Here is a 286,233-nt window from a genome sequence, read left to right on the forward strand (position 1 = left end):
AGTCAATGGGGAGGGCTTCCCTGGGGAGAGAACATTTGAGCACGTGACGCCCATCTCTGGGCTCTTCTAGAGGAAGATCACTCGGGGCCCCAGAATGGTACAGGCCAACGGCTGAAGTCCAGTGAGGGGAAGTGTGGGCATGAGATCGGGTGGGCACCCAGGAGGGCCAAGAGGGACTTGGGACTGTCCTCCCGAGAGGCAGGAATTGGCAGGGTGCAGCAACCCTGGGGAACCTTGGAAGGGATGGCTCTGGCTGGTCACAGAAGCAGGCTCTTGCTCTCTTGGGGGCCAGCAGCTCCTGAGCTCCATGAGCCGTGCAGAAACAGCCCAGGCTGCCTGCACCAGGGCTCTGTCCTGGCCTTCCACTCCTCTCTTTAACCCCCTTTGCAATCTTCACAATAGCTGCTGAGCACAGGGACCAGGGAACAGGAAGTTTGCCCAGGTGCCTCCCACCAGCTTTCCCCCCACCGGTCCCTGCGTATTTGCATGAGATAACAGCAGTGGGCAATTCACTGCAACCGAACAACAGAAACCAGGGGATTGAGAGCAAGGGCATCCCAAAGCAGGAAATGATAAGGGTGAGAGGTAATGTGTGAAAGCCTAAAGGGGGCTGGGCTTCACCAGGGTGCAGACTAGACTTAACCAAATGTGATTCTCCACGTTCCTGCGAGCAACACCCAATGCAAAACTATTTGCATGCAGCCGCTGTGTATGGCATCGGCTAACGCCGCAAGGGGACACCTAATTCAAAGGCACAGAATAATGGCCGGATCGGCTTCTCGCCACATGCATGAGCTTCCAGGCGTGAGGTTCAGGCATGGCAGTAAGTGGGTCCACACAGTTCTGGTTTCTCTCCTCGAGGTCAGTCTTTTGGAAGGAGTCTCTTTCCCAGGATAATTTATAGCCAGCACCGTTGCTTTACTCTGGGGCTGCCCTTGGCCTCAGAGGGACCAGATTCTAGGTTTCTTTCAATGCTGGACCCTCCTTGCGTGGTACCAAGAGGAATTGCATGGGGTAAGGAAGGCAGTGATTTCTCATAGAAGGTTCCCGTTCATCCTCAGAAGGAGCCAACCGTGCAGACAGCTGGATAACGTATCTCCAGCCTCTATGGTCATGAGACATTTCTGCTGTCTCGGCCACTGGATCTGGGGTTTGTTATGACAGCCCAGGGAACAGGTGTACTCACCAACAACAGCTCACACTCCATATCAGGTCTCTAACGTTCATTATGTTTCCCTGGGGCCTTCCCTGATGCCCTGCAGAGGACACTCACAGAACGGAAGCTGGGGACAGCTCCCGCATGGCCCTGAAAGGGGCTGGGCTCTTGGCTCCTGGTTCTCCAAGGGAACATGCCCCCATCACTGTTCACTTTGTCCTAGGCACTGTGTAAGGACTTGTTCATTTCTTTCTGGTGTTGTTCTTTCCTCCACTTTACAGGTGAGGAAACAAGGACGTTAGTTGGTACGTGGTATTCATGATAGATGGCGGGGGAATCCGGAGCTTCTTAGCCAAAGAAGAGTCCCCTGAGAAGAGCTCTGCTTGTAGTTGGTGGGCGATGGTGCTCATGGAGCCACGAGCTCTCCTGACCCAAGGAAACAGATGTCGGAGGAGGAGAAGATAGGCAGTCAGGCCAAAGTTCAAGCCTGGCTCTGCCCTTCCTCTGCTCCACCCCAAACATCCATTTGACCTTGGGCACATGGATTCCAGAGCTTTTTCCACGAGGAGAGTATTAGCCAGAAAGTCCATGCGTCCTAGGACATTCAGCATCCCTAGAACCCAGCCACCTACCCATTGCAAACAACACCTTCCCAAATGGCCCCCCAAATCCTTCTACGCGTTCCAGATATCTCTTAGGGGACAGTGTCCTACCTAGTGGAGAGCCACCCAATCACCTTTTACTGCTAGAATGAGAAAGAGACTATCTTTTTCTCCAGGTCATGGAGCCTAGGGATTCTCCATCTCCAGAGAGCGAGCTTTCACAAGCTCAGCACCATTGACGCTGTGGACTGGATGGATGTCTCTCATGGGGGTCTGTCCTGTGTGCTGTGTGTTTGGCTACATCTCCGGCTTCTACCCATCACATGCCAGGAGCACCCCTCCCCCAAGCTGTGACCATCAAAAATGCCTCTAGACATCCTCACATGTCCCCTGGGGGGCAAAATCAGTGAGAACCACTGATACAGAACACTCAGTACGAGGTTTGCAGTAGGGCCAGAAGGATTATAACTATTATGGTGAAGATACCCAGCTTTCCTCCGATTCTGTTCTGTGACGGATCAGTTCAATCAAACAATGAGATTGGCCCACTAACCCCCAGTAGACCTGCCTTAGGTGAGCAGCCTGCAGGCTTTCTCCTCAATTCTGCAGACGGAGTGTATTTATGGCCATTGTCCTTCTCTTGCCAATTTTAAGAGCCCTTAGCAGAAGCCCCAGCCTCTCCCTCTCCATCCACTGTCCATGCTCCCCGGCCCCTCCCCAACTTGCCATTCCCTCTCCATGCTCTCCACCACCGCCCGAGGTGAAGTGCCCTGTCTCCTTCCTCCACACACCCTAGCAGGTTCTCGAGAAAGACCCTGGTCTTCTCCACTTCCTCCTTCAACCCTTCCATCTCCTCCTGTCGTTTCCTGGACACCAGGCTGATGCTCCATATGCCAAAATCGAGAACTTTCCCTGACTCTCAAACTCCCCTCTCTCATCTTTCACCTTCCCACACGGGCAGCCTTACTTCCCACGTCCCCCAACCTGGCCCGTTGCCTTGGTGTCATGCGTTCTTGCTACGTCGTCCCGCGTAGTACATGCCTTTCTCCCCACTCCTTTCCCCTTCCTCCCATCCTAGCACAAACCCAGCTTTCCCCAAAGCCTTGTTCCTTTCTCCAAACCCCAATGACATTTCCCTTCATCACACTCTATTACAGCTTTGGTCATTCCATACAGCAGAACACTTACTCATTGTTTGAATCCAGCATGCCCCCCCCTTTTTTTAATCCTGGAATGATTAGATGAGCAAAAATATTATTTCTATGGTATGAAGCTCAGTCACCCCCCCCCCATGCCATCTCACCAAAGACACCTGGCTTATTCTGTCCTTCAGATTTTTACTTAAATGTCACCTTCTTAGCACCACCATCTCTGACCATCATATTTAAAGTTGCAACTCCCTCCCAGGACTCCCAAGCAGCCCATCCCCCACCTGCTGGGACATGGCAGCTAAAGGGATTGATGAGCTTTTGCTAAATGAGCTGCTGCTTTCATGGAGCTTATGTGAGCGGACACAGTTCACATCATTCCCTTACTTTGTTCACAGTTCAATATCAGATCTGTTCTCAGTATTTTATGATGACTCCCCATCAGTGCCCATGACTTTGACTTTAATCTCAAAGGCAAAAGTCTCCCCTGGGTCTTTTTCATGGAACTTTTTATTCTAAAATAGTTCTTGATTCACAGAAAAGCTGTGGGGTTGGTGTGGCAAGTTTCCATATACCCTACCCCGTTTCCCCTATCATGAACACCTTCCATTACTATGGTTTATTAAACCAATACTGGTGCATTATTATTAAATGAAACCCATACAATTTTCAGATGGTCTTAGTCCTTCCTGATGTCCTTTTTCTGTGCCAATTTCTCAGCCAGGATTCATCACATGTAGTCACCATGTCTCCTCACATGCTTCTTGATGTGACAATTTCAAGCTTCCCTTGTTTTTCGTGACCCTGGTAGTTTTGAGGAGCACCGCTCAGATATTTTGTAGAATCTCCCTCCAGTTTTATTTGTCTGATGTTTTCCTCCTGTAAGACCGGAGTTACGAGTTTGGGGAAAGAAGACCGTGGAGGTGAAGCACCAGCCTCATCATCTCATTTCAAGCCTACATGCTCTCGACATGTTTTATTGCTGTTGATTTTGACCTTGACCTCCTGGCTGAGGTAGCATTCATCAGACTTCTCCACTGCGAAGATCCCTCTCTCCCCTCCTTTCCTGACTGTGCTCTTCGGAGGGAAGTCACTAGGTCCTATCACCTTGATGGTAGATTATCTACATAAATACTTTGAAATTCTCCTGCACCGAGAAGGATCTCCCCTCCCCTGATTATTTGTTTATTCGGTCATTTACTTATATCACCATGGGCTCATGGGTATTTATTTTCTACTTTGGTTTATAATCCAATACCATGTTATTTTCTTGCTCAAACTGTTTCAACTTTGGCCACAGAGAGCTCCTTCATTTTGGTTCCCGCCTTCCTTTGCCATAGCCCCAGCCTTGTAGGCATGGGTGTTTTGGTTTGGTTTGGTTTGGTTTGGTTGTAGTTTAGGCATTCCCTTGCTTTCTGGCACTACATGTCCTCCAGGCTCATTTTGGATATTTCCTGCCTTGGCCCTGGAATCAGCCATCTCTCCAAGGACCTTGGTTCTTCTTACTGGAGAATAGGACCAGAAACAAAAGGTGTTCGGTGTGCTCATGGGCAATGTGGCAATATGAATTCTACATCCTCCAACAGACAGAGCAAGGACAAATATGCATATACTGATCCTTGTTTGCACCCGATACTGATCCTTGTTTGTACGCAATACTGATCCTTGTTTGTACCTGATACTGATCTTTGTTTGTAGGCGCACACATTTATAAATGTTTCTATACGTAACCATCTGTGTCCATATTAAGCTAGACACGAGTTCAGACTGATACTTCCAGCTCTCATCCATTACCACACAGATCATTCTGGCCTCCTCCCGTTACTTATCAGCAGCGCCCACTCCGACAGTGAGAAGCTGGGTTCCTACCATCCATGGTCCATCTACTTTCCTGTTCGGTTCCGGCAACCATGTATAGTCGTAGGAGAATGATTATCCCGTGCACCCCTCGGGACCAGCTTCAGGAACCAGAGTACCATTGTGTGTGTTCCCTTTGCCTTTAGTCTTACGGAGGCATTTCCGAAGTCACGTAGGTCCACACCTTTCGCTCCTTAACCCTTCCATGAGAATGTTGTATTTCCAACACGGTTAGTGTTTCTTCTATCACATTTTGCAATCCATCCTAGAATCCTCCAACCTCCCAAGTATTTTTTTTATTTAAGATTAATTAATTAATTAATTTCAGAGAGAGAGAGAAACAGAGAATGAGCACAGTTAGGGGCGGGGCAGAGGGAGGGAACCTCAAGCAGACTCCCCACTGAGCCCAGAACCCCACACAGGGCTTGATCCCTGACCCATGAGATCCTGACCTGAGCCGAAATCACAAGTCAGATGCTCAACCAACTGAGCCACCCAACATCCCCCCAGATAATTTTTTTCAATTGTGTACATTAAGGTTTGCTTTCTGGGCTGTAAATTTCTATGGGTTTTTACAAATGCCCAGGGCCATATGTACACCATTACCGAATCTAACAAACATTCCATTGCCCTAAAAATTCCCCCATACTTTGCCTATTCAACTGTCCTCCTGAACTGCTGGCAATCACTGATATTTTTCTTCCTCTGTTTTTGCTATCTGTACTTTTGCCTTTTCCAGAATATCATAGAAATGGAATCATGCCGCATGTAGCCTTTTTGGACTGGTTCCTTTCGCTTAGCAATATGCATGTAAGATCCACTGCGCTTTTGTGTGGCCTGATAGTGCATTCCTTTTTGCCACCGATCGAGGTGGGTACCTACCCAGGCTTCTTGACCCATTTCACCTATTGGAGTACATCACAGCTGCTCCCAGTTTTTGGTGATTGTGAATAAAGCTATTATAAACATTTGTGTGCCGGGCCCAAGTTTTCAAATCAGCCAGGTAAATATCCAGGAGTACGCTTGTTGGATTGCATGGTCCAACTATGTTTAGCTCTGTAAGACCTTCTCTGTTTGGGAAGTTTTGGGGGGAGTTTTATTCATTTAGTCTGGTTGGTTGTTTTAGGAAGGCTCGGTCCTGAGACATCCATGGGCAAACGTTTGATAAATAACATTTTATGTATCAAGGATCTAACAGTCAGCTGGTTCTAGACTCCGTTCCTGGGAAAGCATGTTTGATTGAGGCTGAAGGAAAGGACGTCCAGGGTATAACCCCCTTCATCGCCAGAAACAAGGAGTCAGGATGCCTCAACATCAAATCTGCCCACGGGTCATACTCTGTGTTTTCTTCTGCTGCTCAATTCCTTTCAACTCAGCTGTGCCTTGTGGTTTCTGAGATAACACGTGTGACAGGAATATTAATCACTATTAACTGCCAAATCATCAGTTAGTTTTAAATTGTGTGGCCCAACTGAAAACCTTATTGTCTCCATTTGATTATTTACTGTATCCTCACTCCCTAGGCAGCTGTTTTCCCAAATCCAAACACTCTTGCTACCACACCCGAGAGTGAGGAGAAGCCCATTTTTTCCGGGGGGGGGGGAGTAGTGTTAAAGAGTCTGAGCTCATTTACAAAATATCAGATCTTTCCAGCAGGATCTGGCTCCCCTCCCATGCACTGGAGGCTACAAGAGCCTGTCCTCCTTCTTTTCCAGAGTGTTTTGGGATGGAGGGGACCTGGGATGCGTCTGGATTATCCAGCCCAGATTTATCCCAGAGCTATGGGTGGGGGACTTGAGCATGCACTCAAACCCCCTAGATGTTAAAACTCAGACTGCTAGGACCCATCCCCACAGTGTCTTATGCAGTAGGTCTGGGTTCAGTAGAACTTTCTAACAAGTTCCCAGGTGATGAGATGCTGTTGGAGTGCTGACCCTCGTGAACCCCTGTGTGCTTGTGTGTGTGTGTGTGTGTGGACATGTCTTTTTTTTTTTTTTTAGATTTTATTTATTTATTTGACAGACAGAGATCACAAGGAGGCAGAGAGGCAGGCAGAGAGAGAGAGGAGGAAGCAGGCTCCCTGCCGAGCAGAGAGCCCGATGTGGGGCTTGATCCCAGGACCCTGGGATCATGACCTGAGCCGAAGGAAGAGGCTTTAACCCACTGAGCCACAGGTGCCCCGGTCCTGGACATGTCTTGAAGAACCACTCTCCCCAGAGGATTATCTTTCATGTAATCAATGCGTCCAAGCCCTCACTAGGACTTGCCTTCACTGCTCAGATGGAAGACAGAGTTGGATGGGAGAACTGGGGGAGGCTGGGCTGAGTGCAGGGCAGGAGGGCCAAGGGGTCTGGCACATTGACGCGGGGCACACGAGTCCCTCTGCTACTCCGGAGATGGCTTTCTACTGTGGAAATATCAGCTTTGGGAGCAGAAATGGACTATGGTGGCCAAAACGCCTTCGTCGTAAAAGGGAAGGAAGTGAACCCGGTGGGTGGAAACGATTCACACAGCCAACCAGGGCAGAGCCACGGTGACCTCAGTTTTCTGGCTCTTTCTATAGTAGGAGAGCTACTTTTCCTTGCTCGAGGCAGCACAGGTGACTTCTGTGCTCAGAGGTGAGGAGGCCAGAAGCAAGCCCGTTCCTGAGAGGATGATGCTTGAATTGTCATCGCAGCAGGAAGTGAACAAAACACAGCTTCTCCCTCCATCCACCACTTCCAAGACACACAAGCACACAGGGGTTCACGAGGGTCAGCACTCCAAAGAGACAGGGTGGGAAGTGGGCAAGAGAGAAGATGAGGGGTCATTGCTTCTCAGAGCAGTAACTCATGTTGGACCACGCAGGATAAAGAACTCCAAGCTTCTAGAAGACGAGACGACCAAACTTTCCAGTTGAAAAACCAAAGATACTTCAGCCCCTCCCTCCAAATAAGAGAACCCTGGCCATTCTGTTCTTGTGACCCTGGTCATCGCTCAGCAGAGTAATTCACCATATTTGTGGAAGATGAGTAACTTCCCGTCACCATGTCTGGAACCCGGATCTCAGAACACCTCTAAAAGGAGAGGTGAGGGATGGGCAAAGGAAGGGGACCGGGGGGGGGGGGGGCGGGGGGGGGAGGACTTTGGCTGCTTTTCCTTAGATTGAAAATATTATTAGATGATTTCCTTGAATTTCTAACAAGCAGGTTGAAGTTTAAATTACAAGATCTCTAACAGAGTCAGAATCCAAATGGCCCAGGAGTCCACAGACAATTGCCACGGCCGGATGGGTTTCAGATTCTTTCTTTATGAAGACAAAGCTCCCATTGAGTGGTAGGGAGGAGGAGAGCCCGGGGAGGGTTTTCGTTACGCTGGTCCCCATCCCCATGGCCAGGGGAGGCTGCAGAAGGAAGAAAGCCTGACTGGTCCACGGGCTCCTGAGGATGACCATTCGCAACGAGGCACATACCTGCTCTTTGGGGCCTCTCTGGACCAGGGTGGGCACAGAAGACAAAGATAAAAAAAGAAAGAACCCAAGCCCAGTGATGCAAGCTCACAAGCTTCAGAGAAGTGACTGGTTCTTGGTAGCAAACAACCCTGCCGTGATTTGTGTGAGGAGGAGAGGTCTCGCTGAGGTCCTCTGGGAGGTTTGGTTCACAGGTCCCGCATTTTGTTGATGCATGATATGCAAACCCTTCAGCCCGAACACTGCATTAATCCCTTCTCTCAGAGGCTGTGCAGTCAAGTGGCCATGGAACCAGGGTTTGGGGTGAGGATTTCAGTCCTGCTTGGGATAATTAATAATAAATTATGCCCAAGTCCCCTGTGTCTCCTGGAGCTTTTGTGAGCATTCAAATGCAAACAGATGTGATTGTCAGCAGTGGAGAATCTGCAGCCTCTGGTCATCTGTTCCCTCATACCTTGAGAGAAGAGGCTTGGAACAACATGGCGACTTCCATCAGCCTTTGACCACTCTTGGGATCATGCGCCACTGAAGGACCTTCAGCAGATTGCTTTCTTGCTCAAGTTTCAACATTTCCAGTTTCTTCTCCAGAACAGCTGGTCCCAATCTACGAAATAACCCCTTTGCACCCTTGAAGACCATTATTAAGATTCCCCTTGGCCATAAACATATGAAGAAGTGTTTAACAGATGAAAAAAAAAATGTTTAACCTCACTGGTAATCAAAGAAATCCAAATCAAAACAACAAAATGCAATCTTTGCCTATCAATTTGGTAACTTTTTTTAATGATAGTACTCCATGCTGGTGAGAGAAGGGTAAGGCGGCAATTTCGTACATTGCTGGTGGGAACATAAATTGGTACAGTCTTTCTGGAAAGCAATTTGGCAATATGTTATCAAGACCCTGAAAATTGTCCTTACCCTTTTACCCAGTAATTTCACTTCTGGGAATCTCTATCTCAAGGAAATAATCAAAGAATCGGACACAGATTTCTGCTCCGTGGGATTTGTTCTAGTACACGGTATTTTGATTTGTGAATAAGTAAAACCACCCAGAAGTTCAGGGATGCCGTGACACATATTAACAAGTTATTAAAAGTCATGTTAATGAGGAATATTCAAGGACATGCAGAGTGGTCGCTATAAAATGGGCAACACAGCCACACACAACAGAAAACAAAATGAAACACAGTAGGATTTTAATTAAATAATGACATGTATTCATACTTTTCTATGTGCATAGGGAAAGGCTAGATGCAAACAGCAAAATATTAACTGTTCTTATTAGAGGGTGATGGAATTATGGGTGCCTTTTTATTTTCTTCTTCATAATTTTATTACTAAAAAAAAACTGTTTAAGAGCTCATGTGGCCTTATGTGTTTCTAGGTAGCTCAGCATGGTCCCTGCCCTCCCACTGCACATTCTAGGACCTAAACAATGGGCGATCAAGGGTTGCAGAGATTTTCTGGAAAGGGCCTGATAGCAAATGCACCAAACTCTATGGATCATACAGCGTCTGTTGCACCTACTCGACTCCGCTGTTGCTGGGAGAAGCATTCGTGGACGATCCGTCAACAAGTGGACACGGCTGTGTTCTAATAAATCTTTATTTACAAAATGAAGCCACAAGTTCCTTTTAGCCCACACCTTCGTTTGCCGACTCCTGGTCTAGATTATTTGAATTTCTCCCAGCCTCTAAATAAATAAATAAATAAAATAAAATAAAAATCTATCGTTTCAAGCAAATACACTTGGAGAGACTTCTAGAAGGATCCGAGGAGGCAAAGTTCTTCTCCATTCTCCTGATGAGTCAATCCATCTGAAACCTTTATTCAGAAGCAGCCAGCCAAGAGCACTATTCACAGGCCTGATGATTCACCCCTGCAAGGTGTTCCCTCCTTCCCCGTCCTCCACACCCCCTTCCAAGTGGGCTGCTCTGCACCACCCACTTCAGCCCTTCCTGCAGACGGTGGGGCGGGGAATGAAGAAAGCCAGAAGTCGAAGTGATGACAGCCGAGGGGCTGCAGACTTGGCACGGCTGAGAGCTGGTTCGAGATTTCCACTCTCTGCCGTCCACGCGGCTGCAGAGGCGCCCAGAGTCCGCTGTCTGCTGTCGTGTTCCCTTCTGGTCACTGTCTTGGAAAGTTGACCGCACGTTAGCTTCGTCCCAAGCAATGTTCAAAGGGGTGCAAAGAGACGTGGTTTTTTTTTGGGGGGGGGGGGTGCTGCTCGGTTTTGTAAACAGACAAACTGAGCCCTAGGCGAGAGCACACGATGCACTTGTAGGAACACTTGTGTATGATACGAAGCTTTGCAATGTCCCTTCTTGGGACTGGAATCCTTCCCACTCACCTTGGCACAGACACTGGTCATTGCGGTCCAAGCGGTCTTTCCTCCCCACTTCCACCTCTCTCTCCCCGCCCCACCTCCTGGTGTGTGTTTGCAGTGGGGACACGGGACCTAAACCGTCGTGGACGCTGGACGCTTGTCCAGGAAGCAGGAATGGCATCCAAGAGCGGCGTGCCCATCAGACCCAGTGACGGGACAGGAAGTGATAAAATCAAAGTGACGTTCCAGGGCTCTTGATTACCTGGTCACTTTTCCCTAATCAAATGTCACCAAATCAAATGTCAAGTTGCAAAACACCAAGTGAGAACGGCCCAAGTGGAAAGAAAAAAACAGTCATCGGGAGTTTCTCCCAAAGTCCCCTTCTGGCTCTTGGGTTTGATTCCCCTGACTGGGCTTGGCCTGACTGCCGTATTTTCTCCTAACTCTAAATCTAGGCGGTGAGGCCAGGAGACAGGCACTGGCGTAGGCCAGCTTTCCATTAAGAACCCACTATCCCGGCAATTACACAGCGATAGGGAAGAGAGAACAAGGAGATTCTGCATTTAAAAAAAAAAAAATTAGAAACCCCAGGAGCTTATTTTGCTCACAAAATACCTGTCACACCCTCACCAAGACAGGAAATACTCACACCAAACCCTCACACTCTGCATTAGGCTGACCATCTAGGACTTACTTTCCTGTTCAAAACTGTCATGCAGGTCCCGCTCTGATATGCCGGCCTGGAGGCATTTGATACTGTTTCGTCAGAACAAGGGCCTGTTGAAGGCCCATTGTGAGTTGCACTGTTGCTCACCAGGCCCTCTTTTTTTTTTTTTTTTTTTAATTGAATCTTATTCAACAAACAAATATTGGGAGTAGTAGGGTGTATTGAAAGCCCAAGGGGTTAGAAGTAATCCATGCAGCCTGCTTTTTACGCATTTTTCGCCACAGAAGACAGGCCCCAGTTCGAAATACAGGTCCATTACTTCCCAGCTGTGTGAATTACTTAATCTCCCCAGCCTTATCTTTCCTCTATTTGAAGAATAAAAAAAAAAAAAAAGGAACAGTGTGGGGGTGGGAAGCCCAATAATATCCCTCAGGCCGAGTTGCAAAGTCAGAGTGAAGAGACCACATGTGAACGCCCAGGGTAGGACAGAACGTTTTATTCCCTCTTCCTTTCTTTAAGCAAGGAATGGTGCTAACAACTCAGAGAGAGGCAGGGAGGTTGGCACCTGGCACTGCCACCCCCTCCAAAGTGTTGGATCTTTAGGGAGCAAGATTTATGGGCTCAGGTCATTTGAAACGTGGGATATGCCAGGAAAGGCTGTGTAATGTGCTGTTGGGACAGAGAAGAGGGAGCGGGTCATTCTAGCCAGGAGTGTCTAGAAGGCTTCTGGGAGTGGGGGAGGGGTGCATGACATGTCAGTCATGCCTTGAGGGACAGGGGTGGAGATGCCAGACAGACTTCTGGGCCGGGGACCTGTCAGAGCACGGGCTAGAGACAGAAAGGGACAAAGCATTTCAGGCAATGATGAGGCATTCAGGTGGGCTGCTCGGTCAGGGGCACGAGAGCCCAGGAAGAAGGCTGGACTCACATCGCCAAGCAGGCCAGATCACAAGGGACCCACGAGCACTGTGCTGAGACCATGTGTTAGTGTGGGGGCCGTGAGATTTCAAACCCGGGAAATGGCACCATCAGAGCGTCATGCTGACGGTGTGAACCTGTATTTCTGTCTCCCCAGGACAGTCTGGCCATGAAATTATTTCATAGATCTATCTCCCTTTCCCTCACAAAATGCGTTTGGATGACGAATCACGGAGCCACCCGAATTTTTCACCTTGCTGTCAACAGGAGAAAGACACCCGGACAGAAAGAGGCTGGCTCCAGACAGATCCCTCTGAAAGCCACTTTGGGTATCCAGGTAGGAAATGAAAGTCTCCAAAGGCAGAGAACCAACGGAAACAGAAAGAAAATGGCAGAGCAATGACGGCCTCTGAAGGCAGGTCAACAAGACCTACGTGTTGGGAGAGGAGAGGAGGGAGCACGGGCACTGGCGGGTTTTTTCAGCCTCAGGGGGGTTGAGTCATGGGGTGAGCCTCGCAGTCTGCGGAGAAGAATGAGCAAGAAGCTGGAAGCCCCAATCCAGAGCCTGGGAGAGGTCCGAGCCGGAGACGCGGATCTGGCTGACTCGTGGGTAAAATGGTGGAAGAGGGAGTTGGTGGGGGGGGGGGGGCAGGGACCACCCAGGAAGAGGACAAACCAGTGACACTCGGGGCTCCCTGACAGATGACCATGAGTCATGAGCAAAAGAGATGAGGAACCAGGGAGAAGCAGAACCATGGAAGCCCAGGGAGAAGAGAGCTTGGGAATGGCCGTTCGCCTCTGCAGAGCCCGACGCTCCCGAAGGACTGAGCAGGCCGGAGGAGGGCCCTCGGGAAGACCTGGAAAGCTCCATTTCGCCAGAGCCGTGGGGGCAGGAGGCAAATCGCAGGGGGCTGAGGGGGCGTGGGAGGCCAGGAAGTGGTGTCGACAAGCTTAGAGCATTCCTTGGGTAGATCTGCTAGTGAAAGGAGGGAAAGAGCTGGAACTGTGGTCTGAGGGAGCCGTTGAGAGAAGGCAGGCGCTGGGGGGGGGGGGGGGTTGTTAAATGGAACCTGAGCGTGTTTGGGCACCAAGAGAAGAGGGAAGGTCTCATTAGGATTTCCTGCTCCAGTGGAGAAGCCATAGAACGAGAGACAGGACTCCCCGACGACGTCGAGAAGGCCGGGAGGAAGTATGGCTGTGACACGAGGCGGGGGCTGTTAGGTTGAGGGACTGAATGGGGGTGATGGTGGTGGTCACAGCAGAGGTGGCCCTCACCTGTCACAACTCGCGACACTTAATAGCGACCATTGTTGACGCGCAAGTTCCGCGCATTCATTGAAACCTCGCCGCCACCCATTTTACAGGTGGGGACATCGAGGCTGAGGGAGGCGAAGCCAATGGGCCGCGAGCAGCTGTGCAAGTGGCAGAGCCCCGACTGAGACCCAGATCCTCGCTGACGGCACAGCCGGACGCGCGGGCCGCCCGCAGGCGTCCGTGTAGACCGGCGGCTCCATCCTCTCCGTGGAGCCGGAGGTGAAGTCATCCGCCGTGAATGATGGGGGTGGATTCGGAGGCCCGAGGAGGGAGGAGAAGAGTTGAAACAGCTGCTGTGAAGAATGCAGCGGGGATGGGCCCAGGGAGAGAGAGGGCACGGGCTGCTTCCCAGAGGTGCTGATAGCTTCCAGGAGGTTCTGTCTTGTTCTTATCGCCCTAGCTCCCAGCCCCATTTCCTGCCCAGAACTTGCCCCACGAGCTCCTCATTTCTTTTGTTGTCTTCTCTCTGCTCATCCTTCCCTCCAGGGAGATAAGGGTCACGTGGGCCAAGAAGAACTGGGTCAAAGATCCTTCCCACCACTGGGTGGCTTGTTGGTGATGAGCCACAGGGAATGGGGCCGGGGAGGTCATCCTGAGCTCCAAAGGGTTTAAGGAAACGGTGCATTCAGTGGGTAGAAATGATTGCGGATGGAACGGCTGGGAGCCATGGTCCAGCTGCCGGGCCCCGCCCGTGGAGGAAGAGAGCGGAGTCAAAGAACATCAGCCAGGTAAGCTGGCCATCACCTCCTTCTACACCAGCAACAGGCCCGTCCGTCCCTGGAGGCCTCTTTCCACGGAAGGGGTACCATGGTAGTTAGCAGTCAATGAAGAGGCCTCCTGGGAGCCCCGAGCTTAAACTGTTTCCTCCAAGGCACTGGTTGGACCACTCGGAGACCAGTAACAGGCCGAAGCTGGCCCTCCCTCTTTGGGAGAACTCCACTGAACTATTAACTAAAGGTGTTGGCCCCAGGGACAGGCCTGAGGACACAGGATTATTGCTTGCTGGACATGACCCACCAGCTCAAACACAACTATTAAGCCATTGGTGGAATTAATAAAATCCATACGGGCCCGGAGTCTAGAAGAAGCTGGGCTCAATTCAAACTTCCATAAAAGCGGCTAACAGGACCGGGGAATTGGCGTTGAATTCTAGAAGCGTGCTGGCTTCCTGCCTCCCAAATGTCATTTTCAACACACTGGGACTCAGGATAGACAAATCTGTGGGCTGGAAGATTCCAGAAGCTTTTATTAGAATCTTCTCAGGGCTGTCGTTTCCATGGGGCTAGAAACTCCCTTGCAGGCGGGTCATCATCGTGGAGTCTTTGAAAACAGAGAAAAAGCACCCGCAGCTCCCGAGCGGGCTGAAAGGGAGTTCTTGGAGGGGATACAAGCAAGTGGTGTTCTGGTTTATATTCGAATGCTGCTAGTTGGGGGATGGGGCAAGGGAGAGGGGCAAGGGGGCTCTTCATGGAGAACAGGCTGAATGTTGGTGTCTTCAGAGCGCGTAGGCAGATGATGGAGAAGCAGTGATCCCTGTGTGCGGGCTGGCGTGTGCACCCCAAGCTGGGGAGAGGGGCCTACCATCATGCAGCCCAAGGTAAAATAAAGCCGGTGCCTCCCTGCCGCCCCCGGGTTAAACTGGTTCCCCTCCCACAGGCAGGAGAGTCTCCTGATACCCGGGCCATGTCCCCGGCGCTCCTGCTGATTTACCATCTTTCCCCTAAGTTGCCCTGAAAAGCAGCTCAGGGGCAACAAACCCCTCCCTCTCGCACCCGTTCCAACATTTCTCTAATTAATGCAGGAGAAAATTAATTACAGAGGGATTTTCAAGACCTCGGCATCTAATGGCCAGCCCAGCCCCCTCCCCCACCCCACCTCCCCGGGCCGACTGCAGGCCCCCATTGGCTGTGCCGTGCTCCCTCCTCCCCAGTCCCTCGCACAATACCCAAGGCTAATTAGGCCTGGAAGGAGTTTCTTGGCAAAGGGGGCTGAGCGCTAGGTCAGTACCTTGAACAACCCAGAAGAAAAACAAAACAGCATTAAAAGAAAAAAAAGAAAGAAAGAAAGAAAAAAAGAAGGAAAAAAAAAGCCCTGCTAATCCCAAGTGCATTTCCGCCAAATATTCTCCTTTTCAAGTGTTTTCTTCCTGGTAAACAAAATGCTGTCGCTGGCTGGGCAAATTTTAGGACACGGTTGCTTAGTAATATTGGGGAAAACACCATGTCCTCACCTCAGCCCCATTTGTTTCTCTTCGGTCTTGCTCACTTCACTGAGAGGCCCTGACATTCCCACATCACGAGGGTTTGCCTGTTTTGTAAAGAAGAGCCGGCTTTCCTTTTCTTCTTTCTCTTTTCCCCTTCCTTCCTTTCTTCCCTCCTTCCTTCCTTCTTTCCTTCCTTCCTTCCTTCCATTCATCTTTCCCTTCTTCCTTCTTCCCTTCCTTCCATTCATCCTTCCTTTCTTCCTTCCTCCCTCCCTCTCTCTTTCTCTCATTCATTCACTGTTGTCGCACCACTCCCCGAAGCCAAGCTAGGAACACAGTTCGGGTCCTGTAGACCAGCGCCATCCAGGAGAACGGTCCAATATGGCAGCCGCTAGCCACTCATGGCTCCAAGCACCAGGGCTCCTGTCAAAACCCTTCTGGGCTGAGCTGGCAGAGTCACCGACAGGGTGGCTGCAGAGCGTGGTGGCTCTGGGACGGTGACGGGGGACCGAGGGTGGTTTAGCTAAGGATCACACAGGCTGCCCCCGGAATGCGGTCCCATCTTCTCTCTGTGCGTCTTGGTGTATCACTTAATTCTTCTGTACTCCTGTAGGCAGTCACGCAAGCACACCGCAGGGTCGTGTCTCAGGTCCTGATAACGGGCGCCGAGTCCCCACACATATGTGAGGCCCCCAGAGAGCCCTTGCACCAGAGCATAGCGAGGACAGCGGGCGTGGCCCACGCTGCAGTCCGGCTCTCCTCGGCTTGCTTTTCTGCTCCCAGAATTCTGTGCTGTGTCCCAGCTCCGCGCTTTCCCCTCTGCTGGGAACGTCCTGCCTCCCTGCTCCTCAGCCTGGGCCTCAGGGCTTCCTATTTAATCCAAGAGATCCGAAAGGCTCCGCTCGAGAACTGGGAAGCTGCTTCTTTTCCTCTCTCGTGCCCCTTCCGCTCTCTAACCGCCCCCGCCACCACCACACACGTGCGCGCATGCACACACGCAATCACCCACCCCAGAGCTGGGCTGGAGAACTTTCTCAACCTCGTCTCTGTGAACATCGGCTTCTCTGCGTTGGTCTCTGAACAATCTTTTTCTTTTTCTTTTTTCTTTTTAAGATTTTATTTATTTATTTATTTGAGAGAGAGAGCATGAGAGGGGAGAAGGTCAGAAGGAGAAGCAGACTCCCCGTGGAGCTGGGCGCCCAAGGTAGGACTCCATCCCGGGACTCCAGGATCATGACCTGAGCTGAAGGCAGTTGCTTAACCAAGTGAGCCACCCAGGCACCCTCTGTATGATCTCTTTACCAATCTACCATCCCCGTTACAGAGTGAACCCCGAGGATACAATCCGTGTTTGACCTCCTTCGGCTTTTTAGGGGTGTCCCCAACAACCAGGATGGCATCCAGCACCCAGGGACTTCTCCCTCAACATTCGTCATCTGTGAGACAGCAGTTCTGCATCACGGTTGACCCCCTGCCTCAGGGGTCAGCAAATTACAGCCCACAGGCCCCATCCAGCCTGCCACCTTCTTTCCTATGGCCCTCAAGCTAAGAAGGTTTTGGGTTTGGGTTTTGTTTTGTTTTTTAAATGTTTGGAGGATTAGATTTTAAGTGGTTATGTAAGTGCCTACATAATGGGACTGAGTTTGCCTCTTGACCTGCAAGGCTTAAAATAGTCCCTTTCTGGCCCTTTAAAAAAAAAATTTGCCAACCTCTCGTCTAGATCCCAAGAAGAGCTGCTGATGGGGCTCACGGTAGCCGGCAGTCAGAGAGAGAGACAAAGGGTGCTTGGGGAAGGGTGCTGAGAGAGGAACCCGAAGCTCACATCTGGACCATTTCCAACGGAGCTGACCCCGGGGAGCGGGACTGATGGCACGAGCTAGTCCCCAGGGACACAGCCGGCGGCACTGCCCACACAGGGCACGTATTGTCTTTCTCAAGCCACCGGCCTCGCCCACGGCGAACCCCTCAGGGAGTTGGAGCTGGGGGGGACACATGATGTGGACTTCTGAGAAGGTTCTGGCATGCCCGCCCTCAATCACGGCCAATGCAAGAGGGGCTTCCTGGCATCCGGGTGGTGGTTTGGCTACGTGAAGGAGCCGTTTCTATTTAAAGTCAAGCCCCCAAACATGTCTTTAATAGCCATGGGAAGGTCTTTCAGAGCAGCACGTACAGAGGTTGGAAGCCGTCACCCCACGGACAGGAAGCCGTCTGTTCTTCCCTGTCCCGCTAAGACGGGAGAGGAGGTTTCCAAGAACCAAAGCAAAGATCGCCCAGGCCCGGATGCCACCATATCAAGGTGAACAACAGGAGCGTCAAGGTCACCCCGTCTCCGTCCCACGTCCCACGTCCCTTGCTACCTTCCATACACCCTCAATGTTTTCCCTTACCCAGCTCAGAAATATTGGCCAAACGTCACGGGCATCTGGGAGGACGTGGAGGCTCACTCACTCCCCTGCTTGGTTCCCTCGTCCCAACAGGGAGGGGCCAAGCGCACCCGACGTGCTAAATATTTCCCGGCTGGAGAGTCGGCTTTGCTTCTGCTGCTGCTTGGCACCAGAGAGACAGGAAGCTATTTAGATATATTATCTTCCTTTTCAGGAAGTTTAGAGGAACTTTTCTATTGCAGTTCACACAAACATCCAGCTAATGGTCATTTAGTCCTGCCGGCTCATTAAGTCACCAGGAAAGAATGCACAGCCTGGTTCGACAACGCTCCGGCTTCTCCACTTGCTGCCCTAGACCCAAGGTAGAGAAAGGGCTGGAAGGGCGCTAACCAGGACTGGGAGCTCCACGGGAAGGCCATGAGGGCCCAATGTAAAGTGATTCCCACTTCCCAGGGTTGCCTCTGGTTTTACAGAGTAACTGAAATGCGAGCGAGTAGGAAGATGGTGGTCTCCATGAAGAGCTTCTGGCCAGATGATGCTGCATTTTAAGGGAGATCAAAGAGAACTCGTGGCAGGAGGTAGTGAGAATGTGGTTATGAAAAATGTGATATGGATCCACGGACTAGAGTTCAGGTCATGGAAGGAATCAACAGCTGGGAAAGGAGATCGTTGCAGACCGTCGTGGCTAACTACGATCGATCCGTTATTAAGCTCTGGACATAAGTGTTTTACGTGCATTGACTCATCTGAGGCTCAAACGACTCAAGGAGGTAGGCATTATGAGAACGTTGGCTCAGAAAGCCAAATACTTCACTTAAGCTCACGCAAAGGGTGAGTGGCAGGGCTAGGGTATGGATCTGGCCTGCGCTAGCCAATGGGACTTTCTGCAATGGTTAATGTGTCCCATATCATTGCTTTCCAATATGGAAGCCACTAGCTACATGTGGCTCCTGGGCCCTTGAAGGTAGTGTGACTGAGGACCTGAAGCCTTCATTTTACTTAATTTTAATATATTTACATTCAGGTAGTCACATGTGGCTAGTAGCTACCATATTAGACTCCCCGTTCTAAGCAGTCTGGCTCCAGAATCCACACTCTTCAACGTTAGACTGTCTTGCCTCTTAAATCAATTGAGAGCATTCAGAACTATTTATTAGGATATTTTTCAATATTTTCAAGGAAAACAACTTAAAGAAATCGGGTTAAATGGAAATGCAAGAGAGCAAAGTTTTCTTAAGTTAAAAAAGTAGACATCTGTTCAGATCTGGTGTTTGGCATAACGCCCATAGAGGGAGTAAGGTGAAACACCGGCACGGTTCATCAAGAAAGGAGGTGGCTTCCTCTTGCTTAAGCAGTAAATTATATCAAGCTCCTATAGAGTAACCTTATTAAGTCCCTGCTCTCTCTAGAGCCATATGGTCTGGGTGGGGAACCAAGTCAAATCCATCCAACAAAGCAAGAATACAGAATCCAGGGTCTGTCCGTCCTGTTGGAATTCAGGTTAGATGTTTATGCGCAAAAGTAGGAATGATCATGGAAGCCTTCATGGAGGAGATGGTATTTTAGCTGAAAGTTTAAAGGATGGATCGGATTAGCACAGTGGGAAGCTGGAAAGGAAGAAGGCAATGACAGACTTGGAAGGAAAAACAAACTGTTCTTGACAGATCTCTTGGAGACTGACATTTAGGGATTAATCAAAAGTGACTCCAAAGTTTCTAGCTTGGACAAAAATAGTGGTTCTAGGGGCAGACATGGGAACTTTAAGGGGTGGTAGGTGACGGTTTGGGGAAATTATGACTTTGGTTTTGGCCATGTGGATTCCGAGGCCACAGCTTGTGTCCATCTCGGATTAATACTCACTTTTCAAGAGCCATTAAATGTCCAATTAAATGGGAGGAGGGTGGTTCGGAAGGCTGCCCAAGATCGCCTCCATCCTGGTACTCGGTGACTTTGCTTTCCCCTCTGAGGCTGAGAAATGAGGCCACGGCAGAACGGAAGGGAAGCCACAGGCCTCCAGAGACGCGCACGTCACCACACCACTGGGGACAAACGCACACCTTGTTTTCTCTGCAACGGCGAGTGGACAGACACCCGCTTACTTCATCTTGGAAGTTATATTCATCTGCCCTTTGGAACATCCTGCCCAATGACCGATTCCTTTAAATAGCTTTTTTTTTCCCCTTGATTATATTTGTAATACCTACTCACTGCAAAACATTTGGAAACTTCAAAAACAGAAAAAAGAAATGTGATCACATAGACACACACAGGCATACACACATGTGTATGTGCACGTGTAGGCATGTGTGTGTGTATATATATTTATGTAGCTATGGTTTTCATCCATTTCTAGCTGGTATTTCAAAATACTTTGTTGGCTGAAAGAATCTATATGAATAAGTAAGAAGATAACGGTACCCAGCTTTTATCAAGGTGTTAGTGAATTCTGGGCATATAGGAAGAAATCATCGATCGCCACACGCAAGCACATCTAGGAGGGTCTCTTTCTAAACCGAGCCTATAGACTTTCATCTTACTGCCCAGCAAGTACATCTTTAATGCCTCTCTTCATCATTTGCTTTTTCCCTTCAACCCAGCCCACCGCAGATTCACAATTCCCTGTAAGAGACCAAGAAAACCAAGAAGGAGTGGCGGTGGGGAGTTAAGAGTAATGAGTAGGGACCCAAGGAGGCAGGAGCCCCACCGATTCTCTAAACCACACATCTGGAATTCCCAACCCTTAAGAATGTTCCCGACAAGAAAACAAACACTGAACACACATAGGGGAAACCACAAATAGACACATTGTCAGAAGCCTTGCAGAGGAAAGAGTGAAGAAGACACACGATGAGGTTGGGTAGGACCAAGGGGAATTTGTATGTTGCCTTTTAACTGCCCCAGGGAAATCAGAGATTAAACTACCCCCTAATGAATATGATCCATGGAGACAGGGAATCTGCAGATAATTGAAACTCACTCTCTCTCTCACACACACACACAAGCACGTAACCTCAATGGGATTCTTCACTCTTGCCTTGGTTTCCAGGGATTCAAACCAAGGCATTGGTGCTCGGTTCTTGGAGATACCCACAAACACCAAGGGCTTGCTCTCTGAGCAAAGCCTGTGGGAGGGGAGAGCTGTCTCAGTGTATACACCTAGGGAGGGGGTAAGGAGGGGATGGCCTTTCCTTCAAAGATAACACAACAGCCCCAGACCGCCAGTGATTCTCTCTCCAAAACCTTCCTAATGAGCTGTCTTGGGGGGGTGGGGGGTGGGGGTGGGGTTATTTTCAACCATATTTTGGTCACTGCTTGTTTTTTTAAAATTCTGTCTCCATTTTTCGATTTCACAAACGCTGTTTGCAATGACCTTTCCCTCTCCACCATCTTTGACAGTTTCTCATGCGTGAAACATATTTTTGTTCATTATTTTTTTTTGTCTACAACCTCCCCTCACAACCGTCCAGCCCGGGTCTCCCTCCCTGTACCCTTCACCCCCATGTCAGACATATAATGAATTACCATTCCTTCAGACAACGAGGTTGAAAACTTGTGGTCTCCAAGGCAACGGGGTGTCCTGGGGTGGGGTGCCGGGGAGGGGGGCTTGCCCGGCCAGGAAAGACTGGAAGTAAAGGGGGGTGGGGAGGCCGAAGCAGAGATGATATCATTCCCGAAGCCGGAGAGCAGCCAATCGGCTCCTGAGGATATGATGTCATCTCCCCCACCTCACCCCCTTTTGGCCTAGGTAGCCCCACGGAGAATTCTAGACAAGTATTGAGCTCAAGTTGTATGGCTCTGAGAGAAAGAGGGCGGGCGATGGCAAAGGGGGGAGACAGAGATCCACCGGCTCTCCGGATGGCCCTAGCAGACGCTCCAGTCTTCACTGAGAGGCAGCCCCATAAAAATGTCATCAGCTTGGGCTCTCCCTGCATTACAACACAATGATTTCTTTGGGGAGAAGAAAAAACCCTGAGATTTATTTTGCAGCCACACCCCCGCCTCCCTTGGAAGAGAAAAACCAACCAACAGCAAGTGGTGAATGAACTTCTACAGATCAGCCCCCAGCAGCCCAGCCTGAGAACTTTCTGAACGGAAAGACGCACACGTTCGCCCCGAACCCGCCGAGCACATGTATGCTGCTTCTCGGCAGCCACGGGGATGGGGAGATGCTCTAGGTGCTCCGGGGTGGGAGCCTGCTTTGGGGCGATTTGGCGGTGCTGGGCCACTTAAAGTGCTGGGGGAGGGGCGTCTGTCCCCAAGACAATGACAGTATCTAGGGCTCGGTGCCAGGCTCCTAGGAGAAGCAAACAAGCCACGGCTTTAGGGAGGGGTGCTGAGCGCCTACTAATGTCTTACCCCCACGCAGAGGGGGGCGGGGGTGAGTGTGCACGGCTCTCTTCTGCCAGATTTTTCTCTTGGGACTGGGAAGCGGTGTTATTTCGCAAAAATGTTCCCAGGAGTCCAGGCCACGGAACGGTGTGTCCAAGGGCTCGGACCAGGCCAGGGCGGCCCCGTCCCCGCCCCCTGGACAGTGCAAAGCGTATAGGTTCCCCCACAGAGGTCTTTTGAAGTCTCTCCAGAGTTGTATCACGAGGACCCACCTATGTCACCGTTGAGGAAACAAAGAAGCCAAGATCCGTGCCCACTCCCCATTTTGCAGATGTGGGCAATCAAGGCCAGAGAAGGAAGGGGCGAGCCAAGGACCAACAAGAGGCACCAGTAGGGCTGGAGCTGGACCCACAGCTCTGTCTCCTGCCCACTCGTCGTTCTTGGAGACCAGCCCATGACACAGTGATAGTCCCAGAAGACAGAAAGCCTTCACTTTCGACATCACCTGTCTACCATTTTCTGCATAAGTCATTACGGTGTTGGACACAGGTGATGATCTCCAGCCCCGTCCCTGCGAGGTGTAAGCGAGACACGCTCTGCAGACCTCTCCAGCTCCCCCTTGACCAGCAGGCCGGACGCACACCGGACGAACCAGAAGGCAGAGCCAGGCTCCCCAGGAACCCACTTCCAGGAAGGGAGACTAAACAGAGGTCATGAAAATAGGTGCAAATTGTACACACGGACGAATCAGGGCTGGAGACGCACAAGGGAAGAGATGAACATCCATATTTTAGCAAATACTTACTGATTTCCGACTCTGTGGCAGGTGTTGAAATAGAAATATGGCGAAGTCTGAGTTTCACCTCATGGCAAGTCTATCGAGTAAAAGACACTGAGGCTGTGCTTCCCCCTTTGAAAACCCCAGGAGGACGGGGACTCGGTTGCATTAATGGCGTATACCCCACGTGTTGCTTGGTATACAGCAGACGCTCAATAAATTCTTGCCCCATGGCCAAAGAGAAGCAGTGCCTAGAATGATGGTTCTGTCTTTGGTGGACATCAGCCTGAACAGGGCCTTGCAAGACAAGTGAAAATTTGCCAGGGGGAAGGAGGGGGGTTATTCTAAGTGGAGGGAACCCCATTAGCAAAGACATAGAGTATATGGATAGGACAGGGTGGGTTATGCTAAGATAATGAATAACATCCAAGCCTCCGTGACTAAAAATAACAGTTTCAAAATGGTGGTTTTCAGGCTTTACCGCCTTCCCACGTTTATCCTCTGGACCTCAGAGTTGTGTTAGCAATGATTCCATTATCTGCCTATCAACCAGCCGCCTAGCAACAACATTAGTACGGACTCATCGATATAGGAATATTTAATGGTTTGTAATTTTTTACGGACTAAATGCTTGTGTCCCCCTGCGTCCAAAATTCCTATGTTGAAATCCTAACCCCCAGTGTGATGGTGTTAGGAGGTGGGGCCTTTGGGAGGGAATTAGGTCGTGAGGGTGGAGGCCCCATGAATAGAATTTGTGTCTTTATAAAAGACACCCCAGAGAGCCTTCCATTTCTTTCTGCACGTGAGGACACCCCAAGGGGATGGCCATCTCTGAACCCAGAAGTGGGTTCTCACCAGACACTGAATCCACTGGTGTCTGGACCTTGGCCTTCCCAGCCTCAGGACTGTGAGAAAGCAATGTTGGTTGGGCAAGGCCCCCAGACTCTAGTATTTCTGCTGTAGCAGCCGAAGCTAGGATAATAATTCTACCCCGAGCTCAATCATGGTGGCATCCAAATTCATGCCAGACTTGGCCAAGGGGAGTTCTCCTTCAAGCTGATTTCTGCAACAAGTCCCTGTCTTTTTTAAAATGTATATCATGTTTTAAATTGGCACCAAAATGACCTTCTTCACTTGGATGTTCCAGTGGGAGCATGAGGCAGCTGAAGTCTTCGGGGAGGCAGGAGAGTTTCGGGGAAGCAAGGCTTGGCTTTCCAACATTCTGGAGAGAGGAATCGGCTCTGTGGAGGGATGACGAGCTCCTCTTAACACAAACCGTTAACAAGAACGTAAGAAACATAGTCAAACAAATGACTACAGAAAAGGATCACGTACCAAGAGTGAAAAGGTTTAGAGGCACAGGGAAGAGGTGGGAAGGAACTATTTCCTCGCACCATTATAGCTCAAAATGTCACATTCTTGTGATTTGTGTGGGGTTCTGTGAGTTTTTAGCACCCTGGACACAAGAGTCTCTATTACCGGAGCTTCTGGGTGACTCAGTAGGTTAAGCCTCTGCCTTCAGCTCAGGTCATGATCTCAGGGTCCTGGGATCGAGCCCCGCATCAGGCTCTCGGCTCGGCGGGGAGCCTGCTTCCCCCTCTCTCTCTGCCTGTTGCTCTGCCTACTTGTGATCTCATTCTCTCTGTGTCAAATAAATAAATAAAATCTTAAAAAAAAAAAAAGAGTCTCTATTTCCACCCTCATTTTTGGCTCTCATCTCCTACATCATCTCCTAATAAAAACATCTGGGGGGCACAGGGGTGACTCAGTCGGTCAACAAACAAACAAACAAAAAGATAAAATCTTAAAAAAAAAAACAAAACACCATTTGGGTAAGGTTTCCCTACTCCTGTTTTACCAAGGGTAGTACCGGGGTCCCAAAGCATCAGGAGACTTGTCTAAGGTCACACAGGCAGGTGTCTGGACGCCAGCAGCCTGGCCAGCCTGTGATGTGTTCAGTTCAGGTAGGCGGGAAGCAAAGCAAGGCAAGCAGGAGCTTCTAGGCTCTTCTTCACCCCCACTCACCTGGCATGCCCACAAGATTACCCCACTGAGGGTCTCATGCAGAAACGGGCCCCAGCATGAGGCAGGGGACTATGGCTGCATCCCAAAGCCAATAGTGGGACGAGCCCTGGGGCCCGGTTGGAGAAACTTGAAGACGCTGACTCTTGTCACCAAGGCAGGTGTCCGGGAACCACGCCCAAAGCAGGGCGAGGAGGCCTCCAGATGTCCCAGCAGAAGGGAACCCATTTAGGGGACACCCTGCATCCCTCTCTCTGGGGTCAGAATGAGGTCATGGCCTACAAGTTAGGAGACTGTCTGCTCTTGCAACACGGGTCAGCAGTGCCGGCCAGAGGACGGTCCCCCATCGCAGGACCAGAGGGAGCGGTGACTGATCCTGACCTCCAGATCCCCCCTAAGTAAAACAGGGACACCAAAGGCCCACAGAGAGGTCACAGGTGTGTCTCTGATGCCAGCCCCCTGGAAACCTTGTTTTTTTATTCCTTCCCTCCCACGGCCTTTTGTTTTTCTTTTGCCTTTAGAGGTGGAGGCTTGGAAATCAGGGAACTGGAACAATCATCCTGAGGTCCCACGAGCCTGTTTCCTCTGCACATGGGAACAAACACACCTCCACCTCAGGGCAGTGCGGTGGTTAAATTAGACACCATATTTCCCACTGGTGCTTTGCTCAGTCTGGCCCAGAGAAGCCCCCCGGGACTTGGAAACCTAAGCTGTATTTGGAGGTAGGGTCGCTAAGGAGGTCATGAAGGCCAAAATGAGATGATGGCCTTGTAAAAAGAGGAGATTAGGACACGGGCATGTGTGCGTTGGACGGACACGTGAGAAGACATGCGTTCGCAACCCAAGGAGACAGAGCGCAGAAGAGACCAACCCTGCCCTCCCTGCCTGACCTTGGCGCTCCAGCCTCAGACCTGCGAGCAGACAGATGTCTGTGGTTTAAGCTGCTCGGGCTGTGGTGCCCTGTCAGGGAACCCCGAGCAGGCTTGCCCTTCCTCTCGGCTCCTACCCTGTCTTTCCTTCTCCCTCTCTGTGTCTCTGTCCCTCCTGCCCTGCTCACGGCTCCCATGGATCTTTCTACAGCGTCTCATGGCGGACACGTGGCTGGTACCCCTTCTCCAGGGACAAGACTCAGAGCGCTCGTCTGGCCCAAGCCTCCCGTTTCTGAACCTTCGGCTCAAAAGTGGAAAAACACAAGAAATAGGACTTTGCCTTTTGCCCGGATTCTGTTCTTCACTTAAAAATGCCAGGTCTGCTGTCCCTTACACCAGCAAAACCCATGGCCTTGTACTTGGCAGCCAGAGCCGGGAGGTCGGAGCTGCAGTGAAATAAAATCACTATTTATTGGTCTCTGCCTTCTGACAAAACTGGTTCTCTGCTGCCCACCCGCCCACCAGGCCTGCGGGCAAGACTGCGTGGTGAAGACACGGGCGTGGTGAGTCACCAGTCAGCTCCACCGAGGACAAGGGCTGCTTAGGGAGAGCCAGGTCTGAAGCCTCACCGGGCAGGGGTCCACAGGCAGCGGGCTCCCCAGAGACCCTTGGCCTGACAAGGCCGGGAAGAAAGCCCCTCCTTCAGGGTTCCGACAAGGTGGTCCTCTTAGGCTCACGTCACGTGGCCCTGACCACAGCCCCCTACCAGCCAGAAAGCTCTGGAAGACAGAAGAGGGTCTGGAGGAAGCCTGAGGGCAGGGGAGGGCCCCAGGACCGCAGGAGAGGGAAGGTATCCTCATTAACAGTTCAGCTCTGTCCCCGGGGGCAGGTCACCTGCATTGAAGCTCCATTCGGGGCCCCTTCCTGTGCAGCTTGGCCTTCCCCACCCGCCATGGCAAATCGGGGCATTTCCAGAAATGATTACAATCAGCTACGCTACCCTGAGAGCTGCCCCAGAGCCCTGCCAGGCAAAAACACACTGTTCTTCTATTTTATGAATGAGCAAGCCTGTATGCTTTCTATAAATGTCTGCGTAAATCACTGGTGAGCATCCCATCTTGGCACAGGAAACCCATCCCGGGCTGCAAAAGTGGCTTCTTCCCCGAGAGAGGCCCAGGGGCCGCTCCCTTCGCTGCTTCTGGACCCTAGGGAGCTGCCTCCCAGCCTGTTTTCGGGCTCCGTAGAGAAAATCCTTGCTCAGACAATGAGTCAGCCCCACAGGGGCGACAGCTCACCTTTCCAGGGGCGTCCTGGGCCGAGCTCCAGGTGAGGCTCAGCCAGGGCTGCTGGGGTTTACGGATCCTTCTTAAGCCATCCTCCTGGGAGTTCCAGCTCTCCCAGACCCACGGCCGCACCCTGCCCACCAGGGCTCTCGCCAAGGGTGGCGCCTCCCGGCAACAGCGCCTGGGAAGGTCTCTGTGCCGTTGGCATTTTACGTAAGAGCTCGTGTCCACTTAACTCACAAGTAATCATTAATGTTACCCCTGGCCCATGTATCCAACTGTTAAACTGACACTAATGAAATGAGTCTCAGGCACCCTGAGACCAATATTAAAACCAAGTCTGCACTATTAACTTAAGTGACCCGGGCTGATTTATACACCGTGCCTTGCATTTAACCAGAATCGAGGGTATTTTTTTTTTTTTTATCAAAATGCACAGACATTTCTCCCACCCTGGCTTTATTGATTCTGATTACATCCCAGCGCCAACTGGATCAGACCAGCCCACACCAGACGGTCCTAGCCTGAATCGCTGGAATCCTAGTTCTGCTTCCTCAGTAGAGAGGGATTCCCAACAAAGGGGAAATGTCATGGAAAAATCAAGGGTTGAAAATAATGTGCTACGTGTGACTTTGGAACCAGCTGTAATGAGTATCCCATAGAGTCAACTCATTCAAATGGTTTGAGTTTTCACTTTGGTTAAAAAAAAAAAAAAAAAGATGGGGGTACCCAGTTTGAGGAGGTCTCTCCCCAATGGAGGCTCTGACTCAGCAAGTGTTGTTTACTGTTCTTACCTCCTCCAGGCGGGCCTCTGGGAGGCAAGAGAAAGTCAAGATCCAGGACGACTGCGTTGCAGAAAACCTGCCAAGGGTGAGAAGCCTGCCTGCTGTGGTCCTTAACCCTTCCCCAGATGCTGGGCTTGGTGGTCTCCCTTAATTTAGAAGTCAGTGATGCATTCATCCCACAGAACGCCACACTCACGCCAGGCAGCCTGCCTTCCTCCTGGTCCCACCCCTGGCCTCAGGGACACAGCCCAAGACTGCCGCTCAGCCCGCATCCTCTGCCCAGGACTCCCAGGCTCCATGCAGGTGGGTGGGCGGCACCTGGGAGAAACACAGCCAAGGACAGCCCTGGTTCTCTGGCTGCCCCGACGCGGGCACATGTGGGCCAGAGCAGGAGGCCAGCTGGTCAAGAGACCCTGTGGCTTCTCTGTGACAGGCAGGCATGGGTCTTTGGGGTAAGGCAGCTGTTAGGGCATTTCACTCCAAAGACCTTCGAAGCTGTGCTTCCACAAGCCAGGATTGAGGGTTCGGGGGTGTTGCTAGGAGGTGGATAGCATCTACTCCCTGAGGAAGACTAGAGGGAGCGGTGGGAAAGACAATTCAGGAGCCCACTACCGGATGGGTCAAGGCATCCTAGGACAGAAGATGGAGCTCACCCTCCAATCCTGGCAGACCCACCCGCCCCTCACCCTGCCATGTGGCACAGTGGACGGGGCTGGGGGCATGCTAATTTAGAACAGAGGCTCCAGAGACTCACCTTTTTTTTTTCTTTTTATTATTCACTACTTGGTTTAGATTCCTAGATCCAGCTGTGTGGCCTTGAGCAAGCTACCTACCCTCTCTGAGGTTTCTTTTCCTACGTCTGTAGGATGGGCATGGTAACAGCCACAGCACTCCTATCAGAGGGTTAAGTGAGATGCTACATATAAAGCCCGCTGCACAGTGCCTGGTATATATGGCTAATGCTCAAAACCGATGGCTTTTCTCATCTTCCTGCTTCCCCCCCCCCCCCCCCCCCGGGGCGGCCTCACCCCTTCACCTCTGGAAGGGAGGTGCTCTTTCCTCGCCTCCCACCCACTCCTTACTCATCGGCTCCGCGTTCTCCTGTTTATTCAGCTCACACGGGCTCTCCTGGGAACCTGGGACCCAGGTGGCAGGTCTGGAAGCCGTGGGCCAAGTCAGACCATCTCCCTGTGGGGCCAGCGCTGGGCAAGCCCACTTCCACCTGCCTGGCGGAGGTGTGCCAGCCCGAAGCCACGCCCCACGGTGTCCGCCCCAGGCCACGCCCCCATGATGTGCCTGCCCGAAGCCACGCCCCCACGGTGTCACCTTCAGTTCAATCACCTTGGCTCTCCCCCTTCCTCTTGTCCTGGCCTCGCAGGTCCCTTCAAGAAGCTTTCAGGCACCCCTGCTGCCTTGTCAGGCCCTAACTCGTCCTGCCGGCTTGCCTTGGTGCTGTGGCTTATCCAAACATCTTCATCGCTTTTCATAAATTCAATCCCTCCTTATCTGCTGCACCATCAGGAGGAAGGGCAGGGGGGCTTGTGACTGAAGTGCGGCGAAGAGAAGCTTTAATTAGCCTCCCTGCTCCTCGGGGTCACCCGCAGTTCACTCGCCCTGCCCTCACATGTTCCCAATCACGTAAGTGGGAGCGCCAGCGTGGCACACGCGGGCGACATCTGTCCTCTGCTCCCTGCTCCCGGGGCTGTGAAGGAGGCAAGTTGTGCACGGAGCTCAGCTGGCGTGACCTCCCTACCCCCCACCCCCACCCCCGATCTGTCTGGTCATTGCCGAGCTGCTAGAACAGAACCCCAACCTTGGCCCCACCAGCAGACTGTCCCTGCACAGAGCATCTGAAGGCACAGGGCTCCTGCCGGTCCCCCGGAACCGCTTCTGTGATAATGACTGGAAAGAACACTGGGCTTGGAGGAGGGCCCATTACACTCTGATTCCAGACCCTTTAGCTGTGCAACTGCCAAAGATTCCTTGTCTTAACAACAATGACGACAAAAAAGTGGGGATGAGCTTTCTGATCTTACCTATCTCCCAGAGCCGACAGCCCAGAGCAAGAATATAGGGAGATACGCTTCCTTCCGTGCCAAGTTCAAAACAAACGACACACATTCCTAACTCTCCAGACCACTGGATGTGTGTCTGGATTGCCACAGACAGGCTCAGAGACTGCTTCCGTTCACGCTTGTGTTTGAACACAACTCTGCCGTTTTCCTAAAGCCCGGTTTCTTCCCCGTAGACTCTGACTTGATTCAGGCACCCGGCTGATGGGGTTTCAAGGCTGGGGTCATTTTGCACAGTGTAAGGATACCACATGAACATCACCCCTACTCCTCTGGCCACCTGCTCTTTCCGCACATTTAACTATTTGAAGGCTGTACAGGAAACCTGCATGAGTGTGCCCAGACCCCCGGTCTTGTACTTTTCACAGGTATCAAATCGCCAAGATCATCCAACACCCAGATGGGTTTGACAATCGTCATTTCCAAGGGTCCTTCTGGGTGCCAAGCAAGCCTTGTGCTGGCTCCTAGGAAAGGTCCTTGACTTGGGCATGGCTGCCCAGCAGGGTTACGCATAGAGAACCACAGACCTGGTCACCCAAACAGGAACAGTCCTGAGAGCAGAAATGTCCTATTAATAACCCCATTGGGAAAACCCATGCAAACTGGGACTGTCTTGAGCAAATGGGGAGGTGTGTTTTTGCATTTTCTAGATCCGGGGGGAGAAAGGAGAAAGAAGGGAGAAGCCGGGTGTATTTTCTCAAACAACATTAAAAAAACTGGGTGCCCAAAGGGGCAGAATGAATGGATCTCTCAGCCACTGGGCTGCCTGGGAGAAATGGAAACGCTCGTCTTCTAACTCGTTCATCAAGAATCTCACTGGGGAGTGAGATCCTCCCCCACCCCCAGCACCCGGCACCATGTGCAGCTTAGCGCCTGGAACATTCATATGCAGTCCACGTTGGCTGGCCGGAGCTTGAGGGAGGAGCCCGATCGCAGGGACAGACAAGTCCTAGATTCCCCGAGAGGTCCCAGCCCCAACGTTTATGATTATGATTATAACTGGCGTGTGTGTGGTAACCAGGCCTTCTGAGCGCATTCTCATGCATTTTCTCTTTGATCTGAAGCAGATAGCGCCGACGGGAGCATGCGTCTGATGGGCCACCCGGTTGAACGGCACGCTGACTAAGCAAGAACAAAGACCATCAATGAAGAAGGATGTTTGCACTGTGCTTCCCGCTTGCCTGAAAACAGGAAGCTTTGGAGGCGAGATCTCCACCTCTTCCTTACCCCAAAGCGACATGGCCTGAGAGGCTTTCCTTTTAAGACTTATTTTTTTTTTAAATGGGGCAAATCTCTTCCAAGATACTTTGCGGGGGGGGGGGGGGGGGCGTCACTCTGCTGCAGTGAGAAGGAGCTATGTGTGCTCTGATGGTTCAGGGGGGCAGAGAAGCACGGCGCCAGATCCCTGCCCCCTTTTCCCCCCGTTACCGGACACGTGACCTCTGCAGATCTCACGTGGCACAAGCCCCCGGGGTGGGGGCGGGGGGCGAGAGACGCTGCCACGGGGTGGGGGGTGCTAGCAGTTGACACGGTGGACACAGCTGGGCACACACTTGGGGCTAGTGACTTGGAAGAAGTCAGAGGGGGCAGGCTGTTGAGGCACGTTTCCAGGCAGATGACAAGGATTGCAAAATGGCCAAACGGACCTGTCACGGTGATGGTCTTCACTGACACCAGGAGGGACCAGAGAAAGGCTCTCTTGCTGACAGAGGAGGACCGGGGACCAGCCAGAGGGGAAAGTCAGGGGCAGAATATGGCCGAGCATGGAGAGGAACGGGACTGGGGATGTGTGTCTGGAAGCCGCGGAGGGAACAGGGTCCAGACTGGCCTCATGAGTTTTTATTCTGCGGTCTCAGCGCCAGCCTCTGGGTCTCCTAGTTTCCTCTTCTTAAAATGCAAAGGTGGGCAGGGGTTAACGTTCTGATCAGCAGAATTCTTCAGAGAAACAGAACCAATAGTGGGACATGTGCGTGCTTGTGTGTGTGTGTGTGTGTGTGCGCGCGTCTCATATGTATGTATGTATGTAATGTTCTCAGGGGCAGTTGTACCCCAAGAACGTGGCAGAGAACATCCAAGCAAATTCAAAATGTAGGTAGGTAGGTAGGTAGATGATAGGTAGACAGATAAGATCTGTCATTAAACATGTCAACCAGAACTTAGAATTATATAAGCCAACATGAAGGGATATACGATCCGTGCGTTTTAAGATTTGGATTTTCCTCTTTCATTTCTTAATCGTGGTTCTCTTTGGACACTTGCTGAAAGCCTCTGGCAAAACCATATGCTTTGAATTTGGGTAGAGCTCCGGGGAACAGTCAAGAGTGCGTCTACTTGTCTCCATATCGGAAAATTATGAAGTCAAAGAGGCACCCCGGAGAAAGACAAGGCTGCAGAAGAGGGAACAGGGCACTTGCAGAAGGAATCCAAGTGGTAAAACCCAGGAAACGATGCTCAGTGTCCCAGGAACAATGGGAGTCCACACTTTAGAAAGTACCATGAGGACAAGGTCCTCTCGCCCTGCTAACACGGGCTTCTTGGAGGTCTGCTGGGCATATCTACCATGTTTAAGTTATACTTTTTGACCTAAATCTATGTATAGATTCTATGTATTTGCCCCTAGGAATGCCTGCCTTTGGGTGCAGACGTATTGGAATGCTTACTGCAATCTTGTGGCTACTGGCTAAAGACTACAAGAAGGTTATACCGCCACAGAACAGTAAAACGACATTATATATCCAGGTGATGGAATTTTATGCAGCAGTTAAAGAATGGGGGGCAGGGAGGGGCCCGTATACATGGATGGGGAGAATGGCAGAACGATGCGTACAGAATGAGCCAAAGTTCTGTTTTACACGCTCTGCATTTGCGCGTGGGTATATGCGCGTGTCTGCAAACATACCGAGAAAGGAGGACTAGAACAAAGCCCACTAGGATGAAGGAAGGATGTGATGGCACCAGGAGCCCTGAATTATTCACCCTACAAGCCCTTGTGTTGTTTTATCTGTTTACAACCAGAACGCAGTCCCGCATCGCCTGCATGATTTCAGTTACAGTAAGAATAGCAACGACAGTATTAAATAAAAGGCAAAAACAGAAGAGAGTTGCTAGCCTTTCACTAGTGCCTGTGATTTTCTCCCTGTGGTCCACCCTCCCCCTCCCCGCTCCCCAGTTTCTCCCGGGTGAGGTTCTCAGAAGCTTAGCTTACTCTTAAGGAATGCAAAAACAAGAGGGACCCATACATGCCATTGCAATTTCTAAATTCTTCCATCAAACTTCCAGTTACGGTGCTGGTCAGGGTCTCGGCAGGAGATGGACGACACACTCAAATTAGGTAATGGGAGCTGAGTCAGGGTAAAAGGATTGTTGGACAAGATGCAGGCAGGTGTAGGGAGATCGGGAGGGATGGTACCATCCACAGGGGCTCAACTGTTGCCCAGGGAACCCAGGGGGATAGAGCGAGGTGCTGGGCATCCCGGCTTCACTATCCTCCCTCTCTCCCGTCTTCCTCCAAAACTCTCCATGGTCCAGAGTCAATGTCCAGAAGCCAGGAGGGCAAGGGGGAGTCCCCTGGGTGTAGTTCACACAGGTCAGTCTCCCTGGGTCCAGAGCAGGTGGGGCAGGAAGGGAAGGGGCAGACGGGGGACACACACATGCACAGTGGTCCATTCGAATGCAGGAAATACGCCTGATCACAGCGGGACTTTCAAAAAGCTCCAGGACCACACGCCCACTTACTTGGATATATGCTTGCTTCTCCTCCACTGACTGGTTCGTGCCCTTGGACCTCTCCCACCCCAGTCCCAAGCCCCTCATGCCTTCATCTGCAAGACGAGGGTGTTGAGTGGATCTAATTATTCTCCAGGAGCCTTCCGGCTCTAACTTCCCTGAGCGTGAGTCTAGAACTCTGCCTGAGCATTGGGCCCTTTCCGTAGCCGGTAAGTACCGGTGACAGCTGTCAGCTTCTTGGCAGCAGGAAGCAGCTAACGTTGAAGGACGGTGGCAGGTCGTGAGTCTGCAGGGATATGTGTGCTCCTACTGCCCCTTCTGCTTGGCACAAAGAAGGTGAACAAAATAGCTTTGCCAAAACGGGACAATCCTTAACACCCCCCCGCCCCCCGCCGGTGGTCCGGGACAGCAGGCGGGATCCACACGCCGCTGAGCCCACAGTCAGTCTTCCTGATTCCCCACCGCTTTCGGACAAGCGGCAGGTGACTGGGTAAAGGTAAGAATAGGTAACAGATTCTCGCCTAGTCTGGTGCCATTTTCTCCCCTATGCCCTGCTCAGCCCCCGCCCTCTGAGTCAGAATAAAGACAGTTCAATTCCCGAGGAATGTTGCCAAGAACCCTCATTCCTCAACCAAAGACTCACGCCTGAGGAATGTAATGCGTGGTACACCTTGCCTTTGGGCCCCTGACAACCCAGACAGGAGGTGGTCTAGTACCCAAGTGACCCCATTGTGGTTTGGCCCTGCCCCTCCGAGGCCATAGGCTCTGAGCTCTCCTCTCTCACGAAACGAGCCGTTCCTTTGAAACCCCAGGACTTCTCCTTTACCTCTCCAGAGCAGAAGAGCTCTCAGCAGTGACCTTGAACCAAGAGCGCACAAAGCCCAAGGAATCGTCTGACTTCAGAAGGGTACAGAACCCAGCTTCATGCCTGGAAGGAGTTATAGTGGTGATCACACATGCTTCCTCCATGACTTACAAAAAAGTAATCACTCCCCACCACCCTGCCTGCAGATTTTGGCTTCAGTCGATGGTGAGTTCACTTAAAGGCAAGAATTTTATTGTGCCTTTCCGTCTACAGTGTTCTAGCTGCACTTTTATTAGACAAGTACCCATAACAGGGAGATGGGATGGGCCCTCCAGCTGAAGAAATTGATACTGAATAAGGCAACACGTCTGACTAGCAAGACACTCTCAGCCATGAAATAATCCAGAAGACTGAGTCACACCATGCTGGTGTGACTTGACATGACTGTCAAGAGGAGATACTCATCTGCCCATCTTCCCAGGTATTAGAGCTAAGAAAGAAAAGACAGAAAAGTCCGAGTTATTCTTCCTCTGTATTTGGTTGATTTTTCCTTCATTATCTGAGTGTCCCGTGCATTCTCAGCCTCAAATGCTCGGGATCGCAGAGACGAGAGCTGTCCTCTCATCTGTGGAGGTCCTAAGAGGAAGAGAAGGGGACGCTCAGCATCGGTCACGAAGAGACTGGCCCAAAGGCTTCACAAACATCGTTGTATGTTATCTTCACAACTACTAAGCCCGTTTAAAGATGTGGACATGGAGACATTTCCTGGGAAAGGAGATCGCTTTTTCCCAGGGTCACTGCTAAGCAGCAAAGCCGCTCTTTGAGCCCGTGTCACCCTCATTTTGGAGCCCTGGTCCCGTCCACCTCGACACACTACCTGGATGTGGATTTGGGGGAACTAAGTCTGGATCTAACGGCTTTTGAGGCCCCAACACGGGGTCACGTGGGATGTTTCTGTCCCGTGGGCTGTACCACGTCCATCCTCCCCAGGACAAGGGGCTCTGGCCAGAGCAAAGGAAGGACTTGCTAAGGGAAACGGTGGAGGGATGGAAGATGACCAGCTGCTTAGTTCTCCAGGCCCAGCCCACCCGGCCTGCGCGGAACAGGGAAAGAAGCTTTAGGCGAGGCTGGAAAGGAGCCAGGTCAAGCTCCCCAGGGCAGGTGGGGTGGGATGATGGTCTGGACGTCTTAACCAGTGCTCGCAGCCCCTCTCCTCCCCCCGTACAGTGTCGCCTTGTCCTTCCTCCGCGTCTTCTCCGAGGCTAGTGAGTGAGGCCCGATGGAATCCGCTGCATCAGAGAATGGACAGCCCAGCAGAAATTCAAAGAAATAATCAAGTCCAGTTTGAGTTTCAAAGGAGGCTTTGGAACACACTGGGGGGAACACAGGATATGGAAGAGCCAAGCAGCACTTGGGTAAGGGCCATGAGAGATGTCCTGTGTTGTTGGGGGTGCGCAGGGACTGAGTCAACATTCTGGGAACCAGGTCAGGGGTGTTTCCAAGGCTCCTTAAAGCCGTAGCTAGAGGCCTGTGGCCCCGGAGGGTCTCTGGTTGGGAGCAAAAGATGACTCAGCAGTGACTTGGTGGGGACTGATGGCCAAGACCCTCTTCAGTAGGTGATGGGGGTGTCGGGGGAGGCCAGCGTGGTGCATAACACAGACGCACGGGCCGGCAGCTCCTGATGCCACTCTGCTCTGCTAACCTTCCCCAGTCCCGGAAATCCCATGTGGCCCCACCTAAAAGGGGGCCAGGGTTGAAATGTCCTGGTAGAACGCAGTTGTAAGAAAATCAAGCTGAAATTCTTGCATGTCTGACTTTGTAAACAGAGGCTCACATCTTTTCTCTGAGCCAGGCATCTCTCCAGGACAGACCCCTGCCCTTCTCTTCCTGTGCACAGAGTTTACAGCCCCGGCTCCTTACCCCGAGCCCCCAGAGAACCAGCCCCACAGGCCTCCCTGCCACCCAGGAAGATGCCTGCGCCTCGCTGCATGCCGCACGCGGGGTCCGGAACTTCGGGCTTCAAGGTGCGCAGCCGCTCTGGGGACAAGTCCATCCCAGCCCAGTCCATTAGCAGAGGAAAATGCTGCAGGGGGGCAGGGGAGAGGCTGAACTAGAAAAGGACAATCTCCCCCGCCCACTGCCTCTGGGAACACCGTAGCTCAGGTCTGTTGGCCACCCAAGGCGCTGGGCTCTGCCAGACCAGATAACCATTCCGGTTTGACAGGCCCCCACAGCCCCTGGTGTGTGCCTTTGGCCCACCGGGTAGTTCTGTTTTCCTTCTCCTCTGGGATCCCTGGGCCGCTGCGCCCCTCCCCTTCCCCGGTCGTCCTCACCCCTAACTTACAGGCGCAGCAGATGTCCCTCCCAGAGGCCACCCTCCAAGAGGCGAGCAGCCCGATGCCCTGACGTCATATAGTTGTTTAAGCCTTTCAAACCCGAGAAGCACTTGCAGGAGGCAAAAGAGCTTGACATATCAAGAGAGAGCACCCACTCTCTGCCCACCCCCCCAAATATGCATTTGTCTCTCCGCAGTGCGGTGGGAGCCCCTATTCTGCAGAAGGCCCTGTTCTGGGGGAGAGGGGGGATCCGCCCCAAGAAAGATCCCCAAGATCTCTGCTCTTGGAGGACGTACATTCTAACCGGGAGGGGCAGACACACAGCGGGGCTGCTCAGATGCCCTTTCCGAGGACTCTGGGCCTGGTTGAAGGAGCCTGACTGGCTCGCAGGCCCCAGCCACGCTATCTCCAAGGTCCTCTTCGGCTTTCCAGCTGAGGGCATGCTCTTCTTGGGGAAGCCCCTGGCCGGTGCCTGAGCAAGGCCGCGGGCCAAGAGCCAAGCCATTTCCACCCGCAGGGGATTTCTCTGACGGGCAATCTCCACTCCAGAGCTCCTCATGGGCTCCCAGAGAATTTGCAGGTTCACGTTCTCATGGCCCCTCCTGTCCAAGCCTGCTCTACCCCTCCTTTTTTTCTTTTATAGGCGTTACACCCCAATAAACCCTAACTCCATCTCAGCATCTGCTTCCTGGGGAACCCACCCTGTACACAAACCACGGTGACTGACAGGTGTTCCAGAAAGCGATGAGGGCGCTATGATAGCAGTGGACTTGGCAAAAGGGGACAACGTTAGCTGGACGTCGAGTGTACCACCTTCCCTGAGAAGGTGCCATTGGAGCGGAGACAGGAAGGAGGAGCGGGCGTCAGCCATGGCCTGAGGACCAGGGAGAGGGTTCCAGGTGGTAGGGAGTAGGCTGAGCCGCCCAGTGGCAGGAGAGCCATGGACAGGAGCCAGCCGGGCTCACGGCCTCCTGAGTGCCACCAACGGGCCCTGGGGTTCTCCTTCTGGTGGTATTGGAGGATAGCTGTCCTGTCAGCAGCGTGGTCCCCCTGGACACACCCAGATGTGACGAAATAGTGAAATACAGCAGTCACTTGTAATCGCAACACGACTCAGGGTATGTGAGCAAAAGTTGTCCCCGCAGTCAGGGCTGTGACCTACATGAGGCGCGCCTGCCGCCGTGGCCAGTTCTGGCCGCTTGGAAAACCATGCTGGAATTGGAGAGACGGCGAACGGCGTCGCTATGTTAGTACCTGCTCTAATTTGTTTTCAAAAGTGAATCACTCACAAACCTCAGGATGTTATTCATAGCAAGTCATCTGTTCCCCTCTTCACGAGTGACGGTGACGTCCTCGCCTGTCACTTCTCCCTGGAGTAGAGCTGCTTCCCTGGAGAGGGGGTCGCAGGGTGGGGTTTTGGGGAACCACAAAGAGCCCCTCTCTCTACCTGGACACCTGGGTCTCAGCTGCCATCTCCAGAGAGCCTTTCCCGAAATCAGTGGTTCTCGACGAGAGGCGAATCTGTGCCCCAGGGAACATCTGGTCATGTCTGGGGACATTTTTGGTTTTTACCGTTTAGGGAGACACTCCTGGCAACTCATGGGAGAGGCCTGAGATTCTGCCAAACACCCTGCAGAGCACAGGGTGGCTTCCCAACGCAGGGGATCGGGGTCCCAAATGTCAGCGGTGCGGAGGAGGGGGCCTTGGCGCAGGGGCTGTCCAGGTGGACCCGCCCAGACCAACGGTTTCAGCTTTGACCTGGGGGCACGTTAGACATGCAAATCCCCGGCCAGGGCCTCACCCCAGCCTTCCTGAATCTTCCTCCCCAACTATTTCCTGATTCCAGGGATCGCAGCGGGATGAACCACGGGATGATTTCAGGCAGGTGCCCTTCCACGGACAGCCTGCAGCAGAGCCCGACACACACAACCAACCGGGTTTCCCCCATGGAATCTTGTCCCTGTAGGCACCACGTCTGCGTGTTTGCACCGTCTTCCTTAACGGTCGGTAACACACCAGAGAAGAGTTCCTTAAAAGAGAGAATCTAACCTTTAAGATGGCAGACTCTCCCCCACTAGCAACACTCCAGGCTGGCTGGTAGGGCCAACTGGGGGGACAGACCCAGCCCAAGGGAGGGGGATGGACATGATGACCGCACCCATCCCGCCCGCCGCAGGGAGGTCCTTTCCAGGCAAGCATTCCTACGATAATAATGTAGAATGCGGCAGAGGGCTGCATTTTAATTAATTTTAGCCCCTTTCAAGACCACAGTTATTATTATAAAAACACTGATAATACCAAACACATGTTGAAAATACACAGCAGGCTGGAGCCCGGGAGACCTGGGGACGTGCTAAGTTATATGTCATCTGGGGTGCCGAGAAATCAGCAGGCCCCTCCCCTGTGCTCTCCGACACCCCACACCCTACTCTCTCTTTGTCACCAGCAGGCCCCCTCCCGGCCCCAGCCTCTCCCCTCTCCTCTCCCTCCCCCGCAGAAACTGCTAGAAACTGGGAGGGCGGGGAGGTGTCAGGCCCCCAGAAATCCCTGTTTAATTATTTTATTGGGAAAGGTGGTTGGTGGGGGGAGCAAAGAAAAGGTGCACTCTTATTTTGGAAGAATGCTTCATTATCTGCCTCTGCGGAGAGGGGAGCGGCTCCCTGGGCTGCAGGCAGTCCTGAATTATGATGTGAGATGCTCAGGCGCCGGGGGTCTCCCCTTCCCCACAGCACCCCCCACCCCCACCGCCTGCCCACCCTGCCGGTTGAGGGGTGCACAGGCACAGCCCCCTGAAGAAGGGCCAAGAAGCGCAGTGCAGTGCGGTGTGATCAAAGCAGGGCAGCGACCTGGTCCCAAGGCGGCGGCCCTCCCCCAGGAGAGGCCCAGCCCGGAGAAGGGCTGGATCCACTATCACTCCTGCCCGACCTGTTTGCCCTGCATCCTTGGCCCCTGGTCACTTCTGGTTCCCTGGTGACCCTTGCCTGGGAAAGCACCTCGGTGTCCCCCGAGGAGGTTAGGAAGTTCCTTCGTAGCTAAAACAGGAGAGACACCTGCCCCGGTGGGGGGTGCTCTGTGATTGACAACTGAGTTTGCGAGTTTTCTATCCACGGTCTTACTCAACATCTCCTCTGCTTGCGGATGACAGAGCCGCACTGTTCACCCCATTTCATGGAGGTCAAGTGCCTTTTCCAAGGACACACAGCGGCTATAAGGCCAGGTGATGGCACGAGGCTCTCCCCCTCAGCAATCCACTGTGGCCCCTTACCGGAGAACAGATCTGCCCCAGGGGTGGGCGCTCCCCACCCTCGGCCAGTAACACCCTTTGAAGACACTCCCTCCAGACCCTCGGGCTCGTGCGGTTCCTTGCACACAGGAGAGGATCTGGTCCTTGTGTCCCAGATAGTGGCCTCCATCATTTGCGTTCACAGCACGCAGTTCAAGGCAGCGGCTCCCATCTGCTCCTCCCCCCACCCGAACTTGGGCTCCCCCACTGAGCTTGGGTGCCTGACCTCCTGCTTCCCCCCCACCACCCCTCTCCTGCAGGAATCCCTGCCATCACCACTCTCCCTCATCCAGGGAGCTGAGGGCCAGCCAGGCCTTGACTCCATCACCCGTGGAAAAACTAAAACCTATCTCTTTCTCGTTGATGCAGATCCTGATCTGCTGAACTTTCTTTTAAAGACCTGAGCGAGGATTTTCCCGAGGACAGCCCCTTAAACAAGGTTTTAAAAAAAAAAAAAAAATCAATAAAAACTAACACAGGTAGGCACTATTGCCTGTTACACGACTCACACATTCAACCCTTGCAACAGCTCCAGTAAGTGGGCCCATTTTGTGCCCATTGCTATGGATTAAGAAACTGAGGCACGAAGTGTTCAAGTATGTTGTTTGGAGGCCACATAACTGGCAAGTGGGGGGAATAAGATTAGAAAGAAACTCTCATGGGGAGGGCATTTGGGGAGAAGAGGGGTCCTACAGGAGTTTTCCAGGAATGTTTCCAGGAGGATGAAATCACATTTTCATTCTTTTCAGTGCCCTGAGGCTGGGAGAACAAGGCAGAATCCCAAGAGACCGTTCTGCCACCCGCATTGTTGGTCTAACACCGTCACGTCTCCCCTGGGTTTTCGTCCCCAGGCTGCATGAGGATAATCAGGCCAGCTCATGTGAGCTGCTGTAACAGACACGCCCCCGATCTCAATGGCTTAACACTGGAAACGTTCATTTCTCATTCTTGTCCCAGACCAAACAGATGAGCTTGGAAAGGAGCCTCCGAAGCGGGATTTCAAAGGCGTCGGGGTGCCCAGCTCCTTTGATCTTGTTTTGTCACACTCTCAGCACCAGGGACGGGAAGGGGCAATCCCAGAAGCAGCATCATGAGGACATTTCACAGGGCTGTGGAAAGGGAGTGTTTCAGAGCTCCCCATACTCCATCACCCAGAAGCTAGTCGCTGTTGGGCCAGACTAACTACAGGGGAGAGGGGGGCTAGGAGGGAGGCTGGTAAATGTTGACTTGCAGCATACCTAGGAAGAGAACACGGGATGACGAGCATCTGGGGCTCTTTCCTATACCGGTGAATCCACTTCGATATCTTCAGCTTTACCTCCGTCACGTGCTGCCAACGCGGGCTCTTAGTTTCTCCTTCAGTGTGATGCTCAGGATTAAACGTACTCCTGCAGACATGGCCTGGCCGGGTCCACGAGACCCTGTAGCATCACCTCTCTGGATCTGGATACCATATGTCCATTAAAGCAGCCTACAATGATTTCAGCATTTTTAGCAACAGTCACACTGTTGGATCATATTAGGCTTGTGGTCAACTAAAACCTCCAGATCTCTTTCATGTGAACTGCTGCCAACGGAGGGCTCTCTAATCTACTTCTCGTGCTTCTGAATTTGAAACCACACGAAACTGAACAGCGATCGTTGAAAGTCTTCCATCTTGTTGGGTTTGGCTGAGCATTTGTGTCTACCGAGATTATCAGGGATGCTAAGGCTCCCATCCATCATCCGGGCTTTGATTCTAGCCTACGGTCATCTTTAGACTTTCTTGATCTTTCATCAGGTCACTGATAAAAATTCAGAGGCCAGCGGAGGCCTCAAGCACAACTATGTTTGCAACGAGCTTTTGATCGATGCTTTGGGGTATGGTTGTTTAACTCTCTGGGGATCTGCCCCACAAAACTGATATCCAGCTCACATTTACACTTTCAACCAGATGATGAAGTCAAATACAACTTCATTCATTTCGAGCTTGGTCTTTGAAAGCATGTAATGTACCCCAATGTATCATTCGTATTGAATTCAATATACCATAAACCCTAGCTAATCCAGTTGTAGGTTCTTATCTGAAGCCCACATGGCTTGTTATTAGCAGGATCCCAGTAGAATCTCGGGGTCCTGAATCCCACACCATCAAGAACACATTGAAACAACCAAGGCACATGGCCTTGAAACAGAAACTGACCCAACCAAGATGGCGCCACACGGCCGTTAGTCCCTCCCCTGAGATGCTCGAATGTTTTCCAGCTCACAGCCTCCCATCCATCAACCCTCCTTTTCTGCCCTTCCAGTTAGAAAGACAAGAAATAGGACTGCCAAGCATCACGTTGGATAAACTACCCGAAGTCGTTCAGGTGTGACTCATGTCAACTGCATGTTCATCACATGTCCAGGGAAAGCCTCCTAGGGATTCCCATGACACTGCCCATCAAGGTCCACCTCCACCCAGCTCCCAAGGTCAAACTCAGGGAAGGAAGGCTGGTCTGAATTAGTGAAAACCCCCGGGAACAAAAAGCTGCCAAAAATAGACGCTTGCATGATTTCCAAGGGCAGAGTACCTCATCTAAGAGGGCGTGGCCAAGAAGAGGTTCTGGAGATCTGATAAGAATCCTCCCTAATTAACACACTAATTGTTTCCAAGTAGATGTTTCTAAGGGCTTGAGAAGCTTGTTCCTTCAAGTAGATCCAAACCCTCCCTCTCTCCACCAAATATTGTTTCTATCATTAACTCCTTGGGCTATGTTTTTTTATCATAGGATATCTAGAGGTAAACCTAAAACATGGTGAAATTATTCTGAATTCTTAATGAATGAAATCCCTGATAATTACTGTATGTGTATGTGTGCACGTGTGTATATATATATATATAATACATATTATATACATATAAATTTATATATATAAAATATACAAATAAAATTAAAATATATATATTAATCTGAGCTTTTAGGACCTTACTAGAAAGGGGGGGAAACTTGTCCAAATTAATTTTTCTTTAGACTAGAATCATGCATCTTTTGTTTATAGGGTGGTTGTTGTTGTTGTTGTTTAATTTACTTAAGTCATCTTTATACCCAATGTGGGGCTTGAACTCAGAAGCCCGAGAGAAAGAGTCAGCTGCTCCTCTGACTGAGCCAGCCCAGCCAGGTGCCCCTTTAAAAAAATAAAATAAAAAATATATATATCTTAAAAACCATATATATGGTTTTTAAGACGAATATATTTAACAGGATAGCTTTCTAGGTAGGAGTCGGGCATGGGCTGTGTCCATTTATTCCTTGAATCCTCCCAGCAAGAGCAAATCAGCCCCAGTTACAGATGGAGACAGGAAGGCTGAGACAGATCACGCAGTGAGTAACAATTTCTACAAAGCCAGGAATCAAACTCGGGCCTCCCAACTTCAGCAAGGCTTTCTTTCTCTAGGAGATACAGGCACAGGGACATAAGCCAACAGGCTTTCCACGGGCCCATAACAAAACACTCAAGCCCTTCAAGTAAAGAAAAAATATTGGCTCCAGAATATCAAGGACTACAAAACCTACTTTTGCCAAATGTTCTTTAAAAAAAAAAGTCTCTTCAACATAACCTTGTTAACTGGCCCATGGTAATTTAACTCAATTCTCAAATAGTTATTAATGAATATAATCAAGTTTAAAGCACAAGAATAGACTTTTATTCTGAAATCTCAAAATAATAAAAGTCTTCCATTCTGCTCCCCCCATAAAATTATATTTAATATGGGGTATGGGGACATTTTAAGACTTTTGATAAGATGAGGGGCGGAGGCTCCACAAATAAGAAGCTTAGGGTTGCTGAGATCTGAAAACATCCGTGGATTTGAGTCTCGCCTCCTAATCCCACTGCTACGCTACATTTCATGTCCAAGTTCATGTTTCTCGGTCCCTGAGAAACAAGCCTGTTGTTCCTCGTATTCTTTGCACTAACTTACTTACTCAACAACTTCTATACGTTGGCTTAGCGGGTCCCCTCAAGTTGGACGTATAAGGCGATATTTCTTTTTAAATAGTTGCCAATATGCTAACATGAAGGGTTTGAGCTGAGTCAGACGCCTGGGGAGATGGTACTGTGAGCGTAAGTGGTGTTTCACGACAACTGTGCAGGGATGGGAGAACCAGAAATAGGTTCACCCAGCTCAAAGGGACCATTGCTCCCCTAGGGACATGGGCCAGGGCTTTTCCAGGAGAACCTGGAAGGGTTGATGGTACAGCAAGCTTGCCATACTCCACTCCACCTATTTCCTGCACAGAAATCCTATGAGGTGTTGCCGGTCACAGGAACCCCAGTTTCCCAGAGGTGGTGTCCAGGCCAGGCATCCTGGGCACTGGCCTGGCCGTCAGGAGGCTCTCGGACCTTCATGAAGCTTTCGTCTCTGTCAGAAGCCAAAATAAAAAAGGCAAAACCAACTTCTTGACTTAAAGAAAGTTCTAGAAAGAAAGTTCTAGAAAGTTCAGCTGTAGGCACTGGTCAGGACGTACAGGTGGGGATGAGGGCTGAGCTACCCTGAGCTCTGCTAACCACCCCTTGAAAGCAATACCAACAGCACCGGACATTTCTAGAGCACTTTTTTGGGCAGGTACGTTCAACCGCATGGCATCTGACGCACGTCACTGTCTTGCCACGCAGGGAACCTACATGAGGCAGAGTCCTCCCACTGCAACCCATAGGTGAGGCCCCCGACAGTCAAGGGACTGTCCCAAAGCCACCCAGTGATGCTGGGGCAGAGCCTGCCCTTGCCCAGGTCTCCAGACCCAAGGACAGCCCTTTCCTGACTCCCACCGGTGGCTCTCCCACACTGCGGTCTGGGCTCCCAGGAGAGTCACCAGCTCCGCTCCTCCACTCCAGGACGCCGAAAGCCCCAGAGACCCCGGCCTGCTGGCAGAGGGCCGCGAGTTACCCAAGCTCTGGACTCCAGAATAGTGTTTGTGTGTCTAAGACCTGGTAACTTGAACTATGTTTCTCATTTTTCCCCTTGAAAGTGGCCCAGGAGCCTGACTCATGCTCGCTGGGCTGGAAGGTGCGGCCACACCGCCCGCCGGCCGCCACTCCTCCCACCACCACCGTCCTGGGCCCCCGGGCGAGCAGGCAGAGCGGCTTCCCGGCCACACCAAGCCCCGTGCTCTCCCCGCTTTAGAAACTGGGCGTCTGTCCTGCCACGTGGCGTCTACCCCGACGGCATCCCTCACGTGGGGCCGCTGGCAGCGTCTCCTGACCGCTGTGGCCTCTGCCCACCTTACGTTCCCAGCGCAGGTAAGTCTCCCAGACACCTGAGACCCACGCAGCCAAACCCACGACTCTGCCTGCGCGGACCACACTCGGGGTTCCTGCCTCATCTTTCAAACCCTGTCCTGTCCACCAGGATGACCTCTGCCAGGCCCCTCCCGTGTGTCCCTTCCACAGGCATTTTATGTAGCCCTCCCTGAGAGCCCACGACTGGTAGACACCTAGGATACAGCCTGTGTCTTCAAACAGCGCCTGGTCTAGGGGCTGAAATGGACAAGGAAACAATGTCTATTCAAATGAATTTGTATGAGGAGGAAAGCCTAGGGCAAGCTGTAACTCAGGGGCAAAAAAATTTTAAACATCTATGACTCCGGGAAGGCTTCCCGGAGGAGGGAATGCTGGAGTGGAATCCTGACACGTGGATCAAATTCTGTTTCCAGTCAAGGCTCTGCTGGCTCCTCTTGGACCAGCCCAAACGGGCAGACACTCAAGCTCACGCCAGTAGGTGGGGCTCCCGGGAATATTCCCAGGGTCCCCAGGGACATGGCTCCCTCACTGGTAGCTGATCTGGCCTTTCCCTGGGGTTAGCCTCAGGGCCTCCCTCGAACCAGGAAGCCAAGGCAAGCAGGGAGGGTCCTGAGGACAGCTGTCCCCATGAAGCCATGAGGTGTGCTGGCTGGAAGAACCCCAGAAACGGGCTCCTCGGGACTGAAGCCTCCAGGGACTGAGAGCATGGGGACCAGCGGAGAAACCACCGGCTTGGCTCTCCAGGCCCCTGGAGAGCAAGATGCCGACTTGGCTTGGCTGCCTTCCCAGATGAGGAGACGCAGCACAGACCTCAAGGCCGGTGCTGTTATTCCAGACGCCGAGCTTCTCCCCGTAGTTACGGTGAGGCTCGGCCGTGCCCAGAGACGGTGTCTGCACACAGCAAAGAGGGCCACCTCCCCGCTGGCCACCACGAGCATAAGACAAGCAGCTCTGAGTTTGATTTCAAGCCCATCCTGTGACTGACTCCAGGCCGAGGCAGTCCCTTGGTCCCAAAGGGGAGGCAAACACAGCTTGGCCAGCAGGCTCCGGCAGCGTCCCAGGGAAGGGGGTCTGAGAGGCAGGTCCATAGTGACCACGCGGGGATGGGTGGGGGAGTGTGAAGCATAAGGTGACTTTGGGGGAGGACAGAGGACCTAGGACAAGTGACTACTCACTTGTTAGCTGGGCCAGGTGCTTGGCTGGGGGCTCTGTCTACCTTATTTCAGATCATCTGAACAATGCTGATGATTTGTCCTATGTTAACTGAAGGAACGGAGGCTCATAGAGGCTAAATAACTTGCCGGAGGTCCGCCAGCCCAAGGGACAGCTCTGAGGTCTCAGCCTGGCTCAGGGGCCACCAGCCCCCCTGCTCAAAAGGTAGCTTTTCCAATTGTCCTCACGCCAGGGAAGGGGAGAAGGACAGGAAGTGGGCGACCGAGAGCTGAGGCAAGGCTCAGCAATGCAATCATCTGGGCTCAGCCTGGGGAACGGCAGGTGCCATGCTCGGGGGTAAGGAGGGTGGTGGGGAGCCCGTGACCGGAAGGGAGCCGCACCTGCAGAGTGGGCTCCCCCAGCTTGTCCATCCCATGTACCCCGGGCACCCCTCCCAGTGTCAGCTCCCCGCCCTTCCCCTGACCCAGCCAGGACCTCCCAGGGGACCAGGCACCTCTGTGCCTCCCAGGGAAGCTTCTGGCCCCCAGTCCTTTGTCCCACATCCTGCCAGCTCCATGGAGCCAGGCAGCCACTTCTCCACCACCCTCAGAGGTGGCTGGGAACACCGGTGCCTGGCTCAGGGAGGCTCCTGGAAGCCCCAGGCATGGATCAGTGCACTCAGCCATCGGATTAAAGGGGCTCAGAACGAGGGCAGCCTGCAAGGTTGGGCCCGCCGGGTGGCTCTGGAGTGAGGCCAGGCGGCCCTTCCCTCCTCAGCCCAGCCAGTGGGATGCTGGGCAGCCTGAAGAACCTGGGGGCAGAGAACAGGGCAATGACATGGCCTCACCTTTTCCTTCCAGCTGCCACAAAGGGCAGAGCCCTTGGGGTCCGGAGGTGGCCTTTCCTGGGGAAAGGAAAGCTCCGCATGGTCAGAGTCCCCGTGGAGGGGTGCGGGCCTGCGCCGTGGACCGTGCTCCACCCGGGTCTTGTTTAGAGCGAATCACTTGGAAAGAAACCTGAAACTGTACCCTACAGGAAATCGCAGGCCACGAGCCAGAAAGAAACCAGGTCAGGCTTCATGGAATCAGGCCACCAGGAAGGAAGGCAAAGAGCCCACTGTTTGCGGAGTGTCTTCTCCTTGCCGGCCATGCCCAGCACACGCGGTGCATCACCCTTCCTGGGAGGTCAGGCCTTTGCCCCATTTCACAGGCTGGGCCAAGACAGTCACTGACCTGGTGGCAGTGACAGAAGCGGCAAGTGGCTCACCTCGGATGCAAGCCCAGGGGCTCCTAACCCCAGAGTCAGACCTCCATCCAGCACACCCAAGACCGCCTCTGGGCACTGCCATCCCGTCCTTCCCTGTGGCACCACAGCAGATGGCGTGGAAACCCTCGAGGTCACCCTAACTCTATAAGGCAGCAGAGTGTCGGGGTCGAGAGCACGAGGCAGAGTTCAAAGCCAGGCCCTGCATTTACAAGCCGTATGCCTTTGGGCAGATGTCTTAACTTCGCTGGGGTGTAGGCTCCTCTTGAGAAGGACGGGGCTATGGATGTTCTGTCCTCCAAGCTTGCCTGTGAGGAGGAAATGAGGGGTTTGGGGCAGAACGTTGAGGCCAATGCTTGCACACTGTACGTGTCCAACGAATGTCAGCTCACGGTCCTACTGGTGAAGTCAACATCAACCCGCATCTCAAAGACCTAGCTCCTGTCACCACACCTTCCCTTAGCAAATCCCTCCCCTCGAAACCCCAAACAAGCTGCAGGTTTTCGGGCAGGTTGCTGATTGCTCGGGGCAGTCCCACAGTGGGAGCTGAGACCAGCCGGGGAGGAGGCAGGGGGACTGAAAATAAACACGCGTCAGCAGACCACACACTTCATCTCCCGCCCCTCCCTCTGCAGACGGGAGGAGAGATGCCAAGTTCTCCATCCACGTCGAGTCAAGGCAAATGTACTTCTTCTTCGAGGGAGGGGAGGCCACGGGAAATCAAAGTCGAGTGCCACGAACGACCACCCCGAACGCCACCTCGTCTCAGGGACAGCCTCACCTGGCCGACCCCAGGGCTGGGAAAGAGCCAGGAGCTGGGAGGACTGGGGACCCTCACAGGCTGAGAAGCCAGAGGTGGACCCATGAGCCCAAAGGGGGGGCCCCATGCAAAGACACACACATACACACACACGCACACACACACACACACATTCCCATCCAGCTGTTCTGAAACTCTGTGGCCCTTGGCCTCTGCGGGAATCACAACGCAACTCAACCTCTCCCTCCCCAAGACACTGGACACGGCTGCATGGCCTGGAGAACTCTAAAAGGAACAGAGACAGACACAGAGACCTCTGTGAAGTCCCCAGAGACGGGGCCTTCTGGGACCAAGCCCAGACCATGCACGCGTATTGGAGGTCTACTTTATTTTGAAAGACTACACCACGCCCCACGCCCACCCCATCACTCACTGGTGTGTCCCAGTCCTCGACTTCAGCCCACTGTCCCTGCAGGGACCCTCTGTCTGTGAGCCCCAAGGGCCCCTGGTTGCAGCCATTGCTTCCACTCCTCCTCAGATGCCCCTGACCCAGTGGTCTCGGAGCCCCCTGAGGCCACCTCCAGGAGGCACGCTCAGCTCGGCGGCTTCCCCTGGAGCTCACGAGAATTAATTTACTCCCAATTCTCAAGGCTCACCTCCTTCGAGGTGTTTCCACCCTTCACGGCTCCCCACAGCACAGCAAATAATACCCCATTTTATATGGAAAACACTAAAATGGGATCACACCTTTTAAAAGATATTTCCACCTCACAGACTGAAATCAGACTTCACCTTTCTCCCGCCCTCCACAACCACCACCCTGGCCCCCTCCACACACACACACACACACACGCACACACGCCACGCACGCACGCACGCACACACCCGTTCTGCTACCAGACTTCCCTAAGCCCGTTTAATTGAAAAGGCATGATTTAGGCTAATTGACAGCAGATGGGTTCGGCTGCAAAACGCGGAGAAGCATTTGTTGAACATGATTTACAGCAACGAGGCAAAACTTTCTCCTTTTTATATCGTTCTTCGGGCTCCACGGCCAAAACAGCTCAGCAGAAATGAGAGGAGAAAAAAAAGTAATTAGTGTTTAATTTTTTAACAATTTTTAACTCCCTTTTTAATTGCTTTACATAAACCTGTCCTAGAATTTTACAGCCTTCAAATCTCTGTCTAAGTCTGGTCCTTGTTTCTGGTTTTAATTACAGGGAGGCTTGTCTGGCACATTAAATTAGAAGAAAAACACACACACACAATTTCAGAAATATTTTGCTGTTGGACTCCCGACCGAACATCTAATATTTCAGCGTGCGAATGGGAAGGCTCTGGTGGAAGCAAAAGTGGGCCAAGGGCTCCCACAGCATGACTGCGTCAACCCCCAAACTGTCCCACAGGTTATTAGCCGAGAAAGAGCGATCACACGACAGTGTCTGATGGCACCCAGTGGCCTGGGCACCGGGCACCGTACCGCTGCTTTGAAAATAGCCGGCTTTCCCAGAAGAGCTGGGCATGTTGTAGACCTTTGCAGGCCTTTGGTCCGACTTCAGGTTCTTGCTTCCAAGCCAGGCCATCAGACCTTATGCTCCCGTCTCTGCAGGACGGAAAGCAGAGGAGCAGCGTGCGGAGCAGACAAAGGAGGGGGGTTGGGGTGTCTCGGCAGCGCAGGGTTAACGGGACGGAAGGGTCCGGGGTGGTGGGGGAGAGATGCACGCTGTGTGCGGACCAGGCGGCTGCATCTGGTGGCATCCTTTGCAGAGACCATCCAAGCTAAGTCCTACCTGCCCTGAGCACGGGACCTTCTGCAGCCTCCCATATGGTAGCCCCCAGCCTCCACGTGGCTACTTAAATTGAAACGGATGCACGTGAGATCAGATGGACAGTTCCCTCCTTCAGCTGCGCGGGCCACATCCTGACTGCTAGTAGGCTCCTAGTGAACACACGGTACCGTCTAAATATGGGGCGTCTGTTGGACAGGGTCGCTCCGGGTTCTTCCTATGGGAAACGTGGTCTGGGGCGAGGCCGCCTGCGTGTCTGCGTGGGGAGGTGGTGAGACACGCAGGATCGGGGGCCTCATGAAGACTTGGAAACGGTGACATAACGAGCCCCCAGGTGATGTGAACACACATTTGAGGTCCCATCCCTGAAGCACCGTGGCTGGCTGGGGCTTGGAGCAGGGTAATGGCCCGTGGATTCCCTTCAAGGTGTGCGCAGAGGTGGGGGAGAGCGTGCGGATGGGGGTAAGGGCTGCTGTGCTGTCCTTGGGACACAGACCCCCGCAGGGCTGAAGCTCCCCGGCTTGTGTTCATTAGCGCCGAGGCCGCAGACCCCCTTGGCAGACCCTGCCCGAGCCTGCCCTGGGCTCCTCCAGGACTCCCGCTGGGAGGCGGAGGGCTGCCTGGCGCCGCTGGGCGGGCAGCTCTGGGGATGGAGCCGGGCCAACGCCGGCTCCCCACACACGGTCATTACCTCCCGAAAACCCGGGAGTTATTACAATTAAAACACATTGCAGGGGGGAGTGGGGGCTGGAGGAGGTCCCTTTAGGAAGGAACACTGGGATTAAAAGAAATTAGAGCTGTTGTCATGACGACGCTGCCAGGCCAGGCCTACCCTGTGATTATGTCAATGGGAACGGGATGGGGGCAGATGGGGCTGGGACAGGGGGTGCGGGGCAGTCATGCCCAGCTGCGCGGGCAAGGGCTAGGCCTTTTCCCGCAAAATGGGGTGCAGCAGCCTGGGAAATTGGATTCCTGCTGGCTCTCGAATGCTCTGCAACTGTTGCTTATCCCGGGGAGCTCCGTGCTCCAGGACGTTCCCTTCCCACCCCAGGCCTCTGCCATCCCTTTCTTTCTAAACTAGGAAACTCCCAAGAGGACCCCTGCTCTGTCAGCCGAGTAGGTGGAATGGCTTGGCCTGGTTTCCTATCAGCTCCGCTCTGGCAATTAGGAGACCCACGGGAAGCCAACCATCCCTCCTCCAGGCGGCTGGGGCCGGGGTGGGGGTGGGGGCTGGGCAGTCTGCCGCAAGAAGTGCACGTGTGTAAGGTGGGCGGAGTCAAGGAAACTGGGAGTGGACGTGTTCTGGAAGGGCGCCCGTGATAATGAGCACGGTGGAAATCTACCTGGGACCCCTCCAGACCCCAGCAGAGGATTAGGGTCCCTACAGCATGGGGATCCTCGTTTGGCAGAGCTCCAGCGGCTGAAAAGAGAAAACAGTCATTAGCTCTCTATCTCTCTGCTCACTCACCACCCCCCACCACCAGCAGGTCTGGCCAACAGGCAAGGAGGACCTGTTCTGGAAGCCCCTGGGGGAGCAGAAGGGGAAGGGCTGGGATGGGACTGGGGGTTGAGGCGGGGGAGGGGTGTAGGCTGCTCGCATGAGGGGGGAATCCCAGCAAATTCTCACTTCGCCAATCCTGGCTCCTCTGGTACACCTTCAAGGGCTCATGGGCTGGATGCACAGAAAGAGGGGTACACACCGAATCAGAGGGAGGAGGTTCAGGCGTCCAGAGGGCGGCCTGCCATCTGGAAGGTTCACTGGGCCCCAGGTTCGTTCTTGATCCTCCTTAGAACCCCAGGCTGGAGAGCCTTGAGCTTCTGGATCTTCCTCCTCCTGGCTTTGCCCCTCATGGCTTTGCCTTTTGAAAGTTCATCATTTCTAGATTTCCAATGCCCAGAGCCACTGCCCATCATTCTGGATCTTCCGAGTTTCCCCATTTATATTTACAAGACCTGAAGTGTCCCTGGAAAACAGGCACGTGTCGTAGAATTAGGTCTAAGCACAAAGCTTTGCCTCAGCCAGAGTTTGCATGTGACCTTGGGCAAGTCACTGGACAGGTCTGTCTCAAGTTCCTTCTCCGTACAAACCCATCTAACATGCAGTGTCATCTCGGGGTTTGGGACTCCGGTTTTAAAATAGGGGCATTCCGGGCCACCTGGGTGGCTCAGTTGGTTAAAACCGCCTTTGGCTCAGGTCATGATGATTGAATCTGGGATTGAATCCCGCATTGGGCTCCCTGCTCAGCGGGGAGTCCGCTTCTCTGTCTGACCCTCCCCTTCTCCTGCTCTCTCTCTCTCTCTTTCTCAAATAAATAAAATCTTAAAAAAAAAAAAAAAATTGGGACATTCCCCAGCAAAGCAGGACAAGTTGGTTACCCTTCCAGGCACAACACAGGCATCTTGGGGGGCCAGCTATTGCCGTATACGGATGGGCTTCCCTCCTTTGTAAAATCCTTTCCGCATTATATATGTGCACAGAAGTTTCTGTATACATGCATACACACACGTGTGCACCTCTATGTGTATGAATTTTCCAGAGACATACACTGGGAGGTAATTATTCACATTTCAGCAAGAATCCGCACTTGGCAAAATGACCGAATGTGACCTTGCTCTCTACAGGGCTCAGGGTAGGGAATGCGACTCATTATGGAAGGAAAATCCAGGGGGACTGAGTTGACAGACAGGAAAGCCACAGGAAATCCGTGTGCTTCGGAGATCCTCTCATTTCCAGGGAAACCCCAGAACTTCCAGAAGACTCTTGCTCGTTCTAGCGGGAAGCGGAGGGTACCTCCTGCGGGGGCCCCACCGTGCCTCCGTGGGAGTCTGAGGGTTGCAAAGGCTCCAGGGTGCACCCCAGCCCGACCGCACAGAGTGGGCATTCTGCGCCTGCCCTTTGTGACCCACCCAGGCAGCACCGTTCCGTGTATCTCCCCGTCCTCCCTCAGTTCAGAGTTCACGGACTAGCCGAGGCTCCTTTCTGCAGCTCCGAAGCGACTTCGGGTGGCGAGTTCCCATGCAAACTGAAACACTCGCATCACAGCATTCTGCCTAGGATTCTTTTTTTGTTTTGTTTTGTTTTTAAACCACTTAGCATTCAGAACAGCAGGTAAGAGGGGCCAGGAAGGAAAGAGGGGAGAGGACATTGGGGTCACGATCCCCTCCCTCTACCAGCCTGGAAACCCAGAGGCACGGTGAGCCACACGCACAGGCAGCCTGGCCCAGGGAGGGGGTTTCAGAAGCAATGACTCCTGCTGGACCCACGGAGGGGCAGTCCTGGGGACTGAGGTCCCCCAGCTCCACCACTCCCAGCACCCCTGCAAACCTGACCTGAGCAAGGGCAGGGGAAGTGGGGAGGTGGGGTGCTGAGATTCCTGTGTCTCTGCCCCCTCCCCTCCACCTGCTGCTTTCAGGGACAACCTGAGTCACAGTCAGTGTAATACACTTCACTCACTCCCCCCCTAACTCGTGAAGGGAAAGGGCCCAGCTGGAAACACATCCTGTCTCCTTCAAGGTGGGGAGGATATTGGAAGGCGTTGAAAAGGAGTGCTCTCTTTTTCTCCCCTTTGGAGAGATCAGAGTCCTCTCCGGTAATGAAAAGGACGAAAAGGACACAGATTGCTTCTGTGCCCCCGAGGAAGTGCAGGCTCTCCAAAGCTACGAGGCTAGGGAGCCCCAGGACCCAGAGCCCCGCCCCCCCACCCCCCGCAGAGGCAGAGCCTGCATCCCAGGGAGCACATGGTGACTACTGAGCCTGTCCGGACACCCAGCACGGCTGGGAGGCGACTAGCGGTGATGCTGGCTCTTCCTACTTCTTACCCGGTTGTTTGGTGAGAGGGGGCGCCCACCATCTTCAAGGCTGCGGCTCGGTCCTGCTAGGAAGAGAACGCTGAGCTAAAGGATGCTGACATGCCCCCCCCAAACCCCATCTCCATCCCTGCCTGTTTCTGCTACTTACAGCATTTACTATACTACTTTGAAGTCTCTCTCTCTCCCTCTCCCCAACTTTTGACCTCTTAGAAGACTAGGCTTTCTGTGTGTCCCTTTGTATCCCATGCATACAGGAAGCACTAAGTAAATGCTTACTGAAACAGACTCTTTTAAAAAAAAAAAAAAGATTTTATTTATTTATTTGTCAGAGAGAGAGGGAGCACAAGCAGGTAGAGGGAGAAACAGGCTCCCTGCTGAGCAGAGAGCCTGATATAGGGCTCCATCCCAGGAAGGCAGACCCTTAACCCACGAAGCCACCCAGGCATCCCGAGAAACAGATTCTTTACAGCCTTACAACCATGCTTGTCCAAGGGGCGCAGGATCCATAGGACACCAGACCAAATACCCAGGAATCCAGGCAGGGTATCCTAACCACTCCCTCCCTCTCACCTCTCCTTTGCCACAAATTTCCCCCAAAGGAGGCTGGGAACTGGCCCGCTGCTCTGCCTCACATAATTTAACAATAACAAAAAGGAAAAAAAATGCAAACAAGCCCTAGAGGAGAAAAGGTAGCAAAGAGGAAAAAATAAAGACCCGGGAGAAGAGGAACATAATGTGCGCTGTGTACACACGCTACAAGTTAGCATATCCCAAGGCCCCCTGGACAGAAACCAAACAGGAAATCTAGAATCATTACCAAATGCACTTCCCTGATTTGCCCTGCCCTCGGCCCCTGGGGGCAGGCCAAGGGACCTCGGGGCCCTGCTCACCCGGGCTAGAAGCCGTGCCGGAGGGCGGGACTTTGATGGACTGATGGGCATTTCCTCCCCTCCCTCTTCCCTCCTGACCTCTCCGTAGGGTAGGGTTTCTCGGCGGATGGCTGATGGGATGGGACGGAAGCCTCTGGCTGCTGCCACCTCCCAGGAGCAGCAGGGCTCAGAGCCTTTCCACGGAGGCCCCCCACGGTGTGGGAGTGGCAGGTGGCCAGCAGCTGGCCTCCCTCACCCCACTCCACGGAGAGCTGTATGATGGCCTTGGCTTTGGGATCAAGAACTCCTGCTCTTAAGAAAACAGATCAGAAATTTTGGCATCCAAATAAAATATGGGGAGAGGAAACAAGTAACCCTTCGAGCGAAAGGCAGGCCACGAGGTGGAAGTAAAAAGCCTGAGCAGAACCCTGAGCTGCTGTGATCACAAGTTCAGGTTCATCCTCCCCGGGGCTATTCCTCTTGCTTGGAAGTACCATCAAAGACTGCACCCCGGCCCTGGCTGCCTCGCCGATCCATCAAAAGTCAGTCGACCTCTCATGTGAAAGGCCAGATAGGAAATATTTTCAGCTTCAGGGCCATGGGTATCTCTGTCACGAACTCTGCCACGGTCCGACGAAAGCAGACCCCACACGGAAATAAGGGGCGTGACCGCGTCCTAATTAAGCTTTATTTACAGGGGCACCTGGCTGGCTCCGTAGGTAGAGCGTGCAACTCTCCATCTCATGGCTGTGAGTTCAAGCCCCGTGTTGGGGGTAGAGATTGCTTAAAAACAAAATCATGAAAAAAAGAGAAACACTGTATTTATAAAAACGGGCAGCTGGCCAGGTTTGGCCCACAGGCTACAGTTTTCCAACGCGTTGGCCAGTTCATGAAGACGGTGGAATGATACGATGGCCGAAGAATACGGGCTTTGAAGTCAGGCAGTCCTAGTTCTGGTCTTTGTCTGAGGCTTACTTGCTGGGTCACCTTGGGCTAGCCACTTACTCAAGCCCCAGGTCCCCATCTTTAGCGAGTAATCAGGCCCGGTTAGGGTGACGACGGAACCGAACCGGCTAAAGCATCAGCCACTCCAGAAATGCTCCTAGTTCTCATCTGGAGGGGAATTAAGGGACATCCCCGGGCAGGTGTGGCTTTGAGTCTTCCGCTACTGTTGGCCGCTACTGTTGGAGCGTCTGTATTCCTGGCGATGAGGGTCCTCAGCGTCTTTCCATGCAAACACTCTTCCTAAAATCCAGTATTCGCCGGATTCATTTCATGACGCTAAGTCAGTTGGTTGCTCTTAAGAACCGCCTGCGGAGCTTTTAAATCTCTTAAACCAGAATGTCTGGGGGTGAGACCCTCAGGCATCGATTTTGCCGCTCTCCGGAGGATTCCACGGGACAGCCTAGATGGGAAGAACAAGGGGGAGAGTCCTCTCCTTTCTTCCTTCCACTCCCGGTGGTGGTCCGTGCCCCCGCAGCATCAGCGTCACCCGGGAGCTCATGAGAAAGGCAGGCTCTCAGGTCCCACCCTGGACCTGCCAGATCAGGCTCCTGGCTTTGACAGAATCTCCAGGGGGCTCCTGCGTATGTCCGACGGGAGGAAGACCAGTCTAGTCTACAGATGCCTGACCGAACTTGGCTCTCCCTCAGAATCCCCTGCAATGCTTAAAAAAAAAAAAAAAAAAAAATTCCTAGATCACATCACCATCTCACTGAATTGAAATCACCGTGGGTGGCCCAGCGTTGTATTTGCAAATGTTCAAATGTAGAGGAATGTTGTACCCACACACCCAACACCTAGATTCTAGGATTCTCAAGCTTTTGCTGTGTCCGCCCTCTCACATACCTGTGCACGGATCTACCCATCAACCATCTCGCTTTTTCAACGCATGTCAAGGTCCACTGCAGACATCCGGACCCTTCATCCCTAAACACTGCGGTGTGCATATCATTCATTTCTAACAAGGTCTCCAATTGGTGCAGCCATTCATCTAGTGAGAGTCTTTTTTTCTGTCCAGAAGGAACGGTACTCAGGACTTGGTAAAAAAGCGGTGCTCTCCCTCCAACGCTTAAAACAGGGATGCCCTGGGCTTTCTGGTGTTGTCATTCCAGGATTAGGGGAATGTCTGGTGTTTGACCTCATTCCACATTGCTCGTGAACCCCACCTCCTCTTTCCCTTGGTCGGACCTGGAGACAATGGCCACACACTACCATCTCCCTGCATCTCTTGTATTTAACAATGTCTTTAACTGTGTTCATGTTCCCCAAACCTTCCCTGGTGTGTCCCCTCCTGGCAAACCCTCTAGGTCTTCCACATCCCGGCTGTGGAGACTAACGGTGAACCTGCCATTACAAACATCTGCCGTCGAGAATGTTGGCCACAATGTCACCATCCCCTCTGGTTTCCCCTCATCTTCTCCTTGTTTTTGCTTCGTTTTGTTTCTGACCGTGACCTGCCAAATATAAAGTAAGCAGCTTTGTCAGTTGGGGCTGCCGTGAACCCAGAAACAAATCAGATATTTTTCTGACCACTTTAACCCAGAAACGAGGTAGGACCATTCATTCTGTCCAACAACCAGCCTGTCAGTCCACGACTGCTCCCAGCAGCTTTTTAGGAATGTTCCAGAATCCCTGAGTTGGGTCTGCCTGGTTCTAACTACCCTTCTGCTCCTCACCCCGGCTCGCGGATAGTCACCAGAACCCTCGAGATAAATTAATGAGAGTTATTGCCCCTAAATAATTGCCCGAGGACTTCCAGATTATTCTCCCACAATCTAGGAGAAGTCTGAGCACACACCCCCAAGCTGCTCTGTGTCAGAGATAACTGGGTCACACATAAGGTCACGCTTCGTTCAGCATTTCCACCTACAAACAGAAAAGGGCGAATGGGCTCTCTCACCCCCTGCCCCTTGCCCACTTCTTTTTCCAGACCACCCACCCTCTGTTTGCACTGGTCCTCCAACCTTGAAACCCGACACCCTCCTCTGTAGGAACCACCCATGCTTAAACAAATAAATACCCCAGAGTGACCCACTCCCTGGAGGTATTCAAATAAATGTCCCAGGAAGGAGTGTGGGGGAAGGAGGAAGGGCACTCTGGGCCTTCTCTGCTGGGCGCCTGCCTCCAGGCATCCCTGGGCCAGGGAATCTTTGTAAATACTGGGCTAGTGGCTCTGAGCAAGGCTCCCCACGTGACCCACCAGGATGGAGAGGGATTCCGCGGGCTAAGAGGTTCTGTAAGTCACCTCCGGGGAGGTTCTGGCTGCTGGAGCTCAGGGGAAGGGAGGCAGGGACAGTGGGCAGGGCTCCATCAAAAGGGGAAGACGTCCAAAGCCTGGGGGGAGTCCTCCCTGAGCTCCTCCTTACTCAGTCCCAAGCTTTGAAATCCCTCCAACTGGGGATGGAGTGCTAGGTGCCATTTGGAGAGCGGATGGATGGGTGAGTAGGGAGGAACAAGGACCAGTTCTCTGTGCCTCAGAAACACCGAGATATAGCCCCGAGACCAGCCTGCAGTGAGGAGGGGAGGGGTGCAGGGAGACGGGACGGACCCACCAAAGCAAAAACCTCCTTGTCTCTGACTCAATGCAGAAAACCACCAAGAGTCTTTGGTTTCACGGAATGTGGACAGCTAGGAATAAAGTCTCAGCTTTGTCACGGGTCGGTTGGTCAACGGAGTCACTAATGAAAAGGATTTTCAAGCGTATCTGGGAAATAAGTAGGGGGGAGACAACGGCCGCTTTAAGAGACACTCAGACAGTTACAGACCTCCCCCTACCCCCTCAACCCCACACCGCCCCCCCCACCCCAGGAAGGGAGGAGGAGAGATGTCCTGTCCTCAGAAGTTGGCTGAGGAGGTTTTACGGATGGTCCCGGAGAGTGTGGACAAGACCTCACTAGGAAGCTGGCCGAGAGCCGCTGGTGAGCAAGGAAGAGGGTGGGGAGAAGGAGCCTACGTTTCAAAAATAAACACAAACCCCAAAATAAACACTGTTAATGGAAGTGACTAATCAAGGGTGTGCTGAACTTGGTGGTTCTTGATAAGATACAGGTGGAAATGCACTCGGAAAAACTAACAGATTTTTCCCCCTTTGGTAAACAAAGCGAGGACGAGGGTGTGGGGGACTGGGGTTGGCGCATGGTTCCACCATGGAGCAGGGATTTAAAACACAGCTTCTCAAGGCCAACACCCCTGACATTTGGGGCTGGATAATACTTTGTCGTCAGGGGAGGGGCTGTCCCGTTCATCGTGAGATTTTTAGAAGCTCTCCCGGCTTCTACCCACATCTGAGCTCACTGTAGGGGCGCGGAGGGCCAGACAGTTGGCCAGGTGATGAGGAACATAAGATCTCATGCATTTGAATGTCTGCTGGAGGTTACTGGCTGTGCGCTCCCAGGACCTCAGCAGAAAGCCACCCGCTGGCCCCCAAACCAACATGACCAGGGTCTTGTCGATGAGGAAGCCCTACGGATGAAGTCTCAGAGCTACATAGCTTCCAAAGTTTTGGAAAATCAGTTGCCATGGCCTCAAAGTTGCATTGGCGGGGAAGGGGAAGGACTATGACCCTTTTCCAAGAAGAATTCTCTAGACAAGTCACACCCGGATGCCACTTGGAGTCCACTGGGTAGACCCCCTGCCTCGCAGGGCTCCAGAGCGAGCCACAGGTAGGACCAACAAGAGTCACTTCCCAGACACCAAGCTTCTCTTCCAAGGCAAAGACTAAGGAGAAGGCAGGGTGATTGCAGAATGATTTTTAAAGACACTGTTTTCAGAGACCCCCTTGGCCACCCACCACTTCCGGTTCACAGAGTCTGCAGTGACCTAATCTGTAGTCAGCACAGCTGTCCCTTTGGGTGGGTGGGTCAGGGGGTGGTAAGAAGGATTCACCAAGGTCTGAAAGCAAAACGTCAACCGCCTCATTGGCCATCTCTGCTGGGGAGCTCCTCCACGATACTCTGGGATCCCCTTGAACCCAGGTGGCCCACATTCCCAGAAGAGAATCACACCACACGCGTCCTGCGCCCAGGCAGCCTGGCCTGCTATGTCATGAGTCCCATTCCGCAATGGGACAGAAGGGGACGTTTACCACGGGGCAGGGGAGGGGGGGTTTGTCGCCTGGAGGCACGGAATGAAAATCACTGCCTGCCTGTCTTACCTGGACAAGTAGAAACTTTCAGATGCTTCTACCTGGCCTCCCTGAGCTCTGTCTGGAGTCGGGCTGCTGGGCTGGAGGAGGAGAGTGATGGACCGAGACAGACAGACGGAGGAAGGGGAGGAGCCTACGGGGCCTGTCCGCAGGCGCTAAGTCCTGTCCTCTCTCTCTCTCTGCCTCCCCCTCCCCACCCCCCTGTTCTGGAAACACCGCAGAATCGTCTTCCCCGCTGGCCTGCTTCTTCCCTCCTCTGCAATCTGCTTTCAACAAAAAAAAAAAAAAAAAAAAAAAAAAAAAAAGAAAGAAAGAAAAAAAGTGTTCTAAATAGAGCGGAACTGAGAACAGGGAGGCCGCCCCGATGAAGCCCTCCCCTCCCCCGGAGAGCCCGGCGTCCCCCACGGAGGGCCGGTCCACCCCCAGCACCTCTCACTCTAAGCTTTCTTGACCCGGGAGCACCCAACCCTGACGGTAGGAGCAAGGCCACCACGGACGGGTTTTGCCTCTGCAGCACTTGGCCTGGGCTGGAGCCCTCCTCCCCGCCAGGCATCTCGGACCCTTCTCAGGCCTCTGCTCCCTGCATCTGCCCTTGGAGGCAGCACCCAGGGAATCCTATTCCAGGCAGGGGCCCAGACGCCCACCCCCACCAACGCCCACCGTTAGCTTGCTGCCCCACGGACCCACCTGGACCTCAGCGTTCCCAAATCCGAGGTCTGAGAACAAGGACCGCAGGCTCTCTCCTACCACATCAGATTGTGGAATTTGAGGCTGTATTAAGTTAGTCTCCTGGTGCTCTCAACGGGCCCAGGGAACCAGAGCCGGCGTGGATCCTGACACATTTCTCCTCCATTCTGGAAACGTCTACCCAAAGCTCCGACAAACCCATCACGGGAGGAGTGGGATGTTTTCCGAATCCAGGCACCACACACCGTCCGTTCATTTCACCCGTCCACGCGCACGCCCAGAATCATTCTGATGCCAGCCAGAAGGTCCTTCCGCCCTCTGGCATGAGACTCACACCCATCAGCCCCTCAGGAGACAGGCTGTGAAGAAGGCCCCCATCAGAGCGGGGTTCCGGCTCCCCGCTCCATCCTGCCACCTACTCATAACCCAGGTGACCAAGCCCATCGGGGCTTGGTCGGGGACCCTGGAACAACTCTTGGATGTCTTTGGAAGAAGCATGTTGGGGGGCAGTCAGGAAGAACGGAGGACGCTGGGGGGCTCCTGGGGAAGTGGTGGGAGGTCGCAGACCCCGCCCTCCACCGCAGGCCACTTCTTGGTGCCTCCACGGAGTTAAATCTGAAGGAATCGGAAGTCAAACGGGTTCCGCGACTTGTCCGTGAGTCACGCCACCCTGTCCTTCATGGCCTCCCTGAATCCAGCACCTCCGAGAATGCCAATTCAGGCAACCGGGCAAAGGCAAGCAATTTGGAAAGTGAACTTACCTAGGAAGTGGGGATTACCAGCCCGTATGGCTGACCAGGGAACCTCCTCCATCCAACATGGAAGGGAGACAGAGGGCAGAGGGGCAATGCGGAGACCAGAGGGATAGTTTGAGGTAAGCAGATGGGGCCCTTCATCACGCAGTGCATTTATCAACAAGAATAAGCATCGTTCAAAATTGTTTGGTGGGGGGGAGGGAATTGTTTTTGTTTTGTTTTGTTTTGTTTTCCTCTGATCTCATGTAGTTCAGAGCCCAGGTGGGGTGGGAGGAGCAAAAATAATAAAAAATAAAAAATGATTTCTATCTCCTTTCTTATGAATCTGGTTTGGACACCCCCCCCCAAAAAAAAATTAAAATGCTGAAACGAGGCTTTTTCCCCCTCTGGATGAACTGTTTTACAATGAGCTACCTGCTGGGGTCAGGAAACCTGAGCTCAATGTCTCTCCACTCGCACAAAAACTCATCACGAGGGGGACTCGTACAGAAGAGCCTCTGCGGGGAGACGGTCGCCCCCACGCAACCCCTTTGTATCTGTTCCAGCTTCTCTGTGAAACCATGTCTCTCCTCTGCTTCACCTCCCCCCTCCTCCCTCCTCGCCTCCCCCCTGCTTCCAGCTCGGCGAGAGGAGCATGGTGTCCAGCTAGCACCAACCATCCGCCACGTCTACACCGGGAGGTTAAGTCAGAAAGCGAGGGTGCAGGGCACACTCCGGCGGATTGGGGCGGGGAGGGAGGAGCTGCTCCCTGGGCCCCGATAGGGAGCTTATTTTCTTTCCTATTAGGTGTGTGATGCTCACAAGGCAGGGGAATGGTCAAAATCAAAATAAATAGCCAGCGGAAATAGACGGCCCCTCCCTGGGAATGGTAATTGCACAGGATGAAAGTTTATCCAAACACATGAGAAAAATGGTGCGTGGTGGAGGACGGCGGGAGCGGGGAGGAGTGATCCTTACTGGAAAGGAAATTTGTTTACAACATCTTATTTGCTCCTGCGTTTTTAATGCTGTGCTGGCCCCGTGTCCTGTCAACAGACCAGCTTTTCCACCCTCCAAAGGTGCCAGGAGAGCCAGCAACCGAACAGCCAGAGCTGCCGCCGGAATCCTGGGGCACCGAGGTCTCCTGCCTATGAGAACCCATGCCCAGCCCGGGGTCCGAGGGAGAGGGGCGCTGGCTGGCCCGCAGTGAAGAAGGGTGTGAGGGGAACTCCAGGGGTGGAAACGGGGAGAAGCCTGCTGGGCTTGTGAAATCGGCTCTTCTCTCTGCTCCCTGGGCAGGAGGCAAAAGGACAGGCCTCAATTGCCCAAGGTGGGTGTCTAATGGGGTATTTGGTAGGGGCCCCGGACAGGGTCTGGAGAGAACGTGGACTTTGGGAGGAAAAGTGGGACTGGCATCCGAGAGGTTCAAAGAGAATGCGGCGTTGAGCGTGCACGGGGGGAGATCACTGCTCCCAGAGTCGGGGTCCAGACATCACCCCCATTGGCACTCCCGGCCAGCAGCTCAGCTCTCTCCCCAGAACAAACCCAACAGGCCGAAGAGCTTGCTCGCAGTCGGAGGGAGTCAGCGACGCCCTGGCGCATCAGGGGAAGCCTGACTCGGGGACAGAGTGCACACTGGAAGTTTCTCTTCCTGTCCAGGCATGGAGATCATCTGAGCCAAGAGTCACGGCAGATGGGCCACCAGGCTCCTGTCTAGAGTACAGAGGGCAGGCACACTGCCTGAGCACGGAGTTGTTGGCACCGTGCAAAGGGCCGTGCCTGCAGGCCCACGGAGCCCCATGGAGCAGTGTGAAGAGAAGGAAACTGAGGCCCAGGGAGGCAACGTTACTCCCTAGAGGTCTCATGGCTAGAGTGGGCAGAATGGTTCCGGCCGAGCTGGTCTGGAGCCAGAGGCCGGTCCAGCTAGCCTCTCTTGAAGGTCGCTGGGTCCTAAAAGGATCACCAGAGTCCCTCAATTTTTGCACAAAAAAGAGCCCTCTGGCCCCACCCACCTCTTCCCGTACCACCGAGGTGTACATGGGGAAAACTCCGAGGTCTGGGGTGTTTTGTTACAGTAGCCCACTGGGACTGATATGGCTTGCATTTCCTGTCCCTCCGGAGATGTCGATAGAGAAAGCGGAACAGGGTGTGGAGGACGGGGTGTGTTCCCCGGCGAGTCCTGGACCCCCTCAGCTTCGTGTCCTCACCTGTAACAACGAGGTCTCAATACCTTTCATGAAGGGCTGTGAGATTCAAGCGAGGAGCTGTGAAATTGTAAAGCACTCCAGAACACGGGACATCTTCCGTCCTGGATTGCCTGAGTTTTCTTGGCTGAATGTCCTATGATCTCTCCGATGTTTGAAACTGGTGCTGGTGACCGCAGCCCACAGAGGGCATCCCCTTTGTCCAAAACTCTGATTCTACTGGTTTATCCCGAGCGAGAAGAAGGGGGGTACTTTGAGATCTTCCCTTCTTCCCAAAGAAGATGGACCTCCTGCCCATATCTCCGTGGATCCCTTTTCCTTTCTATGCTCCCGGTTAATCAGAGAAGGGTGGTTAATCAGCAAATGGGAACAGACCCTCCTTCCTGGAGCCTGCTTGATTTTGAGTGACCCCTCTTCTGTCCTTGCCTTCTGTCCCCAGGTAGTGTGCCCTTGAGCAGGAGATCTGCCCATCACTACCCATCTTCTCTGCCTGTGACTGGGAAAGTTTGCACCGGGGTGAAGGGCAGGCAGCAGCACCCATCCAGATTCTCCAGGAACCCTAACAAACAGCTGATCTGGCAAATGCAACAAAGACTGTAGGTAAGATTCCGAAGGCAGGGAACCTCTCCTACGTGGGCTTTTTTTCCCTTCTGTGTTTCCCCTATTAGACGTTGTGGAATTCTTCAGAAATTTTGACCTAAACTTTTGAGTTTAAATTTCTCATTCCGACCTTAAAAATGACCCCAGTTCTCAAATAATGAGCATAAAAACAGACGCATGCTATTTCAAGAAAGGTTTCTGCAGGGAAAGCAATCCATCAAGCCACAAGCACATTTTCTCCACTGTTCAGAAACACTTTATTGGTGAATAAAGGGCAAACAAGAAACTGGCGAATGTGGCGGGACACGCGGCCACAGGTCACGGGCAGGAAATGTCAACCCAGCATCTTTCTTGTCTATCTCCCTTGTCGAAACTGCCGTGCTGTAACTGAAGAGCTCTGAACCTGAGGCCCCTTAACGACCTTGGTTTCGATGCCAACCCTCCCAGGTAAGACTTGGTCCAAGTGATTGATCCATGTGATTTTATTTCCTGAGAATTAAATGTCAATCACGGTGCCTGCCATGTGACCATGACCCTGGACGGGCATCTCAGGGATAAATTTCCATGCATGGGGAGGGATCCAGTTCCTGCTCTCGTAAGGGTAGAGGGGGAAGGGGAGGGAGGACCGGGGAGAAGGGGGTACTTAAAACAAGTTCAGTGTAAGCACAGGGAATGCCATATGAAAAGTGCTGTGGTCTAGGGAGGAGGGGTGAGCATTTTTTGAGTGCCTATCCCACGCCAGATGCATTAAAAGAACATGTACCTGGTCAAGAGGGAGGAAGGAATTCAGGAAGGCGTCCCAGAGAAGAGAGATTGGGAGCCGAGCCTTGAAGGACTAGTAGGACTTCAGTAGCCTGGGTACCCAGGGTTGACCTTTTTAAACATAGACACGTCCAGGAAGAATTGCCAGAGGATTAAAAATCATGCTGAGTTCAATAAAAAATCACCACTGGAATGTGAAAAGAACTTTCTTAATTAAGCAATTCCAGAACATTCCCAACTCTTGGCTACAGGAGGAGAGGTGGTGAGCCATGATATCCTGAACTGGCCCGTAAGGTGCACCCTCTGTGGACTGTTGCCAAGGTCATGGGCACTTAGGGTGCCCTGTGGGCCAGACCCCATAGTGCTGGGTATTAGCAAGCCCCACCCATGAGGTCTGAGGACCTCAGGAACGGCAGTGCTTCGGGACAGACGGGCTTTGCACTGAGGACGCTTGAGGCAAGGAGTAAAGAATGTTCCATGTAGGGGCGCCTGGGTGGCTCAGTCGGTTAAGCGGCTGCCTTTGGCTCAGGTCAGGATCCCAGGGTCCTGGGATCGAGGCCCACATCGGGCTCCCTGCTCAGCGGGGAGCCTGCTTCTCCCTCTCCCTCTGCCTGCTGCTCCCCCTGCTTGTGCTCTCTCTCTGACTGTCAAAAAAAATAAATATTTTTAAAAAACATTCCATGTAGTTTAACTTCATTGCAGCTCATACTTGGAAACTGGAGAGACCAGGTGCCTGTCCAGCCCCTTTGGTCTGGACATTTCTCTCCCCAGATGGTGACCAGCCCTGGTCAGACCCCAGTTAGCATTCACGGCACTATCTTCAGCGGCTCATCCCGCAGGACATCTGGCTGAGGTCACCAGCCGCTGTTCAGCGCCCACAGTCACATAGGAAGGAAAGGTCACAACTGAACAGGTGATGCCTATCTTTTTCCGATGGCCAGACTTATGCTCAGGGACAAAGACAGAGGGGGACCCACGAGGACCACCTGGTCCAGAGCCTCCACCCCAGCAGGTGGGCCATTCCGGCGCCAGTGGAAGCCCCCAATGCAGCCAGCTTCGTGGACAGGACAACGTGACAACGTGGTCTTCCACACTCTGCCTTCCCTGTCTCTTTAAAACCCAGCCCTGAGGGGCAGTAATAGCGGGGGGGGGGGGGGGCGGGGAGGCAGGCAAAGGAGGGAAGAAAGGAGAAGGAGACGGAAAACAATTAAAACACACACACACACAACCAAAACCCTTTGACAGAACTTGATAACCCGAAGTACACAGTGATCGGTGTGGGACGGCATACAAAAGCCAAGAGGCAGGTCCCAGGACGGGTCAACTCAAGACTTAATATTTGCCTTTCACTAAGCAAACTCATAAATCCCCTGCAGTTGTAGCCACGCAGAGCCCCTGGTTTTTATTCATTGGTCAGAATGATAGGCACCTCCCTTCCCCCTCGGTCGCCCCGGGCAGAGAGCAGCCCCTTCCCCGTGTCTGCCATCAGTCGACATGTCTATTTGCCCTCTCCCTCAACAAACTCAAGTTCAGTGCGACTGACGAGTGCAAACAGCTTTGAAGTATTCTTTGGTAATGGACTTCCCGGGACAGCCCTGCTTTCGGCTTGTGCCGCCGAAGGCAAAGGGAGAAGAGCTACTTGTCAGAGAACAGGCAGGCCTCAGCGGGGTCAGGCGAGGCTGAGAACTTGACACATGGGAGGGATCCTAGAGGATCACCTGTTTCCACTTCCCTCTCCCAGTTTGTGGATGAGGAGACCGAGACCACAGAAAAGGGCCTTGAGGCTGAGGTTAAGGTAGGACTAGAGTACAGACTTCCAGACCCCGTGGTTCAGAGCTCTTGCCGGCCTGATCATGGAAGGTCTTACTCAGAAGCAAAGGGAGGGGGACCCAGCCCTGCTTCCCACCAGCCTTGCGCAGGGTCTTGTCCAAGGTCAGTGGCCATTCCCAAGGTCACCCTCATGCCCTGTAAACCACATTCCCCTGACTGGGAATGACGACACTGGGGTTTTGGGGGGCCCTTTGGAGAGGATAAAAGGTCCCTGTGGGTAAAGTTTTGATGCCATGGGGAAATCTCACAGCAAAGCCAGAGCAAAACCCAGGACGGGGCCCTGCCTTGAGGTTACGTTCATAAGGGATCAGAGTAAGAGGAGTGTGCTCAGCACACGGACAACCTGCCTTTCCTCTGCACCTTGGGCAACATCTGATTTACTCTTCGCACATGGAGCAAAACCAGAAAACCTTCAGGTCACGGGCTCAGGGAACGATGACGGCACTGTGGCAGTTAGAGACCCAAGAGGCTTCAGGGATCACGTGGCCCGACTCCTCCGTTTTACAGGGAAGGAACGAAGATGAGGGGCTTTTGGAGACAAAATGTCAGATTTCCTCATCTCCCCACTCTGTGCTTTTTATGAGCAGAAGTCACCCTGGATCCAGAGGTAAGAGACCAATACACGCTGGGGTGGGGGGTGGGGACAGTGCACCTGCCTCAGAATCTCATTAGGAAGTTGACGTTCATGGTCTCTAGGCAGCCCACCAACTGCTCTTCACAATCCTACTGCTTCCCCTACAGGGCAGAATATCATTCCCCCTTCTCTCACCCTCTCTCGTCCCTCCCCCGCTCTGCCAAAAACGCTGCCTCCCCCAGGCCTGGCGATCCCTCGTCAGATGATTCCTGCCTCAGTCAGAGGTAAATCTAGAAAAATGTGATGCTTTTGGACCACCTTGAGCTCTGGGATTCTGGGGTCCTATGCGGGTGAGAAGATAGGAAAAGAGAGAAAGAGGAGATTGTTGCCTTTGGCACAACAGTGAGACTTCTGGAACCAAAGACCGTACGTAGGCCATGAATGAAGGGAACGTCTGAAATGAGTTCATCTTTTTCAAAAGAAAAGCGGTGCCCAACGTGCTGGGCTAGCCTTCCTTCACCGGCAGCGAAGGCGCAGAGTTAGAACAGGGGCAAAGCCTCGGGTGCACGGGGGATCTCCATCTTTGCACAGGGATAATGAGAGTCGGGTTTCTCGACGTTTGCATGCACGTCTCTAACTTAGCAGGCAATGACCCCCTGTGTGGCCACAGCGTGCGGGGGGGGGGGGGGGGGGGCGGGGGGGGGGGGCGGGACAAGCCGCAGGCTCGCGTTCCAGCACCGCAGACGCTCACACCCGTCTTTCAGCAGAAAAGATGGAGGCCTGATCCCCGACAAGAAGCAACAGCTTCGGGATGGCATGCAATCTCGAGAGCCCGGCTTTGACTAACCTGAAAAGAACCTGTAATTTGCCTTCAGATTGTTCCTACTTGTCAAGAACACCAAAAGTTGGGCAGGTACAACCTTCCCGTCCTCCTCCACCGCCCACAACCATGACCACCAAGTTCCGCTCCCTTATCCCAGATAAAGTCAGTGTCTGGAGAGGGAAGAGGGAGCTGGAAGGTCCCATTCGACACGATCGGAGTGGAATTCGAAGGTGATCTTTGGAGGGAAAGCACACACTTAGGTCCCACTGACACGCCCTTCATATTTCAAAGAATCCTAGAGTTCAAAGGAATTTCAGGAAGTTCTCCTTCGCTCCCTAGACAACCCCCATCCCGACGATTTTAGTTCTTACTCTCTCTCTAGCAAAGACGCAGAGTTTTCTTCTTGGCTCATTCTCCGAGGTACGTGCATGTCTCTGAGACAGGCTAGTCTGGTTCCCTACCCTTCCCAGTGGCTGTGGGAGTTTTTGTCTCCAAATGAACTGCTCTGTTCTTACCAAGGAAGGTTATGAGCTTCACCTTTTTTGAGTAGGACTGTGTTGGCAAGGAATCCCCGATACCCTGCATGGGTCCCGTCTCCGCAATCCACAGCACGTCTTCTGAAGGATAGGGTCTCAGCTGGTTCATTGTCCCCAGGTTGTAATTCAGTATCATGCCACCCTACCACCCGGGAAACACCGGACGTGGTCAGGACTAGGTGCTTGAGCCAACGGCCTCCATCTGTAGGCTGCCCAGTGGGTAATAATGTGGCCAGACACGAGGGTTCTGATGGCAGCTGGCCAGGCCTCTTAAGAGCATCAGCGAGCTACGGCAAGTAACACAGCAGACTCGATGTCATCAAGCCACCCGGGAGGGCCACCAATTGTTCTGGTTTGTCCAGGACTGTCGCAGGTTTATCAGTGGAAGTCGTGTGTCCCCAGACATCTCTCAGCCCGGGGCAAACTGGGACACCTAGCACTCTCAGCTCAGCGTCACTGGAGAATTCTGGAATCAGGAGCAGTGCGCCCTACTGCTGAGCAGACGATCAGAATGACGTGGCGTCAGAGTTCTTGCTGTTCCTGGAACCTGTCTAGAGAATGGATGTCTCGAATGGCTTCAGGCTTCTAGAAAGGCCTCGCCGGGCAGCGGCTGGGCAGACTGGTCTGTCTACCTTTCTTCCAGAGCGGCTTAGAATAAACCCACGTGAATGGAGGTGATCTAAGTGGGTCTCTGCTCCTTGAAACCCCAAGGACTCTAACTGGTATGACGAACCTGTGTGCATGTCAAGGAAGACCAAAGCCCACAAACAAGACTTACATTTCAACGGCAGGACACGGCCTCGGGAGGCTGTCCTCCTCGTTTTGTGGGGACTCAGAGAGGCCAAGAAGGACCCCACCGCTCCACTGAGCCGACAGGGATGTCGCTCCGGGGTCACAGAAACACATCACGTACAACAAGGAGAAGGTCGACGTGTATGGCCTTAATTCCTTCTACAAAGGCAAGCCGTCCGTTTGCTTTAGCAGGAGAACAAATGGACGTCGTTGGTCCTGCGACTGAGACAAGGTCGACTCTAGCGGGGTTTTCCGCCCTGGGCACAGAGGCTCTGGAGGACTCGTGTCTCAAGGGGCCCGACCTGCCATCAGGAGTGTCCCCAGGGGTGAAGAGGGTCGACAATAAACACACCCGCTCTGGTCGCTAGACGGCCTGTGATGAAGAACCAGGCGCTGGCATGGGCCCCAACCGCCATCTGAGAGAAGGGGTCTTCGCAGCTGGTGGCGCGTCTGTGTCAAACAGAAGACAGCTGGGAAACGGATAGAATACTATGTCAATTATACATCCAAATGACATTTAAAAAAAGAGAGAGAGAGAGAGAGAAGATAGCCAGGAAGAACCCACAGCATTCACTTTTTGGCTCTTCCAGACAAACACCTGTGTGGGATCCAAGCAAAGAAAGCTGGACATGGAGGACCCCAGAGCCCCTACAGGAGCCCCCTCAAGGGTCCCCGACCTCTGAGGTCCCAAAGAACTTCTGCCCTGACCTGCCTCGCTCTGGAACCCGAGGGGCCGGATCCCCAAGAAGCAAGAGGACATTCTACGCCGGTGCTGCTCACATAGCGACACAAACATCGGCCTCTTTAGAAGGAACAGGAACAAAAATTAAAATCCCATTTGACCTGAGTGTGGTTAACAATTCACTCTGTATCCGGCTGGAAGATAATGGAACAAACACAAATTGCCGAGTCCAAAGGCGCAGCAGACGCGGGAGCTGGGGGGCCGGCGAGGGTGTGGTGGAAAAGCCTTTCGGTTTCCGGGCATTGGGGGCAGGGGAGAAGGAGGGGCCGCCGCAGCAAAGGAAACGTTTTCCACAAGGATGATGCTGACTCGTCCGGCTGAAGGTCACATCCCGCGCACGCGGGGCCGTACACAGACTTCTCTCCTTGGTGCAAGGGTCTTGGCTTTCTCCTTCAACGTCTTCTCAAATCCACAAGTTTCTTCATTCTCCAAAGTAAGGATTCTTAATCAGATCCCGAGCTCCTGCCTCTTAAGAGATGGTCCCATCTTAGACGGGTGCTTTGCAAGGTCCCGATGGCAGAGCTTGGCTCCCGCTAGCTTCCTGGTGGGAAGGGTGAGGGAGACAGAGCAGCCCTTAGCCGCTCCCCCGTGCCGGGCCTGTAGACCGAAACACAGCATCAGAGTTAGGTTCTGCCTCCGCCCTCTCCTCAGCGAGCTCGCCTCTCCTGTCTTCAGTCGGTAAGGGTCTAGCCAGTGAACAGAACCCACGGTGCGAAAAACACTATTTGCACTAAGACAGAAAAAGAAAAAGAAAAAAAAAAAAAAGGAAGGCCTGTTTATACCACTCAAGGAACGCCCCCTACACTGAATTCCCACCAGGAACCCTCCACATGGATCTCACCGCTAGACCAGAGAGCTGATTTAGACACACAAAAGCAAAAACGCTGAACACAGCCATCCCAGAGGAACTGTAGGCTTGTTTTCCAGCCCGTCACGACGTTGTCCGTGAGATTCGGCACAGGGAGCATGGAGGTGTTAGTCACCCACTTTATAGACAGGAAAACTGAGGCACAGAAGCTGCCGGTGTTCTCCTACAAGATGGCAAGGGCCTGGTCCCTATCCTAATGTTCACTTCAGCAGGGACTTCTGTCTGTTCTCCCAAATCCCTTAACAACGAATTAGGAAATTATCCAGAACAGATGGGGTCCCTTGGAGGAAAGAGGAAGACTCAGCTTAACACGTTTGCTTTCCGAATGCTGACGGCAAAGAAGCGAAGACGGACTTGGGGTCCACGTACCTTCCTGACTTCCCACCACCCCCTGTGATTCCCCATTGCCAGGGGGCCAGTATAGTTAGTGCCACCGAATGCCCTCAGGGGACATCCCCATTTTAAGATTGATGGGGCCCAGGGAGGCAAACAAGGGGCCTACTCCCAGACATGCATAATCCAGGCCTCTGGACTGCGACGATCACCATCCACCCCCAAGGAACAACGTGGACACCTGGCAATACATCCATTCCCCAGGACCACTCCGGGTGAGACGCTGTGGAACCGGCCGAGAGCAGACAGGCAAGCCCCGCCCTCGCAGACCTTGGGAGAGAGGGGACACTGACCAAGCACGAGGCCAGAAGGACATCGACAGCTGCGGGACACACACTGGAGATTCTGGAGGCGGTCTGGGCTAACTGGCCCCCACCAGCACCCCCTGCGGGCTTTCAGGGGTCGCTAACAGCCTAGCCTGTGCAGGGATGCTCTCCTTCCCGTGGGCTTTGGCTACTCCCCTGGCACGGATGTGTGCAGCGGCTGCGACACCAGAGACAAGGCACTGCCATTGGCGGGACAAGGTACCAGTGAGAGAGAACGCAGAAGACTTTCCTCTGCAGGAGAGCGGCAGGGAGGGGGTCTGCGTGTGAGAGCCACCGACCCACGAAAAGCCAGCCAGCGTGGCCCACGCAGAGGCACTCTAGGGTCCCGAGAGGCTCTCTGATTGTCCACCAAGGGGAAACCGTAAGTCTCACCCAGGTGGTGCCCGGGCCCTCCAGACGCTCTTTCATTTGGACCCGAAAACACCCTGAAGAGCCCTGCAGTTCTGCTAACTTTCCTCCGGTCCCGTTTCCCCTCCCGGGCAGCCACCCTCCTCGCTGTCTCACCAAGGGCCAGGAGGAGCCTTTTCCCCAGGGAGACGCATGCAGCTAGCAAATTAATTGGCAGCAGCGGGTGAATCACACAGGGACTTCCTTCTTGTTGCCCGGCAACCGCATGCACTTGGCAGGGGGACATTAAACACAGAGGGGAATGTTGGGAGGCGTTTGCAAAATAAAATAAAAAGCAAAACATACAACACCCCAGACTCATCCCAGCAGGCAGACCCAGCCAAGGCGGCTGGGGGCAGTGGGGGTGGGGGGTGGGATGGTGTGGGTGTTGGGGGGACAAGGGAATCATTGCAGGAAAGGAAAATAAGGTTAGGACAGAACCAGCCCAATGGAGCTTGACACTCGGGGCCCTCTTGCCTCCCATTACGTGTAGCATTTGAATTTGGCCAAAGACACACCTCCAGGAGCCTAGAGAAAGGCAAGGGGGGCTCAGAGATTAGGAGGCACCTGGGGGGTTGCAAGGTGACCTAGAAACCCGCAGCCCTGAGGGTTTGCCAAGCCTGCTGCTGGGTGACTGTCCCTGCTGCTTATGCTTGTCCAGCGTGCGTCATGTCCAGGTGAGGTCACTGCCACCTCCAGGGCAGGACCCCCTCCCCCACGCCTTTTCCACTTGAGTGTTTTCGTGCCCGTTGCCATGGCTGCTGGGGCTGATTAGACAAATCTCCGACTCACCGCCTTCTTGCCCTCAGAACCTGTCTCTGGCCTCTCTCTGAAAACCCCCCGAAGTGAAATGCAGGCAGCGTTCTGGTTGGGAACAACCCACGGAAGCAAAATAGAGGACCAGGAAAGGGAGCAGAGGAGCAGGAGAGCCCCTGTGGCTGGCTGGGCATCAGCCCCCAAAGACACCACGCCCTAATCTGGGCAACCTGTGCATGTGACCCCAGGTGCCAGAAGGGGTCTGATGCGCACAGATGATGCCGAAGACCCAGGTGGGCCCCAAGGGTCAGCAGGAGGGTCCCTGCAAGAGGGAGGTGGGGGGTGGGGTCCGGGTAGGGAGGAGATGTGACACAGGAGAGGGAGAGAAATGTGAAAATGCAAGCGGGAGTCCGGAGTCATTCGGGGAAGAGTCGGAAACACAAGGGCCTCCAGAAGCTGGAAAAGGCAAGGACATGGATTCTGCCCTAGCACTTCCAGAAGGAATCAGCCCTTCGGGTATTCTCGACTTTGGCCCAGTGGAATGAGCCTCCAGAATGTATGAGAATAAATGTGTGTTGTTTCAAGCCACGAAGTTTGTGGTAATTTCACGGCGGACGTAGGGAACCAGTCTTGTCCATGTAGCAAACCACACCTCTGTCTCCCGCTAGATCAACAGAAGAGGGGATGGCGGCGGGGATCGCCACGGGTCAGAAGGGGCGGGGTCCCACATTCGGCTTAGAAATGTCTAACAGGGCGCCTGGGTGGCTCAGTGGGTTAAGCCTCTGCCTTCAGCTCAGGTCACGGTCTCAGGGTCCTGGGATCAAGCCCTGCATTGGGCTCTCTGCTCAGCGGGGAGCCTGCTTCCCCCTCTCTCTGTCTGCCTCTCTGCCTACTTGTGATCTCTGTCTGCTGAATAAATAAATAAAATCTTAAAAAAAAAAAAAAGAAAGAAAGAAAGAAAGAAATGTCTAACAGACACCCTGCCAGCTCAGAAGGAAGATGTCAGGTCCCTAAGAGCGGCCGAGGCAAGAAGCAGCCCAGGAAGCAGGGTCTCAAATTATACCATTTGTGACTGGCATTTGGGCTCATGGCTTAATCTCTGCAAGTCTCGGTTCCGTCATCCGAAAAACAGAGACAATGTTATTATCTGCCTTGCAGAGCTGTTAGGATTAAATGATACAGGGCACGAAAACAGGCGGCAGATGCCAAATACACAGATACTAATGGTAACTCTTAGGAAGGATTAGGCACGGACATATGGGCAGAAGCTCTTAGTTGATTACCCTACCATGTATTCTCCCTTTTCTGTTTAGTAACATAACTCTAAGTTTTGGCTGGCACATTGTGGCCCAAAGCAAAAAGATTACGTTTCTCAGCTATTCTTATAGCTATCTATGGCCACGTGACGAAGATCTGGCCAAAGAAATGTAAGCAAAAGTATTGTGGGACCTTGGGAAATTGTGACCAAAAGGTGTTGGAAGCTGTTTTCCTGTCTGCCTTTCTCACCTTCTGCTTTCAACGAGGACATGATGGCTGGTGCTCCAGCAGCCATTTTGGACCATGAGGGACACTGGAGATGTGAATCACGCATTAAGATGATCTAACAAGAAGATGGGAACCTGGGTCCCTGGTAACTCCAGAACCACCACATCAGCGTTGGATGGCCTTTCTCTGGATTTCTGTTATGTGGAAAAGAATGCTCTTCTTAGTTATTAAGTCATTGCCATTTTAGGGTTTTCTAGCGACCGTAATGGATACAATATATCACAGATCTAGAAAAACAGGATTCCGAGTCAGTCTAGACTAGTGATTCTCAAAGTGCAGCCCTGGACGGACAGCTTGAGCAAGGACCTGGGAACTTGTTAGAAATGCAAATTCTCAGGCCCCACCCCAGACTTATTGAATCCCAAACCCTGGGAGTGGAGCCCAGCAGTCTGTGTTTTAACAAGTTCTCCAGGTGGTTCTGGTACTCTCAAGTGTGAGAAACACCATTCTAGAGCAAAGTTTCTCAGCTCTGGAAGTAATGAAGTTTGGGGCTGAATAACTCTTCATCAGGGTGTGTGTGCAGGGCAGGGGGCTGCTCTGTGCAGTGTAAGGTGATTAGCGGCATCCTCGACCTCTAGTCACTCGATCCAGAAGCACTCTCCTATCCGTGTGGCCCTAAAAAGTGTCTCAGACATCATAAGTGAGGAAGGGTGGGAAAGAGCTTCAGCAAAGTCACTCCCAGTCGAGAAATGCTTTCTCGTGGTGGCGGTTCATTCTCGACCGTGGCTACACATTAGCAACCTGTGGCATATGCTTCTCAAAATCCCAATTTTCCCTCCAGCTGGGTTAAATCAGAATCTGCTAGGGCAGGACAAGGTGGCAGTTAAAGCTCTCCAGATGATTCCAGCGTGTGGCCAATGCCGGGAGCCACTGCATGCTGCAGAAGGCCAGTGGCCCGGTGGAGAGACGGCCCCAGGCCGGGGAAGGTGACCCACCACCATCCTGACAACAGGAAGCACACAAGAGGCTCCCAGGCAGACGCTGTAAAAGCCTGACAGCTGTCAACCTGGGAACGGGCATCCTCGTCGCCAGATGGGGTGACTAGATGGAGAGGAATTCCTAGTGGCTGTGTCACCTTGTTTCCCATCAGAACTGGGCGGACACCTCTCAGTGTCTCCCATGAATAACCACACAAAGCCTCAGTTCCCTCCCCTAATAAACAGCACACAATGGACCAGCTCCCATGAGCTAGGAACATGAGCTCATTCAACAAAAAGAATCATCTTAATAAAGACAGTGGCATGGCACCAGGGCCCATTTAGAAACGGGGAGCATGAATTCTCCTTCCATTTGGTAAACTCCCAGGCACTGAAACCCCAGTCCTCCCACGAGGATGCCTTTGGAGCAAGGGGAGATTTCCCATATACTGAATGCAGCCCTGCAAATCAGCTTGGCCGGGGCTCCACGCTGGGTTGGAGCAGAAAGGAAGGAAGGAATTCAGTGAGAAACTAGCAAGGAAGAGAGGGAGAGATGGACAGGTTGGTGCTCTGGAAAAGAAAGAGGAGGTCACGTGTGAATTGTCTCCCCTGCTGGGAACTGTCTTTACTCCGTCAGTTTCCTCCCTGCTTGGCCGGCCTGAAATGCTGAGGCAAGCTCTTCCTCGTTTTCCTTGGCCCAAACCATTAAGTCCAGGATGGCGCTGGGGGGAGGTGGGGCAGGGCATGGAGAAAAGGAGGAGGAAGAGGAGGGGAAGGGGGAGGAGGGGAAAGAGAGAAGGTCACGGGGCTCTGGCATTCTTAGGTATCCCTTCATGGCAACTCCCGCAGGAGCTGGCTTTTCTATCTCCCGCTTGCGTCAGCCCCTCCTGGTTAGCCCAGATGCAAAGAGGAGTCTGTAACCCTCAGAGGAAAAGCCCCCTGACCCCACAGCGAGTCTCTAAGAGGCTAAGGTTCAGCACAACAAGAGCCCACCAGTACGTTCCCATCCCTTCTCAGAGGTCCTGCCTTCTGCTCCTTCAGCAGCAGATCGGGAACAAGGTAGAACTCCCTTTGCTCTGGGCCATGGACGTGGAAGAAGCAAGGAAGGAACTCAGGTCCTTTTTCTGTTCTGGGGGCCTTTTGACAGGTTCCTGGGCTATCAGAGTCCCAAGTGTGCGGGACCCGCTGCTGACACTGGCCATGTCCAGGTCCCCCCACCCCCTCCCTGTACTGCTGCCCTTCTCCAGACTCAAAATCTATCTCCCGCTTGACAAAACCCCCGGTTCCCTCCACCCTGTAAACCTCGTGTGCAAATGTCCTGACTCTTGCAAATGTGTTAAAAAATAAACTTTAAAAAGCTTCCAGATGTTCTGTTTGTATGGTGGTGTTTCTCTGCTGCTGTCTCCAGAGGCCAGTGCCTGCAGTCCCGCATCCTGACTGCCCAGAGGAACTACGAGGCGGCCAAGAGGCATGGGCTGGGGCTAGTGAAGGGGGATGCTCCTTCCCGTGGGACTACCCTCCACCAATGGTTCCATCAACCCTCCCCCTGCAAAGATGCGACCCTATGCTTCCCCATCATTCTCCCACGGTCCGTCATGGCCCATGCCTTCCATTCTCCTAGGTGAGACGTACATCCCCGGGGTTCTTTCCATGGAGCATAGAGACCTCCAAAAGACCGCAAAAGAGCAAGCCCGAGATCCCCGAACGATAGGCCTCAGGCTCCATGTCCTCAGGGCGCCCACCTCATGGCTCCCTTGACATCCGTCTACCGACCGCCTTTGACACAGAGGTGAGCACGAAATGACACAGTGAGTCCCTTACATGTAAGGGGTGAAATGGTGTTCGCAGCTGGTCAAGGCCCCTTGGGGCTGATGGTAGGAAGGAAATTGCCAACAGGCAGCCCTGGGCACACATGGCCCCACACGCACCCTTCCCAGCACACACACATCTGAGGGCAGAGGATTCTTTGCACAAGGTGACGCCTGCTCCCTTTGATGCTCGCCGGATGTGTTCCCATTGGGTGAGAACCAGACCTCAATAAAACCGGGCATTATCAGGAGGCTGGTGGTTTGTGATTGCCCCAGCCTGTTATCTCTGTGGCCCGGGGTGAGGCCGCTTTGCGGTTCTCCACGGAAAAGCATTAACTTCTAGGTGGATCAAAGACCCTTCCGAACCAGCCAACCTGGGTCCCTTGTTTACCCCCATGAGATTGTGCCTAAAGATGGACTTTCAAGATAACAGGGACCCCAGTCCCACACTCCACTCTGTCCTCTCCTCATCACGCAGCCTGTCCCTCCAGGGCCACCCGATGGCCAACCACAAGGCCCTTCTCCTCTCCCTCTTCAGATGGCCCATTTAACGACAGCTAGTTGGGCACTGGGCCCCGGAGCGGCCGGCTCTGCTCTAACAATGGGGACCATGGGCACAGGGAGACACCTACTTGGAAGCCTTGCAAGAGCTCCTCTGTCCTCTGCGAATCACGCCAGGGATGGGGTTCCAGAGGACAACAGGTGCTACCCTCTTTCCTCAGGAGGGCTAAACGGACAGGTGTCCTCACCGGGTCCTGTGTGGGGCTCTCCTGTCTACCCAGACGTGTGAGGGCCCGTGGCCAGCCTGCGCTGAGGACACGGCGGGACTTCTGACTTATCTGCATCGGGAACACCAAGGACCATCAACCATGTGGGAGAGAAAGAGCTCATGCATTCCAGGACTGAGGTGCCGGCGGGCTTCGGGGGCCCCGATTGTCCCCCCTCGGCACCTCGCAGGTCTGTCCCGGGGCAGCGGGAGGCTCGCTGCGGCAGCCACACTCCCCCTTCTGTGTGGGAGGCACCCAGCTTAGCATTGGGCCCCGAAGAGACACATCAACGGACAAACGAACGAATGATTGACGGAACCAGTGAAACACTGACAACACAGGCTAGTTCTCTCCCTGGCATGGGAGGGACGTGGGTCCCCGACCCTCATCCCTATGCGTAGGAAAACCGTCCAGGGGCACGTGGTACTGGGGACATCTCCGCTTACAGGAACGGAGTCAAATTGAGGACAAAGTCCCAGATCCCGGGCAAGTGCCCCCAACTCCCTCTCACCCACGTGGTAAGCAGGAACGAGAACAGTGCCTGGTCCGTTGTAGGACCATCGTGAGGACCGAGTGAGACACGAAAGGCTCCATAAGGACACCAGTCACCATCATCGTGCCTATCCCATCTGTACAAAAAAATACAGGAGCGCACTTCCCAGGAAGGAGGGACAATGAGTCAGCGCTTGGTTATTTTCCTGGTCCAGACCAGACCTCACAGGTGTACGGGAACTCCAGGCCCATCTGACATTACGTTTCTCTTTTCCTTTTGTTACTGATAACGTTGTCTGTAGCATTTAGATTGCATGTGTGGGGCTGCGTGCTCAGTACAGGGAGCCGGTGACCGGCCCCACCTCAGGAGCCCCCACCGTGAACCAGGCAGACGGGGCAACGTGAATCGGGGTCCAGCTCTGCGGCTGTTCCACCTGGAAGCGCATGGACGTCCTTCGGCTCCAGCTCCTGGGTCCCACCCTTGCTCCTCTCCTCCTTCTAGCCTGTGTCCACTCCTCCTCGAGCCTCTGGGCCGCCTGCTCTGTCCCCGTCTCACTGGTAGCGCCCGGACAGCCAGCTCAGGCCACCCAGACGGGAAAGGGGGCCTCCGGGGTCTGGCCCCAGCACCGCCTGGACGGCAAGGGGCGTGGGCGCCAAATGGACGGGGGACACGGGGCCTCGGCACCCGCCCGTCAGGACTCGGCCAGGCCGCTACCCAAGGCTGCAGCTGGGCTTTCGGAGGCCGGGGGAGGTCAGGCAGCAAGTTCACAGGACGGGCCACCCACAAGGCACATCAGGGCTGCTGGACTGTCCCCGGGGCCAGTGCGGCTCCGGGCCTTGGCCCTGACTCGGAACACTCCACCATATGGCTTCCCTCGGGGAGGATGAGAAGAGGAAAAGAATAAACCGGGGGCAAGAGAGAGCCACACCTCCCTCTGGACACCGGGGACGCTTCCCGGGCTTAGGGGAAGGGAGGCTGGAGCAGCCCCCAGCAGCAGGTCTGAGAAAAGCAGGCGGGGGTCCCTCCAGGAAATGGGCAGCCGTGACAGCAGCGTGCCCACGAGGACCGGGGCCTTCCTGTGTCCTGCACGCAGGGCCCAGGAGAGGCTCCCAGGATTGGATCTGAACTTCAAACGGCCTGAACCTTGGGTTACTTCACGCTTTTCTAATTAAAGACCCAAACTGGATTTTCATGTTTGCAGAGACAGCTTTGCCCAAAAGTGTAGGCAGCAGAACAAAACAGGAAGAGGACTCTCTCTCTCTCTTTCTCTCTCGTTCTCTCTCCCTTCCCTCTCGAAGTACGGGGTGGGGGCTTGGGGAGGGCGGGCGAGGGGGCAAACAAAGTCTTGGCAGCCTGGACTTGTAGGTCCCCTGGAGCCTGCCTGTGTTCTGCTGGAAGCTTTTCTCTTTTCTTTGGTCCCGCAGATACCAGTTGGTTGGTCACTGGTCCGGGCAGGGGTGGGGGTGGAGGGGGGCTGGGCGAGGCTCTGGGAAAAGAGAAGAAAGAGGTGAAGAACGGATTCTCCGGTGCAGCTGGCGAGAAAAGAGCCCGCGTGCCTCATCAGGGTGGAAGGCAGCCTTCCCAGGTTCCTCGGCGTGCTGGGACTTGCTGGAAACCAGAGCCCCAGCTGGCAGGAGGAGGGTGGACAGTGGAACCAGAATTCAAAAGGGCAGCCGGAGGAAGGGGGGGAGCGATGGGGGAAGAGGGGGAGGTTTCAGTGAATCATATAAATGAGAGACAGAAAGGATGTCAGGCCACCTTCACTTCCTTCCTCCTCTAATGTGAATTATCTCATTAGCCCCGAGCTTCCCAGAGGCCGACTCTAAATGATTCCTGTAATGGGGAGTTCAGTCCCCAGCCTCCCTATGGGGTCGGACTCCTAGGAGGGCTGAGAAGAGCTCTTAAAGGGACAGTAGCAAACCATGCCAGTCGATCCATGCGACATGGAGTGCCTTCTCCAGACGCTTCATGCAACGTCAGTCGGACCCTTGCGTCCTGTGTTTCCACTGATGGGAATTTACTGCGAGAAGACAGTCATGGACATCGGGATGGGCTCGTCAAGGACACCCCCTTCCCCACCAAAAATGAGAGTCACCGTCCGAACCCCTGGCACCTGTAAATGTCACTTCACGTGGCAAAAGGGACTTTGCAGGTGGGATCAAGTTAAGAGTCTTGAAATGGGGAGAGGACCCTGGATTATCCAGATGGACCCTGAATGCCACCACAAGGGTCCTTATCAGAGGGAGGCAGACGGAGGGCTGAGTACGAAAGAACGGACATGGACGCGAACACTGAGGCAGAGGCTGGCGTGATGTGGCCACAAGCCAAGGAATGTGGCAGCCTCCAGAAGCTGCAGGAGGCCAGGAACGACTCGTCCCTGGAGGCTCCGGAAGAAATGGGCCCTGGCCACAACTTCATTTTAGCCCTATAAGACTCATTTCAGTCTTCTGGCTGCCAGGACTGTAAGACAGCACATTGGTGGGTTGTTGTTTTTTAAGAGATAGAAAGACAGCATCCACACATGTGTGCCTGCACAGCAGGGGGGAGGGGGAGAGAGAGAGAGAAGCTTAAACAAGGTCCACACCCAGCACGTGAGCCCACTGAGGGACGTGAAAGACCCTGAGATCATGACCTGAGCCAAAAATCAGGAGTGGGACACTAAACCGATGGAGCCACCGGGCACCTTACATAGGGGTTGTTTTAAATCACCCAGTTGCTGGTGACGTGTTACAGCAGCCCCCGAAACCAGGATGGATATGAATCATGTTCTTGCTACGAGGCTGGTCTTCAGAGCCTTTCACAGCTAAACAAGAAATGTGGGGAACATCAAAGAACCGTGCAAAAATAACTATGCCATGGATCCAACAAGGAAATACTATATAATCATAAAAACACTAAAATATCATTTTCTTAAAAATAAAGGATGGATATATAACTGAGTACAGATCCTGAGTATTTTCCTTTTATAAAATTTTCCAACAGTAAGCACCTTATAACTACGTTTGTCAACATATAAGTCACAATTTGGCAGAGAGAGAGGCTGAGAATCCAGGGTCGGTACCATTCTGGATTGTGAAGACGGTCCCCTGGCGAAGGTCTCTGCTCACACACGCACCTCAGCCTGGCATCACGGCCCTCGGTCCACGGGCCGGCGGGCTTGCAGACTCTCGTCCCTAACAGGCAAACCAGTCCTGTTGTCTCCTTACAAGCAGTCTGGTCCCAGGGACCCTTCACCTCAAGCCTGTTCTCCTGACCTACCACAGAGCACATTCTTGTCAGCCTCATACTCTTACACCAAGGCAGCCCTAACAAATGACCACAATCTGGTGGCAAAAAGCAACAGAGACTTCTGTCCTCCTAGTTGAGGAGGATGGAAGTCCAAATTCAGGATGTGGGCAGGGCTGATTCCTTCCAGAGGCTGGAGGGGGACCCCATTCCAGGCATGAGTCCCAGCGGCTGCTGGCTGCCAGCCGTCCTTGGCCTGTGGATGCTCCCCTCCGATTTCTGTTCCCTTCTGGAGACCCCCATCCTCTCTGTGTCTCTCTGTTCCCTGTCTCTCCTCTCAGGACTCATCAGTGGATCCTTCATGATTCATACTTGCAGAGACCGTATTTGCAATCACACGGTCACCTCTGAGGTTCTGGGTGGCCGTGATTTCTGGGGGATGCTCTTCGAGGCACTGAACAGATGGCCTTCACGACACTCTGTCCTCCAGCTTCCTTTACTTCAAGTCTCAGCAACTCCACAAGGCCTGCTGGGACTCTTCCCGGTCCCGGATGTCAATCCCTTCTGGAAGGACTGGGAGGCAGAGGGAGTCTCCTGCAATGACGAGGGTCTCAGGAGAGATGGAATTCTCCACCGTGCAAGGTTCCTGCAGAGAACACCTCTCCGGAAAGACTCAGAGGAGATCCTGGCCTGGCCGGGAGATGGAATGAGACGGTCAGAGAGAGTCCGGCTTTAGGAGAGCAAGGACTGTGCCGGATCCACTTGGCACGGCGCTAGGCAAGGAAAACACACTCACCAGGTGTTACTGCCCCACCAGAGAGGCCCCCGCAACTGTCGGCGCTCCTTCTTTCACTGAACGTGTGGAACATTTGGGAACAAAACAAAGAATTTGACGATGTGTCTATTCAACGACTATTTGCAGAGCGCCCTCTCCGTAAACCGCACTACGAGATACAATCTGACGTTCCTACACGCCTCTCTCTTCCTTCGTGGCAAGACGGTGACCGACCACACGGCCAGAGTTGCTAAATCAGCACCTCCACGACTGGGCAGACTGAGAGCCAGCACCCCCGAGTCTCTATACGGGCAGGTGGTGGGTTCCTCAGGAAAGCCTACGAAATAAGGCCCTTGCTCCTTGTCGGCCACTGCAGAAGGGAGAGAAGGCAGAGGAGCTCTCTCTGCAGCAGCAAAGGGCAGTGTCTCTGTTCCTGCTGCAGCCCAGACAAAGGACACCTGCCACGTGGTGATTTATCTTAGGCCGCAGGTGGGTGCCTGGAAAGCCACCCTCCCGGGGGAGCACGGACCTCAGACTCCGCACAGTGCCTCATCCCCGATCTGGGTGGCCCTTGGCCACTCCCAAAGCCTCGCCAAACTGCTCAGTGATCTCAGCTGGCCTCACACAGACCCTGTCGGGGAAGCAGGACAAGTGGTGTTTTTCTTCCCACTTGACAGACGGGGAAACCGCCTGATGCCGCATGACTTGCTCGGGGCCACCCAGGGAGCCTGTGTCCCGGCCAGGAGCCCAGCACGCTCCTTCCGTAGCCCGGGCAGGCCTATGGCATCCCCTCCGCCCCTCTGTGCGGCTCCCGAGTGCTTTGGGGCTTTACACGGGAGACAACAAATACCGGGGGCGGCTCTTCCCTCTGGGAGCTGGGCTGCTTTTTTGGGACCTTGGGGATCCTAACTCCCTGAAACTGCCGCCTCTTCCTGGTCCATCCACCGTCCTCCTTCTGCTCGACGGCGGCACGTGGAAGGGCAGGAACCGACAGGGGCAGGCATGACTGCGTCTGGGCTGGGCCTCTCCCAAGAGTGGCGAACCCGCCTTTTGGGATCTGGAAGGAGAAGCTCTTGTGTACGTGTGCGCTTTTCCCGGCCTGGAGGAAAAGCAGAGCTGACCTGAAGGCCCAGCTCACCTCTTGAGGTTCGCCAGCCTGCCCCACAGAGGTTCTCCAAGCTGCCCTCTGTCGCACTGCTCTGTCTCAAGCGGCCCCAGGAAGCGGCTGGGTGACTTCAGAGCAGGAAAGAGCTAGAAGAAGGCTACCCGCTTCTGGGGCCACAGGTCAACAGGGCAGGAGTTAACTATCTTTGGGTCAGGCCTCTGGAGGAGGAGGTGGGGTTCCTTGGCTGGGGCCCCTGGCCTGACAGAGCCCACGCCACCCAGAGGCATTCCCGGCAGAGATGATGGAGGCCCGGGAGCCAGGACTCCGCAGGCGGCACCTACACGCGAGCCGGGGCCAGTCCCGTCCACAGCCGGCTCCTCCTGGAAAGCCCGGGTTCAGCTGGCTCCTGGGGCCTAGCCTTCCGGCCAAGGCTTCCCCTTACCAAACCACTTCTCGGTCCCCTTCCTCGTCCTGGGTGGAATGTGTCATCCTCAAAGCGCCCGGGGACACGTGGTACAACCCAGAGCTGCGTGGGCTCCTCTGCCTTTGGGGTTCAGGCCAGAGAGGAGCCCTCGGAAGGTGAGTGGAAAGGCTCTGCCGGCTCTGGGAAGCCCGGAGGCCTCCAGCAATCCAGGCCGGCGTCCGGTTCCCATGACACTCTTCCTGGCAGCGTTAATAACGAAGCCCGTCCCAGACAGGTGCTGGCGGCCTGGCCTCAGGAGTTCTCGCTCAGGGTTGACAGTGAGTCACTTCCCTTTCATAGTTTGCTTGCAGACTGAGTCACCCGGAGGCCGAGCCTTCCGTACAAGTTCTCACACCTGGGCCAAGGCACATTCGGGCCCATGCCTTCGACCCCCTCGTCTCCAGTCAGCTGCGCAAGTCGACCCTCGCAGCCGGGGCCACCCAGTGTCCCCGTGAGCCAGCCTCTGCCCCACCCCCAACCCACCCACTCCCTCAGCAGGGACGGTGATCCCGGGGCCCAGGGAGTCTGGAGAGATGTCTGAGACGGGTGCCGGACAGGTGGTGCCCTCGGCCCGATGCTGGGTCAGGTCGCTGTCGCCTCGGACCTTTACCAGAGCCAAAGGACGAAACTGTGAAGCCATGTTAGCTCCACCACTCTGGGGCAGGACAGAGGCTCTGGGGCAGTAAACTGAGTCCCATGACTGTGGCCATGTTCTCTGCGTGCTGCGTCAGGTGGGAGAAAGGCCTGGCCTGGCAGGACCAGGAACAGGTTCCATGGGCTCTGGGGACACGTATTAAATAAATCTTGCCTGGGAAAACAAACCGTCAGGGAACCCTTTGTTCCCCCACTCTTATATGGTATTTTCCTACAAGAAGTTCTTTTATTCAAGACAAAGAGAGAGAGAGAGAGAGAGAAATATGAAAAATTAAAAACAAAACAAAGCAACAAACCCCCAAACCCCACTGAAATCGTTTGAGGATTTACTCCTGTTGAATCCGGAGAAAGTCCCTCCTGCCACCTGGTTTCTAAAACAGACGCTAAACACAGATGAGCTCAGGTTGGCCCGCGCTGGGCATCTCACTGCCAGGGGCTCCTGACAGGTGCGAGACTGAAGGGTTGAGAAGAGATGCCACTGTGTCCAGCATCGGAAGATGGAGAGCGAGTTGGGGGAAGGACAGGAGAGGCGGCGTGCAGGCGTGGAGGAAAACCTGACACCTCACCAGTGCCCCCCCCCCCGCCCCTGCCTGGCCTTTTGGGTGACCTCCCCTTGTCTGGAGGAGTCGACGGGGTGACAGGGCACTCCCTGGGGGCGGGTGGCCACGTGTCCCCCACTCTCAGGAGTCAGAGTGCAGCCTGTCCGCAGGGCTCTGAGACCACGGCTACAGCACTGTGCGCCCCCAGGGAGCCCCCTGGACTTTCCAAACTGAATTTTGAAATCGGTTTTGGCAGCCGTGGCCATGGTGCACCCGCCCAGGCGGTGAGGGCCTCTCCCCGCCACACACGTCCTGCACATCGTGTCCAGGGCCCCAGCGCCGAGGGGATGGAGGCCAGAGGGGAGCAAGGCTCCACCCCCGGGGGCTGACTCGGGGAGCCCGAGTGAGTCATCGGGACTGAGCGGTGACCACGATGTCCCGGGGTGAAGTGGGAGGCCTGGGGACGGAGCCCGCTGCCCAGACGCGAGCCACAGTGACTCACATTTGGACCCCGAGGGGAAGTTCCATCTGCGAGTCCTCTGGATGGCTCTCGTCCCCCGGGTGAGGTCATCCGCGCTGCCGCTCAGAACTGGGACATGCTTCTTTCTCCCAGAACCCCGGCGTTTCACTCTCAATTATGGTTAGGGCAGAAATCCTCATCCCAGCCACAGCCACTCGGCCTGCCCGCCGCACACACACACGTGCACGCACACACGCATGCATACACACACTCACACGCATGCATACACACATACGCGCGCGCACACACACACACACACACACGACAGACAGACGGGAGGGGAGGGGGTGTTCTTCCTCCTGATGATCTCACACTGGAGCCTCGGGGCCAAAAGGCAGGACGGGGACAGGCCTTTGAAAGGCGGGACACTAAATCTGCGTCCGTCGGTACCACCGTGTTGTCGCTGCTTCTGACGATGGCCCTGTGGACCCAGCTGCCAGGCCACCATCTTGCGCCACGTCCCCGGGGGCCATCGGCCTGAAAGCAGAGGATAGCACAGCCACGGGTGGAAAGTGTCCCCAGCAGAGTAGCGCTCAGGAGCTCGGCAGAGTCGTTCAAAAATATGCTCGCGCCTGGGAGAAACGTGCAGGCGAGGACCTCACCCCGCTCACTGTCCCGTCCTTTGCAAGCGAGTGTGACAGGGCGCGTGCACTCCGCTAAGGCTTTGCTGGGGAGCAGGAGGCGTGTGGCCTGACGGACTGGAGTTTTCGGTGCACGTCAGCTCACAGGACATTAGCTAACAAGCACCACGACCAGGTCCTCACGGCAGCATTCTGAGAAAGAAACGTCTGTCGGGCGTGAGCTCGGGGCACGCTGAGCCGGCCCCACCTGGACCGTCACGGCGACCGCAGGACGGGAAGGACAAACGGTGAGGGAGGACATTCCTGCAACCGTGGAGCTCCCTATGGTCAGAGGAGGAGGACGATGAGGCCGAGGCAAGGAGGCTGCGGAAGGAGCGCACGCGTGTCCCCCACCAGAGGGCTGTGGGGACACCACGAGGGATGGCCTCGAGCTGCATCCCTGAGGGCGGCCGTCCCCCCCACTATCCTCCCCACAACTGGAACAGAAAGCGAGAGCCTCTGGTCTCCCTTCTCCCGTAATTTCCCCCCATTCCCTTCTGTTTGCCCTTTCCCTTCTTCTCCTTGCTGCTGAGCCCAGTGAGGGCCCGACTGAGGCCTGGAGGCCCCCCGGGGCAGGGAGGAGCGGAGAGGGACCCACCACCACCCCGGGCTTGAGGCCATCCTAAGTCAGGCAATCACAGCTGTTGAGAATCATGCCCTGAGGAACAGCCTGGAAGCTTCTCGGCTCATCCCCACTGGAAATGCCATCCGATGTCACATGCCTGGGATCAGGCCCGACAGGCCCCGGCACCTCAGGGCCCCTTGCGTGTGAGCCGTCGGCCGTCTGCTGCCCTGCTCCTCTCCATTGCCATTCCAGCCCTCAGGAAGGGCGACCGCCGCACATTTGTCTCACTGGTCTCAGAATCCTGCTGTGGCTCCCAGTTCCCTCACTGGGAAAGTCTGACACCTGTTTCCCCCCACCCCTGCAACCGCCCTGCCACCCAGGCTCTCCCTGGCCTGGGCCTCATTCCAATCCCCTCGCGCTCCTGTCCTCGGCCTGAATGTCACTGTTCCCTCTGCAGAACCCTCGACCCCAACGTGTTCACGGACTGGATCCTTGGGGCGTGTGCACGGGCTCACCTCCCCAGTGAGGTGTCTGCTCCATTCAACACTGCACCCGGCCTTCCCCTCCCTGCCCCGCACACGCCGCCTGCCTTTCCTGCTCCCATGTCTGCAGTCTTGCACAACGCCGTCCCCTTACGTACAACCCTTACGTACAAGCTAATTAACCTATATACTATTTGCTGTTTGCCATCCACCCTCCCATGCACTAGAAGGCCAGTCCCGTGACAGCAAGATGGTGTTCCCCGCCTAGAATGGTCCTAGCACACAGTGGGCCTCCAATAACGCTCTGTTAGGCCATTCCCACGGGAGCAAGGGGCCGTGTATCTTAAGGAATGAACTGCTCTTCAGACTGAGGTCCCCTGGGGGAGGGAAGGGAGAAGGCGGGCTAAGGCAGAGGGTGCTATGTTCCCAAAGGCAGTGCCCACAATGGCCTGGAAACTCCCCTGGAGTCGCTCAGTCCCGTCCCCGCCCCAACTCACACAGAGCCTGCCGGTCAACCAGGCATACGCAGCCACTAAGGAACCCTTCCGCCAATGGACTCCTCCCCAGGCCCAGCCTCCCACCGGACACCCACACCAGGGAGCCAGGGGGAGAGCACCAAGCACGGAGGCAACGTGTGAAAATATTCCAGATTCAGGGGGTGGATACACAGCAGGTCAGTTTGGCTGTGAGGATCCAAATTTGGGTGGGAAGTGGGAGCCATTAAGATTAAATGTCCTGTGAGAGCTGGTTGTTGGGATAAACCAGGAGAGAACCAGGACAAGACTGCTTTTTGGTTTTCTTTTGCCTTTTTTTTTTAAATCAGAGAGTGGCAGGATGAATACTGGATTTAAGAAAGAAGTTTCAGGAAGACAAGGGCAGGATCATTGTAGGAAAGAAAGTCTAGAAATCCAAAGGTTGGAGCCCCTCATGAGCATCCCAGCTTGTGCGACCAAAGTCAAGATCAACAGCCTGGCCGGGAGAAGGGATGGGAAGGATCACACCAAAAGTCACCGGGGAGCAACTGCCAGGATTTAGCGTTCTAGGGGTAGAAGAGTGAACACCGGTAACACCACTGGACATCTTCCTTCTGCCTGATCCATGCGGAATAAGATACGTAAGGAAGGGAAGAGACAGGGCATCTGCCGAGGTCTAGACTTTTATTGGTATCCACTGTATTGTCCCGTGTAACTCACGACCTCCCCTGAGGACAAGGTATCAGCACCAGCATCTTCTAGGTGAGGAAACAGAGGCTTAACAATTCACCCAAGATCCTACCCAGAGCTAACGAGGGAAAAAAAACCCCACTGACATTCACTGTGCGCTTTGTCTGTTCCAGGCACTGTGCCAGGCATTTTACTCTGTATCCTCTCATCTCATGCCACGCCACGGCACGGACGGCTCTTTCATTGTCCCCATTTTACAGGTGGGAAAACTGAGGGCTAGGGTAGTGAAGGTCAGCAGCCTAGAGAAGGAGGCGGCGATAGAAGGCAACCCCGGGTGAGCAAGCATTCTTCTGCTTCCTCGTCTGTAGGCTGGGTATGACACGTTCCCCTGCTGGCATTTCGAGAGGCGAGAACGAGTTCACCCAGGTAGACGCCGTGAGAACCCAGCCCGCCTGGAATTCACTGCAAGGACTGTTAGTATTTATTAACCTGTGTCTCTGGACCTTCTCCGACAGCTAACTGCAAGGCTCCTGCCTGCCAGTCAGCCCTCTGGGCTAGCAGGCAGGTGCAGGAGCAGGAGGGGTGTCTGGGAAAAGGAGGTTGGCTGCAGAAGGAATGAAAACCCCCAGAGCGAGACGAGCAGCAGGGGTGTGTCTCTGCTCTGATTACCGGCCGCCACTCACCTTTTTTCTTGTCCTTCTTTCTTGGCTCGGAGCACCTCCCCAGGTCAGCCTCAAAGCTCTGCTTTCACCTAGAAAAAGAAGGGAGAGTTATGCCAGGAAACAGCCCAGTAAAACTCATCTGCAAACTTAAAGTATAGAGGGAGTGGTCTCCGAATGCCCGACAGCCTCCCAGGGACATAGGCTTTGAATAATTGTTTAGTCTTTAATATAGAATAAAACTACATTCCTTCTGAACAAAGGCAAGAACCCATTTCCTCTGTCAGTCACAGACATGGCAAACTGGAAGGATACTTTCAGAGAAATATAGATGTTCGTCCTAGTAAGTAGACCTACAAGAAAATGGAATGAATGTTACATTGGATAGCAATTTTTTTCAAGTTAAAACTTAAATTTACAGTGGACTTGTACTACCCCCCCAAAAATAATAATCTATTGCCACAGTCCTGAGTTTTTCTGTTTTGGGGGGCCCCTTTCCTCAAAGACTCTTATGACACTGTATCTGAATTGTTTTATGTTCTGACTGCATGGCACGTCTGAGTTCAGGACATGGATTGCCCATGAGGAACCTCTAGCTCTGTGCCCAGTCCCTACCATTATGAGCTATACCTTCCCAGCCTCCTGCGTGAGTTTCTGGAGCGCAAGGCTACGGCGTGTCATCCCTGTAATTCCTGAGCAAAGGCACGAGGTTACCGGCAAAGTTATTGCTGTTGCTAAAATAGATATTTAATCTTTAAATCCGACCTCTGTCCAACCTGATTCAGACACCAGGAAGGGTAGTATTTCAAAAGGTGTTTAAGATAATAGCCCCATTCTAAGCTTCCCCATCATTAGACTCAAAGAAATCACTCTAGACCCCTAGGCTGGCAAATGAAAACAGAGAGAAGAAAAAAGGGGAAAATAATACCATCAGATTTGAAACAGAAAACTTGTAACCTTCACTCACAAGGGAGAGGATTGTTTGGGTGGCGTTTTGTTCTTTCCCTGGATGCACACAGACATCATCTTGGGGCTTGGATCACTCCCGTGGTTTCTAGAGTTACGGAGGACAAGGTCCAGGCTGGTCCTCTGTGGCCAACCCCACCAGCCAATGCCCACCACCACCACACACCCTTCAATGCCAAGACGGGCAGCAGAACAGATTCCCACTCCTGTTACTGCCTTATATAGGGCCACCCCCACACCCAGCCCAGGTTCAGTCCCTTAGGTGCGGAACATCCCATAACCTCATTCAAGCTAAAGCCTAGTGAATGGAATGCATTGTAGCCTGACCCTTCCAGGGGAAATAGGAAATTGGACACAAGTCGATCTAAGCTCACCCAGCCCCAAGACATTTCAGTCCAACCAATGCAAGCAGACCTCGGGGAGCAGGGAAGGGGGAAATCCTAGGGTGGGGGGAGATTTGGAGGGGAGGAAGGGTTCTCACCGCCCAGGTTCCCAGACTTGGCTACCTGCTGAAACCACTGTTCCCCATTCCCCTGGGCAGCCTGAAAGACATCTTGAAGCCTAGGCCTCATTCCCAGCAGTTCTGATTGGCAGAAACTCACTATTGGGTTAAAAAAAAAAATTGAAGCTCCCCAGGTAAGTCTAACACGCACTGAAATGTAAGGACCATCTGGAGATTCTGTTAAAATTCAAAATCAATGGCTCTGAGGGGGCGGCCTGAGATCCTGCCTCTCTTATCGGCTCCTGGGTAAGCCCAGTGCTGGTGGCCGGCAGAGCACGCTCTGGGTGGCCCCGGCTTAGCAGGGGTGCCCTCTAACACCTGCCTTATGTCCGGTTCCCCTGAAATCTCAGGCAAACGGATCCCACTCCACCCTCCCAGCCCTCCCCAACCCCTGTCCAAGAGGCCCTGAGACCTGCCCAGCTGACTTGTGGAGTGCCAGACGGTGAGAGACGTCACTCACATCCCAAGACAGCTGCCCTCTGCCTCCATCCCCCACCTGGATCCAAGCCCCAGCCTAACACATACTCTAGGAAGCAGTGCAATCAACAGAATGGTTTCTTTCTGCTCTGTTCCTTAACGTGAGCGGGGCTCTTCCCCCCTGCTTTTTGTGTCCACAGGCCTATTGAGGGCAGGCAGGCTGCAGGGCCTCCAGGAAGCCCGGGGGACTGTGGATGCAGCCTCTCCCGGCCCACTGGCTCAGCATCTGCCACGTGGAGCCCTGCACACCCACCTCCCCGCTGCCCTTCTGTGCCCAGTGTGGACCACGGCGGGACCCGGAGCGGACAGAACTCCCTCGGAACAGGCCAATGGCAGCAGACTACGCCTGGCACCAAACCGCTGTGCCACGGGCTACCCACAGCTGGCCCCCAGGTCCCTCCCTTCCCATCTGTGCCCCCACCCTGACTGGTTCCTTCCGGGGGTCTCCGGGGATGCCGTGAGCCAAACAGCACCTAGGGATTCTTGGTCCCACCACCTCCAGCCAAGATGGAAGGGGCTAGTCCCCCGGGATCCCTCCGACTGAGGATCAAAGGGCCCAGCAGGCAAGGCCACAAGAACTCACTGGCCTGGAGTGCACCCAGTCCCACCCCAGCCCGCGGCCTCTCCAGAAAGCGCACCGCCTCCACCATCGGTCCTCGGACTACAGAAGGCCACGCACCGCAGCGGAGGGAGGGCAGGAAATACAGGCGAGATCAAACACGGGCCTCTCCCACTCTGTAAGTGAGTGGCCCCTCTTTGGCCAAAATAAGGGTTGCAGGTGGGAGAATTCTTGGACCTTCTGGATGGGTCCAATGTCAGAGGGGCGTGACTTACACAGAGCAGGTCAAGTCGCTGGCAGGAGGCCAACCACTGGGTCCCATTTTGAGGCAGTACCGAAAGGCCAAAGCCCACTGAGCGTAGGAGGCAATGCCCAGGACCCCCAACAATGAACATGTTCTAATTTCTTATAAAACTAGAAGGAATAAAAGGAGTATAATATGAAAGCTCACATATCAACGAATCCAGCCTAGATGGCAATCAGCCTATACCACTGCAATCAGAAAATGCCATTTTTAAATTTTTTTCTTTTTTTTTTTTAATGTTGGAAAGGGGCTCATGACGACAAAAATGCCTAAGGTCATGAGCATCTGATCCAGCTCGGAGCTCGACTTCCTTCCAACCTCCAAACGCGCCATCCTTCACGCAGACCCTTTGTGGAAGGCCTTTGGCAGTCCTCAAGGCCACTGCTCTTTCCCAAAGCCCCCCAGGCCAGCCCAAAGGCCTTCCCCAAAGTGCCTCCCAGCGACACTCCCCTGACTCCGTCCCCGGCTCACCGGATCCACGCAGGTGCGCTGGGCCTGCTTCGGACCAGGCAGACGGCCCGGCAGCTCCCACCCCCGCTCAGCCTGGCAGGTAGACCAGCACCACTAAGTCCAAACACACGCTCAGCCCCCTGCAGGATAAACACCGGGCACACATCACACCCAGGCCTGGAAAAGATAATTACACAATCTGATCTGGCAAATTAGGCCCATAGAACCGTCTAATTCGTACACTGAACTCAAGGGTTGTATCGGCAGGAAAAATTAACCTGGATCCTTATTGGGATTTGCCCCCAGGTGAGGATTAGGGATTGTTTATCTTTTTAAATTTTCTAGCTGAGGAAGCATGGAAAGGCTCTCTCTGCTGCCCACTTCTTCTCTTCCCCACCCCATCCTGGTCTGCCAGCTGCTCAGGGGTCTTTCCTACAAACTCACTCACTCCAGCTCAAATAAAGCCCCAATGAGAAGAGACAGACAGACAGACAGGCAGTTATTTTTTCACAAAAGAAAAGTTGGGACATCCCAAACCCAAATCAAGGGCTTTATTAATGGGCACTGACTCAGAACGAGTAAACAGAAGAACTGACATGCCCAGATGGCAGTGTACCTCCTAATTATTCTGGCCCAACTGTGAAATGTGGCCTTGGAGAACACTCACAAATGCACATTTCCCTAAATAAATACGCTGTCTCTCTCTCTCTCTTCCTCTCTCTCCCTCTCCCTACCACCTCCCCTCCAAGGAGTCTCTTGAGAGGAGATGCCAGGGGTTGATGATGAACAGGGGTTGCTCAGTGCCCATCCCCGTAGCTCTTCACCAGCTGGAACACCCAAGACCTGCTGCTGGGATGTCAGGACTAGTAGACAGCAAGTGAGGGTTATCCTTCGTCTAACCAAAATAAGCACCGTGGCAAGGCAGCCGGCTTTCCCCTCTCTTTCCTAGTGTACCTTGTTGGGGGTTTCCCCTGGGAGGAAAAAAAAAAACCCCCACAGACTCCCAAGTCAGCGCTGTAACAGAGAGACGAAGCTCTGGCCAATCCAGGGGTGTTTGGGGCTCATGTGTTTGTGGCTCCTGCAAAGGGGGGTCTGTGTGAGGAAGGAGGCAGTGATGAGCACACGGGCTGAGCGGTGCTTCAGGCCAACGTGATCTACCCATGAAATCATTTCAACGTGCCTCTCCAGGAGACTGAGCTCCTCTTGCTCCTTAATCAAAGGGCCATGGGAATGGATCGTATATGGACAACCTGACCTCAAAAATATATGTATGTGTGCCTATCGCTCTGCCCGTACGTGTATACTCCAAGACAATGACTTTATGGGAAAGCAAACCAGTTCCACACAACAGCCTTTGGCTTAAAACCACAGAGATCTCATTCTCTGGCTCCTAATCCGCAAGGATTCCGGGCGAGCCAGTTAAGAGACGAGGAAGAGGGCACCAGAATGGGCAAACTTATGGTCAGCCGGATTACAGTCTCTGTAAAGAGTTGTAGCCAAATCTCAGCCTCTGGTTCCAAGAAGGTTGAGGCAAGTGTACACTTTTTGGAAGGAGACATCCATCCCGTGCCGACTATATTAAGGAGCCTTGGAGGAAGGACGGAAGCCGCAAAGAAAAGTGTCCCTCTTCCTGAAGGGGGAATACACCGACCCGGGCTTCATTTGGCAAAACTGCCCATTCCAGGCGCAGAGAAGGGGAAGTCAAGTATCCGGCAGAAACACTGCAGATCGGATGACACAGAGACTTGGTGGATAAGCAAAACGATGCCACACACACTTACAGGTTCTAGAGTCAGTGAGTCTAAGACTAAAATCCTAGCTCGGCCACCAACCAGCTGCGTCACTCTGGATCCCTTCCTGGGAGTCCCCTTTCTCACCTGACCAAGGGGAGCTACGATAGTCACCATTCTTTGTCACTTGAAAGACTTCCACAGCCACTAGCCAGGATCATTCCTGTTATTTCTGGGGGAGGAGGGACAATAGAATTACGCTTGCCTGCATTTCACACGTGGGGTGTCGGTGCTAAATTAAATCCCACGTTCAAGCGCATAGCTTGTTTCCTGGTTGGGGTAAGTGAACTGGTAAGGGTTAACTGATAGCAGTGCAAAAAGAACTAGATTTCAGAACTGCACGGTTTATAAAGGCGAACTTGGAAGGAGAAGGCAAAAGGTTAACCACTGTCACTTCTGGGCAATTTGTTCTATTTCTACGTGTCTGCAGTGACCAGGCCTTGTTTGGTGAAGGAAAAACAAAACCCAAAACAAAAAAACCTTGGTATTTAAAAAGAGAATGCAAATAAAATGGACACCCCAAAATCTTAAGTTAGAAATAAAACTATCCACACAATTTTTAAAGAGAACAGTCAGAACGGAAGTTACAGGACTGTTTGTGAAGTCAGAAATAGAACGGCAAGCTTGCCCCCAAGTTGGGGTTCGAGGCGAGATCCAGCAGGGGTGCACCTGGGACCTCCTGTGTGATCCGCAGGGCAGGGGTGAGCCGCACCCCAGGGGACAAGTGTGGGTGACTTCGGAGGCAGCTGGAGATCTCACTGATGGGAGAGCAGCACCTTCCTCCGAAGGGTGCAGTCCATACTGGCTTGAGCTATAAAACCTGACCAAGAATCCTAACCCAGCGGACACGCTGCAGGCCAGAGGGTTAACAGACCTGCTCCGTGGCATTTTCCAAATACCTGTGCCATTACAGACCGAGAGCTCTGATGACACTAGCCACTTTGGTTCAGGACGTGTGTCTCCACGCACTTCCCGGAGCTTCTTACATAACCCCTGGCTGGAAACAGAGGCCAAGCTCCATGGAGGCAGCCAAGGCCATGCCAGAAATAAGGGGCCTGCTGCTCTGCCAAAGCATGCAGCGGGGCGAGTGGATTTGTGCCTGAGAACCAAGATCCTCATGGGCCTCGTTTGGGTGTCCAGGCCCAGGAACGGCCCCCTCCCCTCCTCTTCCTCCTGGGTCCAGTACAGACGGGGACCCCAAGTCTCCAGCCCCAGCCCCACTGGATGCCCTTCCTCTCCCCTGGTCCTTTAAGATTTCCCCAAATCCCTGCCCCTGTCCTTTCTCCTAAGCCCCAGGGTGCAAACAGCCTTCAGGCTGACCACTGATTCCCAAAGAACCTCAAGTTGTCCACATTCAGTGGTAAGGCCTTCCTTCCCCCTCAGCCAAGCTCCCCTCAGCACCTTCCCATTTCAGTGAATTAAACTTCACTCTCTGTTACCCACATGGACAATATCCCCCCAGATCACATGAATCACTACCCCTGGTCAGTTCTTCCACTCATGTGGTTCATGATCCATCTTGTCCATGGACAAGATCCATATGTCCCCATATGGACGGATCATCCATATGTCCCCACAGCCATGACCACAGCCGAGGCTCTCATTAGCCTCCAGCCCAGGTGTCCGCATAATAAAAATGTCATTTGCTGAGTGTTCACTGTGTCCCAGCACTTCCCATGGATTCCTTTACTTAGGTCCCTCATCTTGGGCCATGTCTCACCCTGTTATCTATCCCTCCGCACAAGCTCTACTTCTGGGCTGAAAAGCTTCCCATCTTTGGTGCCTCAGGTCCTTTGCACTTACTGCTTCCTAAGCCGAAAACATTTTAACATCCAGAGTCTCACTCAGACAGTGCTTTCTTAAGAGAGGCCGTCCATGATGACCCTATGACATGGGCCACCCAAGCCGTACAAGCCACGCGACTCTTCACAGCACTTGACCTCATCTGAAATGATCACGTGTGTTTATTTAATTCTAGTTTGCATCTCTGCATGCCGAGAATGTACCTGGTTCTCCACTGTATGATCGGCATCTATTGGAGGATGAAGCCCTCTTTCGGTTAAATGAATGAATGAATATTAGTGACCCTGTGTGGAAGACGAGGTCCCTGACATACAGAAAGATTTAAAACTAGCTCAGGGTCACGAGGCTAGTAAATAGTTGAGTCCACATTTGTACCAAGCTCCTCTGGCACCCAGGGAAAAGCTGATAGCACCTTGCTGTCCTGCCTTCTGGGGCTACTGTAAGGGCCCCCACCCGGGCTCCCTGCCTTTCAGCTTGCCTGGTCCGGCCCCTTCTGTATTGCTCTCCCAGGCTACCATTCTGAAATATCGATTCCGTCTGACTCTGCATGCCAGTCGTCAGCGGCTCCCTACTGCCTTTTGTGCACAGGCCGAACCCGCCTGCCTCAAGTCAAAGGCCCCCTGCTCCCCAGCCCTCCTCCCCTCTACCCAGCCCTCCTCCCTTCTCCCCAACCTTCCTCCCCTCTCCCCAACCCTCCTCTCCACTCTGGGACCGTGTTTGTCGGACTTCCCCATCGTTATCTAATCTTTACTCCCCTGCACCTGCAAGGCCTCCCTCACTCTGCCCCTCCCTAACACCTTCCCTTTAGGCCCCGCCCAGGTACCACCTCCTCCAGGAAGCCACCTGACTTTCCAGCCCTTGGTGGTGGCTGGGCCTTGAGCCACAGTATTGCCTCTCGTACCCTCTATGTGCACCAAACTTGAGAACACAGGGAGAGGTTGCCTATCCTTTCTCTCCCCCACAAGGAGATCTTAAATTCCTTTAGGGTGGGCATTTGCCTCCTGCGTGGGACTTCCTAGAGCCCCATGGGGTAAACAGAACCTTAAGGAGAGGAGCCCTGGTGCCATGTGTCACCCTCCGGCCCACGGGGCTCCAAAGAGGTGGGTGGCTGGCCACAGCACCGGCAAAGCTCCCTCCCGACTGCCGAGCCAGAGCGGCTGTCCTTGCTGCCCTGGGAGGCTCTCCGATGCCTCAAGTCTTCCCCAACAACCCGCCTCCCCCTGGAGATGCTTAACAGTAGGCCCAGTCTGACCTCTCCCCTGGGTCTTCACTGAGCGGAGTCCCTAACAGGAGGCTAAAGACAGAGGCCAAACCACTGTGCTGAAAAGAATGGAACGAAGGAAGGAGGGAGGGAGGGAAGGATGGAAGGAAGTTAGTTTACAAGTTTCTCTTTTGAAACCACATCTTTGCCCCTGGGGACACCTTCTGCCCATGCAGTCAATAACCCCTGCTGAGCCGGAGCATCGAGGTGGAGTGTGCCCGGGCAGCGGGCAGGACGTGCCTGCGGCTGAGCGCCTGCTGGGTGCTCACCCATAGAGGCGTGCGGCCTTGTACCCTCGCCCTCCGGACAAGCCTTGGCCTCCATCTACGTCGGTTTCACCATGTTTAATGGAAAATAAAATGTTCAACTCAAAAACACTTTTCCAATGATATTTTAAGGGAAAATGAGATCACAGAAAATGAGGGAGGTAAGTTTACATGGTGTAACCCCAAGCCACATTTTTTTTCCAAAGAATCCCCCAAGAGGTTTGGGTATGCAGGTACCTACCTGGGGAGACCTGGCCCTGGAGGCCACCTGGACAGGAGCAACACTCACGGTGCCGTGAAAAGTCACGCTGCTTCCCAAAACCACACCCTCAGTGCAAACAGCCTCCTCCCCGCCGAGGCCCAGATGGACCCTGAGGTCCCTTAAGTTTGTGAAAGCTGCCGACGGCCCCCCCGCCAGCCCAGGTCAGCGCTGTCCTCTGCCAGAGATACCAAAGTTTCCTAAACCCCAAGCCCAGCGTACAGAGCTATGAATAGTTATTAACACTAACTCGGGGCGTTAATTAAAAACCATTCAGCCAGGCAAATGCTCATACTTTTAAAAAGTCATTTGGGTAATCGCCTTTCCATGCCACAAACTTTCCAAACGACTGACAGGTTGACATTTCATAATGTTGTTTGTTTTAATCAAGAAGAGGGAAGGAGCCAGTGTGGTTCCTGGTTCATTTTTCAGGTGCCTTGATTTATTGATTGGCAAATCCCCACTTAATAGCTGTACAGCGGGGCTAGGGGAAAAAGAGGCTCCCAACTCTCTGGGTTGGTGTCTGGGTTGGTGATGAGGGACGTGGCATTGGCATTGGCACGGCTTCTTCCATTCTCCTCCCCTCTCCACCCCGCAACCAGCTTCCCTTACCAGAGAAGGGCTACTTTCTGCACAAATACCCAAGGGGGGCTCCTACTTCAGCAAACTTAGGAGTTGGGGGGCAATGGGGACTAAGCTTTTAAACTGTCAAACTTCTTTCTTAAGGCAGCAGAACCCCAAACCCAGGCTGGCCTGCATGAGTTGGAACTCCAGCCCCACCATTTCATCTAAGTGTTGGGCTTCTCTGTGCCTTAGTTTCCCCATCCAACAGCAATTTGTGTAATAAGTAGAATACCCGCCTGTAGGGTTGTTTGGGAGGTTAAATTGAGATCAGTAAAGTGGGGCGCCCGGGTTAAGCATCCGACTCTGGATTTTGGCTGGGGTCATGACCTCAGGGTCCTGGGATAGAGCCCCCACATCAGGCTCCACGCTCGGGGGGGCGTCCCTCTGTCCCTCCTCTGCTCGAGCTCTCTCTCTCTCTCTCTCTCTGTCTCTCTCTAAAATAAATAAATCTTTAAAAAAAACATATTGACAAAGCACTTACAACAGCATCTGGGGCATAGTAAATGCTCTAAGTTTAAAAGCCCCCCCCCCCATACGTGAAAACAGAGTTGAACTTGCCTTGGTTGACAGGAGCACCGAGGACCAGGCCTTGGACCATTCCCCCTGCTTTCCTGTTTCCGGGGCGGGGGGGTGGGGGGGCGCCAAGGCCCTTCCAAGGCCCAGCCGGGTCCCAGGCACAAGGGGAGACAGCCGCTGCCCATTCTGGGGACCGAAGGCCCTGAACGTTCCATCTGACACTGCAAGCCCACCCAGGCCACGAAGTCTTTTATGGAAAGACAAACAAGCTTTCCTGGGAGGCTGCATGGAGCGTGGCGGGCTCCCTCGCCAGGTGCCCCCATGTCCGGGGCAGGCAGACGACACACGGCCAGCAAGGGGGAGAGAGACATGAGGCTCGTAGGGAGGCGCACACTTGCCACCCAGCCCTTCCTCAGGACCACACTGCGACCTGCCTGCATGAGAGACGCCAGCAGCAGCCACCCCTGAAGGGAAAGGGGGGGGCAGTTCTTAAGGAAAAACCACCCCAAGGCCTGGCAGCAGTCTTAGGGCAATGAAACACGACACAGGCAGGCACAGATCTTATCTGAAATCACTGCACGCCACTAAGGCATTTCAGTATGACTGGAACACCCACTGCCTGTCACATAGTACCACAGGCACCAGAAATACAAAGCGGAGAAGGCAGGCGCCAGGCTGCCAGAAAACCTGGTGGGAAAGATAACATCTCAAACAACTGATGCTCCCATTTCGTGACGTGACTTACATGGGTGTGTATGGTGTCCTTTATGCGTGTCATACGTGTGGACGTCTGTATGTTCACACACAGTAGCGAGGAGCTGCGGGAGAAGGCGGCTCCCACCTTCCAGGGTTAGCAGGATGGGGGGCATCTGGGCCGGGGAGAAGGGAAATGGCTATGGGGTCATTTGCCAGTGCGTTAGCCGGGTTTAGTGGAAAGGAGGATGGTGGGCATTTTTGCATAGGAATTCCAAGTCTGGCACTTTCCTAGCTGTACAGTCCTCCTGGGCACCAGGGGTTTTAATACTTGGGGAACCATCAGCAAAAAGCAAGTAATGCACAGACATCCCCAGGCAGGCAGGTAGGCAGGTGATTAATTAAATGCCCAGGGAGAGGAAGCGAGAGAGCTTGGCAGATGAGGCCGTCGGGAGGCAGTTGGCTGTACTCAAAGTCAGACGAGCAAGCGAGAGGCCCTCCTGGGAGCCCGCAGGCAGCACAGCCCCGATCTGCATTTATGCTGTTTTATCAACCCCATCGGCAAAATCTGGGCCACCCTTCCTCCTCCTTCCTATCTCCCGGGGATGTTTGGGGACACATGAGAATCAAGCTGGGGCAGAGAGTGGGGTAAGGGATGTGTGATTTCCAGAGAAAGGCAAGCCATGAGCTGAAAGGATGATTATTTCACTTGGGGAAACCACGTGTAGGCCATGGTTGCGGTTTCTTCGGGTTTATCAGGAAATCCTAACAGAAAAGAGGTGATTTAACCGAGACCAGGAAAGAATGTGCAGATATTTTAAAATATTTTAAAAAATTAGGAATTTAGGAATTCCTAAAGCCCCATAACATGACACCTCCTTTCTCAAGCTCAGCCGATTTTAAAGTCCTGAGCTGTAACCAGGGGCCAGACAGATCACAAGCCTGTTGAACTTGGCTCCCCAGTCCCACAGCAACCAGCCTCCCTCTGGAACCCAGGGACACAGCCCAGCTCCTCGTGCCGTGGGACACCACGGGATTCTGTTCGGAGTATCATCTTCAGAGGCAGTTACTTAAACTGAGAGGCAGAAGTGATTCCAGGCTTCCAGTAAGACCCAGGACCTGTTGGGAATCGGCCGAAGCTGCGAGCCCATCGACAGACATGTCGAACTCTGGAGGAAAACTGGGAGGTCAGTGGGCTCCAGAGAGATGCAGGGCAAATGGGGGACCACCTGCCAAAAGACTCAGAAACCCCCAAACACAGCCAAACAGACAGGGAGCAGAGATCACCCATGATGGCACGCGTACAAAGGAGCACAGAATAAACACGCCTTGCAGCCAACAGCCCAGAGCCTGGTGCAGAAACTCCACAAAACCCAACTCTACAGGGCACAGAATGCAGACAGATACAGGCTGTGGAGCCAAGCATCACGCCAAGATATGAGCAAGCAAAGTTTTATTAACTTATGGACGTGAAGGGTCAAGTTCATAACTGGAGAGAGACTGGGTTCGCCCATCGCCCTAGATGTTTCAGAAAGAACTGGACAGGATAGCCGCTGCACAGGTATCAGCACGAGCTTTAGCAACGGCAGAGTCCAGAATTACTTGGTGGATGTTTATCTCCTACCTAGCTGCGCCCCCCACCTCTCCACGGCTCCTGAAAATTTCTAGCTGGGTCTGTATTGTGAGACCTTAGAGAAAGGTCTCACTGTCTTACTGTCCCAACTAAGATGGATCCCCCTCCAAGGCAGAGTCCACAGGCCAACTCATCTTTTTCTGCCATTGGATTAACATAAAACCCTTCAAGGTCCCACCTTCGGAAATCCCACCTCCCGAACTTCCTCCATTGAGGATGAAGACGGAGGTCGTTCTACTGTATTGTGTTTAGGAAGATGTAAGGGAGTCCAATTCTGCCACAATCTGATTCCAGGCCACTTCCAAGGAATAACAGGCAACATTTAACACTCTGTGGTCAGGAGTCGGCTGGAAAATCGGAGGTTGTCATCTGTACCACCAAGTGGCTCAGAAGCCTCCTAAGGTCGAAAAGATAATGTCTTCCAACCCTTCTTTGGTTAAGCGATAGCTACTGGTTAGGTTTCAGAAACAGACAGCATCTGGAGTCCAGTAGAAGAGACAGCAGGGAGCGGCGGTGGGGTAGGGGCAGCAGTTGGGGGTGGACCGAAGACACGAGGCAAGAAGGCTTCCCCTAGAGGAAGGGGTCTCCACCTCAGCCTGGAGATATCTGGAGCTGGATCCCTCTTGGCCGTGGAGGCTGTCCTGTGCACTACAGGACGTGGGATGTTTAGCTGTCCCCCCGACCTCACCCACCAGATGCCAGGAACATCCCCCAGTTGTGAGACTCAAAACTGTCTCTAGACCACCGTCTGATGCCCCCCTGGGGGGGGGGGCAGGAGGATGCCACATCATCCCTGATTGAGAACCACAGGATGAGAGTCACAAGTTGGTCATGAATTAGCAGCAGGATCTGAAGGCTGCCAGAGGTCTCTGTTCCTTCAAGTTCTCATCCACGAGAAGAGGACACTGGACTCTACCAGTGTTTCCCATGTTAGGGGTGAGGCATCCCCTAGTGGTATCTGGGATAGCTACTGGCCACACTCAGACATGCTGTTAGATAAGACGGGAGTCACCCGGAAATGCTTTTCCCTTTTCCGGTCTCTTTCCATACTGATCAAAGCAGGAAAAGCATCCTCATTTGTTGCTTTAAGTTGCAACCCTGACTAGAAGAGAGAGAGCAGGGGCGCCTGGGTGGCTCAGTGGGTTAAAGCCTCTGCCTTTGACTCAGGTCATGATCCCAGGGTCCTGGGATCGAGCCCCACATCGGGCTCTCTGCTCCGCAGGGAGCCTGCTTCCTCCTCTCTCTCTGCCTGCCTCTCTGCCTAGTTGTGATTTCTCTCTGTCAAATAAATAAAATATTTTAAAAAAAGAGAGAGAGAGAGAGAGAGCAAGTCTCGGGCACAGAGACTTGGGAAAACCACCAAGTCTCCATGTTTTATGATTTCACTATTTTCTCTTTGTGTCCAGCGACCTCCTAATTTCATTTACGATAGTAATGCAGATTTTCCTCTTCATGTATGTTTATTTACATAACCTAGGAGCCCACATAGAAAAATACTAAGAAAATAACAGTATGTGTACCAGGATGGCAAAAAGCACAGAAGTCTTAGGAAGCGCTAGAAAGGTTGACGCCATCCTTCCCACATCGAATCCAAACTTGCGCTGGACATTTTCTCGGGTGCCTCACACGCACCCCAAGACATGTGGTGAGATTAGTGATTCGGAAATTCTTGAATCCAAGTCCCCTTGCCAGCTCTGTTGTAAAGGCTGGTCACTTGCCATCTGTCACAGGTTGAACTATGCCCTTCCCCCCCCAGAACAAATGCGTAGGTTCGAGTCCTAATCCTCAGGACTTCAGAATGTGATCTTCTTTGGAAAGAAGGTCGTGGCCGGGGTCACTGTTAAGATGAGGTCACACTGAAGTGAGGTGGGCCCCTGAGGTGACAGGGCTGCTGTCTTTATAAAAAGGGGAAGTAGGAATCCAGACACACACACGGAACACAGGCTGTGATGGTGAGGCAGGGACGGGGTGATGCTTCAACGCACCAAGGGACGCCCAAGGTCGCCAGCAAACCCCCAGAAGCCCAGAGAGAGGAGTGGAACAGATCTCCTTCAAACCCTTCAGAAGGAGCCAACCTTCTAGTTCCCACAGCTGGGAGGCAATACCTTCCGGCTGCATAAGCGGCGTTATCGGCAGTCCTTTTTGTTACATTAGCCCTAGCTGACTCATACCTCCTCACAAGTTCATGTGCTACGTTGGTGACTGTCCTTGGCCCTCCTGAATCTCCCTGCGGGACAGGAAATGCACACATACTTGCTGAGGAACTTGTCTTTTGTCTTCATCCGGAGATGGTCACGGAGGGCAAAGGCAGGTCCTAAAAACAAAACAAGCCCCTCTCTACCGCCGTCAGTGCTTATGTACATCTCCATAGGCCTGCTATACGGAATCTTCACGAATTGTATAAATTCACTATTTGCTCATTGCGTGTTCTTCTCTGGTCGTCTGCAGGGTCGATCTCCAGCTGTGACACATGGGTGCCCAGCTTCCGCCCAGAGGGAGGACCCCGGGTAGAGGTGAAGCAGGGCACAGCTGTTATACCTAGACTTCAGAGCCCGTAGGATTTGCACTGTTTCCCCTAACAAAATGTCCTGGCCTCCTGTGCAGACATTCATACCAACCGGACCTTTCAGTCCAAAGGCTCTGGCTACCTCTAGGTGCTTAGAGCAGGCTCCAAGTACACAGGCATTTGAGAATTCACGACCAAAAGCAAACTCAAAACTCAGAAGGATGGTCTGGTGAGTGACAAAGCAGACATAGCCTTTCGGGTCCTTCTGCTGGAAGTGCCCACCCAACACGTTCACCTAACATACGGCCTGGTAGGGCACCAGGGCCACTACTCACTTGCCAACAGCAGAAGGAACTAGAAATTCACCTGAGGCCAACACCAAATCAGAACCAGGACTATGAGTCACGGCCAAGGGGCTGGGGGACTGCAGCTCCATCTTTCTGGTTCAGAAACATGCCCCTTTAATGATTCACCTCTGCAGTATACAACAAGAAGTACGCCGAGCCCATGAGCCCGCTTGCGTTTTCCCTCCGTCTAAAACAGATACACCGGCGTCCCACACCTCTGATCACAGCCATAGGCCGAGAGATCGATACCAAGGCTTAAACGTAAAATAGCGATCCTCTTTCTCTCCCTTCTCTGGCCGTGGCCACATAAAAACCAGAGCTCAGAGCCCGCAGAATTGAAGGGAGCCAGAAAGCACCACCGCCCAGCCGCGGCCACACACCCAGTTCTGCCAACTCCCATCCTGGAGGTGTGAGCCCCGAGAGTGATCGGGCATCGATGGCGAGTGGGATGCTGTGCTGGGAGCTGGGGCTTCGTCCCTCATATAGTGGACACAGGCTCTGCCCGTGTCGCTTGCTTATATCCCAGGTAGGGACACCAGTCGTGAGCAAGTCAGCACAAGCATCTGATGACCAACGATGGAGCTTCTGGGAAGGAGAACAGAGGAAGGTAGCGGGGTGGGAAGCAGGTCACAGAGACCACAAAGGCCCCTCTCAGGGACTGACATGAGACCTAACGGGACTAAGTGAACCACATGAGCGAACGTACAGAGCTGCCGCCTCTGGCCGTTCCCCAGGCACGACTGGGGTGGACCCCACTCCCAGGCCACACTGCAGAGAGCGGAAATTCTGAAACAGTTACAGCAGAAAACAACGAGACTTGAGAGAACACGAGACCCGAGAGGATACAAGCCAGGGGAACACTCGTTCCCCCAAAGTGGACATGACCTCAAGGTAAGGTAAGAAACTCAGAGAGTCCTTGAGAGCCATGCCTCCACCAAACGGAGTTTTGTTTTTTTTTTAATTTTTATTTATTTGACAGAGAGAAATCACAACTACGCAGAGAAGCAGGCAGAGAGAGAGGAGGAAGCAGGCTCCCCGTGGAGCAGAAAGCCCGATGCGGGACTCGATCCCAGGACGCTGAGATCATGACCTGAGCCGAAGGCAGCCGCTTAACCAACTGAGCCACCCAGGCGTCCCCCAAACGGAGTTTTAGAGGCACCGAGCAAAGCCGTGTGATTTTACTCCTCTGGTCCCCTGGGCTCTGGGAGGGCATTGATGAGGGCCTCGAGCATGACCACTCACCCTTTTATCACCATGAGGGAAGCTTGGCTAAAATGAAATAAAATAAATTAAAAAATAAATAAAGGCTTCCTGATACCTTGTGTGTCATTGGGATAACCCCAAAGGCAAGCCTGGAAAATCCCTCGGCTGCTACGTCCCTTGGGTTCAAAGTCCTCTTCCAGGCCCCACCCGCCCAACGGAAAAGTACTAGCATCTCAGTGGCTGGGTTTCTTCCAGGGGTCCCTACTGGAGACGTGTCTATGCATCCTACCTCCCCCCCCCCCCCCCCCCGCCTCTACCCTACAGGGAAATCCCACCCCACTGCGGTGAGCCCCAGCCTCCCTCTCTGGCCTGACGGGCTTCCACAGCCTGCACACCGCTGCCCAAATAACCAGGCAGGCAAGCGTGGCCAGGGGCCAGGAAAAATGCCTTGAAAAGCAGGGAGCGCTTCAGACCCGGCGGCTCGCAGCTTGGCTGGGCCGCCGCGGACACGAAGACCTGGCACCTCGAGGAGGGGAAGGCGCCCTCCACACCCAGCAAGGCGGCGGGTCCGGGGCCCGCGGGGCACACCCGGCGATGGGGAAGGGGGGCGCTTCCCGAGCCGGCCGAGAGCTCTGGCAAGGGGAAGGCCGGGGCGGGCGGTGGCCGCGGGCGGGCTCCGGGACCTCCGGGCCTCTCTGAATGAGACGACACACCTGCCTGGCCGGGGCACACCTGGAGGCCGCGGCGGGCCAAGCCCTGCAACAGTCGCTCACTGTTCCCGGCGCGGAGGGGCCTGGCAGGCGCGCGGCTCGCGGACAGGGGGGCTTTTCTCCTCCTCGGCGGGCCACGCCTTCCCAGGGCACACATTCCCTCCGGCCAAGGGTTTCGTCCAAGCCCCAGGCTCTGACCACAAAAAGTGCCCTTTTCTTTGGCGGGCTCACCTCAGACGTGAGGTGCTGGAGAGCCAAACCGCCTGCTAAAAGGACATCCCCAGCACATTTCTTTCTAGTCGGAGGGTCCATGGCCGGTGGCCACAAACAGCACGTCCTTCTCCCTCCCTGCCCCAGTCCTGGGGCCCTCCCGAGTCGCTCCCTCGGGTCCTGCTTTAGTAATGGCCGACGGGCAGTGGCCTGGAGGAGCCCTTGGCTTTCTCAGGGTGCTCCGGGTTGACCCAAAGCAAGGTGGGCAAGTCTCTGGTGGGAGCCAAAGCCGTTGAACACAAGGTCTTCAGGCTCTCGGCTCAGTCAGGACCGAGTTCTGGGCTGCCCCCAGCCCAACGTTTCTGGAAAAAATGCAAAACGTAATGGCGACCCCCTTCCCCCTGCGAGCCTCCCACCAGAATACTCCGACGTGCTCCTGGGGGTGGTGGCGGGGGCTGTGGGGGGCTTCCAGCCTAACGGGGGGACAGAGGGACACTCTTCCCGGGAGCTTAACAGATTTCTTTTAAAAAAAAAAAAATTTTTTTTTTTTTTTTTTTTGGTCCCACAAAACCCGGTTGTGAAAGGAAAAGCAAATGCCAGCCCTGTTTGACAGACATCAGATTTATGGCCATTTTTTAAAGCCTCAAGTACGTCACCAGAATTGGCCCACCCACTGCACTGCCCCAATTGTAAACACGGCCGGGGGCCCGTCGCCGCTCTCCCCGTATCGGGGCTGTGGTCGTCCACCTCTGAACGGCCCTTGTTCCCCTGCCTCGGTCCCTGGTGGGTTAAAGAGCCGCCTGGCTCTGTCTACACGGGGAGAAGACCGGGGAGCGCTCTGGGCTCAACCCCCAAGACAAACACGGCCGGCTCACGCCTGCGCCGTCTGCAGACGGGCCGCAGATGCTCATAAACACGGTTGGGGTTTATGGTCTGCCCATCGATTTCTCCGTCCATCCCCTACCCGGCGAGCCAGGAGATCGTTTTTTTTTTCCCCCTTCTCTTAACGTACGAGCTCAGTAAACTGTTGTCAGGCTTGGCGATAAATTTATGCGTGTTGGCCTCCAGATGTGGCTGGAAAGAAAAGTCAACACCGGGCAGGAGGAACCGCGTTTCAGGTTTGTGCCCTGTTGAGGCTGAGTCTGCAAAACCAGGGCCGAGAGAGACTCGTTTGCCCTTTTCAAGGAGACACGGGGAGGCAGATAGCTTTTCCTAAAGGTGGGGATGCTATTTTGAGCAGGAAAGAGAGGCCCAGGTCCTCTGGACATTTGAGGGTAAGGATCGGAATGCAGGGGTGTGACACCTTATCCAGAGTCCCTTGGAGTCCAGGCCCCCTCTGGCTCAGGGAGGGTTTGGGGGGGTCCCAGGGGGGTTCTCCAGCGACTCCCGACTAGGATGCCAGCCTGGTGGGGCATGTCTTCAGATCAGAGTGAACTCTAAAAATCCCTATCATGAGATCTACTTTGCTGGTATCACTTATCCAGAAAGGGAAGTTCAGAAAAGAGGCAGAGGGGTGCAAGGAAGCGGACAGGTCTGTCCATTCCCAACATGAACCCTTAGGTTTTAATTGATTTCGTGGGTCATGAAACCAGTGGGGCGCGGGAGCCTTTGAAATCAGAAGTCCAGCTGACCTAGCCATAGTGAGAAGCAGAGAGAAAATGACAGGCACCTCTGAAAAATGCCAGGTGTCAGAAGTTGGCATTTCTTCTGCTATTTCTCTAGAGGGGAAAAAGAAAGAAAGACAGAGGGGCACCTGGGTGGCTCAGTGGGTTAAAGCCTCTGCCTTTGGCTCAGGGCATGATCCCAGGGTCCTGGGGTCAAGCCCCACATCGGGCTCTCTGCGCAGTAGGGAGCCTGTTTCCCCCTCTCTCTCTGCCTGCCTCTCTGCATACTTGCGATCTCCGTCTGTCAAATAAATAAATAAAATCTTTACAAAAAGAGAGAGAGAAAGAGAGAGTCTGAGCCCTAGGCATAGTGTTTGAAGTAGAATACCCATGTTTTTTTGGAGTGTATTTGCTTTAGCAAAGTAATAAAACAAAAATTCATAAGGCAAAGGTTTTCTTGGTAACAATTCAGTGGAAATATTTGTGGAGTTGTGACCAACGGCACATACTGAGGATGTTCTCCCTGGAGGTTTGGTGAGGCGACAGGCTGAGCATGTGGACCAACAAGGGGGCAGTGGTCACTGCAACCTACCTTTGTTCAGTTCCGGAGAAGCGGCAAATAATTCATCTCTGAACATCGAGTCACATACCTACATGTGCATGGAAACCGGAGCCAGTGACCAGTGAGGACGGTGGCTCTGGGCGACACACCTGGGACTTGCATGATTTGGGTTGTACAGACATGCGTTTTGTACCTCGTTCTTTTCTTTTTTTTAATTTTGTTTATTTATTTATTTGACAAAGAGAGAGAGAGATCACAAGCCACCCAGATGCTCCCTTGTTCTGTTCTTTAAATGGAACTTTGAGATGAACCTGAAAAACGTCCTCCTCAGATGAGAAATCACAAAATCGCTGAATGACGTTCCGAGTCATGAAAGGTCAACAGTCAGTTCTCTGCCTCTGTACTCTGATATGCTGGGGGGGCTAGGGGCATGCAGATAGCTGGCTCAGTGTGGAGACCTGAAGGGTGCTGTGACATTCTCCTGGAGCTACATGATGAGATAGGGATTTTTGGACTGTACGTCAAAATCTGGATTTCAGGATGGTCTGGTGAAAATGAGAAGATCCGTAAGGCCCCCGTGGGTTCCTACACAGGAACAGTATCAACCTGAGAAGCAGTTCTTTTTTTTTTTTTTTCCATTTTATTTATTTTTTTCAGCGTAACAGTATTCATTCTTTTTGCACAACACCCAATGTGAGAAGCAGTTCTTTATGGTGGGGGGTGTGTCTCCAGGGTTCTGTAATCTACACTGTCCCAAAGCACCGGCCTCATTCATTCTCTTGGGCTACCTTTGTGGTCCCTGTAGGCATTTGCATTTATAATTGAATTCAATTACAATTGAAATTATAATTCCTGGTCACAAAACATCTCCACTAGATGCTTCTTATTGGATCTTTTTTGTGGCAAAGTCAAAGGTAGATTTCGATCCTCTCAGTCCTTCTACCTACGTAGAAACAATAGGGCGTGGTAAAAAGGGGATCAAAGAGAAGAGAAGATATTACATCAGCGACTGGCCCTCTTTGATTTCCTGGTACAAGCCAACAGAACTTTTAGTGCTGTGATACTCCCAAGTCTCTGGCCATGAAGGGATTGGAGCAGGTGTGTCTTAGATCTGTGCCTTACAGATGCCACTAAACAGCAGCATGAAGGGACCCAAGAAAGCATCCAATGGACAAAAGTCCCCTCTCTCTCTCTCCCCCACATTTGAGTTACTGTCCTAGGTGGACCACAATATTAATGTGTTCTCAAGGGGCTTACAGTCTTCTCAAGGGGTTTGTATAAGCACCCACGAACCAGTTTGAGGAGCTCCCAGTGGCCAAATCTGGGACATTTTGAGCACCAAAATAATTAAGGAAAGCAGTGGATTTTTTTTTTTTTTTTTTTTTTTTAGTGTTAAGATTTTTTTTCCCTTTTTATTAATTTTTTCAGCGTAACAGTATTCATTCTTTTTGCACAACACCCAGTGCTCCATGCAAAACGTGCCCTCCCCAGAAAGCAGTGGATTATAAACCACCGAATAGGTAGGTATTCGTGAGTCCATGCAGTGAACAGACTTATTTGTTTATTATATAAATAAGTAGGGAAATGGGGGGACTCTTGCTAGCAATGGAATGCCAAGAAGCAAACGGCAAATGTTTAGGGAGCACTGGAGGCGGAAAATTATTTGCAACCATCGTGGTGAAGATTGGATCAGGCAGGAGTCAACACTGGATGCGGATTCTAGGAGGAAATTTCGGTGAGGATCTTTGCAGGATTTTTAAAGTATCTCTCCAGCGAGACTGTTAATATTGCAATGGAGAAAAACCCAGTAATTATACACTGGAGAAATCAGACCACACCTTACATGGGTGGTCAAAATGAACATCACCTATCCTGGACAGAAGGACACCGGGTCCTTCTAGAAGTGTGATGCTGAGAAAGATACCATGCCATCTATCCAGCAGTTCCAGAATATGTAACGTCAGTCTAACCACAAGAAAATTTCAGGCACAAAAATGAGGAGTTTTCCATTAACAAAATGGAGACGGGAGCCTGGAGGAGAACAGTACTCTTCAAAAATGCCCATGTCAAGGGGTACCTGGGTGGCTCAGTCATTGGGCGTCTGCCTTCGGCTCAGGTCATGGTCCGGGGTTCTGGGATTGAGCCCCACATCTGGCTCTCTGCTCAGCAGGAAGCCTGCTTCACCCTCTTCCACTCCCTCTGCTTGTGCTCCCTCTCTCGCTGTGTGTCTCTCTCTCAAATAAATAGAATCTTTAAAAAGAAAAAAAAAATGCCCATGTCCTAAAAAAACAATGGCTACGGAAATGTTCCAGATGAAAGGGCAGAAGACACAGCCTTGCTGTGACAGGCTCTAGATTGCGTTCTGCACCAGAGGGAAAGGGTACCATAAAGAACGTTGTTAGAACAACTGACAAAACCAGAACGAGGCTGGCGAGTAGACAAAAGTATCCCATGAGTATACATTTATGGAAGGTATGGAAGGGGTGGCTAAAATGTGGTCCCTTACGAGGACACCCCTCTTCTTGGGAAACGCACATCGACGTATCTAGAGGCAAAGGACCATGATGTATGTAACTTGCCTTCGAGTGGTTTAGGACAAAAAGTCTACGGAGAAAGAAAGTAAGTGATCAAGTAAGCAGGGTAAAATGGTAACAAAAGGCGATCTGGGTGAAGGGTGCCAGAGTACTTCTTACCATTTTTAGACTGTTTGAATTCTCTCCACATTAAAAGCCGAAAACTGAGGCACCTGGGTGGCTCAGTGGGTTAAGCCTCTGCCTTCGGTTCAGGTCATGATCTCAGGGTCCTGGGATGAGCCCTGCATCAGGCTCTCTGCTCAGCAGGGAGCCTGCTTCCCTTCCTCTCTCTCTGCCTGCCCCTCTGCCTACTTGTGATCTCTGTCTGTCAAATAAATAAATAAAATCTTAAAAAAAAATAAAAGCTGAAAACGTGCACGCATGCGCAGGTGTGCGTAAAAGCAAGGCAGCACACGAAAGTGTGCTCACAGCACAAATCTGTGGGACAAGCCACTCAGAGCAAAGGACTGAACTCCAGCTGCCAGAGCGGGGCAGGTCTAATGGGGGCCTTACAGGCAGGGAGCGCTCGCAGTTAAAAAGGCGGAGTTTTCCAGACGAAGGACGTGGCTGGCCCAAGATCAAGCAACTGGAACTTAGGTGTCCGCTGGGGGTGGGGTGGATGTTTCCCAAAACGGACTCGAAGGCTGGAAAGACTGAAAGCCAACGGTGGACCCAGATGGCAGGTTAAGGGGCGTACTGTCGGGATCAAGGGCAGGGTGGGAGCAAGCAGGTGGCATCTGGGGAAAGTTGCATGACCTCCGAGTGAGTGGGACAGACCGGAGAGATGGGCACTGGGCCAAGGAAACCCGTTAGGGGCCAGGGTCAAAGTCTGGGCTGGTGGTCGCCAAAGGGGCCCAAAATGAATGTCACTGGCCCACTAGCAGAAGGCGCGCTCAGCATTGTTAAAAGGCTGACAACGTAATGCCCTCCGCAAACATGCTGTGTTTTTCAAATACTTAGGAGATAAAATATTAAGTTATGACTCCGTGAACAGGAGTCTGAAAACACGTGATACTCATGTGGGTTTTCACGCTGGAAAGGGTGAGGAGCTCCGGGGTTAGGCGTCAAGTTCCTGGCCAGGGCGGGGCTGTGGAGAACGGGGTGGGGAGGAAAAAAAAAAAAAGAAGAGGAAGGGTGGATCAAAAGGGCTGGATGAGTTTGGGGAACGATACTTTTAGTTTAATTATAACACATTTGTTAAAGACGGCAGAGTGGAACTCACTCCCAGGAAGTGCAGAGGCACGAGACATAATAACCCTTGTTTTTAAAAGAGCCAACATTGCAGGGGTGCCTGGGGGGCTCAGTGGGTCAAGCCTCTGCCTTCGGCTCAGGTCACGATCCCAGGGTCCTGGGATCGAGCCCCGCATCAGGCTCTCTGCTCAGCAGGGAGCCTGTTTCCCTTCCTCTCTCTCTGCCTGCCTCTCTGCCTACGTGTGATCACTGTCTGTCAAATAAATAAATAAAATCTTAAAAAAAAAAAAGAGAGAAAGAGAGAGAGCCAACGTTGCAGGTAGAGATTAAATTAGAGTGGCCAGCAGAATGCCAGCCAAAAGCTAAATAGATAATAAAACTTAATGTTGATGTCCAGACAAATTATTTTACCCCAATGGGAAAGAAACCTATGGCCCCATCTGGGGGCAAGGGCATGTAGGACTCCAAAGGTCATGCACTTGAGGAGGAAGGTAGAAAAAGAGATACACAAGGCTGACAGCAGAAGAAATCCCACGGCTACGGATGCAACTTTCAGAGCTGTGCGTGCGTGTGCGTGCGTGTGTGTGTCTGTGTGTGTCTGTGTGTGTATGAGGGGTGTGGCCAAAGCCCTGGCAGCGGATTGGACTCTAGAATAGAAACCTCGGGCTGGAGCTCATCCCCTGTGAACAGAGGCGGGACAGGGGGGAATCTGTGGGTGGTCAGTGTTGAACGGGCCAGAGCGAACACAGGAAGAACTGAGACCTGGTTTGGAGGGAGCCCCGTGGAGAAGTGGGAAAAGCAGGAGTGGGATTTCCAAGAGGAAGGGATGGGTGAACTGTTGAAACCACCTATAGGATTCACAGAAATCTTTACCTCCCTCCACAGTCAGTGGCGATGTCCAAGAGCATTTTTTCCAGCTCAGAAAGGCCCTTGGACATGTTGGCAGAGCCGGTGAGAGACAGAACGGATGGGCTGGAAAGGGTCCAGGGGAGGAGGAGGGCTGGCCACTCCCGAGAGGCAGGAGGGCTGAGCTCTCTCTCTGCGACTTGGGGAAGGAACGAGTTAAGTGGGACAAGGGAAAGGGGGCAGAGAAGTGGCGAGGGGAGAGACGCAGGCAGAACCTGCATAGAGTGGAGAGGACACGAGGAGACCAGGCGATGTGCCCTGATAGGGTTGTTTTTTTTTTTATCCCAGTGGGAATCCCATCTCTTGTCTTCCTCCCATTCTACCTGCATATCATTTACGGGGTTTAGCGAGAAACCATGGCAACAGGAAGCATGAAGAAATGACTGAAATGCTAGGAGGACACCGTGCCTCATGGGGCCCCAGTTCTGTTTTCTGGGGAACTGGATGCTTTCCGCAACAAAGAGTGAGATGGCCCGCAGGCTGCTGCTGACTGTCCCACAGCCGGATCTGACCTTTATGGGACCAACCGGCTGGCGGCAGCTAAACACCAGGCACAATGAAAGCACAGGTTCCGAATATCGGCCCAGCTCTGGGCACTCTGTGCCAGGAGGCTCCTGTCCCTCCTGCCAGCTCCTTCCCAGGTGCCCAGTATCACCCCAGCCCCGCCCCCCTGCCAGATCCTTCTCCGTGTCCTATAAGTAACATCCTTTGCCTCATCAAAGGATGCAGGAGAAACCTGCTCTGGACTCTGTGGCCTGGGGGTCTTGGCGAACCTCCACTTCCTCTGCACTCTTATCTCCATCCACACTCGGTGCTTGGAAACCCCAAAATCACATAGCAAGGCGCCACAGATTGAATACTGCACACACCCCCAAAATTCGTATGTTGAAACCCTAAGCCTCAGTGTCATGGGATTTGAGGATGGGGGCTTTGGCCATGAGGGTGGAGGCCCCACGACGGTACTGGAGCCCTTGGGAGCAGAGGCAGGTATGAGAGAGCTCTGCTGGCTTCCCCCTCCCCTCCCACTCCCTGAGACGGGAGAACACAGTGAGAAGGCGGCCGCCGGCAAACCAGGGAGAGAGCCTTCACCAACAACCTGACCGTGCCTGTGATCTGATCGTGGACTTCCCAGCCTCCAGAACTTGAGAAAGAAATGTCGTTTCAGCCACCAGCCTAGAGAGATGTTGTCATAGCAGCCCAAGACAAAAGTGTCGATGGGGGAGGGGGGGTGTCCACTCTGCTGCCCCCAAGATTTAAAGCAACACCTTCCATCGGAAGCCTTATGCCAGCCATGCAAGGGTCTCTGTGCCACACCAAGTTCACTCAGCCCAAACCTGGTGGCATGACCATAAAGTCGCCCCCACCCTCCAGCCCTGAACTCAATGGACATTTTCTGGATTTGCTCAGTCCTGTGCAGGGGACCCCAGGCCACCTCCGACCGGCTCATCATCTCCCCAGGAGACAGGAGACTCAGAGACCCTTGGCGATCGGTGGACAGGTTTCAATATCTCTTGAATGCTCCAGATTTTACTTGTTTTCTTTCTTTTTTTTAAACCTTTGGGAAACAGTAGGAAATGGCTCTGCCCTTGCCCGCAGCTTCTGCCTCTCCAGCTGGCCCCACTGCTTCTCCCTGACAGCTCTCCCCTGGGCTCCCCTCCCGGCCAGGTCCTGGAGTGTCTGGGATGAGCGCAAAGGAAATACCCCAGCGCCCACAGGCACCCAGAGGCTGCGTGCGCCATGGTGGTCCTTGTCCGAGCGGTCACGGCCCACGGCCAGACACCCTCGGCCCTTACGGCCCGGGCCCTGCCAACCACAGACATCTTCAAACAGAGCCTTTGAAAAGAAGCTTTGCTTCGGTTCCGCCCCTACCACCGTCCTGGGAAACAGGGTCTACAAGGAAAATATTTTCTTTTTTTTTTTTTTAAAGATTTTATTTATTTATTTGACACAGAGAGATCACAAGTAGGCAGAGAGGCAGGCAGAGAGAGAGAGGAGGAAGCAGGGTCCCTGCGGAGCAGAGAGCCTGATGCGGGGCTCGATCCCAGGACCCTGAGATCATGACCTGAGCCGAAGGCAGCGGCTTAATCCACTGAGCCACCCAGGCGCCCCAAGGAAAATATTTTCTTAAAGTAAGACCCTGGTTTGGCGGCTTTACCTGCCATAGGGAGTCATTAATATTATTATTATTATTATTATTTTTAAAGAGAAGTATTTAGCTGCCCCTCTACGAGCAGCCCAAGCAAAGTGGGGAAAAGAAATGCCCCCCCCCTCTCTCTCCAGGCCCGCCTGAATTTGAGGTTTGGCTCAAACACCGGGATGGGGCTGGCCAAGAGAAAGGTGTGGCTCGCTGAAGGACATGTCCAGGAGGCCAGCAACCGAAAACTTGAATCCCGGCTCGAACCTCACCCACCTCCCAGTCCGGACAGCCGGTGACTCACTTCACCTCTCCTGCCCTGGTGGCAGCATCCAGTAAAAGTGGGTCTCCTGACCTCACTGGGGAGCAGGGAGATTAGCTCATGTTTATAAAGCACTTTGAAGATGAAAAAGCCTGTGCCTAAAGGGGGCTATTATTATTATAACTACCTGTGAAGAAAGAGAAAAAAGAATGGGAATCTGTCTAATGATCAGCTCCTAGCACCCTCCGAGCCAGAGGTACAGGGAGCAGCCCTTGTGGGCAATTACTCTGGGCAGCTTACACTTAACGTCCGTGGCCCTGGGGCACCAGTTCCCAAAGTCTGGGATGGGGAACACCGTTGGGGGTGCTGGGCAGACAGCATTACTCAGTGCCAAATCACAGAGGAAGGAATCAACTCTCTTTACCTTCTCCTGGAATCCTACCACTGGCATTTAGGGGGGCAGGGTCAGATCCATGCCAGCCAGGTCTGTGACATCTGTCCACGAGCTCATGTCCCTTCATGGCAAAGAGAAAGATCATCTCAAAGCCAGAGGCTTGGCGGACAAGGCCACCTCCCTGGAATTTACACATAGGGTTTTGATTTCGCTGTGCGAAATTTTAAGATTTACTTTGTACAGGAAATCATAATGGATGGACTACATTTAATTTTAAAATAATGTTTCTTGGGGCGCCTGGATGGCTCAGTGGGTTAAAGCCTCTGCCTTCGGCTCAGGTCATGATCCCAAGGTCCTGGGATCGAGCCCCGCATGCATCGGGCTCTCGGCTCAGCAGGGAGCCTGCTTCCCCCTACCCCCCCCCCACCTGCCTCTCTACTTATTTGTGATCTCTGTCAAATAAATAAATAAAACCTTTAAAATAAAATAAAATAAAATAATGTTTCTTTAAACCAGAGTTTGTCACTCTCGGCCATTGGTACTGGGGGGAGGGAGGGGCGGTCTGGAGGCTTCTCTGCCGTGAGGGCTGTCCCGCCCATCGCAGGATGTTCACCCAGCGTTCCCAGGCCCCGTCTACCCACTAGATGCCAGCAGCATCGCTCCACCCCGGGGGGACCACCAGAAATCGGTGTCAACATCATCCAATGTCTCCTCCCCCCGCAACTAAAACCACAGTTTTTAGTTCAATTCACCTAAACACACACACACACACAAACAAACACGGCTGTAAGTAGCAAAGGCCACACCGAAACAGCTCCAGAGCGGCAACACCTGGACCGAGGAAGCAGCCGACCAATGGACAAGAGCTTCCACCATTTCTGGAAGTCACAAACAACAACATTGAGAAACCATTTTCATTCCAGACCTTTCCGAGGGGTCATGCCCCGCTTATCAGATCTCCAGACTTTGGTGGCCACCTGCTTGTCACAACTGGCCTAATCGCCTAGAAACCAGAAAAAGGACAGGATCAGGGCTGTCGTTGGGAAACAGGGGTGGGGCCCATTCCGAGAGGCTCGGCGGCCCCAAAAGAGCCTGACAAGATGCCTTCGTTCTTTCTTCCAATGCAGAAGCTGTGGCCTGGGATGAAAGGCTCCGTGATGCGTCCCAGGACAGACTCAGTCTGTAATCAAACAAGCCTAGAGCACACACGGCCTCCCAGGACATGCGTTCTCGCCAGCACCACGTGGTGCACGGCAAAGGGCAGGCTAAAGACAACATCGCTGCCCTCAGACTCGCCATATAGGCAAAGGGCCTACAAACGCGCTGCTTCCAAAGTTCAAACATCAGTGGCAGCAAAGCCATAGCAATGACCTAACGAGACCCTGTCCTGGCAGCTGCCCAGCACGCACGAGGAAAGCTGATGCCGTCACCACCGGCGGCCCCGGCACCCACGGGCGCAGGAGGCCGGCAGCTGCTGTCACGGGTTCCTCGGTGCAGCGGTCTCTGGGCTTTTCACGGGATGTTTTCCTTCCCTGTCTCTCTCTCGCATGTGGCATCTGCATTCCTCACCTCCTTCTCCCGAGATCACAAGGAAGTTAAATGCCCAAACTTCCTGGTTCATGCAAAGTTAAGACTGTCAATTACACAGACAGCAGAAAAAAACAGTCTCATTGCGAAAATTCGGTGTCAGCTCTGCCTAAAACCCTTGTCTGTCTCAGAGGTCGGCACCAGGCATTGAAAACAAAGTCATGACTCCCAGGAGGAGCTTCTATGAACCATCAGCAGAAAGGACCCGAGGGAGACATGGACGGCACGTCCTCGCGGCGCGGGAGCCCTGGGCATCACCATCATCGCGGCGGCAGGAGGCCCCTGAGCCCTACACCCTGTGCATTCCTGAGGCCAGCCTGGGGTAGCAGCTTTTCCTGTTCCCATTGTGCAGACAAGGAACCCGAAGGCCATGCACCCACATTGTCTACTCTGTGATTTGGAGAATCAAACCAATGCAGGCACGTGACCGATATTAACAGGGCAACTCACGATGGTTATGCCATCCGTGGGCGATCCTATCAATCCATCCATCAGTACTCCCTGAGCCTGCCCCAGGAGAGCCCGGAGCCAGTCCTCCAAGGAGCAGCCAGATGCACAGCCAGGGTCGGGTCCCTGAGAACCTTGGATCCTTGCATCTACTTAGAGAGACGGCACAGGACGATGTGTGACTTGTGGCCAAATGAATGGCACGGTCACTAAATGCTATGACATCAAAAGGAAAATCGCTGGGGGCTGAGGAAGGCTTATTTATGGAAAGCTGGTCTGGAATGGTCAGGGAAGGACAGGTCTGCACAGAAGACCCAGGCCGGGCCGTTCCTCGCTGGAGGATGGACATGGGCCAAGACCAGGCGATAAGAACTCATGACGCTGTGCCCTTGTCTGTGTTCTCTGCAACCGGGCAATGAAGCTGCTTAGTTTCCCACCGTCGACTCCCTTCAGAAAGCTCTCCACGGTCTCGGATGCACGAGACATCCCCTCCAGATACAAAAACAACAACAACAACAAACAGTAACTGAACTCATTTCTCTTCAGCTGTAGAAAGTAAAGGATTAAAATGATCTTTTTTTTAAGTACTACATTTCTACTTTGCTTAGAAGAGCCTCAGAAGAACGGGCAGGTCTTCACACTCAAATCATCCTGGTGCTCTGCTAGGCCCTGGGAACAGAAGGAACAGATCCCTCCCTCAGGAAGCTTTTGGTCCAGATTGGGAGATGTTGAGGGAAGGTGAGAAATAAACAGATTTTTAAAACCTGCACTAGGGGTACGTTACAAGTCTGAGGTTAAGAAGGTCACTCTCTCCCACCCCCAGCATTTATCAGCCCCTCCAGGATCCTTTCGAGATAGAAACAAGTCCCTGAGAAGGAATCAGCGGTTTCTCCTCATTCCCCCAACAAAGCCCAAAAAAAGCCACATTTGCCCTTGAGAGAACCAACCGCCCCAGTAGCAGGACAAGGCAGATTTTATAATGTGGTTAAAATCTCCAGTCCACAGCTTTATGCTCCTTGGCTCATCCTCTAACAAAGAAAACATCTCCGCTCCTGGAATCTCACACAGGCAAACTCAGTGACATGGGAAGGATGCTTATTGTCTACTTGTGTCTTGTGCCCAAGAGCTAGGGACGACCGAGGAGTCCGTCCCCAGGAGAGAGGAGACCCAGAGTTGCGCATGCCCCTGGCTCTTTGCTCCTGCCCAGATCAGGAGTTGGGAACTCTGTCAAAGGCCAGACGCCGGCCCGGCCGTCTGTGTCACAACTACTTAACCTGGCCACAGCGGGGAGGAGGCAGCCACAGGTAACACAGAAACACAGGGGAGTGGCCAAGTCCCAATAAGACCCTATTTACAAAAACAAGTGGCTGTCAGTTTGGGCCCAAGGGCCATCATCTGCTGACCACTGGCCTAGAACATTCTTCCCCCAGATACCGGCATGGTCTCTGTTCAAAGGTTATCTCCTACGGAAACCTTTCCTGGCCACACTCAGCAGTACCCGTCATCACTCTCTTCCCTTTACCCCTCCTTGGTTTTTTTCACAACATTTATCACTTCTGGATCTTTTTGTTGATCTACAAGTTATCCGCTTCCCCTCCAGGGGAAGCCAAGAGAGTTTCTGCTGTTTGGGCCTGGCACTTAGTAGGTGCTCAGTGAACGAAAGAGCGGCTGCCCCTCCATCTGCCCTGTCACCCAGCCGTGCAGGCGTCTTGGACTTTAGGACGACGGAATGCTCAGAGGTCAGCCCGGTTACCAGACCACCTCCCTGCCCCAAGGGAGGCCGCCTGCTAAAGCACCCTGTGCCCATCTCTGGGGTTGTGTTCTCTCTCTCTCTCTCTCTCCCTTTCAAGAATCTCCAGAGAAACCAGACAGTGAAATGCTCGTTGGTAGTGATCCCAGGTCATTGCTCTGAGCCACCGCTGAGAAGATCCCGTAAGCCAACAGCATTTTCTCTTAGGCCCTGCCAACCCCTGCAGAACATTCCACAGAGGGCTCTAAGAGAGACAAGAGAAAAGCAGCTCCCGATGGCTCACCCTCCAGCCACCAGAAGCCAACCTCGCGGCTCTTCCGGACACGGAGCGAATACGTTTCTCAGCCAAGAATCAAATCCACCTCTCTGCGTCCTGTGGGTCCCTGCTCCCTAAACTCCAAACCGGTTTCTCAGTGCTGACACAGGGAAACAGGGAAACCTAAACCTTGGGGCTTCTCGGGGACGAGAACCTCCCCCATCACACGGCCTGGGAGAATTTGCACAGCAGATTAGTGACTCACGGCCCCGCTCATCTCCAGTGACAGATTGGGGATCTACTATTCTGTTTCTCCCAAGGCCAGAGGGACACCAGACAGGACTGCCGGCCGCAGAAGGAAAACCATCCCACCGAGTCCATGAAGGAACTGAACTGAAGCTTTCCCCTCCGGGACAGTCTGATGGAGCCTCACTCCTTGGCTGTTCTCTTGCCACCCAGCCCGCTCCCTTTCCTACCTCCCTGTCCTCTGCACACGGCCTGGAGGAGCCCTGGGCCGCCTCCAGCTCCAGTCCCACTCGTTCTCAGTCTGTGGTCACACTTTCTGTCCAACCGGTTCTATTCCTTATTTTTGTTCTAGGGACGATTATTGCCATGGTAATGTCCAGGTGACAAGGATGACAGGAGGGGAAGGAGCCCACAGTATGCAACCCTTATCGCTTACAGAGTGTCAGGAAAGCAGGGGCCTCGGGAGACGAGGAAACTGACCAGGGCTTCGTACCTGTCTCAAGACAGAACACACTAGAAAACAGCAGAGCTGGGGCCCACAGGCAGCCCTCCGCCAAGAAAGCGTGGTCAGTCCGGTGGCCCCAGAGGTTCGCCCATCACCCCCGTACCAGGTTAGCTGGACGCACATTTTCATGTTCAGGAAGAGCATGCCAGGAAGGAAAGAGAAAGCGAAGGCTGTGATTAGACAAAAAGGAAAGTGGTTTTTAAATAGGATTCAGATAACGCTCCAGGATCCAAGGAGCGCCCTGGCCCATGGGCCGCCTGTCCCCACTGTGCTGGTCATTTCTGTGTTTGCTGTGCCCACAGTGTGGCCGGTCTATCTGTACCTCCAGCAGCGGGGCGGGGCGAACGAACGCAAACCCGGTTCCTGGGTATTAGCTTAGCATCCGCAAACGGCCTCTGTGCTTCCAAGGAACTGGGCTGCCACGAAAGCAATATCCACTCACGAAAACACGAGGAAGTGAGGAATTCACTGATAATCCTCCCCATCTAGGTTAGGATGAACCTCCATAGGGTCCCGTGGGGGCCAGCACACAAAGACAGACTCGTGAAATAATGAGTTCGCAAAGATGAATTTGTAACTGCAGCTTATTATTATTATTATTATTATTTTTTTAAGGGAAATTTGTTCTGTTGTCAGTAAGTACCCTGTGCTAGCAAGCGCTGCAAACCAGCTACGGGGCAAGTGTTACGGATGGGTGGGTTCTCCGATCCGAATCCTGTCCCGCAACTCACACGCCACACCACTGACCGTCCCTGGAACGCCATCTCAGCACCCCTGGTTTTTTCATTTAGGTGTTAAGAAGGCATACGCTAGATCCGACTGCTTCGTGGCTCTGTTATCGGCGAGACACTCTATTTTTAAAGGTTTTCATATTCTTGCTACTCAAGAAGGCAGGAACGAGCCTTTTAATAGAGCATCACAGGCAAGGAGAATGGAGATTTTATAAAAATATAAAAGAATGATTTAAGCAATGATGATGGGTAATAGTGCAAAGGGAAAGGTTACATGGCTTCTGCTGGTTTGGGCTGCTCAGAGGGTGTATTAAGTACGTAAGACAGAGTGCAGTGGCGTGAGGCTGCTGTGAGCTCTAGTCCTTCTCTCTCAACCATCAGGGCAGTAAGGAGGCCTGATGGGCCCATTTATGCGGAAAAAGTTGCAGAGCTCTCAGCCTGGGAGAAAGGAAGCAGCCTGCACCGGGCTGGCCTTGCCTTTCTGAAATCAATTAACGGTGGCCAGCCCCTCTAGCCACACGACTTGAGTGTGCATGCCAAATGAGGAGACATCGCGGTTTAACAGGGGATGTTTCTTGCAAATCATGGGTTTGGAGCAGGGCTTTGTGGAGGGAGAGTCTAGGATACAAATGCTGGGATGGCTACAGGCGGGCAGGCTCTCCATCAGAACCATCGCCTCCCCCACGATTGTGCAGACGAGGGTTCTCACCACCCTCAATGGCCACAGAGGCAGAAGCTAATAACGAGGTCCCAGAATGGCCAGGATGCGTCCTTTAAAACACGCACACACATGCACACACACAGACACAAGAGGGTTCAGAGCCCCGTCTCTTTCACCTGGGATTTTTTGTGCTGAGGAGCAGGGTGTTACCCATGGGAACAAGTTTCTCTGGGGCCACACGTGGCTGAAACCACCCTCCCAGGGACAACATCATGTCTCCCAGACACTGGCTCCCCTGGGAATAGGCAAGCAGAGAGCCACAGCCGGATGATTCATAAGCTGAGCCCTCAGCCCATTCCCCCTGTGGACCTGCAGTTTCCATGACTCAGCGTCCCCTCGAGCCCATCCTCACGGCCAGGGTCACGGCCGCTGGCTGTTGTTCCATGCCGGCCACGGTGCAGGGATGGGCACTTGCCCAGGGCCACCTCTGCTCCATTCCGGCCTTCTCTCCTCCATCGGAACCCGGGGAACCCGTGGGAAACTTCTCAACACGAGAGGCTCTATTTGGGGACTACAACTTCATCCTGGTTTTTTTGGCATGTTTTTTAAAAAAGATACCACACTTAGGGGCACCTGGGTGGCTCAGTGGGTTAAAGCCTCTGCCTTCAGCTCGGGTCATGATCTCAGGGTCCTGGGATCGGGCCCCGCATCAGGCTCTCTGCTCGGCAGAGAGGCAGGCAGAGAGCCTGCTTCCCTTCCTCTCTCTCTCTGCCTGCCTCTCTGCCTACGTGTGATCTCTGTCTGTCAAATAAATAAGGAAAATCTTTAAAAAAAAACAAAAAGACACCACACTTAGCTGTCAAAGCAGGCAGAGGTGTAGCACCTACATTCTTGATAAAATTGGGACATTCTGCAACATACATTCTTCCAGTAACCGTCATGGTGCACTCAGAACACCTACGAATTGTAAAATGGAACTCTATTTTCCGATGGTAATTTTTGGAAAATGACTTCATGTGAGTTTCCCGATACTTCTCCTACTTTGCTAATCAAGACCCCTAGCCGCCGTGTCCTCCTTGACTCTGTGCTCCCCAAACTGCAATTCTAAGATCCCAAAGAAATACTTCTGTTTTTATTTCAGTTCTGCCTCTTTTCTCGGTTGATGCGTCCCAAGCACATGCAACCGGTCCCATGAGGAGTGAGGATGGGGGTCACAGCGGGCACAGAGAGAAAGGCATGAAAACGACAATCTCTCTGTTGAGAAATTACAAGCTCAGCTCCAAGGTCACCTTCTTAAAATCCCCAATGACACTCTTCTCAACCACAGCCTCTAAGCTTTGCCTATTCTGGATCTGTGATTTTGTACATTTGAGGGTCTCGGCTGCCATAAATCCTTTCAAGAACAAGGTGGAAGGAGGCAGAGAACCAATACACAAATATGCACCACAGGGAGAATAAAACGAGCTCCCCCAAGCCACGCTCTGTTTTGAACAAGTGGACCCCAACTATAGGAAGGGGAGATAGAGATATGTTGGCCCTCCCCCCCTGCTCTGTCCCATCCCCCCTCTCCCAACCGCCACCTGTAACCCTGCTGGAACTGACCCACTCAACAACCTGGGGTTTTCTCTCTTTAAGAGGACGTTTGAGAACACACAGCTCTGCAAACACTGGCAGCCCATGCACAATCCTGAAACTCAGAGCCTACTTCTGAGCTACGTCACCGTAGAATTTCCAAATCTCCAACCTGGTTTTCGCTCCCTTAGTTTAACATAGCAAAGCTTTATCGACTTTTCTGATCGCTCGTGGGCTTTCTTCCCGAGTGCAGGAAGCCCTCTGATTGTTGCTGAGTGCCTATACCTACGCGCCCCGTTTAAATAATCCCCAATCTAGAACAAGGATCAGCCAGCTTTCTACAAAGGGCCAGACAGCAAATATTTCCAACTCTGCCAGCTGTATGCTCTCCATTAGGACACTCCCTTCTGCCTTGGTAGCGACAGAGCAGGCACCCGCAAACGTGCAAAGGAAAAGGACTGCCGACTTGCAACAAAACTTTATTTATGGACGTTGAGATTTAAATTTTGTATCGTTTTCACGTGTTGGATTCTTAGCTCATGAGGTGCCCGGAAACAGGTGGCAGGTTGGTTTGGGCCCATGGAAAAGGAAACCCTCTGTGAATTCTTTCTTTTGAAAAGCAATATAATAATGATGATGGGGATAGTGAATGTTGATGAAGCGCTGATTAAACAGAAGGAGCCAACAAAGAAAACGGCCTTTTGTTCTTGCTCTACTATTCTAACACCCAAGGTAGGTAGGGTTGCGCAGATGGAGAAATGAAGTCTTAGAAGAAGATAGTTCATGGGCCAAGTTCACGTAGCAAGGATGTTCACCAGTCAGAAATCTCACTCTAGCCAGAGACAAGGAGGGGCTCCTTGAGCATCCCTAAGCAACAGAATGCATTGGGAAGGACATGATGAAATGTCAGTTGCCTGGGCTTCATAGGACTAGTTCAGAGAAGTAAGAGCCACGGGGGGGGGGGGGGGGGCGGGGGGGCGGGTACACCCATCCCCTTCCTGTACCAATTCCTTCTCCAACATTCTCCCAAATGCAGCAGAGCTTGAAGGGACTCTGGGAATCAGCCAGCATCGAGGCGAGGGACGAGGGCAGTGCATTTTACAAACAAGGTACCGCTTTCACGGTGGCCCCCAGAAAACAATACAGTCAAGGGGACTGCAGCCCATCGCAGGGGACACGAGCCCATCGCAGCTCACTGTGGCCGCACTGGCTCACCGGCCCCTGAGGTTCTACCCTGGGATCCCCAGAAGTAGGATTTGCCCACATGCGACTCCCCACAGGAGGCCTCCGCCTTCTGGACACTCTGGTCTCCCAAATATCCCTTGTTTCTGCCTGCCCGTGGCCAGCCTCCCCCTTCTGAGCTGGTTTCAAATCACCCTTAGGGCCAGCCTCCCTCTGCTGCCCCCCAACGCCCCTCTCCCGCCAGAATTCCATGCGGTAGGACGTGGGGACAGGGAAGAGAGCTGGGTGGCTGCTTTCCCCTCCTTTCAGGCCCGCTGCCTGATTTCTTCTCGCGCCCGGGCAGCAAGCCAGCTCTGGAGGAAGGGCGCTGCCTGCACGCCCAGCGCCGCCACCAGAAAGCCGCGGATCCTGGACAGACACGGACCAGAAGCCAGAGAAAGCCAGCTGCTGGAGCAGGGCGCTGCCTCGCAGACACGCACGCTGGTTTCCTCATCCCTAGGCCTTCAGGATCAGGAGGCCCCAGCCGCCGACGCAGCACTGCCGCAACAGGCCGAAGGGGCCGGGCGGGAGGCGAGCTTCTCATTATGTAAAACGCTTGGCTCCTTCCTCTTTCTCTGCATCCTGCTAGCAATTTTGTATCCGGTTTGGGAATTCCAGGAACATCTGCAATTGTCTTCTGCCCAACCACACATGTGCAAGCCGGGCTTGGTCATGTTCCTACCTGCCGGCGCCCTGTGTTAGCCGAGAGCTGAGAGCTGTGCAGGGAAACACAGCAAAGCCCAGCTGGCACCCACACCTGCGGGGCTCCCCATCCCTGCCTCACCCGGCTCAGGCCTGGCGCGCAGAGACCAAGGCCCCGCTCCCGCAGGGAGAATCGCCAAGGCGCAGAGGGCTTGTTTGAAAAGCCGAAGTCCTCTGACCAAACACACGGGACCTTTTTCACACAGGACTCCCCCTCCTCCCCTGGCCTCTGCAGGCAGGTTAGCCTTTGTGGGGCGAGGTCAGGGCAGGCCAGGTGGAAACGAGTGAGGGGCAGCTGAGTTCAGGGACAGGCATCAGCTCTGGCCAGGCGCACCGAGGGCCTCGGCTCAGATCAGGGAGTGACTCTTTGGGCTATGAGCTCCCCAAATGCAAGAAACCATTATCTTGGGAGTCAACTACCTCTTCTTGCTCTTTGGGCTTCAGTGGGTAAGACGGGGTGAAAACATGCCCACCACCGTGAATGAAGGGGCGCACGGGACACACCAGAAGAGCACAGGCCCAGAGTCCCGCACAACCAGGGGTTGCAGACGTTTCTGATTATGCCCAGTCCTCGTCCCGACTACGAGGCCCTGTTCTGCCACCGCCACGCTTACACTCCCAGTATCCCCGGGCCCCCGGTGCCTTTTGCTCTGCTCCCTTCATAATTTCTCTGTTCAGGGGCTTATCTGCCACCATCAGTCGTTGGCTAGGGCCCCAAAGCAAGGGACCCCACGCGTGCATTTCTCCCGGCATTATCTGTCGCAGAGAAGGAACCCAGGAAATGCTTAAACAACTAAACCACTACCGTGGGCCTCTCTTCCTAACTCCGAATCCCCACCTCCAGAGGCCAAGGAGACATCTTCCCAAGTACACCATGCGGGCAGTACCAGAAACTCCCCGTAACCCCTCCTGGGCTCTCTCCCCTCTCCTCTCTCTTCCTTGTCACACCCAGATCTTGGCACATGGGAGACACCCAATAAATGCAAATGAAATAACTCAGGAAATCATGGGGACTCACCCGTTTGTTCAGGGTTGGGCTTACGTTTTTGACATCCTCTTGGATGACTCCCTCCCCCCCCTTCCCCCACAAGACTCCAGGGGGAAGCCCATCACCTCCTTGGTCCAACACTGCCGATCTCTCTTCCCAGCCTCACAGTCCAGGGACCAGCTCTGTGCTCACCGGCCATCCCTCCCTTCATCCTGCTGCCAGGGGGGGCAGGTAAAGTCAATCCCCAGCACAAAAGCCTTCCTGATTCTGCAAACTCCGAGGCCCAGCCGTTGAGCTCCTCCGACTTTTTGACCCCGTCTCCGCCTCTTGGGTCCTCCGGCTGCGCCCAGCTACTGGGAAGCCCTGCCTTGACCCACCTCTGGCCCCACGCTCAAAGCGGACTGCCACCGGAAATGGCCGTCTTCGCCTCCCGACTCCAGCTCTGCTGTCAAAGCCGGAGACACTCCACGACCTCCTCAGAACTGTCCTTTGCTCTGACAACTTCCTCGACCTCTCCTAGACACTCCTGCCTACCTCGGTCTTCCACCGACGTCGTCGCCTGGCTCGCTAGCCCGTATTGTGCCCTGTGTTGCACGGCTCGGCCGGCCCCGGGAAGATGCGAACCAGACCTCACACTTCTGGGCCTGGAGGAAATACTCCGCCCACAGCAGCCACTCGCACACTGTGAGCGTAGATGTTTATGAGGATACGTAAATATTCTTTTCTTTTCCTCGCGCAGCAACCGCTGGCAGAGGCTCTGAGCCCCTTACAGGTGACCGCCTGGGAGGCAGCGATGCTCCCGTTTGCTCTCAGTGAGCAGGTTCTGCACCTGTTAAGGACCCGCCGTGGGAGCCTGGCGAAGGGCGGAAAACCCAAGGACGACTTTCCCGACCTGCTGGTCCCCCCTTCAGCTGCCACAGTCAAGCATTCCATCCAGTTGAGTTTGACGCAAGATTTTGTTTCCACGAAGGGATTAGGTGGATATGACTTTTTTAAAAGCTGCTAGGGCACCTGGGTGGCTCAGTTGGAGAAGTGTCTGCTTTTGGCTCAGGTCACGATCCCGGTTGTCCTGGGATGGAGCCCTGTGTCAGGCTCCCTGCTCCATGGGGAGCTTGCTTCTCCCTCTCCTCCCAGCTCCTGCTCTCTCTCTCAAAAATAAATAGAATCGTTAATAAATAAATAAAAACAAAAAACTACTAATCTACTCCAGCCAGTTCACCTTACACAGGGAAGAGGGAGACCGAGAGAGGGGAGGTGACTTGTGCAAGGACACAGAGCTACTGGGGAGGGGAGGGCAGTTCTGTCTCCAAACTGGCCCGTGCACCTGCCCCTGCCAAACACGTCCACATGGGAGAAGGTCGCTGGAGCACACCCGCGGCCACCGCCACTGCCCCCGCAGCTTCCTCCGCCCACCTCGTCTCCTTCGGTGGGTGACTCTGAGGGTCTCAAACCCAGGAGCAGGCACGACACAGGCACGAGAGAAGCTGGCGGAGCCTAAGGATGAATCAGGAGGCCGGGGAGCTGTGACAGGCCCCAGGAGGTGTCACTGCGGAGCGCCCCGAGACTGCGCTCAAGGGAGAATCCTGGCTCCGTCCCCAAGTGCCTCACTCTACCTAGTAAAGCTGGAGATCCGAAATTTCACACGAAATACCCACAACTGCGGTATCAGCGACTAACCCAAACCTTCATGGCCACGGGTGCAAGTAAGAAACAAACACACCCACACCCAGGTCTCTGGGGCCGTAGACGGCTGCGTTCTGACTCTTGACGCAGAGAACCCAGCAAGACGAGGGGAACCCAGGTCTGAGACTGTGAGGTCTTAACGATCTTTGGGTCTGAGAGTATAAAATTTAGTATAAAACGTGACTTCTGAAAGTGAGGCCATTTCAACATCCCTTCCTGTCTCCGTAATGCCCGTGTGGCGGCTTGGGATGGAGGGCGTCTGGGGAAGACACACAGTAGAAGCAAACCAGCCATGTTTTTCTAATAAAACTCTTAAAACGTGCCTGATAAGTAACGGCAGTCCTGAGTACGGAGTAATAACGCCACAATAAATTAGGGAGAGGAGCCCCAGCGGCTCGCAGCCCGAGGGGGGTCTCGGTCAGAGCGTCCTAAGCCGCAGACAGACATAAGCAGGACAGACGACCCTTGCCGTCAGAGCCACTATCCCCCACTCTCCTCTGCATCCCGTCCATAAAACAAGGTGATTTACGGAGACACGGGGAGGACCTTCGCTTCCCCTCTGCAGAATTTATTTGTCTTTAATGGCTTGCCGGGCCTCCCCTTCCTTCTAATCTCTTCCTCTCCCACCTCTGCTCTCTCCTCCGCCAAGGGACAGCCAGCATGGCAGGGCGGCCCAGAGAAATGGTTCAAGAACAAAAGGGACAGGCTGAGCGGGCAGGAGAGAAGGCGGCCTCAGCCTGAAAGGGGCTGGCCTGGCAGATGTGGGCTGAGGTTCCCACCTGGCTTTTATTGGGGAAAGAACTTATTAAAGTGAATAATCCCACCTGTAGTGAAAAATTGGAACACAGCAGACAGCAGGGGGGAGGGGGGGCATGGGTGATAGGCGAGCGGGTCCCCCTTAAAGGAGACACAAATGATTTCGCCTCCTTGGACACAGCTCCAGGGATAACAGGGACCAGGATCTGTCAGGGGACCATCACTACCATGACTCAAAATTCGCCCCCTTGCTGGCTCCCACACGGTTCTTGTCTTTTCCAGGAAGCAACTGCTCTGAAGCCAGGAGGCCAGAGGTGAGAAAGTGAGCAAAGGTCTTGGAAAGGACACACCTGCCGGGGGAGGCCCCAGCCTGAGACCGGGGTAAGGTCTCCACAGGGGGGAGAGTAAAAAGTCCCCCAGTCCAGGTAATTAGACACTTGTCTGTCGTACTTCTCAAAGCTCCTTCACTGACGTGAGTGCATTTGATCCTTGGAAGAGCTCTGCTAGGGCAGCGGGACTCCACTTCATGAAGGAGTGACCGAGGCCCAGAGAGGTCAGATGGCTTGCCCCAGATCATACAGCTCATGACAGACGCTCGCAGCCCGCGTCTGGATTTATTCTTCTATTGGGCCCCCCAAAATTTTTTTTTCCTAACCGAGAACAAATGCAAAAATTCACCTTTAAAATAAAAAAAAAAAATCTACAGGTCGGGCACCTGGGTGGCTCAGTGGGTTAAGCCTCTGCCTTCGGCTCAGGTCATGATCTCAGGGTCCTGGGATCGAGCCCCACATCGGGCTCTCCGCTCAGCGGGGAGCCTGCTTCCCCCCCCCACCTGCCTGCCTCTCTGCCTACTTGTGATCTCTGTCAAATAAATAAATAAAATATTTTTTAAAAAAATCTACAGGTCAAATTGATTTCTGCAAAGCCCATCTCAGGTGACATGGGACAGAAGCCGCTGAGCGTGTATCTAACTAAGTCCGATTTTTCTTTTTCTTTTCCACAAGAGAGGTTTTCCCTGCTCAGCACCCCAGACTTATGTTCTCTCCCTTCCCTTCAGGTCCCAGATGCCTTTTCATCTTCCAACAGCTACAGAAGGAGGGAAGACGTGGGCAGGAGAGTGTCAGATGTGACGGACTCCAGATTTCCCGAGACTTGGTCAGTAACCCGCTGCGTAAACTGCAGACGGCTCCTCCGGGAGGAGTCTCCTCTGGGTGGGCCCAACACCGGGTCAAGGTGGCCCTGTGGTCCTCAGGCTCCGGAAAGATACGTCTCCACACCTGGACCCAGGACAGACCCCAGAGGCCACCTGGCCGAGTGGCTGAGGAGTGGAATGCATGTTCCTGAAGAGTCCACGGCTATGTCAGCTGTGAGAATCTCATGGAACCAGGGATGGTCTGGAGGAAGACGGGTTCCAGACCAGGCGGCCTGGCGCGAAGGTTTCAAAGGTTCCACCCGCCTTGAGTACACTTCAAGGGTCAACCCGCACATCAGGCTTGGTAGACCAGGAGGCTGATTCCCTCACCACCACCCCCCTTTCTCTACATGGATTTCTAAGCAAATCTTGTGGGCTGGCTCTGACCTTCCCGAGCGCTGTCCTTGCCGGATCCAGGCAGGCACCCTCCCTGCCGTGTCAGGCAAGGCTGGTTCATTATCTAACAGGGCCGCCCACCCATCCCCCAGGTACCCAGCCTGCACCCGGGTAGTACCGTCAGTGGCTGCCCAGGAAGCCCTAGAAGGTGTTAGCTGATAAGCAAGATTGTAATTTACAAGCCTCAGCGTAGTCAGCCCCTTCCAGGGGCTTTTGAAAGGTTATTTCGGGGCAAGCAGTCTTAACAATCCAAAGGAAAGATGTTCTGACCTAAGGTCTCTCAACCTTGGCACTGTGGGCGGCCATTTTAGGTTGGAGCACTCTTTACTGAGGGCACAGCCATGTGCACTGCAGGTCACTGAGCAGCCCCCCAGGCCTCCACCGACTGGATGCCAGGGAGCCTCCCCTTCCCCCTAAGCTGCGGCAATCAAAAGAGGTCTCCCAACATTGCCAAAGATCCCAGGAGTTGGGGGGGTGGGCAAGACCCTGCTTGAGACCACTGGCATAATGGCAGGGACGAGAGAGACTCGGAAGTGGGGGACCCATCAAATCATACCACCTGGGGCCACCGCCTGATGAAGCTTACGTGTAAAAGTCTGACCACGGGGCATTTTGGAAACCTCAAGGTGATACCGGCAGAGAGCATGAAAGGGCCTTCTCTATCAGGAGAAAAGGCCAGGGCAAAGTCGGCTTGCCAGAGTGCTCCAGCTGCGTCGGAGGCAGAGGGGTGAGACGCTGTGTGGAGTGAGAGCTGAACAGAGACCTTTCCAGGAAGCCAAGGGCCACTTCTAAAATCCTCACCTCATAAAGGAGATGACTTGTCCACCATCGCTCCTTCCCCCTCTCCTGACGTCTCCCTCCGTCCCTTCTACAGGACGGTCTGCTGAAGGTTTCTCATTAGTACGGGAGGAAAGAGACATCTGGAAAGGCCTATGCTGGTTTTCATGTACCCGGGCAGGTGCCCGTCTGGCCCCTGAAATGATCCCGGAAGCTGGAGCCAAGCTAGGACCCTGCTCAAGATGCTGAGAAAACAGGAGGAGAAAGGGATGGGGTGGGGAGGGGGTAGGCTCCCAATTAATTGAGAAGACACAGCCATGCCACGCTTGAGTTAGACTGCGCCGCGGAATGTAGGGCCCTTTGTGTGCCTTCGTTTGAAACAAAAGCGAGCAGAGTGGGCTACAAAGGGGTCAGGGGGAGGGGAGAGGGAAAACCCGTGGGTTCTTGAGAATGGACCCTGTTTCGAGAGACGAGGGCGCTACAGGGGCAATAATGAGCATTTGTGGATAAAGTCTGTCCACATATGTCTTTAAATTCATTTTCTTTTCTTGTTTGTGGAGAACAGTTTATTTCCCAAATTTAACCGCTTAAACTTTCTCTCCAGACCCGCATTGTCCAATCCAGATGCCACCGGTCGATGGGCCACTGGAAATGGGGTAAGTCCAAGCTGGAATGGGCTCTAGGGTAAAATACACACCAGATCTCCTAGACTTCGTATGAAAAAATAAATAAATAAAGTAATAAAAACAGAAACAGAAATTTGGGAGCACCTGGGTGGCTTAGTCATGAAGCGTCTGCCTTCGGCTCAGGTCATGAACCCCGGGTCCTGGGACTGAGCCCCGCATCGGGCTTCCTGCTCGGCGGGAAGCCTGCTTCTCCCTCTCCCACTCCCCCTGCTTGTGTTCGCTCTCCCACTGTGTTTCTCTCCTCAAATAAATAAATAAAATCTTTTTAAAAAACTAAGTAAAATAAAATAAAGTAGAACATCTCACTAATAGGTTCCTTTTACATCAACTGCATGTTAAATGATAAAATTGGGGATAATTTGGGTTATATAAAATGTATTATATTTGGGTTATATATAAATATATTATATTTGGGTTAAATAAAATTTGGGTTATATAAAGTGTATTATTAAAATCGACTTCGTCTATTTACCTGTCCTCCTTTAAACGTGGTTACTAGAAAGTTTACAATGACATACGTAACTTGGGTTTTACTTCTACGGGACAGTCCTGCCCTAGGCTAATGGTTCTCAGTTTCTGCTCTCTCTCTCCTACCTTACCTCCTCTCTTGCTTGCAGAGCTGCCTCAGATTTTCTGGATCGTTTTGCAGAGTATATCAATCTTACTTCATTTGCCAAAGACATTCAAGATGTCTTCTGCACATACCGCACTAAGCTGGGATCTGTGGGGGACCCCAAAATTAATCAGACTCTTGGACTGGGGGCCAAGGCTCTGAAGGACCTGGCTTACCCCTTTAAGAAGTGAAGTCGAGAGAGCCAGCTGCGGGGAACCCACCAACACAGAAACTGCAAACGCCCTTCCCTTCCAGGCTTGGCCGCCATGTTGGACCAGTTCCATGTGGGCAGCTGGCTAAGCTAAGTTTTTACTTTCAACACACAAGTGGCTTTTCTGGTTCTTTTCTCTCCCTGGTGACACTAACCCCACCACCCGTTGTCTCTCCCTATACCACAGCTTTCTTTTTTCCTTCCTCATCTGACACAGGGATCATACATCTTGGAGAAAAGAACCTGTGTTGGAGGACATAGTGTTGTAGCTCTTTGTCCCCCAAGCTGACCCCGTCCCCGGCTGAGGGCTTCAGTTTGTCAAGCCAAGAAAGGCCCACAAAGAGCAAGGGAGAGGGTCGAGAAAGGGCATTCATCATCCCAACCCACCGCGTGGATCGGGAAGGCTAATTTTCATCCAGAAAGGACATACGTCAGTGATCAGTGATCGGTACCATAACTCCAGCCAGCGTTCTCGCGGGGATCAATTCCGACCCCTCCAGGGGGCATGTGGCAATGTTTAGAGTCATCCCTGATGGTCATAACTGGAGAAGGGGACACTGCCGACACTGAGTGGGCACAGGTCAAGGAATGTGGCTAAACATCCCACCACACAAGAGGAGAATTATCTGGCCCCAACAGGTCAATGGTGTTGAGGCTGAGAAACTGTGATCTAGAATACAGAGGAGGCGAGTATCCGCCCCTCACCACCACATCGCCAAGCCAGAGCTTGCTCTCATCTCTGGCATCAGCGAGCATCCATCCTCCCTCAACACCACCTTCCAACAAACACACCTGGGAGCAGATCCAGGAAAACCTGAAGGATCAGGGCAAGAAGAACAACCGGGAGAAGAAAAACAGTCCAAACATGATTAAGTAAATTAGCGCCACTAATTACCAGGGTTCTAACTTAGCACCTGGAGCAACAGCTGGGGTTGCGCAGCATTGAGCAAATATCATCCCCAACTTGGGCCGACTCCGGGCATATGGACTTGCTCCTCCCCGCCTTCCTCTGGCAGAAGAGGTGCCTGAGAAAAGACGAAGCAATAAAGTCTTGGAGCGGAGTGGCCGCCCTCTGGAGGTGGGTTCAACGCCACGGCCGCCTCTGCCACACCTGCACAGCCCAGCAAGGACATTCCCAGAAGAGTGGGTTGCTCAATGCAGTAAAATCTCCTCCCGGGCTGAGGTCCCAGCTTCCCAAGCTGCTGACGTCTGCAACTTACCCGGCCTCCTGCTTCCATGAATATTGTCACCTTCACGCTTGGGAAACATCTGGACAGAACTGACTGTCCCCTCTCCCAGCCTCTGCTTTCACTACTTCTCTGCTCTGTTCCTCTGGGCCTGACAGTATTTTCTCTGGAAGAACTGTTATTCATTCTACGAGGTACTCCCAAGGCCCTGTGTCTCGCTACTGTGATTCCCCCAGGTCGGGTCGTAAAGTCTAACTAGATGCTCACTGAACGTGGGAGACTCACCAGGCCACCCAGACACCATTGCTTCATGCAGGTACCCAGTCCCCAGGGCTGCTGCCTCCCCGTCACCACGGAAACGCAGCTGCGTCACAGCCACACGGCTTACAGGTAAGAAGCACCAGGACCCTGGTCTGGGGCTACATCTCATTTTGATTTAAAAGCTGCTGTTGGGGATGCCTGGGTGGCTCCGTGGGTTAAGCCTCTGCCTTCTGCTCGGGTCATGATCTCAGAGTCCTAGGATCGAGCCCCACCTTGGGCTCTCTGCTCAGCAGGGAGCCTGCTTCCCCTCCTCTCTCTCTGCCTGCCTCTCTGCTTACTTGTGATTTCTGTCTGTTGAATAAATAAATAAAATCTTTTAAAAAATTAAAAATAAATAAAAAATGACGTTGGAGGGATTTTCCCAGAGTGTACACTTTACTGGGTTGAACTGTGGCCCCCAAAAGATATGCCTACGTCCTCAGAATCTATGCTTATGTCCTTGTTTGGAAAAACCATTTACAGATGGAATTACATAAGGATCTCAAGACCAGATCATCCTAGATTACCCAGGGGGCACAGAATCCAATGACAGGTATCCTTACAAGAGACAGGGGGAGGGAAAGACAGACATGCTGAGGAGAAGAACGCGTGGAGATGGAAGCAGGGATTGGAGCGACGCTGTCCCAAGCCAAGGAAAGCCTGTGGCCACCTAAGGCCACAAGAGGCCATGGGGGATGGTTCCCTAGAGCCTTCAGATGGAGCCTGGCCTTGCTCCCATCTTGCTTTGGGGCTTCTGGCCTCAGAACCGTGAAAGAAGAGATTCCTACTGTTTTGTCCAGTTGGAGGCAAGTTGTTCCAGCAGCCCTAGGAAAGGAAGGAATGCACATCCAACCCCATTTCTCATCAACCATTTTGCCCACGAATGCGACTTTTTTAACACAAAACATGGCACTCTGGGCTTGAGTTGTGAGTGCATTCATTCACACTTTTATTAGATCTCTGCTCTGCCCTAACACACCTCCTTGGCATTTCCATCACAATGGTCCTTCCTGAACCCTCCACATACCCCTCTCACCCCTTGCCTTGTCCCTCCACGTCCTTATTGCTCAGCAGCATCACACTTTGACAGCATGTGGTTGACACAGCCCCCCCATCTGAATGTATGCTTCCCAAGGGCAGAGGACAGTCCTGCTTATTGACTGTTAAGACTCCAGGAAGGAGAGTGCGTAGCACATAGTAGGTTCTTAAAAAAAAAATTGGGTGGGATGAATAAAATCATAGTCCTCATCTTTGAAAGCAGAGAAAATCTAGAATGTTCTACTATATTTTAATTCCAAAGCATTGTCTGCAAATATAAAGTCTTCCTGCACCCTCCCTTGGGTTACCATGAACTTGGACACATAGCACGCTGGCTCCATGAATTAGAAGTCCATCACGATTTGTCTTTGGAAAAAATGGGATTTTTCTCCGAAGGGAAATTCCTGTGCTCCTGTTGGCTAAAGCACATTGCCTAAAATGCCCCTAAATTTTTAATGAGTGACCATTTTTTTGTGTGGGTGGTTTTTTTGTTTTGTTTTGGTTTTTGGTTTTTTTTGTTTGTTTGTTTGTTTGCATCTCCCATTGCCAGCACTTTCTTCAAGACATACATGTCGAGACGCACAGGGAGTGATGATTTGGGATGCCTCAACACGCAGACATCACGCTGCCTGGCAGGCCAATGCTCCCCTGGGCAGCCAGTGGCTTCCAGTAGGTGGTTGCCACCAAGGCTTGCCATGTTCCTGACACACCTGAGGACATCCGTGACAATGAAGTCACAAGGAGAAGTTCTAGCTGGACCTCTTCTTTACGGACCCTAAGGCCCAAGGACCCTCTGTGCAAATGCATTACACCATTTGGTCAACAGGCAGTTATCGTTCAGCTCAGCCCAGATGAGCGCAGAAGGACCTTTCATAACAGGTGAGCTCCGGTGCTCACTTCGGCAGCACATATACTAAAACAGGTGAGCTCCGGTCTTTCCGTAAGGGACAAATGAGGCCCTCCCTATTCACGCTTTTTTCAGACATTAGTTCTGCAAGTAATAGCATGGAACTTTTCAGGGCAGAATAATAAGTAAACAGAAATCTCTCAGGTTTTGATGCAGGGGGCCTTGATAGGAAGGGAAAAAAGAAAAACTGGAGTCACAGGGGAATTTGAAAATTAAAAAAACAAAAACCAAAAAACTCTGGTCCTTCTAAACAAAGCCAAAATATTCTTAGTACTTCCAACTGCATTCGTTTGGCTCTTCTAAGCTTTCCATCAAAAATAGCCCATCACCGTTTTGTTACTCTGGCCCAAGGACCGTGCTGGGAAAGGAAATCTACCCTTAAGGGGCAGAGAAGAGAACAAGATGTCCTCCATGTGCCAGAATAAGAAAGCTCATTAAAATGGTTTCAAATTTACACAGCAACCAACTTTAAAACAACGAAACCAAAAACCAAAAAACAACCACTTGTCAAGTTTTGGTGAAGTATCAAAGCATATTCACAACGATCCAAAAAAGATACAAATATACTTACATGTCTGGCTGCAGCTGGATTTTTCTACATGTCTACATGTGCACCTTCAGACTGAAAACACAGAAGCAAGTCCCGCAATCCAGCCAGACAAGAGGAAGCTTAGCAAAGGCAGGAAAAGAGACCGCTCTTCCCAGTTTTTTGTTTTGGGAAATACAGTTATCTTTCATAAAAATATCATAAGGTCAGCATGCAATGTATGATTGCATTGTTTATTATTATTATTATTATCACTATTTTAATTATGCCTGTATTATTATCATTTTTCAATGAATAAACAACTTCTAGAGATTTCTCAGTTTTCACTATAAATACAGTCAATATCGATAAGTATGAACCACCATACAACAAAAGCTCTTTGGTCTCTCAGAAACCTACGAGTGAGTGCTGAGAATAAAATGGGAGAACCAGGGCTGTAGACGAATATTTCACGATTTCACTAAGGAGGAAAGGAAAAAAAAGAAACAAAAACCAGATCATCAACGATGATGGCAAATACCAGCGAATTTATCTTCTCTGGGTTCCTCCTCTACTAACTTTCTGTGACTACACAGTGCAGACCACGTGTAAAGATAAGAGGCAGAGCATGTCTCTAGCTCCTATGGGCGATACTGTCTCCACAATGCATAGAACAATATTTAGAAACCTTGGGTTTAGGTCCAGAGCAATGGTTCCTATGGGCGATACTGTCTCCACAATGCATAGAACAATATTTAGAAACCTTGGGTTTAGGTCCAGAGCAATGGTTCCTAAAATGAAATTTATTTTCTTCTGGGAAGTGGGGGAAGGATTAAGTTCCTAAAAACCAGTAACAGCAATATGGGGATCATTTGGATGAAAAAAAATTTTTTTTAGCCACGGGGCAAAAAAAGGAGCCAAGTCCTAACACTAAACCCAGGCTGGGTATGGGGATTTCTACCTCAAAAAGAAGGTGGAGGACTGAAGCCTGAATTTGTTGACCCTCTGCAAACAGGGAAAATAATCCTAAATAGCGACGCTCCCATAGCCTTAGAAGATGCCCGGAGAAGAATGACTTAAAAAGAAACCTGCCTGGTCTTCGGTCACCTGGCTCTTTCTGGGTGGCCCTTCCGAGTAACCACCCCGGGAGATTTCTGCTTCTGCAGCCGCAGAAAAGAAGCTAATGAGCATTCCCCGGGGAGCAGTGAGAACCAGCGTGCTGAAGACCAAGGTGGTTGGTTCTGAAGAATTTCTGGAATGGGCATCCTGGAATTCAGAAGCTCCGGGGACCTCTCCAGCCACGGACTCTCCTGCATGGAGGTCCTCCAGGAGCCTAGTTCTGAAAACGGTTCCTGTTGACATGCAAGCGGCCAGAGCATCCCGTCCTGTCTCCCCACCCCGGCCACCCCCCTAACCACGGGCTTGGCCGCCCCGCCCTGAGGCTATTCCCTGGGCAGACCCCAGGCACACAGGCCCCTTCTGAGGTTTTCCAAGCCGCCTCTCCTCCGGGCAGCTCTGGCAGGTCCACACGGCTCCCTCGGGCTGCATAATTAGCGGGCTTCGGGCCACCGTGCCCAGTCTGCTGCGGTTCCCCACGCCCAAACACAGCCCTCCAGCCCCCTCCTCACTGGCGCCACTTCTGCCGACGCCTCGCACACAACCCCCCCACCCCGGGGGCCACCTCGCCAATCGCGGGTCCCCGCACGGCCGCCCGCCACCGCCACCCTCACACCGACACGCTCCCTAATCCGCTGGCAAACGCAGAGCTGGTCTACAAAGCCCTCCTGTCACCACCTCAGAGCCCAACTTAGTCTCAACCCATTGAGAGCCTTTTCAAAGCTATGGTGGGAAGAAGGAAGATGCAGGGACGACAAGGAAGGCTCAGCTCTCATCTGGATTCTGTCCTCTCTGTCTCCTTCCCTCTTTCTCCTTCTCCCCCCCGCCCCAGCCCCCCGTGAAAGTCACAACCCCACCACTGGAAGGTAAGGTCTTAGGAGGTCATTTCTCCTATCCTCCTGCTTTGGGGCAGGACTGTCCTCAAAATAAACATGCAAAATTGCTGTCCGGCTCTAGAAGGCCAATGCCAGAGCCAACGTCCCTTCTACATGTACCCGGGCTATGAACCCGGGGTCAAGTTCATACCCGTGCTCTTGACCAGCGACATGAAACATACAACAAAACGCCGTCACTGTCTCCATGGCCCACTGGGAACACTCCCCGGAGCCGCGTGGACACCCCACTCTCCACCCAAGCCATCACGAAACCCTCTTCTAATGAGCCTGGAAAAGGCAAAAGTGAATACACCGGGACCAGAGGAGCACACCCGTTCTTTGTGTTCTAACGTTTACTTTCAGCTTCAGCAAGCGAAAGGATTTTTTTTTAATATAATAAAAAAAGTTATATGACTTTAATTAAATGCACTTATTAAAAGGGTGAAATATTTGGAGAGGCTGTTTCTGTGCTCGAGGCACATTTTCCAGCGTGCTGTAGACCGTCTGCATCCGTCCGCTCTAGGCCATTTTTAATGCACAAATAAATCCGCACCTGACGTGCTGACAGATGATTATGCCGTGTGGCAGCCAACAAAAGTAAACACAGGGGCAAGTTTTAACCTCTTGCAGTCACAGAGCCTTCCCTGCTGGGCCCGGCTCAGGTGCACCGGACTGCTAGCAAAGGCTTGGCCTCCAGCAAGGCATCTTCCTGTCCCTGGAAACGGGCTGCCCTCCCGTCAGGCTGTCCGGAGAGTGGCCCAAGCGAAGGGACAGGAGCGGGTCAAGGGAGGGGATTGGAGAGGAAGACTGGCCACACGCAGGGCCCTCCGTTCTCCTTCCCCTCAACCGGCACCCTGCCTTCCCTCCATCCTGTTTACCCTGCGGCCCAAAGCTCCACGGGCTTCTTCAGCACAGCAGGCTGGTCCACGATCGGCCGGCGCGCTCCATGGATCCTTCCAGGCTCCGAGCTGGCCCGGCCGATGGAGAGCCCGGCCACGAGTTTCTCCCAGCATTGCCCAAAGTCCAGCCAGTTACTAGAGCGCTCAAGAGGGAAGGGGCAGTTTCCTCCTCGTAGAGTAGGACATCAGCTGAGGGAGCGGGCAGGGGGAGATGGCGTCCTGGAACGGAGGCTCCGAGAATCTTGCACAGTCTGTCGGGCAGGCTTACCATCCCACCAGCAACCTTGGGGCAGAGCGGAGAGCATGCCTTCTGCATCTGTAAATCATCACTGTTGTTTCTGTAATTTACTGGGTGTTTACTACAAACAGAACCCAGCGCTAAGTGCTCTAATACGTTATCTGGTTTCATCTCCACACTCTCCAAGGCCTGGACCACTAAAACTCATTCATTCTCATCACTAATTTGAACAGCCTCCTCTTGGCTCATTCTCTCCACAAGCTTACTGTCCACATGCTTATTAGAAATACTAGGTCATTGCCCACCGCCCAACGCCCATCCCCCGGGAATCCATAGCAAAGAGTATAAGCACAAAGAAGCAACAACATCTACCTTTAACAGCCCTGAGCACGCACAAGAAGGAGACCCCATCTCAAGCAGACTCCACGCTTAGTGTGGAGCCCCATGTGGGGCTCAATCTCACGACCCCAAGGTCACGACCTGAGCCAAACACAAGAGTGAAGCGCTTAACCCACTGTGCCCCCCAGGTGATCCCACTCCCCAACCAAGCACAGGCGTTTTAAGTAAAGAGGGGAGCTCAATTGTGACCACTGAAAAAATACTTTCTTTTTCCTCTAGGGATAAGTTGGGGGATACATAAATTTATTTTTAAAACAACAGAGAGGCTTGGGCACCATGAAATGTGATCAGATAAACACAAAATTCCTATAGTGGGTGGAAGGCTGAAGCAGGTGCCCTCCCCCGCCGGCAGCCAAGAGACGGAGCTGGACGTGAGCAGGGAGACGGCCTCGCTGGTGGACACGTGTCAACCTTCTGAGTCTGGGGGATGTCCTACTTCATAAAGTAGAGCTCGGTGCTGCTCCTGGGCCGAGGGTATAGGTCCTTTTTTTCCCAGAGCCTCTGGCACCCAAGGCAAGAGCAGCAGGCTAAGGTTCCCCGCCTCGGTCACGCCCGTGGCCTGACCTTGAGCGTGAAGCCCTAACACAGAGCAGTGGGAGTCCTCAGAGACACCCCCCCGGGGAGGGGGTACCAGCTACCCCAGGACTGACGGCCGCTCGGGGAGGCGGTGACTCTCCTGCGGCCTCCTGTGCCTGGTGTCGATGGGGTGGTCTGTGACAGATGTGCCCAGCAGCAGCGGTGACACGGTCCAGACCAGCTCTGCAGCACTTGAGACCCGGTCCCCAAACCTGGTTTCCCGCCCTTCGTGGAGATGCTGAGCAAATGCAGTCTGCTTTCAGTAAATCCTATTTTGGCCGAACTTTGCCTGAGGTCATTTCTACTGCTGCACATAAGGCCTAGAATGGAGATAGGGTTCTGAGCAAGCTTCCCAGCACGGGTACTTGGAAATTACAACAGTTGGACTTTTTCCTTATTCTGTTTCTTACCTGTATTAATTTTCACTCTCTATTGCAATAAAATATGCACTAGAAAAAAATGTACATTTCATGAGAGTACAGCTCATGGAATTTTCACCAAGTAAATACACGCATGTAACCAGCACTGCCAGGCGTCCGCCTTCCCATCATCACCACCAAACAAGGACAACCACTCTCCTGACGTCTGCCACTGCAGACCGTGTCTGAACTTCATGCCAACATAGGAATACAGGGTGCAGTCTTCACCTCTCACTCGGCCTCACGCTTGGGAGACACATCTCTCCTGCCCTGTGCAACGGTGGCGTGTTCGTTTTCACTGCTGCATACTATTCCACCGAATGCCTATCCCATGATCCATTTATCCCTTCGACTACTGACAGACAGCTGAGTGCTTTGTAACTGTGGCTATTTCAAACAAGGCTGCTAGGAACATTCTAGTACATATCTTTTGGCAAAATGTGAACATATTTTTGCTGGGTTATAGAGCAATGTACTTAAAATGGGTGTGTGACTCAACTTTGGTGAGTGCTGCCAGTCTTCTAAACCATCATACCCAGGGTGCCTCCATGGGCCAGTGGGTTAAGCATCTGCCTTCGGCTCAGGTCATGATCCTGGGGTCCTGGGATCAGCGATTGGGCTCCCTGCTCAACAGGGAGTCTGCTTCTCCCTCTCCCTCTGCCCCTCCTCTCTGCTTGTGCTCTCTCTCTCAAAATAAATATTTTTTAAAAAATTAAAAGTAAATTTAAAAAAATTAAAAATAGGAACGCCTGGGTGTCTCAGTCAGTTAAGCATCTGCTTTTGGCTCGGGTCATGGTCATGATCCCAGGCTCCTGGAATCGCGTCCTGGATCTGGCTCTTGGCTCAGCAAGGAGCCTACTTCTCCCTCTGCCTGCCACTCCTCCTGCTTGGGCGCTCTTTCTCTCTTTATCTCTGACAAATAAATAAAATCTTTAAAAAAATAATAAAAATTAAAAATAAAGAGGGGTGTCTGGGTGGCTCAGTGGGTTAAAGCCTCTGCCTTTGGCTCAGGTCATGATCCCAGGGTCCTGGGGTCGAGCCCCGCACCGGGCTCTCTGCTCAGCAGGGAGTCTGCTTCCTCCTCTCTCTCTGCCTGCCTCTCTGCCTACTTGTGATCTATCTGTCAAATAAATAAATAATCTTAAAAAAAAAGGGGGGGGACCATATCTATTTAGAATGATTTTGCATTGGACTCCCAGAACAACTTCTGCCCCCAAGATGTAAGACACTGGGGAAGAAAGAGATGAATAAGGAGAAGGATGTCGGTACAAATCCGTACGGTGATGTTTCCCTCTTCTGAAATGATTCCTCCGCAGATGTCTGAGTCAGTCTTGGTATCCGGCCCGCTGCCACCCGGCTCGACCTGGGTTAAATGACTGCTGACAGGTCATCGTGAAAGTCAAGAGCACAGCTGGAACAGGACTTCTGAACTCACGGCCTTGTGACCCAGCAGCACAGACTCACATTCCTGCCAGCCCCACTGGCCCCAGGACACTGCGGCCGCGTGGGGATCACCACCTTCCCCTGCACCCGAGAGGAGGTGGCTTGTATTTGGATGGGGATCCTGGGCCCAAAGGCTTGCAGGGCCAGCAGGAACTCCAATCAGACCACAAGGGCCCGGCAGGGTGGGGATCAGGTCAGGAGTGGTGGGGATTTGAATAAATTGAGAGCGAATGTCCAGTCTTAGAGGAACATTTATTACTCGGCTCGCTGATTTCTACCATATGGGAAAGAAGACCCCACCGCTGCCAGATTTTCTGACTTTTCAAGGGGAGTTGGAAAACTGGATTTTTTTTTTTTATGAGACAATGCAATTTGTGATGTTGGTTAACTATTAAAAAAAAAAAAAAATCTCTGAACACCGTCAGCCCAACAAGACACATCTAGAGATCAGATCTGGCCCCAGAACCGGCTCTGGATAGGGCCACCCCTGGCTTAGTGGATTCAGCACGTTACGTTCCCAAGAGGCGGCCTTCTGGGGCAGCAGAAAGCAGAGCCGAATGGAAATCACCATGACAGCTCCCCAGAGAGGCACATCCGAGATCCAAATTCCTTCTTTCTTACGTGGACGGGCTCTCTCCTTATGGAGGACCGTCTTCCTTACCCTGATTAAGGCAGCGTTCCAGTGAAAACCCTAACCGTCATGAACACCTCGGACAAGGTGCCTCACACCTGATGGGGGGAGGGGGGGCTCCTGTGTTCTTCCCTCTACATCTGGCGGCGAGGTGTCGCGTAATTACCGCAGGTCGCCAGCTCTGCCCCCGGGCCTCATTGCACTTGGCAAGATCCTTTGGAATGGACTACATCTGGTGAAGTGAAGCACAACCTGAAAAACAATTAATTCCCGCAAGAAGTCATCAATGAGAAGACACTCCCACTTCCGCCAGTGAGACCTGCTTTCCCACTGGCGCAGCCTCCACGTGCGAGTCTCCCCCAGCTGCCTACGCGGGCGTTGACGAGGCAGGCCACCTACCTCTTCTTTTCTGCCTCTGCCCTGACCGCCGGGCACCGACACCACCTCCCTGCCTCTGCCCTCATTCCCCCTCTCCGACGGCCCTCATTCAACACATCCCTCGCGCACACGTTCGTTCACCGATTCCAGGAGTGAACAGGTGGAAGCAATCTAGCCACATTCTAGCCACGGCTGGGAATACATTTGCCCATTGACTTTCTCCGGTCTCAGCTCCCACTTTCTAGATCTTCATCAGGCAGGTACACAGTCGGCGCTCAATAAATGCCGGTCGCATGTCCTGTATAAACGCCAGTCTCCCGCGTGCAACTAGCTGCTGTGGAAGGACACGAGCGCCTAGCCAGGATGTGTAATCTCACCACACCCCACATGCAGGCTGAGACAGGTGTCCCCAGACAAGGGAACAGGCACAAAGAGGTCCTGCGGCCACCTGGGCAGACGGCGGATGGAGAGGCAAGAGGCAGGGCCTGTTCCAGGTCATTAGCTTCTGAAACCCCACTTCCCAAGCGCCTCTGATGATTATTCAATAAGTTAATAACCTAAATGCTCAATAAACATTAACGACCTACCAGACACTTAATTTACATCGTGAGCTCAGGCAATTCTTCCAGCAGCCCTACGAGGCTCAGTTGAGGATTCTGAGGAGGATAAAGAGCTTTCCTAGGGAAATTAATCGAGCCCGTCTCAGAGGTTCTTAAGTGGGGTGGTCTGGGCAAACATGGGGCGGGGGCATCTTAGGTTGTCCCGATTCATGGTGGACAGGTGTCAGGGTTGCTGGAAATCTGCCTCAGGCCAGACTTCCCCGCCCGAACGCCATTTTTTTAATGCTATTTTTTTTTAAGATAGAAGCATTGCTTCAAAGGCTGCAACGCCACAGAAGACAGGTGGATAGAATAAAGCAGACTGTGAGAAGCACCAAATGAGGAGGAGCGCTCACACCTGTTCCAAGATCGGAGCACCAGGGAGACTGTTGGTGACCCGGGTGTTCGGGGAAGGTGTCGCAAAGAAAGCAGGACGTCAGCCAGGCTTCAGGGATGGAACTGATTCCAATCGGCACGGAAGGAGGAAAGAGGGAGAGGGCAACCAAGTCAAGTGTGCAGAAGTGAGACTCTGCCTGCCGAGTTGAGGGGGATGCGGGAGAGCACCTGGGTACGCCACAGAGTCCTCTGTTCAGAGCAGGGCGGGGAAGAGGGGTTTGCATGGTTTGCACGGGATTGAGGAAGGATTTTGTCTACATCCAAGGAATTCCAACCTATCTTGTAAGACAACAGAACTCACTATGGGTTGAGCGCAGGAGAGACCCAAGTGGTGGTTTCAGGAGTGAATGGACCGGACAAAAGAGAGGGTAGAATGATGGGTCAGTTAGACGTGCTCTCCATAAACCCCACGAGTAAGAGTCCCCAGTACCAGCAGAAATCAGCCACAGAGCCCTGCCAACACCTTCTCGATACCCTGTTTGCATTCGGTTGGGACAGGAAACCACGCCGGGAGGCTGAGAGAAGAGGAAAGGTTGAATCGCACTTCTTATTTCCGAATCCGATAACCAAAAGAATGATGGTACTACTGCTCGTAAGAAAACATTTGAGGAAGGGGAGTTTAGGCTCAAGTCATTAGGTAGAAATGTCAAGGGGACAGTTAAGAGCTAATCAGAGAGTCCCAGCTATGGTTCAGAGACACTCTTGTCATTCTCAGATACAAAATGAGACCCTTCCCATCAGCTCGCTTTCGGGACACTAACAGCTTCCATGCTGACCATGAGGTTGGGGGCTCCCAGGGAAACTTGCCCCCTTATGCTCCGCCTCTGTTTAGTCCCCTACCCTTGAATCCGGGCTAGCCCTGGGACTTGCTTTCACCAACATAATGTGGCAGAAGGAATGCATGCTGGTTCCAGCCCTAAGTCTTAAGGATATCCAAGAGAGCCGTGCTACCCTACTGGACGGATCATGTGGAGAGACCACGTGGGGAAAGAGAAGCCTTAAAATAATAAAGACACAGAAAAAGACCTAGTATCCCAGGGTCCCTGTGCCCCACCTGGGACTAGCCCTGGCCAACACTCCAGCTGAATGAAGCTTCCTGAGTACCACCACCAAGCAGACTAGCAGAAGGGACTACCCAGCCAAGTCCAGATCAGACCCCAGAATCACTCACAATAAGAGAGCTGCTGTTTTAAGCCACTAAGTTTTGGGCATGCTTGTTACGTAGCAATAGATAGCTGATACATGTCCACAAAGCCATCACGCAACACTGGAGTGCCCTGCCAGTCCATGCAAAGCTCCATGCACAGGCAGGTACGTGCTTATCCCAAGGGATGAAAAGTGAGAATGTAAACAGCAATACAGAATCACTGCCATGTACAACCTACCAGTATCCAAGCTTAGTGGGTAGTTGGCACCTGCATAAACATTTGTAAAATGGAGACAGAGCAGCCAATCTGATTTTAATAGATGCTAGTGAAGCCGGTCCAAAGCTTACTTATTCCTGCAAGCCTTCCTAGGAACTTGCAAGCCTCAACGTCAGGAAATGTTCTCACTGATCCAATTGGAGTCCCCAAGGCTCCTGAAGCCTGTTTCCTCTTACACAGTCAGATGGAGAACAAGCTGGTCACTGTCCCCATGTCCACCAACGAGGCACCATCCTCGGCTTAACTGAGTTCTCTTTCCACCAAGGAAGAAGGCGACTGCATTCTGACTTCTGCAAGCTGATTTTTGCAACCTTTCTGCGGTGCCACTGTTTCTGTTTAGGAAGAACCTCCTGGGCAATCTTGTGAAAATGCAGTTTCTGCTTCGGGAGGTCTGGGCTGGGGCCCGAGAGTCTGCATGGCTAGCAAGTCCCAAAAGAGGCTACTGCTGACGATCCAAGGACCACACTGTGCATGGCTCTCTCATTTTATAGAGGAGGAAAACAAAGTGCAGAGAGAAGTTTCTACCGCCAACTTCAGGCCCCCAGACCAGACTGCATGTTCTGCCAGGGAAGGATTAGCTAGAAACCAGCGGGAGCAACCAGGGCAGGCTTTACCTACCTACAGAGCACTGGGTCTGGAGCAGATGCTCCCTGGTCACTTAAAGAAAAGCCCGCTGCATTGGAATCAGCCCCAGAGCTTATGAAATGCCGACCCCCAGGTACTCCTGCTAGGAATTGACTCAGGAGCTCTGGCATGGGGCTTCGGAAACTCCGTGGGTGATTCTGACGCCCAGCTGGGTTTGGGATTGTTCATCTAGACTACTTGCAAGGTGATGACCCCCAGAAAGTAAGACACAAAATGATTTGCTAGCCAAGACGGAGTAAGGGACCTCTACGTTCCAGGCACTGTTCTAAGTCAATACTGAATGATCTAAACGTCACCACAACTCTATCTAGTCAGCTCTGCCATTCTTCCCATTTTACAGAGGCCAAAACTGCGGCTTGGAGCAGCTGTGTAACGTGGCAAAAGCCATTCCCTTAGTCAAGGGGCTGAGGCGGGATTAGAACCCAGGTCCTTAACTTGAGTCTACATCGTAACCACGATGCCCTGTTCCTCTGATTTACTGAGAAGGTAAGCTTCTTGAAAAACCCCAAGGGCACACGGTTTGATCCACTGGGGCCTGGTTCCCTCCAAGGAGAAGCTCTCACCAGCTCTCAAGAACATCAGCACCTGTTCCTCGGGAGAGGAACGGCAGGAGATGATCTAAATCAAACGTGGTAAGTTCTAAGTTCGAGCAAACTCCACAGCTTTCCTCCTGCACAGCTTCCCCAGCAAACACAAGCACATGCATCTCCAAGGCTGGGAGGCGCGTGTTGCAACGCTCCCCAGACGTATCGGCCACAGGATCCTTTTGTCCCAGAGCATCTCGAGGCAGGAGGAGGATGCCAGGAGCTCCCCGGCTTGGGGAGTGGGGGGACTGTGGGCCCAGAACAGTGCTTCCAGACTGTGGCACGCACTTGAAGTTCCCAGAGAACTTGTCAGCATGCAGGTTCTAATTCCCTAGATCTGGGTGGGGCCTGAGCGTCTGCATTTCTAGCAAGCTCCCAGCGGATGCTGCGGCTGAATCACACTTGGCCTGACCACGGGCTGGAACACCACACTGGCTGGCGGGCTCCGCTCTGTGCTGCCTCCCCAGACAAGCCTTAGTCCAGCGCATCGGCCCCAAGAGAACACCCCTGATGTAGATTTCCAGAAGGGCCGGCCACCGCTGACCTCCCCAGACGTGGAACTCATCCACAGCTTGCATGGTTCATCAGGGACCCCGGGCCAACGGGGCAGGATGGGTCCTGACCGTCTAGAGAGGGATCTACCACAGGGTCCGCACCCCAGCCCTCCCCTCCATCTCTCCCCAGCCCTCGCCTCCGGAAGCCCTCCTCCTAGAGATGAAGCCCTCCCAGCGGGCAGCCTCCCTCCCCGAGCCACCCAGGGTCGCCGTGGCCCCGCTGCAAGGAAGGAAGAGGAGGTAAACGGAGGATAAGCAGAGAGCTAGGAGGCCCCGTGAGGTCTTGTGACCGGCTGGGCCTCCTGGTGCCGCCGAGGTGGCGGTGCCAACGCGCAGCGCGGAAATCCTTGGCCGGGCTCCGAAGCAAACACCCACTCCCAACAGGCTCTGGTGTGCCTCCGAACAGACTGTGTAAATAAGGGCGGGGGGAGGGAGGGAGAAAAACCCCAACTGGCCACAGATCCCGCTTTCAAACACGTTGAAACAAAATAATCCCTCTCACTCACTCCCTCCTTTTTTTTCTAAGTTTCCACTGGTGCCGAGGCCTCGGTGGAGCCTGGCCGGCGGCGTGTTAGAGCCTGCAGCCTACCTGTCCTGCATAGGAATGAAGCCGGGAGGAGTCACACGATATGACCGCGCTGCAGGCCCAGGGACGACAGCTCCCGCATTCAGAGGCCGGGAAACAGAGCAAAACTGTTCCCGGAGCTCAGCTGGGAAGGGACCTGGTGGGGGTGGCGTGGGGGTGGGGGGGCAATTAGCAGGGGCAGCGAGCTGCACAAGAGCCAGTCCGGTTAACCCCCCTCCAAAGTGCAAACCCCCAAGGCGGAGAACTGAACCCCAGAGAAGGGAGCTGGGGATCCAAAGCCTGGAAGGAGCTGCTCCTGGACAGCCTCTCTCCAAGGGCTCTCTGAACTCCCAAGTGTGTGCCCAGACAAGGGGGCAACTTGCTTGTGGTTTGTTGCTGGTCTTGTATTTGGTTTTGAACTTGGTAAGGGCAGGGCGGGGCGGGAGGGGGCCGGGGGGCGTGGGGGGGGCATGAGTCATCTTGCGGATGAGAACCCATCCCCCCCTCTGCAAGTTGAAACAATTGAGTTGTCTCTCCTGGTTCTTGCCAACCTCTCTTACTCAATCTTGGATCAAAAGGGCGGTGGGGAGGGAGAACGGGGACGGGAATCCAGACGGTTCTGGGCCTCTGACATCAGGCTCAGCTGCTGGAGCGGCGCTGAGGGTACGTGACCCAGCAGGGAAGCCGGAGTGGCATGGCGACGTGGGGGAAGGAAACTGCAAAGAGCGACCCGATCCACGGATCCTGGGGAGGCGAAGCCGGAGTGGACTGGACGGTATAGGGAAAAGGGCCGGCTCCGGGGTGACCTTCCTGGTCACAGCCACTCACCGTGTCCCTCCTCGCTCCCATTCTTAGAAGCAGGGCTGGGACTCTGTCCTGGGCACGGGCTCGTCCCCGGTAGGCATCTCACCACAATTGTTTACAGTCGTCGCTACTCAGAAGAGACAAGCCTCCGCCGGGTGAGCCCCAGAGCCCGCGGCTGGGCAGGAAGAGAAGTCTAGGTCCCCTGTCCAAGAATATCAGCAAATCCTCATGAAGCATCCGTTGTTGTAACGCAATTTAAAAGGCCTTGTTTGGAGAGCCCGTCTGACACTACCCAGGTCTGCGGGCAGAGCCAGCGCCGCGCCGTTGTGGGATCTCGGGCTGCCATTTCAAAAGGAAAAAAAAAAAAGAAAAGAAAAATCCCTTACACATGAATCTCCATTGACCATGGCATGTGCCCCCGGTCTGCACTCGCGGACTCAGCACCGTGGACGAGAGGAGGGCCCAGAAAAATCAGACGGGGCGAGCCCCGCTTCTAGAGAATGGATACCTTTGCTGGAAAAGAGCCAATGGCCCAACGGGAGCTGGGTGGCTTTTGTCTCTACGGAGACACACCTGGGGACGTAAGGAGACCACGAGCTAGCCCTCCCGAGGGGCACTGTATACCAAGCATCTCTAGGCAGGGGTTCTGATCCCCACAACCACCCTGTGAGGTGGAAACCATTACTGTCCCACTGCACAGGGGAGCACACGGAGGCCCTGAGGGCGAGCCAAGGTGCTGAGTCCCAGGAGACAAGGGATAGCGTGCTGGCTGAAGGCGCTTCCTTCCTGTGACTCTCACAGCACCCAGAAGTCAGAATCAGAAAGCTCTCACTTGCTAAGAGAAAGGAAGGCTCCTGAGGTCCCCAGAGGTCAAGCCAAAGAGCAGTCATGTACGACTCCCTCTTCCCACCTCTGTCCCAGCAGAGGGGACACACAGAACATAGAGTGAAGGCACAGGCTCTACCCATACACCCACCAAAATGGCTAAACTTCCCAAAAGTGACAGCCCCAAACACTCGGGAGCCACAGGAACTGCTGGCCGCGGTCGCTGGAGGGGCAGTCGTGTGCCGGCACGTGGGGAAGAGGTCCGCTGGCTTCTCACGGAACAAACCCGACGGCTGCCCTAGGACCCCGCAGGTCCACACCCAGTCATTTACCCAAGGTGAATGAAATGTGTGTCCATGGGAGGTTTTGTTCCATAATGTCCCCGGCGACTTAATTCAACATAACTGGAACCTGGAAACCAGGCAAGGTACCCGTCAATAAAGAGGAGAACAGACAAACAGACCGTGCGTTAGTCACGGAACGGAGCGGCGCTCCGTGGCGGAGGGCACGGAGCCCCAGACGCGAGATGATGGGCTGCATCTCAGAAACATTACACCGTGTCAGAGTCGTCACACGACGGGGTACGTAGGGCATGACTCCTTCTCGGTGGAGCTCCCCCTAGAACCGGCAAAACTAACCCAGGGAGGACAAAAAGTATCAGAAGAGCAGTTGCCCTGGGGGTACAGGGGTGGGGGATAGACTTGGCAAAGGCCACGCGGAAACGGGCTGGGTGCTGTGGCATCCACGCCTATAGGACCCCAGAGGTCCCTGCAGCAGGGTACATGCAAATGTCTTAAAGGGAGCAAAATGCCCGCAAGCAAATATTGAATTCTAGTTAATGATCTGATGATATGGCGGCAGGAATTCATGTGATTTCCTTGGGACGATCAAAGAAAATGGGACAGAGAGATGCGTGGACCTCAGGCTGGCTGTGTGATAAACTTGGTCTGTGAAAGTCCAGCACAGAATCGAGGTGGCGGGTGTCCGGGTGCTGGCGGCAGAGTGCTTTCAGCCTTGATGTATACTGATAAATTTCCATCCTAAAATACGGGGAGGGCAGAGGAAATGAAAGGGCATTCCAAAGTGCTGATTTTCTAGAGCTCTTTGAGATGGAGGCGGCTGCTGAGAGAGACAGGAGGGAAGGCGAAAGCTTCCGAGGCCCCAGGGCTGGACCCAGAGCCTCCCGAACGCAGAGTCACTTTCAAGTTTGGTGAAGACCAGTCCCGGTGGCTGCGTTCGGTCTCTCGATGCAAGACGCAATTTCCTGTTTCTCGGGCTGAAGCACCTCTCGGACTTGAAATCTCCTCTCCCTAAATAGTGTTTGGGTGAGTTCAATGTAAATGAATCAGAAAAAAATAGATGAAGTTTCTCAGCACACATATGGGCTTCAAGAACGAAGTACAAAGGGAGAGAAGGGGGCGTCACGAGGTGGGGAAAGGGTCCCCGGTTCGAACCGGGCACAAAACCACAGTTCTGAGAAATACTCGATTGACTCGTGCTCTCAGTTCCGTACATCAAGGGCTTGTGGGGCCCGCTCTTTAATATGCAAATGAGTTTGAAAAATATTTCTCCTCCTGGAAAGCAGAAGGGAAAGGAAATGCTTTGAAGCCCTCCTGGTTATTTAATTATTTTTTTCAAAGGTAAGGCGGTATATTTTTATCCAATATTAAATAAACATTTTTGAAATGGTATGTTCAAAGCCCTTAAGCCTCTGATGTTGGTTCGGGATGTTTTTTTGTTTTGCGTTCTGGGCACCGAGTGAAGATGGAGCCCCTTTCTTGCCAAATGTCCTAGAATCATGGAACATTAGACCCAGGAAGCCTAAGCAGCCAAGACGCTATTGCGTAAGAGAGGGAGGCTCGGACAGGCTCTGGCGACCTTGCTCGAGAGGTAAGCAGTGACCTGCTGGGGTCAGGATGGTGGGGGGGCAGCGTGGTTTCCAAGGCCATGAGCAGAGTGTTCCAGTCCCTGCGGGGAATCGCCAGGTCTGGCTCTGAGCTGACAATCCCGGGGCCTCCCTTCCTGGACCGGCAAGTTTATAGAAATGTCTTTTATCAGCCACCATTAGGATGATGGTAATGGTCACCTCTCCAGGGACACACGGAGACTCCACGAGTGCTTAGCAGGAAGGTGGGGTGAGGACATGTGGTGTCAATGAACCTTTATGTGGGAATCAGAGCTCAGGGAAAAAAAAAAATCACGCCTCTGAAGGATTTTTCTCAAAGGGCCTAATTTAGACACAACATATACAAACACAACCCACAAAGATTATTTGGGCACAGAGCATGGGACAGTGGGATGGGAAGGGAACAGCATAATCATGGTCCTCAAATACTTACTGTTTGAGTAATGGCCCATAAATTCTTATTAAGTGAGTTAACAAATAAATATAACACACTCTGGCCTATCACATAAGTGGTAACAATTAGCACATAAGCTTTCGGAAGGGGTGCCTTGGGGTGAGACACAGCCAACACCATGAGCTGCCAGGGACAGAGTCCCCTAGAGGACTGTGGCCTCCCCTGTTAGTAACACTGTATGGACTTGATTAGCTGTTGCCATGGCCGTAAGAGAATAGAGTCACTAAACCCATTTTATAGATCTTTAAAAAATGTTTTAAAAAGAGCAAAGGCTATGTTCTTGATCACGACATATCTTGCCTGCTTGGCTGTGCCCAGAGAGTGAACTAGGGGCCCCTGAGGGACGCAGTCGGTTGAGCATCTGACTCTAGGTTTCAGTTGAGGTCACGATCTCCGGGTGCTGAGATCGAGTCCAGCATCTGGCTCTGTGCTCAGCAGGGAGTCGCTTGCGTTCTCTCTCCCTCTGCCTCTGCCCCTCCCCGATCCCACGCAAGTGCATGTGTGTGCTCGTTCTCCAAAATAATAAATTAAAAAATCTCTTAAAAAAAGAAGAGTGTTCTTTAAAAAAAAAAAAAAAAAAAATGGGGCGCCTGGGTGGCTCAGTGGATTAAGCCGCTGCCTTCGGCTCAGGTCATGATCTCAGGGTCCTGGGATCGAGCCCCGCATCGGGCTCTCTGCTCCGCGGGGAGCCTGCTTCCTCCTCTCTCTCTGCCTGCCTCTCTGCCTACTTGTGACCTCTCTCTCTGTCAAATAAATAAATAAAATCTTTAAAAAAAAAAATTAAAAAAAAAAAAGAAGAGTGGGGGCGCCTGGGTGGCTCAGTGGTTTAAGCCGCTGCCTTCGGCTCAAGTCATGATCTCAGGGTCCTGGGATCGAGTCCCACGTCAGGCTCTCTGCTCTGAAGGGAGCCTGCTTCCCTCTCACTCTCTCTGCCTGCCTCTCTGCCTACTTGTGATCTCTCTCTGTCAAATAAATAAAATATATATGTAAAAAAAAAAAAAGAAGAGTGAACTAACATCCTTACCCCAAAGTCTAATGGGGAGAGAGAAAGGGAATAATACCAAAACAACACAACAAAATTATACTGTGTTCTACTTTCTTTCCCCAAAGGGAATAAGCTTTCCTGATTTTTTTTTTTAACATAAACTAATTCTCATCGCAAACTAGAAAATTAAGATCACCTATAATCACAGCACTCGGAGGTAACTGGCTCACCTTTTGTTAAAAATCCTTTCAAAAGTTCTAAGTGTGCTCATATGCCTTAAAAAAAAACAAAACACTTTTTATTTTGGAGTAATTTTAGATTTACAGAAAAGTTGCAGATAGTACAGAGTTCCTGTATGTCCTTCACCCAGGAAAGATAAAACGTCAGGGATATTTTCTGTGACTATGGCGTATCTGTCAAAACTAAGAAATTCACTGGGACGTGATACTGTGAACAACAGATTTCATGTAGATTACCCCAGTTCCTCAACCGTCTCTTTTCTGTTTCCGGACCCAGTCTGGGGTACCACTCTGTAGGGCTCACGGTTTGTAAACGGACTCGATTTTCACCCTAACCCAAACGAGTGTGCATCGTGATCGTATTTCTAAGTCGGTGAACAGAAATCTGTAGCATTATCCCCAGTAGCCTCCTAGCACGCATTCCACTCAGTGGCTGGGTGATCCCCTCCTCTCCAAGGGCGCTGCCATTGCTTTCGGTTTCTCACTGCTCCATACATGCTGATGGGCACACCCACCCACGCTGGGCATCTCTAATGATGGCGTCACAGTAACTTTCTAGAAGTGCACAGAGAGTGTGGCTGGAGCGCCTGTCCTTGGAGGCTTTCCACGCATACCGCCACGCTCTCCTCCAGAAAGCCTGAGTCCTTGTGCCTTACTGCCCTCAGACGCGTCACTTTAAATTTATCTGGGCAAGAAGACTCTTCTATGCCCCAGAGAGAAAACCGTAGGACTGGAAAGAGTTAATGGACATTCAGGACAAATACTCCCCCCCCCCGCCCCCACCGAAAACCAAGACTCATCATTTCAAAGAACCACCCAGAAATTAAACCTTCATTCCCTTCAGCTCAAGCCACTCTCACTCTCTTCTCTCTGGGTCTGACAGAGAGAAAGATCTTTGGATCTTCGGCATTTCAATCATGGCATTGCTTTTGGGGTGTGGGGGCAACCCCCACTGGGTTTAATTTCCTTCTTGTCCCTCTGTAGTGGCTCTGGGAGCTCCCCGAAGGAAGCTCGAGCGGGCCTGGGCAGTAATGCATGCAACAGGAAGGACAAAAGGATTTGGTAGTCAGCAAAGCTGTGTGCCTTCTATTTTACTTTTTTTTTATGGTGAAAGAAATAGGGGGAGGGGTGGGGACCAGAAAAACGGCTTGCCTATCTAGAAAGGACTCGGCTCGCAGTGAGCCGGACCAGGAACCTGCCCAGAATGCTAACTGGAACCATAGTCTCTCTTCTAAAAGAAGCCCATATTTTATTTTGAGACTCCTCTTCAATGCAAAACACTTTGTCCCCATGCTTAGCCCTGTAAAATGTTATATATTTAAGAGCCCTGGAAAAGAGGGTGGCAGGGAAGGTTTTGAGAAATGGAGCCAGGCCCCATGCTGGGGAATTCTTAAGTGCCATCCTGGCCAGCAAAAAGAAAAAAGAAAGAAAGAAAAAGAAAAAACAAGCTACTGGTCAGAGGGAATGCTCTTCCATGCCAAGCTCAGCTTGAATGAATACACAACACAACCTCTTAAAGGGGGAAACACTGCTTTAAACTCAGAGTTTCTTCTCTCAACGCAACTGATGAAAAACAACAGGAAGTTCAGAATATTCTGGGAGGAAAAGGCTGCAACATGAGACACTTTCTTCACCCGAATGTTTGCAATCTTGTCACTCTGGTCAAGGCCACACCTTCAGGTCAGGAGGGATCAAGTCTTTGTGGCAAAGGATGCCAGTTCACTTCCCCAAGAACAATGCACCAGGTCTCTGGCTTGTCAGCTCCCTGGGGCCTCTGTGGTCTGGTTCTGTGGCTGGTGAAAACCCATTTCACTTTTTTACCCAGAAACTACAGGAGGATCTTCCCAGGGAAGAGAAAAATCTAACTGGTTACAGGGATGTAGGGTCTTTGCCCAGAAGACCTTTCCTTCCCTGCCCCTTTCCTACAGGGTCCCCTGGCTGTTAGGGAGGAGAGGACTTCACCATATGGAATCTGGTTGCCAGAAAGAAAGAAAAAAAATAGGCTTAAGACGAAGGGGGCACTTTCTCTCATTAGCTCGTGAAGTACTATAGTAATTTAATAGGAGAGAGTAACCGCACAGAGAAATTAAAACCTTAGAAACCGAGGCCCCATATCGAGCAGGTGTCTTGCCGGGTGAAGCCCTCACATTGCTGGTAACAGAACCTTGTGAGGCCAGTCTGGAGATCTTTGACTTTCAGGTGATTCAACCTATCCGCTTGAGATTAACAGCCAAGCCATGACAAGAGGAGACCCCGGGACTCCATCGGCAGGAGGGTGAAAGAAGGCGCCTTATCACGGAGCGGAATTTGCGAAATGAAATGACGGCACTTTCACCAGAGCCCCGAGCTGTAAGCAGTATTCCCTCCGTGTTGTGTGTGTTTGTTTTCTTTTAATCCTGAAGGGTTATGCACGCTCTGTAAGCACAAACCGTCCAAGCGGGAGGGTACGCGGACTGACCTTCCTACCGTAACTGAAACGCGCTGCTGGGATCGAATAAAACTTGCAGCAAATTCGCCTGACATTGAGGAATACCCACCGAGTCACTGCGCCACACACACCTCCAGCGTAAGAGACAAACCTCCTGACAGGGGTGACTCAAAGTCATCTCTGGGGCGGGGGGTCGGAGGGGAGGGAACCCGGGCGAGCAGAGAACCCCCTGCACGTCCCCATCCCCGGAGAGGCCGGACTAGGGCGAGCTTATAGCGAGGACTCCAACCCCGAATGCCCCCAGGGCTGTGTCACAGGATGAACAAGACCACATGACTCCTTCTCTGATTCCAGCCTCGGTAGGAGGCATTGCTGAAGCCCAGGGAGCTGGCCAGGGAGCACCGGCTAGAAAAAAGGGGGCGGAGGACCTCAGAGGTCCCCTTCCTCCCCGAGCGTCCAGAGCAGAGAACCCGGGAGGTGTAATGCAGGACAGCTCGGCCGCTCCCGCTTTAAAGATGCCCGGTTGCCTTCACATCCCCTGCAATCCCCCCGACGTGGCGGGATTTAAAGCCAACGTCTGCAGGAGTCCTAGAGTGCCTTCAGCGGCTCGAAACGTGGCCTGGTTGTCCCACCCAGGGTTGAGCTGACTTTCGGGGTCAGGACCCATCACAGAAGTGTGGAACGATATACATGGACATGGGCTTCCAGAAAACCCACCCCCCTCTCCCTTCCCCTGCTCGCAGGTCCCACTGCCCCTCCCCACCCCAACTGCACTGCCTGGACCTGAGGAAGGGGTCACGTTTCCCATATCCCAGAGCAGAAAGATCAGATGGCAATGTGGAGTACAGGGCGCTTCGGGAAAGAAATACAGGGGCGGCCAGAACCCGTCAACGGGCGTGAGTGCTCAGAGCTCTTTGCAGCCAGGCAGAGAGGAACAAGGAAGAAAGTAAAGTGGGGGGGGGGGGGGGCACTTAATCCTCAGGTGGACTCCCAGTCTGTCCTTGCCCCTCCTCCTTCCAGAAGATAAGAGGAGTCATTTAACTCTGGGGTCCCTCCCATCAGCCCTCCTTACTGGGCCTACCTAGAGGTGGGCAGTGAGAAGAGGCAGAAGGGAGAGTCACCCTGGATTGGCCACCCAAGCCTCCGGGCTGCAGCCAAGAGCTGGTGTCAAGTACACAGCTGAGGCCCCACACCCGCCGTTCAAGATGGGGGGGACCTTGGCCGCCTGCGTGCGGGGGGCCTGACTGTGCACACGCCCAGCCCAGGCAGGAGCTGGGGTTTACCAGATGACAGAAGGGCTGACTGCAGGAGCTCTGGGATCACTCATTTATGCTGGAAGATTCTGATAAGATTCTCTCCCTCGGCCTTCCCTCATCTAGCCCAAGGAGCGCTCCCGCTACTCCAGGCCGGGTCCCTTTAAGCCACCACTGCCAGCCAAGACTGTGGGGGGTTCCTGGTGACTCAGCCGGGCCCCAGAGAAGGGGGTGCACCATTGCTCAGCCAGGACAGGGCTGCAAGCCCACGAGCTGCTGTGAGACACAAAGCCGTTCTCTGGAGCCTTCTAAAGCACCCTCCCTTCAGTTGGACAGGCATCGTGCCACCCCAGCCATGCTCCCCAAGTGGACACTCAAAGGCTGGCTGTGGTCTCTTGATGGCTTGAAGGCAAGACAGTGGGCTGCCTTGGTCCCAGAAGGGAAGACCGGCAGGCGCTGGGAGAGGCGGAGGGGGTCTCTGTTCCTCTCTGCCCTCTGGCTGAAGGCAGCTCATCTGAGTATGGTCAGAGTTCTGCTCGTTTGCTCCTCAGGAGGCGGGGCCCGGGAAAGAGCCAGCAAAGTGAGCCTAGGAAGCCTACAGCGCGAAGGTGTTTCCAGAAAATCCAGGAGCCCCGCTCCCATCGAGACTGGCCTATTTCCACCCGTTCCTAAGCAACACAACACGAAACCCACTGGAACGTGCTCACTGAGCCGGTGAACTGGAAGGCACTGGGGGTCACTGGGGCTCCCACCCCCACAGCACAGCGCCTGCGGGGCTCAGACGTGGGGAGAAGACAGAAGACACAGCCTCTGCCCAGAGCTGAATGTCCCAGAAAGCTCCTTTTACAGCAGCAGCAGAAAAGGAGGTCCGGTCTCTTGGAGGCAAGAGGAGGTCCTCCAGCAAGGGCCTGAGCGAGGCCCGCCCTCCCCATTCCTTGGATCCCTGGTGTGGCCGGTTCAGGAGGCGTCCAGGTAAGTCACAGCCAAGGTCAGTGTCCGGAAGCTGTGACAAGTCTCCCTGAACACAACCCTGTTGGCACGCAGGGTACCTCCCTCGGCCCAGCTTTCCACTTACTGTCCTCCTTAAAATACCAGGGCGAATGCCGAATAGTTGTCACTCGGTCCTCCCACGAGACAAACATCGCCTTCACCTGTTTTTATCGGTCCCCCTAGGACCACTTCCTAATTGTATCTGAAGCGATTTCATCTCTGCGGCTGGGCATCAGGCACTCTCTTCCCAGGTGCACAAATCCACACGCGTACAAGAGACACGGGGCTCCCAACAGGATTTCGGGGGATGTTGTAGGAAGGGTGCCTTGTGTTAAAAATGAAAATCCACTGAACACCCAAAAAAAAAAAAAAGTGAGGCTTACTGTATGTCAGATCTCAATAAACCTGAGTTTAGGGGCGCCTGGGTGGCTCAGTCGTTAAGCCTCTGCCTTCGGCTCAGGTCATGATCTCAGGGTCCTGGGATCGAGCCCCACATCAGGCTCCCTGCTCAGCAGGAAGCCTGCTTCTCCCTCTCCCACTCCCTCTGTCTGTGTTCCCTCTGTCACTGTGTCTCTGTCAAATAAATAAATAAAAATCTTTAAAAAAAAAAAAATTATAAACCTGAGTTTAGAAAAAGATCTACAGGTTCATCCTTCCTAAAAAGCAAATGAACACTCACACACACACACAAAACTAGGGAACAAATACGAAGGAAATCTGCATCTTTTCACTTGACTGAAGTGTTAATAAAAAACAAACGGTGGCCAAGAAAGCCTTCTGAGGAGCCTGCCCCTGGAAGCTCGGACGTGCTTCTGCCCAGGTGTCCCGAAAGGCCACAGAGCGCCAGCCAAGAGTGGGAAGCAGGTGCCATCCAAGGGGCCACGCCCTGTCTTCCTATCATGAGACACACACAGGTTGAGGGCAAATGATTCACAGACATGGGACCAAACCAAGACGTTTCACAACAGCCAAAAAACGGAACCACCAAAGGGCCCGCCGACATCCCCGTAGCCCGCTGCATACGCTCATATAGTAGGTGTTCGAGAAACTTCCCGGAATTCCACTGACCCCACGTCAGGCGGCCACGGAAGGGACCGGGCCCGCAGGGTGCATATTGACCCTCCCACGCCTTCTGCGGCCCCTCTGTGTCACATGTGATTAATGAGTCCCGTGTCCCCAATGTCCCAGGGGTCAGCCTACTGCAACAGAAACATGAATGAGTCAGGAACGGCCTTAGGATGAGAGAGATTTCAAAAAGAGTGACGCCAAAGAAAAAAAAGGGGGGGACATTTTGTTTTGTTGCTGACTTGGATAGAAGCAAGGTTTTCTCCTTGTCCCAGATCAAACCACGATCTGAGTTTAGAGCTTTTCTGAATCCTGAAAACCAGCAAAGGATCTAATTAAATGAGACCCCAAGGCCCAGTGTCCTTTCTAGAAGTTGCCAGACTCTAGAAGGGCAAATTGGGTTGACGTGGGTGGGGCAGGGGCGAAGTACTGACTAACAGGTCCTAGGTTTTATTAACAAGAACCCGTTACTGTACGTGTCCTAAGCGTCAGCGTGCAGTGACCTATCGTTAGCACCACGTTCAGTCACCATGGAATCATCACAGCCCTAAGGAAAGGCATTGTCATCCCTATTTTACAGGTGGAAAAACTGAGATCATACGGCTAAGAGATGACACGGAGAAGGCTCAAACGCCCTGCGGGCTCTGAGGCCCACAGCCCTGACGTCGTGACCCTGACTCTGGTTAAAAGTGAGGGTGCTTCCGTGGATCATGCTGAGCTCACTGTCCAAAGAGGATCTGGCCGAGACTCGTCAAATTTCCGATTCAGAGGATGGAAGGACAGTCGCACTTGGCAGGATCACAAGGATGGAGGGCTGCGCAGGAGGGGTCCCCGTTCACGCAGTACTCCCCATCCCTGGCCAAGCTCCAGACTCGCCCCTGCCCAGCCTGGCAGAGAAGGAGGGCCTGGTGGCTTCACAGGGACTCAAACGGCCTCCCCGCGTATTCTGCAGGCCATCTCTGGGGGAAAGGCCACGGGAGGCAGAGACCAGAGGCTCAAGCCTGCCAAGAACAAGACCCAGAGGGTCCTCAGCCACTGTCCCCCTGACGCTAGTGGAAAGGAGTCCCCACCCTGAGCAGAAGACACAAGTCAGTCTCCAGCACCTTGTGAACATTATGCGAGGGGAAGAAGCCAGGCACAAAAGGCCACGGACCAAGGGACCCTGTTCACACGGACCGCAGAGCAGGCAAACGCATGGGGACAGGAAGCAGATCAGCGGTAGCCAGAGGCTCTCGGGAGGGAGGAGTGGACAATGACTACTTAACGGGGACGGGGACGGGGGTTCAAAACTTTCTGGAGCTAGATGGTGGTGGGCGCTGCAAAGCACTGATGCGCTCCGGGCCGCGGAGCCGTGCGCTCGGGTAGGACTGCGACGATGCATTCCCGTCGTATGACCTTCACCACGACCTGAAAAAACACAGGTACCTCCCCAAAGGACCCTTGAACTGGTTCAGTGGAGCAGGAGAGCAAGCCCCGGAGCGAAGCCTTAGCCCCTATGAGACCTGGAACTGGATGTTCCCCCCTGAGACCCTCCAGTGTATAAACTGGTGCTTAGAGAGAGGGCGGCGTGGCCAGGGAGGGAAGAGAGAAGGCGGCGTGCAGGCAGCCGGAGCGCTGGGCTGGCTCGCTCCGCGGCGACGTGGGGAACCAGAAGGCAGGGCGCCCTCCCCGGGCAGCCTCCCCCAGGCTGGGGCGGCTTCAGACCCGCAGCCCCCCCTGCAACCCCCCCCCCCCCTGCACACCTTCCCCCCCCCACCTGGCAGGCATCCTGGTTCCTTTCTTGGGACCGGGAGCCTGTGTCCTTGGTCCGCATCGCAGAGTCAACAGCAATCTCTCTGCGCTGGGCAAACAAGGCCACGGTAAGTGGCGGAACTCTGACAATATTTAATGACTCAGGGGGTGGGGAGGCTTTGCAGGATGCAGGGCAGCGAGGAAAGGAACCAGAGAGCCGGCAGAAAACTCCAGGGGAAATTCCATGGGGGGGAGATGAAAGGGGGCTGTAAAGCAATTCTGACAGGTTAACAGACAGGTAATATTCGGACGGTGTTGACTTAACCAGGCTAGCGCTCCATGCGGCGGCGATGAAGCCGAGGCACGAGAGCCTACGCAGCGGAGGGTTTCGGGGAAACAAAGCTCTAGTCAGAGAAAACCAAATAACGGCCAGTCAGAAGCTGGCGGGCCCGCCTGCCTCTCCCCCGGTGCGGAAGCCACGGGAGATGCTTCCTGGAGATCCGTCTGGGAGAGCATCCTGCTGGATCTGCGGCCGGGGCTGCCGCAGGGGACAGAGGGCCTCGCTTCCGACGGACGCCTCCCAGCACAGGGTGGGGCCCAGGCCACGGGGCCCAGTGCCTGTCCTCCCTCCCACTGCAGAACAGACCAGTTCCGCCATCTCCCAGTCCTAGAAGGCCAGCTTGCTGGTCCCACCCACCATCTCAGGGCTGCTGGCTAGCCATGAAATTCACATGGACTCCCAAAGCCCAAAGACACCTCCTCCTGCATTCAACCCCCCACCAACCCCACCGCCGTTCTTCCATCCCCAAGCTATAATCCACGGGGCAAGCTCCCTCACCACCTCCCTGGGCCTCGATTTCCTCATCTGTGGAATGGGACAGTAATTCCCACAAAGCCGTTTGATGACTGTTTCACTTCTTATTAATCCTGTGTTAGTGAAGTTCAGACAAACATCACTGATATTGAGTGCATAATTCAATAATTATGAGGAAGAAATAAACAACACCAGGCTTACACAAGGGCGTCTGGATCACAGTAGGTACTCGATACGGTTTAGTTCCCGGTTACAACTGCCGGTACCGACCACCTGCCTGCGTTCCCAACGCAGGCGAACGACCTACAGGTTGAAAGGGCTTCATTTTTTTTGTTGTTTTTTAGGTGTGTTCAGTTGTTATAGCTCCATGCCCGCTCTCACTGAATGGGGAGCAAGCTCCTGCTGGGGACCAGAAGTGGTGTCACCGTGGCTGAGGTACCACAGTGAGACACCCCAGACACTCTCCGCTCTCTGAGAGCTTGGCAGCCGCTCCAAGCAACTCGATACGGCTCCATGTGCCCGTGTTCATGGGAGGACGTGAAAGTGTTCAAAGCCACGGAACCAGCACACAAGGGGTGCCAAAATTCTGACTTCATTTCCTCCAGGGTTCCCTGGCCTGTGTTACAGGACACTACTTTGAGGTTGGATTATATATATTTTTAGGTTATTTGGAAAATCATTGTGGCTTCAAATAATAAAATTCTGAGTGACATCTGTCAGCCCCGATTACCAGGAGTCGGCTAAGCGGTGTGTTCTTTCTTTTTCATTTTTAAAAGGGCAATGAAGTAAGTGTTACCTAGAAAGTTCGTAAGAGTCGTCGGGGTTGTGTATTCAACACTCTCCCGAAACGGGTCCCAGAGGCGTGTACCAGAGACGGTGCTCCAGGCCCGGGTGCCATGCCCAAGAGCGGAGCCGGCCAACGCTGCCAGAAACATGGTGGCGGGATCAGTAGCCAAAGAGCCACGGGGGCATCTGGTCAACCTCCTACATGTCATCAGCGGGGAAGAAGAGGCCCCAGAGGGGAGAGCCAGGTCTCCCCAAGGTGCATCCCGCACTTTCCAGGTTATCTGTCACTCGTTTCGTCTTGTTCCATGACTTAGAGCAGTGCCCCAGTGAGGCCTGTCTCCTGTGTACGGGCCAAGAAGTCACCTCATAAATGGATCTCGGCCCCAACCCTTATTTCAGGGTGCAATCATGATCCCTACTCAGGAAGGCGCATCTTTAGGTCCACTGCTGGTTATTAATCATGGGAGTCTTACCTGGTACAGGACTGGTGGGTTAGGGACTAGCTGTGACGGGCACAGCTTCAGTCCCAGGGGGAAGACGTCACTTGTAAAGAGAACTTGGAATGTCTGAGTCCAGAAAGTCTCCTTCTCAGAGAGCAGGGGCCCCTGCATCAACTAGCTACCAAAAGCCATCTGCCCCATACCCCCACCGCCCCAAAGTGCCACCAAGCCCTGAGTATCCTTGACCTGGTGATATCCCCCTCTGACAGAGAAAACTCCGGAGGCACAGAAAGATGGTTTGTACCCAGGACCTGGAGGTAATAATATCTGTGAGCGTCCAGAAGGCTCTCAACACTCATCCAAAGGGAACAAAGAGCGGCTAGGAGTCTGGGGTCTCAGACTCAGCTTTTCTCTTTTTTCTTTTTTGGTGGAAGGGGAGGCAGAGGGGGCAGTTGCAAACAAAGGACGAATGAACCCCTGACCATTACAGTCATCAGGAGGTATGATTTCACAGAGTCCTCCTTTTTCCCCCAGAAAAAGCTTGACCAGCATACAACAGCATCTGAAATTTTGCTCAGCACCTCTCTCATGGCTCACGCCCTCTCTCACTTAATCTGAAATTTTGCTCAGCCCCTCTCTCTAACCTGGTGCCCAGCACAGGGAACCCGTTCAATGAATGTTTGATGAAGAGATGAATGGATCTGGAAGGTGAGTCTTTCAGGGAAAACCAGGAGGTAGATCAATGCACATGACCTGAGCCCACATTTTCTTGTACAGATCAAGGGGCTGGAGACTGGAGTTCCAGTCGAACTGACGGGAAACCCTGTTTGAAAGTCTCTGGGCTTTGGGGCACCTGGGTGGCTCAGTCAGTTAAGCGTCTGCCTTCAGCTCAGGCCATGATCCCAGAGTCCTGGGATCCAGCCCCATGCCAGGCTCCCTGCTCAATGGGGAATCTGCTTCTCCCTCTCTCTCTTTTCCCCCCAGCTCATGCTTGTCCTTCTTTTTTTTTTTTTTAAGATTTTATTTATTTATTTGACAGAGAGAGATCACAAGTAGAGAGGCAGACAGAGGGGGAGGGGGAAGCAGGCTCCCTGCTGAGCAGAGAATCTGATGTGGGGCTCTATCCCAGGACCCTGGGATCATGACCTGAGCCGAAGGCAGAGGCTTAACCCACTGAGCCACCCAGGCACCCTCAATCCTTGCTCTTCTCTCTCTCTCCTTCTCAAATAAGTAAATAAAATCTTTAAAAAACAAAATGTTTCTGGGCTTTGAACACTCCCTCTCCATGAAGACCACTATGACACAGGGACGGTAGGATTATTCTTCCCATTTGACCAAGGAGAAAACTAGAGAACACAAGGAAAAGCGTCTGCGGAGTCTCAGAATGAATCAACAGAAGCGCTGAGCTGGCTTTCGGCTTGCTCACCTTCCTGGATATTTTCAATCCCCTTAAAATGGTGTTTTAGTCTCAAATACACACACACACGCGCGCGCGCGCACGCGCACGCACATCTTACACATCACATTAAAAGCCTGCAGACAATAGTTACTTAGGGGACATCAGCCCTGCCAATAGTCTCTGCCTAAACCACGTCACTGGCTGTGGCTTTGAAGCCCATGAAAACAATCCTAATCATAGTTCTGGAAAGTCAGGGAAGGTGGCTTGCCAAAAGAGGGAAGTATTAGACCACACCTCAAAGCTTTCTGTGCAACAAACACTGGAAATGAGGAGCTCGAGGGGATACGTCCCCCAAAGACCTCTGCTTCACCCGTGCATGCTTCTGCTTCCCCATCTGAAGCACTGAAGCCTCCCCTGGAGGTCCCCCCGCCCAGGGGTAAGGGGTGCCTGGTCAGGAACGCGGGAGGTGCTCCATTTATGTGAAATTAAGAAGACTGAGTCCGTGATGCACTTGCATTAAAAACTATCCTCCAGGGGCACCTGGGTGGCTCAGTGGGTTAAGCCTCTGCCTTCTGCTCAGGTCATGATCTCAGAGTGCTGGGATCAAGCCCTGCATCGGGCTCTCTGCTCAGCGGGGAGCCTGCTTCTCCCTCTCCCTCTGCCTGCCTCTCTGTGATCTCTGCCTGTCAAGTAAATAAAATCTTAAAAAAAAAAAAAAACTAGCCTCCAAATGTATGTGGTCTATCCACATTGGAATATTATTCAGCCCTGAAAAGGAAGAGAATTCTGACCCATGCTACAATGCAGATAAACCTTGAGGACGCTATGCTCGGGGAAATAAGTCGGTCACAAAAGGACAAATATTGTATGATTCCACTTAAATGAGGCACTTAGACTAGTCAAGTCACAGAGAAACAAAGCAGAACGGTGGTTGTCAGGGGACATGGAGAGGGGGCACTGGGAATGGAGAGCTACTGTTTCACGGGGACAAGTTCCAGTTTTGCAAAACTGTGGGTTGACGATGTAATGTTCGCACAACCATGTGACTGTCAGCTTCATGGCACTGAACGGTACCCACAAAAAGGGTTCAAATGGTTAATTTTATATTAAATATGTCACCACAATTAAAGGTAAATAAATAATGAAAAAAGAAACCTCTATGCTCCAAGAGAAATCTACATTTTCAACCACCTCATTCCCAGGAGGGCAAGAAGCAAGAAAGACCTTCGAAAGACCATTATCCATCCAAGTCTTGGTGCCTATCCCTGCGTTTCTAAAATCGCAAACACAAGGCAAGGAGACAACACCCAGGGCGTTCGAGCCCTCCCCAGCGTTCTGAGCGTTAACTGCTCATTCCATTTCATCAACTGATCACCAGGCAGCTCACCGGAAAGCAGGCTGCAGTCCTGAAAATGAAAGGACTCTTGAAGATCAACATGAATCATGGTACGTCAAAAGCCCCCACCCAAAACTCTGCCACTCTTTAAAGGAGGCAGAGGAAAATGAATTTAAAAACCAAGAAAGGAAAACAAACAAAACAAGCAAGGACAAGCGACAGACAAACGGTATGAGAGGACCCCTATGTCCCAGGAGTAAGACTTCCTGCAGGAGGGACGGGGACTACGGGGGTGGGATGAGTTGGGACATGGCTTCTTCTTCCCATGTGGGGAGCATGCAGGAGCTCTCTGCAGAGGACTGTGTCTCGTTGGCCCTTCTCTGCGACCTCTGCTCCAAGAAAAAGAAAACGTGTTTAACCAGAGATACAGGATGGAAAGGGCAGCCGGCTCTTAAAACCTGGGCCACGAGTGCCCTCGAAGGTTGGTTTTGCCCTTAAAGGAAATAAAATTTATGGCTTGTCAGATAAGTAGAAAGGAAAACCCTCCGGAGGGAAACCTAGCCAGATAAAAGTCTACACACAAGCAAAACAGTTTTCTTAAAACATAGTGTCTAAGCATCTCAGCCAAAAAAAGGTCCTGGGATCCACCAAGATTCAATCTAACTCAAAATGTAGCTCTGTTTTAATTTCACTTTAGACACATCTCCACAAGAAGCCCTTCCTTCTTTCTTTGTTGGCAGGGCTCGTCCGCTGACCGCCTAGCTGGGAGCGTGCAAGCCTTCCTTTCCAGGGCAGAACACTGCAGTTAACCACCGAACGGACATCTGGGGCAAGCAGGGAGGGACTGGCAAGAGAGCGCCTTCTAGATTGCTGGAAATATTCTCTATCTTGATTTGGATGGTAGTTACCTGCATGTCTACGTATGTGAAAACTCATTAAGTTCTGCATTTAATATTTACTTACTTTACATGTGTTATTCTTTTGAAGATTTTATTTATTTATTTGACAGAGAGAGAGAGATCACAAGTAGGCAGAGAGGCAGGCAGTGGGGGTGGGGGGAAGCAGGCTCCCCGCTGAGCAGAGAGCCCGATGCGGGGCTCGATCCCAGGACCCTGAGATCATGACCTGAGCTGAAGGCAGAGGCTTAACCCACTGAGCCACCCAGGTGCCCCCCCCACGTTATTCTTTACATGCAAACACACACAGATTATTTTTTCCACACATAGATTTTGTTTTTAAAGCCCCATGAGTTTATTTCATGTCTAATGAGAGCTGTTGTTTTTTAAAAAGGTCCCCATCGACATTTAGTACATTCTCACAAATTCTCCTCCCCCTGCCCCCCTCCCCCCCATCATTCCTCCAATCCTGGCTCTCCCCACAGGTTGGAAGGAGAGTAACCAAACCCCACTGCAGCCCCGATCAGGCAGCTGATTTCCTGTTTGAATGGGGCTCGCGAGGCAGCAGACTGAAACACAGGACAAAGGGAACCAGAGACTCTCACCAAACTCTCCCCGAATCGTGCTGAAATCTGTCACTCGAGAACTTTAACAAAGATGTCCTCTTCCTGCATGAGAGAATGACACAGCGTGGACAGTCCCTTCTCGACATGGCAGTCTTTCAGAGAGCAAACTCCGTTGGTATCGTCTCATTGAGACAATTCACTCATTCCACATCCGAGATGACCGGACGACAGGATATGACAACTATTTATTATGCCTCTGATTTTTCAGACCCCCTCACTGTCTGGCTGCTCTCCTCCAAGTACACTCCAATTTACAGGACCCCGAAATAACCAATGGCCCAGAACCGTCTGGGACACTGCTTTTCATTATCTGGACATTGGGATTCTCTGCCGCAGCTTGATGTTTTCATCCTATGACTGACTTCCAAAGATGCACCCCTAATCTTCCCTTGTGCAGCTGCATAGGAGCTGACATTGCGGAGTTTCGTCTTGCTGGTTTCATCCCATGGTCCCCATCCCTGGGGGCCACTGGGAACCAGAATGTCCAGTGTTCCAGCTGCCCCCCCGCCCCGGTCTGGGGCCATCTTTGTATCTGAAAACTCCAGTCTTCATCCAAACAACATGCCCACAGCCACTGCAGATGTCCACATGGTCAGAAACCAGCCCGCCCATCCGCGCGACGGGGTATGCGAGGACACTAAAACCTTCTCCCATCCACCCTGCAATTCTTCATCTCCTCCAGAAGCACGCCCGAGAAGACCCAGCATATTTCCTGCGGTCAGGACACTTGTTGCCCATGGCAAATTCTCAGCCCTGTACCACTATCAAGAGTGTGAGCGTGGTTCCAGACTCCCTTTCTCCACGTCCATCTCCACCCCTCAGCCCCCAGCTGCGCAATCGGGAAACTGTTCTCTTGGTCTTCTGGTACTTTTCTCTGCTGTCATCTCTCGTGTCCCCATCACTCTTGCTAATGTTTCTTCTGGAAAATGTAATGCTTTCGTTTTTCTGTAGCGACCATCCTGGGGTGGGTCACGCTCAGCCCTTAGGTCAGTACAAGCATGTGTTTGAGTCAGACCCAGAGGCAGGATCCAGGGCTGAGGTCCAGACTTGGTGCTGAAAGCATCCCAGCAGACAATGCTATGTCCTGGGGACACGGGCTAAGGCCAGCTCTGGGGTGTAGACAGAGGTCTCCCTGAGACCCATCCGTTCCATGCCCAGCTCCCTCTGTGACCACCCAGAGCCCTCACCTTGCCTGAACCTGCAAACCCTCACTCTCACGCCCGGCATTCCACCAAGTGATTTAGCCCACCTTCCCGATGTCACCTTGTTCTCCATAGGCCTTGCAGTCAGTCTACCTAACTTGGGAGGTGCCCCCAACTCCGTGCCCCCCCCACCACTCTCTACCCCCATCCGCGGAATGCACCCAGGACCACACCCACCCCCGCACCCAGGACCACGCGCCCCCCACCCCCCAGAACGCAGCTGGGCCCACACACCCGCATCCACGGAACTCACCCAGGCTCACATAAAGGAAACGGGGTCTTGCTCTGCGTGGGGATCCTGGACCTGAGCTCCTGCAGAACTCTCCTCACCTTTCCCTCCACTGTCTCACTTCCCAGGCCGCCCCCACCCCCCCCAAACCAAACACCATCCACTCGTGCTGCCTCTTCAGCTCAGACCCCCCAGCACACCTCCGGCCCCAGCCACACCTTACTGGCAAGGCTCATCTCCCTCCGGTCACCCCCACCCACCACGTGTTGTCGCGGACCCTGTGCTCACCCGTGTCAGCCTTCCTTCTGGGGAACGTGATCCCACGCAGACTGCCCCCACCCCATTAGACTAGCGCCCCCGTCTGCTTTCGGCTTCCTACGTGCCGTTCCTGCTCGTGATGCCTGGTCTCTGCCACTCCCGACCCACGTGCCTGCACCGCGCCTACCCGGGGCGATCGTCCCTGGAACGGCACAACCGCACTATCGTCCCCGGAACGGCACAAACGCCCAGTGTGTGCGAGGCACCCCTGGCCCAAGCACTGTGCGATTATTACCCCGTTTCATGCCGGCAAACGTGTGCACTGATGTGCATCTACCTGTCGTACAAGTAGAGACGCAGAGAGAAGAAGCTAAATCACTTGCCTAAAGGTGCACAGCGACTGTCCAGGTGATGAACTCGGAGAGGGTATTTGAACTTCTCCAACCTCTCCAACACTTCATTTATTCAGCAGGCCCTGACTCAGCTTCTCCTTTAGCACAGACCCGCTTTCTGAGCAGCGGGAAATGGCTCTGGATCCACGCAGGCTTCGCTCTGTGCCCCCCACCCCACCCCCCCAGTTATTATCGTGGCCCTGCTTCCGTCTGGGGGACACGGGAGATGTCGGCTCTCCTGGAAGCTGTCTTTATGTGTAAACTGGGGACGATATGACCTATGTCCCAGGGTCCTCTGAGGGCTGAGGTAACACTCTTCGCCTGGGGGCTCAGTACACCTTAGGCGCTCAAACAATGCTCACTGTACATACTATACCTGCTCACTAGGGCCAGTCCCCAGTACAGCCGCTCTGACAGGTCTTCTGGGGCCTCAGAAAGCTCCAAGTGTCACCCACAGGAAGACACGCGGGAGAAGGACCAGCCTGTCTTCGAGGCTCACATCACGTTACCTTGGAGCATCGAAGGTCTCATCTTTAAAGTCCATATGAAGAAATAGACCCACTGGGTAAACAGAGGCCCTGGGAGCCCCAGCACCCCCTGCCCACTCCTTCCCAGAGCGGCTGATCCCCTCGGACTCGGTCTCCGAGGGAGATTTGCATGCCTCATTTACTGCACAAAATAGAAAGAGTAGCCCTCACGTTTCACTCAAAGGCATTCATTTGTGGTTTTTATTTATAATTCTGCACATGTTTGTGCACAAACAGACACGCCAGCCAGGAAGCATGGGCCCAGGTGTACACAGACACACACACACACACAAACCAGGAGCAGCGAGGTTCATTTGTAGGAAGGCAGTTAAAAGTCAGTCCGTTCACTGTTTCTACAAGACAAGAAGCTATCAACCTTCCCATTTTTGATTCCAGAAACCACCCTAAAATAAACATCTAGTCACTTTAATCAGCTCTCAAAGTCATGCACCATAGTACACGCGGTATAAACTCTAGCATCTTTCTTGCTTTGCTCTTTGTTAACCTAAGAAGTTGGAAAATGGAGGGACAGCAAAAGAGAATGACATGTGGCCTCCGAAACTGACTGACACCCAAAGCGGCCCCACCCGGACAGGACAGGATGGGAACTCTGCACCCCCCCTCTGCTATTTGGGATATACTGGGTCTCCACAATCCACTGAAGAACCCTATGAAGCCTGGTGTTCAGATCATCTCACAGGGGTGGGGCTGGGGGACAGAGACAATATCCTAATATTTTTTCACTGATGCCTGTGGACCAAGAGATAGTGGAAGAGATCTATGGAGCGAGCAAGTACCTAAGTGAGATTTTTTCTTTGTACTTAAAAACCGAACCGCACTGGTCGAAATCCTGCAGCTGATGGGATGTTTCAAAGTAACTCCCTGTCAACACATTTGTTTCTTTTTTCATTTTTATTATCTTGCAGGAGGTAGGTTCCCTGACCATCCATTCCTTCTCATTCCATCTCTCTCCTTTAAAAAGAACCGGAGGTCCTCTCCCTTCCATCTACATAAGTACTTTATGAACAAACAGACAGAGTTTCTTGCTGGAACTCTCTGGAGCCCCTCCATGTTAAGAACAAAGCCTGAAACAATGTTGCAGGTTACAGCTCATAAGTCACCCAAATGGTGGGAAGATTTTTGTTGGGAGCACAGAAGTCAACTGAAAGAAACGGAGAATGTTCTCTGGCTAGAAGGGTCTGTGCCTTTTAATTAATTAATTTAATAGAGAGGGGAGGTCAGGAAGGAAGCACCCTTTGTAACTTCTCAGGCAGTGCCGGGGTTTGGGACAAGAGGGTACTGGAAACACACAATGAGTATACTGTGAAATGTGACATTTCACGGGGGAATAGGTTGCAGAATTCCCAGGAATTTTGAGAATCAGTAAGGTGACTTCCAAGAAATTTCCAGGCTGCCAAGAAGTGTCCAGGCCACATCACTAGATATCTTGAGAATATCCATTCCTTTCTGTGTCTATAACCGCCCAGGAGGAGTTTGATGTTAAAACTTGAAAATTCTTTAAGGGAAGAGAATGTTTTCGGTAGGTTGGTTGTGTGTCTCAATTCCAAGCTCCCCTCGGAGCCATCCATTCTGCCTCTTCCTCGACCTCATATAAAGCCCTCCCAGTAAAGCCCCCTTCCAAACTCTGAAATATGTAGGAATGCTTTCTGAGAGGTCCTTAACCTAAACTCACTGTGCGTTAGAGTACAAGGCGTGAAAAGCGATTAAAACCACATTTCCCTCCACCATCCAAAAACACTCGTCATCTATAAAAATGCTACGTCTCCAAAACTCAGATGCCAGCCCTCCATTGAACGCACCTTCTGTGATGCTCGTTCTTGAAAGGGAACGTACCCCATCGGTCCAAACCACATATGATATGAACATGTTCAGGATAACATCCCAAGAAGACAGTATTTATGTCAAGTTTTCCTTTGACAACTGTCACCATAAAGTTTCTCACGTTACCACAAAGAAATACATTAAGGATACAGAAGGAAGGAAGAAAAAAACTCTCACAAGGGGAGAGGAGGGTAAGGATGAGGTTATCTTAATAGCAGAAAGACAGAGCAAACTTTTTCTTAGAGCGGGACTTCCTAGCACCTAGCTCTGCGCTTTACCTGTCCCGTTTCGTGTTCTCTTCCCCCAGACCCGCGCCCCACACACCCACCCCCCGTGTGCCCCCAAGCCCCAGTGTTGCTATTCCTTAAACTCTCCCTTCTAAGCCCCTGGGCTTCTGAGCACGCTGTTGCCCTTCCCCTCTCACTTCCTCCAGGCGACAGTCCCGGGAGATCTCCCATCCTTCAAGGCCTTCTGTGTTCCTGACAATGTCTTTCCACTGACCACAGGCAGCATCACACAGGGCCCGGCAGACCCCTAGAAGCCCAGACTTCTCTCTTCAGCCACTGGCCACACACCCCTGTAATTTCTGGCTCTCAGGTTGTCCTGCCTCCTATCTGAGGATGCCCTCGAGGGCACGGATCTGCGGGCGTCTTGGTGTCCCCGGCACGCAGCACCAGGCCAGGCCGATTGACATGCCCAACAAATATTTGTTGAATAAATTAGCGAATGAATAAGTTCCTCCCAGGAAGATCTACAGATAAGAGGTTTTCTGAAACACAAAACACAGAACTCATTGCGGGGGTGAGGTTTACAGGTGTCAGACCCACACCTCCCCCTCCCACCCCCCGCCCCAGCCAGGGCAGTCTGCCGGCATAGTGGCGCTCAGCCTGCCGTTTGCTCAAGCAAATTTCTCCGCTGCCTCGCTCGCTCCAGCAAACACCTGCTCTGCCGTTTCCTCTGCTGCTTGCTTACAGTCTTCAGAGAGTGACCTCTACTACGTGTCGGAACTCGGGAAGGGGGAGGGAGGGGTGCAGGAGAAGTGTATTCACCTACGGCTTGAGTCCGAAGCACAAGCAAGCGTCATCTTGGCTTCTCGTGCTTTGATCCAAGGAGAAGAGTCTTGGAGCAGGATGACCCAGGCGGAGGAAGCCGACTCCGGACCCGAGTCAGCAGGCGGGGAGAAGGGCTGCGTACTCTTCCTGCTTGCGACATCCGGAGATGAAGGGACTCAGGTATGTGCACATGGCTGTCACCACGGGGTCAGGGGGTTGGGTCTTGGACACTTCCCTGCCTGCAGATCCCACGGGGAGGCCGAAACCCCAGAGGGGGCCGACCGCAGCACGTAGCCATCCGGCTGGTTTTTGAACAGCTGCCAGACAGCAAAGATCAAATCTCAGGAGACAAGCATCTCCATCTTGGCCTCTGTCATCTTGGCCCCGACGGCTAGTCCACACCTCCCCCTTCCTCTGCGTTCCCCAGGAGCAGGGCAATGGGCTGCAGTGTCTGTCCAGTGGGGCATTTCTAGCCAGAGCAGGCTCTCAAGGGGGTCATGTAGAGCAGGTTGGTCATTCCCTTGCTCGGAGCCCCTCCTGGGGGTCACACCCCTGCCTCCAGACCCCAGTATGACCTGGAGCTGAAGCAGGAAGGGCGCTTTCTCTCTGGAGAGGCAGACAGATGAGAGTCAGGTTCTCGGCTCTGCCCCCAACAAGCTGTATGACATTGGGCAAGTTGCTTCACTTCTCGGAATATAGGCTTCTTTGTTCATCAAATGTAAATAATTGCTGCCATCCAGAATTGTGAACGCGCTCAGGAGAACCTTTGCAGAACACCATCGGGGCATAGCATGCGGTCGAGGAAGAGAAGCTCTAACTTACGGTATTTACAGAGTGTTTGACGATAAGCCCAGGAGGGCTGTCTTTCATGGTGTCTGTTCTCAGCTGAGGCTCCTCATGAACAGTGTTACTGGAATCCCCATCCCCAGCCGCAAGCAGCCGTCGACGTGGTGACACGCACGCCTGCTGGTGCCCGGGGACTCCAGGACAGGCCCACGACAGTCAGGCTAACACAAGACACGCTTTGGCCTCACCCCCCGAGACAGATAGGAAATGCCAGCATCCACCCGGAACCGCTCTCCTCTCGGCTCCCCTAGACTACCACCGCAGGGCTGTTTCTGGAGCACAAACAAAGGTCGGTGTCCCCATCCCGTCGCTAAATCCCCAGGCCAGCCCCCAGCATCGCGAGAACAGTGATAATCCTCGCTGAGCACACAGTTAGCTGTGGGAAGGTCAGGGGAATGTGGGGACCTCCCCCCGTGGGTTTTCAGGGTGGGACGTGGGGGGATTCAAGGGGCCATCTCCGTCTGCCTGGGACCGCCTGTGGCATGTGTGTGTGTTTTCTGAAACTGTACCCCACTCTCTCCCACACTTGTCACAGAGGCTGCAGAAAGACCTCAGACGGCAATTCCTCGGGAGAAAACGGCACTCCGGTCAGCCAGCTCTAGAAAGATCGTGGCTTTGCCACCGGGTCCCCTCCCTCAGACACCTGGCCCGGCAGAAAGTAAGTAACATCCCCCTGGCTGAGTCGGGTCCCCACATTCCCCCGCCATGTGTCTGCCTTCCTCTTGCCATCCACCAGGCCACAAGCCTTCATCACCCTCGTCATCCTCACCAACGGCTGGGCCAGAAGGCACGCGTGCTCCCTGGATGACAGATTCTGCTTTAAACGAAACTCGCTGGCCCTCCAGCGTCACCAGTGGTCACCTGAGGCCCCGGCCCAGGAGGCCTGCCCCTGCAGAGTCAAATGAAAGGACTTTTTCTTCTCTAAAGGATCTGAGGAACCACAGTGGCAAGGAAACAGAAGGTTCTCAGGTGGGGGAACCCCAGAAGTCACCCCACGCCTTTCCGCCTGCCCTGGAAGCCTTGCCCTTCCTCTGCCTCTCCCCACCCCCACCCCAGCCCTCCCTTCCCGGGAGACGCGTTGTCTGCCTGATGCCCTGGATCACACCTTCTGGCTCCTTCTGCCTTCCAGGGTGAGGATTCGCCACACACGCGATGCACGTTCTCCCTCTCACACACACACAAGTCCGTGGAAGCCATGTCCTTCCTCAGTGGAAATGAGATACGGGGGAGGCTTTTTTCATGTCTCATGGCCACTGTCGTGCACACTCGTTACCGAACACTCTGCTCCCTTATCCAGAGCTCCTAGGTTGTTTCTTGTAGAGTTTTGGAAACACGATGTGGATCCCATGACTTCTGGAGGAAGAAACCCGCAAATGTCCAAACCCAAATCCTTGGTGAGTGGTGGGATGCGCTGCCCTCTCACTGGCCGCCCCCCACGCAGGAGCGAGGAGGGGGCGTCAGGGGAGGTGAGGTTGGGGAGGCGGGGGGGCACAGCCACTCAGCAAATCATGTCAGAGTCAGGCTCAGGCTTCAATGCTTGACACCGGGTGACTTTGAGCACAGGAACCATGGTCTGTCTGGGTGTCCGTTTCCCACCACGGGGACCATGAGAACGCCTCTGTCATTGGGGTGTTGTGAGGATCCAGTAGAATAATCTAAGTAAAACCCTTGTCCAGTGTGTTCCTCGTGGGAAGCATCAAAGAACTACCAGCTTTTAAGAACGTGTTCTCCAGGACTTCACGCCAAGCCTACGGACTGGTGGACGTTTCTGGATTTTCTGGATAAGAAAACCAAAGCCGAGAGGGTTGTACGATTCCCCACAAGAACACAGAGCTGAAGACAGGAAAAGCTGGACCGAGTTCTGGTCAGTGTGGCTGCAGAATGCTGTCCTCCCCACCCCCGTCCTGCCTTGAGGGCCTCCAGAGGCACAGGAGACCTGAATGCCATCTGGGCCTTCATGGCTCCGTTTTCTTTGTCCCTGTCCCCTGCCTTTTCTTCCCAGAGTCCTGAGAAACCGCAGGACCTGTCGTGCCTCCTTGAGGCGGCCAGGCCGGGTGGCAGCAGCAGAGAAAAAATGATAAAAGAGAGAAAGAAGACAAATAAAAGAACGTTTCCCTTCTCCTGGTGCCCTGCTGCCCTCAGGGTAGGGGACCAAGCACTGTCCGTTTATCTGCCGCTTTCTGCTTCCCTTTGCTACTCTAGGCGGGAGCACAAGCTCGCCGGGTCCCAGGTTTGGACAGGCCAGTCGGCTGGGGCAGCCTGGAGAGACCCGGGCGGACCCGGGAGAAGCAGCCTGACACCCCTTCCAACCCACACACACACACACACGCGCGCGCATACACGTGCACACACATGGGCACACACACACACACACTCACACGGGCCTTCTGCTTCTGCCCTGGGATCCTCCAGAGGGACAAGGGCCTGCATCAGTGACCCTGGAGCCCCACCTCTCAGTCCCCAGACCCTGGGCAGCCTGGCGAGGCTCTGGCCTATGCACAGACACCCCCAGGTTCCGCGAGGCCCACTCAGAGCTCAGGGGGCTGAGCACCCTGCTCTGGGCGTTCCAAGAGCTGCCGAGTTCAGTGCAGCTCCTCTCTCTGCAAATCGAGACGCGGCCGCACGGGGCCTCCCAGACGTGCCACATCTTCCCAGCTCTGCCCTGCCTGGAAGCCGCGGTCCAGTCATCCTCCCCCAAACGTGGGCAGCACGGGTCCCAGGAGACCCTTCCACGCAGACACGTCACCTAGAGCCATCTGCACATTAAAGTTCCAGTCGACCTGCTTGAGTTCAGCTTTCCAAGAGCCGGCTTGCCCAAGGGAATAAAGGACTCGGTGTATTAAATTTAAAAGCAGGCAACGGAACCCAGGAATCGACGGATCCCTTGCGGGGGGCCGGGGAGGACAGATCCGTGCGATGACAGTATCTATCTTAGAAGAAGGTCCTGAAATAGAAGTCATTTCTGGGTGAAAAAATGATGAGTGCTTTCTAGTTCTCGCTCTGTTTGTCACTGTTTTATTAAAGCGCCCTGGGGTAGGTCTGCAGTCAGATACAAAGTCCATTCTTAAAGAGCTTCCTTTCTTCCTCTTAATTTCTTTCTTGCATTCCTCGCTAGCCAGTCGCTTGCACTCTGTATGCAAACACCTTTCTCTCCCAAGCACCAGCCCCAAAGAAGGAATTTTTTTTGGGGGGGGGGTGAGCAAAGTTAGAGCCACAGGAAAGCTTTTGAAAAGAGGAAACAGGCCAGCCCGGCCATTTCTCCCTTCAGTTTCTCCTCAAAATCAGAACACGGATTAGATTAAATTGTAGTTCTTGCAGACCCCGGGGCGGGGGGCTTAGGGCAACGGACCCTGTAAATGGCTATTAGTAAGACCACAGAAACATGGTGCACGCAAGGAAACAAAACAAGAAAAAATGAAACATGTTTGACGCAGAATAAAGTCAGCGGCCAGGAGCCTCTGCCTGGCCAGGACAAGGGCAAGGGCAAGAGGCCCAAAGCTCCAAGCGGCTTCCATGCGGGGTGTGGGTGGGGACGCGCTGGGCCCGGGGTGGAGGCTTTGTGCTCCCCGGAGAAGCGGCCGGGGGTCCCTGCCGCCAGCAGAGCCGGGCACAGCCGCCAGGCGCCCTGGGAGACCAGCAGCACCGGCCAGGGCCGCCAGCAGCCCCGGTGCCCGCGCCCGGTGGAACCACAGCGCCATCAAGCGGCCACCCAGAGAACGGCTGCCCGGGGCCCAGGAAACCGGTCCAGGCCTCCCAGCCCCACCGGCTCTGGGGGAGGGTCTGGAGCTAGGTCTGGGCCTGCCAAGCTGTCACTCCAGGCCCGCAGGCAGGAGCCTGCAGACGGACACCAGCTGTCCAGGCGCACCACACAACCCGGGGCTGGCCAGGAGCCGGCTGCCCTGGAAGATGCTCGGGGGGCTGCTTTTGCAATCCCAGACCCACCCTCTCCTCCAGCAACTTGCTCCAAGTTAAAAAGGACTGTTTCCCAAGAAGAGTGGGGCCAGAGCGAAGGGGAGATCTGATGGGCAGCAGGCACACCCTCAGGGGTTGTGCAGACACACAACAGCAATGAGTCAGGCTCGTGGCTCCAGGCCTGTACGACAGGCCACTCGGTACGTGTTCCCAGAGAGTGGGCTTGGGTCACAGCCCACAGCCTGCAAGGGCCACAGACGAGGACGTGTCTCTCCTGGGTCCTGGTGCGTGACTGTGTGTGCGTCCAGGGACAGACTCTGATCCTCCGAAACAGACCAAGGGGGAACGCAAGAGGACACGTGCCCTCCATCTACGGACCGCAGCAGGAGCCCAACACAGGAAAATGACAAATCCTCAGAACCCCAACCAGGAAAACACATTTTAATAAGAATATTATATAACAGGAAATCACTGCAAAGGCACAGAGTGTTTGCTGCATGTGAATGACTCTGCTAATTCCTTTATGCACATTCTCTTACTTAACCTTGCAAACCACCTGAGATGGGAACTTGTGTGATTTTTGTTTTATAGGAAAGGAAAAGGGAAGTACTTTGAGGTTAAATGATTTGCCCAAGGTCAGCTGATCAGCAAAGCTCCGTCTGGATCTCAGAGGCCGGAGTCCACTCCCTCGCTGTTGCCTCCTGAACCCCCTCTTTTCATCCAGGCCCCGTCTTCCAGGGGCGGATTCAGGTTTGGCGGGACCTGAAGCTTATTCCTTTTTCTGGCGGGAGGGGCGGCTTCTTTAAGAAAAATAATGAGGGGAGCGCCTGGGTGGCTCCCAGGGTTAAAGCCTCTGCCTTCGGCTCAGGTCATGATCTCAGGGTCCTGGGATAGAGCCAGAGCCCCGCATCTGGCTCTCTGCTCGGCAGGGAGCCTGCTTCCTCCTCTCTCTCTGCCTGCCTCTCTGCCTACTTGTTATCTCTGTCTGTCAAATAAATAAATAAAATCTTTAAAAAATAAAAAGAAAGAAAGAAAGAAAAAGACTGAGGTTTAAAATACACCGGAGTTGAGAAATGCATAGCTCAGTGCAGGGTGCAGAGGGCTGGCGGAGGGGAGGGGCTGTTGCCCCATTACCTGCAAGGAAGATCTACCTCTGCTCTCCACCTCCTCCCCCTGCAGCTGGTTTTCCTGCCAACTCTGCACCCACGCCTCCCAGCCACCGCTCTGGCCTCTGCAATGGACAGCCATGCCCCACCTGTCCCTGAAAGTGCTTTGACTCAAGGTCGCCAATGACACCAACTGCCAAGTACAATGAGTGCTCTGCTCTTCCCCCGCCCTCCAGAAGAATTCTGCCCTTGCCATTTCCCCTCTTACAAACTCTCTTCTCCTCGGGCATCCTGGACACTGCATTCTGGTTTTCCCCTCAACGCCGGCTACCGTTTCCCTGTGTTCCTCACTCGTGGAGCTCCTGTCCCCTGCTCCTTCAGTGTCCACCTGAGCTGGGCAGAGGACAGAGCATAACCTCTGAGAGAGCCACACCCTGGGTTTAACCCCCGTCCATGCTTGAGAGCTGTGTGGCCATCAGCAAGTCGGGCACCTTCTCTGAGCCCATATTCTACTCTGTATAATTGGGATGAAATGCCATAAGTTATTTAAGAGCTTAAGTGACCTACTAGATGCAGAGTGCTTAGTAGGATGCCCAGCACACAGTAGGGCCGGTGTCAGCCTCAAAGGCCAGTCCAGCTCTCTGTCCAAGGCCCTAGGTGACCACTTCCAGCGCCTGCAGAATCATCTCACGCATGGCCCCTCGGAGGACCTCGTCTTGTCTGCAAGTGTTCATGGCATCATCCTCAAGCATGTGCCCTCCCTTTGCTGATTTCCAAACGGCACAGGCGACATTATACCGAGACAAGACATCCAGGATTCCTCCCGAGTCCACCTTCCGTCACACCAACCGTCTCCCTGGGATCCACCAACCACGCCAAGGATCCCCCTCCCTCAGCCCGCGCCCAGGTCCTCCCAATCTTGCCCCGGACCTCTGAACAGTCTCCTACATAATAGGCTCCCCCCTTTGCCCCGCCCCCCACCGCCCCCAACCCATCCTCCACACCCGAAGGGCGAGCTTCCTCAAACACATTTCAGATCATGCTGTGCCTCTGCTGAAGAAGCACCATCTGTCTTCCCATCAGCGTAAGGGTCAGCCCAACCACAATGCCCAGGACTATCAGACTCCTGGTGTCCCTGGTCTGCCTCATTGCCCCTTAAAACGCCCTGCACGATTACGATTTGCTCAGACATCCCAAACTGTCTGCATTTCCCTAACGTGGCACCAGGCACCGCTGCCCCCCGTGCCGTCATGCACGCACTCTTCCATCACCTGGAAGGCTCCCCACTTTCTCTGCCACCGTCAGAGCTCACGCAAATGCCACCTCCTCCGAGAAGACCTCCAGGAAGCCTCCGCAAAAAAAATAGTCCCATTCCCTCTGTATCCTGTGCGTGCTCGAGTCAAACCCTACAACATTCGGATTTATTTCCGCTTTCCCAGGCCACATGGTGAGCTTTCTGCGAACAGTGCCATCTCGAAAGGCGAGAGAGAGAGAGTGTGGTGGTCAAAAGGGTGAGTTCTGGGGCCAGACACCCTGGAGACAAGTTACAGCACTTCTCAGTGCCTTCACTCTGCCATCTGTGTTGTGGGATGAGGGCGGGGTTCCCCCGGTAGGGGGGCAGGGATAAAGCGGCTTAGAAAGACCTGACATAGGCCAGCACTGAGAAGCAGCAGCAGACAGTGAGCCCCACAAGTAATTTATCTAAAATGTTCTAGCAGCCACTTCAAAGAGCTCAAAGAGGGGCTCCTGGGTGGCTTAGTCGGTTGAGCATCTGCCTTCAGCTCAGGTCATGATCCCGGGGCTGAGCCCCGCGTTGGGCTCCCTGCTCAGTGGGGAGCCTGCTTCTCCTTCTCCCTCTTCCCCCTACCCCGGCTTGTGCTCTCTCTCTCCCTCTCCTTCCCTCTCTCTCGAATGAATAAATAAAATCTTAAAAGAAAATAAAGAGCTCAAAAGAAGCCTTCAAAGTTAATTTTAATAATGCTTGTTTAAACCGATACATCTTACATCTTAGCGTTTCAACACAGAATCAGTATTTTAAAAATTATTCATAAGCTATTGTGCTCTTTTTTCACAGCGAGTCTTCAAAATCCAGTGTGCATTTTCGCACTGAGAGCACCTCTCCATTCGCGTGTGTGACTCCTGCTGGCCGCACTGGGCAGCGTGCTCCGGGCCAAGGGGCTCCCCAGGGAAAGGACGCTAGGTAGCTTGCACCTGGTTTCTCCCAGACCACGCCATCCCCTTTCCGTGGCTGCTTTGCTTTTTATCCTTTCACTGAAATCACCCGTGGCTGTGAGCAAAGCTATACGGCTGAGTCCTGTGAGTTCCAGTCAACCACAGAAACCAGGGGTGGTAGGGGTTCCTGACTCAGCCCCTCACCAATGTCTGGGTCCCATGTTCGCCAGGCAACCACCCAGTTCCCAATGCGGCCTCCCGGGGACCTTGACTTGAGCGAGAATCTGTGCAGGGGAGTGTCCCATTTTAAGTGAATAGACAAGAACCGTCTCTTCCTTGGTCACTGCGGATTTAGTTCATTTTCTTTTCTTTTTGTTAAGGACTTTATTTTTTTAAATAATTTATTTATTTTTTAAAATTAATTTATTTATTTTTTCAGCATAACAGTATTCATTGTTTTTGCACCACACCCAGTGCTCCATGCAATACGTGCCCTCCCTATTACCCACCACCTGGTTCCCCAACCTCCCACCCCCGCCCCTTCAAAACCCTCAGGTTGTTTTTCAGAGTCCATAGTCTCTTATGGTTCACCTCCCCTTCCAATAATTTATTTATTTTTTAAAGATTATTTATTTATTTATTTGTCAGAGAGAGAGAGAGACACACAGAGACAGAGCGCACAAGCAGGCAGAGTGGCAGGCAGAGGCGGAGAGAGAAGCAGGCTCCCTACTGAGGAAGGAAACCGATGTGGGACTCCATCCCAGGACCCTGGGATCATGACCTGAGCCAAAGGCAGCAGCTTAAACAACTGAGCCACCCAGGTATCCCTATTTATTTATTTGACAGAGAGAGAGATCACAAGTAGGCAGAGAGGCAGGCAGAGAGAGAAAGGGGGAAGCAGCCTCCCCGCTGAGCAGAGAGCCCGATGCAGGGCTCGATCCCAGGACCCTGAGACCATGACCTGAGCCGAAGGCAGATACTTACCCAACTGGGCCATTCAGGGGCCCTGAATTTAGTTAATTTTCACTGCGTATCCAGAGTCTGAACTTCCTACAAGTATATGCAAAGTAAAACACAGAGCATCATTGAATGGTCTGTGCGGTGCCGTTACATTAATTACATGTAATGTAATTACATTACATTTCATTCACTCAGTCCCTTCTACCTGCCAAGCACACGAGTCCTTTCCCTCATCAACAAACAAAACAGCAACGACAACCAGCGGATACACCGTCCGCAGTGGGAAGGTGTTCAGCTCTTACAATTACTTTCTCCCCTATGAAGTCATAACAGTGTTGCCGTGTCTTTGGGACCTTTGCGAGCTCCTCCCCGGGGACCAGCCCGGAGGCTGTGTAGACCTTCTCTGGATAATCTGGAATTTGACAATTTCTAGACTTTCAAGGCTGGGGCCACACCAAGGGCGAGGATGCAGTCATGGGACAGCCTTCTGATTTCTGCCTCAAAAGGCCATTTCCTTCGTTGAAAAAAAATTATTTAAAAAAAATTTTAATTGCATCTTATCACTGTGTTGGTAGAAGGACAACATAAAGGTCACCCAGGGTAAATATGTATACCTATAATGTATTATATTCATTTTCCTTCTCATTTTAAAAGAAATTGAAATAGGAACATTTTTGTGGGGCCTGAAAAGCATCCTGGGCCCGGAGCCCCAGGACTCTTGCACCTACAGGACACGCTGGCCCTGCCGAGGTAAGGCCACTGCTGGGGGGGGGACCCCCAGGTTGTCATCTGTAAGGCAGGTTTCTACAGACGGAAAATGCAAGTATTTCAGCCTGTGTCCTCTTGCTTTCCCACAAAGCAGGAAGCCACAATCCCATAAAAGTCCTGTGAGTCATCCAGAGGCCACAACCCAATTCTTAAGGCCAGTACTCACAGGTGAGGGGAGGGTCCACCCATCCCTGAGGCCCGCAGGTGGACTCCTGGCATCGGGAGTGGGTGCTCACGAGGATGGGGTTTTCATTCCAGTCTGCAAAGCTGGTTGGCCACTCCTGCCTCTGTGCGCTCCCGGTTGCTAACTCGGGCCTGAAACCTAACCCCCACCCGTCAGTCGCAATAATCCACTTCCGTATCTGCCTCCCCCGCCCCAGCACTGTGAGCGCGAGAGACAGTTCCATCTCGATTTGCCTCTGCTTCCCAAGGCCCAGCACATAGCTCCGGGAGGGAACGAGATATTTACTGCGTGCTAACTACATGCGCTCTCTGCTCTAGTTATCTTTCTGTGTGAAGGCGTGATGAGCGAATGGAAAGGATTTTAGCATGACCACACCACATGCCAGAATTTCTAGTACTTCTCTCCAAGACACACACGGTATTCTATTTCATGCCCAAGATCTCTCAGTTAGTACATCCTGCCCAAAACATGTTTTTTTGTTTTGTTTTGTTTTTACGTGGCAAACGTTAATTACCCTTGCTTTAAAACAAAAAAAGGAGAGCACTCCCTGTCTGGCTGGCTGTGTGGTTTTCAGTGAACGCGGGAGCCAAGCACACCCAAGGCTGTGACGTCACGGTGCTGGTCACTCTCTCATGCTCTCTCCTAGCCCAGCTGCCACCATGTGACCGGTCCTCTTGAGAGTCCCATATGACAAGGGCCCAGGGCCCTCAATCCAACAGCCCATAAGGAACTAAATCCGGCCATCTTCAAGTGGGCTCAGGAGTAGACCCTGTCCCGCTCAAATCTTCGGATAGGGGCAGCCCAGGTCCCCACCATGACTGAAGCCTCCAGAGACCCCCTGGGTCAGAGGACACAGCCGCACCACCCCCAAATGCCTGCCCCCCACCCCCAGATGCCTGAGACAACGCCTGCTCTTTCGAGCTGCAAAGATCGAGGCGATTTGTAATGCAGCGTTTGGTCACGAATACAAGTGCCTGGCACACAGGAGGTCCCTGAATATTTGCTGAATGGGTGAAGAGCAAGAAAATTAGAAGCCAGGGTGATGACGCGCCACTTGGAGTCTTAGAGGAAGGCGGGGTCTAAGTTAACGGCCGTAGAGACAGAGACCTCTCTAGAGGTCTAGACTGGAACAACCCCCAAGGTGAGGGCCGGCCTGCCCGGCGGCTACTGTCCTGGTTACAGTTCACACTCCTGTGCGGCGACTGCAGCCTCCGACCTGCCCCCCACCCCCCTTCACAGACCCAAAGCACATCTATCTTCCCCAAAGCCCCCCGTCCAAAGCCTTCGCAGTGCCTCCCAATAGCAGCATCATCAAGGTCAAAACTGTAACTCAGCAGGAAGACCCTCCCTATGCTGCCCTCACCGCCCACCTCCCCGCACTGCCCAGCAGCGTCTGAAGCATAAAAATCTACTTTGTGCACCAACTCTTTCGCCATGACCTCGTGGACACAACTGGGCGGTTGGGAAGTCTCCGGTCTCCTCACTCACAGGCCCGCTCACCACGGGAGTCTGACTCTTCCCCTCGGGCTGGCAAGCTCACGCCTGCCCTCGCCCCCACAATGACCCTCACGCCCACAACGACCCTCCTCCTTCAGTCCATAAACGAAGCAGGGCCCCCCCCAGGCTGCGCCTGACACCCCCCAGGTGGCACTCATCCCTCCGCTCTCCGCGATCTGGCTCCCTAGCTCACAATACCCTAAATGAATGTATTTTCACGGACAACATCTAACCAGGACAGCCTCTACATTGCACTCCATCTCACGGTTCAATTAAAGTCTCCCCTCCTATAAGGAGAACAAATTTCTTGGTGGGGCAGGAGCGGCGGCACCACGTCACCTTGGTCACCACTGGTCCTCCCACTGGTAGCCAAACCCGAGCAGGACCCTCCCTCACACCGTCCTCCCTAAACACCTCCCTGATCATCTCACTCCTAGACCTCCAGGGTCGCCGCTAGGTAAGCGGTCTTAGGGGATGCCTAGGGGACTGTTCCTAACCTCCACGTCCCTAACCCCACCGCACATGCAAATGGCCCCTTGGAAATAAACCAGTGGGCTGTGACTTGCCTTCCCCTCCCAACAACCCCACAGAAGCCCCACCACTGCTGACTCCTCCCTCATCTCCCCACCCAGAGAGGTGAAATCCCTTCTCTCCAGAGAGAGAAGGTGTATTCCATATTACGTGTCTATGACTGCTGTCTTTGGCTCAACTGTCCCATAAATGCCTGGGGGTGGAGGGGGGTGGGATCCCCTTGGGAAACCTCCTTCCAGCTCCTGAAGCCCCTGCCTCACCCAGTTCCTCCCTCACCCCCCCAGATCCACCCCAGCAGCATTTCCTCCTTTCACACCCCCCTGCCCGTGTGGGTGGGCTCATGCAAACATAGGCACACACACACACACACGTGCACACGCATGCACACTGGCCCCGAGCCGGGCTCCCGTCCCACAGCTCAGGAGCCGGGTATGAAGGATGCTAGCGTTGTGCCCACTGGGGCTTAACAGAAATCAGTAACTGGTAGCCACGGGACAACACAAAAGGACTCATGGGAGGGGACACATCTGTGTGAGGGACTGTGCGATGGTCACAGGAGGTGCCTCCCAAGAAACCTGAAAAAAAAAAAAATCAAGAAAAAAGACTTCCTGTAAAATCAAACTAAGTAAATCAGCAGATAAAGAGAAAAGAGGGTCCCCTCGATGGGAGGGATTGTGACCCTCGGCGGATCACGCCGACGCCATGTAAAGGAGGCCCCAGGTGGAAGCAATGGGTCACGTGTGCAAACACACACGTATGCACACAGCCCACACACGCACACTTGCAAGCGTGCACACACGCACACCTGTACTCATACATCGTACACACTCACCCATTCCCATATGCACACGTGTGCACGCCTGCTTGCTCACGCATTCTCTGGGTGCACGTGCCTACACCTGCGCGGGTGTGCACGCACACTCGCCTGCACACACTCCAGTGCCACACACTGACACACACGTGTACACATGTCCATGCACATGCCTGCACCTGCCCCCACACATGCATTCACAGAAACATACCTGTGTGCACACACACTCGTCCTCTGTGTACACACGCACGTGTGTAAACACGGTTGCTCTGTGCACACGCATACCCCCACCCTGAGGCACACTCACGCCCGCTTCAGAGAGCCAGCCGGGGCAGTGCACAGCTAACTCCATCCAGGGAGAGTGAGGCTGTGACTCCTGGAGCCTGAGGCCACCCCCCACCAACTGCCAACCCCACATTCTGCAGACAACGGCTTGAATATGAGGTGGTGTCTTAGCTGTGGAAACCAGGAAGCGGGGGGCCATGGCAAGGGCTCCAAGAATTCCAGCACCTGAAAAAGGATGGCTCCTACCTTCCTTGGTAGGGGCACTGGGAGGCACAGTGGAATGCACCGGGACCTGAGTCACACGTCCGTCCCGTTTCCTCCAGGCTCCTGGTCATTGCCAGTCCTGCTGGAGCCAGGACCCAGGAGGCTAACTCCCAGACCCCGGAGAATCACAGGGCCTCTGACCTCCTCTGGGTTTCCCTAACCACCCTGGGGTCACCCTGCTCTAGGCCGAGACCACCACTTCATGCTGGGGCCCTGAAGGGTCCAGGGGAAGGACGAAGGAAGGGGTGAGTGGTGGCCCCACACTTATCTGAGGTCAGCAGCCCCCATGAGGGGCCACTGTGGATGCCACGGAAACCATTCAGGTTGAAATGCGGTGAGCATGTGATGGTCTAGATCCAGGCCCACCGTGGCTTGGCCATGACCTGGCAAGGGGCCCTGAGCCATCTGGCCTGTTGGCTTCCTCAGCGGGAACATGGAGCAATGACTAAGTCCTGCTCACAGGGCACTCTCAGGGTTAGTGACAAAAACCTACGTGCAGGTCTAAGCCTGGAAAGAGTTATTATTACCTCTCTACTCCTGGAAAGAGTTATTATTACCTCTCTATGCCTGGAAAGAGTTATTATTACCTCTCTATGCCTGGAAAGAGTCATTCCATGATCAAGACAAGGAAAAATGCATTTTAAAAGGCATCCATGAGCCCATACAAATAACCAACGGGTATATTAGTGGGTGCAAGAGACAAAATCCCTTACAGAAGAATTCTCAGCTATATAGGAAGGTACTCCCCCTGCCCAGGAAACGAGCTGGCTTCCCCACCTGTGAAGCATGGGCTGCCCTTGGTGACCCTCTTGTCATGAACAGAGAGTGGAAGGAGGAAACAATAGCAAATCTGCAGTGGAGGCACCTGGCTGAGCCACCTTATCCCAGAGATGAAGGTCAATGTCACCGGGGAGAAGTCACGCTGATATCACACACCCCTGCTGGGAAGCCAGGAGAACACTTCACCTCTGTGTTCTCCTTCCCCAAACCGCAGTCTATTATGAGAAAACATCAGACAAACGAAAATTGAGGGACGTTTTTCAAAACACACGACCGGTACTCTCCAGAATGGTCAAGGTCGTTCAAAACTGCCCAGATCAGGGCGCCTGGGTGGCTCAGTGGGTTAAAGCCTCTGCCTTCGGCTCAGGTCATGATCTCTGGGTCCTGGGATCGAGCCCGGCATTGGGCTCTCTGCTCCGCGGGGAGCCTGCTTCCTCCTCTCTCTCTCTGCCTGCCTCTCTGCCTACTTGTGATTTCTCTCTGTCAAATAAATAAAAAATATATATATAAAAAAAAAAAACTGCCCAGATCAGAGAAGGCTAAATGCAGTGAGGGATTCCGGACTGGATCCTCAAGCAGAAAAGGGTTACCGGTGAGGAGACTAGGGAGATGCAAACCACGTCTGCGGTTCAGGCGCCGGCACTGAAGGGACGTTAATGTCTTAGTTCAACAACCATCCCGGGGATAGAGCAGATGTCCCGGGAATGCTCCGTACTAGTTCTTCGACTTCCCGCTAAATCCCGAATTGTTTCAGGATAAAGAAAAAGTTTATTTATTTTTTTAAAGATTTTATTTATTTATTTCACAGACAGAGATCACAAGCAGGCAGAGAGAGGGGGGGAGGCAGGCTCCCCGCTGAGCAGAGAGCCCGATGTGGGGCTCGATCCCAGGATCCCAGGATCATGACCAGAGCCGAAGGTAGAGGCTTTAACCCACTGAGCCACCCAGGCGCCCCGAGAAAAAGTTTATGTTTAAAAACTGTACGTGATTCAGCAGGTGGGTAACTGGCCAAAACCATTCCCCATCCTACCCCACACCCCAGGGAAACGCTATCAGTGGTAGAATGCGGTCAGAAAGCTGTATACAAGCGGATCCACGGTCCATCGCGAAAGACAGCTGACCGGCTCCTGTGTGCCAGGCAACCAATGATCTCTACTTCCCAAACCATCTCAAGCACCAGCCTCCCTATAAATGGGAGCCGGACAGTGGGGGGTAGTTAAGTCTCATGGCATTCGGGTGTGCCCCTGACCCAGGGCTGGCCCTGCAGCAGAAGCTGTGGTCCACAAGCCTCACTGCCCCTTTCCAGACCAGAAGCATGGAAGACCAGTACCCCGTCCTATCAGAGCCCTCGGCGCCCTGCAAGAGATGAGCCCCCCTTCTGGAAGGCATCCTCTTCAGACAGGATGGCCTTCCCCATCACTGCAGTTCTTTGGAGAGCTGATACAGGGAAGAGCCACTAGGTGGCGACAGACCCCACCTGTGTCAAGGAGAGGTTGTGCAGGCAAGGACAGAGGCCACCCCGCTCAGACGTGGTCCTTGGCCTCAGACTCCCCAACAGTAAATCTTTTTATAGGCCAGTCAGTGTTTGCTTGGCCGCTGGCGGAAACCAGAGACAGCTCTGAGCTCCTTACCTGGGAGCATACCCCCCGCCCCGCCACACACACACTGTGTTCACTCTCCAGAGTCGGGCTGGAAAACTCACCTTGACAAGTGTAGTAAGAGTCACCACTGGGGAAGCAGAGCTTCTGACCCCCAACTTTTAAACCTCAAGAGCCCCAGGTCGAGAACCCAAGTGCCTGGGTTTGAATCCCAGCTCCGTCCCTTCCTATCTGAGGGGTCTGGGGCCCCGGGCTTAGCGGAGGGCGACCTTTCTCCTCCAGCTCCTGCAGTGGGGAGCAGGCCCGAGCCCACGAGCTGGGATGATGAAGTAAGTTAGCAGGTGGGGCATCTGGGGGGCTCCGTCAGTTAACGTCCAACTCTTGGTTTTGGCTCAGGTTGTGATCTCAAGGGTCGTGAGATCGATCCCCGCATCAGGCTCCAGGCTTAGTGGGGAATCTGCTTGGGAGTCTCTCTCTTTCTCTCTCACTCTCCCTCTCCTCCTCCTGCTTGTGCTCTCTCCCTCTAAAATGAATAAATCTTTAAAAAAAAAATAAGTTAGTAGGTGAAAGTCACTTAAATCAGCACTTCAGAATTGTTTGCCATTTTTTTGGTGGTTATTTCTCCCTCTTGCGGGGGTATATGTACCCGCCCCTCGGCCCCCACCCCATCCCGTTATGTGGAGAGGGTGTGGTCTAACTGTGGCGAGCCTACAAGGAGCCTGGTTACGTCTCCAGTTTCGAGAATGGAAGACTCGGTTCTTGGGACGTTATCTCAACCTCTAACCAGTTTCGAAGATCCCACCACAGCAGACCACCCCCTTGCACAGGGGGGACGTTAGGCAACGTCCTGTATCTTGAAGGAGACAGCAAGAATTTGCCTGGCAACGTTGCAACGCTTTGCCCTTGCTTTCCTGAGAGGTGAGGGCTTTTGTTTCTGTTTTTTAAAAGGTCAATGTGAGTGTTTAGGAACAACTGCTTGAAAATTTTTTCTAGGCTCAGGTACAAAAGCCTGTGACCAAACCCAGGCACGCAAGCTTGTTCCTCTTATGACTCGGGTGTTTTCTGGAGACAGTCGAGCTGGAGCGAAGCAAAGACAAGGCCTCCCACCCTCTCCAGTCCCTCCACTTCCCCTGACGGTGGGATGTGACAGGGAATGAACCCAGAAGCTCCCTGAAGGTCCCAGTTCCCTGTAAGAACAGGATGACTTGGCCACAAGTCTGGGGGGAGCCCAGAGGGTCCAGGCAACTCTACCAAAGCACATGGACAATGTCCTCTACTGAGAACTGACAGAACAGATCTAGAAAGCTCTAGACTACTCTAGACCATCTCCATGCCACCTATAGGAATTACGGCAGACCACTTTATCCTAGCTTTGTTCATGGTCTCATCTCATTTTTTTCCTGCCTTCCTTTGCCTTTCTTACAAAAAAAAAAAAAAAAAAAAAAAAGTTTGTAAGTAAACTGTCTTAAATTCATTTGGCAACAAGGCTGGGTATAAGTATGTTCAACGTTTTGCAAAGACACACAACTTATTTTTTTTTAAGATTTTATTTATTTATTTGAGAGAGAGAGAGAACGAGGAAGCACAAGCAGGGGGAGGGACAGAAGGAGAAGCAGGTTCTCCGCTGAGCAGGGAGCCCGAAGTGGGGCTCGATCCAAGGACTCTGGGATCATGACCTGAGCCGAAGGCAGACATTTCACCTTCATTTCACCCTCAAAGACACACAACTTCTTTAAAGCAACGTCCAACTGGAGAGAAAAAAGGCAGCTTGGATTTTCAGGTTTTCCTCCCCAGCCTAAAGCTAGTACAACTTGGAGAAGCGCCGGCAATACTCATGTCTGTACACCAGAGGGCACCATAGCCCTAGAGTCTGGCTGGCCGCGACCAGGCTCCACTGCAAGCTCCAGGGGCAGAAACACCCCATAAGAGAAAGGTCCCTTCCAGACCCCATAACCACCTGAGCTGCAAGACGCTGCAGGACGCAGGCCCCTCTCAGCCTGGCTCCGTAAGTGGGCACCTGGGGACACCAGGGGCTGCAAACCCGGGCCCCTCAGTCTGCATTTGTATAAATTCCCACACTTGCCAAGGGCTTCAAAGATTTAAAAAAAAAACAGACAATACCATGGAACATCTGAGATCACACCACTTTCCAGAACATTCTCCCGCCTCCCCAAGACATGCACAGGTGCACACCACCTCATGACACCAGCCCCAGCCCCCTGGAGGGCGAGTTCCGTCCCCCGACTTACATACGGGGAACGTAAATCCCAAAATTGCAAAGTGACCTCCGTGGCCAGAAGTCGGGGATGGGGGCTGCCGAGCCTGGGCAGGTACCACCCAGCCGGGGCGGTTTTCACGTCAGCACATCTCCTCCCAAAAGGCAAACATGAGCTGGTTCTCAGGAGTGCTGGCCTCCGTGACCTGGAGCTGGGATAAAGCTGGGGTGACTGTTGCGGACAGAGCCCGGGGCGGGTCCCGGAGCCTTGGCCCATTGCCAGCAAACGGGGGCAGGGGAGGCAGAGGGAGGAAGCCACTATCTGGAGGTCCGCAGCCCCTTTATCTGCCCAGAGACTTCTCTCTGCTCCTAAACACATCGACAGGCAGTGGCCCCCTCCCCTGTGACGTCACACCTGTTGGATCTCACTCTGTAAAAAGGAAGGTAGGAAGGGGTGTGGGCATCGGTGCGTGCTTCCCCCACCCCACGTGGGCCCCATGAGACGCAACGATCCCTCCTGACACCTAGTCCAGCCACCAAGGCCAGCTCCCTGCTCCCCGTCGCCACCCAGCAGGGCTCTACCCCTGGAGAAACGTCGAAAATCCAAGAAAGAGAAAAGGCACCTGCTAAATCCGCAGAGGTGTGCAAGCCCAGAGGACTAGCGGCCATTCCGGGGGGGTGCTCCTGCCCTGGGGCCGATGAGAGCGTGGCCTCCCCCCCACCAGTCCGACGCCCAGGGCACCCAACAAAGGAGCGACAGGCCAGAACCCCCCAGACAAAACTGCCCAACAAGGAGCGGCCACCAATTTTCACAGCTCTTCCACATCAGGATCAAAAACACGGGTCCGATACCCTGGCTCCAAATTCCCTTTCCGTCCTGTCCTAATAAATATTTTATGCCCAAATCTAATAAATAGTTTATCTCCCCAAATCGTTTCTGGGCAGAGAATGACAATGTCAACCCTTCCGGCATCCACCAGCCAGATGAGTCTCTTGAAACTCAGGTCGGTCCCCGGGGATCCACACCGCCGTCCCGCCGTGAGAGCTTCCTCCCCTCCAGCCCCAGGCGCCCATGAGTCCCCGCTGTGACCACACCGGTGGCTTGCATCGCACACGGCCACGAGGCTCTGGGCCACACGCAAGGTCAGCCAGTGTGAACACACCATTGTCCCGGGAGGGAGCAGCCTGGCTGCTCCCCACCCCACCCCGTGATGCGGGAGCACAAATGCAGGGAGTAAGGGATCTGCAAACAACCTGGGCTTTGGGCGATGACTATGTTCTTTGCCCAAGAAGAACATCCACCTTAATGCGCAGACCGCGGCTCAGTAGGGCCTGTCCCTGGACCCGCAGGAGAGCCCGCTCCCAGCCACGACCCTCAGCATGGTCCCCGCGAGGCACACTGCAGACGGGAAGGCGGGTGTCTTGGTGCTGAGCCCCTGAGGGGAGCTGGAACCACTCCTTGGGGACATTTATCCCAGGGTGAGAGGCTCTCGGTCATGGTAACTGGGGGCGCAGGGGCAAGGCCCGTGGTATTTTTAAAGGGCCATGGAAATGTTCTAATTTATTCCGAAATCAGAAGAAAAAAAGAACACAAACTTGTAGGCTGAAGGAAATGTCTTAATATATAATGTTGATATGTTTGTGTTGAGACCAACATACTTGTTTAGTTTTGACTTTTTTTTTTTAGGGAAGAGAAGCCCACGGAGGCAGAGGCAGCTCGGGAACCGCCTGAGGCCAGGAGCAGCCTGGGAGGGAGGGATCCCCAGGAAGCCCCCCTCTCAGCAGGAGTCCCTTCTCCACCCCGAGGGGAGAGCTTCTGCACCCACCGCCCCGGGACACGGGACCCACGTCGCTCACGGCTGCTGACAGACTCTTTAGATATTGGGTCCACTCTGCAGATGGCCTCATCCAATTCCGGGCCTGGAAGTCCTTCCCACAGGGCACAGAGGCCCGGATGGGGGCAGAAAACCAAGCAGACGAAACTCTTGAGCCTTCCCCTGAGACAAATCCTGTCACAAAGCTCCACGTGTCCCCTTTCCGTCTTTCTTAGAATATTCCTGTCACAGAACTCGCCATTTTACCGCATATGATTCAGCGGCCCCTAACACGCCTACAGTGCGGGGCAGCCATCCCCACACCCTGTTCCAGAACCTTCTCGCCCCACCCAAAGGACACCCCACCCCCAGGAAGCAGGGGCATCCCCCCGACCCCCACCCTATTCCCGGCCCTGGTGACCATGCACCCACTTCCTGTCTCCCTCGTAGAAGTGGCATCATGTGATGTCTCCAGCTGCTTCCACTGAGCATGGAGTTTTCAAGATTCACCTACACTGAGCGTGTCAGGACTTCGCTCTTTTTAGGGCCAAGGAACATTCTGTTGTTCACTCCCTTTTCTTTTCTTCTCCCCTCTGCGGGCAGGAGAGCACTCTGAAGGGAGAGCGAGGCCCTCTGTGACCGACACTGTCTGAGGTCACTGGCAAGCACTTGACATGGTCAGGGCTACGGATCCTATAAGCCAGAGCACGTCCGCCCACACAGAACCCGGTCTACACCCACACGCCGGGACACCTTCCCCTCTTGTTCCATCCTCCAGGGCCCGGGAGCCGAGCGCTGACTCAGTACGGCTAGATCAGGGGATTCTGGAAGCAGCCGAGCAAGCGGGGGCTCCAGAGCCTGGGCCATAAACCCCCCTACCCTGGTTGGAGAGCCCTGGGGGCTGGGCTTCCTGCCCCCTCCTCTGTGAGGACGGGGAGGACCAGCCTTGGGTCCTGGAAGAAGCAGACTCAGGAGGGGGAAGGCAGGAGGGAGTAGAAGGAAGAGGACGATCTCACCACGAGCTGGGGATGGCAATGGGAAGAGGCTGGAGAACCCGGCCCACGGGGGGCTCCTTCTACGGGGCTCCTTCTACAGTGCTCCAGGGGCACAGGCAGCAGGGAGGCTCTGCGCTATGGACGGTGGGAGCTCTTCCTGGAAGTGAAGGAGGATGAAGAGGAGAGTGCACGACCCTGGAAAGACAGCGAGCAGAGACCTCTCTGGCCACAGCGAAGGCCGCCTGCCTCCCGCTGACCCTGTCCCCAGGCTTCCACACGGGGAGAGAACAGCCCTGCCCCTCTTCCCCACCTTGCAGGAGCTTTAAAGGAACAGGATAGGGCTTCTGATCGACAAGTCACAGACTCAGGGCCCTTTAGATGCTCTTATTTAAAAAAATACAATGCAAAGAATTTATGCCAGCCTTGGGGTGAAAATGGAAACCCAAAGACCCAGCGTTGGGGACTCCTTAAGGAAACAATGGCCCATTGATGCAGCAGCTCCCGAGCCACAAAGGACCGTGATCAAGGTTCCTGTGACCTTGTTGTAAAAGTGACAGAGAACAGAATCGTATTTGGAGCTGGCACACCGCCCTGCCGCGTCCCTGGTCGAGCACGCGCCAAGGAGACATCAGACGTATTTCATCCACGGGCCACTGCCAAGTGCTCCGAGTTTCTGACACTGTTAGTATGTCCTACGCCGGCAGAACGAACAGCAAGAGCCTCCACGTTCCTCGCGGTCGCGTTTTCCTCTGTGACAGTCCCCATCACCTTCTCCCTCTCACAACCGTACCTAGAAGAACTCTCTTGGAATGAAAGCTCGGCGCCCCTGCCACAAACGTGTTTGCGTGGATCTGTGCACACACGCACACATTCTGCAGGACCACTTGGCAATTCTTAAGTCGGGGTTAATTGGTGGCACTTGAGGCCAGGCCGTCAGCGCCGGGAGGACAAAGCAGCTCTTCTCTTTCAAGGGGGGTTTGCTTAATGCTCAGGCCTCCTGAGTCCAGGCCGGTTACAAAGAGGAGGAAGACCTTTCATCGCCTGGAAGGAATCCCGGTGCAGGCTGCTGCCTTCTTCCCATCCCTCCTGTGCCCAGTGGTCCTTCCAGACAGGAAGGTGGGAAGAGAGGAAGAGAGAAGGGTACAGCCAACATGGAAACATGGACGGAGGGTTCCCCCGGGGACACGGAGCAAGGCTGAGACTCAAATTTCTCCTTCAAATGTGAAGCATCCTGCACCCCACCCTGAGCCTGAAATGCACTTAAGGGCATGAACAGTCCTTCAGCGGCAGCCACGTGCCGGGCTCGTCCAAGAACAAAACCGAAGCATCTCCAAGTTTTATTTCCAGGACACGGGCGGCTCGAGAGCAGAAAAAAGGGGAAACGCGAGGTCGAGGTCGGGAAGGCACCAGCCCCTCGCATCCTGCTACCGAAGCACCTGTTTGACCAACAGGTAAAACAGAAAAAGAAGTTCAGCGGCCTCGTTTACATGAGACTCAACGAAAGCGGGTCTGCCAAGGAACGAAGCAAACTGTGACGTCGGTTTTGTAGTTGTGATGCCTGCAAGAAGCTACGCACAAAGACGAGGAGCACGAGAACGAGAAGAAAAACCGAACGCCAAAGGTGACATTCAGAAGGAGAATCGAACCACCTGCTCTGAGGTCGGGACTCCGCAAATGACCCAGATACAGACCGTGGATGAGCAGCTGGAAAGTACGGGCAGGCGTGTGGCCGGGAGGCGGGATTCTCCGGAATAACAAGCATGCTTTGAATCGTGGTGGGAAACAGGAGGAACCTCACCGGACCACCTCCAGGGGATGGGGGCCCAGAAAGGCCCTGACTGTGTGTCCCGGGGTGTGGCACGATTCCTCAACAGACCACACCCATCTAGAATGCGGGACCTGGGGGCGCCTGGGTGGCTCAGTGGGTTAAAGCCTCTGCCTTTGGCTCAGGTTATGATCTCAGGGTCCTCGGATCGAGTCCCGCAACGGGCTCTCTGCTCAGCAGGGAGCCTGCTTCCCCCTCCCTCTGCCTACCTCTCTGCCTACCTGTGATCTCCCTCTGTCAAATAAATAAATAAAATCTTAAAAAAAAAAAAATTTAGAATGCGCAACTCAGTGTCTGGTCCTGGTGTCCTCCTGCTGACTGCAGCTCGGCAGTGACCACAGCCTGGTGGCCTCCTGGTGGCACCTGTGTGGGCCACCTGCCTCGGAACAGAGCTCGGTCACCTGCTCTGGCCACGCGCCCCGGCTCCCGCTCCAGCCAGCCTGCACTCCAGAGCTCGGCTCCCTCCGCTCCCCACAACCTAGCCCCTGGGCTGTGTCCATTTCTTCCAGACCATTCAGAACAGCAGCTCCGGGGTCTTCTCCCCCATCCAGGAGCCCAGGCTCTTGCCTGAGCTGGCTCAGTCTGCCTAGCTCCTTCCTTTCCCGGGCCTCCGCGGGGCCAGGGAAGCTCTGTGGCCGGCTCTCTCTTCCCGCCTCTCTCCTCCCCTGTCCATGCCAGACACCCAGGACGGGTTTGCTGAATGAATAAACGGCTCCTCTTTCCCTGTTTCCTTGGATGGGGGCCAGGGCTGGGGAGGCAGGAAGGAAAAAACCTGAAAATACATCTAAATAGGCTTTTTGGGGTTTTTTTTGACCTTTGTATACAACAGCCTTGAGAATCAGCCAGGGCAGAGAACACTTAGCTGCAGCCATGGGGAGCCCTGGAGAGAGGAGGGAATTTGCCAAAGCCCTCCCAGACCCTCTCAGGGGAGCAGGAACAAGGCCATGGGAGGGTCAAGTCCTTCCCGGCTGGGAGGAGGGCTGGCCCAAGTTCCAATCTTCCACTTACTTTAATTGCCAGGAAACAGAGCTTCTCCATCTGTCATTATGACTTAATTAAGACAAAACCTCCCGGAAGGAGGAAGCCAGGTCCATTAGAGCTTGTGGGCAAGGTGGGGCGTGCAGCTCAGGGTCCCGGGCAGGAAGCACAGAAGACAAGACTCGGCTCAGACCCCCAGGTGCAGCCCCCAGGCTCCCGGCACACCTCCACCCGGGGTACGCATTTCCGGGTAGCCCCTCCGAGGCCCCGTATTTTAGTCTGGACACACACACACACACACACACACACACACACACACACACACACGCGACTCAGTGAAAAGTCGGCGGTGGCCACCTGCCCACTTCTCAGAAGCCCCCTAAGGGGAGGAATCCAGATGTTGTCTCACTGCGAGGACACAACACACCCGTACCGGGCAAACTCACAGAGCAGATCAGCAGTCACGTAGGGCTGGCCAGGGCGTGGGGACCAACGGCTAACAGGCACCAGGAAATTTAGGTCAGGTGTGGGGGGGGTGGGGGGGTTGCTAGAAATGTTTCAAATCCACATTGTGGGACAAAAACGACATCGTGGCGATGGTCTCACAAGTCTACACATTTACTGAAATTCACTGGCTTGTACGCTACAACAGATGGATTTTATGGGACGTAAGTTATTTCTCAATAAAGCTGATGTTTAGGGACGCCTGGGTGGCTCGGTGGGTTAAAGCTTCTGCCTTCGGTTATGATCTCAGGTTCAGGTTATGATCTCAGGTTCAGGTCATGATCTCAGGGTCCTGGGATCGAGCCCCGCATCGGGCTCTCTGCTCGGCAGGGAGCCTGCTCCCCACCCCCCTACAGCTGCTCTGCCTACTTGTGATCTCTCTCTCTGTCAAATAAAAAAAAGGAGCCGGTGTTCCCCTAGGCAGCTGCGAGGAAAGAATGAGGCATCCCGTTCGGAGCCACCCGTGGAGGCCAGTGAGCCTTCCCGTGGCTGTCCGTGGCTGGGTGGGCTGCAGAGACCGTGGCTTTCCCGGGTCACACAAGCCGAGCGCCTCACAGCTGTCTGATCCGAGGCCTGCCTTGCTGCTTTCTCATCTGTAAAACGAGGCTAACGATGTTCACCCGCACGTGCAATGCCCCCAGAAGGCAGCACGTCGTACACACTCAAATGCTACGTTAGTGTTTTTCATTCCATTTAACAAGTACTTAAAGGCATCTCTGCAGTGTGCCTGGCCCTGCGTGTGACGCTCTGGCGGACATAGAAGTAACAGAAAAAGTGCTCTGTATTTCCAAGTTTACCACCTTGTCGATGCACTAAAAAAGCAACTCAAGGCGGCTGAGAATAAAACCTCACAACCAGGGCCTAAAACATTAGTGCTGGAAAGTCCGAACGCCGAGCCGTGGCCTGGAGGGGAGGGGTCCCCAGGAGAGCCTCTCAGGAGAGCTGGGGGCTGAGCCCGCCTTGAACAGAGGCAGGAGGGTCGGGAAGCACAAGTGTCCAGACCCGGTTTCGAATCCCTGCTCGGCCGGTCACCAGCTGTGACGCCGCCGGGCGGGATACGGAACACCGCAAGCCACACCAGGAAAACCAGCAGCGCGTCGGAATCCCTTCCAGTGTCCGTGTCAGGAGGGGATCTAGCACGCGGGTCAGCAACCGCCGCGAGCCGCTGGGAGTCTGTGCTCAAGCACGGAACGCCTCTCTCAGAACCGGGTTAAATCAGCCCCACGCGATTCTGACCCCCTGGCCCCCCACCCCCTGCCACCACCCCCACCACCACAAGGAGTGTGTCGGAGCTGGGTGTCCACACCCCCACCAGGATTCTCCATCGTGGCTCCTGCTGGCAGGTGGCTGGGAGTCCCAGTTCACCCAGCTTGCGGGGGGTGGGGGGGATCCTTGTGCACCGTGAGGGCTACTGTCCTGGGAACAAGACCCCTCGTGGGAGAGCAGGGGCGCGGCTCTCGCTCTCCCCGGGGGACTGCGTCTGCTGCTGGGGTCCTGCAGGCACGCAGCGTCTGAGCGAGCGCAAGCCCACCCCAATACCGAGAATGCAGGGCCGACCCGAGAGGGACCCAGGAAGGCAGCTCTGGTTACAGAGCAAGAAATCATTAGTTAGAAAAACCGAAGTGAGTCACTGGATTTGCGGAGACCGTCCACAGGGGGCAGCGGGGAGTCTGCAGTCAGGAAGGTGCATGTGGGTGGGGGGTCATGGAGGGTGCAAGGCGGAAGCAGTCCAGCAGGAAGGTCTCATGCCTCCCCCTGCAGCCCCCGGACACCCGAGGTCTCTAGCACTACCTGTGGTCGGGTGAACGGCACCCCACAAGTGTCCTTCTCCCCTCATCCCAGAGGGCCTGCTTCCGGGCTGGGAGGGCTTCTCTGCTCAGAGTCAGACCATCCAGTCATCCCAAGTGGGAGGCAAAACCGTAGTCCACTAGGAGCCCCCCAAGAAAGAGAGACCCCTCTAACCATCCTCCCTCCCAAAGCCCCAGGAAGACTCCCATGTGGCATCTTCTCTCGGGTCACCCTCAAGGAATAGAGCGGATAAGGAACGGATTCCCCCAAACCTGGCCCAGGATGCAGGGCATCAGGGCCGGCCACCCCACAAACGGCCAGCAGAGCTTGCTGTCCTCCTAGGAGTCCAAGTTCCCGACACTGAAGCCGCAATCCCTCCTGTGCGGGAGTCCTCCCCACACGCCTTCTCCTGCCTCCCCGGCCCTTGCTTGCCCTGACCTCCCTAAACAAAGGTGCTTTTCTCCCTGCTCCTCGGGGTCACCACATTTTCGTCAGACCTGTGCTTGTTTTCTTTCTGCTCGGACCCATCTTGGCTTGCCTCCCCAGGCACCACCATCCCCCAGAGACAAACCCCGTATTGTTTTCAGGGACCTAATAAATGACAACACCGCCACCCCTGCCCCTTTCCCACTGAAGTCTCCCTGTGCTAAGTGTCGCCCTCCCCCAGGGCAAGAGCAGGAAGCTTATGTCCAGGGGAGGGAGAAACCTGCCCCGGCGAAGAGTGTCTCCCCACCGGCGGCGTGTGAGCGCGTGGAGGGGGAGCCCAGAGAGAGGCTGCGGTGGGCGACTCCAAAACCCAGCCCCTTTCCTCCGGCGCAGGCCTGCAGGCAGCGGGAGCCCACGGCGGTGGTAATCAACAGAGCCCATGATAAACCAGGGGGGCGTTCGGTCCACTTTCCAGAGCACGCCTCTCATCAGGAGGGCTCCCCTCGCCCACTGCAAAAGTCCACGACAAGAGGGATGAAGCCAAGCACAGACCGACTCTTTGCCCGGTCACATGCATGAGGTTGACCAGGCACGCTGCGGGAGGGCACGTGGGCACCCAAAGAAGGGTGATCACCGGTGAGAAGGTCTTCCTCTGTGCGGCCTGAATGTGGGCTGCGCCATGTGTGGGAGCAGGGAGCGGAAGGACGACACATGTCATCCTGGCCAAACACAGACCCAAGTGCGCTGTTCCAAGCCTGCAAAACAATCCCAAGCCTCCAGCTTTCCTTGGGCGTGAAAGAAGCCGCTGCAAAGGGACAGCAGCTGCCCGATGTCCTTAGCCACCTGCTCCCAGCCCAGACCCCAGGCAGGGTACTGCCTCTTCGCCGACCTCCCTACAGGGCCGAGACAACAGGTCAGTCACCCCTCCAGGTGACCAGCATCTTGACTTCCTGGCCCGAGAGGAGGCTCCCGGCCTCCCCCCGCCTCGGCCAGGCTGTATGCGCTCACAGGCCATGGCAAGGGCCCACCTTCCCCTGGCAGGGGTGGAGAGGTGGGATGCCCTCCTCCCAGGCAAGAGGGACCCAAGGCACAAGGAAATGTGCCCGAAGAACCGGGAGACAAGAGAGTCTGTGTGCAAACACAGACACAGAGAGCCACGTGCAGGCACATCAGGAAACACGTGACTGTGTTCCTTCTAGAGCTGGATGAAGTCTGGAGCCCGCATCTCGGTATTCTGGCTACGAAATAAGCAAAGGCACAGAGAGGCGGAGTGAGCCCTTGAGCTGTCTCTCCTGGGAAGGAGCAAGCTGATATGGACCCCGGTCCAAGACCACTGCCCTCCTTCAGACGACCAACCTATAGATCGCGGCTCCCAAATCACTATACACCGCGATGAGTGTCTCCTCGCCTGCAGGAAATGAGTCACATTGTGGCAAAGGTAAAGAAATAACCAGGGCACACCCAGGAAAGCGGCTGCCCTGCCTGGAATGACCCCGATCCACACCCACCTGCCGCCGGCCCCCTCTGGTGCAGGTTGCCATTGCGGTGTAAATGTCCCCGGGGAATGTTCTGGATCCCAGGGCTGGTGGGGACTCCAGGCCAGTAACACTCATTTTCTCGGTCCAGTCCTGGGAGATGGATGCAGAGGCCCACCCTCCAGCTATCCGAGGCAGGGGTGTTGTTTCTCCCTGTCCCCAACCCCTACCCGTGCCCAGGACCTGCTTCTGAGACCCAACCTCTTCCTCCTGTAGGAAGTCCATCTGCAGAGCCCGGGTGTCTATCTGTCTGTCTGCAGGAGGCCAAGTTCTCACCAAGGTTGTTCCTCCACCACTCTCCCAGGGACTGGGGGCCAGTGGCGCCCTCCTGGTTCACCCTGTAGGCAGGTGCAGGGGAGGGCCAGGGGCCGCGGGCAAGGCAGGTTCCACCAGACAAGGGGAAGGCCCAGGAGCCTCCTGCCCTGGGCTGCCAGCCCTGAATGCTCTGGCAGCTGTGATATGTGAACAGGGACCCTGAACTTGGCCATGAAGCCCTGAAGGGAGAGCCCTCCTGGCTGCCATGCCTCCCTGCCCCACCGCCTCCAGGCACCCACCCCGACAGGGCTGCACAGAAACGGGATACAGTTGACTTGAGAGTTTCAGAAGCCTCCCTCCTCCCCTCCCCCAGCTCCCACGTACAGGTCAACCCCCAGGAAGGGAAATGGGAAGAGAAAGACAGATTTGGGGCTGGGGGTAGCTGGGAGCTGGGTCAGGGTTCCCCTCGCTCAGACATTCGTGGAGAAGCTTCCTTCTTGACCAGGGCTCCAGCAAAGTTTTCACTCAGCTCCCTTGCTGCAGCAGTCAGGCGTCTCCCTCCCAGCCCCCGCTGGACAGCACCCACTCCAGCTCCCCTACCGGTCCCCCACCAGAGCGGGCACATGTGGGAGCTGAGTGCTCCGAGGGCATGGGGTGGAGAGACCCCAACCAATGCTCAGCTTCGCGTCCCAGCACCGAGGAGCAGGTTTCCAGCCAGTGTCAGGTAAATGGAGCAAGAAGCTGCAGGAGGTCATGGACAAAACCCAAACCAAAGCCAGGCCAGAAGGGGAGGGCCTGGGAGCTCTGTCCTTCTGCCATGACCCTGGTCCCCTCGGCGCCTCCCCACACGCCCTTTAGCTGTGCTGGGCCCTCCTGTGGGGCGTTAGGCAGAGGCTCCAGGCTCAGACACAGCAGGGCTGGAACCCCAAGCTCCCCACTGCTTGGTGATGGGAGACAAGCCCATTCCCTCTCTGGGCCTCCACTCCAGGTCTGCTCAGCACTCAGTAGGTGCTCAACTAACAAAACTTGCATTCAGATGACCAATCACAGAAACTTCTGGTTTACATGACAGAGTGAAAACCTCTCCACGTTTAACAACGCCACATGTTGGGGCTGGGGGTGCCCACAGAGCCCGAGACGATGGGACGTATACACACACACACACACACACACACACACACACGGCTGCGGCCTGGCCCACCAAGTGCTGGAGTGCTGTCTTGGCCAAACAGGCTGAAGAAAGAAACCAGGGATTCCTCCTGGCAAACCAAGACTGACTCCCCCCAAGAGCTTTTCGTGGAACTGGAGGGGTGAGCCGAGGTGGTTCTGGCCGAGTTAGAGCCCCCTGCCCCCTGCTGAGATTTCCCCTACAGATAAACTGATAAGATAATGGCCCACAAGGCTCTCCCCTACCAGCCCCACCACACACCCCTCCTCTGTTTGCGGCAGACCCCTGCTCTCCAGCACAAAGTCTCCATTGGTCTCCCTGCAGGGGTGAAAATAAAGGGGGTTTTGTCCTCCTCCCCGCGGGTCTGAGCGAGTTTATCTGACGCTGCAGCCGGCTTTGTAAGCTGAGTATCCCAGGATAAACGCTCCCTTAAGAGTTGCTTGGCTTGGGACAGAGGGACCCTCTCCAGAGGAGAATGGGCAGCTTGTTCCGATGGTCTTTTAATATGGGGGGCGGGGTGTCCCGGAGGACAGGCCTCCAACAGACTCTCACAGAAGGGTCTCTGTCCCGGGGCTACAATGGAAGGAATTCTTAAAGACACAGATGCAGAAAGGGGGAATGCTTTCTTTTTTTTCCCTAGGAGGAGGGGAGGGAGGTTAGGGCGGGAAGGAAAGGGGGCGTGGTGGTGACTTGTCCCTCCCAGAACAATTCAGGTTCTAACCAGGCATCTCTGCCTCGAGGGCACCAGAAATGCCCGCAGAGAGGCCGCCCCTGCAGAGCAGAATTCTGGTGGCTTCTGGTGGCATGGCGTGTTCGCTGGAGCTGGGTCTGCCTCCCAGAGCCAAGTCAGGAACCGCCAGCACGCAGAAAAGAATCTCATTTTGACCTACGCGAAGGGCCTTCATTCCCTTGGAGGCAGTTTGACTCCAAAGGTTCCCTGTGGAAAGTGGGGGAGAGGCAGGACACCCCCAGGTCTTTCCCTAAATAAAATTCTCTCCGGCCACCAGGGAATGAGGGTAATTGACTCCTCTCGTTGCTTATCTTGGTACAAGGTCACCGTAACTTACTTCTGAAGACATCCCAAACGATCACAACTGATGTTTTCTAAAGGCCGCCCCACGAGACGGCGGTGCATTCTGATTTCATTTCTGTTGGGAAGCTGAAAGGTACCACGGAAAGAGCGGGGAGGGATGTGTCCACCCAGAACAATTGGGCGCTTCTTCCTGCCCACCTTGCTCGGGGCCCTCTGCCGAAAACAGTAGGGGATAGAGGAGACCTCCCTCCTCGCCGAAACAAATCAAGGAGCCATGGACTATGCTCTAAGGGAGCAGGGAGGGAGTGGAGACCCCAAGATGCAACAGAACCTGCCCAAAGCCACAAAGCAAATTAGGAGACTTAGACGTGGGCAAAACCAGGGCTCTCGGCCGAGCCACCAATTCTAGGTCCAAGGGACAGAAGCACGCAATGCCCAGGGCCACTTGGAGCAAAGACCAGTAACACCTTCCAGAAAGGGAAAATGTGCAGCCGTCTTCCCAGTGCACCGTGGGTGAACCAGGCAGAGTCCATGGGCCCCGCACCCACAGCCACACACAGCACCGAGACGGCAGGGTGGCGTGCGCCTTCGACGCGTCACCTTCCCACGTCTGTACTATTTCTACCGGAGCTGCCACCAGGCCCGGTGCCACGAGGCACACTGCTGATTGCACCGAATTAGAAAAATCCACATCTGCGAACCAGTCCCCGCGGTATAGAGTGGACTGTGAACAACACAGATATGCGGGCAAGGGGAAGACTGAATAAGAGGAAAAATAGAGAGTGAGCACCCATTGCTGAGTTTCAGGATCGCCTGAGCAGCCACTGGACAGGATTAGTGGACTCTAGGTCCCTTCCACCTGTCAGTGTCACTGACTGAGCCCTGGGAGGATAGCAGGGAAAGGAGATAAGAAGGACACACCCCCTTAGGAAACATTGTAGCTACAGGTCACAGGGAAGAGTGGGTTGAGACAAGCCCACTGCAGACCCCCAGAAGAAGGACCACCAAGGGCACCTCATGGTCTTGTCCCCAACCCCCTGCTGCTGTCCGTCCTCTCAGGCCAACAGGGCTCCTTGGGACTGGTGGGTCCCCGGGGTTGCCTGCACACCAGAGTATGTATGGCCCTTTCACGAGGGTCACTGCACTCAAGACAACAGAGGCCCCATCCTGGGCTTTCCAAATTCTACCCTGCAGCCCAAGTTCATCACTTCCGAGAAGAAACCCCAAAGGGAACAACCTCTTGACCAGGAGGAGGAAACTTTCATCCCCAGCTAAATCCGGCGACATCAGAGTAGAGACAACGACGGCCCAAGCAGAGAGAACCATGGGGTGCGTCCATTTCTATAACACTGACACAGGTTTTAAGCCAAGAAGGGACAAGAAAAGAAGGGGGAAGAATCCAAGATGCAGTGTGTCTGATCCGCAAACTAGACACAGCCTGACTGCCACCCCACCCGACCCTAAGGCTACACGGGTTCCCTCTCCACCTTCCCAATCACGTCAATTAAAACGTTCTCTGAGCAAAGGACAGAGTGCACGGTGGCAAAGGGGAGTGCAGCCCAGATAGGGCAAGGATTTCTCCGCTGTTAACCCACGTGGAGGCGATGTTGGTACAGCCCGGGACAACTCTGTCCAATCTCCAAGCAGAACATCAGAAAGGCAGACTTTGCTATAGGTGTGGTCCAAAAGCTCAGCTCAGCTTTGAGCTCAAGGAGTCAAGTACTTGACTGTCAAGTACGCTGTGCCGGTAACAGAAAGTCACACCCCCTTCGACCCAGCGTTGCCATCGAACGCCTTGATCGTGGGCCAGTCTACTTCCCTGTCCCGCTCAAACAGGTGCACCCAACCTTATAAGGTTCCTCTACCAAGAAGGCTAGATCTCCCCAGAATCACCCCTCTAAATGCCAATGACCACAGGAGATAGAAAAAGTGACAGGGGTCCAACTGGGTACACCATGGCCTGAGCATCCCTCCCAGGATGTCAGTAACAAGGGGACTCATGATGTTGACATGTGCCCGGGACACAAGCCTCTCCCCATGAACAAAGTCAGGACAGTACTACAGGGAAACGTCGTAGTTTCAAAACAAAATAGGGGTGCCTCTGCATCCCCACTCCAGGCTTGACAGCGCGCAAGGACTTCTCACTCTCCCAGGCGGATTTTATATCTGCAGAGAGGAAGGGGCGGATGGCCAGAGAGAAGAGGTAGACCTCGGGGAGAGGCCTGGAACCCGGGGAGCACTGACTGACAGGTCCTCATTGGGGAAACTCCAGTAGATGAATCTTCCCACGAATTTGGGGTAAATTTTCCTGACACTGACTTCACCTGAGAAGGGAGAAGGAAACGCTGGTTTAAACTCACCCGTGGGTACCTCGAAGCCAGAGGTGAAGGATGGACCAGAGCCCTGGAGATGTCATCAATCTACGTGCGACTTCCAGCACTCTCCGAAAGAGGCTGGGGGTGCACGCGGGGACCAGAAGCTAGGGGGACGCAGTCATGCGCCAACCGGAGGCAGGTCAAGGTCGGGGGGGGGCGGTCTTTGAACAAGGGAGCCCTGGGAGCCTTAGCTTCCTCATCTAGTAAATGGGGCGGCACTAAATGCAGCAGCTGGCATAGGTCGGAGGGCGTCTACCACGCAGGTCAACACAGGACAATCACCCCGTCCTCCACGGCACCCCCCCACCTCGTTCCTCCAGAGGCTACTGACATTCCAGCCGCAGAGCAGAAATAATCTGTCGCCATGACAATGAACGTTTTCCTCGAGATGGCAAATGAGGACAGCCGGGAGCACCTGCCAGGGCAACGTGGCTGCCTCTAAGAGCTCACACGACCCAGGAGCATGAGTCAGCGCCCCCCAAACAAAGCCCACCTGTGTAACATGCGGACAAAGCAGGCAAGGAGGGCCCCCAGCCGGAGCCCAGCAGCCCAGGGAGTGGAGCCATCTCTAACACGGAGCCCCCAGCAGCCAGGGCACAAGCCAGCACCTGTGTGTGTGTGTGTGTGTGTGTGTGTGTGTGTGTGTGAACACCATCTAAACAAGACATCTAAGAAAGTCCACGTGGGCAGCTGCTCCCGGACATGCCTTCTGTCGGATCTAACTGGGTGCCTGGTCTCCTGCCTGGGCTGCCAAACACAGGAGCTCAGCGAGAAGTCTCCGCAAACCCATCAGCCCCGTCTCCCATCGCTGGGCTTTTCGCACCGGAATAGGACCCCATCTGCCTCTGCGAGCAGACCCGGAGTAACACCATGAATCTGGAGGCGCGCTCCGTCTGAGGAAGGGGTTTTCCTTCTATTTTGAAGAATCTCAGGGGAGCGCTGCCATCGCAAGCACCAAGTTGCTACCCCGGTGACAAGTCTTTCATGCAGTGAGAACCAGCCATGGGCGACCCCCGGCAAGGCTGGAGCCGAATCCCCAGCTCCCTGATGGGGCAGGATGACGTCCCGTGGGAAAAAAATAAGACTCCCGGATCAGAGACTCAGAGGAGGAAAGAACTGGTAAGGTTCGGCCATTGTCACCTGTCACTGAGCATTACCGTACCCCGACAGCTCCTAGGTCCCAGCAAGACCCCGGGAATCACAACTGCTTCCCCGCCCACCATTCATTCTGGTGGACTAGCCGGTAGTCCGGTCCATTCACCGCAAACACCTGATGTTTCTCTGCATCCGGCCCTGCTCCCTACTTTCCCTTGGTGCATCCGGGCGGCTCTGGGGAGGGAGGCTGCCTCCACCCACCGGTGAGCTGTGAGGCATGTGACCGCGGGACAGTCAAACGCTGCTTCCCACCTACTGGCCCCAACAACGGATTCAAGGCTGAGCTCCTGCAGGGTGAGCCTTCTGGAAAGCTGAGATCAAAAGCAATCTCCTATTCGGGGTATGCAAATACTTGTGCCCTTTCTGCTTCTACCAGGAAAGTAAAACAGGAGAACAAAAGGCACGGGAGAAAATCACCCCAAATCACCCCAAAGCACAACACCCAGACTTCCCAGGCAAATGAACAAACCAGAAGTTGGGCATTTAAGCCAGTTAGAAGCGGGTTCTCGGTCGCTTACAACCAAAAGCATCCAACCTAGACACAGGCTCTTCTTTTATGGATGAGGACAGGAGCCCCCAGGGGGCCCAGTGACTTGCACAACATCACACAGAGGTTGGTGACCGGGCCAGGATGGGACCTCAGTGTCGGGCCCGTGCCAGGACCTGAGTCTGAACCTCGGCTCCATCCTTCAAAGCTCTGGCTTCTTACGCATAGTCCTTAAATTCTCTAAGCCTCTGACATCAGAGACACCCACCCATGGCCAACCTCGGAGGCTGAAGAACCAGCCTCGGACCACCTGCTCCCAGCCTGCGCAAGGTTGGCGTCCCTCTCCTTTCCGATGTAATCGTGCCGCACTGGTTGGTGGATCATGTCTGTTGAACCCTTACCCAGGGAGGCAGAAGGAACAGGGCGAGGTCCTAGTATAGGGGACTGGGGATATCAAATGGCCATTCTGACTGCAAACCATGGTCATGTTCACACAGGCATGTTCCCCAAGTTGGTGCCGTACAGACAGATGCCAGGAGGGCAGAGAGAAAGAATCTGGAAAAGTGGAAAGGTGTTTGTTCCAATACAAGGGCTGGGGGGTGGTGGGGGGATAAAAACAGGTCGGCGGGAAGTGACCAGGAAAACAATTCCAGGAAAGGGGGAGAACCCCGGTGGTCAGGGTGGAATTCAAAACCAGGACCATCTCAGCTCTTTGGTTAACCACAGCCCTGGTTTCTACTTAAGAAATTTAATTAAAAACCCAAATATCTAAATTTCCCAACTGGCTTGCCAGTGGCCACAGATTCCCTTAGGTTCAGAAAAACCTCCCCCAGGGTGACTGTGGCCACGAGACGAGTCTAGTGCGAAGCAGAGGAGAAAGGGTCACAGGCAGGGGCTGCGGTGGGCAGATGTCCCAGGCAGGGACCTGCTCCCTTCCCCTCCCAGAGAGAAGAAAGCCTCCTCGGGCTCGGGGCCATTCTGTCCTGTCACCCCTGCCCAGGAAGAAGAGCTTTGTTTCTTGCTGCTTCGTTTTAAAAGTAAAAAGAAACGTCAGAATGACATCAATTGAAATGAACTAGAACCACGGTCATGACAGCTCCTGGGATGGAAGGTCCCTTTCCTTCTGTCGCGTGCGGGAAGGTGCAGAGGCCGGGAGACGGAAAGCTGTGGAGCAGCCACAATCAGTCCCCAGGCCAAGAAGAGCGCTTACTGCAAGACCCCGCCAAGCCTGGACACGTACTTGGGGTGTCTGATGCCCAGCCGGGTGAGTGTGAGCTTTGAGGGCTGGCACACGGCTTCTGGAAGAAAACCCGAGGAGGGAGCTGGGCATCTCGACCGAGCCGCTAACCAGGGCTCTCCATGGGAGCCGGGACAGAACTCCGACACGGCACCGCTGTGCTCAAAAGGACATTCCTTAAACCATATGGCTGTGCGGAAAAGAATTCCATAGAAAAAGAATTAAATTTTTTTTACACACACAGGGCCAGAAAACTTCATATATGAAGCCTGATCATATAAAGAGGGTCCCCCTGGAGTTCTTTCCAATGGCGATGCCAATCTCCACCTTCCCAGCCCTCACCCCCTGACCCCTCCTACCCCTTCCAAAACACTCACTGTTCACAGCGTCTGCTAGGTTAGGAGTCGGGGGCCGATCCTTGTGGGTCAGTCTGTCCCCGCTTCCTATCACTCACCTGTACCTTGACAGCCTCTTCTGGAAAAGAGGGATGACACCTGGTTAGGTGGCCAGGTCGAGGGTGCTGCCAGATGGGATAATGGACACAAAATGACTTGAATAACTCCAGGGCAAAGAAGCAGGACCCAAAGAACTCACTAGATCACCAAACCATTTAAGGTACAAAGTAGACCCAGGGCTGAGCGATGCTCACGAAAACGCCGCTGCTCCGCGTTTCCCCAGGCACGTAACTCCCAGGAAGGAGTCTTCCTCCAAGAGAAAAGGAGAGCCACAGACATCCTGAGTGTCGATCCCGGCAGGAAACAAGCTAAGCGCCCTGGTTCTCTCTGCCTTTAAAATAAAGTACCACTTCACACTCAACGAGATGGCTATTACCGAAAACAGAAACAAACGTGTTGGCAGGGGTGCTGGGAAGCTGGGGCGCGTCCGCCTCGCGGGTGGGAGTGTAAGATTCTGCAGCTGCTGTGGAAAAACAGTGTAGAGGCTCCTCAAAAAAAAAAAAAAATCACACATGAGATGACCCTGTGGTCCAGTCATGCCACTTCTGGGCATATGCACAGAAGCGCTGAGAGCAGGGACACGAACAAATATTTGCACACCCAAGTTCATGCAGCGTGAGTCACAGTGGCCATGAGGTAGAAGTCACCCAGATGTCCATCCGCGGATGGCTGAACAACAAAATGTGGTCTCCACGCACCATGGGAAGCGATTCAGCCTTAAAATGTGAAGAAAGCCTGACACCGGTTACAACATGGGTCAGCCCAGAGGACAGGATGCTCGGTGACATAAGGCAGACACTGTGACTGTGCTTCCACAAGGTCCTGTCCATAGAGACAGAGAGCAGAATGCTGATCGCCAGGGGTGGAGGGAGGGGGACAGGGAGTTAGTGTGAGGGGGATGCAGAGTTTTAGCCGGGGGCACTGACGAAGGTCCAGAGAGGGATGGTGGCCGGACGGAAGGGCGGTGTGACTGTCATTAACCACGCGTGTGAAAAATGGTTACCCTGGGAAAACTGGCCGCCATAGCGAAAGGTACAAATTTTTAAAATCAGCCAAGTGAAGAAAGTACAACTGCCAAGACAGTTGTCACTTAGAGCTCCTGAGGTCTTCACCCACAGGCTGTCCCTAAAGGCCAGCCTGTCAGAGACCTTCCCTTCCACACCTAAAGCGTGGCAGGAGCCCCCCGCCCCCAGAGGCAGCGAAATCAAGCCATCTTCCGGCCAAGCCTCCAGCCCCAGCGGAACGCAAGGGGCGGCAACAGTGTCAGAGAAAGCATCCAGCAGGCACTCAGCACCTGCAGAGGTTACGAGAGAGGGAGTGTGCCGGCAAGTGACGGGACACGTGTCTCCTGCGAGGGAACGCAACAGTCCGCTGGCGGCTCAGCAGGCAGGTGCTGACGAGGCTCACGCAGCATGGCCAGCTGGGTCTGGGAACAGGGGAGATGGTCTGTCCTGCCCAGTCCCACTCGGGCGTCTCCGGCCACTCCAAGGAAAGCACAGACAGTTCTAAGGTGAGATAAGGTCACTTTTTAGGAAAGGAAAGGGGTCTGAAAATCACTACAACCAGACCCTCATAAGGGGCATTTGCCAAAAGACAGTGGGGTTTGGGGGGCTCACCGACCCGAGGGGAGAGGCTGAAGGTCTGACTCATTTCTGGAGACCCAGAACTCTAGTATCTGTCCCCGTGCAGCCACTGCTCTCTTAACCAACTCAAAAAGCACCTGGTTTCAAGACTTCTGTGTGAAAACCTGTACCAACAAACCAAAGGCGGGAGGAGGCGATGATTCACACCACAAAAAGAATAAACTAGCCTTTTCAGCATTCCTCTGCTCAGATGCTACCGCCAGGCCTTTCGCACGTCATGTGATCACCCGAGATCGGCTTTGTGAAGACCTTCTTTCCAGGGGCAAACCTAGGCTGTACGGCACGCGATTTCGAACGGGGCGTCCTCAGCCGATGGCATGGGTCAAGGCGAAGACATTCGTCCAGGACCATTCCCTTCCTCACACAGAGCGAGCTGGGTGCGTCTCCCATGTGAAGAAGGGAGGGCTGCCAGCCACGGAGGACCCCAGCCAGCTCCAGGGTGACAGCAGACATCGCCTAAGATGACAATGTCCAGAAACAGAAGTAACAGCGGTCTGCTTGGGCACGACAAACAAAAGTACCAGAAGCCTGCCTATCGTGGGCGTCTTCTTCCAGCTCCCGGGGAGCTCACAAACCCGAGGAGGGGCGAGCCTGCGGACCTAATTTATTCCCAAAGCCCAGGACTGCCGATCCTTTATCATTCACCCAAACACCGCCATTTCCGTCCTCACCAAGTACAAGGGATACCTGATTGCAAGCCTCAGATTTCAAAACATGTACCAACAAACCGAGTAAGTACATGTGGGGGCCCAGACCAGGTGGAGGTAAGCCTGGAAGGCTTCCTGGAGGAGAAAAAAGAAAGCAGCTTCAGCGGGGAAAAGGCTCAATTCGGGCTTTTGCTGGCCAAGAAGTCAGTCCACTCCCTGATTCCTGAAGTGTCCATCTGTATTGGAATGGCCTGGGGAGCCTGTTAAAAATGCAGGCCTCTGAGCACTCCCCTGCCCCTATGCATGAGATGGGGGAGGGGCACAATGGCAGCTGAGACAACTCATTTTTAACAAGTTCCCCAAGCAATCCATTCTTGTGCAAACCACAACTTGAGGGACTGGTGGGGCAGCTCACAGTGGAGAGTCTGAGCCGGGCCCACGTTGAGCCAAGCCGGGAAGAACAGAGGTTCCCGAGAAGGGAGAGCCCACAAAGAGTCACTGAGGAGTGGGACAAGGCAGGTGCAGACACAAGAAACTGTTCCAGAACTAGTCACAACATCCCCAACCTGGCTCCCACCTGCCTGTCAGGCTCCTCACTGGCACTGCCTGGTGACAGAGAACATGACCTCTGCCACAGGGGCAGGAGAAGGATCTCTACCTTGGGCTTCCTCCATGGCGAACTCAGGTGTTGGCTTATGCAAAGACCCTGGGGCCAGCCTTCCTCTGGGTCAGCCAGCCGCTTCCAAAAGCTCCTCAGGTTGGCTCTCCTCACCGCTCTCAGGACAAACTAGTCCCCCGAAGAGAAGGGGGATCGGGCGCCTGGGTGGCTCAGTCGTTAAGTGTCTGCCTTCACCTCCGGTCATGATCCCAGAGTCCTGGGATCGAGCCCCACATCGGGCTCCCAGAAGCAGGCTTCCTGCTTCTCCCTCTCCCACTCCCTCTGCTTATATTTCCTCTCTCACTGTGTCTCTCTCTGTCAAATAAATGCAATCTTTAAAAAAAAAAAAAAAAGAGAGAGAGAGAGAGAGAAGGGGGATCACTTTCTGGCCTCTGGTGGCTTGACAATACCTAAAACCCAGTCCAAGGGAAGAGCAGAACCCTTTGTTCCTTTACATGTGCCAAGATAACCAGGAAACGCAGGCCCTGGTGGGTCTGCACGCTTAGCCGCCCAGCACACCTGCTACCCGGGCCGCCGTGAGTCACCCACACAGGCACTGCGCGCTGGACTTGTCAGCTGCGGAGTCGGTTTCTTGGCGGCTCGCTCTCACGCACACCGGATGTCATCCCTCCACCTACCCCTTGGAAGACGTGTCAGGACAGATCAGGCTATAACCCCATTTTTACTAAACGACTCACTCCCAGGGGAGGTGTCGGGGGAAGGAAGGAGGGGGACACAGAGAGGATCCTGCCATTCCCGGGTCTGGGTTCCTCTCCCCTCCAGACCCTGATGGGTCTCAGCTGCGCGGCTGGCCCTCACTAGGGAGGGACGAGGGGCAGGTTAACCTGGGGACGAAAGTGGAAGAAGGTTCGATTTAAAACCTTCTCCTGAGTAAAGACACTCTGCTGCGATGAATAAGGCCCAGTGTTCTCCCGGACGGCGCGGCGTCCATAGTGAACAATACTGCATTGTACACTTCAACATTTGCTAGGAGGGAAGATCTTCTGGTAAGTGTTCTTATCAACAAAATAATAATGATGATAAAGAGGGCAGGAGGAAACTTTTGGAGGCAATGCCCGTTTATGGCCTAGACTGTAGTAAAGATCTCACGGAGCCCACTTACTACCAAGCTCATCAAGTCGTATATGTTAAATTTGTTCAACTTTGTGTACGTCAGTCACACCTCAATAAAATGGTTTGAAAAAGAAGGAGAAGAGTATCTTCTGAATCCCTCTCAACTCCCATTTTTTTATAAGACAGAACTTTCCGCAATGCAAGATTCTGAATTGGGGGCACCTGGGGGGCTCAGTCGTTAAGCATCTGCGTTCCGGTCGGGTCATGATCCCAGAGTCCTGGGATCGAGCCTCCCTGCTCAGCGGGAAGCCTGCTTCTCCCTCTCCCTCTCCCCCTGCTTGTGTTCGCTCTCTCGCTGTGTGTCTCTCTCTCCGTCAAATAATAAATAAAATCTTTAAAAAAATATATTCTGAATTGGATCCTGGACCAGAAAAAGGATATGTTAGTGGGACAACTGGAGAAATGTGTTAAGGCCAGAAGATAAGTCCCAAGTGTTCTGTCAATGTTAATCCCCTGGCTTTGACCAGCACACTGCGGCTGTATAAGATATTAATATTTAGGGAAGCTGGGTGAAGGCTATAGGGGAACTCCATGTACTATTTTTGTGACTTTCCTGTAAATCTAGATTCCCATCAAAATCAAAAGTGAATTCTCTTTCCAAAAAAGGGGGCAGCATTTTTAGTCCAGCTGCCTGCTAAATCTTCCCCTGAGGCCTTGCTAAAATAATTTACACCGTACTCCTGGACGCAAACTTGAAGTGACTCTCACCCCAATACTGGCTTCAGGAAAACCGAAATGAACACAACTGCATTAGCCCCGCAAGCATCTTCCCCGCGTCTACCGATTTCGGCTCCCAGCTGTGGCAGTAAGTGATGGATATATGGGGCTGTCTTCCTCCAGGCCAATCTTGGAAATGTCCACCCAAAGGGGCCTTCCTCTCATTTCAGACATGACTCTGACTTAAAGCAAAGAGAGTGATTTCTGGGAATTTTCCAAAGGAAATAACCCAAAAAGTGGACAAAATGCTCACCAATGCACTACTTCTCAAGGTAATCTAGAAATATCTTAGCGTCCAACAAGAGGGGAACTGTCAGATTAGGATCTGATTTGAGCAGAGGAATACGATCATTACTTGGAGACCGTTCAAGTAAAATCGAGAGGAAAAATACAGCATCCAATGCTGTATACATTGCCGGGTTTCAGCAGTGAGGAAATGCATCAGAGAGCCGGCACCACTCGGAACTGGCTATTTTTTTTCCTGCCTTTTCACTTTTTTGTGGTTTTCTAAAGAAGAGAGAGAATGTGTGAATTACTTTTAAAATCAAGTGAGATGCAGAGGTGGAGCGGCAGGTCAACCCTGGGACAGTTTAACAGTTCCTCTGTGCGGGGGAGGCTGGCAGGGGGAGAGGGTGGGAACGGCCACAGGAAAAAGTGCCGTGCCCACCTGAGCACTTCCAGGGACCTGGGTGCGGCCAGAGGCACGGGCTGGGGTGGGGGCAGGGGGTGAGCAGGGGACAAGGACAGTACCAACACATACTACCTTTTCTCTTCCCACGGTGCCTGGACCTCCGGCCTGCCCCAGGCAGGTGCTCACTGGAGGCATGGTGTCCTGAGAACATCCCCAGGGAGACCCTTCACAGCCTCCAGAAGTTGTCTGTGCAGGATGGGCTTTTGGGCAGGAAATAGGTCATCACCAACAGGCTGCCAATAGGGTTGTGGGGAAGGAAGGGAATCCCACATCTGGGAAAGCATCTCCAGGAAGCCATCTTCCAGGAGGTGGGGGGAGGGGGGAGGGGGACTTCTGGAGCTGAGGACCAGTGGCAAGGAGGGAGAAGGTAAAGGAGGACGCCAGTTTATCTGCTCATCAAGACCACTAGCTCAGTCATTCGTTCAACAAACACCTATTCAGGACCTACTCAGTGACAGGCATGGAGTTGCCCCCAAGAGCGCCAACACAGAAGGACAAGGAAAAGGACAAAGCTACGGATACAGAAGCGGCTTGCTTTTAGTTCAGGGAACAAGACCAAGCCCCCTTCCCACGCTGGCCTTGAATGCCTTCCAGTAACAGACTGCGGGGGGGGGGGGGGGGGGGGGGGGGACCAGGTAGAGGCGCCCGGTGGCGCGGTGGACCGAAATCCTTCCATCTCCACCCCTCAGAAAGCCTTGCCCACACCACCACCGGTGGCCCTGCCGTACAGCCTCTCACCCAAGGCCCGGCGACAGGGACGTCCAGAAACGCCCCAGCCCCCACCCCCACGGTGAGAGGCGCGGTGTCCCAGCCACATTCTGGGTCGCCCAGGAGCAGAGGCCCGGAGCTCGCCAAGGCGGCACCGCTCCCAAAGTAACGGGCCCCGGAGGGCCAGGCCACGAGGGCAGAGGTAAGGGCAAGGGGCCTTTCGCCAGGGGAGGGTCTGTCCCACGGGGCAGCCTGCGGCGGGCGGCGTCGGGGGCCGGACGGCGCTGACCCGGAACGCCCGGGAAGAACGCTGGCCACCGCGACCAGGGCCAAACGGCTCCGCCTGGAGGCAGAGGGATGGCCAGATGCCCTCTGCGGAGATGTCAATACAAGAACAAAAAATTCAATCCAAACCCGAGACCTTCAGAAAGCGTCGCGAGGGAGGACGGGGTGGAGGGGTGGGGGTGGGGGAGGCAAGTCAGCTCGAACCTCCTCCCTTGAATCCTGCCGGGAAACTTACCTCCAGGTAAGCGACCCGACCGCTACAGGTAGAATGAATCGATCCAAGCATGGAGACGAGGTCGTGGGTCTTCTGAGCCCGGCTGACACACACCAAGTAATCCACGTTAGGGGTCCGGAGCCCTTCCCCGCTTTCCATCCAAGGCCAAAGCGCCGGCAGCCCTGGGCTCTGCGCTCAGGCCCCGCGGAGATGACGGGACCTCTCCGCGGGGGTTCCCAATTGCCAGCATCCCCACCCCGACCTGGGGGGTGGGGGGCGGCGAGGGCACCCAGCACGAACACAGCTCCTCGTCTTTCTTCGCTGCGCATCGCCCGCGCGAGCCCTGAGATCCCCGCCGGGATCCTCCGTGCCAAGCCCGGGAAAGCGCCCCGGGCAGGTCCGCGCTCGGCCGCGGGGCCGCGAAACCGCGGGGCCCGGGCGCCGTACGTTGGGCGCCGCGAGTGAGGAGCGGCGGAGCGAGAAGCGCGGAGCCTCGGGTGCCCGCTGCGTCGGCCGCTTCGCCCCGGGCCCTGCAACCCCAACTGCGCCCGCGCTGCCTCCACGCTCTGCAAGCGGTCGGGCCATTCGGGCCTTATATACCAGCCGGCCGGAGGCGGGGCGGGGCGGGGCGGTGTGGGCGGGGCGTGGGGAGGGGGCAGCCGGGGGGCCGCACTGCTTCCTGGGAGGTGTAGTTCACTCCGCCTAGTCACAGCTGATGCAGAACAGCTGTAGGAAAGGTTGGGGTCCGCCCCAAACAGCTGTGCTCCCTCGCGTGTTTCTCCGTCAACTCCGTTAGGTCCAGGCTAAAGGCCGCCCAGGATGACAAACCTTGGGAGCCCTGGAGTCAGACAAGCCCAGCTAGGTCGCAGTCCCAGCCTGCCACCGAGGAGTTATCCTGTGTACCTCGGAATCTGCACCCGACACACGGGATGTTAGGGTCCGCTTCCAGGGGCTTGTAGAGGGAGGTGAGCACACTCGTTGCTGGCCCGCCTGCCCCCGGGGGGTGGGGGGGGCTGATCTCCCCATCTCTAATATGAATTGTAATTTCCTTACCTTTGTTAAGCGCTAAGCAAATTTGGTTTCAAGGCTCCACCTCTGAAAACCAAATGCCACCCTGGGAACCCCCAACCCCCCCCCCCCATTAAAATTCTGGAGCTGCCACGCACTTCATCAGGGCTCAGTTTCTGCAGCTGCCTTCTCGTGCACTCAACACCTGAGCACCTGCGCACACTGGCAGCACGGAGCACGGAGTCCTCCCTCAAGGGCAGCACGGAGGCAGGAGTCCTCCCTCAAGGAGCTCACACTCCAGTGAGAGGAGGAGCCACACTGCTGTAACTCTGTGGCCCAGGGCACCTGGCTTAGCCTCCCGGCATGAGCCAAGGCGTCCAGAGGGCTGGTGTCTGAAAGGAGTCTGGAAGAAATGGGTAGGAAGTAGCGGAACAAAGAGACACACAAAACACAAAACAACAAAGGCAGGCAGACAGCTGGCTGTGTGGAAGAAACCAAGAGGGTATAAAAGAAGGAAGCGGGGACTCCCTGGAGAGGAAGGGAAGGGTCTTGTATAAATTCCCTATGGCTGCTGTACAAACCAGGCGGCTCAGAGCAACAGACATTTATCATCTCAGAGTCCTGGAGGATATTTACACGTATGCGTAAATGGGTTCTATTCACACACAAATGTTCCTGCTCCCTCTGCTTAGAGGATGCAGAAACAATGACACCCCAGCAGCAATGAGCGTTAGACTCCCGGTTTCTCATACCGCTGTCCAATAAAAGGAACCAGGGCTCCTCAAACAAATGGCTGATTTTAGGAAGGGGCAGAAATATACAAGGTGAGGCATCTGACATCCTGTAGTGCCAGAAAGTAAGAGGGGCACCTGAGTGGCTCACTCGGTTAAAAGTCTGCCTTTGGCTCAGGTCATGATCCCAGAGTCCTGGGATCAAGTCCAGCGTTGGGCTCCCTGCTCAGCGGGGATCTTGCTTCTCTTTCTCCCTCTGCCTCTCCTCTCTGCTTGTGCGCGCTCTCTCTCTCTCTCTCTCTCAAATAAATAAAATCTTTTTTTAAAAAAATGTAATGGGGTGCCTAGGTGGTTCAGTGGATTAAGCCTCTGCCTTCGGCTCAGGTCAAGATCTCAAGGTCCTGGGATGGAGCCCCGCATCCGGCTCTCTGCTCAGCGGGGAGCCTGCTTCCCCCTCTCTCTCTCTGCCTGCCTCTCTGCCTACTTGTGATCTCTCTTCCTCTGTCAAATAAATAAATAAAATCTTTAAAAAAAGTCAAGGTCATCAAAAAATGCCAAGGTTATCAAAAACAGGGTAAGTCTGAGAAACTGTCGCAGTCCAGAGGAGCCTAAGGAGACATCCTGGCCCAGAAAAAGGATACTAGATCAAAACTAAGGAAATCTGAATAAAGTATGAAGTTTAGTCAGTAATAATGTATCAATATCAATTACAAGTACACTTGTTCTGATTAAAGATGTTAATGGGGGACTGGGTGTGAGGTGTACGGAACCGTCTCTACTATTTTTATTCCGGAAATCTATTCTAAAACTGAAACATTATTTTAAAAGTTAAAAAATGTTTTAAATCTTTAAATACCTCATATACATAAAGGCGATAAAACAATTGTAATACCAACTTCCTCGTTCATCACGTTCCATATTTTGGGGGCAGGTTCACAGTTTTCTGCTCTGTCCCACTGGTCAATTTTTCTAACTCTGGACTCCCACCACACCGCTTTAACTCTCACAAAATTCCCATATCTTAACATTTCGTACGGCCTTTCACCCACTTTGTCTTCTTCAAGAGTTTCCTGGCTATTCTTGGACCGCTGCCTTTCCATATTAAATGCAGAATGTGTGTCAGATCTCAAGTAAATATAAATGAAAATTGTGGAGGAAAAGTAGCTCCAAGGGCCCCTCACTGCCTGCAAAAATTACATATAGACTTGACAGCCTGGCATCAGAGCCTTCTACGGTCCAGCTTGAACGTTCTTCTTCATCCTTGTCTCCCATACTTGCCGACACACGCCCCTGAACTCAGAGCTAACTGAACACTTGCTATTTCCCAGCAAGTCCTCACGGTGGCTCCTGGGGCCCTCCACCCGGAACGCCCACCAGCTCTGCTTGTGGCAAAACTCATCTTTTACCTACCCTTCAAGGCCAGCTCCCATGACACCTCCTCCATGAAGTCCTCTTTGAGGCCCATGAGACGAGAGAGCTCATTCCATGTCCAAACGCTCTGAGTCTTCTCTAGACCAGGTTTCTGGAGGTCTCGCATTTATTCCTCTTTATCACAATCCTCCTGTCTGCTTCGTTGGGGAAACCGAGCATAATAGAATCTGAAGTATTTGGAAACCAACTCTGGTGCTTGCACTGGGCTTCCCGGAGCTAGTTGTACCCTTGTTTTGACAGGGAGCGTCAACACCAATGCCAAAGACGCTGACGTTTCCCAAGAGCTTGCTCGGTGCCAGGCACTGTCCCGCACGTTTGTGATGTATCGTGTCCCATAATTTCCCAAGAAGCCACAGTAGGTACTATATTAACCCCATGTTAGAGACACAATCAAAGCTGGCAGCAGTCAGGCAACTTGCTTCAGGTCACAGAGCAAACAAGCGGCAGAGACTGGGCTCGAACCCAGAGTCCTCTTGGAGACATCTCTACCTCGTCCACGGTTCCAAATGATGTGTCTATAAGTCTCCCTGCAGCACGGACGGAATCCTCTCCCTGTCGTGCCTGCTGCCCTGGGCTTTGTTCCAGGAACAGCAGATGCTCTGCCCACGCTCGTGGAAGAACGTGGCTGATTGGGTCAAAAGGACCCGGCGGGGTCCTGACCATCGCAGGTGCTCCAAAAATGTTAACCATTGGTGAGTCCGTCTGTCCTCCTCTCCTCCTCTCTGTCCCCTCCCTGCCCGCCCATGCTCCTCCATCACTGTTCTGCTTTTCACTGTTGAAGGGAGATGCTGCCTAAAGTCCTGTGAGGGCAACAAGCCGGGTGATGGGTATAACAGGACGAGAGCACAGGACAGAGGGCCAGTGTGAGGGTGGAACCTGGCTTGGGACAGGAGTGCTCAGAGCCACTCAACTTGCAATCCGGCAATCAACAGGCATCAAACACGGTAGTGGGGCTCTGGTCTTCAGGCCATGCTTTTGGAAAAAATCTAAGTTCCGCTGTTCCACCTGTTAAAGAGGGAACCCCTGTGGAGAAGTCGCATCGAGGCAAGAAAGCCTCAGGTGAAATGTGGGTGACCTGAGCCAGACTAGATCCCAGGCTCAAAGCCCAGCTTGGCCACCACCTAGCTGAGTGGTGTGATGCTGGATCGAGTGCCCCAATGCTACCATCTGCAGAGTGGGGCTAATCCGGAGAGTCGTTTCAAGGCCCAGATGAGTTAGCACCCGGAAGCCACATGCGACAGAGCCTGGCATGAAGCCAGCACTCGGTCAATACTGACCCCATATAGGCAATAACAGGGCCATCGGGAAGCTTCCAGAAGATCCTAGACGCGAAAGGAGTCCCTAAAACACAATCTGAGTGTAACATAAAGAAGTATTATTGGCACCATCATTTGTTCCCACCACGTGCAAATCCTGAAGAGGGTACACAGATAAACGAGGCGGAATCCCGGCCCCTGGGAAGCTTACAGTCGAGAACTGCACTGTCTCCTACAGGAGCCACGAGCCCACGTGTGTCTGTTTTAATTTAAAGAAATGAAAAGTAAATAAACTTTGTCAGTTCCTCAGTCGCCCTAGCCAGTAGCAACAGGTGCTCAGCGGCGACAGGGGCCTCGTGGTTAACACACCAGGAAGCACAGATGTGGAACATTGTGGAACAGTCCCGTCACTGATGGAGCTTCTACCAGGCAGCATTGCTACACGCAGAAGGTGGTCTCAAAATGCAGATTCTCGGGCTACACCCCAAGCATCAGCTCCTGCCTCGTCTCAGGTACATTTAAATTATTTTTTGATTTTGCAATAATCCTACATATATACATAATCCAACTTTAAAGAATAAAGACGTTGGGGTGCCTGGGTGGCTCAGTCTTTAAGCGTCGGACTTCGGCTTGGGTCATGATCCCACAGTCCTGGAATTGAGCCCTGCAACGGGCTCCCTGCTCGGCAGGAAGCCGGCTTCTCCCTCTCCCACTACCCCTGCTTGTGTTCCCTCTCTTGCTGTGTCTCTCTCTGTGAAATAAATAAATAAAAATCTTTTTTAAAAAATGTCTTAGGGGCGCCTGGGTGGCTCAGTGGATTACGCTGCTGCCTTCCGCTCGGGTCGTGATCTCAGGGTCCTGGGATTGAGCCCCGCATCGGGCTCTCTGCTCCGCAGAGAGCCTGCTTCCTCCTCTCTCTCTGCCTGCCTCTCTGCCTCCCTCTCTGCCTACTTGTGATCTCTCTCTCTGTCAAATAAATAAATAAAATCTTTAAAAAAAAAAAAAAAAAAGTCTTAAAGGGTGCCTGGGTGGCTCAGTGGGTTAAGCCGCTGCCTTCGGCTCAGGTCATGATCTCAGGGTCCTGGGATCGAGTCCCACATCGGGCTCTCTGCTCAGCAAGGAGCCTGCTTCCCTCTCTCTCTCTCTGCCTGCCTCTCTATCTATTTATGATCTCTCCCTGTCAAATAAATAAATAAAATATTTTTAAAAAATAAAAAATAAAAAATAAAATAAAAATGTCTTAAAGAATGAAGATGCTTGGACAGAGTGTTGTTTTTTGTTTTTTAAAGATTTATTTATTTGACAGATAGAGATTACAAGTAGGCAGAGAGGCAGGCAGAGAAAGAGGAGGAAGCAGGCTCCCAGCTAAGTAGAAAGCCCGATGCGGGGCTCGATCCCAGGACCCTGAGATCATGACCTGAGCTGAAGGCAGAGGCTTTAACCAGCTGAGCCACCCAGGCGCCCCCAGAGTGTTGTTTTTAAACAAATGAAATAATACCGCCATTTCGTTCTGCAAGATCCTTTTTCTTCTTCTTCTTTTTTTTTTTTAATTTTATTTATTTATTTGACAGACAGAGACCACAAGTAGGCAGAGAGGCAGGCAGAGAGAGAGAGGGGGAAGCAGGCTCCCTGCTGTGCAGAGAGCCCAACGCGGGGCTTGATCCCAGGACACTGGGATCATGACCTGAGCTGAAGGCAGAGGCTTTAACCCACTGAGCCACCCAGGCGCCCCAAGATCCTTTTTCTTCTTAGCAAAACATTTTGGAAAGCCTCCCTACATTTAGCAGTTCAAGGCAGACATAGCATTCGGAAAGAGTATGTATGACATGAAGGAAATTCAACGTAGTCCAGAACTGTCCCGATGGCCCACTCGCGTGCACCCATAGCCTGTGGTTATGCACACTGGCAAGCTAAAATATATAGACGGACTTGGTGCCAGTGTCCAAAAATATCAAAGCGGGGATTGCACAAGGAAAGAGTCGAAGGGACTGGGATATGTTTGAGAAGTGACAGCGCCTACCTAAGGGCTCGAATTATGAAACCCGGTTAGCTGGGTTTTCCATGCTTCGTACAGGCATTAAAATAACTAAGAGACAGGCTAACTCAGACAGATTTCAGAAAAAAAAAAAAAATGCTACCATTGAATAGAAGTGAGTGCTCCAAAATCACCAAGAAATTTCAGGAAGGATCAGCCTGGCCATTCAACTGTGCGTATGGTCACATGGACGACCGTGTGAGGTGTCAGCGGAGCTCAGACTGCGCTCTCGAATCACGAGACGATCACCTTCTCCCCTTCTGCTTTGAAACAAGCTCAGTTCTCAATAATAAATGATTCTTGAAAATTTCACTGAGCAGTTACTAAATGCTGGGCTCTGTGCCAAGCATGCCAACACGGAATGCTCCCGGTAACCTTAAAGGGTAGGAAATAGGATCGCTGCTGTCTTACAGGGAGACACAGGGTAACCTGCCTGGGCTGAACAGCATGGCCTGCCACCTTCCTACTTCCATCCTCCTGGCTGAATCAGCCAGACTCAGCCCCTCCTCTGCCTCCAGGGAGCTTGTGCGGGCTGCCTTTGTTCCTCTAAATCCTTGGCTCCCTTGGCTTCTGCGGTAATATGTTAGGTAGCCATGCCTGTGCCCTTCTACCATGCCCGTCCCCTAAATGTGGGGCACATGCCAGGCTCTAGTGCTGAGCGGCCCACTCGTCCCTCTCTTTGGGTGCCTTCTCCTGTCTCACGCCCAGTCCTGCCCACTAGGAGTTTGGCTCGACTTCAGCCCTCTCCCACCTGCCTGCTGGAGGTCTCCCCTTTAGGCTGCCCAAGAACCAGCCCTTTTACCCACGTACGGCCGACGCGTCCCCCCACAGAACCTTGCCACCAGCGGGCCTTTCCAGCAAGTCACTGCTTCCTGCCCCGGCCAGCTGTGGTTGTGTTTTCTCTCTCCTGATGCTCCTGGGGCTTCTTCAGCTCCAAGTAGGAGGCTTTCCAATGTGTCCTCCAAGGACAACCCTCAGGCAATGAGGGAAAGGAGGAAGTCATGGGATAATCCTTGAACCCTGCAATTCCAAAGTCCATGCAGTTGCTCGGGGGGGTCTCCCGGGGGGTTCAGCCCTGGATGCCCACAGAATAACTTCCCATTAACCCGCGCTGTACTGCCCGTTCTCCCTCCTACTCACTCTCCCCCAACCCTTCACTTGTGCCTCCGAAGATTAACTCTTTGATCGATTCTTTGATCGATGACTTACACCCAAATACGTGTCTGCTTTGAGAAGAATCCAAAATGAGACCCCGCCCCACCAACTGGTCTGCATTTCTGGATTCTTTATCTGTGCCCATGATTTTCTACATCTCCCGGACATCAGGGTTGAAATCCCGAATGCTTTTTTAGTCTTTTGCTCTATCCCTTCCACCTTTCTGAGTTGTTCTGACTCATTCTTTGACATATCTTATTTCCATTTTCCACATTCCCACCCTAGTTCAGGTCCTTATCACCTCCCACCTTGACGAAACCCTATTGCTCAACCCATTCCCTCTGCCAGGACTGTGCCTGAGACTTTGCCAGGTTCATCCTTGAGGGCTCCTCTATGCCATGCTTTGTGCTAGGTGTGTCCTTCAAGGCTCCTCTGGGACGGTCTTCCCTGCCACCCCATTGCAAGGATGGTTCTCTTCTCCTCACTTCCTTTACAATGTTATCTACTCCATTCATCTGACATGGGCAAGATGTTCTCTTTCAGCCCTCGTTACTGACACGTGTATATTTCCTGCTCCTCCAGTAAATTTTAAGGACCTTAGGGTCAAGGACTATTACATATGCTTTAAAAAAAAAAATCTAGGGTGCCTTTGTGGCTCAGTGGGTTAAAGCCTCTGCCTTTGGCTCAGGTCATGATCCCAGGGTCCTGGGATCAAGGCCCGCATCGGGCTCTCTGCTCAGCGGGGAGCCTGCTTCCCCCTCTTTCTCTCTGCCTGCCTCTCTGCCTACTTGTGATCTCTGTCTGTCAAATAAATAAATAAAATCTTTAAAAATAAATAAATAAATAAATATCTCCTTAATGGGGGCTCTGTCAACATTGGCTGGTTTCACGTGACTGACAAGCTCATGTTCCTAACAAAGTAAATGCAGGTACATGGTGGACAAACTTACTCATTCCCCACGTTACATTAAGTCCCCAGAAGTCTGAATCCCCAGGAGTCCACAAAGCTCCATCCAAAACCTTGATAGGACAGCAAGCTGCCCAAGCGGGTCGAATTAATTCACCTGCATGACATGCCAGAGACATCCACCAGCATTTTTGCAGGCTGACGGCAACACGTGGGGGTCAAAGTTGGTGGTGTTACCATACAGAAAAAGGATAGTTAGTGTCTGCTCTGGAAGTACTAGGAAGAGTAAGAGTCGCTAGCTTTCTGTCTCTAGACTGAACAATGGTGACCATTCATTCTGGCTTTCTCTCATTCAACAAACATCTATTTGGCACCAAGCAAGCAGCGGGCCCTATGCTAGCCACTGGGGGTGTAATTACAAAGCTGACAGTCAGTGCCCGTGTCCTCGGGGGTGGGGGGGGGGGTGGAGGGACAGATAATAAATAAGTGAACCACCAAATTAAATAATTGTAAATGGCGATATGAAATAAGTGCAGAAATAAACAAGTATAGTGTACACTATAGACCAAAATAAATAAGCTATATAACGATAAACTATAATAAACAAGGAAGAAAGGCTATAATAGAAGACAAAGAGGGTCTGACTTGGAAAGGCTTTTCTGGGGACAAGTCACAAAATTGGTCAAAACTAGGCCACCACCGGTATGCACAGACACACACGTCTGAAATGGCAGTGTGAGCAACAGGGGTCGTCAGAGAAGGCTTCCTGGGGGAGGTAGCCTGCACTTGGGCTTTAAAAGCAGACGGGGGGCGCCTGGGTGGCTCAGTTGATTAATCATCTGCCCTTGGCTCAGGTCATGATCTCAGAGTCGTGGGATCACGCCCCACGTTGAGCTCCCTGCTCAGTGGGGGCGTCTGCTTCTCCCTCTGCCCCTTCCCCTGCTTTTGGTCTCTCTCTCTCTCTATGAATAAATAAATCTTAAAAATAAATAAATAAATAAAATGAGACAGAGAGGTGCTTGAGCGGCTCAGTGGGTTAAGCATTCAACTCTTTGATTTTGGCTCAGGTCATGATCTCAGGGTCATGACACAGAGCGCCCTGCCCCCCCCTCCTCCCCGGTCAAGCTCAGCATGGGGTCTGCATGTCCCTCTTCCCCGATGCACCCGCTCACTCAATCCCTCTCTCTATCAAACAAATAAATTTTTAAAACCTTTTTTTAATTTATTTTTTAAAAGACTTTATTTATTTATTAGAGAGATCACAAGTAGGCAGAGCAGCAGGCAGAGGGAGAGGGAGAAGCAGGCTCCCTGCTGAGCAGAGAGCCTGATGTGGAATTCGATCCCACCACCCTAGGATCATGACCTGAGCCAAAGGCAGCCGCTTAATCGACTGAGCCACTCAGGTGCCCTAAATTTCAAAAATCTTTTAAAAAACAAAAGCAACAGAGAAGTTTGTTGAAAGGGTGACCTGGAGGTGAGCACCAGGCCGCGCCTGCTGGGGAGGGGAAGAAGGCTTTTCTGCTAGAGCCTGGGGTCAGAGTGGTGCCATAGGATCCCAAGTCCGGGTGACATAAGGTCTCCCACAGATGTCAGAAAGCTGCTCAACCAAGAACCCCCATTCCCCCTGGGGAGTGGGGTGACTTCGGAAAGCCCCAGACACCCAGGCGTGCCTGCACAAGGTGACAGAAGGCAGGGATGGGACAGAGTTACAGGACACCTTTTCCCTTCCGCGGAAGTAGCAAAGCCAAAAAGGCATCCATGTGGTGGGGGGTGTGGTTGTGAGCTGGGGACACAGAGGCTGGGGCTTGCACTGGGCTCCTCCTCAGGATGAGCAGGAAGCCCTACCCAGATTTTGCAAGAAGCTTTGTAATGCAAATACTCTCCAAGAAGTCGGAAAGGCATTCACCTGAGATGCCCTCTCTCTCCTCTCTCTCTCTCTCTCTCTCATTTCTTCCAATCTAGGGAGCAGGTCAGATGGATGGGATTGGTGACTGAGCAGTGCTGGGAAAATGCCTGGGCCCCACCCCACTCCTCCCAACCCCCGGTAAGGGGGAAGGGCACACCAGTGCTCCCCTTGCAACACTGAAGCTTTGTTTGCTGGCGGTTCTGAAATCAGCCTCCTCACTTACCTCACCCCACACAGAAAATTCTGTCCCTTCCTTCTTCTTCACTGCAGGGGGAAGAAGGGGTAGTTAATAATGGCCAACATTCATATGTAAGCCTCTCCCCCCCAACACCTGTTATGGCCCATTATCGCCCTTCCCCCCATACAGAAGAGAAAATGGACTTAGAGCGGGCGGAAGAATTTGACCAAGGTCATGTGGTGGGTAGATGCCTGAGTGGGCTCTGGATACCCGTCATTCTGTACAACCTATTGATCTTCCCTGGACAACCCCTGCCTCCCTGCTTGCTGGAAGTCAGACCACCTGAAGGAACGGCTGTCCAGGTAGAAGGAAGGAAGAGGTTCCAGCTCAAGTTCTGAGTCAGCCCTGAATGAACAGAGCCAAGGTTCCCTTGGGATCGTGAGGGCTGGCCTTACCTACAGGTTGCTGATCACAGGCTCCAGAGAAAAGGCCCAGGTGATAGAAGAACAAGCCATCATAGTTGAATTCCTTTATTCAATTAAATAGTGACTGAGAGCCTTCCAAATCAATCCAGAACTGCTAAGGAGCTGGTGCGTTGTTTCATTTTACGTTAATGGAAAGTGAGGCCTGGAGAAGGTAAGCAGGTCCTCAAGGCAAATCCATAGAGACAGAAAGTAGGTTGGTGATGGCCACGGGCTTGGGGGAGACACGGAACTAAGCAGAGAAGGGAAGCATGAGTCTTCCCTTGGAATGAGCGCTGGCCTGGCTGCATTCTGGCATTCCCTCTGAACCTTGCCCATGAAGGCACATTTGGGAAACCCTGCAACTTCACTGTCACCTAGAGTGGTAATGCCATAAAACCAGTATCACTGAAAATATGTAAACCCGTTGAAATACATATTTAATGGCAAGTGGTAAGATCCAGAAATTTCTAACACAAGCCAGGAACTGAGAAGTCAGGCTGCCCTCCATTCCTGGCCATCTGATGTTCCCCTCCACTGAGGTGCACTTGCAACCATGCCCTTGATTTCACTTTAATCGCGTCTTGCGTTTCTAGTCCACCATGTGACTTCTGGCTCGGCATTCAGAGCTCGCCGATAAAATGAAAGGTGGGGGCAACATTCCTTCCTGATCTAAAACGTGCAGCCTCAATTGCCAGGAGCAGCCACCTTGCAACCACGCCAGTGACCAGCCTCAGGACGAGGGTGACGCCGGGGCTGGGAGAACCCGGGTCCCGGATGACGTCACTGATCCACCAAGTCGCCTGGAGCATGTCCTACCTGCGGACTTCTCGCTATGTGATGTTGTACGAGTCCTCACTGTTTACAGGTTTTGGCAGGATTTGTGTGACTCGCACACAGAAGGTATGCTGACTGATGACCACTCGTGCTGACGACACCAGGCTGAAGTCCTCACCCGTAGCCCACTCTGGGACTAGCTCCGCTGTGTGATCTTTAAGAAGTCACCCAACAGGGCGCCTGGGTAGCTCAGTGGGTTAAGCCTCTGCCTTCAGCTCAGGTCATGATCTCAGGGTCCTGGGATCGAGTCCCACATTGGGCTCTCTGCTCAGCGGAGAGCCTGCTTCCCTTCCTCTCTCTCTGCCTGCCTCTCTTGTGATTTCTCTCTGTCAAATAAATAAATAAAATCTTTAAAAAAAAAAAAAAAGAAGTCACCCAACATTCCTGTACCTGTTTACTCCATCTCAGACATGGGGATAATTTTTCCATCTGTCCTTAATTTGCAAGATGACTCTGAAAACCAATGAGATGTGAGTGGTGCCGGGATTTACAGATTACAGTGTCTTCCCTCTTCCCACTTAAACCCTAAGAGGCTTTGCAACACCATTTTGCAAACATTACATCATTTAAACTTCGCGTCAACACTTTGAGGTGACGGGACCGTTATTCCCATTTTTGTAGATAAGGAAACAAGGTTAGGCGTGTTGAGTGACTTGCCCAAGGTCACGAAAGCTCAGGCTTGAACCTGTGTGATCTCATTTATGGTCCATTATCGCACACCCTCAATTAACACCCTATCAAAGAATGAAGGCGCATCCATCAGCAATCAGAAAATAATGGCATTGCCAATTACCTGATTTATTTATTTGCTTAACTGATAGCTTCTGTCTATTAAACTGTGAATACGGCAAAAGGCGCTTGTGGAGCCTAGTAAAGTCTCTTAATGTTGGTTACTTTGTTTCTAAAAATAAGTGCTGTTGGACAATGCCTGTGATGAACATTAACTGGCCTCATGCGCCTCCCTTCTTTAAGAACCACTCCTCTTCCTACCACATGGAGAACGCAGATCTTCGACGAGAAAGAAGAAAGCTCATGGGCAGAACAAAGCAATGTGATGTGTGTTCTGCACCTAGACTATATCCTCCCCAACCTGATTTTTGATATTTCACTCTTTTGTTTGGGTTTATTTCTTTGCCCCAAATCCTTCCAGTAAATTCTTCTTTGGACCCATGCTAGTTCCATGTATCTATCACTTGCCATGAAAAGGTTATGAACTCCCAGACTACGTGCAGAGAGGTTGCGACCAGAGTGCCATGGGCAACCATCAAGGCGGGACGGCAAACATCATGATGGGCATGCACGCATTTTAAAACAGACGGATACTTAGAGGGTATCTTCTAGCTAGAAATCCATCAGGTTTTGGAAGATGTTTTAAAAAATTGGAACAAAAAAGCAAATGCTCCTGCTCAGGATCCCCTTCTGCTTAGGGCATGCTGGTTCCATTACAGGCGGCTCGCCATAGCCAAGGGCAGCCCCAATGGCACCATGGAAAGAAGGTAGAAGCTGCTCAAAAGAAATAGCTTTGAATTAAACCAGCAACTCATCTCAGTGTTAAGAAGAAGAGTTGAAGTTGCCTGTCCAAGTCGGGAATGGACACCGAATGACAGAGAAGAATCTAGAAAAAGATCAAGAATCAATCCACTAATGTTCAGAGTGATGGACGAACCCTAGAAAAAAACCCTAGAAAAACCCTACAAAAAGTTGTAGAGTATTTCTCAATTGTAATGATTATTTGTCCATTTCTTAGATGTTCTCTGTTGATTAGGAATATCATCCAGGAGAGAGATAGGATGTGTTCGGTGTGTCCCCGACTCTAGTTTTTGTATTATTCAGGGTCCTGATGGGATAGAGATGGCCCAGTCCAATTGTGGGGTTGACAAGAGTTTAAGGCAGGGACTGGGCACAAGGAAACGGGTGAGGTTCAGGAAAACCAATGAGAGAGAGAACAGGGTCTCAGCACCAGCCAGTGTTGCAGCTTGACCCCCACTAAGCCAGAGGAGACAAGGGGAGCAATGGTTTCCAGTATCTAGAGAGGGCAGCTCCCCAGAGAAATCCCCCTGCTGAGAGCTGTGGCTGCTCTCCTCTTACTGCTCTCCTCTTTCCGTTCTCCTCTTGCCTATTCTTCCTCTGGCTACTGAATCCAACTGGAATCCAGAGGCCAAGAGAGCCTGTTGATGTCATCCAGATAGGGTAGCTCCTGGGGCACGGAGCAGGGTGGGGACAGGATCATGACAGGCCAAGGGAAGAGATCCAGCCCCGTGTTCATTCCCCCCATCGGGGAAGCGTTAGAGTGGAAAGCTAGCGAGACATTGCAGCCCTAACTCCCTGTTCGAGCTCCAGAGTTCCATTTCCAACTGGCTATTGGGTACCTGCTCCTTGGGGTCCTGCTGGTCTCTCACACCCAACACATCCAAACCACCACTGCTCATCTTGCTGCTGAATTCTGATCCTTCACTGGATCCTTCCCTGACTTGGCATGTTTCTCCAGTTCTGTCCTCCTGGCCACCCAGGCCAAGAGCTCAGCACCCCTCCACGCTGTGGTCTCCACGGTTCCTCCCCTCCCCCCACCTTACTGCCCACCATCTTGCCCACCCTTCCTCATTCGTTTCTATCTCGGAGGATCCCCTTCTAACTGGTTTTCACATCGCTACTGCCTTCCCCTTTAAATGCATCTTACACACCATAGTCTCATTAATTAAAACCCAACGCGGACCTTGATTCATCTGCCCAGGACTTAACTGAGCGGCCCCTCCTTGCTCCCCAAATATGTTCCAAGGCTGCCTGCCACAATTTCTCTGCTAAAGCTTTTCCTTTGCCTGGAGGAGGGACCCCCCCCCCTTCATTGTTACTTCCTGGAATCTAACCTCCCTTCATGCTACCAAAGATTCTGATCTTTCCCTTCCTCCGTTCTCCCGGGATATTTTGTCTGTACTCCTCCATAATAACCCTAACCCATGAGGGTTCTTACCACTTTGTAAACTTGAGAGCAAGAATCATGCCCTATTCATTTCTGTCGTTGTCCCCAGGACCCAGCCAAGCGGCTGGCGTGGTGTAGATATTTTAATACCCACACACTGAATGAATGGATGTGACTATCAATTGGGAGATTTGCCAAGGACCCAGGGGGCAATATATTTCTTGATCTGTCTCTCTCTAGTCTCCACAATAATACGGATCAAGTTCAGCCCTAATGAGCCCCACATTGACTGCGGCGCATATGACTAAGCCCATGATATACTTGAACTTTATGGAAGTACTTTCCAAACAGCTTTATAGCATAGCCAGGCACACAAGGTTGGGAATAGATATCTAGAGATTTATTGGATCATTAAATGAACTGGGGTACAATGGCCATTGTGTTCATCTACACAGTGAGAGAGAGACCCAGGGCACCTAAACCATCCCCAGGGTAAAAACCAGCCCTCGGGCTCCATGTCCTCTGCAACTCACAACTCACCAAAAAGTGGCCCTTGAGGTTTGGATGAGGCAGCGGGAAGAGTCTGAAAGCCCTGAGTCCACGATGGTGGGTGTAGGTGGGAGAAGGATGGAGGGGGGCGGCGGAGGAGAGAGGAGAGGAATTGTCAAAAGGGCAGTGATTTAGTGTCTGTCTCTTTCTTCCTCCCTCCCTCCCTCTCTCCCTCCCATCACCCTGCCTCCTGCACAAGGAACTATTGAGAAGGGACAGAACAAACGCTCCCTTATGCAGCTCCCACGGCGTCTCTGGGTTTGTCGGAGACAGCTGCCTGTAGCACGCTATGGTTACTCATTACCCGGGTTCCCAGGCAGGAAAAGGAGCAAACTTAATAGACCCGAACTAACCCTCGGCTCAAATACTCCAGCTGTAAATAAATAAATAAGTCAGGTGTACCGGGACTCAGGGGACAGGGGTGGGGGAGGGGTGGCGGTGCGATGGGGGGAGGGGATGGGAAAAATACAAGAGTCTCTGGAAGGGGAGGGGGAGGAGGAGGAGGAAGGCGAACTGCCTTTGGAGAAAGGACAGAGGGGCACTTGTGCTGGTGCCTGTCCTTGCCTGCAGCGCGCAGCCTCGGGTCTCAGCAGGCCACTCGCGGACCTCGCAGAGAATGAGGACTTTGAGGGAAGAGAAAAGAAAGCCCCATTTCGCCAGCTGCCATGCCCAACCCTCTGCAGCCCGGGTTGCTTCTTGAAATTACCAACTGCCACCACGTTGGCTAGTGGGAGAGGCTCTGTGAGGTGGAGAATGAGCTTGGCTTTCCTCCTGGCCCCCAAAGCAAAGGCTCCATCCTCTGCCACTAAGGTGCGCACCGAAAGGATGGGGGGGCAGGGATGGATGGAGAGGGTGAAGGGATGAGAGGCAGGGCAACGGCGGGCACGAAGACAGCCATACCCCCCACTTTAAATATATCGATACCACTGGTTCTCAACAGGGGCATTTGCCTCCCTTCACCCAGGGCCCATTGGGCAATGTCTGGAGACATTTTTCATTGTCGCTCCTGGCAGGGGGTGGGGGTGGTGCTAACCTCTGGTAGAGACCACGACGCTGCCCCCCTACAACACAGAATAGCCTTCCACGAGATAGAACGGTCCAGCTCCGCATGTCACGATGCTGAGGTTGAGAAGTCCTACCATCACTCTCCAGCCCAGAGCCCCGTCCCCAGCCATGGCCACCTCGAATTTTATAGACAGCATCGGTCAGCCTGCCAGCCCATAGTAGTTCCATAAAGCCCCCCCTCCGCCCTGTTCTTCCCAAAGGAATGAGGGAGGAAGATGTTAGAACGGCACGTGCAGTAAGGCATCGACCTCCTTTGGAGTCACTCTGGGAACCCAACCAGAGAGCAAGCACAGCCCCCGCCCCGGGAGGAGAGGAGGTCCAGGAGGTCCACCGGTCACAGCGGCATTCCGGCATTCTGCAGCCCGATCACTGAACAGCCCGCCCGAGGAATTTCGGGATCAGGGGGCTGCGGCCACTTATCATGTTGTCTCCAAGTCTCTGCTGACTCTGGGGTCCAGGGTCGCTGCGTCTGAGGGTCATTGTTTCCTACCGTATTTGTTGCTCCCCAGCCAATCGATCTCACACGTGACTCCCACCCTCGCAGGGGCCTCAATTTAATAAAGTCCGCGTGGGCAGGGATGGTCCCCCGTCACCCTCTCAAGACCACTGCGAGGTTTAATGAGCTCTTTCTGGAGTGTAAAGTGCTCCCAGCAGACCTCCTACCGAGATGAAGCCTGACCCAATTCCTGTGGCCAAGTGTGCAGTAAGTGTGGACGACGTTAAGGGCCAGGATGGCGTTTGTTTTCTAGTGCGCCTGTGGCAACCAAGCCTTGGGGGTCCCAGCACGAGCCTCGGCAGGTTCCAGGAAGACCATACGACCCAGCTGCCCCTGGCTGGGGCTGTCAGTTCAAATACCTCCCCGGTCCTCATGCCAGTTCCTCAAAGGAGGGTGTGTGCATAGGTGGGAGAGGGTGAGGCATGTGCGCACGGGGTGTGTGCCACGTGTGTTCACGTGTGTTGTGTATGTGGCGATATGTGCGCGTGTGAGAGGAGTGTGTGTAGGACCACAGACGATAGATGTCGGAACAAGAGAACCAAGGAAGACTGCAGAGAGAAGAACTGTCCTAAAACACCCCCGATGGGTACCTTTGGGGACACAGGATATCCAGAGCCTAGAAACTCCAAATAAAGACTTGTCCGACTTCAGTTCCTGTCTCTGCTGCTTTGCAGCTATGTGAACTTGGGCAAGGTGTTCAGCTTGTGTCGGATTCCATGTCCTCATCTCTATAAAGGGATAATAAAGTCACCTACCATGTGCCTTATGGGAATTAGGGATTATGGGTGATGTACCTGGCACTGGGTTCGTAGCCAGCGCTCAGTAGAGGGCAAATGCTTCGGGAGGAAAGTTCTACCTACAGTCTAACCCAATGCTGCCTGCTCCCTTCCCTGCTTCCCAGCGAAAGCCCTTCCCCGGCGTTGATCACGGTCTCTGCCTGTCAGAATCCTCTTGACTCCGGTAGCCTTTGGTGGAGATGTTAGACCCCCACATCGGGTCCACCTGGCCCAGACTCGAAGGAACAAGGTAAACTGATGACCCACTTGCCACCTCCAGGGCCCCCACAGAGCCTTCCTTGATGGCATGCCAGACTGCAAAGCAAGCGTGGCTGGAGCTTCCTCCTTTCTGCCTACAGCTGACGCCAGCTTCCTAAATCCCCCAGATGCCCGATGACGACCTATTGCCACCATAAAGCAATGATGGGCCCCTATTACCCTTCAATCAGCCCCGCCTGCCCTTCATCACCGGTTTGTCAAAGCCGCCCCTCCCTTCCCCGTTGTTAGCTCGACGCTAGCTTATCTGCTGCTGGAGACAGAAGTCTCTGGTTTAATTGTGGCAAATTAATTATTGAACACTACAGCCTGCCTCCCCCCACGCACACATGACAATAACCCCTATTCAAAGCCCAAGTGGGATTCACTGCCATCATAGACTAGCCAGGGGAAGCTTGCTCAGACCCTGCTGCACAGGGGGCTGGAGGCAGTGGAGGGAAGGGAAACTCTTCCTCCAGAAGCCTCTCCCAACCCTTCCGTTCAGTACCTCCATGCAAGGGCGACTTTGTAACAACACAGGCTGCTTCAAGTTCTTGCTTGCAAATCAGTAACTGACAATGCCATGTAACTCACCAGTTTATCTCTTTGGACCTGCAGAAACCCCTAAATCTGGTTCAGAGCAGATGCTTAATCTGTCTTGAATGGATGGATGAACACAGATGAGCAACATCTCCAACCCAACCCCCTTTGTTCAGTGAGAGTTGATAGATACAAAGTAATACACATCACTCACTGCGTGTACCTGACAGGCACTGTTTCCAGCACGTTTTCCTCCTGACTCGGAGGGAGGTATTGTGGCCATTAATTTCTATTTACAGATGAGGAAATTAGGGACTAGGGTAAGTCACTTGCCCAAGGCCCTGATGAGTAGCATATCAGGATTCAAACCCAGACAGAGTCCACACGCCTATGGACCACGACCTCCTGCTTCTGTGTGGGTGTTGCTAGTCTTACTGCAACAGCACCCAGCTTAATGAAGACCTACAGCATGACCGAGACCACTGCTATTCCCTGTGCAGTCCTTCCCAGCTGTCCAGCTGTCCTTCTTCCTCCTTCCCGGATGGATAAACGCACCGAATTCTGTTTATTGTTCTCTTTATTTTCACTGCAGTTTTAACACATATGTGTGGATCTCCAAGCCACACCCTACTCCGTTTTGTTGTTGAACCTCATTAAAATGATCTTATGCTCCATGGAGTCCGCTGTTTCCCTCCCTTGACGTCGTGAACATATTTTCTGAGATTTTCTTCTCCATTCCTCTACTTTTTATGCTTTTCTTTGTTCTGACACTCCTGGGTATAATCTATGCTGTCTTCATTTATATTGAAGGATATATTGAAGCAGAGTTCCTCATCCATCCATTCTTTTGGGTATAACCCTTACTTCCTCCTTTTTCCAACAATGAGGAAGGTTCTCTACAATGAGGACCATAAAATAAAAGGGGACCCAGGCTGACGCAGGGTATCTGGGCACTTTGGGCAGACTGGGAATGTCACCGGGCACCAGGTCAGTATCTCTTGGATGTCGGCCTGTGAGATGACTGACAGCACAGGACTTCGATGGTTCCGTGGTTAAAACTGGGCTTTGGGGCCAGCCTCCCCTGGGCTGAATCTCCTCTTATTAATATAAGTTACTGGCACAACAGAGTTACAAACGCTGGAATGCTATTGTCTTCCAGTAAGAGGCATTTATTCCCACATTTGCAGGACAGCAGGTTGACTGTGGTTCTGCCCATCTGGGATAGACTCAAGTGGGCAACTTGACCTGTTGGCCAGACTTGGATCCTGGGCATGGGTTGATATCTACAGTTATCGACTGCTGCCAAAAGCACCCTCCCCTCCACAACTCGATGGCTTATAACAATCATTTCTTTCTGATGATGATTCTGGGGGCTGGTTGTGCAGATCTATTGATCTTGCCCGGGCTCACGCCTGTGTCTAGGGTCCAAGGTGGTCTCTCTCACATATACAGCCATGGGTGCTGGCGATCCTCAGGGGATCACTGGTTCTCTTTCATGTGCCTTCATTCATCAGTAAGCTAGACTGATGTTTGTACAACATGGGGGGCTCGGGGTTCCAAAAGAATGAGAGTCTAATGAGCCGGGTCTGTTCAAAGGGCCCTGGAATCCACACATATCCCTTTGGCCACATTCCCCTGGTCGGAGCAAGTCACGAGGTGGCCAGCCCAGGTTCAAGGCAGGCCGGGCAGTAGAAACGGGCTTCCCCTCTTGAGGACACAAAGGGCAACTTCACATTACAAAGGAACATGGATTCAGGGTGGTGTGATTCATGTGATGGGGCAAGGCAGACAGTTAATTATCAACATGATCCACCACAGTTGGGTTCAGACCCGCTCTACTTGTGTTCTTCTCTGGATCCAAGACTGAAGGGCCAGTAGAGACCTGGGATATGCTCTTCTTGAGGTAGACCACAGGAAACCAAACCAAGCCAAACCTTGACGCCTCCTGCTCCTGGCATGGTCGCTGACATTCCATTGGCCAAGGCAAGTGATGTGGCCAAGGCCAACATCCATGTGCAGGGATAGCGGGAGGGTTGGGGGAGTATATACAAACAACACAGGAACCCACACTATGACGGGCCGCTACAATGTACAATACTTAGTTCTTGCCAGAAAAACATGGGGCAACTCCTCCCTTTGACGGCTGTTTCAGACAGAGGGACGCAATAAACTCATCCTGGTTTGCCTGGGCCTCTCTGGGTTTTACTTTCTTAAAAAAGATTTTATTTATTTATCTGAGAGAGAGAGAGAGTGTGAGCACGCATGAGCAGGGGGTTGAGGGAGCAGCAGAGAAAGAAGGAGAAGCAGGCTTCTCACCGAGCAGGGAGCCTCATGTGGGGCTCGATCCCAGGGCCCCTGGGATCATGACCTGAGCTGAAGTCTCAACCAATTGAGCCACCCAGGCGCCCCGGGACTCTCCTGGTTTTAGCACTGAAGGTCTCATATCCCAGAACATCCCTCAGTCCCGTGTGACGGTTTGGGAAACAACAACCTCAACGACCCACTCAATCCCCCCAACAACCCCCAGCTAGGTATTATGAAGTTGATGATTATCCATACAACTCTGGAGCAAAAAGCGATTTCTCAGCAGCTACGCACATCGCTGGTGGGAGAAACTCTCTCCAGCAACAGCTGCCCCACTGCTCCCAAACCCCCTACCTCCCAAGCCTTTCCCTCCTGAGGTCCTTGCTCCCTGGTCTTTATAAACGACCCTCTGGAGGTGAACAGGTACTTTGTAAGGAGAGAAACTGAGGTCCAGAGCAGCGGAGGCAGGCACCTGGGATGAGGAACGAGGAGCTCTCAGAGCAGGGTGGAGCAGAGAGTGACACAGGAAAGAGGGGGGCTAACCTCTGGAAACAGAGGGGCTAGCCTATAAGTAGGTGGAGCCCCCGGCACAGCGTGGCACAGCGTGGCACAGCATGGTCCCAGGCGTGCCTGGGAATGTCTGAACCTCACCACTGCGCTTCCCTCCCTCCCATAACTTCAGAACTTTGGGAAAGGGCCCTGTGCTGACCCAGTGGAACCAGATCCCCATCCTGCCCTCTGTCTGACTTGCCTACAGTGTGGCCCGCAGCAAGTCGTCCACCCTCTCTGGGCCTCAATTGCCATGTGTATGCATCAGCTCCCTGACCTCCCAGGACTCGGGGGGGAGGTGAACAAGAGAGCCGCATGCTGGAAAGAAATGGGAACACCAGGTCCTGGTTATGTGCGTCCATCTAAAAGCCGCCCGTCTTCTTGGAGCTGTGTTTGCTCTTGAGGGTGAATCACAATTCTTGTCTTATGCCTTAGTCAGACTGCCGTGACAAAATACCGCAGACTTGCGGGTGGGGCTTAAACAACAGACATTTCCTCCCCCCGTTCTAGAGGCTGGAAGTCTGAGACCAGGGTGCTGGCACACTCAGGTTCTCAGGAGAGATTTCTTTCAGGCTTCCAGAGGAACGCGTTTCCGCGGGTCCTCCCGTGGCAGGGAGAAATGGCGCATAAAATCTCTCTCTCTTCATCTTCTTATGAGGCCACCAGTCTTGTTGGATGAAGACACTGGCCCAGTCACCTTCCTGGAAGCCCAGTCTCCAAAGAGTCACACTGTGGGTTCGAGTGTCCACACACGCATTTTAGGGGCACAATTCGGCCCACGGCACCTTAGACTTCTCACCGCTTTTGGATCACATACGACGGGCAGGTGACCCAGCTCGGTCCCCCAAAAGGCACGTCCATGCCAGAGAGAGGCAGGGCGTGGGGCTCGCTGGCACGTCAGTGAGGCGGTGCGAACACTTATTGGGATCAAGCTGATGGGGGCAGGGGCAGCGATACTGAGAAACCCTCCAGATCTCCTCCCGGTTCTCTCAGGGAGTCCCAACTCCCGTCCACCTCCAACTCCCGAGGCCTGGGATTGCCACTCCGGAACCCCTGTCCTGGATCCTTCCGAGGGCATCTGGAGGACAAACACCTTCTGATCGGAATGTTTTCCAAATACTCAACATCTGGAAGGACCTGTAACAAAGGCCCCCTTTGTGCAGCCGGGAAACGGGCGGGCAATAAAACAGTGCCAGACCCCACAGTGCTGGGAAGGGCAGGGGCGCGGAGTGGGTGAGGGTTGTGGGCGGACGGGGGTGGCGGGGCGGGGGGGGGGTGGTGAGGGAGACCTGGGTGAGCATGAGGTCAGCAGGAGGTGTGCCCGGGGCTTCCCTAGGGCTTCCCATGTGCTGGGTACTCATCTAAGAGCTCTGCTTTTAGCGCCGTCTGCGTAGACGAGGAGACGGATGAGATGGTCACAGGGAGGGAAGCAGGCGTAGCCAGGAGGCTGCGTGCGGTGGTGCAGAGAGCGAATAAAGCAGACGGGTAGGGGAGAGATGCAGGAGTTCACATGACAACACGGGAACATTGTTCAGGTCTGGACAGGGCAAGGCAGAGGAATCATCCCTGCTGGAATGTTCAAAGGGGACACTGTGTCTAACCAGCTTTCTTCCCCCACTTCCTTGGAACCGTGTGCTCGGAAAGCAGGCACCGGCCCCCTCGCAGAAGCCTCCTCTCCCTTTGTTCCAGCAGGTGGCTGTGCATACGAGTCTGCACGCCCCCAGGGGCTGACGGGTTCCTGTAATAACAGACCGCGGAGCGCTGTGGCTCGTCCCACACACCCTACAACAAGCAAGCACACCCCGCCTCTGGCCCCCGTGTGCCTGCAGCGCCAAGGCGGTCCAAAGACACAGGGGGAGGCCCCTCTGGGCAGAGCTCCTTGGAGACTGAAGGCTCCTTACGCCCCAGTCCCTACCAAAAAGCCAGGGATAGAGCACTGCCTCCCGCTTCTTTCCAAAAGCACCGGACAGTCCGTTCAGGCAGGGCTTACGGAAGCTCACAACGGCCGGACTGGGATCTGGTCTCAGGGATCTGGTCGCTGGTGGGAGGGGGCTGGACCAGCTGGGTGGGGCTTATTAAACACAGATTCCCAGGCCCAGTTCCAGACCCATCCAATATGCAGGAGGGGGAATCTGCATTTGGCAAATTCTAGGGGTGATTTTTAAATGCCCATTTCAGTGCAAGAGCATTGGTCCCGATCACGGCCCGGCCCCCCCCCGAGCACAGCGCTTATGAATCGAAGGCACGTGGTGCTTCATTCGATTCTTAGACACCTGTAAGCCTTCTCCTTTCTCAGCATTCACCAAGTCCTTTCCCACTTACATTTTTTACATGTAATCGCGCCTGTGTAAGCCTCCTTCCCCCCGAAGCGTCTTGAGCACAAATGACTCTCAGGGCGAGTTCACCACATCTTATCTCAGCTAACAATCCGCTGAGCTGCACACAGGATGGGAGCTGCCAGAGGAACAGAAGAAAACAAGGACAAAGGAGGTGGTCGGAAAAGGGGGTTGCAGAGAAAAGACGTTCTCTAGGCTCCTGGCCCTGAGGAAGCAATAAGCTGACTCCTTGGTGTGTCCTGGTCATTTCTGCACAAGCAGATAAAGTCATCAAAACTCAGAACCGCCGCATTTGGAAACATTTTATGAAATTCTACTCTTGTTTTTCTGGACCTGCTTGTGGTGAGGACTGGCTATTTTACTTATTTCTGCCCAAGGAGATGTTACAGGAAGACCGCTTCTAGGAAGTCTCTGGTTTTCTTGACGAACGGGAGGGCTGCTGCTGGTGCTGACCTCCCCTCTCTTCTTCCAGACTTGGAGAGTGCATTTGCTTCCAAGGCCTGCCACAAAAAATGACCACAACCTCGGCAGCTTAAAACAACAGAACCTTCTTCTCTCATGGTCTGGAGGCCAGAAGTTCAAACTCAAGGTGTCAGCAGGGACACATTCCTTCCAAAACTCTGGGGAAGAATCCTTCCTTGCCAGGTCCAGCTCCTGGTGGCTCCTGACAGACCCTGGCTTGTGGTAACATCACTCCAATGTCTGCTTCTGTCTGCACGTGGCCTTTTCTATCTCTGTGTCCTCCTTTCTGCCACTCAAGCTTCCAATGAGGCATCACCAGGCATTGGGGGGAAGTCCCAAGTAGGACAGAGACCAAAACAACACAATGGGGAGGAGGGAGAAGAAAGAAACCCAGGGGAAACTGAGGCAGGGAGTGGAAGAAAACAAAAACCTCATAAAACCTACTAACTCCTTTTGTCATCACCCTGGGAAAGAAAGAAGAAGGTATTGCACCCAAGAAGTGAGAAGGTCAAGACAAAGCTTATCACAGCAACATGAGCTCTTGGAAATGAAGAATGCAGAATTAGAAGATAATGTCGAGAGACAGAGACAGAGAAGGACATGGTAAATACAAGAGGGGTGATCAGAAAGAGGGTCGAGCCAGGAGTTTCAAGATCCACCAAATAACAATTCCAAGAGAGAAGCAGAAAAAAAACTGAGAAGAAACTGTGAGACAAATAATTTAAGAAAGCAGACACACATTTCCAGGGCTGCAAGCTTCATGTCAAGGGCCCAGTATGATGAATGAAACCGGATCCACACCAATATCCAGTATCACAAAATTCCAGCCCGTTAGGAATGAAAAGGAGACCTTCTGAGCAGGGAGGGAGAAGGGGAAGAAAGGAGGGAGAGAGAGCACGTCCGGAAAACCAGAAATCCAAAAAGCATCAAACTATGTAACAGCAGCAGGGGCCTCGAGCTGGTAAGGGAGCATCAGCGGGGCCGACATCCTTCTGGAGGCTTCAGGAGACAATCCACCTGCCGGCCCTTCCAGCTTCGGGCAGCCGCCTGTAGTCCTTGGTTCATGGCCCCTTCCATCCCGAAAGCCTGCGATGAGCAGGTGGGTCTTTCTCAACACGTCCCTCCAGGGTCCTTCTCTCCGTCCTCCACTCATGCAGACCCTTGTGATGACCCTGGGCCCTTCCTGATATTCTAGGGGGATTGCCCCATCTCAAGGTCAGCAGACTAGGAAGCTTCATCCTGCTGGCAGCCTTGCTTCCCAGGCCTGTCCCAGAAGACACTCGCAGGTTCTGGGGGCCAGAACGCAGGCGTCGTTGCCTGCAATACTAGGCATGTTGCTGCTTTGTACAGAATCAGGGTCACTTGGTTTAGAAGAGGAAGAGGGGCTGTCTGGCAGGCACGTGCTGAGGATTGCAGCATGGAGTGGCAAGGGGGAGGCAGGGTCCCCAGTGACACCGGGGGACCCCGGCTCCGATCGCAGGCTGAACCTCGAGCACACTTTCAGTTTCACGAGAGAAACTTCTCCTTATTTGGTTAAGACACTGCAGGAGGTTTTTAGCCATGAACCCAGACCTAAGGCTAAGAGAACTTTCACTTCTCCAGGTAAGAAGTCAGTAGACAGTATCTGAAACCAAAATACGGAGAAATGCCAGGACAAGCATGGTATTGGGAAATCAGAGGTAAATATCAAAAGAAACATATAACTGGAATGGAAAAAGGGTTTCGTGGGGAGCAGATCCACCGTTGAGGAAGAAAAGGGCAGAGCACGACTGACTCATTACAAATGTTATCGCGCTGTTCGACTGAGTAAGCGTTACTTACCTGGCACTTAATAAACTAACATTTTGATTTTAAAATGATGAAAATGGTTTTACGCATTTATGGCAACAACCCAGAAGATTTCAGGGTGCCTCCCCCTTGACGATACCCAGCAACCTAGTGCTCCCCCTCGAGCTGGAAAGGGCAGGGAGTCAGGAGAGGACCCAGAGTTTCCCATCCCCCACAAGATGCCATTTTTAGGAGCAGAGCTCAGAAGACCAAGCTAAGAGAAGAAAACCCAGGGGCCCATTTCCAGGGAGAGGAGAGTGACCACGGCCAATCCTCTCTGCACATCTGCTTCTCTACGCCTGGCCCTGGGGAACGCAGCCAAGATCTTAATCACCCAGCGTCGCTCTGGCACGCTGAGCGTGTGATACACCTGTCTCCACCGTCAGGCAAATGAGTGGGCTCACAGGCAGAGGCCTGCCCTGCCAAACAATGCTGCCCTTTGTCCCCGCCCAGAGCTCAGGCTTTGCAAGGAAGCCAAATCCATCAGCACTTGTCAGGGCCCTCGATGAACACAATGCAAGTTATGATCCACATTCTCCAGCAAAGCCCCAGGCTTGCAGCGGGCAGCTCTCACTGACACGCAAAGTGTCAATCAACCTAAAAGCTCGGGGTGGGGACCTGGGTAGGGGTGGGGCAAAGGGGGGTGTTGCTGGGCTTTCATCCCCAGAAGCCAACCAGGGCCAGGGAAGGTGGCCCTGAAACTCTGACGCATTCTTTCTCAAAACCGGCGCCGAGAGAGGTGCAGCAAGAAAAATCATTTCTCCAGGCAGCCAGAGGGCTCTTCTAGCTACTACGGTACCAAGCATGATGCAGTGCACGGCCCCAGCTCATGTGCCTGGCAGTTTAAAAAACAAAAAACAACAAACGAAAAACCAACCCTGTCTGGGAAGAGGGAAACAGAAGGACAAATTCCCAGATGAGATTCCCTACAAACGCGACACCAGCCAGAAAGCTGTGCCACTGTCCTCTGCAGCCAGAGAGGGGGCAGGCTCCCTAGAACCTGCGGGATTTCGTGGTCTAAGCCTGGAGGAAGCCGTGTGGCCGCTGTCCTCGTTCGTATGTGTAGTTCTGCACAAGCGCTGCAAATCGTTCTTGGCCGTCTGCTTCTGCCCGGTGCCCCCCCTTCCCACTGTCTATCCACATGCTGGGAGCCACTTGCCTAGGAACACACAATCACTCCCCCCGCCCCCGGCAAACAAGTGTCCCACTGCTGACTCCTGGCTGGGCTCTGGCACTCAGCACCGAGGGAGGGCACGAGCACCGAGGGCGTGCTCAAACCTGCTGTCCCTCTGGGTGGGGTCATTGGCACAAGCTGCCAAGGCCACGGGGGCAAGGCAAGTTCAGGGTTATGATAAGGGCTGCTTGCAAGCCACACTCCCTGGGTCTTATTCCCTGCGCTTACCCCCACAGGCTTATTTAGGGAAAGGAAATGAGCCAATGAATGAGTTTTGAGAGAAGCCCAGTTCCTTTTAGAAATATGGGATATGTGAGCTAAATAATATCAGGTAAGATTTTACTGTTTTTAGCCAAAGGCCACCACTCGACTTAAAGAGAGGGAATGAGGCATTTGCAGTATTTAAAGCAAATTATGTAATGTCACTTTGGGGGGGTATAATAATGGTATCAGGGTTGTGTAAAAAAATAATCCTTTTCGGGGCGCCTGGGTGACTCAGTGGGTTAAAGCCTCTGCCTTCGGCTCAGGTCATGATCCCAGGGTCCTGGGATCAAGCCCAGTACGGGGCTCTCTGCTCAGCAGGGAGCCTGCTTCCTCCTCTCTCTCTGCCTGCCTCTCTGCCTACTTGTGAGCTCTAGTCTGTCAGATAAATAAAATCTTTAAAAAAAATTTTTTTAAAAGATAAAAAAATAATCCTTTTCTTTTTTGAGATACATACTGACCTATTTATGAATAAAATTAAAATGTTTATGAAAATAAAATGGGATTCTCTTCCTTCCTTTCCTTCCTTCTTTTTTTTTTTTTTTTCCAAAATAATAAGGAAGAGGAAGGTGAAGGGGGCCAGAGAGGTTGGCGGCTGCTGGAACCACCCGATGGGCACAAGGGGGTTCGTGATACTATTCTGTTTACTCTAGGTGTAGGTTCAAAATTCTCCATAATAAAATTTGAACAAAAACAACTTCTAAAGATCAAAAACACAGAGGAAAGACTAAATCCGTCAGCGTAAGACTTCAGTGTCCAGTGTAAAGCAAATGACCGGGTCTGGCCTTGCTTTGAAATTACAGCAGCTAAAGCGACTTGGTGTTGTCGTCCTTGTTGCTGTTGTTGTTTTAACCAGACAGCAGCGGAAAGGTGAGCCAGCTCCTGCGGGGCTGGACAGTAACCTGGTCATCATTTTTGGTGGGACAGCGGGGCAACATCTGGGACATCCCCCCCGACCCCCAAAATACTTCTGCTATAGCACCAGATTGTGTCCCAGCAGAGATCAGTTGAACTGAGGCCATTCCTAAACACGGGGCACATTTGGTCAAAGCTGTAGGCAGGGCTCGGAAGGAGGTTGTCACAAAGACTGATGAGCAGGAGGAAGGGCAGTTTGGCCAGGTATGACGGTGGCAAAGTCCCACGTAATCCCCTCGTCGCCCTCGGTCATGCATCCCATGTAGCCTAAACGACACTGTTCCCGTTTCTGGGGGCCGTTGGCCAGAGTCCCGTTTGCCATGGGTGCTCTGCTCAGGCTGCTGTTATCCACAGACTCATTTCCTCTGGCTCTTTTTGTTCTTAGCGGATGATGCTGGTGGCGATTAAGATTAGATGGAATATCAAAAATCACCCATCCACTCCCTGAATCGTCACAGTCACGTCCAAATGCGTAGGTGCTCTCTCTCCTTCCCGACTGAAGATCCTACCCTCCTTCTCTTACGTACACATATCATCCCCGGGGCTGGCTCGATTCCTCTTTACACCTGCCAGCAAAATCTCTGCGAGGAGTGAGGCTAACCAATTCACGGGGCCGGGCAACACAGAGAGTCAATGACCCAGCGAAAGGCAAGGCATCAGGTGCTTATGGGTAACAGCCCCGGGCGCCAAACAGGCGGGACCCACCTCCCCCATCCGTGAAAGTGGGGAGGCAATGAAAGCGGGTCTCCCGGTGGGAGGAGCCGGGGAGTGGCTGGCGGTGGTGGCAGCCCCATGCCCTGCTTGTTTGCAGCGTCTTTCCAAACCACAAAGCCCTGCTGGGAGCTTGTCTGCCAAGACCGAGCACCATCTGCCAGGCTATGGGCACTGTCATCTTACACGGACATGCAGTCCGCGCTGTGAAATCTCGAGGAGCTGCCTTCTGCAAGAACCCTGCCTTTGCCCACAGGCATGCCATCTGGCTGCTCGGGGCTACAGCAGCACAATTCTCCCCTGGTGCCGGTGGTCCCCATCTGGATCCTGTTGATGTCCCCCTCTCCTTCCTCTTTACCCTGCCTCCTCTACCCCAAACCCAACCCTACGAGGAGGTTAAACCACCCATCCATCTTCACCCTTGTCTTCTGCAGCTGGGAAACGAACGTTGAGAAGGACAGAGCTCATTGAGGACAAGTTCGAACCCTGATGGCTGTGTCCTCCTCTCAGAGGCTGTTGCTGTGACTGGTGCCCGGGTCCACCGTGAGTGGAGAGAGGTGGGCGCTCTCTGCCTGGTGGGGCTGTGAAGATGATGAGGGGAAGCCGGCAGTGGAAAAAGAACCCTTCGGCACCTGCCAAACTGATAAGGTTGCCAAGAAATTTACATTTGCCCAGAATTCGACATTAAACAAACACACACGCCTACCTCACCCCCCTCACCCCCCCCCCCCCCGCCAAGATGCATAACCTATTGGGTAAGGAAACAGTTCTAGGAAGGAGGACAGCGTAAGTTCATGAACCTTCCTAGTTTCCAGAGCCTGGTCCGCCTTAAGCCCTACCTCATGACCTGGGAGTCTATGCACCTCACAGTTCCCTGATGATTAAGTGTGGGTTCCAAAGCAAGAAAGTTAAGACTTGATTCTGATCTATGTTTTTGTTGTTGTTGTTTTTATTATGTAAGTCTATTTACACAAGGTGCGAGTGTACAAAGATACACATTAAAAAAATCCCTGGGAGGTTGCTAGGTCCATATGCTCCTATAGGTCTGGTCGTAGGCTGATGTTTGGTGATTGGTGGGGGTGATTGGTGATCCCTTCCTTCTTGTCTGCAAAGGACAGCCAATGGCTGAGACACAGACGACCATTGCCATGAAATACGTAACAGGAGCTGATCTGTTAGAGCCTCTAGACCAAACCAAAGAGAGTGATCAACATTCGGGCATCTTGGTCTCCTCCCATGTCCGCGGGGAAGCTGACACCCAGACTCTGAAGCTGTCTACTTAGCTCTGCTCTGCTAATGAGAGAAGACGGGTTAGGAGGGAATAGAAGTGCAGGTGACCCTCCCCAGTTCCTGCTGCTAGGTCGTGTAAAGAAGCCGAGAGTTGGCCATAGCTCTGGCCCACGGTTCTGGGGGATTAGCCCACGAACATCCCCTCTAGGAGGGCAGAAGGCCCAGGATCCTCAGGACTCCAGGTGGGCACCCCTGACTCGAGTCTGTCTCCCCCTCTACTCATTCCACCCTTCCAGTTTTTCACTGCGGCACTCTGAAGTGTATGTGCGCACGAGAGAATAAAGTCACATCCTACCCATGTGGTCTGCTGCGTCACGCTTAGCCCAACTGATGAAAAGGACAACCGTGAAGGTGTGAAGTCAACTCATGGGACCCGGGTTGATGAGCCCAGAGAACGTGACAAAGGTGACAGGACGTCACTCCTGTGATTCTGCTGCATTACATAAGACTCCCTCTGGTGAGCACACGCCTGCAGAGGCTGGTTTGATGAAGTAAGCAGCCGTGTTGGGAAAGCCCATGGGCCAAGAAATTGTGAGTGGCCTCTAGGAGCCACAGGTGGCCCCTTGGAGCTAAGGGAAGCCCACAGCCAACAGTCAGCAAGGAGCTAGGCCCCCCGTCCTCCAACCGCCAAGAACTGAATTCTGCCAACCACCTGCATGTGCCTGGAAGTGGGCTCTTCCCCAGTCGAGTCTCCAGAGAACACAGCCCAGCCAACACTCTGACTGCAGACTTGTGAGACTCTGAGCAAAGGATCCAATTAAACCACGTCCAGATCCCTGATCCGGAGAAATGGAAACAAGGATGTGGGTTGCTTTAAGCCACACAGCTGGTGGTAGTTATACGACACTAGAAAACTAACAGAGTGAACGTCTCCCACCGTGTTACTGAATATGACCAGTGTCCCCAGGGAAGAAATCTATAGATCCATAGACCATTTATTTAAGAGAATCAGGTCTTTTTTCTTTTAACCTGTATTATAGACTTGTTAGTAAAAGACCAATTTTATATTCGCCATAATCTCACATAGTAAGTTTGATCAGCATTTTCACTCTAGCAGCAGAAAGGGAGCAGGTGTGATGAGATATAAACCCAAGTACTAGTCCTAAAACAGCTGATGGTTCTTCGCGATGGGACACCCTCCACAGTGTGGGGGGGACCAGCGTGGACCGCAGACCCAGGTGCGTATCCAGCCCTAAATATCCAAGCCTAAAGCTAAAGGGTCAGAGGGGGGGTACACCTCTAACACCCTTACTGTACACCTGGAAAGTAGAAGCAAACTATGCCGAAGGGTCTCCCCTCACTCTGCATCTCCCCCAGGCATGTTCTACCTTTTTCTTCCTCCCTGACACATTCTAGACTTCTTGGAGGTCCTGGCCTGCCATCGGTGAAGGGATGTAAGCCTGGCCTTAAATCCCAGAGCTCAGTCCTCACCAACTCCAAACTCCAGACACATGCCCCGCCCTGCTGGACAACAAGGCCACTAAAAGACTTGTTAACATTGTGGCCCCAAGTTTGCCAGAGAGGGGCGAATACATCAGAGGAGATGCCAAGCAATTTCCAGTCTGGTCTTTTAATCTGGGGAGGAACCTAGCGGGGGTACAGGTCCCAAGGTGTTGGCTGTACAGAACGAATCCTAGGCCTTGCCCTGGGCCAACATAATTCAACTACTCTTTTCACTCATCCATCCACCCATGTCTTCCATGTCTTGGAACACAGGGCATAGCCAGTGCCCTAAGGGCACGAGAGGATCCTGAGGTTGAGCAGCCCCATCGGAAGCCCCATCGATCATAGCAACAGATTTTGGGGACAGACGGTGGCCAGGTGGGCCCCCTTTGCTATTAAGTCGCTGCCAAAGCCCAGGCACTGTCAAGAGGAGGAGAACTAGAAAGGAAGAGGGTTGAGTGGATCCCAAGGAAGGCTTAGGGTTGCTATTTCCCACCCTCGCTCCCTGGCAGCCAAGGGCCAGCCTTGCCCCTGCTTCTTCCAGGTGCCTTCCAGTATGCCTCCCGCCTGCCAACACGCACCCAACCTCGTCACAGCTGCGGGGGCTGAGCTGCGTTGGGAAGATGATCACAAGTGAACCCGCTCAACACAACTCCCAAAGTTCTGGACCCTCTAAGATCCCAGAGCACTGTCAGGCAGGGCCAGTTACACCTCGGGTTGTACCTACAGAAGGGAGCTTACCTTAAAGCCAGTGAGGCCCTAACCGCTGGGACCCTGGGCTCAGGGCCCCCTCCAAAGCCCTGTGCCTAACTGTGTGTGCGTCCGTGTGTGTGTGTCCTCTATTTTCCCCAAGGAGCGCTCCTCAGATTGTATAAACTTCGGATCCCCCAAATCCGGGTCCACCCCTGCAAGGGACAAGCCTGCAGACAGCAAGGAGTCCCGGGAAGCCAGGGGTCCCTTCGGTGGAGCAGGAATGGCCTCGCCACAGCTGGGCAAGTTCTTTGCAGGTGGGCGGCCGAAAGGGGCGGGTCCAAGCGCGTTCCGGGAGCCCCGCCCCCGCCCCGCGGCCCCGCCCCACGCAGGTAAACCCTGGTCCGAAGCCAGCGGAGCCAGCCCTGGGACCCGCCCCCGGCGCCCTCCGGGGAGATGCGCCCAGCAGGCTCCAGGTGACCGGGCACCTGCCGCGCCCCAGAACGTGCGCCCCCGAAGGCAGCCCAGCCTCACGTGGCGGGACAGGCGGCTGACCAGGGCACACAGCCAGTGGGGGGAGAGGACCTGAGAGCTGGAGAACCCATGCCTGTGGCTTCCCAAGACCCTGTCACAAGGCTCGGCCCAGGGGCACGTAGGTAAAAATTGGAGGAACTGTATACACTTAAGGTCTGTGCCTTCGTTATATGTAAATCATATCTCAGCTTAGAAGGAAGGCGGGGAGGGGGAGGGGCAGAAGGACCCCCTGGGCTCCCAGGTGCTTCCAACTTCCACAGATTCAACCATTTATTAGAGGATGTTGGGGTATAAACGTTGCACCCGGAAAGCTTTAGGGAGAGGGTCTGGGAGGTCACTCTCTACTTCCTCAGTGCAAAGCAGAACCAAACCTGCCGCTGCCTATCACCGCCTTGGTGAGAGTAAGGCTTCTGGGACCTCACCTTCCTTATCAGCAAAATGGGGCAATAACAGTATGGAAGTCGAGCTTTAAAGACGGCGAGGAGGGTGCAACCTGTCTGCCCCGCCCCCAGTCTTCACCTAATGGCCTTTTGGTCCTTCCCTCAGAGCAGCAGGCTGGGAATGTCACTGACAGGTCCCCAGCGAAGATCCAGAGGCTAATACCTACCCCTACCTCTCAACTACAGTCACCTGGAATGAAGGGCCCGAGAGAGACAAAGCCTTGGGGGAAGAGGTTTCCTCCATCAAACAGTCAGGAGAGGAGGACCGGGAGGCAGGGCCAGCAGCTTAGAGAAAACACTGTACGCTCCAGGCCTGAAATAGTAGCTCAAGGAAACGACGGAAACCTAGAGATCTGTTACGACTGTTCTTAAATATCCTCTTACCTCCTGTGTCTGTGAGGCTGAGAGAAGTAGAAAGTCACCTGCAAAATCGGATCCTAGCGACCGGCTGGATGTCTGTGCTGGTCAAGTGACAGCCTTTCCGCAGAAGCCACTGGTCAGGAAGCAGTGGGATCTGGAAAAGCCACACAGAGCTACACGGGAGGATTTGAAAACCTTGGAATTTTCTGAACTCTAAATCCTCAAAGACCCTCCTTTGTCAGCTGAAACACACTGCCCTTCCTCCAGTCTTCCGGAACATTCTGGAAGACACTGTAATTGCTCTGCCCGAAGGAGTCACCCTGCAAGAGAAAGCCAGTTCTCCTCATACACTACCCTGTACTGGCTCCAGAAATGACCAGAGTTGGAGCCCAGCATGCCTCCGAAGGAAGCGCAGTGGCAAACTCAAACCGGGGACAATGAGTATTGGAAACCAACACAATTTCAGGATTTTTCTAATTTTACTGACAGACGGGGAGGAAATATGTATAGGGATAGATTTTTCAACACTGGAGGGAAGAACAGAAGTCCAAATGAGTCTGGTTTTACTCATATATAATTTTTAGAGCGATCCTGGGGTTACCGTGCTCGCACGAGAGACTCCAGGTGATTGTCCCTGAAGTACTGAGTGTCGTGTGTGACCCAGGCCGTCCACTATGTATGGGTCATCTAACATACTCCTAGAATTCCACTACCAATTGGGAATGGTTTATATGGGACGGGCCCCTGACCCTGGGTGTTGGTGATACTCCAGGGACACCCAGAGACTACTGAGCTGAAGACTGATTCCTGTGGACCCCTCCCACTGTGGAAGAGGCAGAGAATCTGGAGCCAGGACACAAAGAATCAGGGTGAGTTTCGAGTTCATCCCCATGGTGGCGGAGGTAGAAGCAAGGAGAAGCAGTTTGAGGAGTGGTTTTCAGTGTCCAGGGACCAGCATCGATGGCTGTGGCGCCCAAACCAAGCTGTTTTTGACATGTAATTGGGTCATGGTCTCAGATCTCTAGCTTTCTTGGCTCTAGCCCATTTTCAAAATCGTTTCTCCTACAGATCTTATGAGCTCCCAAGGGCCTTCCATTAAATTCCCGTCTAAGTTAGCTGGAGTTGGGTTTGTTGTTGACAACCATGAATCTAACTAGCCCATCTCTTCAGGGCTCTTTCCTCTGTTTCTACTGATATTAGGTAGGGGAGCTGTTGGGACTAACTTTAGTTAGCTCTTACAGTATCAACCCTGGCAGGAAGCAGCTTAGAGAAGGAACACAGCTCATTCACAACAACATCCCCTTTATTGATATTAATCACAGTTATGAGGTCTTGTCCATCAGAAAGTCTGCATTATGTAGAACTACATACAAAGACATAAACATACTCATACACCAACCAACAAACCCATTAATTTCAACCAATCAGAACCTCTGAATGTGTCTTCCATTGTGATCATCAGTGCTCCAGAAGAACACACACGCGCCCAGCATAAGGTTGGCCTTTGAGGTCTCAGAGCATTCACAGAGCAGGAAATTCACCCTTGGAAGCAATTCAACATGTAAACTCAGAGGGCCGGCATGGATAAACACAACACCCGAACGCCTGGGTCTTGGGCTGCCTGCCCGGCTGGCAGAGCCCACTCAAGGTCCCACATGCTCCTCTGACCAACGAGGACGGCAGGCCTTAGCTCTGTTTGGAGCAGACAAATTTATCACCCCTGTTGGAGAAACTACGTGTAGGAAGGAGCAGACTAGCTTCTAGTCTAGTTCAAGTCATCCTTTAGAGTCATTTCAGGATGATGACTTGGCTAAGGTTTACCCTACAAGGGGAATGTTAAAAAATCTCTCTTTTTCTTCCGACACCTACTTCCTTCTTCATCCTAAACAATCTGGCCAAACTCCAGCAAAGCCTGTGACAGCCTGAGGGTTCAAGGTCAGGCGACAAGTCACATGGTCAACAGGGAAGGACCTACTGCAGATTCCAAATGTTTTTCTCTCAGTTGGGTTAGCTTAAGTGGCTCGATCCGTAACTACCTGAGGGTCTCAGTTCCAGCCGTCCGCTGGTGTCCCCAAGTCTCTGGGAAAACTGAAGGCTATAAAACTTACCAAAATAAATGTCTAGGGGACTTGGAAACCATGACAAACCCTTTTGCTCCAGAATCTATAGAAAGCAGAGGTCTCTAATCATAGTTCATACTTGTCTGAATTCCCTAATTCCCTTAACATCAATAGTGTCCATCTTTGCCTTAAAAAAAATGTAAAAAAGAAAGACAGACTAACCGATTTCCTTCCCTTTGTCTGTGTCCCCTTCCGTACAGCATCTCCCTTGGGGGATGCAGAGGAAAGGAAGATTCCTCTTGGGTTGGTTGGATCTTGGAGCGTGGGTTGCTCTGTCCATGACGTTCTAGTTCCGGTCTCATGAGTAGATGATCACTAGTGAATGATCAGGAGGAACAGAGGAGAGATGTCCTGGCCATTCCGCTCTGAGTCACGAGGCAAAACTGCTTAGGAGGCTTCTCTCCTGGTGGCTTGCTTGCTCCTGCAGGTGGTGACCTTGAGAAGCTACCACGGAGCCCAGCAAGAAGACCAAGGGTGGGAAGCAGAGACTTCCCTGACTTGCGTGTCCTTGATCATCCCACTGAAGAAAGGTTCTCTGCAGTGGTCGAACAAAAATCTGGAGTTCCATGACACCCTGACATTCTAAATAAAACCAAGATCTCCCTCCAAAGAACAGTAAAAATTGCCTTATGATCATCAGAGTCAATCAGGATAATGAGATGAAAAGGTGAGAAAGGAAAAGTGTTTTCATGTAAAGAAAGAGGCTTGTGGTCCCACTTGAAGCCAACCATTGTGGTTTCCTGGCGCTGCTTTTCCTGGGGTCCGAAGCCTCTCAGCCCTAGCCCAGGCCAACGTCGAGGGACATCATCACCACAAATCCCAGGATGGAGGCCCAGGAGGCCAGTTTCCCGTTACCACTAGGAAGGAAGGGAAGGAAGACTTTAATGTACTCCGGGACACCATCCAAGCTGAAAGCATCCTTTGTGAGGTCCAATTCCAACAGAAAGTACACTACTCTGATTACAAGAACATTAATACTGACAAGTAACACTTCTTGGGGCTTGTTACATGCCAGGCAAACTAACTCATGTAACCCCGAAGAGCGATCACATGAGATTGGTCCTGCCACGATTCCCTCGTTACTGGTGGGGAAACTGAGGCATACAGCAGTAACTTACCTAAAGGTACCTCTCGTGGCTCTGGAATATATGCTTGAATAATTAAATTCTTGACGATATTATTGAGTCTGACCTTTTAAACTGGCCTCAACATCATTCGGCTATAAAAACCAAATGAAACAAAGAAAAGGAGCCCCTACCCCCTGACCCCTGGCCCACAGCAACACAATGAGACTATTGATGGATAGCTCTGGCTATCAGAGCTCACCTCTCCCCTCATTCCAGCCCCAGAAACATCCAGAAAGAGAGGGGTGGGAGAGAAAGGGACAAGACACAAAACTGATCATCTAGGTTAGTGGAGTGTGAATGCTCCTGCCTAGTGTGACTGGTCTGTCTCTCCAACCCCGTGCCCCTTGCTCTGTTCCCTTCCATTTCAGACAGCACAGCTGAGAAGGGGGTGGGGAGGGGTGGGAGCAAAGATGAAGAAAGAGAAGATCTGGAGGCTGAGGCCCTGCGACTGGGAAAGTGTCCAGGGGGAGATAAGGGACGGTTCGCTCTCCAACCTGATCTGAGCCTCGGGGATGATGTCATCCATGACCACATAGACCATGGCGCCAGCAGCAAAGGCCAGGGCGTAGGGCAGAAGGGGCTCAGCCAGCACCACGGCAAAGGCACCGAAGACCCCGGCCAGCGGCTCCACCATGCCGCTCAGCTGCCCGTACCTAAGGAGAGACCAGAGACACGTGCCACCATGGGCAGGGTCAAGCAGACAGGCAGCCAGCGCACTCAGACTGCTGACTCAGCCCCAGAAGGCAGAGGAATGAGCCACGTCATTCCACGTCGAATCTGTGCCTGGCCGTGCAAAAGGACCCCGCTGGGTTTTTGGCCCCCTCCTTCTTCCCCGACCTCCTCTGGCACGGCAGGTGCCCCCTTCCTCGTGTCCTGTAGGGTTTTAAGTTTTCCACATTGTCTGTTTTCCACAATAGCATTATGGAGCTCTAAGTCACATACCACAGGGCACACCCGTTTCATGTGTACAGTTCGTGGTTTTAGCACAGTCACAGGGTTGTGCAACCATCGCCCCTACCTGGTTCCAGAACATTCTCATCACCACAAAAGGAAACCCCATACCCATTCGCAGCCACTCCCTCCCTGCCCTCCCCTCAGCTCCCGGCAACCACTCATGAGCTTTTTTGTCTCTACGGACTTGCTTATTCTGGGTATTTCATATAAAGGGACTCCGGCAATGCTGGCGTATTTCATCCCACAGAATGTTCTCAAGGTGCGCCCGTGTTGTAACACATATCGGCGCTCGCTTCCTTTTATGAGTAATAGCCCGCTGTGTTCTCTACGCAGTCGCCAGCCCATGCCGGCATTGTCCCTTGACCGGCAGGACAATGGTTAGGAGTGGTGATTCCCAAGGATGGCTGTGCCCACAGGGTTTGGGGGTTCGAGCCACCGCTGCACCCCTTCCGAGGCAGCTGCACCCCCGCCCCTCTGCTGAGGACCTACCTGGCCAGGTGTCTACCGAGGGCTGGTTCCCCACTACCCCCATCTCAGATTAAGGTGAGATTTCCTCTTGGGGGGGAAAAAAAAAGAATTCCTTTATTTGAGCAAGTGAGAGTGGGCCTCTGTTGCTTGAAGTCACAGGGGCCCTCATGAAAACAGCAGCCGGCATGAGCCCTGAGGATTCGGAGAGCAGGAGAGAAGCTGCTACCTGGTCCCCGCAGCTGAGCCCAGCCAGCTGTTGGGTGGAATACCAACAGATAAGAGAGCTGGGACATCTTTCCCATGATCCCTGGTGTGGGCATCTGGCGAGATATACTGCCTGTGAGCCTCAATCTCTCCGACTGTAAAATGGGACTAGGGAAACCCAGAAGTGCCCAGGGGCATTTCTCTGCCCAGCGGGCCTCCCCAGAGACAGGACAGGACTGTGAAGCTCCCCTCTGCCCGCCGCTTCTCCCTGAGCAGGAGCAGACAGTTGGCATGGGGGAGTCACTGTCTACACTGCAGGACCCTCTAAGGGGAACACCACTTCCTGATTCAGGCTGTGTGGATGGGTCAGCAGACCTTGCAGCTCTGTGGTACGTGTATAATTCCTGGCCTTGGCTTTGTCACTTCGGGGAAAAAGGGTGAGTTTGACGTCAAGCCCAGACTGGCGAAGAAGAAATGAAGTTTAGTCTCGGGGGTCCAGACGCTGACCCCGAGCTCCCCCCCCATTCAATCGCCTCCCAACAGTCACAGCTGTGGGGCTCCTGGAACTCACATTCGAACCAAATCTCTAAGGCTACTTGCCCTGTCCTCACCTTGTCCTCTGCTCTGTAGACGCCAACAATGGAAAGAGAGACAAGAGAATAAAATAAAATAATTTAAGTATGTGTAAGAACTTGTAAGTCATAAGGTCCCATAAAATGGAAGGCGTTTCTAAATTGTTGTTATTAGCAGTCTTTTAAAATGCCCTCACTGAACATTCTAGAGCAGCGATTATTTCAACAAAGAGGTATTCTGGGGCTCAGAGTCCTGAGTTGAGGGACAAATTAGACTTCTGGTCTCGGAGTCACCACCGAGCACCGGTCGTCTGACACTCTGGGCCACGGTTCTCCCCTCTGAAAACTGAGGACTCACCTTACACGGCACTGAAAAAATAACGTTAAGGAAAAGACGAGAACAGCCACAGGGACTATGAAAACACGAAGTTTTCTGAGAGCAAGAGGCATCATCTCCCAGACCCTACTAACACAGTCCTGGTCTTCACGCTGACAAGGGCTCTGACCAGGGCCAGGGTCATGACTCCTGGGGGCTGGCTGCGGTCAGATGGGCCTACGTAAAGGCATGTGACATTAAGAGTAGACCCTACTTGATGGCGGGGACCCAACACTGGGAGGGCGTGGCCACACCGGGAGGCATTCTGAAATAGGAAACATGACCACTGGGGCTGGTTTATGTAAAGGTCGACGGTCAAGAGATGAGTTTCCTGAGCTTCCTTCCACCCCTGGGGGTGCAGGATTCAAAGAGACGGTCGCCCTTTTAGCAGACGCTCTGGGGTCACTTCCGGGATAGAAGAGGTGGCTGTTGGAGAAGGAAGCCCGAGCGAAGGGCTGCTCTGAGCTTTACATCAGACACGACCCCCCTCCAACAGTGGACACTGTGGAGAACTTACCAGAAGGCTCTCCAGGGGGAGAAGCCAGCCCCTCGCAAGGGGAGGCTGACAGCCAGGCCCTCTGGGAAATTCTGGATCCCGATCCCAATGGCTAAATTCCTGAAAGAGCAAGAAAGGCACATGAAGGCAGCGCCTACACACACACACACACACACACACACACACACACACGGGACCCCCTGGCCTAGACCCAGGGCCGTTCCTTGGGCGTGAGAGACCCAGGTGAGACCTGCAGCAGGTGCAGGAAGGAGAGAGGTTGGGCACGCGTGGAGGTGCAGGACACATGGAGAAGGAGGGGCCGGCGCAGACCTGGTTCCCGGGCATGTTTGGTCCTTCTGGCGCCCCCGTGGACAGAGAACGTGCTGGCTGGGCATGTGGGAGACCTGGGGGTCTGCCACGTTAGCTGCATGACTCTGTGCAAATCATTTACTGTTGGACCGCTCAGATCCTCATGAGTAACACAGCCGGGCTTGCCCGGGAATGGTAACCTCTCCCACGAAGGACTGTACGCGGTCGTGTGACCTCGTGCCTGGAAAGTCCCCAGCACGTGTCAGGTGCTCGGCACATTGTGGCTTTATGCCCTTGCGGCATGGGGATGGGGACACGGCATTTTATTAAGAAGCAACCTCAGAAACGGGACGCGGGACTATTGAACAGAGACACCGATCTCTTGGGCTTGGCTATCCCGCCGACTCTGAGGGTCTGGCCCTGGCACCACACTTCTTTGGGTCCCTGTGGAGCTCACCGCGGTCCTCTCTCCTCTGCTCCTGTGGGACATAGAGGGGCTGGGCTCTGGGAAGTGGTCAGGCTCAAGGATACACTGCCCACGGTCTCCAGAGGGTGAAAAGGGCCAGCCTTGGAATCAGGGTCAAGAGTCTCACTTCTCACTTCTTGGGTCCCAGGTCCGGGACTCCAAACCCAGCTTTGGATCACACTGTCCAGCCCTGCTTGAACTATAGGACCCTATAAGCTCCCACCAGCCCTGGGCAGAAATATAGTTTGTTCTAGAGGCTTCTGCCCTCAGTGTCATGGCCCACACTGACCCTGAGCTCCTATTTCAGGAGCAGGGGGCATTTGAAATTTATTCCCTTTTAAGAAATGAAACCTAAGGGTCCATTTGCCAATATTTCACTGACCTCTGCCCTGCCTTCTCAAACAGACCCTCAAAGGGGTGATCCTTCTCTCCCACACTTTTCCAGTATCCCCTGCCCCCTCCAATGGATAAGTGACTACAACCTGCTTTCTTGACCTTTTGCAAATCCCTGCATCCAAGATTTCTTTCATGAGAAAGATCAAAGCATCCGGCCAGTCCTTGTACCCCTTTGCTGACCGTGGAAACAGCACTTGGTGGTGGGCTTGCTGTCCATGGCCACCGTCTACCCTGCCATGTTCCCAGGTAGGTGCGCGCCATCCCCCAGACTGACCCTGGAGCGGCCAGCCCCATGTCACCAGCAAGTCAAAGGTGGGGCTCCCCGTCCAAAGTCCTCACGGTGACGCGGCCCTGACTGCAGCTACCCGCCAGGCAGACTGTGGAAGCCTCCTCCACATCCTGTCCGGGAGCCACCGTCCTGATAAGCGGCACAGAAACCCCATTCTTCTATCCCTGGCAAGCCACATCACCTCGGCCCTGCCCTGGCTCTGGCATGGTGCTTCCAGCCCAAACAGGTACACGCCCTCTGGGTCCTGCCAGGCCGTCCTCAGCAGGCACCACCTCGCCGGGTGAGCACCCCATCTCCCCTGGGGCGCTCCTGGGCTCCTTCGCCACCCCCCCGACCCCAGCAAGGGCCACCCCACGGATTCACCGCCCTTCCCGTGTTCCCATGAGTCGCTTCTTAGCTCTGCTCATCACATGCACACACGTGCTTGCCCCCACGTCCCCCGGCTCCGTCGGATGCCCTGAGTCGGTGAGCCATCAACCAGCCAGGGGCGACCCCACAGGAGGACTCGGTCCCCTCCGCAACCCCCATTCCACTTCATCACTTGCATTGGCTCAGGGCTGAATTAAAACCCAGAGCCCTCGGCCCCGGCCATGTGTTAGCAAACACCGAGGCCTGGGCCCACCCAGGAGACTTGAGGGGATCGCTCCGTGTGTCGGGCTCCAGATTGCAGACTTGGAGAATGCGCCGCCAGCACTGAGAGCTGATGACCGAAGACAGCAGCAAAATGGGCGAGGACGGGGCTCGTGGCCACGCCCACCTCCGACCCGGGAGCCCCTTCCCCGCTATCCTGACACCCAACATCACTGGCGTGGCCCCAGGTGGCTCCTTGTGAAGGGACCAGCTGCCGGCAGACTGGGTCCTTCCTGGATACGAAATCCCAGAACCGGGAGACCCGGAGAGGATCCTGGAGAACAAAGAACAGAAGCAGCAAAGTGGGGTTGATGCTGGGGAGCCAGGACTAGCAAGAGCAGGGACAGAAGAGAGGGGCTCCTAGGTGCCCAGGGCGAAGGAGCAGAAGGGAAGCAGGGGCTCGGGCCGGCAGGGCTGGTCCCGTGGAAGCACGAACTTGGAGCTGACTTAGCGGGGCGGTGGGGAGGGGGGGTTAGATCAGCAGGCTGGGACTCGGTAAAGGAGGTGCAAGAGGGCAGCCCCCCAGGAAAGGAAGCCCCAGATGCCCCCTCCCTCTTGCAGCCCTACTCTGCTCTCCCTGGGCGCCACGTGAGCCACCGGGCCCTCTCTGCTGCATCCCCAGGGAGTGGGGTTTCATGAGCCGAGCCATCCCCTCCTGCGTTCCGCTTTGGGGAGGAGGAGCCCAGATGAGAAGTTTCCTTTACTTTCCAGGACAGGCTACGAAGATTCCAAATAGGACTCAAAAGCAAGGGGGAAAACCCACACCTTGGCCTTCCCAAGACAGTGAGGCTGCTGTGTTCTGTGTTTTGTTCTTCCCAGAGGGAGCACAAAGACACCATCGCCAGTCTAGACTGTGGCAAATTAGCAGCAGGGGGAGGGGGGCGGGGATGCAGGGCTCATTAAAGGAAAGAAACCACAGGCTCTCCCCCTGCAGGGACCCTTCCCTTTGGTGTCGAGCCAAGCCCCACAGTGACCTGTCACCTGAGCCGGACCAGGGTGAACAGGGAAGGGAGAGAAAGGCCAGGAAAGGCCGTCCACAGGCAGAGCAGGGGCAGAGAGGAAAGAGGGAGAGTGGAGGGTAGGTGGGTTGGAGGGGGCTGGGGCCTGGCAGGGGCAATGTTGGCCTCTGGGCTCCTGGTTAGGAGGTGACTTCCCTGCCCTTGTCTTCAGATATCACTGATCCCCAGAGATGAGAGACGGGAAGAAAGGCCATCCTGGTGGGCGGTGGTTTCTGCTTTTTCTTAGAGGCCTGGAAGCAGCTAGTGGCCTGACCCCATTCCCCCTTGACCAGGCCTGGGTTCTCGTCTGCACCCTCCTCCTCCTCCTCCTCAGCCCCCAGAGTAAAAGTCAGAGAACATTCGGGTTATGGGGCCATCGGAGACCCCGTTGGTCAACACCTTCATGGCTGAGGGAGAAACAAAGGCACAGAGAAGGTGCATGTCTTTGGAGATGGTGTGACAGCCAGTGGGGGGTCGACCTGGGGGGGGGCAGGTGTGCCACCACGACCCAGTGCAAGCTATATGCAACTTGGCCTTCACTTTGTCCGCGACCCGGACACAAACTCTCCATTTCGGGGTTCTTCTGTGGACATTCACTGTGAACAGCCGGTCACAGCTCACAGCCCAGAGCTGGTGCTCCCTGAGGGGGTCCTGCCATTAAAATTGCCTGAGGGTCCCGATGACGCAGCCCTTGGGCTCTGCTGTTCCCACACCGCCCAGCGACCTTCCCAACCCCACACCAACTCAATGCTCCTCGGCTGTCTTGATTCTGTGACCTCCCTCCCCCTGGTCAGGACCAAGGCCAGCTATAGGAACTGACGGCCCGCCGGGAGCCCCCTTTCAAGGGTGACTCCGAATCCGCCACTGAGCCCTGGCTACGAGCGTGAGCTTATGTCACATGTGAAGAGAGATGAGAGGAAGGGCCCCCCACCATCTTCAAGGAGTTTATAGTGGAATCGAGGACAAAGCCCCGTCTACAAAGAACTAGAGGATGGTGCCCAACGAGCCCAAGGCTGTAAGGGAAGCATGAAGCACCACATGGAGAACATTCCAGGAGAGGCCGATGATCTGAGATAGAACGTGATGGACTTAGAAGAATGGGGGTCCCTTTAGTGGACAGACAGACAGAGAGACTGCGAGAGGCAGGAACTACGGGAAGAAGGAACAGAGCAAGCTGGGCTCCATCCAGGCCTTCTTTCTTGCCCCTTCCCCACTTCAAAGCCCCTATATGCGCGTGCGCGCGCGCGCACACACACACACACACACACACACACACACACACACACGAAGGATATTTGCAGAAGTCACAGGCCAGTTCTCCTGGACATCAGTCTTGTAAAAACTGTTCCTGTGCATAGGAAAACATCACCGTCCACTGCGTCTGCTGGCTTTCGAGGGAAAACCTGAGTACTCAGTGCCCTGGCCCCGGCCCCACCTGAGGGCTTTCCCCAAGGCCAAGTGTGGAGATGTACCCCAGGGGTGTCCAGCCCACCTTTGGAGGCAGACTCCCATGCTGAATGAGACGCTTAGAGGGTTCCCTTGAGATCCACTTACTGGCTGTGTCCACTCAGATCTCTCACTTAATGTCTCAGGCCTTGAACTTGGGGAGAGCCTTCGGCATGTGTCCTATGGGCAGCAGCATAGCACACAGTTCCCGCAGCAATGACCTGCGGCCAAAGTCCGCTCATCTCTCATCTGCCACCTCCAGACACTACGCCCATCAGAAGGTGCCTAAGGTCCTTCAGCTGGAATGGAAACCATCGTTCCTGCCCCTTGAAGCAGGCGGTGGGAGTGTCGGGTGTGGCTGTGGGTGTTTTAAAGATTTTATTTATTTATTTGACAGACAGAGATCACAAGTAGGCAGAGAGGCAGGGAGAGAGAGAGGAGGAAGCAGGCTCCCTGCTGAGCAGAGAGCCCGATGTGGGGCTCGATCCCAGGACACTGGGATCATGACCTGAGCTGAAGGCAGAGGCTTTAACCCACTGAGCCACCCAGGCGCCCCTGTGGGTGTTTTAAATGTCGCAACAGCCTTAGTCCTCTCGACCACCTCAATATCCCCATTTTACAGATGGAGAAGCTGATGCACAAGCAGCTGTCCCCAAGGTCACCCAGCCACAAAGTGACAGTGGTCACATGCTTGGGGTCCTCTGGGCCTCACACAGACCCATCAAACCATCCAGGAGAGAGGGTGACCCAGGCTCTGGTCCCCAGCAGGGGAGGCAGGTGCTGCGTTATGCCCACTCAGCAGCGCCCTGTAGGCTGAGCCCACTCTGGAGGCAAGGAGAAAATACCGGATTGAGGAGGCATTAACCAGAGACCTGGTTAGGGTCAGAGTTCCGGAGGTTGGAACATCTCTATAGCCGGCGTTCTCAGCCTTGCCACTGCAGACGTTTTAGGTCAGACCATTCTTTGCTGTAGGGGCTCTCCCGGGCACTGTGGGATGGGTCTCTACCCACCAGATCCCAGGAGAATACTCCCAGTCCTGATAACCGAAAATGTCTCAGCCACTAGAATTTCTTCGTGGGAGGGAGGAGGGCGGTTAGTGGCAAATTGGCCCTGCTTGCGCACCCCTGACCGGGAGTAATCAACAGCTCAGGTGAGCTGGCTTCCTCGCCGAGTACCCGAACACCGGAAAAATTGATCCGGACCAGCGGGCACAATATCTGATCTCATTGGGCTCACTTGAGAATTTCCAGGCTCAGTGGAGCTGAGTCTTCTTGGGGATGCAGCAGCAGGAGGACAGACTCCTGGGATTCAGGGTCAAACTGACATTGGGTACGATGGGGACTCCGCTCCCTTATTCCCAAGCAGCAGCTGTGGGAGCTTGGAGCTGCACCATCCCAGGCGAGCCGCGCACTCTGTGTGTTCTGTGAATGGCACCCCCCAGGGTTGTGCAATGGGACGTTCCTGCTTGAACCCCAACCACGGGTTAGTGCTCAGCCACGAGTTTAGTTGTTGGAGGCGAGGCATCCCCAGGGAGGCTCGGCAGGGAGAGTCACCGATCTCCCTGAGGGCAGGCAGGTGAGCGCCCCTGCAGCCCGCAGTCTGCTCTCCAGGCTATGCTCTCTGGCCTGCGGATCACGGAAGGAGGACGGCATATTCCTGACAAACCCTGCTTCACCCGGGCTCTCGGATCCTCCCCTGGGCCGTGAGCGTGTGTGTTCTTGTGCGGCAGGCCCTTACATACTGTTTTGATTGTTATCGTCCTGCCCTGAAAGGCCCGAGTGTTCAGGCTCCGGTGACATCACCGGCTTCCCACTCGGGCTGCCGCTGGAGGTGCCTGACGCGCTCGCAGGTGGGAAGGGGCTGGATGCTCCCCGCGGGGCCGCCGGCGCCCTGTCTGCTCCGCGGAACTGGGTTAGCACGGAAGGGACCTTCCCCCACCCCCTTCTCTCAGTTCTGGGAGGCTATTGCCACAGGCTGGAAAGCCGAGATGACCCATCCTTTCCCTTAAAGTCGGGCGGCCCTTCTCCAAGAGGGCGGGGAAGAGCCCTCTTCAGGGCTCTTCAGGCCACAAGGCAGGGTGGCGTAGGAGGGTGACTCAGGCCACCACTGCACACTGAAGAGCAGAGAAGCCTCCTGGGTATCCACGGGACCTCTCACTCCCCGAGGGACGCCCTGGGGCTCTTCTCCTGGAAGTCTCCCAGCACGTGAATCAGTCGTAGCTACAGACCAGGTGAGAGGCGGCCTCCGCGTGACTTGAAAGCACCTGGGGCAGGTGCCCGAGTGCAGCGTGTTTACGTGTTCATAAAAAGGCTCCAGCAGGTTCGCAGCAGCTCTATCAATAGCTCCGAACCAAAAGTTAAGCAAATGCCCATCAAGGACCGAAGGAATAAAGCAGCAGTGATCCGCTCACCGCGTGCATAGCGTACAGCAACGAGAACCTACGGACCGCAGCTCCGTGCTACAGCAGGAGGCAGCTCAGAGGCCAAACCGCCAGCGAGAAGGCCTAGAGAGAATCATGAATGCTGTGTGCCTCTAGCTGTGTAAACGGCGAGCTACGCCTTCTTATCTGCTCACTGATAGGAGGCGTGGGTCCTATAGCAACACTTAATTGGTGAGCTCTCCTTTAATGTCATTGATTTTTAGGGGCACCTGGATGGCTCAGTCAGTTGAGCATCCGACTTCAGGTTTTGGCTCAGGTCAGGATCTCAGGGTCCTGGGATCCAGCCCCGCATCGGGCTCTCCGCTCGGTGAAGAGTCTGCTTGTGGGTTCTCCCCCTGCCCCTTGCCCAGCTCTATCTCTAATAAATAAGTAAATCTTCAACAACAACAACAACAGCAACAACAACAAAACCCTAATTGATTTTTAAAGACAATGCATTCTAGCCAAGAACGCAGATGCTCTCATGGTAGGACTTCAGGTCCTGGGTGGTGGTGGCGGGGGGGGGGGGGGGGGGGGGCTCACACCCTGGCGACAAGTATCGCTTCCCATTGCCTTTTAGTAAACATGTTTTATTGCAGCTGGGTGCACATGCCAAGAAGAGCACATACCCTAAGAGTTCTGCTTGAGGAATTTCCGGAAACTTACTGATCAACACGAAACCCACACTCAGCTCGAGCAACAGAACACACCGAGCACCCCAGGAGCCTGCAACCCCAGGGTCCCTGCTCTCCTAGCGGAGCCCCTGTCTTCCTTCCAATGGCTCCGCTTGGTCATTCCTGCTTGGGGACATTCTGAGAATACTTTAGGGGGCCCTACGAGACCCAGGTGGAGGAGCTCGTGAGGGTTATGGGTGCTGAACACTGCAAACGTGGTGTGTGGGTGGTTTCCCCCACACGGAAGGTTTGGAGACCCCCTCGAGGGTCGGGTCTTCCCTGGGATACTTCCGTTCGCCCCCCACCACCCTGCACTCCCGTCTCTCATTCACTGAATGCCGCAGTCACTCCATCTGCAGGACCAGCATGTGAGCGGAGGGGAGGCAACAGAAACACTTTGTTTTCCAGCACGAAAAATACCATGACGAGCCACTAAAAAATTTGCCGGCATTCTGGTACTTGCTTCTAAAGAGCTTGAAGTAAATGCTTTTATAAACATTTATTCTTTCTTTCACTTGGGAGCTGTAACTTTATTTTCTGTTTTGTAGACAGAGTAACCAAGGTCCCACAGAGGGCAAGTGACACTCTGAGGAACACAGCACGGGTCACCGCGCTAAGGCAACCCGAGCCAGGTTCCAAGCCTGCCCCATATGCCATCTCTGTATAAAACCACAGAAGCTGGGGAGAAAAGCGGCCAGTGACGGCTCCGGGGAAGGAAGAGCACCAACTCTGATGTCATTCGTGGCCACTCTCTCACGCACCTTACAAACGACCTGACAGGGAATCCGGGGATCTATCCTCTAAGCCTGTACAGATCTAGGCACTTCCTACGCCGTCCACGGCTACGCCCAGGTGGGGACCGCCACCATCTCCAATCTGGTGTATAGTGGCAGCGTCCTGACTGGTCTCCCTGCTTCTCCCACTGCCCCTCCTGTCTGTTCTCTCCATACCTGGTCCTTGGCTTCAAACTGCTATGACCACCCCTCTCACCCAGAGGCAGAGCCCAGGTCCTTCCCCTGGCTCGCCATGACCTACGTGTCCCCGCCTTCTGTTGTCTCGCTGACCTCCTCTATTCCTCTTCCCTGCCTCCTTCTACTCCAGCTGTCCAGCCTCTCTCTTTCTCTCTGCCCTTTTCTCTCTGCATGCTTGGTTGCCCCTGCTTTGGGGGTTTCTACTGGATTATTCCTCCTTGGATATCTGTAGCTCACTTCCTCACCACTTTTAAGAATAGGCCATCTGACTCTTCTAAGACTAGGTCATAAAAGACATCGTGGCTTTCATCTATGTTTCTTGACCACTAGCTCTGGGGGAAGCTGGCTGCCGTGTCGTAGGACCCTCAAGCAGCCACACAGAGGCACCTACGTGACAGAAGGTTTCCCACCAGCAGCCATGTGCTCCGCCATCTTGGAAGCCGGTCCTCCAGCCCCGTCCAGCCTTCAGATGAGTGCAGCTCCGGCTGACCCTTGACTGCGATCTCAAGAGGGACACAGAGCAGGGACCACTCAGCAAAGCCATTCTCCAGTTCCGAACCCACAAAGAACGTGAGATAATGCTTACTGGTTTGAGCTACCAAACTCTGTGCTATTTTGTTATTTGCAGGCATTTTAAGAGAGTCACCTTCCCACCGAGATCTGCCCTCGTCCCCGTATCTAAAATTACAAACCGCCTAGCACCCCCACTCCCCTTTAAGCCTAGTGGATTTTTCTTCTCTTCCTCTTTTTTTTTTTTTTAAGATTTTATTTATTTATCTGACAGAGATCACAAGTAGGCAGAGAGGCAGGCAGAGAGAGAGGGGGAAGCAGGCTCCCTGCTGAGCAGGGAGCCTGATGCAGGGCTCGACCCCAGGACCCTGAGATCATGACCTGAGCCGAAGGCAGAGGCTCAACCCACTGAGCCACCCAGGCGCCCCCTTCCTTTTTTAAGAGTGACCCCTACCATCTAACCTACTGTACAACATACTCATTTTTCTTGTGTATGATCCGCTCTCTTCCCCCATGCCCTACCTGGCATCAGAACAAGCTCGGAATCTCTGTTCACTGCTCTGTCCTGAGTACCTATAAGGGTGCCGGGTGCACAGAGCCATGAAACAGGGATGCACGCAGGTGCGGACCCAGGAGCTCCTGCAAGGCCGCCGTCTCCTCTGTTCCCAGCCCCAGGTCATCAACCAGCAGTGAGCCGGTCACAGCTCCCTGGGCCACGGTGTCTTCTGCTCTAAAATAAGGAGGCTGAAGTCAGGTGACCCCTAAGCCCTTTTCCAGATCCTAAGCTCTGTAATTTCTATTCAAGGGCGGCTCTGTGGGCTCTCCAGATTCCCAGGGCCACAGAGACAGGCCTCGGCATTTGCCGAAGCTCCTTTCCCTGGCCGTGCACATCTGGGAAGCCGAAACACAGAACCATCGCCTTGTGCACATCTGGACGGCATAAAACAATCACTCCGAGAGGAAACTCGGAAGCGGCCGCTCAGCAAAAAACCGTGGGGCGGGCCAAAGGAGAGGGGCTGAAAGGCTCCTTTCTTTTCCACCCGCAGAACAATCCTCTGGGCAGAAAGGAGGCTGGGTGCTCTGCGGCTGGATGGCAGCGGCTCTCACCAGCCTTGGACTGCAGTCTGCCGCGCTGCTCCCTCTGTCTGGCTCCCGGCCAATGCAAAACTCAGAGCGGGGGACTCCCCCCCCACCCCGCGCCGCCCCCACTCCCTTGTTAAGACCAAAGGATTCCTTCACTTATCCTTGGGGCACGTGGGCCGAGTTCAAAGCCGAACGCCACCTGGTCCTCCTCCCGCAGGGAGAGCGGCTGAGCAAACCGTACAGGGAGCTCTGAGCTCCGGTGAGAAATCAAGGGCGATTTGCACGCAGTTCTGACCACAGCTGGGCAGAGAGAGGCGCCTGTCAATGTGTGTGCTGCGGGACGAGCCACCCGGGCCCCCAGAACAAAGAGGAATGATAGTCCTTTGCAAATGAAACGAGGTTCAGGGGCTCTGAACCTCCTGCTCTCTCTCCTCGCTGGCAAAGACAAACAGTGCAGGGGGCGGGGGAGACGCGGGCAGGGAAACGCGCGCTTCTACCCACTTCCAAGTTCACCGCCAGTGATGTCAGTGGCTTGGTGGCCGAGACAGCTTGGAGCTCGGGAAGGCTTGAGCTGCAGTCCAAAGCGTGTGCACTGAGTCAGCCTCGTGCAAACAATCAGGGATGCTTGCAAGGAGCGGGTGAGGGTTGGTGAAGACCTGGAGGTTAGGGGGTCTGGTCTGCCCTCACTGTCGTTCTTTAAAGGTCTCCTCAGGGTGCAGGTGGAGAGCAGGAGCAGGACTCAGGGAGTTACGGTCCTGAGGCCCAGCCCTGGACCCTAGCTTCAAACCGGGCCACCTCCCCAACGCTCAGCATCCTACATCTGTGAGACTAGCTCCTTCCGCTCTCAAGCTTGACGACAGACCGAGAGCCCACAGCCCGCCTCTGAGCGCACGCTGACGGGAAGAAAACAGGCGGGGCGCTGGCAAGAGAGCTAACAAGAAGGAAATCTTTGCCTTCCCCGTCGTGGCTAGCTGGGGCCGCTGAGCTTTGCTGCTGGGAAACCGCTAGGTCTTCTGGGCTTCTCAGTGTGGATAAGGGTGAGTGCAAGACACATGTCCCGGGAAGCCAGTGCCAACGAGGTGGGCAGCAGACAACCATCGGCTGGGAGTGTCGTGCCTGCTGCCGGGCGCACGCCACAGACGACACCAAGATGGTGGGCGAAGCAGCCTCCCTCATCAGAGCCGCTGCTTCTAGAAACGCTGGTGCTGCTCCCAGAGGTGCCTGGCCACCAGCGACTGAAGCAAGGGCACCAGACAGCTTACGTAAAAAGCCCCTGCGTTGCACCGGATCCGGAGAGAAGTGCTCCTGATGAGTCCTCTAATTTTACTCTGGCGATTACCCTACACAAGGAATGCCAGTTACCCATTACATAGATGTAGAAACTGAGGCTTAGAGAGAGGGTGAAGTGTCTCTCCCAAGTTCATGAGCCCTCAAGGAGCTGAAATCCCAGCTCACATCTGCTGATTTGAGAGCTCCTGAGGCTCACCTCCCTGTGCTGCCCCCACACTCCTGCAGAAAGCTTGCAGAGCGAGGCTGGATCTTCCTGGAATCTTGGTTTATGAGGGCTAACCTGTGATTATGGGCAGTGTTTCACACCAGGAAGCCGTCTCATACCCATTTTCAACTGTAGGGGTTGGGGATGGGGAGGCCTAACATAAACATTGTAAAAGAGCCTGTTGGTTTAAAATATTCATGTTCCTTAATTATGTGTAAAATCAAAAGAGGTTCCCAGTATTTTCAAATGAATGGCTGGATTCTAACACATCTGAGGGTTCCTTTTCTTGGTCAGTAACTATAAAGAATTCCTTGGCTATTATATGTAGATCTCAGTGGGCTGGAATGGATTGCCCCCCCTTGCCCCCGGGGCCATTTCCTGAGGTGCCCGGAATCCCTAGCCTTCCCCTACACTCCCTCTGAGGGGTAACTAAGCCCTGCAAGTCTAGAGTGAGGGGAGGGGATAACCACAGGCTCTGATGGGGCACAAAAGGAGAAGAGAGGACCCACAGTGTCCATCACACGGCCAAGAAAGCACAACAGATCATACCAACAGCTGCTTGGTCCTCACCCCAGGAGCCACTCAGGGACACAGGGAGGGGTGAGATCCCACCCAATTAGAGCCAAGATTTAAGGATCATCCCATGCAAATAGGGGATTATGGAGAAGAATGCCTTCCCCGCTGTGTCCTATCAAAAACAGCCTGTCCTCTGGCCTCTTCCAAGAGCCGCAGTGGCATCCAAGACAGAGAGGCAGGAAAACTGCTTTCCATTAAAGGAGATTAAGGAGACAGACGCGACACCCAAACGCAATGCCAAAACCAACAGATAAGACATCAGCGGACACATCTCTAAAGCACATTCGGGAGTAATTACAAAAATTGGATAGGGTCAGTGTACCAGACAATTTCATTAGGTCAGTATTGAATTTCTTGGGTGAGATAATCATATTGTGGTTGTGGGAGAGAACATCCTTACTCTTTCTCTTTTCCCTCGAAGTTAAGTAAGTTGCTTTGCTCTGAGACTTCTCAAATAAATTAATATACAAATTTAATCATTCATCAAATATTTAGAGTCCTTACTATGTGCCAGGTACTCCGTATTTTTTTTGTTACATTTTATTCTGAGATAATTTGATACTTACAGGAAAAGTACAGCTTTCCTGTGTCCCCATCATTCAGATTCCCTAATGTTAACAACAGACATAACCACAGGTACAACGATCAAAACCAGGTGAATGACATTTTACATCAGTGTGAAAAAGAAGGAAGGATCCCCGTCCCTCCCCCGCCCTTCTCGCTACCCCCTGTGAGTAATCAGTTTTCTTAGTTTCTGGTTTATCTTTGTACAAATGAGTAGATACATCTCTATTTTATTACCCACCCCCTTTTTTATACAAATGTTAGCATACTACAGATGCTCTTTCTCCCGTTGCTTTTTTCACTTAACAGTATGTTCTGGTAATCCCGGCAAATCAGCTCACAGAGCTCTTCCCCCTATTCTTTGTTGCAGCTGTATACTACTCCACTGCATGACCGTACCCGTTTATTCAACCCTATTTCGGTTACTTCCAATCCCTTGCAATTACAATGTTGCAATGAATAAAGAACCTTGTGCATATCCTCGATTTCAGAGTGCTAGAAGTGTATCTGCATGGCAGATTGCTAAGGGCTGCCCAGATCAAAAGGGAAAGGCAAATGTAGTTTTGCTAGATGTGGACAAGTTTCTCTCCAGAAGGGCTTCATCAATTTGCATTCCCACCAGCAGTATACGAGGGTGCTGGTTTTTCCACAGCCTCACCACAGACTATGATGTCATATTTTAAAATTGTGCCCACCTGATAGGTAAGAAATGATATCTTGGTGCGATTTTTTTCTTGGTGCTATTTTTTTTTTCTTGGTGCTATTTTAATGAGCATTTTTCTAATTAGAAGTGAGTTTCAACATTTTTCCTACATGCTGGATGGCCATTTTTATACCTCTTTTGTGAACACTGTTCATGTCTTTCCCTCTATTTTTTGTTTATCAGAATGTCCTTATTCTTAAAAGATGCAGCTGAAATACAGAGGTGAGGGGCCCTGAAATGTCAGATGGTTCAGGGGGAAAAAAAGAGTACGTGTGTGTGCGCACGCATGTATGTTTATCCATGGAGAGAACAATAGTCTTATTATACACACACACATACACACACAGCCCCTCCCTTTCCACATACACACAAAATGAGTCAGTCGTCAACAGCCACTGTGTGCCTTCTGATAGCTGCCGCAAACACGCTCGATCGCCCAGCCTCCCCTTCTGCCTTTATGGCTTCCACATGACAAGTCACTCTGGGAAGAACTTCAATGCCGACAGGCTGGGCTCATCCCTAGGAAGCCCCACAAACTGACAGCACTCTGGTGAGCCACTCCCCCAGCTAGATGTCCCCTGTCTCCTGGAATCCCGTCCAGCCAACGTCTTTAAGGGGGCCTCCCAGGCCTGATCACTCCCCATCGACCTTCACAGTATGTGCCCCGATTACTTACTTTTTTTTTTTAAAGATTTTATTTATTTATTTGACAGACAGAGATCACAAGTAGGCAGAGAGGCAGGCAGAGAGAGAGAGAGGAGGAAGCAGGCTCCCTGCTGAGCAGAGAGCCCGATGCGGGGCTTGATCCCAGGACTCTGGGATCATGACCTGAGCTAAAGGCAGAGGCCTTAACCCACTGAGCCACCCAGGCACCCCCCGATTACTTACTTTAAATCAACCCACCTTTTATTCTTCACATGTCTTTTTAAATAAAATGGTAATACCTTCGTAAGGGGGAAAAAAAAACACACCTGTCTTATTTGCCTGACGCCGATAGTAACTGCAGAAGCAAACATGTTGGAAGCAAATCAGAGATACTGAGTTGGCGTGGATGTGATGGAAATCTAGACACCCAGATTTGGTGTCTGGGTGGATGGTCCTGCAAGGCCCCCCGGTTCCTGCCACTTGGTAAAGTCAAAAATCCCAGACGGAAATTCCCGATAATCTTTTTTTCGAGGGGGGAGGGGTTCCCAGTGCAAATAAAGTCTGTGGCCCGGATGGTCACAGTACTCGGATGTGGCATCTGGGAGGGAGATGAAATCAGCATGCTGAAAGAGCTGCGATTGGTGCCTGGAAGGGAGTAGCAAGCGCTCAGTACGTGCCAGCTGCTTCTTTCATCACCATGAGGATGGGAAGCCGTGTGCACAAAAAGAGTTAACACAGTACGCCTGAGCCTGCCCTCTTCAGAAAGCTCTGTTGGCAAGGTTGGCTCTTGCTGGGAACCTGATGAGGGTGTCTCTCCGTGCCCAAACTGTTTGTGCAAATCATACTTTTTCTGCTGAACACCTGCTTCGCTTCTGGGTGTCTGGAATTTCAGTATGCAGTAGTCAGAAGGTGCCAATGTGACCAGCCCCCAATAAAATCTCTGGGCACGGAGTCTCTAATGAGTGCCCTGGGTAGACAAGAACTTGCATGTGTTGTCACAAATTCATCCCTGGAGGAATTCAGCACACGCCGTGAGCCAGCAAAGGAAAGGACTTTTGGAAGCTTGTGCCTGGCTTCCTCTGAACATTGCCCCACATACGTCCTCCCTTTGCTGATCTGACTTTGTATCTTTTCCCTATAATACACCTGATCCACGAGTACGACTGAATGCTGAGTCCTGTGGTTCCTTACAGTGAATCGCCCAACCCGGGTGGGCCTCCGGGGTAAGGAGCAGCAGCAGGGGCTGTGGCTGATGTCAGATGGCTGGGCCGAAGGGAAGCCGCACAGAGCACCCATTGCACCCTAGGATTGCAGGTGGGAGGCAGCCGGGGTTCCCGACCTCAGTGGATTGGAAAGGGGGGCTAAGGGCTTGGGAGGGCTGGAAGAGGCTCAGTATATGAAACGCAAGGCCAGAGGTCACCATGGGAACACAGGGACCAGCGACGGAGGTGCATTCGAGACAATGCCTGACCCCAGGTGGGCCCATCACATCACAGAGAAGATCCAGGGAGAAAGGACAGCCTCCCACCGATGCTCCCCTTGGTCAGGAGAGAGCTAATGTTGGCAACTGAAGTCTGCTTTAGGGAAGAGGAGAAGAGGGAGGGGGAGTGTCCCCCCACTGCCTATTTATAAGCCAAACCGAACATATTTAAGACTAGAGGTGACGAGACAATCTTTTAAAATGGCATGTGTTTACCATCCAGGCAAATGAAGGCTAAATTCACGGACAAGAGAGGTTCTCCAACTTGAGGGTCCAAGAGAATCACCTAGAGGGTCTGTTAAAGCACAGACCGCTGGGCCTACAGACAGGAGCGGGGCCTGAGCACACACACTTTGAACAGGCGGCACCGAGCTGCCAGGAGCCACGCTCTGAGAACCACCGACACAGAGACATAGGTCTACACAGCGTGATCAGAACGAACGGGCCTTGCAGCGTCGGAGGAAGAATGGTCTGCCCCAAACTGCGCGGCGACCCTGGCCAAGGAGAGTTCCATGAATCCACCTCTCCAATGGGCAGCAGCTGTATGGGGAGGCCGGGCTCAGGAAAGGCTCGGGGAAGAGGGGCTCGTCAGAAGCCCCAGTGAGGCTGTCTTGGTAGAGTGCTGGGGAAATAGAAATGTTCTAGAGCCTTCCAAGAAGATGCACATGTCCAGCCAGTCTCAGGCACCCACAGCACGCAGGCAGTAGTGGGATATCCCAGCCCAAGCCAGAGTCCAGATGGAACTTTTTTTTTTTTGGATTAAGTTCCTATTTAATTGAGAATTTTATGAACATTTAATTTTTATTTTTATAAGCTCTTAATTTTCTTTGAGCCAACGAAAGAGCTCTTTCATTTTCTTTTTAAGATTTTATTTATGTATTTATTTGACAGACAGAGATCACAAGTAGGCAGAGAGGGAGAAGCAGGCTCCCCGCTGAGCAGAGAACCTGATGTGGGACTCGATCCCAGGACCCTGAGATCATGAGCTGAGCCGATGGCGAGGCCTCAACCCACTGAGCCACCCAGGCGTCCCGAAAGAGCTCTTTTACAAATTAATTTTGACAGTACCATCCAGAGGTCAAAAACAGTCTTTCTCTACATGCATTTATATACATATAGACAAACACAAAGTTCTTATAGCTTCTGTTTTAAAACGATATAAAACTCATAGTTCATACGCAATAGCTGGAAGAAATTAAGGGGTCCCTGTCAGGTCTCGGCCCTGCCGAGGGGGTTCTCCCAGGAAACAGGCATGAGTTCTGGGCTCCAGGAAAGACTGCAGGCATCCAGAAAAGGGACAGTCCCCTCCTATTTCCTCAGACCCAGGGTTTTCGACGGGGGCCAACTCAGCCTCCCTGGGGACACTGGCCACGTCTGGAGACGTCGTGGCTGTTACAGCTGGGGCCAGGCTCCTGACGTCTACCGTGATGAGGCCAGGGATGCTGCTAACCATCCCACAACACACCAGCTGCCGCCGAGACACAGGAGTCTCTGCTTCGGGGTGTCGTTAGTGGAGGAGAGAAGGCCCATCTACACCCGAGTGCAGCAGGCTCTGAAGAAAGCACAGCGTCAGCAGGGACCCGTGATAATGGGAAGATGGAGCTAGAAGGTCTCCATTCAGGGACGGAGAAGCCCTTAGCCATGCTCCTTGGAGGCGGGCTAGGACGCAGCGGTGCGTAAGGACGGAGATCCGCGGAGGGCCTTTCCCCACTGCCAAGGCCAACTCAGAGACAACATCACCCTTTACGAGCCCAGCAAGGCCCACCGCCCTCCTCTCCGAGCCTGAATTCCAAGCTCATTCCAGCCCCGTCTCCCTCTGTGCATCTCGGAGCAGGGACAACCACATCCATCCACTCACATCCCATTCACACAGAGAGCGAGTCTGCATATAAACGGCATTTCTGGAATACAATATTTATACCCTTTTTGAGCTCTTAGCAGGTTTCCCTATAAAGCTCTGCTGTAAATGGCAGGCTGGGTGCCCGCTCAGCTCACAAAAGCCCATTTAACTCATCCATTCATGGCTTCTAAGTATCGAAGTCCCTTACGGCTTACGTCAGGCTTGTGGGGGAGGTCAGGAACTGAATCACCGTTTAGAACATGTTTGTCCTTCCCTAATGGGAAAAGGCCTTCCCTCTGAACAGTGGGAAGGCGACAAGAAAGCACTGAAGAAATGCGTCTGAGACAGGACGCAGAGACGGGAGGAATCTGAAACTCCAAGGAGAACATTCTTCAGCCGCGGGGGTCACGATCATGAAGCAATTCAAGGATTAATCAATCCCCAGTCACCACTGATTTCCTAGCGTCTCTCTCGGCCAAGTTGGCTTGATGACTCAAAAGGGCAAAACTCCCCAGAGAATCCATCCTGCGGGGAAGGGCAGGAGCTGTTGGAACTGAAGAGGGACAAGCAGGCCAGACACTGGGGCTCTGGAGAGTTTCCTGGGGGAGGCCGGCCACGCAGGGAGATGAAGCCCCGGGTTCGTCCAGACTCGAGCAGCGTGAGCAGGGGGACAACGGCCTGATGTCAGGAGGGCTCGGAGGCCCTGGTAAGGATTCTCTTTTAATTGTACTAAAATTCACATGGTTTGCTATTCACCGTTCCAACCACCTCTCAGTGGATAGTTCAGCAGCATTTAGCACATTCACAATATCGTGCAACCATCTCCACTACCTAGTTCCAGAACATTCTCATCACCCCGAAAGGAGACCCCATACTCATCGGCCGTCGTTTCCCCTCCCTCTCTCCCCAGCTGGGCTAGCACTCATCTGCTGCTGCAGGAGCACAGAAACAGGATCACAGGCTGTGTGACCTTCTGGGACTCGCTTCCTTCCCTGAGCACGTTTTCAAGATTCATCCACACTGTATCGTGTATTGGTACTTTGCTCTTTTTTTGGTAAAGATTTAATTATTTATTTTGAGACAGAGGGCGACAGCAAGCACATGAGTGTCGGCGGGGAGGGGCAGACGGAGAGGGAGAGAGAGAATCCCAAGCAGACTCCATGCAAAATGCAGAGCATGACTCGGGGCTTGAGCTCTCCACGCTGAGACCATAGCCTGAGCTGAAACCCAGAGTCGGATGCTTAACCGACTGAGCCACCCAGGCGCCCCTCAGTACTGTGTTCTTTTTTTGTGGCCAAAGAACATTCCTGTGTATGGACAGACCCCATTTTGTTTATCCATTCATCCGTGGATGGGCACAAGAGTTGCTACGAACGTGCGTGTACGACTTTTGTTCGCAGACCCGTTTTCAGTTATCGGGGGCCCGTGAGGGGAGCGGAACGGCGGGCTGAGCCAGTGGGAAGGATCTGGAGCTTGTATCGGAGCGCGGGGAGGCCATTCAGGTTGGAGCCACATTATCAGAATCATGTTTTTACTGGCATGGGCAGAGGGTCACGGGGAGGCAGGAGTGGCCAGGATGGACAAGAGACCAGTCGGTGGGGCGGGAGGAAGGAGAGAAGCAGCGGGTCCCATCCTCCTCGTTCCTTTTGCCCCTGCTGTGGACATCTCGTCACAAGGGAGAAAGAGCCATCTTCCCTGCTAACACTTTCCCCTGAAATCACAGGTGAGCCAAGAACGGGGGAGCCCGTTATGGGCAAGACAGCCACGTCAAGCTGATTTGAACTTCTTCCCGCCTGGGCAACAAGAAACTCATTGGCCTCCAAGAGCTTTTCGTGGTCTCTTTTGGCTAAGAGCAGAGCCCCGTTATGTCTGAGGAAGCCTCCATTTCCAGACTGCTTCCTGGACTGGGGCTGTGCACCCCAGTGCTTTGCCTCCAAATGGGAGGCGATTTCCACCCTAAGGGAAGCTATTTATTCAAACCAAGCCTCAGCTGTCTGGTTATCGGTCCCCTTGTTCATATAACTGCCGGACTTCTGAGTCAATCTCAAGCATAGGGTAGAAGTTCAAAGCTGCAGAACCCAAGACCTATAGCATCCCCCCCAAGGTACCCATTTCGTTAAAACAGAAAACAAAACGTCAGCAAAATGAAACAAAATGAAAACTGTCCACCGCCGGAACTCCCAGCCCCTCTGCGGGGACCTGGCCTCTGTGAAAGGGACTCTTGCCCATGGTCCTTATGAGAAGTTATTTCCATTCTTGTTCTGTCCCGGGAGCAGCTCAGGAAAGGGCGGGCACCAGACCCTCAGACGGAAAGTGGGCCATGAGGCCAGGTCACCGGCAGAGTCTCGAGAAGGCTGTACTTCCTGCAAAGTCTTCTGGGCGCCCTCTACATTCCAATTCACTGCAAGCAGCTATGCGCCAAGGCCCCCCTGGGTGGCTAGTCCTCCACAGGGCCCGGCTGGCGGGAAGGAAGGACGCGCCAATGAACGCGTAAGACGGACGCACCCCGGGAAGAAAGAAGGATACCCACGATCGCTTTGGTTTTGCCACTCCATTTCTTCAAGGCTGATCTGGAGGGTGCGGAGGACAGCGGGGATTTTGCACCGCACACCTGGCCTGTGAAAGCTCCACCTTAGAGGCAAAGGGGTGACCTGGGGAGAATCCCACGGAGGTAAATGCAAAGCCAGGAGACCAAGTGCAGCCAACAGATTTGCCGCCAGAGGCTGTTCCCAGAGTCTCTGCAACTCCATCATTTGCACCTTCCCGGGGGAGCCTGGGCCCCAAGATTCCTCTCGGAGATCTGGCAGCTTGGGGCTCAGTCTGGGAAAAGCCATCCAAGAGCTTAGAAGATTTCACAACCACACTTTCGGGAGTAAATATTTGCATTGGCCCCCCAGGGTCATTTCCCGGGGCCCGCTCACAGCTCGAGATGATCTGCAGGCTGTGTCCAAAAGTGGACTTGCCAGGCTCCCTGGACAGCTCGTGAGTCAGAGACTGGGTTCCTTGACTCGCTTCCTTGCCTGGGAAGCCTTGGACTCACCACACCAGGGGTCAGCGGAACATCTGTGCACCACATCCTGGAGAAGTCAACGGTGCGAGTATCCGGCCTGTGGTCTGGAGGCCGTGCCCAGGCTCGTGGGACAGGCAGACAATTTATGAGCGAAGTAACACATCATAAAAGCAAGCAGCGAACGCAAGGAGCCAACGAGCCAGGACAGAAGACCTTTCCTGCCGACCAGGGATGCTAACAGAACCACCTCCCTGGGTTGGGGGCGGGCCTGCACGGCCGGTCTTGACAACAAGGATCAAGGACAACTCAGAGGACTTTTCTCAGGACCCTACAACGCTACTGGAAACCTGGTCTCCTGCCACCTGGGTCCCCAGCAGCTGGAACCTGCCAGCATGTCTGCGGTGCACAGGCTTGGTCCCAGGCCACCTGGGGGGTGGGTGATGACTCATTCAGCTCATGAACCACCTTTTGGCCTTTGATTCCGACTAAACTGATACAGGATGGCCCAGGCAATGGACAGAAGCCATGCCGAGTAGGAAAGGGCTTCTATTAAACCCTGCTGCCGATGAAGACTTACCGAGCACTTCCTAGGTGCCCGGTTCCATGCTCTCATGAGGACAGGAACAGATGGGAAAAAGCCAGCAAGCAAACACTTCCACGCAGGGGAGCTCTGGTCAGGGCTGGGAAGGACATGGCCGTGGGAGCTGATGGGGGAATTTGCGGGAGGATCTCGCTGAGACGGGGTGGCCACAGTTGGACTGGGGAAGGAGTGAAATTAAAACCAAGAGCTGAAGAATGAACGGGAGGAGCAGTAGTTTAGAGAGAGCATTTCGGAGGATGAGTGCTCCCGGCAGACGGCAGAGCAAAGGCCTGTGGGTGAGCATGATCTTCGTGTTCAAGAAATCTGAGAGGTCCTGAGTGGCTGATGTCTGCTGAGGAATGGGGATGGGGTGGGGGTGGGGGAGTGAGCTTGAACTTTATTCCAAATGCAATGAGCCCCAAGAGGGTTAATGTCAGGAACATGGCAAAGGTTAGTTTTCACAATGGGGTTGAACTAGGCCTCTCGGGCTGTTCGGCTGGCCCCTCCGTAACGTGCCTACAGATGGTAGTTGGGCAGCGAGGGCCAAGGAATGATTCAGGAACCCGGGCAACTTTCTGATGTTGCAACAGCCAGATTTCAGTTTTCTGCACCACATCTTTTTTTTTTTTTTTAAGGATTTTATTTATTTATTTGCGAGAGAGAGGGAGAGCATGAGCAGGGGGAGGGGCAGATGGAGAGGGAGAAGCAGATTCTCCACTGAGCAGGGAGCCTGATGCCAGGCTCGACCCCAGGACCTTGAGATCACGACCTGAGCCGAAGGCGGACGCTGAACAGACTGAGCCACCCAGGCGCCCCTTCCGCATTAAATCTCTCCGTGCTGCCCACCCTTAGGATGGACTCTCGTCCCCAGGGCCACCACCATTTATCACAAGACACACTTGGGAGCTTCCCGTCCACTAATGGGAGACTCACATCCCTTCTTCGCAGCTCTGCAAAGAGGGGATCTGCCTTTCTCCTAAGCTTGAGTGACCCCCGCGACCCTGCACTGCCGCCGGCACGCTCTCGGTCTGCCACAGCGATCACCTCGCCTGCTGTCACCTGCCCCTCCTCCGGGAGCCGGAGAAGACACGGTCCGGTGTCTAGAATCCTGCTGGGTGGCAACAACACTTCGTATGGCTGGCTGTGGTCTGCCCGCATTTTCAAAGAGCACTGATCCTGGGTCCCGCCGTCACCATGCTCCCCCTGGCTCTGCGACCGCACCGGATGTATTACTGTCGGCCGGTTCTTGCTGATAAAGACACCCGCAGCCTCTCCAGCCGGTGGCCCTCCCGTCCACATCTTGGAGGACCCGTTCCTCCAAACAATGCCCTGGATCGGCCTGGCAGGTGGAGCTCCCTCTCCGCCAGGGTATTTGGGGGCTTCAGTCTAGACAAGCGGTTGACCCCCAGGGCCAGGCCTCGGTCCACCTCTTCTCCAGCGGCTGCTGTGAATGCCCACGGTGGCCCAAAATGTAACTACCCAGGGTGCCCACCTGAGATACTAGCCTTCAAGTTACGAAGGGGATTCTGAAAGCAGACTGAAGGGCGGTCAGCAGATTTCTCTACTGAATGGGTTCCAGTTGCAGTAAACGGGGTTTAAATGAGAGCGTCCTGCAAGCAGGGGCGTAACGGGACTGCCACAGGTAAGCGGGCCCATCCCTCTGCTGCCTGCCATTAGAGCAGTGCCGAGCTGCGTGGACAAGCATCCGTACCACTGCCTTATAGCCAGGCAAGTAAGCCCGGCTAAAGGAGTAAACAAATCGTCTAAAAGCTTCTAGAAGAGAGCTACTTTCCAAATTCATGAGGCTGGGGAAATCCTTTTCCCCAGATGAGTTCTTGAGAGAAGCCCGGCTCCCGCTTCTGCCATGGAGACTTTGGGTGGCGGTGGGACGCAGTCTGCAAACCCGGGCTGAAACAGCAGAGGCTAGCAGAGAGTCACAAGCCCTGTAGGGGTGAGGCACGGAAAGGAGAAGATCCGCGACACCGGCAATGACGGAGACGACAAAACAGTAACAGAAGCCACCTGCTGCTGACCCCAGACCGAGCTCAAATGCTCTGCGTGTTCTCCTCCTGAGTCTCCAGATCTTTCCAGTGCGTTACTCCAACTGGACACAAGCAGAAACTGAGGCTCCGAGAGGCTCAGTGACATCCCCAAGGCCATCCCCTGGAGAGCCATGGCCGGTCCCTGGCAGTTTCCCGCTCACAACTGGGGGCATCAGAGGGCCCGTTGGTGTACAAGGATCGCATGACTCCTCTGAACAACGGCCCATGCCCGCCCTGTGTTGGGAAGAGCCCCCCGGCTCCCGAGGCCACTTGAGCTGGCAGTCAAAGGCTCCGGGCTGATTAACTGTGAACTTCAGCGAAGACAAGTGCACATTGACGCTGCAGATGTCTCCCAGGCCTGTTGGGGCCTGTTTCCGCCCTCTGAACGAGGAAGCTGTGCTTTGCAGGCGCCCGCAGAACAAGAATAGGCCCTAAGATGCCGGAGTGCAGGGCCCAGGGGAAGTACAAAGCGTCGCCATTGTTGGCGACGGAAGCCGTGCCAGGCACAGAGAGGGCGGCCCGGCGGCCAAGCATCACTGCAGGAAAGGAAAGAGGTTAATATTTTTCTGGGCAAACAATGTAACTTTTCTAACTGGAAAACCCGCAGCCATGACCTCATGCTGGACAAGCACCTCAACCCAGGCCGGGCGTGAGTAGATCCGCGGCTGGGCTGCCCTCCCCCTGAGACCAATACCCCTCAGAAGGCTGCTTTCCAGAGAGTGAGTGTGTATGTGTGTGTGTGTGTGCATGCGTGCACATGCGTGTGCGTGTGGGAGAGATACAGTAGCTGCCCTCGGAGGTCCCCCAGCGGCTCCGGGCTGGAACATAGCTTCAGCCAGCAATGGGAGGAGATCCTTCAGGCAGGGGCAGCTCACAGACCTCACCGTGGTCTCTGATAGTCCCATCATGTCCCACAGGGCAAGGGATGGTTTCAGGCATGCCAGAGGGGGCAGGAAGGCTGACAAAAGCACAGCTCTGGGGAGCAGCAGTCCCATGGAAACCTCTGGAGCAGATAAACCAGACCAGACATTCCAGACACGCAAGGGAGCGTGCCCTCCCCGGGAAGGGGCAGGTATGCAAAGGGTCACTCCGGTTTATGTGAGATCTCATCCCTGCACATCCCGAGACCTCCTGGAGCCTCGTCTCAAAGGAGCAATCCTCTAAATGGAGATGTTAAGCGGAAGGGCGGCCTAAGGATGGGGGAGCATGTGGGAGCTTTTTCAAAACGTGGATGCCAGCTTCCTGGGGAGGAAGCCTACTGACCAAGTTCCCCAGGTGGCCCCCGCATGGGGTGGGGAGAGACAGAGCCACCCCTTCAGCTCAGGTCCTGGCTCACCCACCTTCCAGAAGTGACCTTGGGCAAGTCACTCCCTTCCCTGTATCTGCTTCTCTCTGTGTAAGATGTAGGGCACCATGTCTGGACACGTGTCTACCTGGCCCTGGGTCTAGCCCTTCTGAGACTGCCCTGTTTTTAAAGAGGCTAAGTAGTCCAACCCTTCGGAAACGGATGACTGGGCATCCCAGCAACGGACTTAGATACAAGGGTTAACAACAAAATTACATATTAGCCAGAGATGCGAGAGCTGATTTTTTTTTCTCCTCGTCCCTCAGGAGGTTTAGCTGCTGGGGGCTGTGGGTCAAACACCGTTCGCTACTGCAGCCGCTGAGGATTAAGGCCACGAACGTCACGAGAGTGAACCGGTGGCATTTTTGAGAAATCCTCCCAAGTGGAGACTAAATGTAAATAAAGCCAGTGACGTCCCTTGACTCACCCGTGACTCACGTGCGGGTGTCTTCCGTTCGTGGACGTTCACTCACGGCCCCCACCCCCCCCAAGCACCTACAGGTTTCTGGACCAGGTACTTCCCTCCCAGCTAGGATGCTGTCAAAATGCGGTTGGTTAGGCTTCAAAGGGGGTGTGACTCCTGGCCCTGGGGAAATCAGAGGACAGGGAACAGGCTTCTCCCAGCAAACCCCCGGGAGCTCTGGCCTGCCCAGGCCGACTGTAGCCTGTCCCCCCGGCCTGCCTCGACTTCATGTCTATATATCCAGGCTGAGTGCATTTTTGTAGAACTGCTCAAATCCTCTGGCCATGAGGTGGGGTGGGGTGAGGAGAGAGAGGAGAACAGGGACGGACACATGTACTGAGTGTCCCTGAGTCACTGCGCACACGGCCCCAAGGGGGCTGCGGGGAGAAGGGAAGCGAGAGAACGGCATTGCATTTCCTATCAGCGGCCTGCTGCCTCGCTGGCTCTCAGGCCTGCACTGGGCTTGGGCCTCTGCAGGGTCCACTTCCTCAGGCAGGAGCTGTCTGCCAAGAGGGGGTGGTGGTAACACGATTTGGGCCCACCCAGCACTAAAAGAATATTAAATTCCATCAGCATCCCATGGGCTTTATCAGATGCCAAATATCTTCATATAAACCAAACATCTGGATCAATTTTATAGTAGGGAGAGTCCCCAGATGGAAATGGAACAAAACAAGGAACGACCAGAATCCAAAGCAAATTGTTCCCTACCCCAACCTCAGTCTAAGGAGAACCCCCCAATTCAGCAGGTACCTCGACTGCCCCTCACGCCCCACCCGGCTCCCCGGCTGCCCCCAGCCCCAGGAGGGTGCATGGGCACTTGGCTCCCCACGGGCCCTGCCCTTCTCCCGATCTGTGCAGGCCTTGGACAGACCGTCCAGCACGCCTATGGCCAGGGGACTTCCTTCTTTCCTCCCTCCCTTCCTCCCGTCTTTCATCCAAACACAAGGCCTCCAAGACGGGCAGAGCTGCCCACAAAGCACTCTTGAGCCAGACGTGGCCCAGATGCCGGGACGGTCCTGGCCTACAGAGAACTCATAAACGTTATTAAAATATTTTATTTAAAAATGAGATCGGTAAACCATCCGCTTCTTGGGTGGTCCCCGAGTAGCAAGCATCTTGCTTTCCAGAAGTGTGAAAGACGCCTGGTTATCTTAGGGAAACTGCTGTATCCTCAGGAGCCCAGAGCTCAGGTGGAGACCCTGAGCCAAGGGCCCTCCAGGCTTCCCAGCCCCGGCCCAGCTCTGCCACCCACGGCTGCCACAGCCATCTTCCCCGAGCAGACTACTCCTCTGCTCCCAAACACTCCATAGCTCCCACCGTCCGCATCAGGGATCGCCAAACTCTGGCCCCGGGCCAAACCTAACCTGTCCTGTTTTTGTAACCGGAGTGGAACTGGCACCCAGCCACACCCATCCATCTCTACTATTTATGGCTGCTTGGGGGTTAAAAGGGCAGAACTGCGTGATTGCCACAAAACCTAAAATGTTTGCTCTCTGGCTCCTTAGAGAAAAAGATGGTCAGCTTGCTGTGCTCTCCTTGCTGCTGTGCCGTGTGAGGGGACAGTCTCAGTCTGGGCCACGGTCAGGGAGTTTGGAGGGAAGGAGGGGAAGGAGAGAGAGAGGGGGAGAGAGAGAGAGAGAGAGAGAGAGAAGGCAGTGTTGGGGTCCCTTGCCTGCTGAGACGTGCCAGCCCCAAGACCAACACCAGGGTCTCTGGGTGCTGTGTGGCCGACCTCAGAATCACGTTAGCCTGAAGACAGTACTTCATTCTGAGATGGCAACCATCTTTGGTTTCCTTGCTCATGGAAACCATCGTCGGAGAAGCTGGAATGGGCTCCTTCGGGACACCTCCCTGAGCTCTGGTGTCCTTTGCAGCTTCCTGCACGGGCTCCTGTTTCATGGGCTTCAGAGGAACTCTCCCCTCGATGTCCCCCAGTTACCAGTCCCTGGGACCTCAGCTGCTTGCCACTTTGCCACCCCTGGGGCGCCTCCAGGGTGCTCCCTTCCGTGGCCCTTGCCACAAGGGAGCCCCTGGCTGGGGAGCTGACCTGGCTTGGAGGTTCCTCAAGAAAGAGCCAGTTCTGAGCAGTGACAGACCCTGACCCAGCTGCAACTCGGCTCCCCCCGTTCTGGGAGCACCCCAGACCCATCCGTCTACTGCGGGGTTGCAGGCGGTGTGCTGGGAGGGCCCCTGACGCCTGGCTCTGTCTTTTCCATTTTGTCCTCTCCAGACCTCTCCAGAGGACCTATGGCTGGCTGAGGACCGGTGGCAGGAAGAGATCAACAAGGCTTGGACAGAGGAGGAGTGTGTGGGGTCATGTCAGGGTCTGTCCACTAAACTCTGAAATCCTGTTTCTCTTTGACTAGCCCTAGGCCACCTACAGAAAGACCGGGGCTGGGGCCGGCCAGCCGCGTGTCCCTGGGCTGCCCTGCAGAGTCTGCCGGCCTCGCTGTGTGGCCTGGAGGCGGTGGGGACTCCCCAGATACCCACTCTGCCTCCTCCTCCTCCCAGGGCAAGTCCTTCTCTCTTGCTCCCTCTTTCCAGGCCAAGGGCTGGCTTCCCGGAACGGGGGAGCAGAACTTTCCTGGACCTCTTGTTTATTCTCTCCTCCCTCAAGAGAGATCTGCCCCTTTCCTGGGTCTTGTACTGAATCCTTTGGTTCTCTCTGGAAATCACGGGAGCGGCCTACACAGAGGTCAGAGGTCAGGAATGCCAAGAAGGGCAGAAATGGGAACTCCATGTCTGGTCACCGCACTCCATGTCGTCCAGATGCCTGTGTCCCTTATTCCATTCAGGTCTCTGCCTCAATGCCTCCCTGCTCCCCGCAGACCTCCCCTGAGCACCAACCCAAGCAGAGTCTGCCTCCACTATTTGTCCCATGTGCTCTGCCTCTTTCCAGGCTTGATTTTTGCCATTGAATTTCTGTCCTGTGAATTTGACCTTATTTGGAAAAAGGGTCTTTGTGGATGTATTTAAGTCAAGGATCTGGAGGGGACACCAGCTGGGACTATCTGAGAAGGCCCTATATCCAATGACAAGTGTCCAAAGAAGAGACAAACAGAGGAAGGACACGGGGCAGAGGACAGGGCCACGTGAGGACGGGGACAGAGACGGGACTGCCGCCTCCTGAGAGCTGCCTGGAGCCGCTGGAGGCTGGAAGAGGCAAGGGAAGATTGTCCCCTGCAGCCTTCGGAGGGCGGGCGGCCCTGCCCACACCCCGACTACAGACTTCTGGCCTCCGGCGTGGGGAGGGAACCCATCTCTGTTGTGTTAAGCCCCCCGGTTTGCGGTAATTCGTTATGGTGGCCTGAGGAGACTAGTCCGGGGTGGTGAGGGGTAGGAGGGAGCATCTGTCACACCTGGACGCCAGGTGTGGCAAAACAGACCCTGGTGTGGGGCGAGAGTCTGCGAGGTGAGACAGATAATAATTAAAGAGAGAGGAAAGTATATATAATTACAGGCTGCGAAGGGCTCAGAAGGAAACAGGTTGGCTGGTGGGATCGAGAGTGAATGGGGCTAGAAGGGGGGGCTGGAGAGGAAGGCAGGGTCTTTACGAGGGGCTGGCATTTCCGTGGGGGTCTCCGGGATGGGAAGAAGCCCGAGAGCTGAGGCCTGTACCTGGGTCCTCCCCTGGATCTCCTCCTGGATCCCGACCTTAGCCTCTGCCTCACACGGCTCCATCCTTCGAAGCACCCCTACTCTCCACCGCACTGACTTTAGAAAGAGGATCTTTCTAAAGCACAAAGGAAAAAGGCCACTATTTCAAAGGGGCCCCACCGGGAGAGCTGCAGGATGGAAGGCGGCTGATACTCATTCCCATTCTGCAGGTGGAAGACCCAAGGCCGGGAGCCTGAAGACACCTGCACGGGTACCCCACGATCAGACTCCAGAGTCTGCCCTTCTTCCCCCTGGTTTCACGGACATTTGTCACCACGCTTGTCTCGCTCAAGAGCCTTCAGGGCGGCCCACTGTCCGCCATTCAAAAAGAACCCACTCTCTTTAGTGCGACCTCACCGCCTCGAACTCCGCGATCTCCATGGACAATTTCTTCTAATTTACTGCCATGCCCCATGAAGAATTTTCCAATTCACCCATTGAGGCCTACTCGCCTTTTTTTTTTTTTTTTAGCACTTCCATAAATTTGTTTTTATTTCTATTTTTTCAAAGATTTTATGCATTTGTTGGAGAGAGAGAGAGACAGAGATAGTGAGAGAGAGCAGCAGCAGGGAGGAGAGGGAGAAGCAGGCTCCTGGCTGAGCAGGGAGCCAGATGTGGGGCTCGACCCCAGGACCTGAGCCAAAGGCAGATGCTACCCTGACTGAGCCACCCAGATGCCCCTTTGAACCTGCTTTTAACCATCACATTGTAAATTATATCGCACATAAATATTGGAATAATCTTGTTACTTCACCATTGCCTATCTTCCCCGAGCCCTGCTGCGCTCTGTACTCTGCTGGGTGCGTCCCATGCAGCACTGGCTCATTTCTGCGGCGGCCTTGTGAGAGCCTCGGCATCTGTGTTCTGTACATGGAACTTAGGACCCCAGCCCAAGGCTGGCGATGACCGTCTGCGCCCCGTGTGTTCACGACACTTTGCCCACGGAATTCTTGTCTGTTTTTTCCCCTAACAATGACACCCACTTTCACATGGCCTTTCATGGTTTTACAAAGTACTTTTGTATACGTACTCTGACTGCCAAACTTTCCTGACCGTCCCTGGATGAAGGTGTCCCTCAACGTGCTCCCAGTAAGGAGCCAGGGTAAGGCTGGGTCGCGGGAGGGAGGCGAGAAAGACTTTGGCTCACTGCCTCCCACAATCACCATCCATGCCCACCGCCACCAAACCATGTCACAGAAACCAAAGAGCCAGGGATCCAGAACGAGGAGCTCACTACACACACCACAGAGCAGACCCCTGGATTCGATCCCTCTGAGAAGCCCGGAGTCACAGCCAGGGACGTGTCCCATGGTGGGGACCAAGCCCC

At 53.5% G+C, this 286,233-nt stretch overlaps 1 protein-coding gene and 1 long non-coding RNA gene across 5 annotated transcripts in view; both read right to left on the bottom strand.

Moving 5' to 3' along the window:
- Positions 1-64,801: 64,801 nt before the first annotated feature.
- On the bottom strand, positions 64,802-216,737 carry LOC123929659. The gene is made up of 3 exons (XR_006815944.1): positions 216,218-216,737; positions 89,702-89,769; positions 64,802-71,244 (listed from the first exon to the last, which is right to left on the bottom strand). It is a non-coding gene; the product is annotated as an uncharacterized LOC123929659 (long non-coding RNA).
- A 34,543-nt stretch (positions 216,738-251,280) lies between these two features.
- Positions 251,281-286,233, bottom strand: part of SLC39A11 (solute carrier family 39 member 11) — a 390,505-nt gene continuing 355,552 nt past the window's right edge. For all 4 annotated transcript variants that reach the window (XM_045983907.1, XM_045983906.1, XM_045983908.1 and 1 more), the window contains 3 exons: positions 256,334-256,432; positions 253,737-253,895; positions 251,281-252,972 (listed from right to left, as the gene is read on the bottom strand). In XM_045983907.1, coding sequence (XP_045839863.1) covers positions 252,894-252,972; positions 253,737-253,895; positions 256,334-256,432 — 337 coding nt within the window. In that variant the 3' untranslated portion in view covers positions 251,281-252,893. The remainder of the gene's footprint in view (positions 252,973-253,736; positions 253,896-256,333; positions 256,433-286,233) is intronic.

This window comes from Meles meles, chromosome 18 (genome assembly GCF_922984935.1).
Source record: "Meles meles chromosome 18, mMelMel3.1 paternal haplotype, whole genome shotgun sequence".
In the NCBI taxonomy this organism is placed as follows: Eukaryota; Metazoa; Chordata; class Mammalia; order Carnivora; family Mustelidae; genus Meles; species Meles meles.